Source organism: Miniopterus natalensis, chromosome 16 (genome assembly GCF_054644295.1).
Source record: "Miniopterus natalensis isolate mMinNat1 chromosome 16, mMinNat1.hap1, whole genome shotgun sequence".
Lineage (NCBI taxonomy): Eukaryota > Metazoa > Chordata > Mammalia > Chiroptera > Miniopteridae > Miniopterus > Miniopterus natalensis.
Genome location: NC_142096.1, coordinates 14300779 through 14589136, shown reverse-complemented (window position 1 = coordinate 14589136; position 288358 = coordinate 14300779). Strand labels below are relative to the sequence as shown.

Here is a 288358-nt window from a genome sequence, read left to right as displayed (position 1 = left end):
CAGAAAATAACCACATCCATCTGTTTAGTGTAGCATTTTTTAAATTCACTGAGACATCAACTATTTCCCCTCAGAGAAGACCAAGTAACCCACAAAACAAGCACTTTGGAAATGCTCCTCGTAGGTCATCATTAGCTTGACGACAATATGTTATCTCAACCAGGTGAGTATGAAGCCCTCCAGGAATTAAGTGGTACAAAAAAAAAAAAAAAAAATCGGCTCCTGAAAGGGTGATGGAGGCCCACAGGCCAGAAAGTGGGCTAAAACCAAACTTGCTAATTTCTATTAATAAAAGTAATTATGGAGCAGCTACTACAGGTCAACCCTATGAGCCTATCACATCATAGCTCTGCTACCAGCCCTAGAAGGGAGAGGGAACAACAGAAGCATGATTTTGGCCAAGGCTCACATACCTCTGGATTTTAATTTTCTATTGGAATGCCATGGATTTGGAATGGATGGACTCCAGTATCCCCTTGCAGAACAGAATTTTAAGCCCAATTACATACAGCTTTTTACCGCTTTGTCTGCCAATTTGCTTTCGAAGAGAAGCACATACGTAAAAATCTAGAAGCTCCAGTGCATTGTAGCTTCCTTTCCTTCTTAAGACTGAAGAAGACTTTTTATTTCATATGGTTCTTGTGTTTTTTCTCACAAGCATTATGGCAGATTTTCAAAGGAAATGAGAACTTGGGCCACCGTTTGAGCAATCACACAAGCTCAGAGGCCCCAGTTGGTAACTTCACCTACAAAAAGGTATTGATTTTTATTGGTTAAGCCAAAAATCGTTAAAAATTATCCTTGGACGCAATGGAACTAGGGGGAAAAAATCATTCAAAGAGTCCTAAAGAAAAGAACAAGGGTATTAAAGCTGACACTTAGGTATTCTTCCCTGAATGACACCCTATTCAAAAGTTAAATTAGGGGAGCTCGAGAGAGGCTGGGTTCAGAGCTCTTTTCGAAAGAAGGGTTCAGAAAGATAACCCCAGGGATATTTCTGAGCTTGCGTTGGTGCACATGTGTACATGCATGTGTGAGCGTGTGTACGTGTGTATATGTACATGCACAGCAATGAAGATGGGAGAGATGGAAGGGAAGGAGGAAGAGACGGAAAAAGTGTCAAAGAAAGACTTGACTGTCCTTCAGGCGTTTGACTTCCCCTCTGATCCTGGACACGAAGGTAAATGCCTGCCTTTATTTCCCCTTTGCGTTTGTCTCTGTCACATTCCCAACTCGTTCAGTGACGCTGCTGCATGAAAAGGGAATAATATGTTTTTAAGTCTCCTTATATTATTTGTAGCTCATTTTGAAAAACAAAAGTTGTTATAATGAGAATCGGTCCCGATGAATGTGTGACCATGGTCTCTGAAATGCAGTTTAAGTGTTTCAACCAAAAATAACAGCTACATTCGCTGAGTGCTTACTGTGGGCCAAGCATTTTGACATTACCTCATTCAATCCTCACTCTATGCTGTTAGGTGCATTATTCCCATTTCACAGATGAAGAAACTAAAGTTTACAGGGCTTACATTCTTAGGTCGGATCGTGCAGCCAGCTCAGCTGTTTCTGAACGGGAAACACAGAATCTCAACCTTTTGATTATACACATTTATTGAGCACCTACTATACACAAGGCGCTAGGCTAGAGAATCCCTTGCATCAGTGGACCTCGATCTCTTCAAAGTCACAATTACTCGCCTGTCATGATAGAGGATGATTTGTGAGCTCTTTCGCTCCTGTTCCATTTCAGCAGTGGAAGCCCCTTCGTAGCTCCAACGGTGTAGGAAAAATTCTTTTTCATTGAAACAGTTAAAAGTAATAATAATAAATGATAACTTGTACCACATTAAAATTAATAATTTCAGTTCACAAAGGAGACAAGTAAGAGAGTGAAATGTCAGCTGCAGAGTGGAGAAAGATATTTGCGACTTCATCTATTACACAAAAGACTTGTGTCTGGAAGATGTAAACAACTCCCACAAATCACTAAGAAAGAGACAAATAATCCAAGAGAAAGACTGGATAAAAAGCCAACACAAGTAGTTTTGAAACTCGCCTGAAAGCTATGGATGCTCTCATCGAAAAATGCGCCCAACATACACACCCTTCACATACATTTTCAGTGGGTTCGAGGACCTTCTGAACCCCTTCCCATTTTAAGAACTGCTGCCTTAAGTGACGACAAAGAATTGAGTTGATGAAGAGATGGCAGGAGACATGGAGCCAGCAGTGACTTACCCCTCCATACGCAGCAAGCGCCCCTCACAGGAGGAGGGAGATGGGCATGATTCATTCTTCAAGTGGCAATTGGGTGCCTCCCATGGGCCGTCCCATGGTCGCCCTGGGGACACAACAAGAAATTGTGCAGACAAGGTTCACTTCTCCTGGAGGACGTCGTTCAGAAGGGGAGCCAGGTAAGCAAGAGGGCATTAGGTTGTAGCCTGTTCTGCATTTTCGAGTCCAGCTAACTCTTTTCTAGAGGAACATGGTAAAGATGTTGCTCTTGTCCACTTTCTGTGCCAATCTGTGAAGCTGAAAATATAATGAGCAATTCTATTAACAAAAAATATTTTTCTTTATTGCCTTTGGTTAAAAAAAAAAAGAAAGGAAGCAAATAGACCCGCTCTTTCAAATGCTGATTCCAATATCTAGGCTCCAAGATCGGTTTTAATGTATTCTCTTCAAATTAGGACTTTTGATTTTCTGTGGATAATGAGAATATCGGCTGTGCCTTTTTTGTGCTGTTTCTGTTAAAATTTTAAACCCCTCCTTTTTGTTCAGCGTGTCGTTCAATCCAGCTGAGGTTGGGGGCAAGATGTCTATCAGGAGGAAACCAAGTACCACCCTGGGCCTTTCATACGGTATCATTTCAGGCTTGTCAGTTCTTTTTTTAATGTTTATATGAATGCTTTTACTTATTCATAAACCATTTATTTCCACAAAGTCGTTGAGACAATTCACAAGAAAATATACCATCAAGTAGAAAGCCATAAATATACTAAAATCAGCATCAGAGAAATTGCAGAGCAATTAGAAGATCAGGACAAGGATATGGGTGGTAGCCTATGTACTTTGGCTGTCACTGTTAAAGAGGAGCCATAAATTGCGTGTCAACCTTGGAGGCAGTCAAAGTGAACTGGCCCAGGATTTACAACAGCCATAAAAATAAACATGGACGCCTAGTGGAGGAGAATGCGAAAATCCCGTGACTTTTTCACGTCGAACAGAAGTTGTGCTCACCCTGCTTAGGGCTGGCCCCCGCCCCCGGGAGCACGAGGGGGCTCCGTCTTCTCCCTCCGACGACGAGGGTGGAAAAGCTAGAGAAGCGTCACCCTGGGGGGGAGTCGAGTTTTCCTTCCCACTCAAGTCTGCGCACAGTTTCTCCCCGCTTCTCCCTAGGCGGGCCCCTGAGCGAGCAGCGGACAGTGTCCCCGCAGCAGGGGCAATAAAGCTTGGCAGGTAGCTGCCTCCTGTCATGTCCCTCAGAGGCAGCAAAGGGCACGGCAACTGTGCAACCAGGTGACAAAGCTCTGCCTGGCCCAAAGGCGTGTGGTCACAGTTTATGAGCTCGTCCAAACCTTCAGGCTACCTAAAGGGTTGAAAAGGAGGAATAAGATCTTGTGCTCGTGGCTGGAGCCCTCAGCAATGGCCGTGGTGACTGGAGCATTTGCGGTGTGGCAGGCTCTCCGAGGCATGGCTTCATTTACCCCTTACAATGACTCTCCAGGTGGAGCACTGATCAGGACTCTTTCAGTTGCAAGTGACCAGAGCCCAACTCAAACTCCCTTAAGGAGAGAGAGAGAGAGGTGTATTGGATCATGTATAGAAAAGTCTGGGGCTAGAAAGAACTTGTCGCTCTCTGTACCCACTTCCCACTCAGCATCACTTTCTTCTCCGGGTGGGTAAGGTGACATCACACAGCTCCAGGTTTGTATGGAAAGAGATTACTTGTCTAAAAGATAGAGCCTCGTGAGGGACAATGACAAGTACTTATTTTGTCACTGAGATGAGGGTTCTATACCTACTGGTTTTGAGCTCAGCCTCTGGGCTTTGTAAGGCAAGTGCTTCTGTCCCTTAATCCGCCAGCTTGCCCTTCTGCACTTTCACCTCCATAAGGACAGCGGGTGGCCTCAGAGCTTTAACATCGCACCTGGCAATGCTGACACCTTGTAAGCTACACAGAGCCTGCCTCAATCAATACTTGGTCGGAAAGCAAAAACAGGAAAGCAGTTTCAGGCATCACGAGGAATAGTATTGTTCACGCAGGAAGTTGCACTCTTAGCCGTGAGTCAACACTACCACTTGGCCGATAGGAAAAGAGGGCTGGTTGAAAAGAGTCCTTCCTGTCAACCAAAAGGCTGATCTCTAGAAGCAGCACTTAATAAAAATCCAATAGTACCATCTAGTTAAACCAGAATCCCTTTTGATCAGGGTTCAACTCAGGTAATTACATTCCCATCCAAATTTCCAGTGGTCTCCAGTTGGCTCAAACAGCCTTCCATTACTTGGACTGCTATAAAACGTAGTGTCCAGCTAAAGCAATACAGTGTTCCAATATGTTTTTTTACTTTAGAAACCTTTGCTAAGGAAGCTGATTATAAAGTCCACATTCAAGATCTGTTTAGGGTTTCTTTTTCTTTCTTTTTTTTTAACAGCCTTTTTGAGATATAATTAACATACCATATAATTCACCCCTTTTAAGTACACAATTCAGTGTTTTTAAACATATTCACAGGGTTATGCAGCCATCTACCATAGTCTTAATTTCAGAATATTTTTATTACCCAAAAAGGAAACTGTGTACCCATTAGCAGTCAGTCATTCCCCATTCCCTCCAACCCTATCCCCCCAGCCCCTCACAACCACTAATCTACTTTCTGTCTCTGTAGAGTTGCCTACCCTGGACAGTTCATATGAATGGAATCATACAATTCGTGATTTTTTATTCCTGACTTCTTTCACTTTGCGTAGTGTTTTCAAGGTTCATCCATGCCATGGCATGCACCTGTACTTCATGCCTTTTTACTGCCAGGTAATATTCCACAGTATGAAGAGACAACATTTTGTTTACCCATTCATCAGTTGATGAACATTGGGGTTGTTCCTACTTTGACTATTATGAATAACACTGTTATAAACATTTGTCTACAAGTTTTTGTGTGGATGTATTTTTTTATTTCTCTTGGGTATATACCAGGACTGGAATTGCTGGGGCTCATGGTCACTCTATGTTTAACTTTTTGAGGACCTGCCAGACTGTTTTCCAAGGTGGCTGACCCATTTCACACTCCCATTGGCAACGTTTCACAGAGTTGCAGTCTCTCAATGTTCTCTTCCACGCCTGTTATGGGAGACTTTTTGATCGTACCCATCCTAGTGGGTATGAAGTGGTCTCTCTTTGTGGTTTTGATTTGCATTTTCATAATGACTGATGGTGTTTGGCATCTTCTCCTGTGCTCATTGTTCATATGTGGAGCTTCTTCGTAGAAAGATCTCCTTCAATGCTTAAGCCACTTTATAATTTGGTTGTCTTTTCACTGAGCTGTGAGAGTTGTTTATATACCTTGAATACAGTGTGCCTTATCAGATATGTGATTTGCAAATATTTTCTCTCATTCTGCCTTTTCACTTTCTTGATAGTATCTTGAAAGTTTTAAATGTTGGTGTGATCTGATGTATTTTGTTTTGTCACTTGTACTTTCATTGTTGAGTCAGAAAAGCTCACTTTTCCTACTGTGTGTTTTTTTTTTCACACTACTCACAACACTTCTGAAACCAGATGTGTAGGGTTTTTCCCACACCAAGCAATTCTCTAACACCCGCTGGGTGTCCTACAATTCAGCTCAATTCTGACGACGTCTACCAGACGATAGCGTCAGATCCCACCCGCCAAGGGGTCAGTCCCACAAGACGGCCCCTACCTCAGATGCCAGTCTCAAGTCCAGGTTGTTACCTGTTCATCTGATTAACTGGCTATAAATTGGAGGTTCCCACAATCTCCTTCTTGGGTTCCATTAGTTTGCTGGTGCAGCTCACAGAGCTCAGAGAAACATTTACTTATGTTTTCTGGTGTATTATAAAAGGGTTTGATAAATTATACAAATGAACAGCCAGATAAAGAGATACACAGTGTGAGGTCTGGGAGGTGCCTGAGCCCAGGAACTTCTGTCCTCGTGGAGTTACAATAGCTAGCATATATTGAGCCTGGAGCTGTGCTGAGCTCTGTAAGTATGTATGGCATTTAATCTTTACAAGAATTCTAAGAGTTTATTGTTCCCAGATGAGGAACTGAGGCTCAGAGGGGTAAAGTAACTTGCCTCACACAGCTAGTGATTCACTGGTGCATTTCCAAATCTCAGATGAACCGATCACCCTCTGTATAGTTATAACTCGTAGGTATTGCGTAGCAGCAGATACGAAAATCCAGATTTTCTCTCAAGGTCTGAGAGCATAGCCCCAAGCAGCCCACTGCAAACCCAAAACTTCCTTGAAGGCCCCATGTTTAATCTTTAAAATCGTGCAAAATTTCCATCTCCGTAATATATGTTTATTTGAACTGCATAATATATGTGCTTATTTAAAATAGAGCTGGCTCCTGGAGGTAACCCATTAGAAGTAGGGGATTCCTTTGCTGTCCTCCTCACCCTCTTTTTAAATTACAACTTAAATATTTCAGAAACTGTCCATATTCCCTCGTCTAAAACCCTCTGGGACTAGTCTGAGCCTCCCAGAAAGAGCTCTTGGGGTCACGGGATTCTGCTGGTAACACTGATGAGCTGACTGATGGACTCCACATGCTTCTGAGGCATGGCCGTAAAGCAATTTCCTTTAAGCAAATCTTATTTTCATACTGACTTACATTATACAGTGAAGATGTATTCCCACAGGAACAAAGCAATGTAGCCCCAACATGTAATTTTGAAACAATTGCTCTGCAGGAAAGCTTTTCAAAATCACATATTTAAAAAGAAAGTGTATCATTTTTGATAAAACAATAATAAAGCCAAACTAAGTCACAGGAAGAACAAACCGTGCCCTAGAACTTCAAATGCTGTGCCAGGAGTGGCACTTCCTTGTGGAGTAGCCTCCAGGAAAGGAAATTGGTCTGTGGTGATCCCCGGGCTTTATAACCAGTCTATTACTGGTTTTAAAAGAAAAAAAAAAGGGAGGCTGGGTGAGAAGGTGAAGGAATTAAGCAAAGAAAAACAACCTCACAGATTTAGACAATGGTAAGGTGATGACCAGAGGGAAAGGGGGTGGGGGAGGTAGAAGAGGGTACAGGGGGATAAATGGTGATGGAAGGAGACTTGACTTGGGGTGGCGAACACACAGTGCGGTGTACAGATGATGTGTTATAGAATCGTACGCCTGAAACCTACATATTTTTATTAACCAGTGTCACCCCAATATATTCAATAAAAAAAAAAATTTTAAAACAGAAAAAAATGTGTTAAAATGCTTACCATTTAAAAATGTGTTAATTAAAGGTGACCTCTTAGGCACTCCATGGATAGAGCCATCGATGTGTTTATTTACTAGTCTTTGTATTTTCTTTATGGTGAAAATGGGTTCATTCAGCGTACATGTCTTCATAATCCTAAATTTTTTCCTTTGTGATTTGATTTCCACCACGGGTGTGCAGTTTTCTGATGTAACAGTCAGAAAAGGAGAGGAAAGACCTGCCAGTCAGCGGGTCTTGACATTTCATAATTTCTGAAGGTCTTTTCTAAACCTGTTCGTTGAGCCTAGCAGGGCAGCAAAAGGATAACTTGTGGAAGTTGGCTCCCCCCATCTGGGGTGCTCCTGACAAGCTGGTGAGGCAGGCAAGCCAGAGGAGTCTCGCCAAGAGGGCTGAAATCTATCTCGGGAAGAGCCCAACCTAAGAGAAAAGGGCAGAGCTTAATGAGGAGAATCCAGTGAGAAAGCTTGGGTCCCAACAGTAAGTCCACAGCACTCTCACTTTGGATAGTTGAGCTTTTAATAAAGGCACTGTCTACAAAGCTATGATCCGACTTCAGGGAAACCAGCAAGATCTGGAGCAATGCCCCAGGGCTCTCAGCACAGGGGGAGACTGTGTGATCCCTGGCATGTGGGCAGAGAGGCCCAGGTGCTGGAGGGCAGGAGATGGGCAGTAAACATCCATTATCCTCTAACCCTTGATCTTCTGCTGGTTCCTCTCCTTGGCCAAACCCAACAGAACACCAGGAGCAAGGGAGCCCATTGTTACGTCTGCCTGGGTGTCGGTGCCCCCCAGCAGAAGGCCTCCAGGAACACAGCTGTGGTTGAACACTGGGGTTTTGCTCAGAGTAGTCGACAAGAATACACACCCCAGAGCTCCTTGAGGAGTCTCAGCACGGGGATGCTGGACAGGACTTATTTCTAGATTCGGGGAGGTGGTGGGTAAGTTGAGGAAGGGCTGAGCTGGGAGAGGATTTGCTCTGGATTGGATGCTGGAAAGTGACGCAAAGCAGCTTCTTTACTGATTCCAGCTTTTGCCTCACTTCACTGCTCCCTCATTCTAGGGAAGATGTGTTCAGATGCCCAAGCATAGGATTGTCCTCACTTCCTGAGAACACCCTTCTCTTCTGGCTACAACGGCCGACCATTTCTGTGGCTTGGACAATGTTCACGTTTCTGTCTGTATTGCCATGTCATCAGAGCGGGCTTGCTGTCTCCATTCATCCTGGTCACACAGAGTGGCCTTGTTGGATGTTTAGGTCTGTGCTAGGTACCATGCTCTGCCTCTCCACATGCACCCTGGTGTGCACTCCGGGAGGCTGATCCCTGAGCAGGAGTAAAGCAGCCCCTCTTCTTCAGGACCTGGCCTGATACAACAAGCTAGGCATTGAGGTTCTCCTGTTGAACATAAAATTTTCCCAGAACCTCAACATTGGATAAGACCACTGAAGACGCAGAGTTTTGAGTCTAATGTGATGTCCGTCACCAGAGGCTACATCTCTGAGTTCAGCTTTCCACAGGGGAAAGTAATGATAGCACTCTTGGAAAGAAAAGTCATTGGCAAAACACTGGAGCTCAAGATGCTGTGCCTTGGACAGCCTCCTAACAGGACGTGACATGAAGGGAAGAGGCCTTCTCTCCCACAATAGTGCAGGTCACTGGGCGCTGGGCAGCTCAGGCACTTGGGGGCATAGTTAATTCTATGAAGGTGTCAGGCAGAGCAATGGGGGGGAAACTGCATTTCAGCCCCTGATTGGAAACCGATGCTCAGTAAAGCAGAGGAGGCGCCCAGCAGGCATGGATGGTCCATGAGCACAGAAAAGATGCCCACTGAGGACACCCAGATACAAACAGTGGCCTTTTCAGAAAACAGATCTTGAATTATGCAGGAGGGAAGAACCAGAGAAAGTGGAGCTTATCATTATTATAACTGTGTTAACATCCATGGTCTGTTGAGGCCTAGAAGAATCCAGTATACATATTTTTAAACACCAAATAAACTAATTTTATAGGTGTTTCATTGAAACGATCTTCTTCCTGAGTTTGGCAGCGATGCACAGTGCACTGTTAACAGCTTCGTGCATCATCCCCAACCTGTAAGTGTGGACAATCATGCTTACTTATTTATGAAGTTCTTTTGAGGTTTTGGGATGAAAGGCGCTTTTAAAGAACAAAGCATTAATTTGTGTGCGTGTGTGACAGAGCACTATACAAGAAATGAACATGAAGTAATATAAAATTTTTTGTATTCTTTCTTGCTTTAAGTTTTTAGTTGCTTTCTTCACAGAGACACAAAAGCTGGTCTCCAGCAGGAGATCTGGGGTTTGAGACAACAGAACTAATAAAGTGCTGTAAGTACAAAATCCTAAATAAGCCGGAATCGGCTACTCCTTTTGAGAATATGAGAAATAAATTGATAGACAAAGCCGTCGGTACAAATGAACTCATTTCAGTAAGTTGCACTGATAATCTTAAAAGTATGTAAATGGACCTCTATTTATAGACCTGTTATATCCATTTTTGACCAGCATGAGCCGGCGAAGCCATAGCAATAGTCAGTCATTACAAGTAACTAGACCACAAGAGAAAAATGTGCCAGTTGCTAGGTGATGACTTTCAATCTATCACTTTAGGCAATAAATATAAGATGAAGTTATGAGGAAAGAAGCTATTCATAGCTAAAACTCTAGCTTAAATGGCTATTATTTATTGCAAGGAACTGAAATCGGATGAAGTGGAGAAACCCAACATACCAACCCAGAAGCCAAGATACTACCCAAGCAGATGCATTTCAAGGACAAATCCAAAGGTAAGTAGAAAGCAAGGATTTCAGAGGGGGGTGAAGAAGATAAAAGGTTTAAAAAAACAACAGAAAAAACAAAACAAAAAAAAAACTGGACTGGACTCTGTCCCTTAGTATCATGTTTCAAACCATAAAAGTGAACAGGAAAAATCATTTTTCAGTACTTTCTCATTTCTGAAAAAGAAGAAAAGTCCACCACCTTCCATCAGTTAGTTCACAGATGGCAATAATGAATTTGATACAATGGTATCTGAAATGCTATGAGAAACCCTGAGTTCCTGCCCTCTGAGACCGTAGAAATTCATTTGGAAATATAGGTAATGCAAATGAAAGGATCAGAAAATAACATAAGGCGTTAAAATCACTGGTTAAAACCTATGCCTGGCATAAGACAAGCACTCAATCAATGCCAGCTGAATAATAACTGTATAGTGTAATGCGTACTATAAGGGGCACCTTTTGCTGCTTCTACGAGGTGGAAACCTTAGCTCTCATGAACACACATGAGAATTACAAAGCATAAGAAAAGCTTTCCCTCATTACCCATATATTTGAGCGAGCCCAGTAATCTGGAACAGTGGTTCATACTTGAGCATGCATCGGAATTAACTGGAGAACTTGGTAACGAACAGATCACTGGGTCCCAGCCACAGAGTCCCTGATTTAGTAGGTCGGAGCAGGATAATCTGTATTCCTAACATGTTTCCAGGTGATACAGATACTTCTGATCCAGGGAGCACATTTTGAGAACTACTAGTCTAAAAGAATGTAAGTAAATTTAAAAGCATGAAAGAGAATACTAATAACAGCTGGCATCTACTATGTACCCACAATACCACTATGCTTCGGTTTCATAGATGATAGATAGATGATGATAGATAGATAGATGATAGATAGATAGATAGATAGATAGATAGATAGATAGATAGATAGATGATAGATAGATGATAGATAGACAAATGATAGAGATTTATATAGAGTCTAATTTTTATGTATGCACAAACATAAAAATAGGCATTATTTATTTCTATTTTATAGGTAAAGAACTGGAACTAGGCTCAGATAGTTAAAACACTTGCCCACAGCATGTTAGTGGGAGAACAGGCATGAGCCCTGGTCAGTCTCAAAGCCCGTGCTCTTTCCACCATGACATTCTGCTTCTCTGCGAGGCAGCCAGTCACCTGCTAACAGCAAAAAAAAAAAAAAAAATATATGTTTATGGTGTGGAAGAGCTTGAAAATCAACCAAAACCAGATAGAAGGACACAAAATGAACAGCAGCCTGGGGTCTTTAGGACAAGACAATACAGCCTGACCCTCTACATGCTGGAGACAAGGGACCAGGGTTGGGCTGCCCAGTTTTATTGCTCGGAGTGACCCTTGGCAGTGGTGGAGGTGGCTGGGCCTCCCTGACAGCTCTGACTTAGTTACAGCTGAAGCTGCTGGCGTGACCTTCAAAATCCAGAGAAGGGACAAGGGAGGGTGCTTCAAAATTATGTTTTCTCTTTGAAGGGCTCACATCTGCCCCGTTGACCTTGACCCCAAACAATAATTATAAGTGGAAGCTGAGGGGGTAAAAGCTATAGAAAGTATCTCCTAACCATAACAAACACCAAAAAAATGGGAAAGGAGTTTCTCCTCCCGCTCCCCCACCACCACCCCTTCCTCCTCCACAAGGAGCCCTTCGTTTTCTGCATCAAGAGCATCTCTTTGCCCAGCCGGGAGTGGCTCAGCGGTTGAGCCTTGACCTAGGATCCAGGTGATCAGGGTTCGATCCCCGGTCAGGGCACATGCCCGGGTTGCAGGCTCGATCCCCAGTCGGGGGCGTGAAGGAGGCAGCCGATCAATGACTCTCATCATTCATGTTTCTATCCCTCTCCCTCTCCTTTCCTCTCTCTGAAATCAATAAAGACAAACTTTAAAAACAAAAAAACAAAACAAAAAAGAGCACCTCTTTGAGTAGATTGAAGCCCCCAGGTTTTGCTCCTAACAGAGATTCTGCTTTGACGCCAGAAGGCATCAGTGTTTCTTCAGAGCTCCCAGGGCGTTCTGAGGTTCGGCCAAGTGTGGGGGCCACTGTGGCTAACTCGTCTTGACTCGCATCTGCGCTCTCTCCTCCCGTTGCTTTCCCCCCCCTAAAAACATGCTCACATTTCAGCTCTAAAAAGAGCCATTCGTCCATTGACCCTGTGTCTCCACAAAGTACCTTGTCACCTGTGTTCTTAAAAAAATAAGAGGCTGTGTGTGCCTGTTTATTTGAATCCACTCGATATTTAACCCCGCAGAGTCGGGCAGGGTGCCTTGCTTTCGTGTTTGAGGCTCAGATAACTGATAACCCGCCCGGTTGTGCTCGGTCCTCCCTCCTCAGCTTGAACGGTGCATGTGGATGAATTGCTCCCACACATTTGTTGGAAACTCTATGAAGACTCGCCCTCCACTTTGTTGAAATTAATTGTCCATTATGTTTGGGTCTCTCTCTTGGCTTCTGGGCTCTACTTTGCATGATCGACCAACTCGTCTACGCTGTTACCCATGTGGCAGCTGTTGATCACTGCCGCTTGCTGATAAATCTTGAGCCGCAGTGTAAATTCCGCTCTTCATTTTTTAGGGTTGTGTCGGCTGTTCTATTTTTCATGAACTTTTCCTGTTGACCGGCATCGCGTTGACTCTGTAGAGCAACTCGGAGAGCCCTGAAGTGTTGAAAATGCCAGGCTCGTGGGCAGATCTGTGAGCGGTGCCCCTCATTCTCCAGTCTGCTGAGATGAGCCTCGGGGTGCCCTGCAGTTTCCAGGGCTGTCGCTCCCTCCTTCCTGGGTTGGGCTTCCTGGGCCTTCAGTCATTCGGGCTCAACCTCGGTCTGAAAATATTAAATAGGAATTTCCAGAAATAAGCAAGTCATACGTTTTAACTCACAGGCGGCTCTGAGGCCCACGGTGAAATCTTGCAGCGTCCGCTCAGGGTCCTGCGAGGCCGCCTTTCGCCCCGAGCCCCCCTGCAGACGGCCCTGTCCCTTTGTCACCTGGCCGTCCTGGTGAGCAGGGCAGTGGCCGCGGTGTCGCAGGGCTGGTGCTGGAGAAGCTCCCGTGTCACTGAGCGGTGGCCCCGAGGCGCAGGAGCGGGGCGCTGGCCACTGAGACGCCCCCGAGGAGCCCAAGCGCTTCCCCGACGTGAGGCGGTGACTGTTCTCGGCTCCATGAGAAACAAAAATCCTGCTCAGCGCCGCGGGAGGGACGGACCTTCCACCTGAAACTGCGGAGAGGGGAGAAGAGACTCGCGCCAGGGTTGCGGTCGCACCTCAGGCCGCGGAGGGGCGGCCACGGCGCGGGGACTGGGAGAGACGGAAAGGCCACCGAGCTGCTGCGGGTGGAAGGAGCGGGCAGGGAACAGGCCCGCGGGCCAGGCCGGCTGCGCAGGAACGCGCGGAGCCTGCAGGGGGCGCCTGCGAGGGGCGGGGCGGGGACAGGGATGGGGCGCTCCGGGGGGCAGGAGGGCGCGCGGGTCAGGGGGTGGGGGGGCTGGCACCTCGCCTGTCGCAGGAAGACGGGGGGGGGGGGGGGGTGCAGCGCAGGAAGATATTTCGAGAGAGACCATATCCGCATAACTTTTATTACAGTATATTGTTATAATCGTCTATTTTACTGTTGTTGCTAATCTCTAACTGTGCCTCATGTGTAAACTAAACTTTACCATAGGTGCGAATGTATAGGAAAAATACAGTATATATAGGATTCGGTACTATTTGTGGGTTCAGGCGTCCACCGGGGGGCTACTGTAGACAGGTATTAGTTATCTTTTGTTCGGTTAGCCCCTCAGTATCACGCGTCTTACCTGTCGGGTTCGGTGTATGTTTATGTTCCTGTAGGCACTTGTGAGCTTTGTTCTGGAGCATGGTGGAGTTGCTGGGAAGCAGAAGCAGGCCGAAGCTTCGGGGCCCTGCTGTCAAGCTTTGTTGGGCACAGCCGGGCAGCGGGGTGCAGGGTTGAAGTCCCCGCTGGCGACTGAAGCCCGTCGGAGATGAAGTCAGGCCCCGTGAGCCGCAGGCTTTTCTGTGCCTGCTGGCGGGCTGCACCCTCCCTGGCCCGGGCGAGCCTTCAGGGCAGCTTCCTCCAGCCCTTTCACTCGGCCCTTCTCCTGGTCTCGGGCAGTTTTCTTGCGTTCAGGTGCTGATCGTTACTCAGACGAACAGGCAGGGATCTCCACAGACCCCTGGGGTCCTCTCTGTGCAAATCTCTCTTCTCGAGTATCCTCCCATTGCGAACTCTAGCAACTGGGGAGCTTGGCCTCCCTGGACTCCCATCTTTGTCCCCTCATCTCAGGGAGACCGCTGGCATCCACCCGAGTTCCATTTCCTGCTCCAAGGCCTGGAGACTTTCTTTAGGCGATAAGCTGGGGCCATCACAGGGTTCACCCCACTTGTTTCCCATCTTTCTGAGAACACTGCCCATAGTTGTCTCATGTCCACTGTCTTGCAAAACTTTGTTTCATGTATGTGTCCCTTTTTTCCCCCCAGCTGTTTTAAGGGGGAAGACAAATCTAGTCCCTGTTGTTCCACCTGGGCCGTAAGTGAAAGTCCTCCCTGCCCTATAATTTTATTCTGCCACTTTCCTTTCATCCTCTGTTTTCTATTTCACTACCCTTGTTGTCACGTTGTAAAAACAATGATGAAATAGCTTTCATTTATGAAACCCTGTGTGTGCAATGGCCTGTATCCCTCACTTGATAAATATTATGTCCAGCAACCATGACTGCAAGTTGGGATTTTTTAATTTATTTATGAAATATTTCAAACATTTAGAAAAGTTGAAAGTAATATAAATGTTCTCAACACCTGGAATTGGCAATACTAACCTTTGGCCATATTTGCTTCAGCAAAAGCTGAAATTTCCTTTGAACTTCCTTCCCCAGACCCAGCTATTGCTTCCTCTCTGCTTAGGTGGCCTATATTCTGGCTTTGCTGTTCTTCATGTCCCAGGACTTAAGCATTCAAGGTAGGCTAACTATCTCCATTTTACTGATGAGGAATCTGAGGCTCCACGAGATTAAGTAGCATGCACAGGTCATGCAGTTTATAACTGGTAAAACTAGTTTGGAAGCCCAAGTCTCTCTGGCCCAAAGCCATGCGCTTCACTAGAGAAATACATTCGTCTTCCTAAAGCCCTATTCAGATCATATCATTCCCAATTTTGATTGCTACCCCTGAATTAAATGTGAGTTTCTTATCTTGGCTTTATAGCCCTGACACAGCACGACGTCAGTGTAGCTCGGCCACTCCTAGTCTGTGTAAGCCTCTTCCTCTTCAAATCATACAAAACCATTGGTTGCCCCACATCACTGTGGATTTTCTTGCTGCTCTGTCATTGCCTATATTTTGACCTCTGTCTGGAATGTCCCCCTCTCCTCATTTCCATAGGTCAAAATCCGTATGGATCACTCAGTTTACCTGACAAAACGCATCATTGATTCATTCATTCGTTCATGTGAAATGCTGATGACTGCAACAAGCAGATGACCGGTGGCTGTCTGAGTCTTTGCTTTTTCCCTCCATCTGAGTATTCTGTCACTCTACGCAGAACTCTATAGCCAAGCATTTTAAATGTCTTCCCCCAGTATTTTCCATCTTTTATAGTATTTTGAATACATGTCCTTCTGTCTGGTAACTTGTTCTCTGTATTACCCTGAATGTCTACCACAGTGCCTTTGTATGTAATGGGTGCCCAGCAAATGCATATTAAATTGAATTGTATACCCAAAATCTGGATATTCTGGGAAATGTAAGGAAGTTGATACATTACTAGTATTTGTTTTTAATCGACTTTCAGCTATTTAAAAATATGGAGTACAAGGGGTTTCTTAGATTGGTATATACATAGAGCCCTTTGAAAACATCCAGTGTTCTGTCCCTGCAGAGCCTTGATATCCAGTGTTTCTCCACCAACCCTCTGAAACACAAAAGGAAATCTCAACCCTGTCTTCCCACCCACATAAACAGCATTAACATCTTAAAGCAAGTTGGCTGAAACACATTTGGATTCAAGCAAGTGATATTAGGCCAAATTTTCACACTGATACAATCTGATGTTATGGAATACTACTGTTGTTTTGTTCTTTGTGGCTTGAGTGATTGTATATTGTTATTATTATTGCCATGGAAAGTGCCACTGAAATGAAAGGTGTTGCTATCAATGGGTCTTTTTATGGGTACTGAGCTGCACAGCAACCCACTTGAGCTGGAATGAAAAATATAGTAGGTTCCCCAGCTAATCCCTTGCAAGTTTAGTCCCATTTTATTTCATTTTTATTTAAGGGTTGGGCTTTTCTGGGTTATTTTTAATTCTCACCCAAGGATATTTTTCCCATTGCTTTTCAGAGAGAGTGGAAGGGGGAAAGAGAGAGAGAGAGAAACATCAATGTGAGAGAGATACATCGAGTAGTTGCCTCCCACTCATGTCCTGACCAGGGGATGTAAGGTGCAGCACAGGGAATACAGTCAATAATATTGTAGTAACTGTGTGGTGTCAGATGGGTACTGGACTTAGGGTGACCACTTCATCAGGCATCTAAACGTTTAATCACTATATTGTACACCTGAAACTGATATAATACTGTATGTCAACTGGAGTTGAAAAATAAATTTAAAAATAAATTATATGAGGGGAAGAAGAAAAAAAAGGAATGAGGGTGAAGTTCAGGTTTCTGAGGGAGCTGACTTGAGTAGGTTGTGATATCATTAATTCAGATTAAAAATGTAGGAGGCAGATGAACTTTTGCTTTGGGGGGATATGGAAGATGGAAAAAAAGATTACTCTGGCCTAGAGGAATCCTTGACTCCGGGCCTGGCCTCTAGACATCCCCCTTCTAAAGCAGCACCAAAGGGCAAGGTCATTCCTATGGCCATCGTGGGGAATCAAGCGTCATTCAGCTGATGCCGAGTAAGAAGAGACCTGAATGTGAATCATTCTGGTAACAACGCTGAGTCTTTCAGTTCTGAGCTACCTGTGTAAATGGACCTTTCCTCTCTCTGGAACAGGTAGATAGGATTATTGGCCCCAGTTCTTCACTCCTTTCTGTACACACTGCCTTCATTGCGTGTTTTTGCAGTGCCCACCCCCTCCCAAAAAACAGAGTGTACTTTCCTTTCTCTTGGCTTTGGGTTTGACCAATGAGATAGTAATAGATCTGATGCAAGCAAGGGCCTAGAATGTGCTTGTGCCACGGAGTTTGCATGCTCTTTTGCACTTCACTCATCACCATTAGGAGAGCTTTCTTCTGGGTCTCTCTTTCCTCTTTATCCAGGTTCTAAAATGAATATTCATGGACCAGAACCAATCCAGCAGCTGCAGCTTGAAGCCAAGCCACCCGAGCCCACATGAGAAAATACATAATTATTTTATGCCACTGACTCTTGGTATGTCTTGTTATGCAGTGAAAACTAACTGATACAGCCAGTCAGTGAAAAATATGGTTATGAGTGGTGACCCTCTCAGCTTCTCTTCAGCCAGTGTAGGGTTGAAAGAGTCTGGCATAGCCCCCGGCTTATTGAATCCTGGTCTGAACAGCAGCTGCAACAGTGCCAGCTGAGATTAGACATCTATTCGCATGAATGATGTGACCACGCATGAATTTTCAGCCACCGTTTATAAAACATTCACTTCTGATCATCAATGGCACTGTGTTTGTGTCTTCACAGGCCACTGGGAGCAGAAATTCCACAACCAGTGGTAGACTTTTCCAAACCTTTATTACTCCTGAGTCAAGAAATTCTTGCTACCTTGAATCTCAATTTCTTACTCTATTCTGACTCTTAAATTCTTTGTGTTCTGGGGACGTAGACTATCTGGTCAGATATCAACTTTAAATTCTTGAACACAGTATTAAATAGACCTTTGGCCTTTCTTTCTCTGGGTAAACAAACCAAACTCATTTAACTTTTCCTCAGAGGTTCAGTTTGCTGAGTATATGACTGTTTCTGTGCTCTTTTGTGAACCTCTTTCTACTTCATTATATCTCTTCTAAGTTGTAAAGACCCAAATTGGTTATGGTCATTACACCTGGACTGGTGCAAAGTGTAATCCCTTGATTTTGGGGTCTTTGAGAAAGAACCAGGTCAGACAGACACCACAGGGTTGAATTAGCTTCTGCTGTACACGTATACGGGGTCTGTGCTCTTCTCGGATTTTCCAGCCTGCCCTGGACCTCCCCTTCTTGTATCTTTGACATTGATTTTTGATGCCTCAAGCTTTCCATCTGTATTTGGTCTTTGCCAGGATCACTCCAGGTGGTGGATGGTGATTCTTTATTTCGCTTTGATTCCTTCTGCTAAGACTATCATCTGTGTAATCCAGGTTTGCAATTTCAAAAGTTAAAGAAAAGAGAGACACATTAGGTAATTAGAATGAACACACGCCATTCTTATACTAGTCAAAGATAGTATTATGCTTAATTACTATGTATAAATATTATACTAAGATAATTAAATACTACCATAAGGTTTAGCCTGCCCAAAGGAAAACTGAAAAATGGCATAAAATTTCTCACAAATGAGATGACAAAATGAGGTCACAAAAATTAACAACAATGATGATAATAATTGCTAACATTTATTGAGTACTAACAATGTCCCAGGCATTGCACTGTTTTTATATTTTAAGCCCAGGCTCCTCACAAAGACTCATAGGTAAGGAAATAGTGTGAATGATTTATTAAGCTGTGCTCCCAGGACAAATCAGGATGGGAGTGGAGAAAGCAGGAGGGGGAGAGAAAAAAGTTAAACAAGTTTGCAGTTTCTAGCAAAGCCCCACCGTGGGAGCAAATTACCCCAGTTGAGAATTACTGGGATAAAGTCATCAAGACAGTGTGGTATTGGTGTCCAAATGGACAAATAGATCAGTAGTTCAGAATAGAGAGTTCAGAAATAGACCTGCACATATATGGTCAATTGATTTTCAACAAAGGTGCAAAGGCGAGTCAGTCAAGAGTGATAGTCTTTTTAACAGATGATGCTGGAACAATTGGTTGTCAGTATGCAAAAACAAAAACAAAAACAAAAAATAAGGAACTTCAGTTCCTAGTTTACATTATATACAAAAATAAATTAACTAAAAATAGATCATGGGCCTAAATGCAAATCTTAAAACCATGAAACTTCTAAAAGAAAACATGGAAGATAATCTTTGAAACCATGGATTAGGCACAGATTTCTTAGACAAGGGACCAAAAGCACAATCCATACAAAAAAATTGTCATATTGTACTTCATCGAAATTAAGAACTTCTGCTCTTTGAAAGACTCTGCTAAGAGAAAAAAAGTCAAACCACAAACAGAGAAAATATCTGCAAATCACATATCCGATAAAGGAATTGTACCCACAAGATATACTGAATACTCAAAATTTAATTATAAGGAAACAACCCAATAAAAATAAGTAAAAGATATGAAGATATGAAGATGGCAAAAAAATTTATAAGAAGTGGGCATAGTTGGCATTTGTGAACAAGGGCAAGGAGTCGTGAGAACAGAATATGTTAGGGAAAGAGCAGTAAAGCTGACATGGGATACTGGGCAGCCAGGTGGCTCGCGGCTTTGTAAACTATTCCAAAGATTTAAGATAAGCCCTGGCCGGGTGGCTCAGTTGGTTGGAGCTTTAATTTTCTGAAAAGGAAATGGGCATAATATACTTCCTACTTCTTAGGTACAATACAGGTATTCTGAGCACCATATAAAATCAAGTGTGAAGCACTTGGTGTTTGGAAATGGCAGACACCAACTAGATGTTGGCTATCATTATTGCTCTCAACAGCAATCATATGAAACTTTAAATTCATGACTATTCCTCAGGAAAGAATCATAGACGGGAAATCTCAGGACTCATAGTTTTAAAGCTCTCTGAACTGGAAGTAGGCAAAGCACATCTGCGGCTCTTCTCCACCCCATGTTCTGATCCTGGGAGCCCAGCGTGGTTTTCAGACTCTTGCTCTGATGCCTCGGTCTGTCTGATGCCTCTGAGATTTCATGACTCTAAACTTCTCAACCTCTCCAACCCAAATCCATCAATCCTGTGATTTCTCTCTTAGTGGGGGGTGAAGTAGGTGGACTTGGATAAGAATATTTGGCAATAGTGGAAATGGGTGCTAATAAATTACATTATCCCTCACAGGTAATATAGCTGCCTTTTCATAAGGCTCACTAGTGTCTATATAAATACAGAGACTTGGAACATGGGGTCTTGACAGTTCCCTACTGATGGGAAAAAATGTTGATAATCGCGTGTTCAGGTGCAGACCGCTTTGTATGTGGCTGTGCTGCTGAATTCCTTAGCGCGGTGTCCAAGACTCTTCATTATTTACCCCTGTTTTCTTCTCCGGCTTCCATCTCGCCCCACCTCCCTCCTATGTGATACTAAAATCGTACTGCAGACCTTGCCATCCCCCAGGATGTGCCGTGCGTTCCCTCCCACGGGCTTCGTGCGCCCCGTTTCCCTGCCCTCGGCGCGCCCTTCCTATCCCTACCCACTGCATTTGACTGACTCCTACTTACAGCCCTGGCTTCATCGGAAATCCTGGAAGTGTTTCCTGTCCCCACCGTCGAGTCAGGCACTCCATCGTTAAGCTCCCATGGCACCCTGTCATTACCTTCCTGGACTTAAATTGCCTGTTTATTTCCCTTCTTCCTGATCACGCTATGTGGCAGCCATGGGGTTGCATCACTTTGATCTGCCTTCAAGAAGGAACTTGCTATTTAACTGCAAGGAGTGCAATTAGCCGCCAGCCTCTAGCTGTTAATGCGTTCAGATCTGCCTCGGCCTTCAGGCTGAGGCCGCAGGCTTTGGGGGCAGCCCTAGCCAAGGACTGAGCACCATGGTGAACTAGGGCTGACGCAGGGCCGTTAGTGTGCAGTCGCGGGCTTGGCTGCGACTTCGGCAGATCTGCGCTGTGGCTCTCTTTACCTCAGCATACCTCCCGCCTCTTTCCTTTCGCAGGTGTTGTATCTGCTTTTTAGTATGAAGGGTTTACCCGCACAGTCCCGAGTCCTCACGCTTTCACTTTCCTGGCGTTACTCCTGATAAAACACTTGCACGCCTGAAGCTGTCACCTCGTCTGTTCTCTGGTTAACCCGATTAACACAGACTATGAGCTCTTTGAAGGCGAGAGCCACAGTCTTATTCAAATTGTGTCTTTAGCAACCAACAACACACAGTAAATAAATCTCAGTAAATAGCTATGGAGTCAATGACCGCACGCGTGCTCAACACTGAATGGCATCTTGATCTTACTCAAGTCCCAGATGCTGGTCAACATTCAAGAACATTTTGATTTGAAGACTCAGATTTGCTTATGAAATGCACTGTAAGAATGACATAATTGTGCATTTTCAAGTGAGTATTTTCCAATGCTTAAATTTATGCCAAATATATAATTTACCCTTTAGGATACTCCCATGGGCTAATGCAGTTGAGTATGAGTCATAATAGATATTTGTACTTGAAATTACACAATAGCTATAAAATTGTTATTTACTACCCAAATAGCAGATTTTAAATATTACTGCATATGCCTAGAAATCTCATCTAAATGTTCCTTTATAGAATAAAACAGAAAGGCATTAAAAATCCTTCAAAACCCAGGCCCTGTTTATTTGGTACTTGTCACACTCCCATCTGTATGACGTTTCTACCTAGCTAGCTCCCCAGTAGACTGAACTCCTTGAGGGCAAGCATGCCATCTCCTTCTCCGTACCCCATGCCTGCCACCCTAATCGAAACCCCAGCATCTACAAGGGCTGCATTGTACTGGGAAGCAATAGATTTCAAATACCTCAGTTGAAATAAAAGCTCCATCTAATTGTGACCTTCACCTTCTAAAATTCATCCTTGTTTTCCCAGCCTTGAACCCATCTTATAAAAATTAGTAGTGAGATTTGGAGATATTTTCTTTCCTCTCCTTTCTCTCTCTCTTGGCTCTCACTCTCTCCTTCCCTGCCCCATCCTTCCTTCTTCCTTCCCTCCCTTCCTTGCTCCTTTTTCTGATTTTCCTTCCTTCTTTACTTTCTTCCATTCTTCCTTCCTCCCTCCCCCCCTCCTTCCCTTCTTTACCTTCTTTCTTTCATTTCCCTAACATTCATTAAATGTCAACTATCTCCCAGGTACTTGCAACCACAAGGCAAGCAAGTCTTATGTCCTCCTGGACCCTCAAAGTAAGGGTGGGCGTTATCAAAAATAATTACCCAAATAATAAATATGTGCAGTAAAGTTAGAAGTGAAGGGGTGTGGTGGGTCAAGAATGCCCCCCTTCCAAAGATAGCCAGCCAAATCCCTGGAGCCTGTGAATAAAGCCCTTTTTATTTAGGGGTGAAGGGTGAAGGTCTTTGCAGATGTGATCAAGTTAAGGACCTTGACATGAAGAGATAACCCTGCTTATCTGGGTGGGCCCTAAATGGGCTTTGCCAACACTTTGATTTCGGGTTTCTGGCCTCCAGAACTGTGAGAGAATACATTGCTCTTGTTTTAAGCCAGCAATTTTGTGATAATCTGTTACAGGAGCCACAGGAAACTAACAGAAGGGGATATGTAACCAAGATCCTCTAACCTAGGCAGCAGCCAGGGGGTGGGGTGGGGGTGAAGGGAGGCGTCTGAAGGGAAATGACTGTGCATAGACCTTGGTTCTCCCCATGTTTTCCTCCTCCTGCGTTCCACAGTGCTTTAGAATATTGTCTCATTTTCTGGACTCTACATGTTTTCTTCTCTGTTTAGCATACTCTTCACCATTCCTTATGCAGAAAGTTGGCAATGAAGTCTCACAGGTTTGATTTGAACCCTCCTGGCTGTAGATTCTCTGAGCCATACTCCACATTTCTAGAAGAACTCCACTGAACGCCATCCATCAGGTATTTTTAGTTACAGATCCAGGGAGGTGCTATGGCACACTTTGCCAGCAGGTGCTACTCCCTGACGTAGGGCACCATGATGTGATGTAAAGGGCACAAGTGGGCATCATGAGTTCTGCATTTTAACTTTATTTTTCTATTTATTGATTTGAGAGAGGGAAAGAGAGAGAAACATCAATTTGCTGTTCTACTCATTTATGCATTCATTGGTTGAGTCTTGTATGTGCTCTGACTTGGGATTGAACCCACAACCTTGGCATATCAGGACGATGCTACAACCAACTGAGCTACCCATGCAGGGCATGAGTTACACTTTTTAATTCAGCTTCTGATGCCAAATGATTGCATGATCTTTGGTGGGTCATTTAGGTTACTTATGCTTGTTTTCTTATGTGTGAAATAAAGGTTTGGGATGGGTTTCACCCTAAAGTTCTCTTCTGGCTTTAAAAATAATCATAATTTCCGTAATCAAATGTTTTTACATTTGTGGAAAAAATTTTATTTAAGTTGACTTGAGGTCCTATACAACTAATTCTGTAAATATAAAGTTCTGCAAAGCACATAATCTAAAAGGAAGAGAATTTGAACTCTTAGGTACTATGTGTCTGTTGGTTTTGCCCAACCCAGGTGATTCCCAATATCAGATGTACAGGTAATCGCAGGTCTTGACTTGGCTGCCAAATCACACAACTCAAGTCAAGCTTTGGGAATTCACTCTTTTTTAATGTCATGAGTGTCATAGTGTCATATTTATGACTATGCTTAAACAAGTAGTATAAGCTGATATTCGACCAGAAGAGGTTCACCATCATATTTTCTTAATGAGGTTGGCAATAAACAGGCCCTAGCCCGTGCCTGTGATGCATTATTCATCATTCTAACAAATCTCTGGGTCTGTGCTCTAGGCAGACCAAGTCTAAACAAGCCTCCTCTTACCTTACTCACCTCTCACTTTCTGTCTCCATATGACAGGATAATATTAGTCACTTATATACATCACTAGATATTAATCAAGCAGCCTACTCCTTTGCCTGGCACTGTAGGAATCAGAAATGCACAAGGCATGAATAGTCCTTGCCATCAAAGAGCTTATTTATGCAATGGTAGCCAAGTCTTCATGTCCAACACAGGGTTACTTGAATTTCTTGTAGAAGCTGAAAGCAGAAAGCAAATATGCTGGTCTGTTACACTGGGAGCTGCCCCATGGATCTAAGGCTAAGCTGTCTAACTTACCATTGTGTTCCAGAGCCTAGCACAGTTTGTCCAACAAAGCAGGCACTCAACAGATTTGAACTGAATGGATAAACCTATGGTCTGAGGTGGTAGGAATGGTCAGGGGAAGGTTCCCAGGAGAAAAGACACTTGAGTTAGGGTATGAAGGATTGAGAGACATTAGATGCTATAAGGCAAGAGGAAACTTCTAGAGAGGTTATAAGCAAAGTTACAGAAATAGACTCTACATAGATATAAAGTAGGATTTGGATGCAAAATTAATGCTAAGATTGATTCTTAGAAGGTTAATATTCACTTAATGGCTTACCCGTTGTTGAATAGCCAGGGTCTGCTTCAACATTTGTTCATCTGGGCAGTGGAAATGAGATGCAAGGACCTGGGAGATAGGCGCGGCCTCTCTCTATGACTGACTTTGAGAAACTTTCCAATCAAGTGCCAAGTTTTTGATGCGTCTCTAAAACTTCTAACTACATAGTGAGAGTCTTTAGTTGTGGCCACAGGACTTGTGTGGCTATCAGCTGCTGAGCCTAAGAGGGTATTGTTTCATGGTACAATGAGCTGAAATTGTCATCCTGGTCCATATGCCATTAAAAACTATCCCAGGGAGAGATGATTTCCAAAAATTTCCAAAAACAGCCACAAGGGATGTCTAGGGCCATGTTTATAACCATGACCCTTTCTAGCCCTTCTTTATTCTTGTCCTTGGGTTTGGCTTTCTATATCTGAAAGTCCATATGCAGTCTTTCTTCCTTGCTCACATCCTAGGAATTGTCATGGAGTTCAGCGCATAGCAAAGATAAATTAAGTATGAAGACACTCCATCTAAGGTGCATATGGCTTCTCTCACTCGCTGAATAAGAGGTAACATTCTTACTTTTTATGTCAAAACTATCCACACAGTTCTTTGGGCCACCTCATTCCTTTGCCCTTAACCTCCATCTCAGTTTCTGCACTTGTGTTTTTGCATCATGGAAAGTTAAACCTCAGACTGTGTGTTGGGAGGCAGCTGGATGTATAAGGCATTGGCTTCAAAACTGAGGCCTTGGTTCAAGACTGGTGTCTGTCACTAAGGAGCTCCCTGGCCCTCACCTGCCTAAGCTTTGTTTTGCACTGTGGTAAAATGGAAACAATAAGGCCTAACCTGTCATATCCTCTCAGGGTTCTGGAGAAGAATCTAGTGAGATTATGCATGTAACAGACTCTGCAAAATATAAAGTAAGTAAAGATGTAAGGAGTTGTTATCATTTCTGAGTCTTCTCTAAGTATATGGTAGTCTCAAATTACCAACTACTTCTGTTCCATTGTACAAATAGCTACTAAAATCCCAAGGCTTTCAGAAAACCAAAGTCAGGAAAGGGTTGACAATGTCTCTTGAATATCACATTCTCTTAGAATTTGCTTCTATAGCTTCTTATCTTTTTTGCCAGGTTCTAAACTTACTCTTGCCCCTGTGGCTAATACTCCGGAGTTCTTAGTAAATGTCTGTTGAATTAATGCATGAACTACTCAGTGTTTACTAATCAGGATAGTCTAGGCTATGCTGCAATAACAGATAAACCCTGAAATCTCAGCGAGTTGCCCCCCGAAATTTTATTTCTCGCTCATATAAAATCTGATGCAGATCGGTGGGGCAGGTGGATGCCTCCAACAACTCAGAGGTCCAAGGCTCTTCTGTATTGTGAACCAAGACATGATGTCCAAGGTTGCCGCAGGGAAGGAAGAGAAGACAGAGAAAGCTCAAAGCTTTTAACTGCCCTAGAAGTGACACGTGTCATTTCCACTCACAGCTCATGGCCAGAACTAATAACACAGCACAACTGAACTGCAGAAGCAGCTACGGAATACAGGGAAGCCAGTGCTGAGTGCCAAAATATTTGCTGAGTACCAACGCCTTCTCGGTGGCAAAAGGCCCTCCCTCTCGACAGGAGTCGTTTTCTGTTGCATCCCAGATAGTGTGGCAGGCACGGAGAAACACAGCAGCACATGAGACAGAAAAATTCCTTGGTTTTGTGGAGGCTACGTCGAAAAAAATGTGTCCGCACTCTGGTTGTACAGTATTGTCTACTCTCTGTTCCTCCACTTCGATTATCATTTATTTTTCTACTACAACTGTGCCATTTTCAAAGGCGTTCAAGTTTGTGAAAGAATAGGAGTGGGATCATTCGGATTGCTCTGTGCCTCTCCCCAGGGAAGTGAGACTTTAGCTCGTGTCTGCTGGTCGTGAGGTTTCAAAGCCCCTGTGGTTTCAGCTGAGAGGAGAGGAGAGGGAGGAAGGCTTGGGGGCAGCGCCTTCCAGCTGCACTTGTTTGGATTGGCACAGTCTCTGTAAGCAGCCGTGACTCCAGAGCCACTGGAAAATGTGCTTTTCACCCCAGGGGGTTGAGCAGGAAGGGGAAGGTCCCAGCAGAATGAAAGCCGGTTGCTGGGTGAGCTGGGGGAAGATACGGGCCCAGCTTCGGGGTAGGAGAAGCTGCGACACTGTCTTGGCTCTCCTGGCCAGACGGAATGGAAGTCATTGTTCGTTTTCACCGGATGAGTGGGGGAGACAGGCAGTTACGTTTTCTTCTTTGCAGTTTTTTGTGATAGTCTTTTCCTTCTATCACTGGAACTTAAAATAAATATTTTTCTTATCTGCCAAAACCCTGACACCAATCTCTGGCTGACTTCACCAACATGACTTGCTCCTCTAATGCAAACTAGCTTTTCTTGATTCTCTGTGCTACGCTTAATACTTACACTAGATACTCTTCGCGTCCATCTCCACCACCTCTAGCTCCAGTTTGCCTTGTACCACGCGGGCCAGAAAGCTAAGACCTCCATTCCCCAGTCTCTCCTTGCCGTTAAGTCCAGATGCAATGTAGGGCCCGCCAACGAAACGAGCTCTCATGAGGTTGGGAAGTGGAAGGGAAGAGGGCTCCGATTCGGTGTCCTTGTGGGCTGCCGCCCACTCTCGCCAAATGGGAGTGACCAGGGAAGCTGGTCTGGGAACCAGATTTGAGGCTGTGGGGCAGCTGGGATGGTGAGAGTGGTTTCCTGCCGCCTCCTGAACTGGGGGTAGCAGCTGTAAGAGATGCCTTAAAGTCTGGTGGCGCCCCCTGTGTTCAGTACCTGCTGTCCTCTCTATCACTTCATGATTAATTTCTCTATTTTATTATTTGTTTATTTTAAATTTATCTTTATTGTTGAAAGTATTGCAGATGTCCCCCTTTTTACCCCCTTGGTCCCCTTCACACGCCCTTAATTTCCCGATTTTAAATCCTGTTATGCATGAAATACCTACAGCGGTTTTTGTTCCCTTCCCTGTGCAGTGCTTCTATCCACTATCCCACATGGATATTCACTGACCACAGCCTGACCAAGTCGCTCACCGAGAAGCAGTCAGCATACATATTCTAAGGCCCATGCTCTTGTCACTATTTCATGCCACCTCCTTCCATGTCCTTTAGGGCCCAAATCAAGTGTCGCCTCCATTCTCAGCCTGACCCTGATCCCTCCATTCCAAGCAGGTGCCTAGGCCATTCCTCTCCCTGTTGACTCATCCTGCTTAATATTAATATTTAATTTCCCCCTCTAATCCTAGCTTCACAAAAAGAAAAAAGAAAAAGTGAGCTCTTATGGAAAAGAGGTGCTTTCCAGCACTTCTGCAGCCGCCCTTCATGTGTATTCTTAATAGTTGTGGATGGCGCTGTGCTAAGCTGTAGAGACTAAGAACACGGTACAGAAGGCCTCTGTCCCTCAATTTAAGCTGATACTCCTCCCATCTTCATAACTCAATGTCTGTAGGACAATTACAAGCACTACTGGGAGACATGGGCGCATGTTCTGGTGGAGGAAGAACCCCTATTTCCAAAGAAATGGGGGAGGACGAGGGGACAGAAAGAAACTCTAGGAATTTGCCCACACAGGAAGCCCTGGGTTTTCTTCCTTTCTGACTAATGACACATTTGCTTTCCTTTCCACGTCTTCTAAAGTCTCTTGCCATTATTTCACAGCAGACATCAAAGTGGCTCCCTCTCCCCCAATTTACACATCTGCAGCTGGGGTAGGGGGGCCAGATCCAGGAGCAAAGCCATCAGCTCTGCAGGCCACCAGCTGTCCTCAAAGGGAAACTTCGAAGTAATTTTCAAAGGTTCAAGAAAACTTGCCAATCTGGAAGCTGCCGGAGAAATCCAACACGTATTTGATTTTTTCCAAACTAAGGAGAGAGCCTAAGGAATGAGGAAATTATAACTCACTGGGAGACACTCCCCCACCCCCACCCCCACCAGGGACATTAGAACTCAACAGGGAGCATCTGGATCTGCAGCAGGAAAAACTTCTCTAGGTGGTAAAATTAGGTCTTCTCCTTAAATTCCACCATGTGACTTTCCTGCTAGAGGTTTCAAAGTTTTGGTGCTGGTATTGGCTGTTCAGTTCCGGAGAACTGATGTGAGCCCCAACAAAGAAGCTAGCTTCAGGTTGAAAGGACCGGAGCAGATGAACAAAGTATATATGGGGCAGGGGAGGGTGTCACATGGGGGAGAGGGGGAAGGGAGAGTGGGGTTCACAGGGAACTCAAGGAGGAAGGAAGCAGAGATAAAGAGCATTTCTGCAATGTACCCTTTTCCTAGCCCCTTCGAGACCCAACCTGAGAAGGTCTTATAATATTCATTGTTTAGATCCCCCATGTTGTACTGACCAACTGACAAGTCCTTTAAATTGTTTGTAGCTCCTTCCTGTGTGTACACAGGTCCTTGAGTAACAAATAACATCGCTTTGTTCAGCATCATTTCATTATAACATTGATGAGATGCTAGGAACTTAATTCTTGTTCCTAGCAATTAGCCTATGGTAACTTTGATTTCACTATACGTCATTTCACTTAAAGTCTCAGAAGCACTGGTGACGTTAGGCGAGGCTTCTTGGTTTTACAGTTAGACTGCTGGCTCCTCCCCTCACTTCTCCAGTGATCCCGTGTGGCTTTGGGCCAGCAGCATCTCTGGGGAGCTTGTTAAAAAAGCAGGATCTCAGGCCTCTCTCTAGCCAGGCTAAAGCGGAATCTGCATTTTATCTAGATCACCATATGATTCGGGTGCACGTTACAGATTAAGAGGCTGTGCCCGACAATTCCAGAACTCAGAGAGGAAGAGAGGACAGGGAGTAAGGGAGTGAGGGGGAGCTGGCATGAAGGAGTGTGCTCTTGCCACGGGCTCTGTTCCTGGGCAGACTAATGGAGGTTTTAAGCAGTAGATGAACTGGCTGTGGGCTACCACACACCGGGAAACCCTGGCCCTACCCCGAGCCAGTGGGTCTCAGGATGGCGTGGCGAGCTTGTGAAGGCGTGGGCTGCTGGGCCTGCCCCTCCCAGGGTCTCCGATTCCAGAGGTCTGCGGTGGGCCTGGATCTGCATGTCTGATCAGTGCCTAGGTGATGCCGAGGGTGCTGATTCAGGGATGACACTTGAGAACAACTGCCCTAAGCAATAAAGATACTGAGATTAAAGACTCTCTCTTCTATAAATTATTTGGGATAATTATGGTCTCAAATCCCCTATTGAATTTGCCATTGGAGACCAAACCACTACACTGACTTCCAGAAAGAGGCCCTCATGGGAAAGCCCTGCTGCATTTCCACCAGCCGTGTTGGGCTGAGAGCTAATTAGGGGGGGCGCTAGGATGGCCCCGCTTTCCCAGGGGTGTTATCCAGCAAACCCAGAGGCAGTGGGTCGGTGGAGAAAATTACACAGATGAGACCCGGAAGCTGCCATTTCATCAGGGAAGGCTTTGCCTTTTCATTACAGGAGAAAGCTAGCATTTCCAGCTTTCCTTCCACCCAAAGTAGGCAACCATAAAACCAAAGTCGATTTCTTACAATTTAGTAACCTCAGTGCCAACCAATTATATTCTGGGACATGAGAAACAGCTGTTGTAACATTAGAGCTCAAACAGTTTCATCTCAGCTATTTAAAGGGATAAAAGAGCCAATATTTTCATTCCCTTGTGATATTATCAAGACATGATAAACAACCAAGACTATAGTATTAATTACATTAATTTGGAGAGGAGAGAGACCACTTTAATTGCTCCAAGCTGGAGTATAATTTTTTATGGGCAGACAATCATTCCATAAATTCACATTAGAAAGGGTACTTTGTCTTTTTCTATCAGCAGCAAAACTTCTGGAGGCAAAAACCGAACAAACAATAACCACCCCCTTTTAAGGTGGATTTCAATAGAGAAAGAAACTCTCATGGTTGCCATCTATCCTTTACGGAACCCTGACATGCTGAGGTATTTGATAGAAAGAATCATAGGGAAGATATTTGTCTTGAAATAATTTATAACCTAAGACAGGAAGTAGGACCTTTAGAGCTAGATTTAAATACTTTCTCATATATGGACTGGACATAGAGTGTGGCACCCCCCTCTCAGGGTTAAAAAACACACAGAAATGATGGACATCAAAACGCTTTGTAAGCCGTAACATCCTATAAAAGCAGGAAAGGAAACGGAGCTGTCATTTATTGAGTACCTTCTACGCAAGCACTGAGCTAGGTGCTTGACTCACATGATCATATTTTAATACTCATAAGAAATCTTAGAAAGAGAAACAAAAACATAAGGAGGAAATGTAACAAATAGGGAATGAACATGCCAATTTTGTAAGTGTGGGAATTATTTGATAAATTATATGGCTCAGATTAATTAATGTGATATATACTATGCCCTGTAGGTACTCTCTTTCACCCCCAAAACACACAATAAATACTTGTTGATTAATAGGTGGTCACATTCTAAAATCACCCAAACTTATACTATAGTTTTGGAAACGAATATTATACCTAAGTAAATTTATCAACCAAGGCTCCTAGAATTAACAACTCCACTTGGCTCCAAGGTAGTGATGGAAGGGGAGAGAATTTAGGGTGGCTCCGGGAAGTAGCTCCTAAGAGCTGTTGAATGTAGCAGTATTACTGTGGCTTTGGACTAGCATTTGTTTGGGGGCCCAGGGTACTAGAAGTGCCCAGGTCTAGAAACTCTCTAAGAGCACTGTTAACAGGGGTGCATTTTGCTTGGTATCCCTGCAGATGCTTCCAGACTTACTATGGAGCAGTTGTGAGGAATGGGTTTTCCAGTCTTCTGAATGCTCTGGAAACTTACTTAAGGATAAGGGCAGGTCAATACTCGACTAATAATGTTTACCCTAAGGAACAAGGGAGTCAAAGAAATCAAAAGAACACTGTAGGATTGCGCATTCCTCCTTTGCCAGAATTAGAGATACTGCTCTAAGTGGGGAGCATTCAGCAGAGTATGAAAAACTGAGTATTGTGAAGTTCTCAACCACAGGATTTCTTTTTATATAGAAATATTCTCCTAACTTAAATGTCTAATAGGAGATAGCCTGAGCAAACGTGGAACAACTAGACGAACACACACAAAAATCACACAGTAAAACTGTACATGTCAATATGGAATAATGTATGAAACATATTGTAAGAGAGAATTTCAGTTCCAAAACAGTAGTGTTCAATATGATCTCACTTTTATTTAAAAATGTGTAAATGTGAATGGAAAAATGGTGGATGTGTACATATGGACATCTTAACATTGGTTATCACATGATAATGGAATTACAGGCCAGTTTTATCATCTCTTTGCTTATCTATGCTTCCTAAATTTCCTATAGTAGCATAACTTTATTTGTTCAGTAAAATAAAATTTTTCTGAACAAGCATTATTTTTCTTATCATCAGGATAATAATAAATAATGTTTATTGAAAGTTTACCTCCGTGCACAGTGCTTTGCCTTTGTTAGGTCGTTTTCTCCTTGCGATGACATTATGGGGCTGTCCTTTAGTAGGAGAAGGTATGACCTTAACAAAGCAAACATTATCATTAATTGTAGAGTTTCATTTCTTTTGACTGCTCCTCAGCCATCTGAAAATTCAGCTCTTTCTGATTTCTATCGACAGCCTTCTTTTGGGAAACAGGCAGTACAATTAGGACGAGGGCGATTTGGGGAGGAGGGTACTGGGATATATAAGGAAAGGACTATAGATAGAAATACAGGTAGGTACATGCTCGTGCCTGTTCTAGAATTCAAGTCACCTTGGCCAAAAAAGCTTTTTCTAAGTGAAGGCAAATGGAAGATGTATAAATACTAAAATTGCTTTCAAAGAAATACCTTTAATTTAAATATACAAAGAGAGATGAAGTAGGGCATACTAAAAAAGCCAGACACTCTGAAAACCTAAAAAGCAACTGGACCCCTGGCTAACAGATCTTCCAAGAGTCCTCAAGCATGTCCATACTCAAACGGTCCACCCAAAATGCCATTTACTCTTGTTTTATGATGACCCAGAGAGATAATGTTATGACGAACATCCACATTTGTTTTGTGTTTGCTGTTTACCAGTTTTTAAAAGCTTGAATTTCAAAAACCCAGAAATCACTGCAGAAGAAACTCTGTGACTTATCCAGGATCCCACCTTTCTTCCTTGCTAACACAACCCAAATTTTGTTGGGGTTGAGCAGGAACCTGCAAGAGAAAGGAGGCTCAGCTCTGATGGGCTAGTCTTGGTCTAAGCCAGTGCAGTGGTTAATTTTATGTGTCAGCTGGACTGGGAAATGGGGGGCCCGCACATTTGGTTAAACTATAGTAAGTCTCTTGAGTGTGTTTCTGGGTAAGATGGGCATTTAAATCAGTAGATTTAGTAAAGCAGGTTGCCTTCCCCAAGGTGGATGGCTTCATTCAATCTGTTGCAGGTGTGAAGCGAACAAAGAGGCAGAGTTAGAGAAAATTTTCTCTCGACCTGCCTTTGATCTGGGACATCAGTCTTCTCCCTTCAGACCCAGACTGGAACTTATGCCATGGGCTCTCCTGGGTGTCTAGCTTGCTGAGTGCAGCTCTTGAGACGTCTCTACCTTCCTTATCATGTGAGCCAGTTCCTCACAGTAAATCTCTCATTATAAATCTTCTCTTGGAGCCAATCATGGTTGGTCATTATATTCTCTTTTGCTGATGATTGGTAGCCCTATGACCTACTTCTGGTGTGAAATGTAAGAGGAAGGCTGGTGGGGGGTGTTCTGGGGTAATTTTCCTCTTTGATAAGGAAAAGATTGGCACAAACAGAAGCCACTGTGCCTTCCCTCTCTCCCTGGTTTTGATCAGGGTTATGTGAAAAGATGCCTGGAGCTGGGGTAGACATATTGTAGCATTATTGCAGACATCACTGACACATGACAGGTGGCAAAAGGGGAAGCTGGAAAAACCCTGGATTCCTATCGATATTGCTGACCTACTTCACCAACCAATGCCCACCTCTAGACCACCTGGTAAGCGGGGAGCTAATGATCAGACAGACTTTTATTAAACCACTTTGTGCTTGAGTGTGCTATTACTTCTATCAGAAACTAGCCAGAGAAAGAAAAAGTATAACTCTCCGCTATTACTATATTTTGTTAGTTAATCTGTTTTTTAGAGTTTGCTCTTTATAATCATTTCAGCCACAAAATCAGAAACTTTAAAAAATATATCACTTTTTATTGAGTCCCTGCAGGATGATAAGAGATACCTAGAAAGGTAGATCCCTTCTGATGTGAAGTTATATTCACATTATAGTTAGTACATATTTGTGTTTGGAGGAGTGAGTGGGAGAATACGCCCTCTTTTCTGCTGCGTGGCTCTGAGACTTCAGTTATCAGTTAAACAATCCTTCTAGCTTCCAAAGGGTATAACTGGTTTTCTTTGGCAGCATAGTTTTATAGTAAATTTTATCTTTTCTTGTCTCCAACAAGAGAAACGTTTATTTTAAAAGGTTTAGGGTGGGAAGTGATTTATTGATGTTGCTGTCCTTGAAGCCAGAGGAGAAGGTCATGCACACACAGCCTTGGGCCCTGGCAGCTGGCCTCCTAGCCCTACCACCTCGGGAGACTTGGGCAGGGCCAGAAGATGGCTAGGATGCAGAACTTGATGATGGTTGCTTGATGGTTATCAGAGGGCACTCATTCTGGGACAGTTAATGACCTCTCATTAGAGCCAAAGAAATTGAAAACTTTGGGTGAAGGGTTTGGTCTTGAGAATGAGCCCCAGCCAGTAGTAAGCCTATTGAAAATAAGACAAGTAGGCTTGTAGAAATAATACAGCCGTTCTAAATGTGTGCCTCCTTTTACTGATTATAAGCAGCACTAGAAAATGAGTGAAAATCAACTTATTGTAAAGAAAATCCCATCCTCCTATTGGCCTATATCACATCAAAGTTGATTTATCAGGCTGTTTAATTTTTAGGTGGTATTTGTTTCCAATGCTTTCTTCTCGCCAAACCTCTTAGTAAATCTACACCACATTACATGAGGAATGGATGCACTCCTTCATTCATTCATTCTACATAAATTTAACAAGCACTTAACAGTGTGTCTTGTACTGTGCTCGGTGTCCAGGACACAGAGGTGAAAAATAGGTCATCTTTGTCCTTATGACATTAACGGTCCCTCTGAGACTTCTATGTGTAAGTCAACAGTTGAAAGGAGACAGGAGCAGCATTACTGCAGGAGTGTGGACAAGGTACAGGAATGAGGCACACCTGATGGAATGATCCACTTCACAAGGAACTGAATAAAGGCCTTTCATCCCACAAACGTGTCTTCTGCAGCAGTAATAAACATTGCAGACGTGATCCACTTTTGGTCAGATTTCAATAAACCAGTTTATCTTAGAGCAGAACTTGGCCTAGACAATATATCGACTCTATATTATTTTCATTAGCTTTTCTTGAGATTATGGGTTTATCTATTTCACCATTCACTCAACAAAAATTCATTGCACTCCACTATGTTCTGGGGAGATAGGGAGATTCTGGTTTCCAGTGTGAGCAAAGGAAAGAAAAGGTATGGATTGGCTTGAAGGGAAGGAATGACAGGAACAACTGTGGGGCTGGGTCAGTTCCTATTGGTGGCTAAGAGAATATTTAGGAGTCTGGGCCTCATGAATTTGAAAATCAATTTCCCGCCTTCGATTAAGGGACCAAGTGGTGAATGCCACTTTCTTTTCAGTTAAGGAAAGGATTTCAGATCTCTGTGCTCCCTTCAAATCAGTAACTGAGCTTAGAAACATCCCAATCAACACAATATTAATGATCTAATTTAAAGCCACAGTTCTGTGTGCGTGCACACACACACACATTACATATAATATGCTTATGGTTTTCTGGAAACTGGTTGTGGTTGAGACAGGAATCACAGAAAGCACTAACACCTTGGTAACTTGCTGCATTTTAGAGAGACTGCTTCCCTGGCAATCTCAGGCATGTTGCCCTGAGTCCCACCCTGAGAAAGGCTCCTGTGGAAAACAAGCCTGGAAGGCTTAGCAACTCGGAGTCCCAAGTGACGTGTGCAGTGGGAGTGGTGGAACGTACTAGAAGCTGTCAGAACGTGACAGGAGGGCATTTATTTTACAGGAGTGGGGGGAAGAATAAGTTGGACTGCAATTGGGTGCTTTGGTCGGGGACAGGAGTTGAGAGGTGCCCCGTGCTTGTGTAAAGAATTTTTTTTTTTTAAAGAACATCCAAGCGGAGAACAAGGAGACAGAATTTTTCTTGACACACGATGTACAATAAGAACATATATTTAGTAACATTCGCCTCCCTGCACCCTGAGCAGCTGTTCGGCTCCAGCACGCGCTCGGCCTTCCGGGCCAGGGCGGGCAGCCTGCTGCGGGCGCCGTGAGCGCCGCGTTCCTGAGCCAGCCCCCTGCTCCCCTCCCGGTGGCGGGGGTCCGACACAGCCGGGGACAGGAAGCGCAGGCAGAGAAGTTGCTCCACGGGAAGACCAACTGGAGGGTCCTGTGTAATTTAGGCAGGAAGAGCAAACTTGCCGTAATTTGGCAGCCACTCTCAGGCCAGTTTTTTAAAGGCCCCAGCGGAGTTCAAGTTCATCCTCTTCCTAAACCTCCTTAAAAGAAGGGAACAGGGGAGAGAATCTCTTAAAATGATGCCTCTTTGCTCCGTGAGACTGTAAGTCACTAGGCAAGGCTTCTGACTGCCGGGAAACTGTTTTCTGTCCCCCGGAGGCGAGACTTTCGGGAAGTGGAAGTCGGGGATGTATCCACTTCGGGTCAGGCCATTGTTCTCTGAGGAGTGACATAGTGGACATCTGGTTTCCTAGGTTCATAGTCACCTTCTTGGTGATTTTTTACAGGAGCCTTGGGGGTACAGGTGATAGGCAGTGAGGACTGGCCGGGTAGAGAAAGGACATATGTCAGTGTAACATATAATCCAGTCAGGGATAGGTGTTCATTGGTTCACTGGTTTCCTTTCTTCCTTCTTTCCCTCTCCCTCTCCCCACCCTCCTCCCTCCCTCCCTTTCCCCTCCCTTTCCCCCCCATCTCTACCTTCCTTCCTTTTTTCCAGTACAGTGTGCTGGAAAATGTGGTCCTCGGCTGGCAGCAGCATCACTTGAGAGCTTAGTAGAAATACAAATTCTTCGGTCCCATCCCACAGTACCGTGGTAGGCGGTCGGGCTCCAAGACTAGACAGAAGTGATGGATGTCACGTCCTAGATGAGGCTACAGAAGGACTTGGCTACAGCCTTGGACGCACGCGCTCCCACTCGCTATGAGGGAAGCCAGCTGCCCTGCTGTGCACAGCCTTTGGGAGGCCCGTGTGGCGAGAAACTGATGCCGCAGGTCAACAGGCAGCAAAGACCTGAGGTCAGCCAGCAGCCACGTGAACGAGCATGGAATGGGATCTCCCCCAGTCCAGCCCTGAAATAACAGCAGCCCCCGGCATCTTGCTCGGAGCCTTGGGAGAGACTGAGCCCGAGAACCCACCTAAGCTGTGCCCACATCACTGACTCACAGAAACGGGAGATGATAAATGTGTGTTGTTTTAAGCTTCTAATTTTGGGTTAACTTGTTATGCAACAATAGATAAGTAAGGAAACTGCTCAATCAGGAACTCTAAGTCGGGCCCTGGAATGTGTATTTTAACATGTTCTCCAGGCGATTTCCATGCACAGTAGTTTGAGAAGCACAACAGTAACTAAGTTAAGAGCAGGGGCTTTGGAGCCAGATTGCCTGGGTTCAAATCCTAGCTCAACTGGTTCCCAGCTTTAAGAGCTTGAGTGGGATACTTAACCTCTCTGTACCTTCATTTCTTCGGTAAAAATGTCACCAACAATAGTACATACCTTTAGGTAACATAAAGAGGATTAGCTGAATTACTATATTTAAAGCACTTAGCATGCTGCCGGGCAACATCGAGTAAAGTCAATTTAGTGATCATTCATTCATTCAACAAACATTTATAAGGCACCACCTAGGGGCCAGGTATTGTGCTAGACGCTGGAATTACAAAGCTTAATAAGACAGTCCACTTCTCTGGGGACTGTTGTTCTATACGGTAGATGGGCATTAAAAGGATAAATGCAGTAATGGGTTACGATGCTGGCAGCGACCTCCGGAGCCCAGGAGATGTCAGTTCTGCCATGGACGAAGGCATTCAGAGATGCCTAATAAATGGGGTAGTTGGAGAGTTGGAAAAATAATAGAGAATACAGGCTAAATTCCCCTAAAACGTCACCTCAGTTATTCCGAGTCTCTAAAATTTACTTCTTATGTAGAAAACTGGCATCACTAACAGCCTCTTCACACCAGAGCTGAACAAACGCAGGGCCTGAGTGTCTTTTTCACAAAGCTTTAGCCACTTGGTCCTGTTTTCTGCTTCTAGATCGGGCAGCCCAGTTTATCTGACCTTCAGGGTTTGGCATCACTCTTCCTTCTCTCTGAAAGCTCCTTCCCCTTCCCTGCTCTCCTAGCAAAGCAGGCTCCTTCTCGCTTAAATGCCTCCTCAGGGAAGCCTTCCTAATCGCTCTATTTAAATAAGGCCTTCATTGCAGTGCTCTTTATGTCTCCTAAGCGGGGCTGGAATTTGGATCTTAATTTATTTACCTGTTCACCATGCCTCCCTGAGTAGACTTCATCATCTCTAAAGGCTAATGCTTGGTCTGTCTCCCTCACAGGGTACACGCCCAGTCAGTGCCCAGAGCACTCCCTGGGACAGAGTAGGCATTTAATAAATATTTGTGATTGAATGGATAAATGAGTGAAGGAACATGTCCTTCCACAGCCACTGTAACCATTCAGCACGATTTGCTGAAATGTCGATCTTCATCACGAAGGACATTAATTCAAATTCTGGAAGACAAAACTGCTGATAAACAGAATGTGAAACCCAGTCTCTTGAACTTTAAGGGGCTGCTAGAGCAGGGGGAAGGGATGGGAGAGAGTGGGAGGCCATTCGACTGGTTAACATTTACGAAGTGCCTCATCCTAGGCGCTGGGCACTGTATTAAATGTTTTATATGCGTCTGAAGTAGTTATTATCATTATGGGGGGCAGATGGAGAAACTGAGCCTCAGAGTCCTTAATTAAGGTGCTTAACATCACAGGCAGTCTGGTATGGAACCATGACTGAACCCAGCTGTCAACTCTGAAGCTCTTATGTTTAACCACTCCACCCTCCTGCCTCCAGTGGAATGAAGCTCATTAAGCACATATTCTGCATGAATAGATGTGTACACAGTTGAACAGCTAGATAACACTATAACATCAGATCAGTCCAGGAAATACCAGAAAGCTTTTTCAGGAGACCACATCCATGAACGTGAGACCTGGACAAGCCGTAGCTCATTCACGGTGGCCCCTTCCCCACCCAGGGGTCCCATGTTGTTCGGAAGAAAGGTGCTCAGGGCTGCAGTGCAGTGTCCCACCACCTCCAATTGATGTGAGCGCTCTCACCCTCAAAAAACAGGTTTAGTGGTCTCTTCCTAAACCCCAGAGGATTAGCATTCTCCTTGTCAAGGCAGCATGTAATTTACAGCAATTGGCAGTTCCTGTTGCAAGGAATTCCAAGATCAGAGGGGCCAAGGCGGGTGACAGGTCAGATCTGAGCTTAGATGGAAAAGTTATTGGGGGGAGGGGAGGGGGGAGTTTTACAAAGCAATGGGGCCCGCCTGCCTTGTGCCTGGAGCAATCTTTGACTAGGGGTTCCCATTAGCAACAAGTCTCCACAGGCCTAAAAGAACAAGAGAGGAACCAGGCTTATCCAGTCTTAAAAACAGGACTAAAGTCTGCATTTTCCCATGTGATGTGTGATGAGGAATTATTGGGCCAGTAGTGAGGGTGAGCTACTCCCCAGTAGGGGAGAACACTTAGGGAAATTGAGAATTATGCTCCTGTGGGCAATTTCCTCCTCAAGGCTTACTTAAAGCCAGAATGCATATTTTTAGTCTGCTTTTGTGACATTTAAGTATTCTGATTTTCAAAGAGACAAAGCCTAGGCTGAAACTTACATATAACTGTATTGAAATCTATTTAAATATTAGCCTTCTTCACACCTTTTCCCTTAGAGTTCCTGAGCTGTCTGTACTTCAGAGGGACCAGTCTCTGGGAAATGAAGACTTTACGTGTCTGAAGAGACAGGGTTGAGGCAGAATTTCTGGGAGGGTGATATATATACTAGGGTGGATCTAAAGTTATATATAGTTTATAATTTGAGGAATGGTTTTGTTTGTTTAGATTGCAACTTTTCAGAATGATGGCTTATGTGGGCCAAAGGGGAGTCCCCAGTCATGCAGACTTTTGTGGATGGATGGTGCATTTTTACCTATTTAGAAAGGCTACAGGCTCCCTGGAAGCTGACCTGGAGACTTCCTCTTAAGACCTCAAGAATCCAGGATTCATAGAAACAGGAAATTTGATCAAAGTAACAACCTTGGAGCATCCAGGGATCATTTGGATAACTAGCTCTGTAATTCACCGTATTATCGTGCTAATGACAAGTTGCACCATAGCCTATACAACAAGGATCACCAACTTTAAATGATTTTGACAATCATGAAATACACTTAAATCACTAAAACAGGACTTTATGTGATTTAACTTTTCTCGAGTGAGTTGGCAGGTACCTTAAAACTCTGCAGGGTCTCTGATTGTCATTGTGACCATCAATAATTATTGTACCATAGTTTTATAGCAGTGCCAGATGATAAAAAATGGTCAGTGGATAGAATATAGGACAAACTTGATGCTACTGGGTATCAGAAGTTCAAAAAGAACAAAAAGTCAAGGGAGCACTGACAGACTGTTACATAGTAAAAGATGTGGCTATCTAATGGGGAAAATCAGCTTGCATTGTGGGTGATTTTCTGATTCCATACCTTCAGAAGTTGACATTTTCATTTTCTCTCAGCTTCTTGTCTAGAAATGGATCTACAAATGCTAAAAGGACCCACACAAATTTAACAAATTTAACCACCTTCTCTATGAATTTACACCACAGAGCCAGTTTTATTGTGATTACTTCTCTGCAGGTCTGTTCCTCCTCCTGGTCTGAGTTCCTAGAGGGCAGGGGCTGTGTGGCACATGCATCAGGAAAAGAATGCAAGTCTTTGGGGAGACCAGAAGCTATCCAGGCCAGATGCAGGGCGGAGCACCCGTGCCTTCCACCAGGGGGTAGAGCACCTGTGTCTTCCACCAGGGGTCAGTAAAACTTTTACAAGACTCCTAGGATGGCCTCCAGACCTAGCTAAGGGCAATTTCTTTGTCACCATTTGTCCCTTAGAAAACACTAACGAGCAAGGAGGTGTCCTAGCAGCCAGTACCAAGTTGATAAACACACGCGAAAAAGATAGAGCTATCTATATGTTCTCACTCCTCAAGCTCACTTCTGCCTCAGGACCTTTCTAGTCAGACCTTTTGCCTGGTCCACTCTTCCCAGGGCTTTTCCAGCATCCATCAGACACTGGCTGAAATTTTAGCTCCTCAGAGAGACTTCCCCTGACCATCCTATTTAAAGAGAACCTCTGCGCACCCCCTCATCCCAATCTATGCCATTATCTTTTTAACTTCTCCCTAATACTAGCTGAAATCATCTCGCTCATTTGTTAGTTTATTATCTCCCCCGTTAGAATGAGAGCAAACATCTTATCTATTTTTCACACCATGGGTCCTGAGTGCCTGGAATAGTGCCTTGTGTATACCACGTTCCTAATCTTCTTCGTGTCTATGGGATTTTTTTGATCAGCCTGCCTGTGGAAGAGAGAGAAATTAGATTCTCTAAAGGAAGCTGCAGCATTGTGGCGAAGCCCTGGCACAGAGTCAAAAGCTGAGGGTCAAATTCTAAATTTTCCACTTGAAAATCAGCTGACTTTGGGTAAGCCATTTAACTAGATTAGTGGGTCTCAACCAGGGGTGACTTTGTCTCCTAGGGGCATTTAGCAATGTCTGAACACAGTTTTTGGTGTCACAGCTGAAGATGCGGTGGGAGTGGGGAGTGCTATGGCACCTAATGGGTAGAGGCCAGGGATGTGGCTAAATATCCCACAGTCCACAGGCCAGCGTCCTGCAAGAGAATTATGCTGAGCAAAGTGCCAACAGTGGCCAGGCTGAGCAAGCCTGACCTACAGCCTTAATTCCAGCCTTTAGAAAATACGGATAATACACTCTTCCTCACTCACAGGGCTCTGATGACATCCAAGCTAAATTCTTCTCCTGAAAGTGTTTTGTAAATGACAAAGGACTGTCCACAAATAACTCTCAGTGTTTGGCACCGTGCCTTGTACAGAATAGCTGCTCAATAAATATTTGTTCAAGGAATGAATAAATGAATTGTCAGGAGGCCCCTCCCAGGATTGAGTTTCTGTTTCAGCATCTGTGACATGGTTATCCCAATAATGGTACTTGTGTCCTAGGATGGTACTTGTGTCCTAGGAACCCTGTGAGGGTCACAGAGACAATGTATAGAAAGCACCTAGCTCAGGATTTGACACATCTGTGGAGAATGCCCTTATTTCGCCCTTGGTTAGCTTTCTTGCCTGGCTGCCCTGCAGAAGCTGATGGAGGCTCTTGCTCCCACTCCCATTTTCCTCCCTTCTCTGTGGAGTTTCTTCTCCTTCCTCCCAAGCTCCTCTCCTTCTCTGTCCCCTTGGTCACCACAGAGCATCCTTGACTGATTCCACTGTATCTCCAAGACCCACCCTGCACTTTTTTCCCAGCAAAACCCTCAAGGCCTGACATTCAGAAACAACCCGCTCTAGGTTTCTTTGAGTTCCTGGCAGAGAAGGAACTGGAAACCAGGCCTCTGTCTCCTGCTTAGGAGTCTCTCCATTCTCCACGATGTCCCAGCTTTCCTTGGCCTCCTGTCTTTTCCCACCTTCTACAACCAATGAGCATACACCCAGTGGAGTTTCCCTGCCTTTCCAGGAGCCAGGAATGCTCACCATTGGAGACCTCTCACACATCACCAAAACACTAAAGTGTTTTATTTGATGCCCACATCAAATTAAAATCTTATGCAACTTTATGAAGATTGGATTGCCTTGCCAACCTTAAGTTATACTTTAGAGAATTTAAACATTTATTAATTTCAATACTTTAGCTTGTTTCCACGTTTAGAATAAATCTGTTATTTTTTCTATAGCAAATATAATTGTAGGCCCTTGGAGAGCATGTGTGCCTTTGGTGCTTTATACATTCAAAAAAATCTTTGTTTTTTTGTCCCTTGGTGAGTTTTCCTCCTTTGCTTTTCCTGTTTGCTGACAATAGTCAATGACCATTCTGGAGTCTGTAAAACATCTGGAAACTGTTGTGTGTTTGGTGGGTGATGTTTCTTGCATGTAGTGCTGTTGACTTGCAAACAGGATCTCATGCCCTTGCTTCTATATTTGTCTAACAGTGTGACGATTAGATCTTACATTTGCTATGTGCACTGTGGACTTCAAAGGGCTTTCACATGCATTATCCATTTGTTCTCATTGGAGTCTCACAGTTACCCAGTGCTAGCTGACCACAATATATATTATATTATAGTTCCTCCTGATTTTACCAGTGACAATCCACAGTTTAGGAAGGTGAAGTGACTCATCAAGGTTATAGAGTGAGTGGCAGAGACAAGGTGAAAAGCCACATCTTCTGGGGTTTGTGTGTGCCATGCTGTTTTCAGGTCTTAGTCAACCCTGAATTATTCCAGGAAAGAATTACTCCAGGAAAAGGAAATTAAGCAGGGCTTGAGTCACTGGGATAGCTTTAGCTCTGTGTGTGCGTGGAGAGAGAGAGAGAAAGAATAGAACTCTAGCCTTGAATATTCTCTCTTTGCCCTACAAACAATAGGATCAAATGAATTAATTAGTTCAACAAATACAGTACTTATTTAGTAATGGGCACTGCTGTAGGTGCTGGGAATATAGCAGGGAACAAAAAGACCATGTCCTTGCCTCACGGAGGTCACAGTCTAGATGTAATTGATAAATTAACCAGTCAATATGTAGTATGTCAGACATTGGTTAGTGTTAAGAAAAAAATCAAGCAGGGTGAGGGGGGATAGGAAAGTGGGGGTGGGGGGTTGGCTATTTTATTTAGAGTGGTCAAAGAAGGCCTCTACGGTAAGGTGGCATTTGAGAAGAGATTTCAAGGAAGTGAGGAAGTATGTCATGTGGATGCTGGCTGAGACAAGCCTGTTCAAAGGCCCTGAGGCAGGGCATGTTTGGCATGCCTGAGAAACAGCAAGGAGACCAACCTGGCTGGGGAAGAGTGAGTGAACTGGGACGGAGGGAGAGAGTTATCGGCAAGAAACGCAGTCAAAGGGTGTGGCAGGGAGAGGGACAGGGTCCTTTGATCTAAAATATGTTGTTAGAGGATTTATGATGGACTGATTTGCCATCAGTTAAGGGTATTCCTGGAGAGTAATATTTCCACCTAGAACAGGAGACTCAGCCCTGCTTTGAGAGAGGACCACGGGGGTCTTCCTTTTCAAGCGTGATCAAGAGCTGTGGTGAAGTGAAATTTTAGTAATTTGTTCATTCATTTGAATCAGTGCACAGCTCCACTGAAGTGTCAGGAACGACCCTGGCCCTTGGTGGTTCAAGAGTAAGACAGACAGGGCTCCTGCTCTCAGGGAGCTCCCTTTAGGGAAAAAATGCAGACAGTAAACCAGCGAACAAATACGAGATTTCTGCTAGTGAGAAGGGCCAGGAAGAAAATAAAGCAGAGGGAGATGCAATGACGATGCCATCGTAGGGGCTACTTTGGATTCTAGTTGTATTTTGAAATGTGGGACTTAGGCTAAAAATGTTACACAGACAGAGCAATTTACAGTTTACAAATTCTAAGAAGCTGGCAAGAAAAGTATTATTCTGACTTTTTACATGAGAAACTGAGGTTCAGTGAGACTAAGCCACATGTCCAAAGCACTAGTAAATGACAGATCCAGGGTCTGATTCCAAGTTTTCTCTAATTTCCAGTACTGAAGATTTTCTCACAATATGCACCACCATGGAATGTGAGAGCAGGGCTGGGGAGCACTGGGGCGTGGGACGAGGGAATCAGCAGTAGCTCGCCAAGGCAAGAAACATGCGCCAGGGCAGGAAGAGAGCACAGAAGAGCAAGGACAGTAGCTGGCTCCCCCGAAGGTCCCACAGGACAACTGGTTGGATTTAGAGGGGCTGCAATCCCCACAGCCCCAACTTCCACAGGGCCCAGATAATCTGCATTCTAATCTCAGCAGAAGGGACCCTGCCTTGGATGGCTGCTCTCAGCTACCGGGGGCTAGGCCATTGGGGGTAGCCCTGGGTCACATGTGGTTTGCATTTATCTGCATCGTTGTCATCATATTTAGAAGATGACTACACCCTCATTTCTATCCCAGGCGTCTCTGCATTGTGTGGGGCTACAAATCAAATCTGGAAAAGCTGCTTCATCTTTGGCAGGCCAGAAATAGGGAAAGGCTTCAGGAATGTATAGTAAAGTCCCACCCATGCCCCTTCCCCACTTTATTAAAACAAATCTGAAACAACAATTGTCTAACATTTTCCACTTGATCATTTCACCCGGACTTGTCATAACTGTGGTCTTTGTCCACACCCACTGGAGTTTTTTTGCAGCCTGAGGGAAACTGGGAAGTATCTCTCCCTAGCTCTCCCTCGCTCCCATAATAAACAATCACTAAACAGCTTTGCTGCCCCAGGCAACTGTTTGCCTAGCTTGGCCAGGCCCTGCGACTTCAGCTAGGGAAGGGGGCTGGAGGCCTTCTCAGTGAAGCAAAACTCTGGGCCGAGACCGGGGACATTGGCTTTGACCAGAAATACTGTTTGGGAGCCTAGCACATCCTTGTGGTCCTGGAAGGCCCTGAGAGGGACTGCAGGTCCTTATCTGAATTGTCCAATGAAGCTCCCCTGGGGGGGGATAGCAAGAACTTGGGGCTGGGGTGTGGAAGGGCATTGGAAGGAAGGACCAACCATCTTGCACTAATTGCAAGTAAAGTCATTTCCTGCTTGGTTTCCCTTCTGCAGCTGGGACAGTTCTACCAGCCATCCATCACTAAGGGACACCTTCACCACCACCACCACCAAAGACTAACATCACTTCAGGGGCAAGAGCAAACCTAACCCGCTTCTTCTTAGCCATTAGAAAATCCCCTTTGTCCCCCTCCGCTGTGCTTGCATCTCTGGGAGGCTTTGTAGGGAACAGACTTCCTACAGAAGCCAAGGGGGAGGAGAGGGTGCGCAGGGGGCTGGGGAGGAGTAGGGTCCGCAGCGCAGGAGGCTACTCTTCGCAGACACAGACGGGAGAATTGTGACAATGGGATCAGCCTCCTTGGTGTAATATTTCCTCTTTATTCTTGGGGTGTCTCCTTGGGGGAAGAAAAGAGAAGGGGGATGGGCCAGGTCGGAAATAAGGGACCCGTTCAGACGCTCGGTAGTAAGTAAAGAATATTGGGCCTCGAGGGAGGGGGCCGCCGGCCTCGTCTAGGAAACCTCTCTTCCCGCCCCTCGGGTCGCCCCGGCGCTCCCTTTCCAGGCACCCTCCCGGGGAATCCGCACCCCCCCTGCCGCGGGCGCGGGGCGCGCCCGGCAGGGGGCCGAGGAGCCCGGGTTCTCCAGGGCGCCCGGGCGGCGCGCGGCGGGGCCCGGGGATCGCCACCGGGTCCCAGCTGCCCCGGCCGCCTCCGCTGGGCGGCGCTGTTCCCGGAGGGCGGCGGCGCGACCCGGGCCCGGGCGACCCGAGGGGGCTCGCTCGGGGCGGTGGGGGGACCGCCGCACGACCGGACCCCCGCCCCTGCGGCCGCGGCCCGCACCCCCGCGCGCCCGCGCCGCGCCGGCGCCTGGCCGCCCGCCGGGGGTTATGAATGGGCGCAGCGGAAGCCCCGCCCCGCCCGGACGTGACGCCCGGCCAATGGCAGCGCGGGCTGCGTGGATGGATGAGGTCAGCGCTGTCGTGTCGGGAATGGAATGTGTAAGTGTAACATTCAGAACCGGGTAACACTCGCGACCGAACGCGGCGGTCGGCGGCGATCGCGCGGGGCCTGCGGAGCGCCGCTCGGGGCCGGCTCTGCCCGCGGCCAGGACGCGCCGCCTCCCCGCGCCGCCGCCTCCCCGCGCCGCCCGCAGCGCCGCCGCCGCGCGCCCCGGGGGCCGGCCCCGCGCGCGCCGGAGTCGACAGCGCCGAGTCTCGGAGCCGCCGCGGAGGGGAAGGGAGAGCGATGCAGGGATTCGTGAGGTTACGGCGCCCCAGCTGCAGGAGGCACTAGCCGGCCGCGCCGGGCGCCGGCCGACGCGGTGGGGAAGCCGAGCGCTGCGCGCGGGCGCGGGCAGGAGTTGAAGTTGCGTTCCCGGGGCTCGTTCTCCACGCTGCCGGGAGCAGCCCGAGAGGCGAGGGGCTCGCTTCGCCGTGCCATCGATTGGGCACCGGGCGCTGTTTTTTTTTTCCTTCCCCCTCTCTTTCTTTCCCTCCGTCTTGTTGCATGCAAGAGCCTTGCAGCCCGCTGCTCGCCCGCCCCGGGCGCGAGGGCTCCAGCCCCGCTCTCTCCCGGCCATTGTGCAACCCGAAGATGAAAGACCGGAGGGGAGAAAGTTAAGGAAATCGCCCACATGCGCTGGATCAGTCCACGGCTTGGGGAAAGGCATCCAGAGAAGGTGGGAGCGGAGAGTTTGAAGTCTTTGCAGGCGGGAAGATGGCGGACTGGAGCTGAAAGTGTCGATTGGGAAACTTGGGTGCTTCTTGTGTTTATTGACGATCCTCTTGACCCAGGCAGGACACATGCAGGCCAAAAAACGCTATTTCATCCTGCTCTCAGCCGGCTCTTGTCTCGCCCTGCTGTTCTATTTCGGAGGCTTGCAGTTTAGGGCGTCGCGGAGCCACAGCCGGAGAGAGGAGCTGGGCGGTCGGAATGGCTTGCGCCGCCCGGGTCCCGAGCGCTTCTGGCCCCGCTTCCCGGACGCGCTGCGCCCCTTCGCTCCCTGGGATCAGTCGGAATACGGGGACCCCAGCGTGCACGTGTCCCCTCGGCAGAAGCGAGACGCCAACTCGAGCATCTACAAAGGCAAGAAGTGCCGCATGGAGTCCTGCTTCGATTTCACCCTTTGCAAGAAAAACGGCTTCAAAGTCTACGTGTACCCGCAGCAAAAAGGGGAGAAAATCGCCGAAAGTTACCAAAACATTCTAGCGGCCATCGAAGGCTCCAGGTTCTACACCTCGGACCCCAGCCAGGCGTGCCTCTTTGTCCTGAGTCTGGATACTTTAGACAGGGACCAGTTGTCCCCGCAGTATGTGCACAACTTGAGATCCAAAGTGCAGAGTCTCCACTTGTGGAACAATGGTAGGAATCATTTAATTTTTAATTTATATTCCGGCACCTGGCCCGACTACACCGAGGACGTGGGGTTTGACATCGGCCAGGCGATGCTGGCCAAAGCCAGCATCAGTACTGAAAACTTCCGACCCAACTTCGATGTTTCTATTCCCCTCTTTTCCAAGGATCACCCCAGGACAGGAGGGGAGAGGGGGTTTTTGAAGTTTAACACCATTCCTCCTCTCAGGAAGTACATGCTGGTATTCAAGGGGAAGAGGTACCTGACAGGGATAGGGTCGGACACCAGGAATGCCTTATATCACGTCCATAACGGGGAGGACGTTGTGCTCCTCACCACCTGCAAGCATGGCAAAGACTGGCAAAAGCACAAGGATTCTCGCTGTGACAGAGACAACACCGAGTATGAAAAGTAAGTGGCTGGGCCCGGCTCCTGGGCCTCTTGCGGGGTCAGCCTGGGCCCTGCCCACCTTGTCCAGGTGTGAAGTTGGGGGCTGTTCCTGCCGGGTCTGAGCCTGGCACTGAGCAGCCTGGTTCAGGTGCGTGGCTAGGAGCTGGGGACCCAGAGTTTGAGCTCTTGGGGCAAACGGCAAAGCCTGGGGCACTTTCCTGGGCCAAGTAGGTGACTGTGTCTCCCTCTTGCTGGGAAACCCTTCAGACTCGTGTGTCTCCTTTGAAGGTGTGGGTTTGATCCAAGTTGGGAAACCGCTTCACCAGGGGGCCTGGGGGGGGGGGGGAGGTGGTGGTGGTGGTGGTGGGCGGGCGTGTGTGAGGGTCTAGACCTGGCGAGGCTCTGAATCCACCCACAGTCTGGAGACCTTCCCCCAAGATTGATGCTTTATTTGCTTTTCTCACAAGCAGGGGGAACTGCTTTCCCTGGAGTTTTCCCAGCCTCCAATTGTCATCTTTCCATGAGCTTTAAATTTGTGTTAGCAGTGGAAGTGTTTTGATTTTAGCTACTAAACTCAGTGCCTGTCTCTTCCCTACCCTCCATGGCATTGACTTTTATGAAGGGAGAGCATAAGTTGGTTGGGGCCTGTGATCTTTTCTTTTTTCTTTTCTTTTCTTTTCTTTTCTTTTCTTTTCTTTTCTTTTCTTTTCTTTTCTTTTCTTTTCTTTTCTTTTCTTTTCTTTTCTTTCTTCTTTTCTTTCTCTTCCCTTCTTCCTTTCATTCATTCATTCATTTATTCATGTCCATTCGTTTGTACGTACGTATCCTGTCTCTTCCTAGGAGGAGCTCTTTTTAAAATCTGGGTCTCAGCCCCACTGCTGTCAACTCCTGTTGCTAATTTAGATTTCCCTCTCCCTTTTGTCTTTATCTATTTGCATGTAAATTGGAGACTGTTACTCTTTGAATGGGCTTGAGATGCCTCCTAACCCTCTGTTGCAGGCGAGTTTTGTCCAGTTGCTAAGTAACTGAGTTGCTTACTTTGCAGCCCTTCTCGCTCTGCCTTTTCCTTCCCAGTGACAGAAACTGACACATTGGATTTGGGGTCAAAACTAGTCTCGAGGAAAGTGCTTTAACCTGACTGCGCTTGGCGGCTCAGTTTCCTGGTGGAGGTGTCAGCACCCCGGACACACGGATGCCTGGCGGTGAAAGAGTTAGTGGGTTCCTACAGTGCATTTCCACGTTACGCCAGTTAAAAACCAGAGCAGCCTTGTGCTACCCACGGAAGGAAGGGGAACCTCTCAGCTGAGTACAAGAGGAACTGGCAGAGGCTGGCAGATTTTACAGTTGATTCATGAAATGTAGAATAGGGGAAACGCTTCGTAAACCTGATTGGAACAGGAAGGGGTATGGTGGGAACGAGGCCCTGAAATGAAAGGTTTGATTGTTGTCTGTGGATTTCCTCAGACACCCGGGCCTCGGGAGGAGTGATTGGAAGGGAAATTAAGGTCCTCCTACTGGATAAATAGACAGTGTAGGAGAAAGTATCCAACACTCAGATTCTCCAACCCCCAACACCTTTTCACACGTAAGAAAAGCCTGAGGCTGGGGCCAATTAGGAATTTATATTCTACTGTTCTTCAGGGGCAGGTAGTTCTGTGTGAATGTTGGGTGCAGCTGAAATGGATTAAAATTTTGTCACAAAAGAAACAAACTCTGGTTAGTAAAAAACTGCTTTGTTTACAGGACATTTACATTGACCTATTTCTGTGGGTGCTTGTAAGGGAAAAAAAATGCTTATAGCCTTTCAGGAATTTCTTTGTCTGGCTGTTGGTGGAGTATCTCAAGATGAAATCTAACTTTTCAGTGTCTTCTAAGGCAAATATCACCGAATTTTGTGAAAGGGTTATGGTGTTCCTCATTCCTCCAAAGGAGCTGGAGCTCAGATCTCATGTTAGGAAATTTGAATTATACATTTATTTGGGAAATACCGTCAGTCCAATTAAACACCCCTACCTTCTTTACCCTCTTATTCCCAAAATAAATATTAAATCTCTACAGTCTCCGGTGAAGCTTTTTCTAGAGATTGGCAATAATGGAAGGAGGGGTTAGTTTCCTAGAAACTTTCATTTTTGCTAATTAAATTTAATTTTTGACCTCTTTGTGATTGGGCCAAGAAACCTGACACCCACAGCCTTGTTTTGGTTTATGATTAAAGACCACAAGGGGTCAGGACCTCAGGATTGCGTCTCATTGGAAAAGTGGCATTTAGTTAGGAAAGCAAGTTGGCTCTTTCTTCCCGAGCAGGAGTTTCTAGAGCAGAGTCGCTTCTGGATTTTTTTTTTTTTCCTGCTCTTCTTTTGCACACTTTCCAGTTCTAACCTTGTTGAATAGGACAGAGTGGTGCTGCAGGATGTTCCTATTCATTAGCCTGGTCTCCATGGAGTTTTAACTCATTCCTCACATTGGGTGACCAGAGCTCTTTATCTTTGAGAAATGGTGCTTGCAAACATAATTGTCTTTTACCAATGACTTTGGGACACATGAAGGTGAAGAGGGGGCCCTGAAATGTTGTGAGAAGGCCTGTTGCGCTCTGGAGCAACAGTAACTACTGTGCTACTTAGACTGATGTTTTCAGTCTGGAGCAACAGTAACTGTGCTACTTACACCGATGTTTTCGGTTAGCCTTGCATATGTGAGACACAGAACTCCTAGTGCTAATCTCTCCCGGGCTTTAGAGAAGGAGATGATACTGAAGTCATCTGAGTCTGACTTCTCATACTGACTCATTTTGTGACTTGATGCACTACCTTGAACCTTAGTTTATCCTTCTGTGGAATGGGTTTTAGACTGCTTCAGGGGTGCTCCCAGCAGTCATCTGGTCGTGCCGTGTAAAAACACCATCAGTTTTCATCTACTTCTCTTTTTTATTAGCAAATGCCTATGAAAAGGCTTCAGTTTAGTTTGCTGCCACAAGCAACTACATGTTAATTTGCTTTGGACTTACGGGGTCTGATAATCAGACTGAAAATTTATGGCTGAGTTAGTATACTATAGAATATATACCAGTGAATCAACTAAAAAAAGTTCTTTTAGGGGAAGTTACCCTTATGTGACCATAAAGATTTAGTGCTAAATGGTTGAGGACTTTCATCTCACCTGCACTTTTGTGAAAATCGGACGTTTATTATTAAAAGTATAGAGAGCTACATAGAATGAAGAAAAACACTTATTCTTGGAAGAGAGTAGTATTTTTGATCCAGAATTCCAGCATTATATTAAAACATCCGTTTTTATGACACCCATAATTAACTGTCATCAGTTAAGTATATTAACAGGTATAGAAGACACCGGCTGAAATAAGTGGCTGCAGTGATTAGATGATTTATAATGAGGCTTTAGAGAAATTCCTTCTATTTTACATTCTTTGAGCTTCTTATGCATCCGTACAGAATCACTGTATTTTTGCATGAATTTCATAGTTCAAATCCCTTCAAAGGATATTATTGTGACACTTCAAATTCAGCTTTCTGAAATAGAAGAAAGAGAAGGAAATGAGAGGTGGCTGCTATCTTTGACCCTCCAAGGAAAGCAGTGGTGAATATTTTAAGCAGCTCTTCTGGGAACAGGCAAGATTCTGTGGCGGCCTTTTTGACATCCTTGCCTGTGTTGAAGCCATGCCTCCCAATCCTGGTGTTTTTAAGGGTCTTGAAACTAAGTGATCATTCGGCTCCAACATACTCACCTTACAGATTTAGACAGTGAGGGATAAAATGTTCTTAAGGAACTTGCTTGTGGTTAGAGAGCTGGCCAGTGGCAGGAGTAGCCCTGGCATGCAAGCCTTCTGAATTTTCCCCTGACCCGCAGTCTCCCGCTGTCAATTACAGACACACTTGAAAGCTCTCTAGCCACTGGACTTTTATTGATGGTGTTTCTTAAGGGATTTCTCTTGGAATCCTTTGGTAAGCTGATGAAGATTTTGGACAAACTTTGTAAAAAAAAAAAAAAAAAAAGCACATACATGCACAATTTGTCATAAAGGTGTAGGAGTTGACACACAGCCCCTTACTAAGGGCATTCTCAGACCTAGGAACTCTTGCTCTAGGGCTAACATTTTGCCTTTCATTGCTAACTAAGATGTCCCTGCCTGGAACTGTTTAGTCTAAATAGGAGTTTTTGGACCTTTCATTTTGGCCCGACGGGGTTTGGGGAATAGGCTGTGAATTAACTGAATGGTAAGTTGAATTCAGGTGCACTTACAGCTAAAAGAAATATGCACAAGACAAGTAGTCATTTGAAATGATTATTTGCTTATTTCCCATGATCCCAAAGTGTATTAGCAGACACCTTGAGCAAGTGCAGGAGCCAGCAGTGAACCATAGGGGACTGTTTTCTTCTCCACAACGAAAGGTGGAGATGGTGCTTCTCAGATTTTAAATGTAAAATGTTAGCGCCTTTCCCCCCGACAGGTGTGTGAAAGCACAAAAGTATTTCTAAAATAAACCACATAAGCACAGTTTAAAAATACAGATAGTGCCAGCCCTGTGCAAAATTATGAAGTTGTCAGGTGTGTTTTCTTGCACCTTAGGTTCTAGTTCTCTCTGCTCCACCCTTTCTCACCTCCTCTAAATTTGCTTTCTTTTCTTGAGAGCACTTGAGAGCCTCATTTCCAAGGAATCTGCAAATAAAGGTTGGGGTGCTGGGTGCTACTTCTAGGGATGCTTGCATCTTGATTGACTTTAGTTCAACAAATGAAGGTTCAGAGCGGAATCTGTGACTTAAGCCAGGAGCCTGCAGGATTTTGTTATGCAGAGACTTGGGCAGGCCCTGCCTCTGGGAAGGAGGCCACCTTTGGTCCCCCTGACTGTGACAGCAGCTTTGGATGGGACAGGCTTGGCAAAAGGGGAGCTGTCACCCCCTCAGCTGGTGATTGTTCTCTTTGTCAGAAGGTCTACAGATGTGCCTCCTGAGAGCACAGTGCTAGAAACACTTGCCAGCAATGACATTGAGAGCCCTAATGTCACAGGAGAGGCTGTGTGCAATACGATCTGGTGGCTTTGCTCACAAGCTCTTGCAAGGTGCCTGGTCAGGCCATTCTACAGGTGTGTAGACTGAGACTAATGGTGGTGAGGTGCTTAGTCTAAGGTTGCCTAGCCTGTAAGTGGCGCAGGTTTCCTAGCTCCCAGTTCTCCAGTTTTCACAGACCTGCTGTGACCTCATAATGTTCACCTTTCAGCACAGCTTCTTAAGAAGGGACCAGGTCGCCCTGGCTGGTGTGGCTTAGTTGGCTGAGCTTCGTCCTGTGCATGGAAAGGTCCCTGCCAGTTGGATTCATGGTTGGGGCACGTGCCCAGGTTGCGGTCCCCAACCTGCGTGCATGCGGGAGGCAGCTGATTGGTGTTTCTCTCTCACGTTGATATTTCTGTTTCTCTCTCTCCCTCTTCCCCTCTCTCTAAAAAATCAATAAAAACATATTAAAAAAAAAAATGGACCAGGTTGGGCTAAGTGGTCATTGGATTCTGCTGTCTAATGAACACATCCCATGTTCAAACGTGAACACGTGAGCTCATGTTTCCAAGAGCTTAATGACAAAGTGTTTTTACGTAAAACTCTTCCACCTGTGACCAAGTTCCTTTAATAAACAGAACTCCCCCCACCCCAAAAGCCTGGAAGATTTGTCCCCTGCCTATTATTTGAATTTACCTTTATTAGCCCTTTTAAGCCTTTCAACAACTATATGACATGAGTTAAATCCCATTTTACAGATTAGAGGGTGAAGTAAGGAGCCCAAAGTCACATCTAGTAAGTCAATGGCCGTGTTCTCACCAGGGTCTTGGATTCTGAAGACCATTCTCTTTTGTCTACAAAATCTTGCCACCTTGCAACAAACAGTTTCTACCTATTTTCATGCTATTAGTGAGTTCAGTGGGACTCAAGTGTTTGTGTATTAGGTCTTTTTCCATTGCTTTTCTTTATAAACATGTTTCCCAAGGAGGGGGAAAAAATTGGCTCAGAAATGGGATAAAGATGGCACCTAAAGCATTGAACTCCTTGAACTGTTTCACTCCAGGAGCTTTATCACCTTGTCTATGCAGATCCTGCTTTTAATTCTTTCCTAGCGCTCCTCTGAGAAGAGTGAGAAGTGCACCGAGTGGGACTCCTGGGCTCCCTGGTAGCGCCATGCAGGGTCTCCCCCTGTGGCTGTCAGTGAGGTGAGGTGGGAGACAGGAGCGACTATTTCCCAGGTGGACAGTGTGGTCCAACGGGCATGGTAGAGCCACTGGAAGATTCCGTTCCCCACATCACAGGCCAGGTTTCTGGAACTCCTTGGTCCTCAGGCTCCCTAACGAAAAAGAGTGCTTAAAAAACAATGAATGTTATTATGCACAGCCTTTGTGGGAAATTGGGAAAGTAAGAGCGCCCCACTGTTGCTAAACTTCGTGTCCCTGGCCTGTTATAACACACACATATAGCTCTGTGATTAGAGCCTTCTCTCTCTGCATATCCAAGTACCTTATATCGATATGTAATTATTACTTAGCTAAAAGTAAGTAAATAATGAATTCAACACATTTTCCTTAAGTGCTTTGTTTGTGCCAGACACATAGGTGTTGGAACTGGGACCCCGGCGTGAACCAAACTAATTCCAGACCCGTCTCCTCACCATTCTTGTCTGTTGGTTTTGTAAACTTGAAGTCAGACTTTAAATGTATGTCTGTATGTTGTTTTTCCTTCACATTATCAGGAGCATTTTCCGCATCTACTACACAGGGAAATCCTATTTAAAAACGGGATTTTTAATGGCCACATGATGGCTTTTTTCTAACTCATAGCTGTAGTTTATTTAATCATTTACATTTTCTTAGAGATTCAACTTGTTCCCTGTCCTCTTGTTTTTGGCTTATTATAAATGTCTGTGATGAATTTCACTGTATTGAGTATTTGTTTTTTTGTGGACTACAGTCTCTCTTAGAAAACACCACAGAACTTCCTTCCCAACTCCCCCAACCCAGTCTTCTTGGAGGAGGTGTTTTTGAGGTGAGGCTGAGCACCAGGCTCTGAAGTCATCATGAAATGACTGCTTGATAAACATTTGTAGGTGTTAATTGGTCCTGCAGGGGGTCTTTGAAGCTCCCACCACTTCTGTTCCCTTTGAAGTTTTGTTTTCCCCAGAGCCTAAAGCCTTTCTTACTGAGCCCGGGTCCTCAGCCTCCCTCCTCCCTGCGGAATACAGCCTTTCCTGGCATTTCTGAAACTGCAGGCTTCAGCTGGGCCGACGCCATCCTTTAGCTAACCGTGCCAGTTAATCAAGGCCCTGTTTCTACTTCCTCTTTGATTGTTGACTCCATGGTCCATTGGAGGTGAACTGGGGCATGGCTTTACCTCTGGGCATCCCGGTAAGGAAGTTCTGGGATCCCAAGTGCAAATGAGACACTTATTGCAAGTGATTTAAAATCTGAGACTGAAAAAGTAGACCAGCAGTTTTTGCTTCATTATGTGCAGGACTTTGTTTGCATCATAATTGCTTTGAGCAGCGATGAAGTTTGTGGGACACCCTTCCTCCTTTTGTGTTTGCTCTTGTCTTCTCGGCAGCCCTTTAGAGAGGGCCTGTGTGTGACCCTGCACCTGGGAAGTAACTCACCCACCCAGGTTCCTGGACAAGTTGCTTAATCTCTCAGCCTCAGTTTCCACATCTGGGGATCATAACACCTCACAGGGTTGCTAAGAGGTTAAAATGAGGTGAAGTGCGTGAATGTACCTTGTAGATGCTATGTGTTTTCAAGGTGTTATTATTAAAAACTATCTTCCTGTCATTTTCTGATCAACCACAGAGGTTCGCTTAGTTTCATAACTTGGCTGTTCTTAACTAAGCCACAGAAATAACTCTACTCATCTCTTCCTTGAAACTTAGTCCCCAGAAAATTGTGGCAGGTGCCCCTTGGAAGCCCCGCCACTGTTTGTGTGGGCCGTTGGAGACCTTTGTGGGCCCTTCACACTGGGGCTTGCAGGTGATGTGGTGCAGGGTGGGAGCAGATGAAGAGTGGTCTCCAGGGCAGCCAGACACTCACTCCCTACCTCCAGGTTCACTGCTCTAAAAATGCAGGTGATCCTTTTGCAGTTGAGCTTTACGCCTTCACCAGTTGAAGGTGACATTTGTAGAGGGGGGGATACCTTGTCTAAATGGAGCTCTGCTACTCGTGGCCTCTCAGGCTCTTAGGTTGCAAAGAATAGTAAATCGCTCAGGCCACCTTAAGTCACAGGATTTATTATGAGGGAATGTGGACCGAAACTCACCTGGAACTCTTACTCTTAGGTTCTCAGAACCCAGCACGATACCTGGGATGGCTCCTTTCTTCCCACTCTGGGCCTTCCTATCTCCCTTGGCTAACACCTCTGTTCCTGCGTATGTCTTCCAGCTCCTGGCCAGTCTTTCCTGAGTCCTCTTATCCAGGCCCTGGAGGGAAACCAGCCTGATTACTCCCTCTGGGAGAGCCATTCGTATTACGTGTGCTATGACCTAACCAGTTAAAAGACTGCCCTGTCACATTGCCATTCTTGACTTAATTGGTGGCCATCCTTTTGCAAAGAAGAGCCTGAAGTGGCTTCCTGGAACAGGGGACTGTGGTTAGGGGAAGTTGGCTGTGGCAGGCACTGTTGAAGCCATATCCTGTTGGCACTGACATATTTGAGCCCAGTCGATCATACTGATAATAGCAATAGCAACAAATATTTCTTGAGCACGCACTGCGTGTTGTGTCCTGGGCAGTATCTTTAATCTTTATGTCCACCCAGCAGGAAGATACTCGTTTTAGGTGCCGAATGGAGGCAGAGGAGTCCCTCAGAGTGACTTGGCTAAGAGCACACACCTAGGATAGAACCGAGGCCATCAGATTTCCGAACCTGCGTTCTTAACCACGGCTTCTGCCCAGCTGGAACTGATGTCATCAAGGCCCGGCGCTCACAAACAGTAGCATGATTGATTTATGGAATATCACTTGGGTTTCTCACCTAGAATTTATTGAATCTTACCTTAGAGAGACAGTTCTAACCAGTTTGGTAATCTGGTTTCGCAGCCCGCGGTAGATGAGAAGCTGCAGATTTACGGAGAGAGGGATTCTTGTAGACAGCTCTGCGAAGAAGGGACAGCTGGCAACCTGAACGCAAGGAAGCGGGCCAGGAAATTATAAATGTAACGGCCAGAAGTAAAGAAGCGCTGCAATTTAAGAACAGCTGGCCCGGTGCCCGAGACCGTGTCCTCCAGACTCTGCAGGAGTGTGCCTGTAAATCCCACCCCGTGCACCGTGCCTGTCACCAACCTGAGCTCCTGTAAATATTTGATGAACGACACCGCAGCCTGGTGTTGACCCTGAGCCATCACTTGTGTACACTGTCCTTTGTTTAAGAAAGCAGAGAAACAAGTAATGCATTTTATAACTCTTTTTTACCTGTACAGTTAAAATAAACATATTTTGGTTCTCCTAAGAATAAGACCTCCATTTGAAAACTTTTCTACCAGGCTTAGCAAGTTCCCCAAAGGCTCCAGGTACATGGGGGTCTCCTATGAGTTAGCATTGGAGTCCTAGTATTTGTCCCTAACTCACATTTCTGGAGTTTTATGACTCGTATCAGCACTTGTTATAAGACATAAAAAGTTTCCTGGTATTGTGGTGTGGGCCTGTGTTGGTAGCTGTTCTTGATTGGTGCCCAGAATGACTTGGGCCATAGGTTTGGGTAAAGAAAATGGCCCTAGGCCAGGCTGGAGATTAGAGACTGGAGAAGGGAGGTTGCTTAGAGGTTGCCTTGGCAGGTATGTTGGGGCACCTGTCATTAGCCTGTTTTCTTGCCATTCCCAGGGGTGCCCAGGATGGGAGCTGCTGGGTCAACGTTTAGAACGGATTGCACACTTCCTACATACATTCCAGCACCCTGACAGGTCGGTGGAAATCATGCACAGCACTGCTGATAAAAATATTACCCCACCGCCTTCCTACTTGAGCTTGCCCTGGAGGCTTCTCCATCATCTGTTCCCGTGATACCAGGGTGGGGGTGCTGCAGTCCTGCCTCCCTCTCTGTCCCCAGCTCTGTGGCTGAGCCATGTTCCCCCTCCTGCTCCCCACACCCGCTCTTCTCCCTTGGAAAGCTGCCCCCAGCTCCATGTTACTTCTTCCAGAGGCATTTCCTTGGTGGCCTCAGATGCGGTCAGATTCTCCTGGTATGTGCTCTTACAGAACATTTAATACTTTACATAGCTGTGGTTTTATATTCTTTAACTATTTGTTTTTCTCTCTCCCCAGTGGATTGCGTAGGCCCTGATGGGGAGGATTCGGGTTGGTTTTTCATGAATTTACTCAACAAATGCTTATTGAGCACCTACTGTGTGCGGGTATTGGGGATTCAGTAGGGAGCCAAACAGACACGTGTCCTTGCCCTCAAGATGCTCACTGTCTAGTGGCTGGAGGCTGATGCCATACCAGTTAGGGCTCATATTAGAAGGCGCTAGATGCTGTGAAGAAAAGCAGCTCATGGAAAGGGGATGTGGCCGTGGGTCTCAGGCTGGGGAGCTTCTGGAGATGCAGTGTGGGCCCTGCTCCTGGCTGGTCAGACTCTCTAGGGAGGGCTTACCAGGTGATTTGGAGGCATAATGGGGGTGGTGGTGAGAGTTTTGCAGTTTAACTTTGGAGGGGAAGGAAGCCTCCTTGAGAAAGTGACAGTGAGCTCACTTACTGTTGTATCTTCACAGCCTAGCACCGTGGGAGGCCACCTAATTTTTGTTGGATCAATGAAACAAATTACATTTGTTTAACCAATGAAAAGATTCCCACTGTTGACCGTGTATTCAAGGCTGATTTCTGAAGACGTCACTCTCTGTGGTTTATAAGCACAGGCCTCCCTGCGTCCCAGTCCTCCAAGTGCTCTTGGATCCTTTGCTGATTCACCGAGAGTTCCTTTTTGTCTTCAAATGGGATGTTTCTTTCAATAAACTTTACCCCCCCCCCCAAATTGTTTGTTTCTTTCTTTGTTCTCTTGGTTTACTGTTGTGTTGGATATGAGTATCAGTGATCTCAAATTAAAATGAACTGAGTGTGTTTTCTGCATAATATGGATCTAAAGAATTTACTGTTATAGGAAAAACCATTATGGTCTTTTTATCATTTAATTTTAACAGTCTGTAGACATTGGGACTTTTTGTCCCTCCTTAATTGCAATTTTTCTCCCAAATGGTCGGTTGAATATAACTTTTGGCTTACATTTTTTGTTCAGGTTACATCCAAACTCTGTTAACTGATATTGAAGCATTGCCCCAGAGTATATAGTAACATCGTGCTTAATTGAGCTGTCAGGCTTCTAATGAATTCATATTGAGATTTACCATTTAATTAAAAAGCAAAGGGGAAGAAAAGACAGAGGGAAGGTGTAGGATTGTTTCTCCCACTGGCTTCCATTTCCTGCGTTTAAAAATCTTCTGGCTTGTTTGTTAGCTTGTGGAATTGTCCAGGTTATTGCATAAAAGTACTGAAGGTGTATAGATAAAATGGAGGCTGCACTGTATCACCATTACCTGGCTTCTTAGCGGGCCTTAAAAATTGATTTGGATTTGGGGGCAATCATATGACACTTGATTAAGTATGAATTATGTTTTATGCTTTTACAAAGCTTGCTAAGGTCATTTTCCCAAATGATTTCTAGGTCTGTGTATCTGAACCAATCAGAAAATCTAATCAGAGGGGATCTAATACTGAAATGCATTTGCTTTTCTGAGAGGCAGAGAATAAATTTTTCTTGAAAACACCATTTCTTATGTGCTGCATGCTCCTTTAAAATTCCCACTGCATTAAAAAAGCCACCTCTAAGCAGCACCTTTTATGATAACTGCATTTGTAAGTAGGCGGGTGTAATGTTGCAAACCTGTAAATGGAGGGCAGTCACTCTTTTATTGCTTCCAAGAGTGGAAATGTATCATATTTTCTGTATTTATATTATAGACTTATATTACATGTTTTTAAAAAATTGAACAGTATTTTATATTAAGGTAAAATTTAAGTACCTGAATATTTAGTACAGTGAAACAAATGAGTAGTATTTTCCTGACTTATTTTAGACTTAGCTATGCCTGAGTAACCCAAGTAGGATAAAAGATTAACTATCAAAATAAATCTTTTCATTGATATAATTAACATATCACATGGGATTAGTTTTAGACACACAACATAATGATTTGGTATTTGTAGACACTGCAGAATGATTACCACAATAAGTTTTGTTAACATACAATACATTGCCTCACAGTTATAGTTTTTTTCCTTGTGATGAGAATTGTTGAGATCTGCTGTTAGCAGCTTTCAGATGTCCAGTATCGCATCGCTCTCTGTGTGGTCGTGCGTCACGCGGCGCCTGGAATCCTCTGCGAGAGCGCCACCGGGTGATGCCATTGTTGTGCAGACGCCGTGGGGGCCCTGGCTCAAAGCTAGGCGCTGCGGCCCACTGTGCGGCCCACCGTGCGGCCCACCGTGCGGCCCACTGTGCGCGGGGCCGCGCGGCGTGGCCATTGCTCCCGGGCCACAGGCCTCTCCCGCACGCCGGCCTCCAAAACAACACGAGATTAAATCACACACCAGAGAAAATGCGGCAATTAAGAGACGAGGTAAACCGATGTCACGAGGCTGCTGCTGGTGTAACACCACGTAGCTTTACTCTTCGTGAGTAGAAAGAGGACACTCTAAAATGATGGCCAACAGGACAGTGGAGACATAAAGCAGAACCACCGTCACTTGTTTTCGTCCCTGAGTGTTGTGTGCCGTGCGTAACTGCGTGTGCTGCACGCCGAGACGACTGGCGGCGCAGCGGGCTCGTGGACAGCAGCGTCCCCGCAGACGGGAGCGATGCGTTGTGCTGCGATGTGACGGTGGCTGTGGGGCACTGGGTGCTGGGGAGTTTTCAGCTCCGCATAATCTTAAGGGACCGCTGTCATCTTGGCCCGTCGTTGATTGAAAACTTGTTATTCAGTGCATGACTGTAGTCGCTGTGCTGTACACGAATTCCACACATAGGTGAGATCATATAGTATTTGTCTTTCTCTGACTTATTCAGCATAATTCCCTCAAGGTTCATCTATATTGTTGCAAATGGTAGCATTTTCTTCTTTCTTAAGGCTGAATAATATTCCATTGTGTGTGTGTGTGTATAAAATATAATTTTCTATAGCCATTCATTCGTTGATGAATACTTAGGTTGTTTCTGTGTCTTGGCTATTGTAAATAACGCTGTCAAAATAAATCTTAAGTTTCTATAAAAATACCCTAAGAGACAAGCGGCCTTAAATTCAAAGTCGAAGTAGATATTCCAGATATTCTGGGGTGTGTAGGTGGCTGCTGGTGCCTCTTTAGAACTCAGTTTTCCTCGTCTGGTTTTCCTGTGCGGAGACCTGAGCTCAGTGCGGCCTGGGACTGGCGGGTGTGTGCGTGCGGTGCGTGTCTTCATGTCTGTGCTGCGTGTGTTTGAGGAGGAGCGTGGTACACATGCTCCCATGGTGTCAGATGGTTCCATCGGGAGAGGAGTAACGAGATCATGGAAGTGACCTTAAAGATCCAGTGTAGCTCTTGCATTACATAGATAAGGAAATAGGGATCCAGGGCAGTCGGGCAACCTGCCCAAAGTCCTGTAGCCCATGTGACAGCAGGGAAATAGAACTCACAGCTCTTGATGTCCAGCCGTGTATCGCATGGAGTCGCACACGTGGCGCTGGAGCCCAGTGGCTTGACTTCCAGAGGTGGCTCCGCCACTGGCTGCGACCTGGGGCTCCTTACTTCTCTGCTGTCGTTTCTTGACTTGTAAAATGGGGATAATTATAATCCCGACCTCATAGGGTTGTTGCTGTGAGGATTAAATGAGTAATATCACACGTAATGTGCTTAGAGCAGTGCTTGGTACATAGTAAGCACTCAGTAAGTACCCACCGTTACTGTCATTAATCTGTCTCATTGTATCACGTTAGACTCATACAGTTTCAGACTTACCGCTTGTGTGTGTTTATCATTGTTTTCATTTCATTTCTCTCATTTGACCTGTGTGTTTACGGCTCATTACAATTGTAATGTGCAATATGATATAGTAGCTTGCCCGACATATAGAAGCTCAAGGTAGTTTGGCAAGTGCTCAGAATTCCAACCACCTGTTGTAACTGTTGCCAAAATGAAATGGATTTTCATTTCCCATAAATTGTTCAACTAAGGGTCAACGTCATTAATATGACTTTTTGTCTTTAAAAAAGAATCCTTTCTCCTTTTATGGAAGTATTCTGTTTCCTTCCAGTTCAGTGAAGCTTGGGTCTTCTTGTTTCTGCCTCTTGAAAATGCCCTAAAAAGGTCTCAGATGTGGGATCACCTGAAATGACCTTCTGAGATAAATCTGCACGGGATAATAGGAAGATAAAACTATTTTTTCTTCTCTAGCAATTCAAGTAGCCAGACTGTGATCCCGTCATGGTGGGCACTTAGCAAATCGGGAAGCAAGAGCAGTGACCAACTTTCTACTCTCAGCAGTTTCCACAGGCCTTAGTAGTTGATGACTTTTCCTTTAGGATGCCTTGTCCGCGGCAGCGGGGCCCAGAGCGACCCCTGCACCGTGTCTGCTTGTCACGTGTAAGCAGTGTGTGCCTGTCCTTGATGGTAAACTTGTAACGGCAGCCAGAGAGGAGATTTGAGCCTGTGTTTTGAAGATCTGGGAGAGCTCAGGCATGTTATATCTTCTTCTTTCTCTCAGGAGCCACAGCGGCAGTTACGTGCAAACATGTTGTCAGAGCTTCCCTATAATGCCATTTCTGCCACCAAATCCAGATGTGATCTGATTCCTACTGGATTACACACTGTAGCAGGCCTCGCTGTGCTTGGATGTGCCACAGGTCAAACCTTGTTCTTTGGAACTCCATCATATCCAAAAAAAAAAGCATGTTACAGCAGGTTTATGTCCTTGTTGTAAATCACAGAATCATGTAGAATGTTCTGTAACAGGAGCTTTGGAAAAAGGGACTCTAGTGAGTGTTTCACTGAGTGTAAGTAAACTGAAGCTTTCCTGCCCTCATTTCAGATTTGATAATACTTGACTCCAGACAAGAAAGAGGTGTATGTTTTGTGCACAGTAGTGACTATAAGCCTGTATTTGCATGTGGAGTTAAATAGTCAAAGTACAAATATTTTTTTCTGGGAACATTATTGGGTTAGTGTCGGATATTATTTTCTACCAAGATTCAAGATGCTATATTTAAAAGTACTACTTTTTTTTTTTTTTTCTCATTTTGGTACCTTGTCCCAAAGTCCCCTTCTCTCTTCTCAAAATAAAAATAGCCCTTTTCTTCCAATAAGCTGACTTGTAAATTCACACAGCAATGAGATAAAAATACCGTATTGTATTTCCAATTAACTCGTTTAATTAGACGAGGGGAATTAATTGGGATTTTTGAACACGTTCCTGAAAGTCTAAAATCGTCTCCTTTGGAATTCCCAGATACGGGGGTGGCTTGGGAGCTTTCTCAGTTTGCTGCTATTAGGACAAAGTGTAAGACCTATCCTTTGAAGCCTGTCATTTGAGTTCCTCTTGGGGTATAAAAATGGGCTAGTGATTTTTCAGAGTGAAGAACATGAATCAGCAGGCCTTTTGGTTTGCCCTTCCGCCCAGGCCATTCTCTGGTCATCACCAGCCTCATCAGCTAAAGCTGTGATTAAACATTTTTCTGTGCACACTGTGCAGGTGAGATGTAATCTAAGGGTTTGTTTCCAACACCTGTAGAAGGACCCAGACGTTCTGTTCCCCCTCTGTTGTCTCACCCTGTATAATTTTAGGGGTCTGGGCACGAAAGCTGTGAGTGTCCTCCTTATGTCCTGCCAGTCAGGGCCTGGGGAAATTCTGGAATTTAGACTGGGGGCAGTTTTAACCCTTAGACCATTCTACTTTGCACTGTAGTTATTTAGTTTTCAGCTGTCTAGGGTTTAACACCTTCCAGGATAAAGCTGGTTCATTCTCTGGATGCCAGAGTTCACCCCCCACGGCCGTAGTGTGCTTATAGGTGCTTGGTTAAATATTACTGTAGTTGATTAGCCCATTTTTTTCTTTAATCTAGAAATTCTAGAACCAAAGCGCAGATGGAGGTATATTCTTGAAATTTTCATCTCCTTTTTAGTTTTCTTTATTATAGTCTTTTTCAAATCTAAATCAAGGGAGCCAGACAAAAAAAATATTGGAAGCAAAGTATATAGCACCTCCTTTCCTGGTGGAAAAAGGCACCTGATAGGTTCTTTCTCTCTACAATTTTCTTCCAAATATCTTTCAATCACAAAGTTATTTAGATGTCTTACACTTTATATTCTACTTGGACACAAATCAGTAAGTCTTATCTCAAAATTTGTGTATTTGTTTTCAATTGGTTTCTCAGGCATTAAGCACAGTGAGCATATAGTGGATTCTTAAGAAATACTTGTCAAATGAGTATCTTTGGTCATAGTGGCTTGTTAGTGCAGAAAGACTTTTGGAATTGAATTATTGGAATTCTTTAATTTTATTTGAATTAAACAGTCCAAAAGGCATGTTGAATAGAGAAATAAGACAATTAAGTTTAAAAGCCCCCCTTCCCCCGCACACACACACCTTGAGGTTCAGCATAGCAGGAGTAAAAATTAGTCTTGCAGTTTTGAAATAACTTGCACCTTTGATTGTCATATTAGCTACTAATAGGGTCTCGGTCATAATTCTGTGATATCCCTAAAAGCCTGTTTTATGGAACTTGAACTACATTGCATCGTTTCAGACGGGCCTCAGTTCCTGGCTGCACTGAGTTTCTATTGCTCTGAATCTGGCTTCCTTCTGGGGCACAGGCTGAATGAGTGAAGTCACTGAAGAGAATCATGGTGGAGCCCTCCAGGCGTCTCCACAATGGAAGAACCCTCTGCTCATTCCTTTGGTTCTTCAACTGCCCCCTGCAAGGAAGGACCTCCTGTGCCCCTGGGACCAGAGCCTCAGTCCCCACTGTCTGCTGATGAATGGGGCACACGCGTGCGATGCTCAGCCAGCCACTTACGGAACAATCAGCTTCCCCGGACTCTACTCCCATAGCATCCACGTGGGGTACAATTCTGTGGCTCATCCACCAGGGACATGCTTTCCTACGGGCTGATTTCAGCTTTCACAGATCATCCCTAGGCCACTTCCTTGTTTTTTGTTGGTTTTTTTTTGTGGGCCTTTGGTTGACACTTACTTCTCTGCAGCAGCACCCGGCACCTCCCACTACCGCTGCCAAGGGTGGACTTGACACACCTTTTTCCTAGGTGCTCTCCAGCAGTTACCACGGGACCATCAGAGGCACTTCTTCATGGCCGTCCTGAAAGCCCTCCCTCCAGTCGGGGTCACCCCAGCCCACTCTCTGGTCCTTCCTTTTGGTTACTTTCTGCAGAAACCCTCCCCTCCCCCGTGAAGGCCTGTGCTTGCACGGGCCACGTGCCCGCGTGCACGCTCACACGCTCACACGCTCCTCTCTCCCGACGCCCCCGTGTCCTACAGCAGGCCCTCCCGCTGCCATTCAAGTCACGATGCTCTAGCTCCTAAGAGTTCTCAAATCAAAAACGCAGTTTTATGTTTAACTTTTAAGATAGAGCCACCGCCAAGGGTTGCAGCATAAACCGCAATCTGGTGAGTGTTTGGAAATAAGAAAAATTAAGAAAAAAGAAATCCAGATTGCAGATTGCAGAAGTTCACACTGGAGCCTTGTACAAAGTTCAAACAGTACAGAAAATGAAAGTTACCTATAATACGCCTCCCGTTTGCCACCTTTAGCAGTTCAGTGTATGTTTCTTTTTTCCCCTAGGCATATAACATATTATTTTCTTGAAAATAGTATCATTTTTATATATAGAGTCCCTTTTGTAATTTCTTTTTTAATCACTTGATTATATACCAAGCTTTGTTCCATGTCAGTACATATATATCTCTCCCTCATTTTAACAGCTACAAGCTTGTGAAAACAGTCATTTGGTTAGATTATAACTGAATATAAAATGTGGCATTTGATTCCCATCACAGTCTCTCTGTATATTTACCCTTGATTCTTGGTCTGAGAACAAGGAGTCCCTAAACATATATATATAATTTTAGCAAAATGAGGGTTTTTTTTGGGGGGGGAAGGGCATTGGATAACTGCTTTAAGTGCTTTTTCTCAGTTGCCCACACGTTTGAAAATCTATCTCAAAGCTAAAAAAGCCTTAGGGTTTTAATTGCTTTTTAAATATAAAATTAATATACAGTTTATTTTTTCCATTTAGCTCAAAGACCAAATTCCACTAACCAAAAAGACGACTAGTCTCATGTAAAGCAGTAAATGAAAGTTTTCCCTGAACCAGGACTACTAGTCTGAGGTTCAGAATTGCAAACGGTGGAAGTTGGGGTGCGACCCCTTAAAGCAAGTGTAACTTGGAAAAGGTCTGTTGATAGTCCTCATGGAAAGTTGGTTGCCAGACACTGTTGCGTGCTTTCACGGGACTTCACGTAGTGCTTTCCAAATGTTTATTTTCTGTGTCGGCACTAGTGAGGACAGACGACACCCGGCTAGATGATGGCAGAGCCCGGGACCAGGCTGGAGACCGGGTCTTACTATGATTTGATCAAAAGCAAACAAGAAAGCAGAAGCACAGGAAACAATGTAAAAGTGGGGTGCCGCGTTTTGCTCATTGCCAGGCTGAACTGCTGCATGCTGATTTTTCACTTTCTCAGTTCTGACAGTTGAACAGATGCAATTTATTTCTTGGGGGGTCTGGAAATAATGGTCAGATTTTAGTTGGACTGTTCTTTTCCCTGTCTCCCCCACATTTTTATTTTTTTATTTTTATTAAGAGCATGGGTGTATTAATCAGCTGGTAGCCACTGTATGACATTTCCTTCTAAGGTAAGTGTTTTGCAGGTTAAGTGTGAACCAGAAATCGCTGCGTTTTTCACAGGTAGCAGAAGTGAACCAGGTTCATTCCATCTCAGCAGCTTTACCCAAGCGGGTCAGCGTGGACCAGCCCGATTACACAAAGGAGGGCTAATGCAGGGCCTGGTTTAACCCAGGTGCCAGTAAAGCATCTTGTTTTTCTCACCTCCAGGCTTTGTATTTCCATGAACACTGGCCTTAAACAAGGCTCCGAATGACCTTGTGCAGGTGCCTCGTGCTGATTCCCTCCCAAGTCCTAAGCCTGGCACTGCTTTCATTCTCAGCTCAGCCGGAGGAAAAAGGGGTATTCCGTGGTTGCTGCTGGATATGGTTACTTTCTACCTGCTGGCTTCAAACAGTATTAATTTTTATGTGCTCCTCCTGCATTGTGTTTAATTAAAGGCAGTTCTATTCATAGAAGTACTTGTAGCTTTTTTTCCTGTCCCTGAAATGAGTAAAACAAATAGGCATCTGGTATTTGTTTTGTACAACACAATTTCCATAAAATGAAGAGTAATAAAACATAATTATCTGTAAAGGCTTGTTTTATAAGCCTGAGAATGGGCTGGCTTCTACCAGGTTTTCAAATTCTACTCACGCGATGAAGAATCTCTTTGCCCATTAATATATAACAACAGTCACAAGAAAAGCTCCCCAATTTTATGCATGAATCCACCTCATCTTTTATTAAACAAAGGCTTTATTTTCTGTTACCGTGTACATGATAAAAGTTTATCACATTCCTTCTAGGGAAACACATTAGATTCAAGGAAAATGTTTATTTCCTCTTTTGCATTCTGTTCAATCGGTGTAGCTTTATTTACGATATTTCCCCATAATTAAAGAGACAGTTTTATTGCCAGTTGCTGAATTTTTTTCGGTCACAGCCCACTCTATGGATTTGAAAACCTCCTTTTAGAAAAGTACACTTCAAACTTTTACACAGGTTTCGATAGGGTTTATAGGCCTTATGACCCTACCAGTGCCTGAAGGTTATTATGAAAACTGTGTTTATTATCTGAAGCTAAGATTTTTAGTTTTAGCCTATGAATAGCTGATGAAAGAATTTTGCTCAAAGGTTTTGGAGCATTGGATTTAATTTCAGGGTTAGGTTCCTTTCTAAGAATGGAAGTATGCTCTTATTGGAGGGGAAAATTCAGAATGTGGGAAGTATAAAAATTATTAATTTCAGAGGTGGGTTTGCTGTCAGAGTGGATGGCAGTGCCTGCATCCCTGGGGGCTCCTGTTCCCGGGACTGTTTTTATTGTTCCTGTCCCGCGCTAGGCACGAGCCTTGAAGTGGTGAATTCATCCTCTGAGGTTGTGTGTCCATTGCTGCAAGAATAAGAGAAGCGGTAACAAAATCATGCCACGCAGTATTTCAGGATGACAGTTTTATGTGGTTGTGTGATGTTGCAGAGTCTTGTATGTGATATCGACCCTTTTCTTTTGAATCAAAGCCCAGGGTTTTACTGGAGAAGGGAGGCTTCAGATATAACCGAGTCCTTCCCCAAATCGAGCTCCTGGGTAGTTACCCATTGTGTCTCCCATTAAGCTAATTGCTCAGGAAATAAAAGTACAGATATCTGATGTTTATATCCAGTTGGAGTAGCAATTCCTAATCTTAGTTTTCTAACACTTTTTTAACTTTATCGTTGTGCGTTGAAATGAAACATTTATATTATTATGAATGCAAGTTGAGTTAAAGAGACACAGATACTTGGTTTCCCCCTTTATGTTATCATCTGTTGGAGAATTGAATAGCGTAAAATAAGAGCATCAGTTCCTCATGCAAAGGCAGGCTGAATATTTCGGTTCTAGATCGGCAGTCACTTTGCGTGCTTATTTGAAATACCACTTTTTGAACATACTTGGCAGCTTAAAGTGCCCAATTAAAAAGCTCTGTAGAAAGAGGAAGTCAGTGGCTGTGCAATTAGGCAGGATTCAGGGCATTTCCTTTATGTCTGGAAGGCCTTCACGCGAAATCACTGGACACAATAGCTTTATGCCAGGTGCTTAGGATAGAAGGCATTTTCAGGATGGGCTATTTTTGTACTCTTGCTCCTAAAATGGTTTACCTACAGAGGCTTTCAACACCATAAAGATACTGGTGGTGTGAAAATTGGTGGTGTGCTTTCACAAAATTTTAGGCAATGGATAACTGTAACTAGCCAAATAAGTGGCAGATAATACCTGCCCATACACAGGAGTGCTTAAGTTTTCAGACTCTTTATTTTATCCGATTGACAACCTTACTCCTCCCACCTATTATTTTATTTTATTGTTGAAAAGAGGCAAGGGTTGGGTGCCAGAGAATATGCCAGATATTATGCTGTTCTTACGGAAAAAAAATCAAAAAAATCGATGCCTCAGTGAGTAGAGCCAGATGAGCTGTAGAGTCTGAGATTATTTATAGTGTTTATTATAGAGAGACCGAAAACACTAAACACTTAATAGCTTTCCTTATTTACAAGTCAGATTCATCTACGGGGGAGTATTCTTTTACTTTCATGGTGCATGAAATGTTCCTTTAAAATAGATTATAAAGGAGGGTACAGAAGAAAAAAAAGACTACACAGTAACACAAAATTTGTTGGCTGCGAAAATGCAGAATGGATGAAGCTTTCCGTGTTTAATGCTCTGCAACAAAAAAGTCCATTTTATTTAAGTAAAAACACTGCTTTTTGCCTAAGTGAATTCACACACACACACACACATACACACAGTAACATAGGACAGATGAGTGTGTGTGAATATGGGGCTCTGCTTTCCCAATTATGTGACAGATGCATTCCATTAAAGTACATGATAAAGTGAATGCCTGTGAAGCGAATTCTTTCCCCCCAGTGCCTTCTACTGTGGGAATGGCGTGGTCTTCCACGAGGCTTCAGATGTAAGATGTTCTCAGGTAAGAATATCAAGAAAAAAACAAAAGAAACAGGAGAGCAGCCCTTTAAATCCAAATTGAGCACGCGCTTCCTGAGGACGCGCCCGGCGACATTGAGAGTGCGCCTGCTGGCTGAGCGGTGGCGCCCGACTTGAGGAACAGGGTGGCAGTGCCCGGCGTTACCGCGCCTTCTCACCTTTGTCCCGTCCCCGTGGCAGAGACCGGCGACCGGGGCTTTGGCAAATAGGTTACTTTAGTGGCCTCAGCATCCTTGCGTCCACACTGTGTAAACGTGACATTCAAGTCTTGTTTTGTTAACGTATAGATACAGGGGCAGGCAAAGGGAGGTTTCCAGTTGCAATACAAGTAAATAGTACAGTAATGAATAAATAATAGTGCAAAAATAAGCCGTTTCTCGCACTCACAACTGGAATCCTACCTTTGCCCACCCCGCGTGTATTCTAGCTCAGAAAAGTCCTTTGCAGCTTTACTCTCTGGACCCTACGTTGCCAGCGCGCCCAGGTCTAGGTTCTCATGAAGGTCCCGTTGGAGATCTTGGTTCTTTCCCGTTCCGTTTGTCTGGGAGGCATGGGTGATACGACCAGTCATTTGTGTGTTTCTTCAGTCTTTCTCCCCAAACTCATGGGTACATTCCTCAGAATCGACCTTCATGGATTGGTGGCCGGGGAGCAGGCATGCTCTAGGGTCAGCAGGCTGTTGTGATGGTGTTTCACTTTCGCCTTTTCTACTGAGATCCATGGGGCACAAACTAGCGTTTGCTTCCTGAGCTGAGAAGACCTCTGTTGAGCAGCTCACTGTGTGCTGGGCTGTGAGGGCATCGGGAAGAGAATGGCTGGGAACCGGTTAAACGAGGCCGGGAAGAGGGGTGTGGAGGTGTCAGCCAGCAGGCAGAAGGCTCGTGTGTTTACTGATACCAGGATTTAGGTCCTGAAGCGTTCATATTCAGAAGGTGGGTCAGGGCCAGGCTGGCTTTGACATCCAGGATCATTAAATTAACACTTAGGTGACTGTCGGTGTTTGGCCACATGTTAAGATCTGTTCCTGAGAGCTCGTGGGAGCAGAGGGGCCTGGCTGGAGAGCACTTGATAGAACAGTGTTCACCGTACATGTTCTTGCATTGTGAAGAGCACTGTCCTGTAGATTTACTCACCCATGCATGGAAGATGCACTTAGCAAGCGCTGTTTGTGTGCCAGGCTCATTCAGAAGTCTAAATTTCAAACTCGGCTATTCAAGGTGAGAGATTAGCTAAAAGCATTGTTTACTCCGAGAAGGAATTTTATCAAACTGTATGCTTAAGATAAGGGGGAAAGTCTGTCTTTCATCCTGTAAGCCCAGTCAGGTCTATTGATTGGGCTTGTCAGTCAGCTCTAGGGGGCATAGGGGTGCCTTGCGCCCCAAGTGCCGCACTCCGGAGGGTGTCCTGGTAGCACAGCTGGAGGACCTGCGTGGAGGAGGTCACCCGGCTGCGCTGCCTCACTGTCCTGAGGTGCTAGGTTTCTTTCCCTCGCCACAAACTCAGGCCTTCCTTCTCTGTGTTTAGTTTCAGAAGAACTTTAGGATGCGTGGGGGGAACAAGTGAAGTTGGGGAGACCAGCAAAAATGTGATTGGTGATGTAGGCAGGGGTGACGTGAGAAAGGTATTTGAAGTTGGACTTTTAAAAATGTGGTCAGCTCAGTATTAATTATATTTAGCCTGAAATGTTGTTTGGGGTTGCATTATCTGTAAATCTGGAACTTTTTATGTTGTAGAGAATATTGACACCCACATTTTCTTCATTAGCCCATCCTTTATTGCTAAAAACAACCACCACCACCAAACAAACAAACAAACAAACAAACCCTCTGGGCATCTGATAAAATACCCTTGATTTATTTCTGGAAAGTTTCGTTCACGTTGGCATGATTGAGAAAGAGCAGACAGGTCTTACAGGAAGACAAATTTAGAAATTTCCAAATAATAAAATCTTAAAGGTTTCCGGTTGTAATCTTAAAATGTCCTGTCATGATGTCTAGTTTTAGAAACACTTTTTTCCCCCCCAGGTTTGAACAACAATGCTTCTCAGGACAATGGTGTGACTTTCTGCGTGAGAATTGTCGCTTTTGCATTGTGTTACGGTGCATAATGTGAAGGTTTAGAAATAAACATACCCCTGGACGCAACAGGCTCAGTTAAGACATCTACTATTTTTAACACATTTTCCTATTCTCGGCCTGGCATATTATCTTTGGGTGAGAAAGCCGTCCACTGGCCTTGGTCTGAGGTCATCTGTAGCTGTCAGCTCTCTATAATGGACTCGATGATGTTATAGTTTTAAAATAACTGAAAATTAACGTTTCTTGTCCCCATGAGTGTGGCTGCAAGCAGGCTATCATTTTTATTCTGTTAATCACACTTTTTTTTTTTTTTTTTAAATAGGAACCCTCTGTCTTCCCCCTTCCCTGGAAGTTAAATGCCATAATTTAATACACCTAAGTAGCACGTCGCTGAAATCCTGTAATTTCTTGTTTTGTTCTCGGCTTCTGTGACCGTGTTAGGAGGAAGGCGAGTAGTGGAGGGGTTGGTTGAAGAGAAAATGGAGCCGTTGTGGTCCCCCAGGGAGGGTAAGAGATTGTGAATACATTAGTGGTAGGAGGGCTCCTGCAGAAAATACGAAGGCGCAATTAAATGGGGCTATTAAAGGCATGCCAGCGTCAATTCATTAAGTGACTGGAAGCCCCTTTCCGTCTGTCTTTCTCCTCCTGGGACTCAGTATTTTCAGGGAGGAAAGTTGCAAAGACCAGGAAGACTGCCAGGGAGGAGACAGGGTTTCCTCAGATGCCCGGAACGCTCCCTCCCCCCCTCCTTCAGGGGCTGATTCCCTGGTGAAAAGACTTACGGAAAGAAAAGTCCCCAAGTACCCATTCTCATCTGTGGGCGCGGGGAATGAAAACGGGGCGCCCCAGGGGGTGATCCGGTCGTGCCTCCCAAAGCACTCCTGACTTCGTAGCAGATACCTGGGTAGACTTACATCTGCTTGGAGATGAAACAAAATGGGAAATGGTGGATTAGAATATTACTATTCCAAAAGGACAGCGAACTCCCGTTTGGCAATCTTGTGTGAAAAAGTTGCAAAAATGTTTTTTAGGAAAACAATGTGTTGCACAAATCAGTTGGAATCTGATTATACCTGCGTGACGTGGTGGGAACGTCAAGGCTTGCGTGGTTAGGCCTGCTTGGTGCCAAACCGTGCAGGTGGTAGTGTAGAAGTTCTTCCCCCAGAATCTCTTTGTGTCACTGACCTAAGCCTTGCCTTTGCTCATCAGTGAATGGGGACGCTAGTACGTGTCTTACTCTAGTTGCTCTTGAGATTCAATGAGATACGTATGGAATGGAAGGCATTTAGCACAGTGCCTGGCATAAGATAAGTGCTCCTCTAAATATTAACTAGTTTTTATTATCAACTTAATTTTAGGACCAAAAGAAAAAAAGACTTGATGATCTTATCTGTTAACTGAAGGGTTAGACTACGAGGAAGCGGAGAGCCAGAGAGACGGTGTGTTTATTTGTGGAAGAGTCAGAATTAGAATCCAGATCTTACGACTTTCCACTGGACCATGGTCCCCCCACCCCCACCCCCACCCCCACCTACTGTATGAGGGTTTTTCTACATTTTGTAAAACAGGATGTGCCCTTAGGAATTCTCGTCTCATTTCTTGGGCAGCACACAGCTCACAGGGATCATACGAACTTTCACGTTTGGCCTCAACACCTTCTCCACCCTCCACTATCGTATGCGAGGTATGATTTTTATATCTTTAAGAACGTAGACTTGAGTTCTTCGTTGCTGAGGTTCTTTAGGTGGCAGAAACCCCTGCAACTTTGAAGGCATTACCAGTGTCTGAGTTTTAAAAGAGCTGCCTTCGGAGGAGAAAATCATACTTTCCGATTATGCCTGAGGCCCGCAGAGCACCATTTAAACTACAAGTGATAAAAAAGGGCAAGTATTTGATTAAAACCAATCCCCCTTCAAGACTAATGTTTCAGCCTCCATCAGACCTTTTTCAAGGGAACATCAGTGTGTTTTGCTGATGGCTAGATCCAATTTATGGGGAGGTGAAAGGAAAAGCGATTATTTTTTTTAATTCATCTATTAGCTTCCAGACTTATATGGGATCTAAAAAATGGTGTTAGATAATAGAAGACGTCGAGCGCTTAAAAATGTATGACACGTCCTGTACTTCAAGGAAACAGCGATCTGATCAGATGTTAGGCTGGGACGCAGTTCTCATTGATAACGGGCAAGTGGCATTTATCAGCTGAACAGCTCAGGAAGCAGATGATTTGAACTGGCGGAGGCACCCTCCATGCAGTTTTCTGCATCGCTTTTGTGACTGAGGCCTCTAGGGACTAGTCACATTTTTAGTTCAAATCATTGCATTTGCTATTCCTGCTGCCGACACATCATCGACCACTGGCCTCGCCCACCCCTCATTTTTCACTTACCTTGATCTCTTTCAAGAGTCAGCTGTAGCCCATCGCCGAGACTGCTTCTTGCCTTCCTCTGTCCGTCCGTACTGGTCAGGGGCCCCCTTCTTGGGGATTTCACAGCACCCTGCTTTTGCTTCTCCTGGCCCTGAAGGTGCAGTCTTATAATTGTATTACGATCATCTCTTTCCTGTTGCACTGTGAGCTTTTTGGGGCAGGGACTTCTGTTGTCTTTTCACCCAGTTCCAAACAGGGTGCCTAGAGGCAGTTAGTGGTGAACGTTCATTGAATAAATGAATGAAATCACTTTCTTCTAAAACCTAGCTTCCCTGAGTTTATATGCCCCCCTAACCTTTGTAAATGAAACCATTTTTATATAATTAGCCAGTTTCATTCTTCTTTTCTAACTGGAGTAATTTTTATTTCCACATAAATCGTGTTGTGCCCACCCCCCACCACCCTGCACCCAATGTGGCTCATGCTTTTCTTTTTTGATTTTTAGTGTGTGGGGGGGTGAAGTACAAGATAGAATATAATGTGGGCTAAATCCAGGGCTATTCAACTTGACTAGACTCTCTTAGCCTTCCAGAATGTTGAGAAAGTAATTAGTAGCGGAGAAAGTGTTAGAAGAAAGGACTGGGATTCTTTGTATCGGAAAGAATGTTTCTCCTTGGTGATGGGGTAGGCATTGTCACCATTCTGCACAGATCCTTAAGCAAAGGACAAAAACACCAGCGGGGGAAACAATGACCAGCCCCTGTCCCTTTGGGATTGCAGTAGTTGGGTGGGGAGGCTTAGAAATGGGTTTCCTGTTCAGGGTTTTGACGAGTCATAATGTTGAGTGGCAGGCTGACCTTTGAACTTTCTGTGTTCTTGACATCAAAAGGAATTCCGCGCTTTCCCAAAAAAGTTTTATTCAAGGAATTAATACTCTTAAGGCACAGAGGGAAGTTAGCACCAGACTTGTGGATGTGGTGGAAAAATTAGTATCTTTCTTTGGCTCAGTTTATTTGGATTGTAGTTGATTTTTTTTTTTTTTTTAAAGATCGGGAGATCAAATCTTTCTGTATGTTACTTTTACTACCCTTACAATTATTTTTCCTATGCAAAATTGGATTTGGTGAAAGGTTTTTGTTTTTTTTGTTTTTTTATGATTTGAATATTCCTCTGATTTGCCAATACATCTCACTGTGTTAATTTTACTCATGAAAAATCTTGAAGGACATGTTTTTAGTAACATGTTTAGAGTATATAACAACTATTATAGCAAAACCATGAATTAGTAAGTGTGCATGCTTTTAGCATAACTTCTCTTTTAATGAAATCTGAAATCTTAACTTGTTTTGGCAGCGGATTTTTCACATAGTAGGTTCTTAAGATTGAACTGACTCCAGTTTGACTCTTGTATGTGTTTTCACACTCTGATCATGTTTCAGTCTGCCCTTCACTCAAGTTGTTTTTGTCCTATGCATATGGAGATGAATCATGCTTGGTTTTCCTAGTCTTAATTTTTTAAAACTAAACACATCCATTGCTCAGCATTTTCCTCTTTATGAACAAGAGTGATTTAAATCTGTCCGACGTGGCATAATGTGATGTGTGTTGTAACCAGAGGCCACCACTAATCCCCTTTCTTTATTTACCCTTCATTTTCAGAAAGATGACTTATATGTTTATTATGTACTAACTGTGTCTTTCAGAATGATCTTTGGGGCTGAGATTTATTTATTTATTTCCTAAAATGGTCTTGACCAAGGAAGGGGAACCTGTAGACTCAGAGTGACTTAACTGATATAACAAATTTTGCTTTAAAGAATGAGCAGGACTAAACCATAGTGCCCTGGGAGGCACACTTGGGTGATAAAACTAGAAAGAAATGCAAAATGTGATTACTATTAAAAGCGGTCTAGGGATGCCTTTGCCAGCAGTCCAGAGAATGAACACTCAATTAATGACAGCAGCATTTTGGTATTTATAAATGTTCTCTTTAATTTTTTAGGAAACCACAAATGAAACCAGATTATAGGCTATAGGTACAGATTTTAATTATAGCTAATGCAACAGTGCTGAGTTGTTAATAAATATATAGGGAATATTTTCTGAAGTGTGGAACTAGCAAGAATACCAGATAGAATGGTGGCTCTATTTTTTTTTAAATTGTGAGGTAAATTTATTATTGTTTCATTTGCTATGTATTACTAGAGTTCCTTATATTCTGGTTTTATTGCTTTTCAGAAAAATTAAGACCTAAGTCTTCTGTTGAGTTCTGCTTGATTTTGTTATTTCTTTGGCCTTGCTCATTCATTCTACAAAGATTCCTGAGCACCCGCACGTGCCATGCCTTGGGCTGGGGCTGCACAAGGCATTCACCGACGCCCAGTGGGTAGCCCTGCCTTAAGGATCTCCCGGGACCGAGTCTTGAATAGTACTAAGGACTCATTATTTTTGCTGTAAAAGTTTATGGAGATCCATCTAGAATGCCATTACTGGGGTATATGGCTTTTCTCGTTTAGTTAAAATACCCTTTTTTTTTCCAGTTTGGTGGGAATTTGCCCAGGGTGGTCCCAGTGGACTCTCCAGCGGGAAGCCTGTGCGCCAGATCCGGGCACTGTGCAGGGCCTGGCGTCTGCGGGGAAGGCTCCAGAGTGCCTGCAGCCAGGGGCTCGCTGCTCATTGGACCCTGTTCCAGGGCTAGCGCAGCCCGTGGCGTTCCCAGCATGCTGCCTTGAAAGACAGTTTATTGCCTCCCAGGAATTCTGGACATTGCAGGAATCATCTGTATATATTATTTTTCAAAATCTAAAATGTACTTTTTGGAAGAAAAATGAACCTGTTTATTTAACTGCAACAGCTTCAGCTTTTCTGTGTTGTTTCTTTCATTCAAAATTCTGTACGGAAACGGACTCTCTTTCTCCTTCCCTTCTGTGTAGTTTTCAAAAGGGGGGAGATTGGAACTTTACTTTCCAGCATTTTAGTAAAAGCTGCCCCCAAAGTGAAATCTATATGAAGTCTTGTATCTTTTTTATTTTTCTGTTAATATGACTTGATTTTCTGACTATATAAAGTCAAACAAAAATTACTTTGTACTCTCTATTTGGTTTCACCATCAAATTCTATAATCTAAATACAGGATAAAAATAATTTCAGTAAATAATTTACTTTTCCAAAAGAAAGGCATTTCTGTCTACTAAGAACCCTATTACGCATTCATTCAACAGACATTTCTTTATAGGAGCAGCTCACGTTTATTGAGCACTTACTTTGTGCCAGGCGTTGTGCCTCCTGAGGAATCCACAAGGCCCGAGAGGAACACAGCCCTTGCCTCCTAGATCTCAGAGCTGGAAGGAGCTGTGGGGAGAGGGGCCCAGGCAAACACATTCATGGGAGGAGTAATCACTGAGTGATACCGAAAGTGCAGACAAGGACTTTGAGAGTAACAGAGAGGGGTGCCCTGAAAACATTTTAATGTTTACATTCGTTGTTAAAACTCATCCAAAGCAGATGGTCAATCATATCTACATTCTCAGGAATGAAAGCACAGGATAAATACAATGGGCATTGTTCAAAACTCCATGACACCATTCCCTTTCCTCCCCAGAAGGGGGACATGAAGGGGAGAGTGGAATTTGTTCTTGAAACCTTATCAGAGAGGATTGCTTCCTCTGACATTTCAAAGCAGCCACTCTCGTGTTTTGTGGACTCTGAGACCCTCTACTTCCTGCATTATCAGTCCGTAACTTTTTGTGAAGGTTTTTTGGAATTTTGTGTTTTCCGAGCTATGCTTCCCTCATTCCTGTATTACAATAGTAGGGGATCTATAAATCTACCCCAACCTAAAGCAGAGCCTTAGTTGTATTTGTTTTTCTCTTTTCAGCATATATAACGTGAAAGAAAACAGAATAATTACCCCCTACAGTACAAATAAGACCTCTTTCTTCCAAAGGGATGTATTTCTTTGTTGAAATAATGAAACACCGGTGTCCTCAGTGGCATTAGTTAGTATACAGCATCCCCTTATTACAAGCATTCCCCTGCCTCCCAGTGTAGGTTACCTCCTTACACCTCCTTAAGATCAATAGATCAGCCTCTCTCTTTCTTTTTAAATGTACAACTGAAGTGTGAGACACGGAGACACATCAGAGCCAAGGTTCCTAAAAGCAGAGGGAGGCCTGGGTCAGGGCAAGCCTTGACGTTAGAACCCTGGCTCTGTCCTTTGTGAGGCACAAGCATTGCGCACAGGCCGGCGGGCACCAGGAACTCGGGCCTAAGCTCTGCGTCCTTCTGAAAGGTTATCTTGCAGACACCACCAGGAAGATATCTCGGAACAAAGATTACTGGATGTCTGTGTTCTTAGTCAAGACAGATTATCTGTTTCAGGAATTTGGACCCAAGTTTAGGCACGACTTAACAATAACATCTGTCAAATGTTAGGGCTGAGGGGAAAAGGGACAACTTCTGGGAGAAAAGTAATGACCTTTCGGAGTGTGGTGGAACTGAGCAGTGTTTGATTGCCGGGCTTGGGAATGAATGGGGCTGGTATCCAGCCTCCTGGAATGGATGCGAGTGAAGCCCACAGCCGCCCTCCTCTCCCTGAAATCCCAGCCTCCTGTGGTCCAGATTTTCCTATTCCTCCCAATTTGGCCCAGAGCATGCTGTGACCCTCATCCATCTCCTTTGCATTTAACAAAGTTGTAAAGGGATTTATATGCTTTCCATTAGCCTTAGCAAAACTGCTGTCATGAATATTTAATGGTGAACACAGTTTGTTTTCTTTTCTTTCTTTCCCAGCCTCTGCCACCCCCTCCCCCCAGCTCTCCTTTAGCCAGCCCGGAGAGATGGAAATATCTCGGCCCCTCGCCCTGGCCGGGACCCAAAGACGCACTGGGGCTCTCTCCGTGCAGAGCCTTGACCCCGCTGAGACAGGCCTTTTCTCCTTTCTCTCCCCCCCTTTCTGCTCCTGTCCCCCCACCCCCCATCTTTCAGTTTCCTCTCCCAGCTGGAGTTGAGCTCTGCTCGCTGGGCCGCCCCGGGTGGCGGGTGGCGGTGGCGCGGGGCCGGGCGCGCGTGGGGACGGGCGCGCGGGGCTCTGCTGGCGCCGGGCGCCCCGGGCCCTCCCCCGGCGCTGGAACCCAGCCGCCCCCCAGCCGCTGCCGTCGGTCTTTTCCTTTGAACTTCACTGAAGCACAATAGCTGCCCTGCAACTTAGCTGGGGCTCCCTCCGCCGCATTCCTGACACTTCACGGGTCGCTGGTCCCTTTCTCTTTGCAACAGCAAAAGGGGTGAATGTCTGGGACCGAAAATGACTTTCGAAGACACGAAAAGAGTTGCCGTGTCTAGAGCAACTTCTGAACTTTCGCGGCCCTTACCTCAGAAGAATGCACTTTTCCTGTCGCTGGCTTCCGTCGGCTCTCTTCCTTCCAGCGCTTCCCTCCCCGTCTCATCCCGGCATTTTAGGGAATTGCCCTTCCTTTCGGCTTCGCCTGCCCCGGGCCAGGGAGTGAGCATCGCTGGGAACTGAAAAGCGGAGCTGTTCACGGAAGGGGCAGGTGGGGGGCAGTGGGGACCCCTCTTCCTCCTGATGAAGTTAAACCTGCTGGAGTGCATGACCCCAAAGGATGGTATGCAGTGTTGGGGACAGGGAAATCCATAGAAAATGTGTAACACAGTATTTGGCTACAGTAATTGCTCAGTAAATATGTTACCATGAGTATTATACACATTAATAATTTTTCCTAAATTCCTCAGTGTAGATACAAAAATTCACATGGGTTCTAAATCTTTCCCACTTAATGAATTGTAGCGCGGAATAACGTTAGAGCTGCTGGGCTGGATTCTAGGTATCTTTCGCATGCACAAACAACTTTCTTTGTGCGTCGGTTAAACAAAGGTAAGGGGTTATGAACTTGATTTTTATTAGCTTCAGATTTTCACTTTTTTGGCTTTTCACTTTGTGTATCCTGGGCATCACCTTATCAGACTTTAATCTTAGTTCCTTTTGATGTGATTTTACCCGCTGAACACATTTTATAAAACTTCAAAAGTACTGTTTCCTCCTGAGCCAGAAGGCAGGGTGTTCTGCCGTTTCCGCCGGTCTCCATACCTCTCCAGTGTCCTCTGCTTGTAACAGGAAAAGCGCACTGTGCCTCCTCCTACCTTTAATTGCAGGCACTGGTATTAGAAAATGTCGTCACATCACAGCAAACAGTGTTCCAATTGATCTGGCTTTCCTTTTAGTCTTCCTGGCTTAGCGTGTAAATCTAGTAGTGAAACCAGGCCTGTGGGGAAGTCAGATTTATTCTGGGATATGAAGGGTTTATTTCTTACAGGAAAGGCGGAGGGTGTGGGGAGATGCCGCAGCTTGGGGAAAGCCAGGAGACGGATTTTAGAGGAGTCTGCGTCCATCTGCCCTTAGGCTCCTCTGCAGTCGTTCTGTTTGCCTTCCAGTGCGGGTACTGGGGGTAACTGTTACCCGGCGTGTTCAGCGCGCTAACCTTACACATGCATGTGGCTGTTGAAGGAAATGAATGAAAAGATTTATCTTCTGGGAGCTAATTCATCTGCCAAAGCTGGAAACACATGTGACAGGCTTTGGATGTGAGTGGTTCCCTCTCTGGGAACGAGTTATTTTTACTGGGAGTGCTTCTCTGTCTCTGGTGAACACCCACCTCAGCCAGCTGAAGCGACGGGAGTGCCGGTTCATTTCTCTTCGGGGCACCCGACGCTGCTAGTTAGCTTGGGGGTAACCTCATCGCACTAATCCATAGTGTACTCATCAACTAAAGTCTCTGAAAAGTTTCCATGGGCTACTAACTAAACACATCTTCCTCTACACTGTGAGGACTTAGCCACAGCTTTTATATATTTCTATATTAAATTTCTCCTTTATGGATCTGGCCCCAAATTCTAGCTAATGAGATAATTTTGGATTCTGCCCCAGAAGTCTATCAGGTCACTCTTGGTCAGCTTCAGGCTTCCCTCGGTAGGGTAAGCCGACCACCCGTGTCCCTGGTGCTGTGTTGACAGGGCCCTTTGGCTTGTCTCTGTAGACCTACTTGCCTTGCGTTGACATAGACCCCTTAGTAGGTGCCTTTGGGTAAGAGTTCCCACCAACAGGGTTTTCCTCTTTACTTCTTTATCATGCTATGAGGCTGACTGGACTGATCTCGTCCAATGTGTTGCTCAAATCCCAACACACTTGCGAGCAGATGTTGGTATGATTAGGCCGGGTGAACAGAAAGCACGTGTAGCCACGCTCCTCTCCAGAACAGACCAGTTTCCACACTGCTTTTGATCTTATCCCGTTACATTTTCTATAAGTAAGACTTTTACTGCAAATATTAATTACTGTCATAAGTCAACAAGTGCTGAGGGTCTGGTCACGGGGGACTGGGGAGCCGGGAGAGAAACAAAAGGGGTCTCTCTCCCTTGTAAGCTAGGGTCTTGCTTGGACAGACGGTTAGGTGACCGTGTAAGGCAACGTGCAGTTAATTGCTAAGTTATGCAGAGTAGGTTTTAAGTGTTTTGGAATGGGAAACGTGAGTCTGACAGCATTTCTAATGGGAGCAGGTTTAGAACTGTTTCGTGCACGCCTCTCTGCTCTGTTCTGGGGCTGTTCACTGTCATGGAGACATCCCTGCTTTCTGGAAGCAGTGATACTAGTTAATGTTTTCTGAGTGCCCTACGGTACATCAGGGGGCTGGCCTAAGACCTTTACTGATACCAGCTAATGACCCTCACCACACGCCTCTGAAGTGGATGTGCTGCTTTTCTCCACTTTACACATGGGGAAACCGAGGTGGAGAGGCTAATACCCACCAAACGAGCTCTGGTCAGCTCTTTCTTTTTGCTGTGGTGGGCCTGTGGTGGGTGTAGCTGGGGAGAGGCAGTGTTGCGTTCTGGGAAGAGAACCTGCATTTTAATTTTAATTTTTAAAATTTTTTTTAGCCTACTTACCTGTGTAGGTAGGACCTTGGGCGTATTACTTACCCTGTCAGAGCTTCTCAGCTGTAAAGCAGGGTGGGATTGTTTTAAGGATTTATGTGCCACCTACGCAATAGATGCTCAATGAATGGAAACTTGTTTATTAAAAGTATGGTGAAGTCATCATCATATCCTCTGCCCAAGGAGACCTGTTAGAATTGTACAGAAAAGGAACATGTCTATCTTGGTAAGGATTTAAGTGCCAAGCACACAATTAGGCTTTTGAGGAATATTTGTGGAACAGATGGATGGAAGGACGGACTAGGACAGGGATCAGGAGAGTTCTTGCAGCAGATGAAACAGTGTCATTTTCCATGGGAGTTATTCTTAGCCTGACTTATGATTTGTTCATCGAAACAATCTTTTTCTTAGCCTCCCCTCCACCGTTTGTGCTGGTCATGGTCGCCACATGACTTTTTTCTTTGGAAAACATAAGCAGACGGCGCCCTTTCTGTCATGGAGATGTTAACAGTAAAAACTCACTGTATCATTGTTCCTGCCTTGTTTTCCAGAGAATACCAAAGGACACGGAAACATTGCTGTGTCAACACAAAGGAAGAACTATGTAATTTTACCTCTATTAATACATTGTTGCATGGAAGGAACTATCATTAGATGGCAATCTATAAAAATGGCCTCTGAGACCAAGCGCTGGCACAATTATTTATTCTCCAATTATTCAGTCCTAAGGATGGGAATGCTGACAGGCACTGCAAAATGCACTACCTACCAATTTACAGAAATTGAATGACGGAATCCTTTGCAGACTGAAGTAGCCTTTTATTGACACTATTTTTATTTATTTAAATTCTTACTTTCCCAGCTTAACTATGTTTACTATGCCGACTTAGATGACTTCAATGAGAGGCTGTTTTGTTCACAAAAGCTACTTCAAAACAAATAAATTAGCATTTAGTCTGGAAGAGTTGGATCACAAATGGAGGTTTTAAAACAGTCCCTGGAACATCCATATCACATTCTTAATATTTTATATGGCTTTATATTTAGATTGGATATTTTATATAAAGTCTTTTTCCCTCTTTTAGTGCTTGGACCTTTTGAGATCCCATTTCTAGCTGGTTTGGAGAGAACAGTTACACTTAGGCTTCTTTTACAGTAAGTAATTTCAATTTAATTTATCTCAAGGGAGATTACCAGAAAGTTCCTGCCCTTGTCTCTTTCTTCTCAACCTAGATGTACTGATAGATGCTGGTCTTGTCATTCCAGTATATTAATTCTACATGATAAAAGTACAGTTCCTGTGACTGTGCACTTAGCAGTCATAAAGAATTAGCTTGGACTCAACTCCTCAAGTTTAAGCGATTACATGTATTGGTATTGATGCTGGAGTCCCCAAATCACATCTTTCCCCAGATAGTACAGCTTTTTCTTCAGAGATCACTTTCAATTTTTCTTTAATCAGTTATTTTCCTTTTTGATTTTTCAAATTCTTGGGTAAACCCCAGGTAATTTTGCCTTCTGAGATTTCTAAAGAAAAATAATTTTAATTTACATTAACTTTTAAATATCCTATGCCAAACACTAGTTGATTTGAGGGACTTCATTACATAAACAGAAATCTTAAAAGCCATAGAGAACTTCGAATGTTTTAGGAGATATTTTTGAAATGGCATAATGCTTACTCTAGATGTGGAAATGTGTGTGCTGGCACGTATTCATTCGCGATACACGCAGACACACATGTAGAAATTTGTGATGTACTTTAAGAATCTTGAGACTATTAGATAAACGTTAAGTAAATAAAATTTTAAAAATTTAAAAATATGTTCGTGGAGTAAAAGTATAGTATCACTGTTACATTTCTGTATAAATCAAATTTACCTATATTTAAAAACAATCCAAAGTTTTCATGATTAAACTTGGACAGAATCGGATACAGCTACTGTTGGCAATAGTGACAATATAGAAATGTTCACCTTTTTTGCTTAAAGTCTCATTCTCAACTTAAATGTACTGATTTATATTTAGATTGGGTATTTTATGTGGGGTAAACGGGTATGTAAGGATATCATCTTGTTCATGAGGATCTTGTCAGAGTTAAATTAGCTAATATAGTACAAACCTTTGTAGTGGGCCTGGGTCATAGTGAACCTGTACAGAAAGATCGTTGCGTTATTACATTATTACGAGAGGTTGGCTTTCATCCCCGGTCTACTGTGAGTCATTTCCTAGTACTGAGCATGGTGCTGAGCAGTAGATGAAAAAACCCTTGCAATACAAAGTGTCTTTCAACAGGTGCATTATTTCCTGGAGGGGAAGCTGCCCATCCAGATGTCCTTTGGTTTTATTTGGTTTCTGCAGCTCCCCTCTTCCCGCCTGTCTCCACTAACTCCAAATCTGTATTCCTTCCAAATGTACACTCTACAACTTGGACTTCACCAAAGTGTACTTTTCTGTTTCCTTTGCAGCTAACGCAGAGAATTTTATGATTTGCAAGCGAGTTCGGTGCTTGGTTTCCAAGACTGACCTGCGGCAGGAGTTCTGAAATAGCCGGTCTAGAGCTGAGAAATGGAATCAACATGGCAAAGCAGGAGCGGGCAGGGCCCTGGGCCCGGCATCACCCTGGTGGCCGCCGTTGGTGATGGGCACTGTCAGGGTGCCAGGTGTGAGCCTGCCCTTTGGTTCTGTTTGAAGGAACCTTAAGCTAAAAATGACAGGTTGCTGCCTCTGTTTGTGTAACGTGGGAGGTTAACCTCCGCTGCCTAATAGTGACCGAGACGAGTCCCGGGCAAATAGATCTGAGCGGCTTGCTTCCGTCTCCGGGTGTGTCTTCTCACCCCCTCTCCCTACTTACACTGCTCGCTTCTTCCAGCTTGTCCCAGCTCGGTTTATCTAGGTAGGAACTGCCATTTAGTGTGCTCGGAGCCAGACACTGTGTCGGGGGCCAGAGGTTACCCAAGGGGAAGGCCTTCCCAGCAGGTTATTTGGCCTTGTTCACCTGGCAACAGTGTCCCAAGAGGTAAGAGTGGGAGCTGCAAGGCTTCTCGGACCTTAGACTTAAACAAAAAACAATAGCAAAACAACGGTAATAGTAATAATGAAAACAGTGCTTCTCGGAAATCCCAGACTAATCTCTTATCCATTGAATATCAAAAATATTTACAATTATGGATTATTTTAAAAATTGTTTTTAGTGTTGGTTATTTATCAGGCATGGGCACTTGGAATAAGGTGCTTTTTGTTACACATTCTGCTAAAAGAACGAGACACTATTCCGATTACAGGTATCATGCAAATGTATCAGTTCTAGTTTATATTTATTTTTAATGTTACTACATTAGCCAAACTATTTAACATGCGGCTAAAAACCAAAGTGATCTTTCTTTAAGACAAGTAAGATTTTAGAAATGTAGCTACATTTTTGAGCTTGCTTTTAAGATGCCAAGAAGAGGCCGATCACATTGTGTGAAGAATTGTTAAGAATTGAGTTCCTAAATAAATAAAAATTTAAAAAGAATTGAGTTCCAGGCCCAGCTCTGTTGGATATAAGCTCCGTGACCACACAGCCTTGCTACACCAATTTGCTCAGCTACAAAATGAAATAAGAACATCTCCATCAAAAGAGGTATGCAGATTAATTGAGAGCATGTCTTTAAAGATTTGAATCCACAGGGTGGCCAAGGTCAGGTAGTCAAAAAGTTGTAGTTACAGTTTTGTTATTGTTACAGTGGATTCTCTGAAAATAGGCCTCGGTAGCTACTTGTAGACAGTGAGTTAAGCTCACCTTCCTCAAAGAGGAAATAAATAATTTGCTTTCCTCATAGTTGTCACTTGGTTGATCCAATCCTACAAAGCTCCCATACAGCATGGGGCTTATGCGCCATGGATCAGAGCAAATGTTACCAAGCTGAAAGAGAGTTTATGAGAAGTAGGCCCATGTCAAGATAAGGTCTCTAGTCTAATGTGCAATTTCTGAAAACCGGCAGCATTTAACGAGCCTTATCCCTGCTGAGATAAGATCGCTGGATAGTTACTTTGCAATTTTAGTAATTGGAGGAGGAGAATTCCCATAATTTCTAATTAGTATTGATCTGACCACTGCTTTGGTGTTCGATGTCCTGAGCCCTGGTGTGCACAGCCCAGTGTAAAGCTGGGCTCCCTGTGTGCTGGCGAGTTCACTGGGCAAGGGGCAGAGCATAGCCTGTCCCTGAAGCAAAACAGTCAGCCCGTCACCACTGTAGAGCTTCCTTCCTCCCTGCTGGTGCCCTTTCTCACTGTCTCTTGTTACTCCATACGACCTGCTTCGTCCAAGAGGCCAAGTCATGATTGTCTGAGTAAGAGCTGCCATTTAACGAGCACGTGCTATGAGCCAGATGGTTTCCTGGGGTATAAGTACCTGAGGAGCAAGGTCTCCAGCAGGCTTGAAAGTCTCACAGTGTCATTTCCATAACACTCTTGGTCAAAGCATGTTGCCTGACTAGACCCAGAGTCAATGAGGGAGGGGACTTCACAAGGGCCCGTGTGTAGGGGAAGGTGGTCGTGGCCACGTTGCAGACATCCACCAGATACTCAGAGGTGGCAGCTCGCTTTTCCCCATTTGTCTTTATCATTATGAGCTGCCACTTGTGAAGCACATGCTGGGTGGCAAAGCATTAAGTTTTAATTTTTTAAAAGCATTTTCTTCATAAAGCTTAGCTTCATCAAACACATATCTTTTAAATTAGCTAATTTTCATAGGTGTGGTGGATAATGGAGAAAACCTTTACAGACAGTTCAGGACAGTAACCTCATTAGAGCTGGAATGTAGAAGGGGAATGGTTTTTAGGATCTCGGAGTCCAGTGTCTTCTCATTTCCTTCTGATAATTGAGACCCACAGAGACTTCAGTCCCATGAGCAAAGACAGGCACATTTAAGGGACAGAACAGGGACTCCAGTCTTTCTATATCCCCACTGTCCAGTTGGAAGAATTTGGACAGGAGGAGTATTAAAAAATGTCTACCCACTAAATTTTATCTGCCCAATTTTCTCTACACACAAATATGCTCAAATTCTTAAAACCTCTCCCTTGTTTGTGCGTGGTTTGCAAAAATGTGTGATTAAAACCACTCTTCCTTTAGCAAATTCCCAAGGCGTAAGTTGAAATATGGAGATTATTTTTTCCCCTGCATGCCTTAACTCAGTATGCAGTTGTTCGATACACACTAGATTCTTAAGTTCATTTGGTGAGGCCCCTTAAATTTTTGTTGATTTGAAGCTAGAGAAGAAATCGAGAATTGATATATTTTTGAGCACAACTTTGTGAGATCATGGTGTTCCTGGTTTTCCTGGTCTGTTTCCACCACTCAGTTCCGCACGTGACGTGTCCTGTGCCCAAGTTAGAGACTTTCTGGAATGTTATCCTCTGGCTCCTGGGGAATCAAGACCCGTTTCAGAGACTCCACCTGGAGGCGTATTAAAAGCTTATTCAGAAGCGTGTAGCTCCGGCCTTCCTCAGTGTGTGATGCTCGTCTCCACCTAATAATAGTAAGGTAAGGGCTGAAGTTCACAGTTCAAGGGAAACCTACAGCAGAACAGTCTCCTGGACTTGGCTCGTGATCTGGCAGGTGAATGAACCCACTTGCAAACCGAAGGCCAGAACTTGTAGCGAACAGCAATTTGTTTCAAAACCCAAAAGAGTAAAACATCTGCACGTGGTATGTGGTTGCAACATTAGCGCATGTATTGTGAACTTGCTGGTCACATTCATTGCCCGATTTCAACACTGTCCAAACTGTGATTGTGTGATGAGACTTCAGCAGAGCTTTGGAAAATGCCTCATCCGCTTTTGTGAGAGGTAGACAGGTAGCTGAGTAGCTGTTCTTACTCCAGGCCTTGTTGAAGCGGGCGCCTTTCATACAAAAACCCCCAGATGCCGCAGTGGAAAATCCAGGGTTGTGATCATTTCCATGATGTGTGATTGCCTCCATTAGCACCGTGGTTACTAAGTAGACGTTCGCTTCTTTGCTTTAAAAGGGAACTTGCCGTTTGTTTTGTTTTTGTTTTTTTTGTTATTGTTGTTTTTTACACTGTTGCTTAATCTCTACTATCTTTAGACTTTTTTTTTTTTTTTTTTTTTTTTTAGAATTTCCACCTAATCTTTGCTGGTCAGTAATGGCAAGTTTTAAAAGTAACTCAAGTTTTTAAAAAACCCGAAACTGTGTAAGCCATCATCTGTCCAAAAGTTTGTATTTCGTTATTTCTGTCATGTAGAGATAAGGTATTTTCTTCTGCTGCTTTCCAGATTACAACCCTGATGTTCCAGAAAGCTGGGCATCCGTATTATTTTGAGCTTATGGATTTATATTAACTTAGTAATTATTTATGGGGTGGCTGGGGAGTGGAGGGGATAGGTAAGTGACAGAAAAATGTTAAGCAGAATAAATTGTGCGTTCTTGTTTTTGACAAATAATCTAGCATTCAGTTTCTCCACTTTCTTCAGTTTGCACAGAGAACGTCTCTTTCTGAAACACTTACCCAGTTAGGCATAATTCTTGTTTAAAAGCTTTCTGTACCTGCCCCTTTCCTGTGGGCAAAAAACTTAAGCTTCGAGGCATAGTTCTTTCTAAATTGGCCCTCTTCATTCTTCCCAGGCCCTGCTTGCTTCTGTTAGTCGTGAATGTCTCACATTCCTGGGCTGGTAACTAGCTGTACTCCTGCTTTGGATGCTCTGAAAATCCCCTCCTCCCACCAGCTGGGAACATTCCCTTGATGCAGATCAAATGTCCTCACTCTGTTGTTGTCTTGGGATAATGGGGGGGGGGGGGGGTAGGCTGGCCTGGACAGTTCCTCTGCTTTCCGGCCCTTGAGCAATCCTTCAGTAAAGCATGTTGTGCCCTGTCGGGAAGTCTCCAAGTTTATCTCTGCCCTAGGATACAGCTGATGAGTCCTGGGACCTCTAGGCTCCCCGGGGGCTTGGCACACAGTAGGCCTCTGCCTAAATGTTGAGCAAGGCAATGAATGAACCTTCTGTGTAGTTTAACTAGCAGGCTTCGAATGATCTTTTCATGGAAACTGTGTCACCTGGGGAAAGATTGTTCAGAAGCAGAGACCAGAAGGACCAGGAAGGTAGGAAAAAAGTCTTTGAATGTGTATAGATAGCCCTTCAGTTACCTCTAAAAATGAATGAATGAAGGCTGCTTCACAATTGGTGTCTTGTTAGTTTTTATTTATTTATTTATTTATTTTTGTGAATCTTCATCCAAGGATATTTTTTTCCGTTGATTTTTAGAGAGAGTGGAAGGGAGAGGAGGGGTGAGAAGAGAGAGTGTGAAACATTGATGTGAGAGAGACACATCAGTTGGTTGCCTCCTGTATGCACCCCGACCAGGGCCAGGAATCAAACCTGCCACCCTCTGGTGCGCAGGAGGCTCTAACCCCTGGGCCACGCCAGCCAGGCTGTTTGTTTTATAATGAAGCTCTACCATGACAAGCCATTTTCCTCTCTGAGTTTCCTGTGGAATTTCTTTATCAAGATAATCATATTTTGGGGTTTTGAAATTGTAAAATTCAATGTATTTTATCATTTTACCTAGTTACTCAGATTTTTATCCTAAAAAAATGCGGACAACATCCCTGCTATTAATTTATTGTGAGGGAGACAGAATGGAAATACTATTTGATCTACAAATCTTTTACGTAGATGAACTCTCAGTTTCTTGGACTTTTTACCAGAAAACCAGCCTGTGCTTTTAAAAACTTGGAATGTTATTTGGCTGACCAACTAAACATACATGTATTTTACTTCACTTGCCTTTCAGATGACTTGTGGTTGAGTCTTGGGGTTCGGGTTGAACAAAGTGCTTTTCAAACTACCCCAGAGTCCTGCCCGTTTCTGCCCGTCATCCCAGAGTGTGCTGAGCCAGCCATGAGGGATCTATCTTGTTTTATGTTTGAACATTTGGGGAGAAAGCTTGGGGTATTGAACTTTGTGGGTGATGAAATGGTTTTAGGTGTGTAGTGAGTCACACCACGATTCTGCACAGATGAACAATTTTATTAGCACATTTTCTACGAAATGTATTTGCTGGTTACTCTTGAGTCAAACCAAACACAAATTTCAAACTGTATCACATACAACCCCTAACTTAAAGACTCTTGATTTACAAATGTCTCCCTTTCATGGCAGTGGCTGCCAAAGGAATCCCCTTCCCTGTTTTGGGTGAATGTGCTTTTAATTTTGGCATGAATTGTCTTTGTTGATAACAGTAAAACAATAACAGTAACTTGAGCCTTAATTCAATGTGTGTGCCAGCCCCCTGCCATGTGCTCTGCATGCAGCATTTCATTCATTCTCACTACAGTGCTCTGGCAACGACTGATTTCAGATGAGAAACGAGGGCAGTGAGGAGAGAAGCAGCTTTCCCCAGCCCCCCGACCACAGTTTGCAGACCCGGGCTTTGCGTGGAGTTTGTGCGTGTCCCTATGATGTTGCTGCTTCCTCCTTTCAGGCCCAGGCATCACGCCTGCAAATCACTTTCACTTGAGAGCATCCACTGTGTGGCCATTTCTGCTTTTCCTCTCACCTTCTCATGATGTCAAGAAAGAGAAAGTGATGCTAGGCAGTATTTTTAATAATAGCAGAAATACATGTACCTTCCTCACATGGCTCCCCTCTGTGAAGAGGGACAGACGTGCTCCACAGGCTCTGACGGTGTGATTTTCACCTGGAGCAGCTGAGCTGGGTGGTGCTACAGCTTGTTCTTGGGGAGCCCTTAATTGCTCAAGGTATGTCTATATTTCCCTCACTCGAGGATATTTTTTCCCACTGCTTTTCAGAGACAGTGGAAGGGAGGGAGGGGAAGAGACAGAGAGAGAGAAAGAGAGAGAAACATCCATGTGAGAGAGACACATCAATTGGTTGCCTCCTGCACATGCCCTGACCAGGGGCCAGGATTGAACCTGCAACCCAGGTATATGCCTTTGACTGCGAATTGAACCCATGACCCTTCGGTGTGTGGGCCGACACTAACCACTAAGGCACACCGGCCAGGGCAAGGTATGTCCTTCATAATCGCCTCCCCTTTAACCTGAGAGCTGTGCAGCACTATGACCTGAAAGTGCAGGCGTGTCAGGCAACCCCAAATGTAAATGGCCCTTACCAGCAGAGGCTCCTCGGCACCACAAACCACCAGCTGAGAAACATCCTAGGGTAAAACAGTTGAGGAACCTTGAACATCGCACAAAGTGTACCACTTCCAGTGAGCCTCAGAGCGCCCTGAGAACCGACTTCCTAAGAATACAGGTTGGTGGTTGCAATCTCGAATGTTCCTAGGGCCAAAGCAGGTGTTGTGAGTGGGAACTTTCCTATGCAGAAAAGGGGGACTACTGCAGGAGGCCGGCGAGGTCATTAGGCCTTCCCGGAGAAGCTGGAAATGTGAAATTTTAGGGGGAATCTCCCGATTTTCAAAACTCGGAACCAATTCAGACATTTGAGAAACTCTTAGGGCCAAAGCAAACATGCCTGTGAGCCAAAATCAGCTCGCAGGAACCTAATTTTGACCACTGGTTTAAGGCATGTTGATAAATGGATTTATTGGTAGTTGACTAAATGGAATCTGGGAAAGATTTATTTTATTTTTGGGTTTAAGAACATAACTCACAAAAAGGAAGTTACTTATTCATTATTACGCAAGAGTTGTTCGTTCATCTTGCAAAACTTTGGAAACTTAGCAGCCTTGGGGCACATGGTGCTCGGTGGAGCCGTCTGCGGGGTTGGGAATACTTGCTGTGAAGATCTGCAGCAGTTCAGTGTGGATCTAGTGTATGGATGGGCCATATGTGTGGGATTGTAGAAACATGTTCTTTAATGAACAGTGTTTGGTCCCTGTGTCCAGTTGCCAAAATTGCAAGTGATTTCATAAGTGGATCTGTAGTAGTGTGTATGCACAGGGGCGTGAATGGAGGTCTACTCTCTGTATTACTCTATTTATCAGCCAAGTTTCAGTCCAAGAAGTAGAACCATAGTGAGTGTTATGGGCTTAAGGAATTTACTGTAGAAATTTGGTCTTCCTCAGACATTCGTTGAACTCCTCCATGTGCTTGGCACTGACCTGGGAGCTTGGGCATCCTAGATACTCAATGGGAAGGTTGCCTACTTCGTCATGGTTCAGCTGCAGAACAAAAGAATGGAAGTTGGACATTTGTGAATTCAACCCATCACGTTCATTAGTTTAGCAGGTATTTATCGAGCACCTATAATGTGCCTCAGACATTGGGCTGAGTACTGAGGATGTGGTGAGCAAAAAGACAGCCTGTTGGAGCTTACCGTGTACGTGGGAAACAGAGTAATCAAAAGATTAGACAAATAAATATATACATTAATTACTGTGGTAAATACTCTGAGGGTACTTAGATGGTGTGGCAGGAGCAGGAATTTGAGACCTAGTCCTGGAGGTTGGGAAAGGCCGTTTAGAGAAAGCAGGGATTTGGGGTGGGAGAACAGGTTGGCCTCTTTGCCACGTCTGTATTGTTAAGCTACTCTGCCCTTTACATACTGTAATTAGAAAGAAGAGCATCCTTGAGGATGTTCCTGCTCCACACCCCAGGGCCCATTTTGGGGAAACTGAGTCACATCTCCAGGGCTGTTCGGTAACAGGGAGTAGCTGGCTCTTACCCTGAGGAGCTCTTCACGCTGACTGAGTTGGCCTCCTGAGCCCTCTCCAGCTCCACCTGCCAAGCCCACCAGGCACTTCATGTCCAGCCAAGGTTGGACACTTACATTTCTCCTCCAGGCTCACTTCTCTAGTAGAACCCTTGACAATCTGCCCTGTCCTGCTGTTCTGATTGCATCAGTGTCTAGGTGGTGCGCCTGTCATCTCGTTTTTGCGGGAAGCTTTCTGCTTTGTCTAGGCCAGACCCCCAGGGCGGGACCCCTTCCTGGCCTTCCTCGCAGATGGTCACCCAGGCTCAGGTTACACACGCTTCCTCCCAGGGCCAGTTCCCTTCCGACCGCTCCCTTTTCAGACTTGCCCGCACACGCGCCCGCACAGGGGGTGGATGTTAGGGGCTGGGTAGATGGAGGTGGGTGGGGGTGGGTAAATAAACCAGTGTGCAAGGAGCATTTATCACAGTTCCTGGAAACTAGTTGATTTCACGAGTCCATTCATTTCCTTCTCTCTGATCAGTGAACAAACAGGTGACTCACAGTGAGCTGCGGGTTAGAAGGTTACAACATGTTCTCACTAGTTCTGTACTATAAGATCTGGGGAAAAGCTTATATTTGATGTGTTTTCAGGCAGAATGTGTCAATTTTTCTGAGACTTTTATTAAAACAATTTTCCCCCTGAAGGAGGTATGGTTTAAATAAGGTTTGAGAAGCATGCCAGCCGGTGGTCCATTTTATATAAAACGAGAGGAAATGATTGCTGTGGACGGGTCTTCTTTTGAAGCCTGTACAGGAGTTAGACACTGTGGAATGAGCTGAGTTAACAGTGTAGAGATGGGACTGTATAAATCAGTTTTTTGGTGGGGGGAGGTCAGGTAGGAGAAGAGCAGGAAAGCCTGCTTGCCAGGAAAGATGGTTTCTTGGGTAGTTTTGGTTGCAACTAGTCAATAGACTTGAAGGCAGTGGCGGAGAAACGGAATGGAAGGAAGATCTGTGTCTGAGGGCACTTATCGGAGGCCGACATCATTGACGTTTTAGTCTGACTGCTCTTTGTTGAGGGGGCTTGTCCTGTGCGTTGTAGGATGTTCTGTTCAGCTGCATCCCTGGCCACTACCCACCCCATGCCAGTAGTGTCCCTATCCAGTCACAGCAGTCAAAAATATCTCCAGCCTGCCAGATGTCCCCTGGGGTTCACTGAGGACCACTGCTCTAGTGGTTACACCAGCTTCACTGAAGATGATGTTTTCCACGTTGGCAGGGAGAAAGGATTGGAGCTCATACAATAATGAAATAAGCTGTCCTAATTGTGGAGGGTTAGCGGAGTGGAGTGAGGCAGAGTTTTGATCAGGAGTCAGAACTGATTCATATCCTGGCTTCACCACTTAGAAGCTGTTTGGCCTTTGGCAAATAACCTATTTGTACTTTAGTTCCCTTATCTGTAAAGTGGGGGCAATTATAGTACCTACCAATGAGGTTGTTGTGAGAGTAAATAAATTAAATTGTAACTGAAACCATTAATTATTTGCTTAAAGAAAGCAGTCTTCCTCCTTTATTCAAAGGACTTTGAAAGCTGCCAATCGGAAAACAAGGAAATCTTCCGCCTCTAGCAATCTTGAGTTGATTTTTAAAGTTCCCATCTTTTGAAAAGACCTGTTGACGAATTAGTCTGAAATGAAGGTATTGAAAGATAAATGTGGAAAATGGTACTTTGTCTCCAGGCTGATTCTTTTTCCCGGGCCCTCTGAGAGGTCCTTGGGTGATTATGTAAGGGCCAGGTATCCTTGAGCCGAGCAGAAAGGTGAGGTCCAGCCCAGAAGTGGCTGTTAGTGAAGAGAGTGGCTGTGTGCTATAAAGGAACTTCAGAGAGTGGCCCTGGCCTCAGGGAAATCTCCGTCTTTTTGGAACTGAAGATGGTGCCAGACACCAAAGAGGACCATGAAAGGGCTCAGAAAGGGCCTCCGTTACAAATGGGCCTTTTCAGTGACACTGGAGACTTGGTGTGACCGTTTTCCAACCAAAGCCGTCTGGTGCTCTTGCAACACACTTGTTTTAGAGGCTGCTTAAGGAAATGCTACTGGGGATGTGCCAGGCTTCAGCAAATGAGAGGTTCCTCCCCGCCACCCCGGTGACGCAGAGAGCAGCGTAGAGCCTGGCAGAATGAGTGATGCAGTGGCTTATCAAGGTCATGAGTGGCAGCTGGCCCCATTGTGTCCCACATGCAAAGAAGGGTCCCCTAACCCTGCAGCAGCCCAGGATTCTCTCCCAAATTCCTCAGATTCCAGACACACAAAGGAGGTGCCCTGGAGCTGGAGCCACGTCCCCAGGGAAGGCAGGTTATTTTTAAGCCCTTGTGTTGTCTTTCTCTGCAGACAGATGGGCCTCCTGTCTCCTAAACAGAGGCTATTTAATAACATTTGCTTCTTACTTTCTTTACTCACCTAATCTCATGATTCTGAACTGCTTTGGAACATCATAAATGTTCCAAAAGAAAGTGGAAACCACTTGGTCCTGTACTTCCTTTGGAGAGGAGAAAACGAAACAGTTTAAAGACTTCTTTTTTTTAACCTCAAAGAGCTGACACTTGTTCTGTGGCCTAACACACATCATCCTGTGAGTACAATGTTTACATTAGCCCAGTTGTCTGAAAAGTATGTAAAATCCTCCCAATAATTCAGGTTTGCGTGACTTTTTTTCCTAAATTTATTGGGGCTAGACTGATTCAAATGAGAAAAACAATAGAAATACCAGTAAGTCACAGCCAAACCCCTAGAATAGCAGACAGTGAAATAAAAGCAGAGTGTTTGTCCATGTCTTACCATTCAGACATATTGCTAGAAAACCAAAAGTGCCAAGATTTTAAAAATCAGAATGCACAGGAGGAAGTGCCCTAAGGATTTTTTTTGGATAGTCTTTCCTAAACATTTCAAACTGATGGACAAAGGATAAAAAGGATATCACCTACTGGCCAACATTTGTGGTGCCTTCATCTCTAAATTGAGAGTGGCCTTAATTTTGTTTACTTGCAGCCCCCTCCCGCTGTTAAAGGTTGGACAATGGTAAGGGTTAGTTGACACGATTCACTTATCACCTTAATGCAGAAGGACACGGAGAGGGCGAAGACCCCCAGCTCCTAAGTCTAGTTTCTTTGTTACCCTCAAAGATGTTTTTGACATTTAGAAATGCTCCCACCGCCTCGCATACCTTGGTTCTTCTGGAAGCATGCAGTGTGGTCACTCCCCTTTCCAAAGCCAGTATGACTTCAGAATGTGGTTACACTTTATGTTGGGATTGGATAGCAGAAAACAGCAGGCCAGCGATGTGGGGAAATAAAGCCAGAAGAGACAGCACATTTTCAGGATCATTTTCAGTGCGTGATTGATCTCACGGACGCTGCCCTCGTCGTGTTTAGAGCTGATGGGGTTTACCTGCAGCAGCCGGTCAGCACTCTGTTTGGGAAAAGTCATGGGAGAAAATACATTGATTGGTTGCTAAGTTAACTCTACACCTGTCATTGCTAATTTGGAAAGATATTCATAATGTCATCTGTCTTACTCATCTCTGGCCAGGGTCACCTTCTCTTCACTGTGTTTTCCCTGCCCAGTCTATCCATCTCCTCCTTTTTGTGATTTTCAGCTGGTTTTATTTAATCTGCTTTTCTCTCCAGAATCACTGAGAGGCCATTGTACCCAGGAAACAAACCACATTCACAGGATGCTTCAGAGATTTAAAAAAGGACCAGTTTCAAAACTGCATGCTAACTGAGCTCGTTTTCCTTAATTGTCACTGTAACGCATGCTCGTTCTCTCTGCCGGGGGGGTGGCAGGAGCTTCTTTACATTCTTTCTTTGTGGTGTGATGGAGAAGACGCTTGGCTTCTGCACTGGGAGTGAGGTTTGACACAACATTAAACAACACAGAACATCCTCCCATCAATTCTTAGGGCAGCATGGCCTCCCTTCCTCTCCCCCCTCGAGAATTCATTGAGATGCTCTGTTTGAGTGCTGTAGAGCCTGTGGGCTCAGGGTGGTTTTCACATTTCGGAATGGTCAAAAAAAATAGAGAAGAAGAATGTTTTGTGACATGGGAAAATGCTATGAAATTCAAATGTCAGTGGCCATCAATAAAGTTTTATTGGAACCCAGCCACACTCATTCATTTCCTTCCTATCTCCGGCCGATTGCCCCCCACAGTGGCAGAGTCCAGTCACTGCAAAAGTTCCCGTATGGCCCGAAAAGCCTGGAAAGTCTCCTCTCTGGTTCTTCACAGAAAAGTTGGCGTACCCGAGGTGGCGGGCAGGTTGAGACTTGAGAACTGTCAGTAAGAGAAAGAGCGGGTGCCTCAGGGTCAGGCAGCATGGGGTCCACGCCTCGGTTTCCTCAAAGGTAAAAGGGTTACGGGTTGTCTGCTTTAGGAGGCTTTGGTGAGGGCGAAATGAACTAATATAAAAACCATAATACTTATATAGGTATATTATATATGTATATATGAAGCAGAATAATCTATAATATATATTTTATGTCATATATAAATAATACCTATTTTATTTTATATATACATGTGTGTGTGTGTATATATATGTATATGCCTCAAAGGTACTCAGTATTTGTGCCTTTTCCTTTCAGAGTTACTAGTATTTCAAGTTCATTTTCTTACCTCACGTCACCTGTTCAAACAGAACTGTAGCAGAAAATGCCCTTTTCAAAGCCTGACAGTCGCTGAAGAATTAGGAACTCCCTTCACCCCCCCGCCTCCTCTTTCCTTTCTCTGTGCCTTTCATTCCCTCACAGGACGGGGCTGCCCCTGCCACCGTCCCTGGAGGTGGGTGGTGTAGAATCGGCCTTGACCTTGAGCGAAAGGAAAGCCGGGAGGCGCGGGCGAGGGGCGTGCAGCGCGGTGGCCTCTGGCGCCGGCCTTCGCTCTGATGCAGGGTCAGGCTCTGGCCCTGTGCAGACGGCAAGGGAGGCTCCCCTCCACCTGCAGGGCCGCCCCCCGTTAACACGCTGCTTGTGAAGCCCGTGTGGTCCTCCCCAAACTGCCCATCCGGTGGCCAAAAAGAAGTAAAAAGCTGCCCCGCGTGCAGATGAAGGTCCTTCGGCAGTGCCCTCTTTCTCCGTTTCTCAGCGGGCACAGCGACAGAGGGCACCTCCTGTCCTTCTTAAGTGACACATGCTTTTTCCCTCCTTTTTTACTTTTAAGGCTGGCAGCCTCATAAGAGCAGCAAGCGGATGGACCGCCCGAGGGATGCGGGCGCCGGGAGCGGGGCGCTGCTTGTCCTGGCCCCTTGGCCTTTGCGCGGCCCTGCACAGGGTGTTACTAAGCACCTTGCGGAGTCGGAGCTTTGCCAGTCCCTGGATTCTGGACCTTGTGGGTCCCTCTTTGAATCTGCTGCTTGTCCAGTAAAATGAGTTCATCTCTCGTTTGTAGAATAAATCTAACCAGCTTGTTTTAAACTCCTTTAGATGATTAGTGTGTGTGGTAACTCACCTAAGCCAGCTGCGGTATTGCTGACGCTGTGTGCTCATTCCAGGTTGGGGTTTAACGTGAATTTTGCTGAGATTGATGAATGGTGTGCCTACTTGGCCTCTTACTTTTCTTGCTGTTAACACACACACACACACACACACACACACACACACCCTCTCTAAGTGTCTTTCTCCTTTTTAAAAATATTTTTGTGTGAACTACCAGCCTGAAGCAGCTGGCTGTAAAGGGGTGACAGTGTCATTTTGAATTTTATAACGTGGAATTTTTTTTTTTTTTGGAAGGGTGGATAACAGAGTTTTAGTTCTTATTGGCTTATGATGATAGTCTACAATTATTTTATAGATTGTGTTCAGCTGCCAGCATGGTGCTTGGTGAGATTAATTTGTGCAGCTTTCCATTGGATAAATAATATTCATTCCTCGGATTCTTGTTCAGAAGGGATTAGCCAAGTGAACTGGAAAACGTGCCTTTGGAGGAGAGCATTCGCTGGTTGTGATAATCAATGAACAATCTGGTGGCTGATTTAATTCAATTCTTACAGAACTAGCTGACTCATTGGCTCTTAATGCATCTTAACTTCTTCTGTAGTGTTTTAATCTTCCGCTTCTTGCATATATACCAGCATTATAGCGGGCATCGTTCAGAACCGAACATTTCCCCTGGGACCTGGCTCAGGAATTCCGTGTACATACCTAATGAAATGGGTTTCAGGAAAGTTGTTTTGCTGGTGGGTCTGTGTTTGCTGCCTTTCTTCTAAGGGGGAAAATTGCTTTGAAAAGATAAAATAAACTTAGCTTTTTTGTAAAGGGAGGGTTAAAGCAAAAATAAAAATAAAACAGGTGACACCTTAGAGACCTGGAAGGCATAGAACTTTCAAAGCCCCTACATAGCATGGCTTTGGGTTCTGACGTTGCCTCATTGATAGGGCTAAATAATTTATAGTGAAGCTTATGTCCTGTGGGGGTTGCAGCCTGTTCCACCAGGAGGCAAGGGTTTCTGTACAAATCTACAGTTCAGATTTATGTATCAGATAAGTGACTGCAGAAGAGAGGGGTCAGTTTAGGAGAGAGTTCTCCCTTCTTGCCCTCCTTTGTCTTTGAATAGTTTCCTCCTGGGTTTGTTCATCTGAACAGTGCATTAACTTGCCCGATGTAGGGGAGCTGGCTGCTTGCTTATAAACTGCAGTAACATGTCTTTTGACTACCAGGGAGCAGAGCAGTAAAGGTCCCAGGTACTGATATATGTAGAGAGAGAGAGAGAGAGAGAGAGAGAGAGAGAGAGAGAGAGAGAGAGAGAGAGAGACACATACACACACACACACACACACACACCCTTTTTCTTTCTTTCTGGTGCCTTCATGGACTAGACTCTGCCTCCCCAGCCTCATTTTTAGCCTAAATTTAAATGACAGGTAAATAAATGTTGGGTTGCAAGATTTAACGCATAAACATACAGGGTGTCCAGGTAAGTTTGAATTTCAGATACACAGTGAATAATTTTTTAATATTTATGTATGGCCCTGTATTTTATCTGGCAACCCTGGGTGAGTGTTGGAGAGCCAGGTTTCTCTTTCCTGAGGGCCCTCAAGTTAGCTCAGAGATAATTGTGAGTGGGATGTAAGAATGAGAGAAGAGAGTGCCATTTATTAAGCATTTTTTATATCGAGTCCTTTGTATTTAGCTCTCTGCTTGTGAAGTGTGTATTGTAAACCCTTTATACCTTTCTAGCTGGCATGTAGTGAGTTCCTTCAATGTGCTGGGCACTGTTCTAAGAACTCAGATGTTTTCAGTGCTGAAAATAACCCAATGAAGGTTAAGTACTGTTAGGATTACCTTTTTATAGGTGGGTGGGTGGGAACTGGGCTGAGGTCGTGTAGGTAGTTAAGAGATTGTGTGAGAGTATCTCGCCCAAGGTCACAGCGTTAGAAATCAGTTTAGCCAGGATTCCAATGCTGGTCCCTTCACTCGAGCAGTTTTTACTTTTGCTGCACATTGGAAGCCCCTGGGGACCTCTAAAACCCCCAGACACCTAGGATCCCCCCCAGAGTTGCATTTACCTGGTCTGAGAGTGGCTTGGCCGTCCTGGTTTTTAAAGCGTCCCCCAGGCGATTCTAACGTGCAGCCCTGCGGGGAGGCAGCTGCTTCACCCCTTTTTGGAGAAAAATGAATTACCTCCAGGAAATCTAGTTGCTCTATGTGGCCGTTCCTCCCCCTCCTGCACAGAAACACACCACTCCAGATCTGGCAGCTAATTCTTCATGGTCTTTGTTTCCTCAAAATTATTTTCAGGAAGTCCTGGTGAATATATGTCGGGGTATAAACAAACCACAAGAAAAGACCTCTTGGGGGTATGCTGTTGATGTATTTTCAGAGCCGCCTTTTCCTTTCTGTTCCTCTACCACGCTTCCCGGAGGAGGCAACGGCCCTTTGTTCTTCATTCAGCTCCAGCTGGGCACCAGGCTGGGTGTTTGAGAGGTTTCCAGATGAAGAAAACTAGACCACTACCCTCCAGGAGTTTTCAATTTCGGAAGGGAAGTCTGTAAATGTAATTCTAGGTTTAATTTTTCTAAAAGTCACTTCAGTGGAGTGCTGTGTATTAAGGAATTCAGAGGTGGCAGTGGCCGGGGAAGTGGTGTGGACAGTGGCCTCTGCCGTCCGCCACCTGGGTTTGAATGTCTGCCCCACCGCCTGTCCCATGTCCTCTCTGTCTCTGTGCCCTCCTTGGCACAGGGGACATATCAGTCCTTTGATGGGAGGCCAAAGTCCGTTGGTGCCAGTGGCCTGCGCGCAGCCGTCCTGGCCCAGGGTACAGGCCCTGTCAGTGTGAGCGGCCAGCTTCTGTGCATCTCCTACGTTTTCCAGAGACCTTAGTTACACGGATGGGCCTAGTCAGTGACTAAGCTGTATTCCGTGTTCCTTGAACTCGCAGGATCAAGAATGTTCCTTAATTTGGTAGCCCCCGAGGGAGGAGTCAAGGTGCCGCGTGAATGGGAAACTAGGCACTTCTAAACGATTACCTGTGGCCCCACAGGCACTGCAGTGGGATGCATTGGGATCCCAAGATTCTGACTTGGCTAAAAGAAAAAAAGACATCTGAGCCAGAAAGAATGGAGGCCTTCACTAGCTCGAAGGCCACCGAAATGGGGAGAGAGGAAGGCTTTTGGTGCAGGGACTCGGGTAGGTATTACATACGGACATGGGGGAGAGTGGGAGACTGAGCCTTCAGCCTTGATGGTGACAGGCACGGCCGGCCGGCCCAGGAGAGGCTGATTGTTACAGGGAAGATGGTGATGAATTGGGGCCTGGGCAGTTACAGTGCAGCCTTCACCGCAAGCAAAGCCGCGCTACGCTCCCCATTTGGGATGCTGTGAGCACACATTTGGGGGGAAGGTACCGTCTCTCTCTGACTTCCGCACATTTAAGAGCTTGCATAAAGGAAAGTTCACACCACCGCCACCATCCCATCTGTCCTTTATGTTGAACTTGTGCTTGCTTCCCCTAGTTTGTTTAGGTCTAAGTATAATACTTTACATAGGAAATCGATAAATCTTCTATTACTGTTTGACCGATGGGGCAATTTCTTTATTACCAGACAGCTCTGCAAGGCAATAAATACTTCTAATATCCTGAGTATATTTATTCCTAAATGGGAGTTAGAGTAATGAGGCATTTACTAATGCCAGGCTCAACTTATAATTCAGGAACAGAAGGCAGATGACTCTCACTGTTCCCGCTCTCGGTTTTTAAGGTCATGGGAAAGCTTTCGTTTTTGTTGCAAGCTCAGTACTTTGTGTACGATGTGTTGGGCCTTTTAGAAGATCACTAACACTTAAACATTTTATCTTTGCCAGTATAGCCTGAACCAGAGGTAGGCAGACTTTTTCTTTGAAGAGCCAAATAGTAAATATTTCAGGCTCTGCGGGCCATACAGTCTCTGTCGCAACAACTCAACTCTGCTGTCATAACATGAGAGCTGCCATAGGCAGTAAGTACACAAATGAGCTGTGCTATGTTCCAGTGAAACTTTAACAAAGTGTGTGGTAGGCTGGATTTGGCCCTCAGGCCATAGCTTTCTGACTCCCTGAATGGTATGTGGGCCGTTGGGGCAACAGCTGTTGGTTTGATTGGGCCAGTTCTTGGCTGTGTGACTTACCCTCTCTGAATCTCCATTTTTTCAGCTATAAAATGGGATCAATAGAAAAACGAACATTCTGGGGGCTATTTTGATATTAAGCGAGATCACACAGTAGTTTTGCATCATGACCAGCACATAGTAAGGGCACAGAAAATGTTAGGTAAAGGAAAAACAACAGCAGTGTCTCATTTATTGTCATTATATAGCAATCCTGATATTTGATTGCTGTCATTTTAAGGTAAGAAGGAGAGATCGGTGAAGTAAAATTTTTGAAAGACCACATAGGATCAGAAGTATGTGCAGTGAACAGATGTAAACTAGTTATCTGTTTTTTAACAGACTAGAAAAAGTTGGCAAGATCATGAGAAGCTCCATGTGGCCAATAGTATTTATTCATCAGATAGTTTTTCTTCTTGGAAATGTTGTGTCATTCTCTTTCTGGAAGTGAGTTAGACTTTGACCTATTTTTTGGCATAGATATAGACTCCCCCACCTCCCAGTAGCGGAGGTGTAAGGAGTAAAAGTTTTTTTCTGGAAATAAAATGTAACAAATGGGGTTGTGATAAGTGTTCAGGTGGGCATAGGTGAGAGAGCCAACTGTCCACCTCAGATCAGGAAGGCTTCAGAGATGGTATTGCATGAGCTGAAGTTCCTAAGGATGGGCAGAATTATATCAGGTGTACCAGGGCAAAGAGAACAGGGAAGGGCATGACTAGCAAGAAGAACAGCAAAAGCATGGTGGAATTAAAGAACAAGGTAGGTTGAGGGAATACTTACAAGCCCTCCGTGATTAGAGTGAATGGCTCATGAGATGGGTAATTGGTACACGTACTCCAAATCCTTTGCAGGTGATTTATTGCATTCAGCAGGGCAAACCCTGGAGAAAGAGTTGGTAGGAGGGACCTTGTCCATGCAGCTGGCCACATCACGTCACCCAGCTCTGGGCTCAGTGGGTGACAGATGTTATATTCAGCCAATGTAGCCTTCATTTTTGTTTTTTGTTTTTAAAGTACACCCAGCAGAATTCTTCCAGATGAGAGGAATTGACATTTGTGGCTTTAAATAACAGCTACCATTTTTCGAGGAGCATGATTCGTGTACCAGACATTGATCTAAGGGCTTCATCTCCAGACCTTGGTACAGAGTTCTTACAATAGTCCTATGAGCTAGGTACTTGTATCATCCTTACCCCTGTTGCTTTATGGCAGGGACCTTCTCTGTCTTCTTCCTGCTGCATCTCCCCTACCTAGAAAGGTGCCTGGCACAAATGAGGGTCTGGGGTTTGAATGGATTAATCGAGTGCAGACATAATTTGACCATGTCACACTGGTTCTGTGTGGGAGCCAGAGACCAGGACAGGATTCTTCACCCTGTGCTATGTCACCTGCCTGATGCCTGGAGGAGGAAATCCCAGTGTTTTTCAGACTTGAAGACTCTTCCTTACTGTTCAAGTTGTGGAACGCCCCACACAAGCACTTCTGGTCATTTTCTAATTTGCTATGGATACAAATTTTACAATAAATTTGATGATGTTTCGAAATGGCTTTGTATTTCATACATTTGCAACAACATATGTGTGTACTTCTAATTCCATTTTTGGATTATGCTTGCTTTGCAGGAGGATTGGGTGCCCTGCAATAACCTGACTCTCTAAAACTGACAGATTGGGGAATTTGTGGCTTAGAACATGAACTTCCTCTCCTGGGGTCTGGGTGAGGCCTCGGTGAGGCCTGAGTCTGGGCTGACCTTAGGGCTGGAAATTTAGTGGCTCAGCTCATCGACCTCCTGTGAACAACTGTTACTGATTCTTGTTAAACAAGGACAGTTCATTCCATTCACAGCCATTTTTGAAGGCCTTGTCCCCCATACCATGAGAAATAAGAAAGTCCTTTGTCCCAGGGCACTTATAGTCTGCTGGAGGAGACCAAGCTCATGGAAATGGAGCAAAATGTGTGAAGTACATTAATAGAAGCTACAGGAGCTGAGAGGAGAGAAGAGATGAACGTTGGCTGCCTGCCTCACAGATTCACCTGTGGTCCTTGGATCTGGGCGATCAGCACTATTTCTGCCTCATTCTAGCTGCAGCGTGGGTGTTCTCAGTGGAAGCCTAAAGGAAACGCTCATTGACGAAGGTGAGCAAGGCACTGGCCCGTTGGACTTGCTCTCCAGTCTGTGGAAGCAAGGCAGAAACTCAGACCAAGAGGAGGAGGTAATGAAGGACACATGTTTGAAGCCATCAGTCACCCAAGCAAACATGCCTGGCATCTTCTCCCACCCTTATCTCCCAAAGTAACCAAACGATTGCTTCCTAAAGATAGCTTCCTACAGTCTCCCATCACTCTAATTACTCTCGGGATTTCCATCTCTGGGGAACAAAGGCACTTACTTGTAGGAAGAGCGAGTTGCTCCAGGGGTTGGCGTCAGCCTGTGGTTTGAGGACTGGTAATTAGGCCAGCAGGTTTTTTTGAACTGTGGAGCAATTTGTCAAAAATATTGTTTAAAACACACGCACCAAAATCTGATTTCTCGCCATAATGAGAAGGAAGGTTCCAGAGGTCAGACGTTCGCCCTTTCTACTTCTCATTGGAGATTTTCACGAGCTAGAAGCCTCCTTTGACTCGCCATCTCAGAGTGGCGGGGCTCTGTCTGGTGCTTTCATGGGGGTTTTGAAATGTAGCCACACTTCAGGCCAGGAATGCGAAGTAAGCATGCTAACACGGACTCGGTAGAAGGGCTGTTATCTGCCTGTCTGCTTTAGTAGTTCTGTTTTGTCTGCGTGCTCATTTATTTCTGGAAAAAATCATCGGGGTTGCAGAGTCAGTGTCCCATCTCACCAGCCCAGCCGAAGGAAGTTTTAGACCTTGTCACCTTTACTCATAGTTCATGTGAATGATTGGTGCCTGCCTGGGTGTTCAGTGAAAATAATTCATCAGCAGTTTCTTCAAAAAGTCTCATTTTTCTGGCATTTTGACTCAATAGAGCCAATTGGCGGTCTGTTCATTGTACTTCTGGTCTTTCATATTGAGGCAGATTATAGGCTTAACCGTGGAGTGAAAAAAAATTAGCAAATAAGTTATCTGGGCATACTTAGCTCAACATACAGTTTTAAAAATATATGCTTTCACTGTTCAGAATTAGATGATGCCAATTTAAAACTTATGAAACCTTTATTTCTGGAATAAAGGAATAAATCTTTTTTAAAGAAATAAATTTGTCCATGTACTCTTGCATTTAATACCTTTGGAGCATGGGTAGCTGAAATAGGGAGAGCGAAACCACAGAGAAGGGGGTACTTCTGCGCAGTGCTGGCGGTGGGTAAGCTGAAGTACAGTGGGCAGAGGCTCAAACTTAGGGATAAGTTACCGCAAAATTCTGTGCCTTAGGCAGGAGATGAGAGAGGCTCTGAACAAGGCATGACAGGGCGCAGGAAAGGGGAGGCCGCTGAGACATACTTAGATGGCAGAATGGGCAGGGTGCGGGGGAGCCAGAAAGGTGGAGGGGAAGGAGGGACCTCTGAGGTGTCTGGCTGGACAGTGGTGTCATTAGCACCCTTAGAATCTGGTGGAAGATCGTATTTTGGGGACATGTCAACTTCAGTGTTCCCGGGGAGCCTGTGTATGAAGGTGTTCAGCTGGAAATATAAAAGTGGAATTTAGGAGTGAGTGGAATTGAGGAATATATATTTGAAACCCACAGAAACATGAAAAAACAAACCTGAGCTACAGAGAAAGGGAAGCAAGAGACACAATAGTAAAATGCGTCGTGACTGTGTCTGGGCTTGTGTGTGTTTAGGTTGCGATAGGGGCCTCACCTCGCGTCTCATGCGCAGGAGAGAGGAGTGAGTTCTTGCCACAGGTTGACGAGGCTACAGCCTCTGTTCTCGTGAGGTCGTCGCATTTAACTTCTCGTACTGGAAAGGTGGAAACATCTCGACGGAGCTATTACGTCAACTTTTTAAAAATTTTAACTCGGAAGAAGTCCAAATGTGAATGTTTATGAATTTAAAGAAATGTTCCATTTGGATTCCAAGTGTGGTAAAACAAACTGTGTTTCTGAGGAGGTTACATTTTTACTCTACCTACCATGAGAAACTGTGCCTGGCCAGAGTTTGGGATTTTTGATAGCGTGTGTGAGCCTGTGTGTGTGTGTGTGTGTGTGTACTCAGGCTGAGTTCATGGAAGTTATACCTGAAGCCATTTGTTTTCTGTGGGAAATTCTGGTTTTGACGTACATGTTTTTCTTTATTCCTCTAACTATTTAGCAGGAAGTGATAAACATTGTATCCTAGTTTTAAAAGTTTGATCTTAAACAAAAGGTAGATTTATCTAAAAACTTTCCAATAGCTGGGCTGTGTGTCCGTGGCCTGACGGCCGATCCCTCTGGGGTGCTTGCTTTTGGAAAGCGCAGGGACTTCCAGGGGCTGGGGACCTGGGCCTGCCCCCACCTGCCCCAGGCTCCTGAGCGACCACCTCTGAGCCCCCGCCTTCCTGTTTGCGCGAGGACAGCGGCCCATGTCGCACAGGGCGGCTTGAGGATTAAGTTACACTCTGCACTGGATCAAAAGCCCAGTGCAGTTCTGACCTGCCCGCGGCCCGTGTTCAAAAAATGCCCATTTCCTTTTCATTCTCTTTTCCAAAAAAATGCATGCTCTGATTCTGTGAGGACCCTTTTAAAGCATGATACTTACTTAGTATGTTGCCAGGCACTGTGTTTTCCAATGCATATGGTGCCATTTATAATTTAGCTTTTTATTTAAAAATGTAAAGCGTATTAGCTTTATAAACACCGTTTGCTGCTAACGCCTATGGGGGATGGTTTCTATTTCTGCGTTTCTGGTGGCAACTGAATCCCTGCTTCTCGGTGACAAGTGGAGCTCTTGTGTCCAAACAGAACATGTTGACCGCCGTGCTTTGGTCATTGGCTGAATTATTTCCCCGGTCTTTGCAGCCTGTGGCAAGGGTAGATGCAGAGCGGTCCCTGGCCACTGTCCCCTATTTGGGTCGTACTCATCCTGAATGTCGCGGAAGCCTGAAGCGTAGACCTCCTCAGGAACAGGAGAAAGTGAGAACTCTGTCCCCTGCTACCCTTCCATGACGCTGCAGGGTCCTCGGGAGCACAGCGACTTCAGATGTGTGCGTGAGGCCACAAGGCACTGTCGCATTGTTAGAATGTGTGGTCTGAATGCCATTTGCTTTTCTGTTTCTGGGCCTGAAAACATTGCCTCAAATAAACAGCCTACCGTCCAGAACTCTCAGAGACGTTACTGGCCTTTATCACTAGTGTCTCTTGGAGAAGATTAGGGCTTCCAGAAATGCTGTTTCAGAGAGCTGGGAGGAAGTGTTTGAAATGGCACATGTGCTTGTGATTCTGGTAACCAAGGAAACGTGCCCCTGATTCAAAGCTTCCTTTAAAAAAAATGATGGTACCTTTTTAGGATTGTCTCAGAATCACCCACAGCAAGATTGCAGAGGGATCTGAAATTAAACTAGGTCACTTCCAGAAACTATCAAAAATTAACAAAGCACATGAAGAAGCGTCTCTTAAAAGATAATGCTGTTTAGAAGGGCAACCCAATACATAGAATAGGGGGTGTAAGAGTCTATCATCTGAATAATCTGAGTCTTGCACCCAGTATAGTGGATGTTGAATAAATCTTAACTGGAGTAGACTCTCATCTGCTCTGACCTTATTAGTTTTATTATTATTACTATTATTAGTTTGCTCCTATTTCCCACTAATCTTTAGATTCTCTCCATCTCTTTTATAACAGTGATTAAAATTATATAGTGATGGTTCAACTCAACAGCTACCCAGCTTGCACATTGATTTTGCTAATACGTACACCTTGAGTAGAACCATAGAAACTGCAGTTGCTTTAGATACAGACTTGTCTTTCCATAAATGAGACTCGGAATATTTAGGAAGAGTCACTTGGAGGCAGACCCATGCCCTGAGTCGGAACACACACATTTTCATGTTCTTGACACACAAGGACCTGGGTGTTGGCACAGAGCATGGAGTATCGCTACCAGCACTGTTTTTACATTTCTCTCTGTTACAAACGGATTCTGAGGGCTAAACAACAGGAAAGAAGTACCTAATTCACAAACAGCAAAAGGATTTGCACAGTCCCCAATGCAAGGGTCTCCACCTCAAATGCGACAGCAGCCAGACAGGCTTTACAAATATGTAGACTGGTCTGGAGAACAGGGAGTGGGCAGGTACTTTGTGAATTGCAGTGGGCACAAATACCTCGAATTGCTTAACTTCTGGAAGGACTCTTCGCAGCCAGATGGGTAGCAACCTCTGCCTTAGACTTTCTCGTTAGAAGCTATAAGCTGAAATTGTGCTTTATTTTTCTAAGTGATGTATTTCATAATTAAAGAGGTGGAAGTAGGAAGAAGCATACACAGAATTTTTGCTTGAGAGCAAATTTCACACCCAATGCCTGGCTATTAATTCTGTACCTGGGGATAAAATTTCAGTTTAGCTTAAAAGTTAAATCCACACTCTCTGTGAAAGATGCTATGAAACTTTGAGGGGATTTTAAAGATACCAGGTTATGAGAGTCAGGAACATTAGCACAGACCCTTTTGTGAATGAAGCTGCAGTGTACATGGGAGTGCAGGAACCTCTTTGAGAAACTGATTTCATTTCCTTTGTATATAAACGCAGAAGTGGAATTGCTGAATCATGTAGTGGTAGTTCTACTTTTAATATTTTGAGGAACCTCCATACTGATTTCCATAGTAGCTGCAAAATTTCCACTCCCATCTACAGCGCACAAAGGGTTCCCTTTTCTTAAAGTTAAATTTCAGCGTGACCTTTGACACTTCCTTATGGACTCAGTGCCGTCCTAAAGATGACTAGCTGGTGGATGAGATATTGGTAGCTTGAAATTGGCCATGATGGCAGTATTTACACCACAGAAACTGGCCACACTACAAATCAGGGCTCCTTCCCAAAGCCAGTGTTTAACATTTACACCGCTACTTCTGATCTGTATAAGATGCTGTAGCCTAGGTAGCTGAGCAACTAGACTAAGAATAAAATTAAAGTGTCAAGGTAAATGAAATAACTCTATTAAATAAAGTAAATTCCTTTAATTCAGTGGTCCTCAAAAGTGCAGTCCCTAGAGCAGCCTCAGCAACATCTCCTGGGCATTTGTTAGAAATAGGAATTCTCAGGCCCCACTCTAGACCTAGTGAGGTAAAAATTTCCGGCTGAGACCCGGAGGTCTGTTTAAGAAGCCCTCCCAGTGATTCTGATGCACACTCCAGTTCGAGGACCACTGCTTTAAGACAGTGCAGATTTGTTTCATTATGGTAAGACAAAGACAAATGCTTTATGGTGTCACTTATATACAGAATCTAGAAACCCCAAGAAACAGAGTAAAATCGTGGTTGCCAGGGGCTGGGGGAAATGAGGAGAGGTAGGCCAAAGGGTACAAACTCTCAGGTTTAAGATGAAGAAGTCCTGGGGAATGTAAGGTACAGCGTGCTGGCTATAGTTAGTAATATGGGATTGTATCCTTAACATTTGCTAAGAGTAGATCTTCAGTGTTCTTATCACCAGCACCAAAAGAAGGGTCACTGAAGAATGGAAGGGAGGGAGGGAGGGAATTTAACCTTACGCAAGAGAGACTCTTACCATCTCTTCGAGGGTCAGGAATGGAGGGGTGTGAAAAATAAACCCCTGTTTACACCTGGGGGGTTGGGTGCAGATCAAGGGTGAGTAGACACTGTATTTGAAAACTCGAAGACTGGCAGCCCACAGAAGAGTTGTATTGGCTCTAAAGCCTTTTAATTTTGATTTTGTTGCTGACTTTGAGATTTTTTCACATGAAAAGAAATCGAAATGTTTATGTTTTACTGAGCAAAGAATTAGAAGCTATGCCAAGTCTAGGCCCAGATTCTTACTGGACAACAGTTAGAGCTGAGTAGCAGTTTCCTCCGCCACCCACACCCCCCTGGGCCTGGGCAGACCCTGTCCAGCTGGTCACCCTGCCAGGCTCCGCTGTGCTGCACCTTGCGCCCCGCGCGCCCTTTGAGGTTGCAAATCCAGGAGGATAGGCATCTTTTTCCCTGGGTGCAAATTTCAGGGGAGGGAAGGGAAGCTTTGGTCACCTTGAAGGACCTTTACAAATTTTAAGAGTGAAAATGGGTCAGATATCCCTTTTGGATCCCCCGTCAGTGTTTTCATCGCCTTTCTCACACCCTCCCCTTTGTTTTGGGAAGGGGAGGGAGGAAGAAAGAGGAACTTCACTTTCTAGAAACAGAAGCCAAGATCCAGAGAACCCTCTAATTTCTCTTTCTAAACCATAGACCTGGAATCTAGATGATGATATTCCTGATAAGAGAACACATGCTCCTAGGTGGTTTAATTATTGTTTATAGGGTACAGACACTTTCCTTTCCGGAATCCTGTTATTTATTTGTCACTCCAGTGTTTTGTGTGTTTTTTTCTCCCCCATTTTCTGTCTGCATCTTGAGTCTGTCTTGCCCATGTTGGCTTTTAATCCTTAGCTTTTGTTAGTATGGGAAAACATGGGATAGAAGAAAACCCTCACAAAGTCTTTTACCTGCCTGAACCACTCTGCGGTTATTTTATTTGAGGGTGGTGGAATGACGGAGATGTTCGAAGAGTCTCAGAGAGAAAAGCATGTATTTAAATCTTATCATTATCAGATTGAGAGCTAAATACTTTGGCAACTTTCATGAGGAAATATCCCTGGGAATTTTCTGGATAAATATCATCCTCAGACAGTGTGCAGACTGCAGACCACCCACATTGTATGGGGCATAGAGCTGTTTGGTGAAGTTTAAATATTGTGTGTCAGGAGTTTGGTTGAACTTGTAATTTAACCTGGGGGAGGGCAAACAAATACTTGTGGGAAAATATTTGTGCTCAAAATCAATAAGGAATGTGCTAGTAAGTTGCCTCCACTCGGAGCTCTAGTTTGCAGCTGACTTTCGTGCTGGATGACGTTTGTCAATAGCAAGTAGAGAAGAGCAAAGATGTTGACTCTTGTTTAGGCACATTCACTCTCCAAAGAACACTGCTACTGGCTGTGCGGCTTGTCCTGTTCAAATCAAGTTTATCCACAGATGAATCATCAGTGAGATTTACTGCATTTACTTTGTGCTACATGTCACAACACAGGGGTGTAGCACTGCCAAGACCCTCACTTGTGAGATGGGGAAACTGACTCTTGTAGAAGTCAGTTACTCTGAGGTGCTAGTATTTCAGGCCTAGTTCTAAGTTCTACCTGACTACACACTTTGAATTACGTATTGTCTGTACATGTCATGATCCTTAGGATTCCTTGCACGTTTTAATTTTTATATTCATAGATATCGAGTCTACAAATACACCTTTATAAAAGTTTCTTATTTTAAACTCTTAAACGGAATACATCTAGATCTTTGTATGTCGCTTAGCACATACTGTTTATCCAACTAACCGTGACCGTGTTTTGATTTTTACATCTTTATAACACATCACCATATGCCTTATGTTTCTTTTTATTTCCTTCCTTTTTTCCCCTCCTTCCTTCTTGTAGTCGGTTCATCCACCAACCAACCACATATATAGGGAAGTATATATTTTAATCTTTATTTCATTTAGGAAAATTGGAAAACACCAGGTTTTCTGACACCCACCTAAACAAAGTAGGCAGATTCCTATATTCTGTGAAAAGCACAGCATCTGGTGAATGGAGCATGTTTGCATTTCCATTGAGAATTCTCTCAGGCACTGGATTTCTGGAGCTATCTGGTGCTTTCCCAGTTAACTCACAAGTGTGCTTTTATAACGAATTTATTTTTCCTCTAGGCCAGATGCCTCCTTGCCCTTGGTCTGACACGGCTCTGGGCCGCCCGTGGAGTGCTGGTAGCTCTCAGAAGAGAGTGGCTGCTTCAGAGGCCGAAGCACTGGGGCCTTCACCATCTGTCCAGTGTTGTCGGCATTCATTGCTTTTGGTGTCGTCCTCCCCACCAGGGCCTTTGAGGGTGGGGGTTCCACTTCTTATTCTTCCGCTCCAGCTGCATAATTGGTTGTAAAACTTTCACTTACAGGTGAAAACTCATTTTGGCAACCATTAATTCCCACTGTAATTCATTTAGAAACTGCAGCATTCCCGTTAATGGAAAAGTAAACTCAAGCATTAAACAGCCTGGCTAATACGTGTTGATAATTGTATATTGTTGATAACTGTGAACTCTCTGAGGTTGCAGTAATAAAAGGTACTAATTCCCAAGAGAACCAGGAAGGAAACTGGGAGTGGGTGCACATTCAGCCCTTGTCATTTTGCCAGTTGACCTACATTTAAATGAGTGGGAACTGATCAGGGTGCTGATAGGCACTGGGAAGTTTGGGGGGGACTCAGTAAGGGTGATTGGAGATTCAAGACTTGGTGTTGCTTTGAGGACATGGGATGTTAGCTAATTGCTGAGGGCTCAGAGTGCAACGGCAGGTATTTTTCAGGAGGGTGTAGCTCAGCTCAAAGCTTGTGTGGTCCAGAAGGAATCTGCTTGCCGTTTGGATCCACATTTCATGGAAGCTGATCCTCAGAGCAAGCTCTTGTAGACAGAGAGGGATGCCAAAGATCAGAAGACTTGGGCTTCAGTCTGACTCTCACCCTTAACTGAAGGCCCCTGGGTCAGGTCTGTTCAACTCACTGAACCTCAGTTTCTTCCACATTTGTAGAATGTAGCTATTACTGTATAATGTAGAAGGAAGAAACTGCTTTGTAAACTCAAAAGCACTCTTTAAACATGGGGAACCTGGATACCTGTTCTTTCTTAATTTCCCAATGAGACAGATGGACCCAGGGATGGATCACTGCAGGTTCTACTTGAGGTTCTTCGAAAATACCAACCCTGAATAGTGCTTGTAGTTCCTTTATTTAAAAAAATATATTTTTAAAAATTAAAAGTCAGTTTATGACCCATTGTCTGGGGCTAGAAGTTCATCTTTTGGTAACCGAGATTTCTGTGGCTGTGCATTGGAGCATTACTTTGGACAGTCTGGTGTGCCTGAGATCTTGCTTTCTGTGTTTCAAATGAGCCTTCCTGTTGGAAAAGGTACTGCCCGGAATGTGTGACTACTGGCCCGTCAGAGGTGTTAGACGTGGCCCAAACACTCGGGTGGGTTAGTGACTGACTGTTATCTCTACTAGCTCACACCATTTTCTCCCCCAAAGATTAAAGACCCCGGGAACAATTAGGTTGACTGTAACAGCAGCGTGGCAGAGCTGGAAAGAAAATGAAAATCAACTTCTTCGGGGTACTTTTCTCTAGTGAGTGGTTTCACGTGGGGCAGACTCCTCAAGGTAAGGATGACATATGTATTATCTAAGGGAGAGGTCTCTGTTACCCTTTTGAAATTTTGACAGTTTGTATTAAAAACCTATAACTAGGAGGCAGGTTCGCTGTGTTTAATTGAATTAAAAGAAATAAAAGTCGGGCTATTGGAAGAGAAAGGAATCTGGAGATTACTCTTTTTTATGTGTGTCAGGACTGTGTCACAGACTCTGAGTACATAAAAAGTAATCACCCAAGCCTTTCGTTTGGGGATTCTGGTGAAGTAAACGCTGTGGCCATATCATTTTCTCTCCCAGTCCTCGCCCACCTGATTGCTGAGGGTGTTGTGAGAGGGGCACGTGCGTTACCTGTGATGTAGGTGCTGAAATTCTCCTAGTGGAGCCAACGTGGAAGACTGGTGGTTGGCTTTGGCCCCTGTGTCTCGTGCTGTGCAGGTGGAGACCTCCAAGTGTTTCCAGTACAGCGACAGTGGCCGGTGGTGGCTCTCACTGTAACCTCTCCGTGACGGCAGCCTCGTTAACTCCAGATACACTGCTGACACGAGAGTGCGTCCTTTCCAGTCCAGAGTGGGCCACCCCTTTTCTGCGTGAGCTTTGGCCTGTGTTTTTGCTCCCTGCAGAGCCTCCTCCAGCCAGAGATTGATGTGCCTGGATGATTTATGGCAGTGATTGTCAGGGATTTTTGAAGCCCATCCAATTTCAGGATTCGGGTTCTCATTTCTTGTCACTTACAGCACATTTGATGAATTCTCACTATCAGCTGACATGTTTCGTAATTGTCAAACCTTTGATTGAAGTGGTATTTAAAAAAAAAGGGAAGGAAAAAAAATAAAGGTCCTTTCACCACATTATTTTTCCTCTGCCCAAAACTGCTTTGCCTGAGGTTCACAGCCCCATCTATTAGCCACTCAGCGTCTTGCTGACCTTGCAAACCCGGCTCTTCACTCTCCTTTTACAGTCTTGTGCCTGCATTTGCTGGGCCTTGTATTTTGCTTGTTTGGGCCTTTCCTAGCCCAGATGGTCAGAGCTGTTGAAAGTAGCACTTGGGAGAAAATGTCTAAACTTTCCCTTCAGCTGCCTTTCAAGGTCCATCTGAGCGGGGCTTGCACGCATCGTGCCGGGCTCTTGCCGTTATCTTAGCCCTGGTGTGTTTTGTTTCTGTTTTTATTTTACAAGCCAGAATTCTTGGGCTGGAACGCTGGCTGCTTTGGCGCTCTCGTGGGTAGGCCAGCAAAGTCAGCCCGAGTGGATCTGTCTCGCTCATACGCAGAGTGTTTTGTTGTTGTTGTTCCCACCACAGTTCTGGACATCTTTCTAATTGTGACTTTTTTTAGTAACTGACTCCTTTTCCTTCCCATCCTGTCCCCAGAGTACAGTGACCCTAAAGTCTGTCTTCTGCTCCTGGCTGCAGTTTCTTAGTTTCCTTTCCCAGAAGCGACCGCTAACATCAGTTTCTTTGTATCCTTCTAGAGCTGCTCGATGCACATGTAAGGATTCGCTCACACGCATACATAGAAGCACTCACACGCATACATAGAAGCACTCACACGCATACATAGGAACGTACTCACACGCATATGTAGAAACACTCACACGCATACATAGAAACACACACACGCATACATAGAAACACACATATACGACATCCAGGGTAGGTGGGAACTCATGAATCTGGACTTCTGACTCCACTGTTGAGAACACACCAGCATCTAACATCTCCCTCCTGCTATTTGGATGAAAGATGGTCTTATTAGGCCCCGCAGTGTGGATGTGACCTGGTTCCCCTGGGCCTCCCCAGCCGCCCCTGTCACCCTCTTCCTCCCTTTCTCAGGTCCCCACTCCTGCCGCCTGTTCCCTGAGTCCCTCGAACGGAAGCTTTCCCTGGTGCCTCAGACTAGACCAGCTACCTGCTATGTGCTGCCTGGTTTCCTGGACGGCTCATTTATAGCATTTATCACAGTTTGTAAATGCTCTATTTTTGTGATTATTTAGAGAGCATCTTTCTCCTTCTACTAAACTACGATTTACACGAAGACAGAAACCTCTTTTTTCCCTCCCCTCCCCTCCCCTCCCCTCCCCTCCCCCCTTTCTCCTCCCCCCCTTTCCCCTCCCCTACTCTTCCCCCCCCACCCCCGACTCCTCTCTCCCTCCCCCCCTCCTCTCTCAAGTCCTTTTATCCCCAGAGCCTGGGCATTGCCTGGGATATAGTAGGGTCTCCATGGATAACAGTTGAGTGACTAGATGAATGAATGAGTAAAAATCAAATGCCGGCTGGCCGGCTGGCTGAATGCATGAAGCAGACGCTTCCTTTGGGTAGGGAGCAAATGTCTTTTGCAAAACAGTTGAGCTTTGTACCTAAACACATTTTTTATCTGTAGACTCTCGGCATTTTCTTTTTGTTGTTCCTCAGCAATTCCTAAGCAGTCAGCCCTCCTAGAAAGGTTGATCATAAAACACTGTCAAGAAAAGCCTTGGCAGTTATGTAGGGTATTAGCTTACAGCGCTTTCATGGTCTCACCTTCCTCGGTCTATTTTGCTTCCACTGTGGTTTATTTCTTGAAACAGAAACACCCCCGTTCTTATTCTGAAATTTTTCACATTGTCATCTCCCAGTGAGGCATCCAGAAAATTATAAGGGGTAGAGCAGAGATAAGACGAAGGGGAAAGGGAGTGACTGCCAAGCTGGACGTACCGTCCTCTGAAGGCAAGATCCGTGTCAGGTGTCTCCATTCCCAGCATCTGGCACAAGTTAAGTGCTTAATACGTGGTGTGACCGTGAACAAATACGCGGGAAGAAAGGAAGAAATGGCACAGCTAATTCTGGAACTGACATTACCGCTAATGAGTGGCTCTGTTTCTTTGCTCAAGTCTTGCTCCTAATAAGCTGCTAGAGATGTGTTGCGGCCACTTTTTCTCCCCAATTGCCCATCACTTTTTTCCTTTTTTAAAATTTTTTGTCTTAACTCTTCAGTTTTAAAAGAAAGAAAAAAAATCAGGAGTTTGGGGGTAGGGTGGGACACTGAGCTTTTAGGAGCAGCCCTGCGTCTGGACTTGTGCTCGTTCGCCGCTGAAGGTGAGGACTGAGCGGCGATGACCTCGTTTCCCCGGTAGCCCGGGAGTGGGCCAGTCCGCCTCTTGCGCCTTCCCAGTGGGCAGCTCCCCAAGTGCTTTCTTCTAAGCCAGGGCCAGGGAAGGCGCTGTTGTCCCTTGCCATTGTGTTGAATGTGGGGACACCCTATTTAATTGCCAATAATCAGGAACATTAGTTCTTAATAAGAATTCTTGAGTTACTTACAATTAGCCCATTGTTTGTATACCAATTATGTTAACTGTATCTGAAATGCTTGAAAATAGTTTAACCCCTCTTAAGTAAATAATTCCTCCTTGTTTGCCTTGCTCTCCTCAAACGTCCTTTTGCCTTAGCTAATACCCAAGCCAACTTTACCTTAATTCATCCTAAGTAAAGCAACTATTTTGCTTTTTTATGGAACATCTTGAGTACTTACATAACAGTCGGTTAGTTTCCAGGAAACAATGAGACCTTGGCCAGAAATTTTGTGTGGTTTATGACTTGGTTGATGTCACCAGACGGAAGCGACAGACTAAATTCCCCAACCACCTGTCCCTTTTTTCCTACCCTTCGTTCATTTGGCTTTTGACTTTTGATAAAGTTTTCAAATATCAACTATGTGCCTGGGTCCCAAGCCTTACGCTTGAATAGTCCGGGGTTCAAAGTATTTGTCCCTCACTGATTTCTCAGGCTCTTACCCCCATAAGTGATAGGACACACTTTCTTTTCGTCACGGAAAATAATTGGTTGTTTCTTTTAATCTGCCCAGTTGCATTCCAGAAAGTAATAAGCCTTTGATATTATCGAAATAAGGAGCAGCGATTACAGATGTTGTTGGATTAACCTTGGGAGCTCATGGCTGATGCTAAGGGAAATTAGGAATTTATCCATTTTTATATATCACTCCATTCTTTTTAATTACCCATATATATTTATCTGTCTCCACAGATACCAAGCAAGTTACTGCTCTTAGTTAACACAGTTGTAACCAGTATGAAAGCTGTGGCTGAGGCTTCACTGATGGTCATTTTACTCGGAATTTTATCATTTGGGAGACTTACTGAAATTGTTAGACAGGACCAGGGTCTCAAGTCTGGGCCATTCTTACTAAATGCTATTCTTGCTAAATGTTAAAACGTAGCACGGTATTTTGCAGCCCTGCTGTAAACAGGATACGTTTGACAGTAACCGCACCTGATAAGTGTAGCCAACTACGGAGAAGCCAACACGTACTGGACCAAATAGTGTGTATAAGCGATGGCCACACCGCCCTTCATGGAGGCAGAGCTTTGGATATGAATCCCGTCTCCTTCACTTTTTTGCTGCAAGTAAATAAAATACCTTTTGCGACAATCACGTCTCATTTTTAAGTAGACACCCTTGAGTTTGGTAACAAAATTTTGGTGTTTTGGCCAAGTCTCTATTTTATTTCAGGTGGAAAGCCCTTATGAATGACCTGAACCTCTCTCTACATTCACTGAAAGAGGTTGGTCGGGACAACTCAAATGATCAAGAGGGTGGTGTGGATTCTGGGAAGAGTAAAGAGCAAAAATATTAGGACTTGAGAGTTGTAGGATGAAGGGAGACGTGTAGGGAAATAGGCAGGTGGAAGTGGACCTGTTCACCAGCTTCCGCAGCGGGAACAAAAGGGCACCTCTTTAAGCTACAGGGAGGAAGTTTAATTCAAACAAGGGGAAATGGGGTGTCTTTGCCCTGAGGGTAACCAGCATACAGAGCTCATTATCCCAGGTACTTGTGCCACCAGGGCGGGGTGTTCTAGAATGATTTAGGCAAAGCCCAGTGCTTTTGTCACCAATTTCCAGCCATGTCCATACAACACCCCCGACTCTGAGTGCAGCCTCACCTAGGCCGACAATTCTGTCCTACAGAACATGTTTTGATGCCACTGTCAGACATAAAGCCTGATGGAAACTAGACTTCTGGTCTGACCCAGGGTGACAGTTTTTATGTTCTTAAAATTGGCCATCTTCCAGCAATGTCCATTCTATAGTACTTACGGCTCAGTACCTGAACTTCTGCTTAGAAGTTTTATTTGAGTCGTAAATTTTTAATGTCAAAGCCTTCCTCACAATTACATTAGCTAAATGTTTAGTCCAAAAGAGAGATTAAGTACATATATCTTACACCTTAGCTACCAAATGACATAACCCAGTGAGGATTTCCAGGTTAGAAGTAGTTTCATAAGACTTTGAAGGAGCTAAAGATCTCATATTTTACTGGCCATAACAAAACCTTTGTAATACATTATCAGCTTGCTGCTATATGAAAAATGTTTATAGAAGCAACCCAAACTGTATAGTTAGACAGTCTTTACCAACTAAACCTTCCCTCTTTCAAAAAAAGTTTTTAATAAAAGTTCAAATGTGAACTTTTATTAAAATACATGATTTATAGAGAAATTTTAATGTGTAAGCTTTCCACCGAGCCTAACTGAAATTAGAAAGCTTTGAAATGAACTCATAAATATGGTTCTAACGTACAAAGTATACTGGAAACTGTAAAATGTATAGCTGTTTATCACAGAGAAGTTAAGCTACACTGAAGAATGTAGATTTGGTTTAACTCTGTGTTCCCCACAGGGCTCAGGACTCACTTTGTACAATGCTGAACGATTAGCAAAGTACTTTTTCCACCTGTCGTTTTATTTGATCTGTGTGTGACCACCTGGTGAAGTCAAGAGGGTCGATATTCTCATCCTGGCTTTACAGGCAAGGGAGCTGTGACAGAGAGGCTGAGTTGCTGGAAGGTCACCGAGATAGCTAAGTGAGGGCTGAAGATCACACAGACTCCATGAGCCACAAAATCCAAGCCTCTTTCCCCTCAGCCGTGCTAACCCCTAAAATAATACCATTCGATTAGGCACAGTCCTAAAATAACCTCAGACAGTGCTTAATGCTGAAAGGCATATGCTGTGTTTTAATCAGAGAAGATGGTGACAGCAAGGATTAGCTGTCTAATGCCAGGTGGCTGAATATTAGAAAAACCTCTATGTTTGCATCTTTGATCAGATGATACACTAAGCATTGTTTTAAAGAGGATTATCATAGCATCTGTAGTGTGCTTTAGATAACAGAAAATTGTTCTGATTTTACTTGATTCTTTCAAAACCACCTCTACCTTGGACACATACCTCAACGACTAGGCCTCGATGGAAATGTAGTGCCTAAGGCACAAAGCAGAGGTGTGGCGAGAGAACAGACCACGGGCCGTCTCCTTCTGATTCTGGCAAGGCCGGAGATTTGTGGACAGAATCCCTAACAGTGCCCAGTGAACTCTAGTCACCTTGGAGCGAACTGTTAACGTTTATGTGGCTGTAGGAACCCAGACCAGGTGGGTGGATTACATCTGTCGGTCATTTCCTGATGAAATTTTATTCAGATTCTCCCCAGGCAAGTGTTTTTATAAAGATTGCTAATAAAGCCCAAAATACAGATTTTAGATTCTCTGCCTTTATAAAAACAGGACATTTTTATAAATAAATACATGCAGGGTGTCCCAGAAAAATGATACACACTCTAGCAGCTGATAGCTCAATTTTGAAAATGAAATGTATTTTAATTAACACTGCCTTTATAATTATTCAGAGTGCAGGTATACATTTTTTGGAGGACACCCTATATATACGTACATGCAGAGAGTTATTTCTGAAGCTGTTGGAAAAACGTTAAAATGACAAAGGTGGAAGAGAGGCAGAGACTGCGACTAATCCCCAAATTGATAACCGGGGCTGACTGACTACAGGGCTGGGGTGGCTTCCCCACATTGGACGAGACAGGGCCTGAAACATGAGAGTGACTGAAGCATTCCTGATGCATTGTATGTATTCTCTTGGTTACTTAACCACTGTTTATGAGAAAGCATTCTTCAGGAACCTGGATGCCTGGGTTCAAGTCCTGTCTCTGCCACTTACCACCGGGCAGGTGTTAAACCTTTGTACCTATAACTCTATTTAACACATATCCAGTGTTAACAATAGCGCCTGGCACACAAGAACCTCTATTTTGTTCCGATCACCAGGTTAGAATGGTTGGGAATGGGGGAAAAGAAAGATGAACACCGGTGGCTTTAAGGCCTGGAGAAAACCATTCCTATGAACACTTAAGGATTCCTTTTCAGGGTCCTCATGATGGGGCCGAATAGTCACGGGAAAGGAATCTTCCCTGCAGTGGAACCTCAACCCACCATTTACCTGTGGTTCTGCTAACAATTTAATGCTGGTTACTCACATTAATCACTATTCCTGTTCCGACACGCATGTTTCTGATTCATTTTTCTGCCTTCATTTCTCCCCCTCTTGCTGTACACACCCCCACACCCACCCACATACATACATGTACACATACATACATACATGTGCACACTCATACATACACACATACACTTGCACACACACTTTTTTTTTAGTTTAACAGTTCAAAGAACTCAGAATTACATGCACTCAAGACTGGTTTCCCCCTGTATAAAAGTTTGAATTTATCTCTCCCATTTCCACCTCCTTTTTGGGGGGTACTGCCCCACCTTACTACTTCCTAAGTGAGAGGGAAAGGAATCAACTAAAGTCAGGGAAATCAGAGGTTCCAGAAATGAAGAACTGGGTTTCTAAAGCCACTCACATGGCACCGAGTTATTTTGTGTCTATTTCTTTAAGTTTTTTCCCCGTCTCTGCCTCTGGAGCTACCAGAAGCACATTGATCACTTTTTACAGCTTCTCCGTGATAGGTGCAGTAGTTGCTTTTTTATTGAACTGTAGATTGCAGCATTATAAAGCACACTCATTCAGAGGAGTAATGAAGGCCATTTTTAATTGCACTTGGGGAGCAGGGCACTATTATTAAATTATGCCTGCATCTGTGTTGGAAGGAAGAGAGAGAAAACCAGCTCGCGTTTCTCTCTGGGGTTTGAGGTTCCCCAGAGCTGAAGTGAATTCAGGCCTGCATGACAAAATTTGGAACTTCAGCCTTTTGGGGATTGTGAGTCAGAATTTCCCCAGCCCTGTAATTAACCTCACATATTCACCACTATTGCAAATCAGACAACCAAGGAGTGAGTAATCTGAGATTCTGCACCCGTGGGTGACTGTGTACATGCACGTACACTAGGACACAGCAACACACAAGCTTTATAGTTAAACATTTGTACATATGCATTGAATTAGTTTGCTAAAGCGGCCAGGGCAAAGTCCATAAACTTGATGGCTTAAACAACACAGACCTCACAATTGTGGAGGCTGGAAGTCCAAGATCAAGATGTCAGCAGAGTGGCTTCCTTCTGCAGCTGTGTGAGAGAGTCAGTTCCATGCCCCTCCCCTAGCTCCTGGTGGTTGGCTGGTGATCTTTGAGGTCCTTGGCTTAGAAGTATCACCCCAATCTCCGCCTTTGTCTTCATATGCCGTTCTCCCTCTGCGTGTATGTGTGTGCGTGTCCAAATTTCCCCTTCTTACAAGGACACCAGTCATATTGGATGTGGGGCCCACCCTCCTCCAGTATGACCTCATGCTGACTTAATTGATTAAATCTGCAACAACCTTGTTTTTAGTAAGATCACATTCTGAGGTACTGGAGTTGGAACTTCAGCGTATGAATTTTTTGGAGGTAGGGGCCACAGTTCAACCCATAAGTACACCTATAGATTTGTCTTTATTGGTATATGTATACAGGGTGGGGCAAAAGTGTAATAAACAAGAATAAACTGTGTTTCACGTACTTACAACTGTAAGTCTACTTTTGCCCCACCCTGTATAGCACAATGTTCTATAGGAGGTTGACAATTTCTAAGAAGTGTGGGAATGAGCAAGAAAAAGAATTCCTGGTATTAATTAGTAGAACAGTACTAGTTTTCTTCTTGACGTTTCAGGGAAGCGTTGTGGGGAGGGAAAGCCCTGCGGAGCTCTCTTGTCCCATTCTCCCAGACATTCTCCCGGCCGCCCTGCGCTGCGCGCCGTCCAGCTGCCCGCCACGTCGGGCTTTGGGCATGTGTGTGCACGCGTGTGTGCAGGCTGCTGCAAAGCCAGTTACGGTTGGAAGCAGTTGCTTAGCCGGCAGTTAGGATCCCTGCAGTCTCGAATTATGCTGCTTTAAATTAAGATTGTGCAGATTTGAGTTGCTTTGGTAATTCGCAAAAGCCATTTTGGGCTTATAACTAGCAATGCAATCTTCCAATTAGGAGGTTTTCTCTCGGATACCTGGTCGCTTCATTAGACTGCAGGCCCATTTTAAGTATTTTTCATCAGCTTTCTGAACCAATGGCGAGAGTGTTCGTGTGCCAGCCAGGTGAGTGGGGATACAGGGCAGAATCCTGAGTCTTGGGCCTTGACCCTAGCTTTCTTGAGGACCCAATTATGGCTTTCTTACTGTTTACTTTAGCAGTGCAGGTAAAAACAGGCATCACGTAACACTTCCATTGCATATGAAATCTGAGGTTTTTCAAGAGACAAAGCCTTTCGAAAGTGAGATCTGTTGTTTAAATATGAAGTAGTATTCTATTATTAACCCAGGCCAGCCAAGACATGCTCTTTAATTAGGCTGCAAGAGAGGATACTGCCTAAGGAGAATGAAATAGATTTTACTTAGTAATGTCTTGGAGGTTTAAAATTCATGCTAAGGTGATCAAATTCACATTGAAGCAGACAGACGGATAGAAGTGCTTTAAGCTCAAGATGATGGACATCTTATCCTTAGAAATATGATCGCACCAGCCCATCTGGGGTAACAGGATGCTAAATGTTACATTTTGTCTCTATCATTGGGACTTTTATAAATGTTCTGTGTGTATAGGGAAGTTCACCAGTCACTCGGACTCAGCCTGATGATTTTTCACAAAGTGAACTCATCTGTGTAAACCAGCGCCCAGATCTAGAAACAGAACCGCAAAAGGCTGCTGGGTCTGTTCCAGTCACTAACTCAAAGTGTTGTGGTTGTGCTAAAAACTTGGTTTATTTTCTACTGGCTGTAAATTATTATGATTTTTGAAAGCACACTTCCATCATGGTGCTTTTTAGTCATAGGTTAATTTTTACTGGGAGCATTTTCATGTTTCTTGTTCACCTCGCTGGAGGCTGGGTTTAGCTCCTTAGAGTTGACCCTTCTGGTTGGCATGACACAGATCGGAAGATGGCCTTGGCTGCTACAAGGACAGTGCGCTCCAGCCCCTGCCTGCCTTCCCCTCTCAACCAGATTGAGTTCCGTGCTTCCTGGGAACTGAGGCGGTCTCCTCCCCAGGTCTTCACTGTGGCTCACCCATGCCAGGACCTCTCCCCTTCGCCTGCTTCACTTGTCTTTTATTGCTTTCCTAGGGTTGCCAGAATAAATCTCATAACCTGGGTAGCTTTAAACAATAGAAATTTATTTTCTCAAGTCTGGAGACTGGAAGTCTAAAATTATGGTGTTGGCATGGCCGTGTTCCCTCTGAAGCCTCTAGGCTACTTTTGGTGCGTCTGCCAGCTTCTGGTGGCCCCAGGAGATCTTGGTTTGTGGCAGCAGAACTCCAGCCTCTGCCTCCACCTTCACATGGGTGCCTTCCCTCTGTGTCTGTGTGCCTCTGTCTCCACATGGCATCTCCACTCTGTGTCTCTTTCCTCTTCTCAGAAGGACTCTAGTCATATTGGATGAAGGGCACAGCCTACTCCAGTATGATCTCATTTTAATGAATTGTATCTCCCACAACCCTGTTTCCAAATAACACCACATTCTGAAGTACTGGGGATCGTTGACACACAAGTCAACCCCTAACATCTCGTCTTCCCTCCTTCTTGGCTCAGATGTCACTTTCTCCGGGAAGGCTTCTGTGATGTTTCTTTCTCCACCATCTAGCTTTGATGCCCCTCTTGACACTAAAACTCCCTCATGTAATACTTAGCATATCTCATCATTTCTTTGTTTTTATTTTCTGCTAGACTCTAAGCAATTAGGTATAATTTATGGTATTTCAGAAATAACATTAAATTCTTGCAGATGTCGTATTACAGAAATGTGGGGACATTTATACAGTTGATGTAACGTGAAATATTGGCACCTGAGTCGTCTTCATCATCTCTCTTTTTAGGGGAAGGGGTGATGCTTATTGGTAAAAGCAAAAGCTTGGGTTGAACGTTACCCCCTCTCCTGAGGTCTTGTTACTGTGGACAAACACGGTTTCTAAATCCTTGGCTTGAGAGCCTACGATTGTCGAGCAGATGTGGCTCCCAGTGCTCTCAAGGATCGTAAGCTGCTTACTGATCCAGCAGTTTAAAGACTGTTTACTGGCCGTGGTAACATTACTTCTGGTTGCCTGTCTTAATTCATTTTAGATTAATCTGTCTTGTAGTTTGAAGGAAAATGAATTGAGTCAGTAACTTCAAGAGTTATGTAAAATCTGTACTGTGCTAAATAATTGAATGGGGTTTTATGTACGGTCTTGAAATTGAAATGCCAATTTGACACAAATTCCCCAAAACAGAGTGTTAGATGAGCTGACCTGTTCCTCATATAAAAGCTTTGAGCCTTCCATTCCTGTATCACTTTAGAATTTGCCATTCCCCACCCTCGCAGAATATTCAGGGCCCATTTATTTACTTTTTTGAAGACCTTAACTTTGGGAAAGGTGAATCTGCCAGAGCAGCTTCTGGGTGTGGGGTTGAGGTTTTGGGAGGATGGTGTCCAAACTTTGATGTACTGAGCAGTCCCTGGGTAGTTTATTAGAAAGGGGTCTTTCTGGGCTCCACCCCAGAAACTCTGATTTATTAACACGGGTTGGGGTCCAGGAAAGTCCTTTGGAATTCATGGTGGTTCTAATACTGATGTCCTCAGACCACAATTTAAGGAAATACTGGTTTAGGGGATGTGAGGGGGAGAGTATATTAACTCTTGAGAGAAAACTCAAGACAGTTTCCCATCAAGTACATTTACACACCACGGTCAGGCAGACCAAAAAATGCCTTTTTTGAGTGGGAGAAAGCATATTTTGCCAATCGAAAGAAAATAAATTCTTAAGATTTCCCCAGAGATCTGTGAGAAGGCTAAAGTATCATTCCTATCAGAAAATATATTTGAATTCTGTTACCAATACCTTTAATCCCATTTTGCAGATCGGAAATATTTGAGGCTAAAAGAGCAAAGAAAACTAACATTTGTTGATCGCTTAATAAGTGAAACATCGTCTATGTCAGCAGTTGTTTTTGTTGTCTTTATTTCATTTACCCCATAGGACAGCCCTGTGAGGTGTGATCATCACCATTCACAGGTATGGAAAGGGAGAGTCAGTCAGTTCACCTTGCTGAGATTACACATTTAATTTGTGGTTGAGCTGCAGTTCACACACAGCTCTGTTTAACTCCAAAATCCACAGTCCTTTTACTACATCAGGTAGATCTGAGATGGTTACATGGCTAGACTTGCCACATAAAGTATAGGATGCCAAATTAAATTTGAATTTCAGATAAACAATGAATATTTTAAGTATCGCTCATGAAGTTTCTGGGACATACTTATAACTAAAAATTGAGTGGGATATACTTACACTTAAAAAAAAAAATTAATGGGGTATACTTATACTAAAAAACGAACATTGTTTACCTGAAATTCATATTTAATGGGTATCCTATATTTTTATTAGCTAAATCTGGCAACCCTATATATGGTGAGTGGGTTTCGGGTATAGGATCAGACCCTTCTGACTTCTGACTCCAAGTCCATTGCCTCCGCTTTTCTAAGTTCCACATCCTGTCCCACCGTCCTGTGGTCGCCCCTCTCCTCTCTGGGCTGGAGCTGATGGCTTACCTACCCTAGTCCTCTGTTCCTAGGTGGGTGAAACAGCTCAGGTAGGAACAGGACCTGCCTTAACTCAGTGAGCACATGGATAGCTCACACCTCCCTCACGCACAGCAGGGGTGTTTTCATTTGCTTCATCTCAGGGACAAGAGAGAGAGCCATGGTCAGGTACTTTCTTAGTGATGATAGAAACAGTCACCTGCCACTCTGCTCCCACAAACTTAGGAAAAGGCTGTTATTTCGGGGATGATTAGAGTCAGATTAATAAGAGCGAGTTAAAAAAACAACAACAACCGCCTGGAGTAAAAATTTTTGTGAGAAAAATAGTAATTATACCTTGGCAAGTGTTAGACTGTGTGCCCATTATGTGCCCGGCAGTTACATCCGTCAGTCTTACAGGCTGCCTGCGAGGCAGTGATTATTCTCAAGGTGACCGAGGAGGCACGCCCGCGGCCCCAGCAGTGACAGCTGGGCCTTCAGGCAGGTGCCTGCATCCCACGGCCCTGTTTCATTGCCCTGTGCTGCCACCAGACCTGAAGCCTTTCAGCTGGACACGCTCCTCCCACGGCAGAGCGGCGTGGTGGTGGCTCTTGCCCCACGAAGTGGCGCTTAGGACAAGTCCCTCTGCTGTCCCCGCGCGGGCGCCTTCCCTGCCCCAGGGCCACTGCTCTAACTGTGCCCCGTGTCCTACAGCCATTTCTAAAAACAGACCCCGTTTCCATGCGATTCAAGGGGTTCCTTGAAATAGTGAGATCAAAGATGCAGTTGGGAATCATCTTTGAGTATTAACTTAAAGATGTGCCACGTGCCAGGGCAGAGGGAAACCTGACCCTTGAAAACTCACCCAAAAGGGGGGAAAGTGGGAGGTAAGGGGTGCAGGGAATTTTGAACTCAGACAAAAAATGATCACCGTCTACGTATGTGATTTGGGGTAGGTTGTCTTCGCTTCTCAGAACCTCAGTTCTAATCCGAAATAGCATAAATAATGCTGATCTCATAGAGCCCTAAGGATTAAGGGAATTATTATGTGTAAAATGCCAGGCACGGTGACTCGGAGGCAGTGTTTGCTCAATACTTGGGCAATGAACTTTGATTTATAGAAATCTCATTTTATAAGCAAAATTTTAAGTGAAGAAACAACAACTATTGCCTAAATCCCTAAATCCAGTTATTCATTCATTAATGTTTTTAACAGAAATATTTAATGGGTGCCTGCTGTGTATTTCAGGGGCTCTTCAAGCCACTGGGGATGGAGCGTCAATGGGACAGGCACTGTTCATGCCCCTCTGTAGCTTCCATTGTAGGCAGGGAGATGGTTAATGTCCAGAGCAGCAGGTGGTGTACTTTTAATGTCAGGTATCATCTTGAAGAAAAATCAGGCAGGGGAAAGGGATAGGAGGGACTTAGCTGTGGTGGCCAGTGAGGCCCTCTCTGAGGAGGTGGCTGTGTCTCTAGAGCTGACAACCATAGCTGGCCGGGTACATCTTCCCCTGCTGAGAATACATTTTCTGTGCGTGTATGTTTATGGCTCTCACTTTCTTTATCCCACCCCTCCCTTACTCTGTGTTGTCCTCCCAGCGTCACGGTACCGGGCAGAGTTAAATACCCCTTTCATTGATGTTGTTTCGCCCACTGGAGTGTTACTGTTCACCTTGGCGCCATGAGGGCCTGCCACGGGAGCAGCTTCTAGCAAGAGGAGAAACTGAAGCCTGAGATGCAACAGAGTGAGAAAAAGTGAGACGTGAGCGAAGAGAGTTCTTAAAACTTTCATGAGGTTCCACGGATCCCGATGATAACACTTGGGGGCCGCTCTGTTGCCCAGGAGAATTGATGCCTTCAGCCCAAGGTAATGGAAGGCTCCCCGCAAAGTGCTGTGCTCTGTAAATAGGCTCCTGATGGTCCTGAATGCTAATACCAGTGGTAACAGCTCTAAAGGTCTCCTAAATGGGCGAGATGGATTTCAGGAGGTCAGTGTAACACATTCAGGTAAAATTTATGTTGGTTTTCTTTGCAAGCAGCTGCAGTTGGAAATCTTCCCAGCTGGTGGTCAAAGTGCTGTTTTCCCCTTGTTATTTTGCTGAGATTTCGGGAGAGGTGAAGTAGAGGTTGGGGGGAGGGGAGAGTAAGCCAACAAGTCTGCAAATATACAGGGATCCAGCCAACTCTAAATCCTAACACCCAGCTATTGATAGGCAAATGGAGACATTGAGGAGCAAAGATTGCCCCAACTTATCTCTTTTATAGCTCCTCCTGCCCACGGCTCTGCCTTATTAGCTCTGAAGCGCATCTGTAACTCTTGCCACCTCCTAAACCAGCCTCTTCTCTTTGTTCTGCATTCAATGCCCTTTCCTTTCTGTGCAGCTGGAAGTGGACCCACTGTCGGCATAGGCGCTATTCCCGGCCGTTGTGGAGCCGTTGCCCACTCTGACCCACTCTCTTCTCCTCATCCTTGCTCTCCTCCCTCCGTGGAGCAGAGCCATGATCTCCTCCGGCCTCCTTATCCAGTACTGAAAATAGGGACATGTGATCTTGGCCAAGGTTTTGATGTTTCTTCCAGGATTGAGAGGTAATCTGGGAAATGTAGTTTGGCTGCCAAGAAGTTGGCATTTCTAGGACATTTTGGTGGTTTATTCAGGGCAACAGAGAAGAGTATTAGAATCTGGGAGGTGTGGTCATTTTTCCAAAGCAGCTCAGAAACCACTTAATTCAGGAAGGACTTCCAAACTTCTGAAGCTGCTAATGTGCTGTGGCCTCTGGGGCACCTTTGGTCTCTCTCCCCCCACCGCAAAGCCCATGGCCAGCTCGTTTCACATGTGGATTCCCCAGTCTTCCACCATTAACATCCCTCTCCCATTTCCTTTGAAATGTCCTGGTAGTTTCACTACTTGGAACTTTCCTACAGATACACTTACTCAGGTATGAGATGGCCTATGTCATTAGCAACAATCACACCTAACACTTGCTGAGCCCTTAGCCAGTTTCAGGAACTAAGGATTTTACATATTTTAAGCTTATTTTATTCTTTAAACAACTCTGTGAAGTAGGACTAATTGTGTTTTCATTTCTAGATAAGGCAGTTGAAGCTGGAAGAAGTTAAGTACTTTGACCAAATTCTTTTTTTAAATTTTATTACACTCTTGTTTCTAATAACAAAATTGGAAACAACCTATTAAGTACATATCTGATTAAATATAGTATTGGACCTTGCCCATGTAGCTCAGTTGGTTGGAGCGTTGTTCTTTATACTGAAAGGTCCCAGGTTCAGTTCCCAGTCAGGGCACATGCCCAGGTTGCCGGTTCAATACCCAGTTGGGGTGAGTGAGGGAGGCAACTGACTGATGTTTCTCTCTCAAATTGATTTTTTTTCTCCCGTCCTCTCTCTTAAAAAAAAAAAAATCAATTAAAAAATAAAGTATTATCTATTCATGACTACCTAAATAAATGTAAAATAATAATAATGAAAATCTCTGCAGTACTATTATTGGCAAAACATAAATACCTAACTTACTTTGTAGTTAAATAACAACAAAATGACAACCGCCACAAATGTTCGTTGACCCAGGCACTTTCCATCCGTGATTTAATTCCACCAACCTTTGAGTGATAGATGTCATGATCACTGTTCAGGAATGGGAAACTGAGGCTCGTGAGAAACAGTTGATGAACGAAGGGCTGAGCTCTGACAGGAGACCGGCTGCGTCTGAAACCCACTGTAGGTTCTCATCTGTCTCTGTGGACCCTGTGCATCTATTAGAAAAGGAACTTGGGCAAATTAAGTTCAACTAATTTGGTCAAAGTACAAAAATACATTTCACCAGGTTAATTTGAGGGTTCAGTGATGAGTTAGTTATATTTTAAAATGTAAATCTTAAAATACAAGGCTCTCATTTCTAAAACGAATACTTCTCTGTAATTATTTTATTCTTTATTCCTTTGAGACTCAATTTTTAAGAATAAGACCAGGGAGTCCTTTTTCCTGGCTTTTGTGCTTTAGATTGTTTGGGCAGGATTCAGAATCCTGGAAGGAACGATACCCTAACCTGAGGAGCGCGGATGGGCTTTCAGGGGTTTGTGCAGCTCCGTGAAACTGTTGGCCAACTTTTGTGTGAATTGATTGGCATGGAGGCATTTTCCTTGAGTGGGGCTTGGTTTTCATCCAGGTTATCAAAGATTTTTCTGAGGTTACCTAAGACCATTCTAACTGTTCACTGTTGCTCAGAGGGTGGAGTGGTTCTTATGTAACCTGTCTATAGACATGTTTCTTGTGGCCACTAAACACTTAAAAAAACTGGAGTAATTGCCAACTCTTACACTTGGGAGATTTCACATAAAAACCTGGATTCAGTGTGTAGATAGACATTCTGGAAGGCCGGGAGCACTAGCTGAGCATTTCTGCCTGACAGCAGTCTCCCCGAGCCACGTGGGGATGCTCCTTAATTGGGATGTATACTCTCTCGTTTGCCTCAGACCACAAAAGTCACAGCCAGCTGTTGTCTAAATGGCCTACGCCTGGCTTGAGGAAAAGTGGGTTCTAGTCTCTTCTCCGTAAAGCAACTCTGAACATTTTTTTGCAAGTAATGAAAATGAGACTCAGGAGGTTAAATCACATCAGCCCAGGTTGCACTTCGGAGTGGGTTAAGGTAGCATGAAACTTGGACCTAGGTAATCTGACTTTATTCTAATATTGTCTCCACTGAACCACAGTTGTCTCCCATTATTTTATTCGTCCCTCATAGCATTGGTAGAGATAGGTAAAGTATTATATCCATTTAATAGATCAGCAAACCAAAACTCGGTACAGCTCTGAAAAAGGAGGGCCACGTTCCAAAAGGGCAGAGCTGGCATCTCCCTGGTTTTCTGAATCCGGACATCGTGCCCTTTTGTTATTTCCACAAACTACAGAGACCTCTATGCATTCTCAGGTTTTTGTAGCCGAGATGTTAATGATTCTAACATATTTGATTCCAAACAGAAGCAGGAAAGGTGGAGGGACCCCCATTGTTGATGTTGTTTCGGATCTGGTGGGAAGTTCCTGGGGTCAGTGGGACAGCCACTTGTTGGAGCCTCATGCCTTGCAAGGCTCTAACTGGTCTGGGGGCTGAAGAGCGTGGCTAAGAAGCAGGAGATGTTAAGGGGCATAACACTGCTTTCCAGAGCCCTATGACCTTTGATGGGGGACCTAGCCGCGTGTACCTGAGAGGATTTAAGCACCTTTATAAAGGCCGCAGCTCAACAAGTTCATGTTAACATTATTTTAACAGTGTTCTTACCTATAGAGTAAAAGGGATGTTGTGTTGCCAGATATCAGTTAGAGACGGCTGCTTGATGGAGAGTTATTGTAAGCCAGTGGATAGTCCTATAACATATCAATTAATGTTAGCCACTGAATTTGTAATGAATGAAGAAACGTAGGGGTGCTGTTTTTCTGGACGGTCCTTTGTTGGTTGAAGAGTTTGCAGTCAACTTACAATCTTCATTTACATTTAATTTAGATGAAAAAGTGCAAAGAGGGCCCATTATCTCAAGAGACAATAGGTATAGTGCTGAAGATCCTGGACTCAATCAGCTCGCCAGGTTTACATCCTGACTCTTATCACCAGTGTTTGTGACCCTAGATCATTCATTTGTTTGACCACTTGAGGCTTCATTTTTCTCCTCTGTAAAACTGGGCGAATAAAAATTCATGTGCCACAGAGTTGTTGTGAAGTTCAAAGAGTTACATGTGAAAAATACTTAGGACAGAGCCCAGCACATACTTAAGTAGTGCATAGGTATTAGCTGCTGCTGCTGTTTTAGTCGGTGTTGAAATGCCTGCTCCTGAATTGCTCTGTTGTAGCAGACAGAGCTTGAGATGTAGAGCCAACCAACGGGTGGGCACAGACCCTGTAAATGGGCACCCTGTGGGGTGAGGACATGAGACTAATCCCCAGTAGTCTGTCTGGCTCCAAGCTAGTCTGGGGCACCCCTCTATCACGAGAAGCATTACTAAGCGCTTCATAGTCTGTGAGGCCAGGGCAGCCAATTGCACACAAATCCCTGGCTGTCAGTAAAACAGGTGCCTTTGGGGGGGAACACGGGCACTGACCTTGAGTTCTGACTCTGCCAGTCCCCACCTCTGGGATCTCCTGCAAATCAGTTTTATTATGGGGCCTTTGTCTCCTCCATCAGCACGTACAGGTAGGATAACAGCACCTTTCAAAATCTGTCTGGGGAATGAACAGACAACATTCGGTAAATGCTCTGCAGAGTGCGGTGGCTCAGTAGGTGCTCAGCAAGCAGCAGCTGTCAGTGTTTTGAATGAAGAATTCTGGTCTCACATCCTGTAAATCAAAATACTTTACCCTAGCTCCTAGGTGATATTGTTACCTAAAATCAACAGCATACCTCAAGGCCAATAAATAATGCAGATTGCATATTACTTGGAGAATGTGAGTCAACGAATTGCATCCAGGCAGGGGGTGACTTGCTTGAGATTAAATCAAAAGGAATTTCCTGGGTTTGTGGTGTAAGGGAAGTTCACAGTGACGGAGGTGCTTAGAGTATTGAGGAACCGAAACCCCAGCTGCAAGTTCAAGGATAATCGTCACATTGGCTGCAAAAGTGATGGACAGACTTAGCAGTTTGCTTTTTAAAATTCATTTGTTAAAAATACAAAAGTACAGTTTCTTCTGATAAGTTTTCAAGAACAACTGATAGACATTAAGGAAATAGCAATATATTAGTAAATTTTAGTAGAAACTTTTTAATGAAATTGGTGGATGGCATCTATAACCTTGGTTATAGTTACTTTAGTGTAGCCTCAAATGCACTTATATTTAGATTCACATATCTTTGGTAGCTTTCTTACACAGCAGTAGCTCTCATTAATTCCCAGTGTTGGGAGAGATCTCTGAATTTTGAACCTGATCTTTGAATCATTGGCTTATGAAGTAGAACCTTAGTGTAAATATTATGAAGCATGTTCTATTATTTAGTTTTCACTAAATTTTTTCTTATCATTAATAAATAAAAAATTATTTAAAAAATATTATTGCATCTTAATTTTGCTCTTTTTATTTTTGTAGATTTTATAATATATGTTAATATATATTTTATATTAGTAGAGTAGAACACGCTTATTACATAAAAATAAACCAGTATATAGGAGCTGCAAACTCTTTTTGTTTTGTTTTTTAAATGATAAGGCAGGCATACAGTGGGGAATTTAGAAAATCAATGTGTGAGGTGATATCCTACTAATGCCAAAATGCTGATAATATTCATCTGCATGGTGTGTTACTCACCTGGCAAGGACCTCCCAGGAGCAGTCTCATTGTCTGTTTTATTGTAGGTATTTTATGAATGAAAGGCATTTTTATTATCGAATGAAGAAAACATACAGGATTATGGGGAATGATTTCTCCCTCCTTAATTCATCCTTTTAGACCCCCTTCTTTCGGGCCTGCTGGACCCCCCATTTTAATTATCTAGGTGGGAGATTTTGTTATACATGGGTCAGATCACATTCTTTTTGTATATAGAATATCAGTTTCTGTCTCCCTCTCCTTCCTCCTCCCCCTCCCTCCCTTTCGTGAAGATAATCTAACTCCAACATCCATGCTATGATGACTTGCCAAGTGCCCTCTTTGTAGTTACAGTTACTAAGGAATTGTAGGAAGGCCTTGGGAAATGGCACTTGGCCTCTGCTTAGCTTTATTCAGATTGCTTGTTTTCCAAGGACCTGTAAGATCAATGATGCATGTGTGCTAAAGGGCAGCTGCAGGGTCAGAGCACATTTATTGCTTGCTGGGGCATGCTATTGACCAACAAGAAGTTAAACAGTACCTGCCTACACTGGTGAAGACATTGCCTCTAGGTCAGGAAGACAATAGATCGCCTCAGGACATTTTGTTTTACACAGACAGGTGGCCAAATGGGATCAAGGCGCACAGCTCTAGGCCTCCCACATGTCTGTCAGAATTTCGGCTTTTTTGGTCCTGGTAGAAAGGCTCTGAGACATGTCCATGATGCTGTGCATGTTTTGACTCAGCCTTCCTTGAGGCGAGCAGGGATTGTTCATTTTGAAACCTCTTGAGGCACACCCAAGTTCACTGCAAGGTTTTGCTTAGATAAGATGTACCGGTTTATGTTGTTTAATGCTAGTGCACCTCTCTATCTTTATACACACAAACCTATTTATAATGTTTTTTCCTTTGAAAGTATATTTTAGCATTGAATGAGGGAAGGAGGGGAAATTTTGATAACATTTAATGAAGTAGAAACACATTTTGCATGTGCTTGGATGAATAAGGAATCCCAGAGGTGCATTATTGCCCCGGGGTGTGTGTGTCAAACTCATAGATAATTTTTAAAAACCAAAATATGTAGTGAAAACCTCCTTTTAACTCATGTTCAGTTCTGAAACTCAGCTCTGAGGGTTTATGTTCTGGCTATGATAAATACAAAATTCTAGTGAAGTTATGAAGCATATTTCTCCTTTTTCTTCCTAGGTCTAAAAAAGTACTATTTTTATAAACAATGAATGAGGAAGGAGAGGCTGGAGCAAGGAGAAAACAGTAGGAATCCAGGCTCTGAGGAGTAAGCCTACTGCCCCCCACCCCACCCCAACATGAGATTTCCTTTCATTTTGGTTCCTGGAATTGAAATAGTTTGAGCCACACCTCACAAAATGTGAGATTCATGCATTTTTCTAGCCACTTGCCTCATAGTGGAAATTTTCTGCATGTTAGGGGATATGTTTTTGTGTGGGGATTGATCAGAATGGCACTAGGAGTTCAACAGTATGTGAAACTACAGCGCAGCTGTATTTTGGGTTCTTGTTTAATCACATTTAGTGAATCTACAGAGATGACAAAATAGTGTGTGTGTGTCTGATAAGAAGTGGGGTTGGGGTGCGGGTGCGAATCTTCGTCACCACCTGTGCTATCTGCAGCCCTGGTCTCCAAGTGATCTAACCATCGGAGTTCAGTTGCGCAGCAGCTCATGGAAGTATAACCAGAATCGCCCCCCTTGACAACCAGAATCAAATATGGACTTGGTAGTTGGGCTTTGTCTGATGATATTTGCCTTGGTTCAGGTGGTGGGAGACGTTTTGTGCAGACTCTGGTGGTTTTCAACCCTGAGGTAAGGTGCTCCCTCATTCTGAGGGATCCTGTGAAACACTGCACTTAGAACAGGCTGCTTTATGAATGATGCTGCTGTTCTATTGCTGCTGGCTTTAAACCTCCTCTAAAATCCAGCTGGTTTCCCAGGTGCCGGCCTCTCATCCCAGAATTTTGGAAAAAGTGAGGAAAAAGTGAACGAGCATTTACCAGGGGCCTGGTCATCTTGGGCTTCGTGTTAAACAAGACACGTGTTCTCTTCTGTCTCAGTACCCTGGGGTGTTGGTGGCCTTCGAAGGCTGTTACTGGCCTTCGACAAGTGAAGAAAGGTTAGCTAATTTGGGCAAGGCCGCCCAGTTAGCGGCTGGTCCAGCTGGAATGGGAACACAGTGCTGGCATCTGTGCCTATAATCCTTCTGCTTCAGTTTCACAAAAATGGGCTCATCCACACTCATTGGGGGCTCAGCAGTTAGCCTTCGCTAATGAGGGCCGAGAAACCTTCACCTGTACTCGGCTCGCTTGCAGCTGTGTGATGGGCGCAGAGCACTTTCATACTTATGCTTTTGTATTTGCAAGAGCAGCATGTTTCTACCAACAGAAACAAACCCCCTCCCTAAAAATGCAGAATTTACCCATATCCATGAATGGGGGACCCCCCCCTTCTCTCAAAGAAAATGTTTTGCAAAAGCATAAAATTGCCAGTCACAGACTGAGGACGGGGGCGTGGGACATCCTTGGGGAGCAAAGGTGAGCCCAGATGCAACAGAGCTTTGTATTAAACCTTAGGGTTCAAGGCGAGGGGATGGGAGATGGAGAAGAAGTGAAAAACACCCATCCTGGCCAACAGATGCTTAGTAGCTTGTCAAGAGACTAGCGTATTATCTCTTGTGAAGAGAATTTGAAGAGACTAAATTCAGTAATCATGAAGGACTGTAATGTTAGTGTCATTGAACAGCTTCTGGAAGAGCTTGGCTGTGTGCAAAATGCCCTGGGAAAGGCGCAGTGAAAACCAAGGTGGGAAGTGAGGTTCCGTGCAACTTGGGAATAATACTCCCTGATGAGAGTCTACGTTAGGGGAAAGGAGGGAACCAGTTAGTGAATTATTTTATTTTCTGTTTGAGGTCTTGAGATCAGCCACCTGAGGGGGGCACAATCTCTACTGTGGGGGAGAACTGGAGGAGTGCAGAGCTGTGGGCTACACAGCACTTCCTGTGTGTCTGCTTTGTGACTGGGTCCTGTGTGACACAAGGGTCACTCGGATGTCTTGGAAACAGCATCAGGTTGGGAGGGTTATAGTCACATTTTAGCCAGTGTGTACTTTTGGGTAAAAACCATAAGCTTCTGATTTTGTCATTTGTAAAGTGAGGATACTGGCTTGGCCCCAAGATCACCTGTCAACATTTGTCCCTAACCCTATAGTTCTGTGACCCTTTTCTTTTGTCTCCAGTAAAAGGAAAGGACAGTTAGTTAATCCAGTAATCATTCAAGAAAGCTGTTTCCCTTTTCATATACGTGATACATAAAGGGAAAAGGTTTTTTAATTTTTCGGCTTTGTGTGCTTTGGGATAGTAATGGAACAGAAATTATTCTTATCAACTTATTAGAAAACAATCAGAGGGAGCTAATCTGAGCTAATGCTTTCAGACGAGGCCAGGGTGGGCTGTGTGTACTGTTCCATGCCTCTACTGAATGATGGGAAATGTGGATGTCAGGTCACTCAGTTTAGTTTTTATTTTTCTTCATCTCTTTCCCAAAGCAACTTCTGTTTGAGTTAAATATGCACTTGTTTTTTCAGTCTGTATCAGGGTTTGGCAAACTATGGGTCTGGCAGGCCAACTTGACAAAACGTTTGTCCACCTATTGTATATGAATGATTTTGGCTTTCTTGTATCTGTGCATTTATTGTAATCAACTGCAGATCTTTCCTGAACACAGGTGAGAGTAGAAATCTCTATCCATCCATGTATCCCAGTTGGTCCTATTGACAGTTGGGAGTTATCTCTTCCTAGTGTCTTATGGCAATTTGAAAAAAACAAACACAAAATGCCACACGCACCACACACAGGGAAGAGACAGTGTCTGCTTTCGAGGATCGCCACTTACATTGTGCAGAAAGCAGAAGTGGACTCCTCCCTAACAGCTGAGCTGCGCTGCTTCAGAGGGTTTTGTAGGGGACCCCCGTTTAAGGACTGCCATTGTGAAAGGAGGTGTGGATGTAACACAGAGAACAACCATAGTCTGTCAGCCCCTTAGCTCTGTGCAGAAGAGCAGGGTAAGACCCCAGAGTGAAAGTGGTGTTTGCCTGGCCTGCACCCAGAAAAGGTACTGGTAGAAATTTTAGCTGCTTCTCCTATAAAATGTCAACTGCTCTGCCCAGGACAGGCTGAGGGTCAGTGACAGAGATTGAGTGTTCATTTGTGTTGCAATAGGCCATGTGAACAAAGACCGTTTGCCCTTTGCCTATTGCTCATCTCTCCTCTTTTCCAATCCTGCTTTAAGGAATGTAGAAATAATGTAGTTTTGCAAAAGGTCTCAGAAATTCTAATATGAAGGAATGTTTTTCCATCACTATGACTGCATCACAAATTACTTCAAAATTTATTGGCATAAACAGCCGTTTATTATGTTGATGGATTCTGTGGGTCAAACATTAAGACAGGGCAGAGCATAGATGACTTGTCTTTGCTCCGTGATGTATGAGGCCTCAGCCGAAGATCTCCAAGGCTGGGGCCGGAGTCATCCGAAACGGTGCTGTCTAACGGGACTTCCTGTGATGCTTAAAATGTGCTCTCTGCACTCTCCTTATGGCACCCGCGGGCCACACGTGGCTGCTGAGCAACTGGAATACAGCTAGCGCACTTATGGGGCTGAGTTTTTAATTTAGTTAATTTAGATTTTTATAGCTACTAATGGCTAGTGCTACCGTATTGGACAGTACGAATCTGAAGGCCTGCTCACACAGCTAGGTGTAGACTTGTACTGCCCAATGTGGTGGCCACTAGCTGCTGGTTGAGATTTTAGTTGGGGCTTTCTCCACTGGGACGCCTTCATGTGACCTCTCCATGTGACCTGCTCTCCCTCATCATATGGTGGCTGAGTTCCAAAGGTGAGCTTTTGGAAAGGAGGGAGGAGCCAAGGGGCCTAGCATTGGAGTAGAAAACCGGGCTTCCACCGTATTTTATTCAAGGCAGTTACAGAGTCCCATCCAGGTTCAAGACGTGTGGCAATAGACTCTATTTCTTGATGACAAGTGGCAAGGTTCTGGAAGAGCATTAGGACTAGAAATATTGCTATAGTCATTTCTGGGAAATAAAACTGCCATAGTTGCTCCAGGTAATCAGTCCATTCATTCATTTATTCATTTAGCAGACACTGAGAGCCTCCTCTGTACCTGCTGTCAAATTACTTGGGATGGCAGTTGGGGGTAATGAGGCATAAGGGGGAACGGGTGGGTGGGGAAGGCACGCACAGAGGTGCTTCCAGGGCAGTGTGAGACGTGCCTTGAGAGTATGTAGAAAGTGGAGAAGAGACGATTAGCTCAGACACACAGGGGTCTTTTTGAAGGAGCATCAAGGAAACTGGATCTTACAGTCAAACTAGACTAAGGAGTTTGCCAGAGAGACACAAGTAATTCCTGGGCAAAAGTTTGAGCGTACTTCACATGAGGAAAGCTCCAGGCTAAGCTTTTCCTGGGGATGCCTCAACTCTGTAGTTCTTGTTCAAAAAAGAAAACTGTACAGTTACCCTGCCAACCACATCCTTCATTTTGAGCATGTGTCCCCACCCACACAGTGCGTATTGATGACCAGCTGCATACCCACAGTCGCCAATCCAGAAAAATCCATAGCCCGAAGGGATATCATTGATGAATTACAGACTAGTTGCCTGTCAGCAGGAGGCATGGATTGGATTAGAGAATCTTCATACCGTGCTGGCTTTTCTAAAGAAGGTCTGGCTCTGAGAGAGGAACAGAGATGCCTGAACATGAGGCTGGCATTGAAAACAAATATCGATTGGCCCCTGCTGGGGAGCTGAGCTCAAGTGGGTTAGAGTCTGATGTCAAAAAGTTCTGGGATGTAGAAAACCATTAAATGTGCTGATTGACCAGAATAAAGGCTCCATCTACTTTTAAGATCTCAAAATGGAGGGTGAAATACTTAAGCGGGTGGAAGAGCAAAAGTGCTGGTGAGAACCCGAGGCTGGGCGAAGGCACTCTTTCTGAGTTGGCCTCTGTTACTCTGGCCACAGGTCTTGGATCATCCTTTGCGGTCTCCTATGTTGCATCGAGTTTTTCTGGACCTGTGACTATTTCTTAATGCTGTGCAAAAGCCGCTTAATTGAACACGAATGTCCAAACATCTGATGTTCAGTGATGTTCAGATTTAGGATTCAGAATGTCTGCTGGGTGTTCCTATTAAACTGGTAGAAAAATGCTCTGGCTGTATCTGATTGCATCTGCCTGTTGACTGTGTTAGAAATATCTTTGTCACTGCCAGATGTACATGCTACTGTAAGGGGAGCATTTTTTCTAGCAAATGAGACTTGCTGGCTCCATGGATCTAGATTGACTGAAACAGCTTGTTGCTCCAGGGGTAAGGCTGGATTCGGTTCAGTCGTTTCTTTTATAAATACAGGACTTCCGAAGACTGATCTAGAGTCCTTTCAATGAAGATTTTCAAAATCTGCTCCTTTACTTCGAAACCTATAATTTGTTTGTTTTCCTAGAACAGCATCCTCTGATGGAGTTTTCTGCAATGAGGACATGTTTTCAATGGGCATGGTACCCGTTAGCCACAATGGATATGGAGTGCTTAAAATGTGGCTAGTGCAGCTGAGGAGATCAGTTTTTAAATTTTGTTTAATTAAAATTTAAATAGGCTCATGGGGCTGTTGACTAGCCCATTGGGCAGCAGCTGTAGGATCTGTTCTTAGAAATGGTATTTGCTGAGGTGAGCATAAGAACTTTGCTAACTCTCTAATTTTTGGTAGTATCTTAACTCAGGAGTTACTTCTTTCACCTAGCAGCAATCTGCAGAAAGGGGAGGACCACCAGGGCAGCCACAATACTCATTTTTTCCTATAGGGTTCTTTGCAAGACAGCCTGGCTACTGCTAGTGGATTCGGTAGCCAAAGAAGTTTGGGGGAGGCGATGTTAATTGCATTTATGCAGGTTTCCTTTCTGAACTTTTCTCAGCCTTAAATATGTTAACCTGGCTGTGAGTCTCCAGATGAGGTGTCAGTGCCAAAAATATTTGATCTGAACAGACCTCTTTTGTCTTCCTGGAGCTATTTTCTGAAACAGGCTTTGGGCAATACTGGTTTAAGCAATGACACTTCCTGCCGTAATAGATGATGGGCTTAAGGTATGTTATGTATAGGCGGTGAAATCTATCCCTTGTCTGGATTTCCGCAGGGTTTAAAAATCTGCATTAGTGCTTCAAGTCTGATCATTTCTTTGCTGTGTTTGTACCGTTAGTCCATAAATATCTGGGCCGGCCAGGCTAGATTGCACCCCCTGAAGGGCCAGAGACACAGTTGTATTCTTTGTACAGCTTCAGCACCTTTACCCTGGAGCTCTAACTACTGGCAGGCACCCGGATGTAGTTGTCTTCCCTCTCATGGGAAAGGGGGACACTTTGTACTTCTACTCCGTGCCTTTGCTGTTGACTTTCAGAGAGGTCGGGTTCTGTTTCTGTGGTTGGAGAAATGCTGGCGTTTTCTCCATCTGTAATTGGTCACTCACTACTCTTTTGTTATTCGATCCTCCTGTAGACTTGCATATGCGTGCACACAAGGAAACTTATTTCTCTAAGTTTTTTGGTTTTTTAATAACGTCGTCAGTCAGCAGGAGACAAATAGAACAGATCACAGCACTCTGTTCATTTAATCGAGTAAGTTACTAAAGGAGGGAAAAGAAAAAAAATGCAAAAATGGAGAGAGGAATATGTCCCCCCCCACCTCCTCTCTTTCTCTGTCTTCAAATTGTTCAACAAGTTATCTGCAGAAAACATCTGTCTCCCAACGAATAAATGTAATTTGGCTCTTGATCTCAGCATGTCTCCCTCTGGTTGGAAGGAAGGGCTTTTGCCACACAACAGAAGTGAAATCAGCCAGATGCTGTCTGGGAAGCTGAAATATTGAGCTTTATGAGATGATGACAGTAAAGGAGCAAAAAAGAGGTGATTTTCTGCCTGTGTCACCACTGTAGGATGAGAAAGGGCTCCGGGAAGAAGAGACTCAGACACCGGGGTCTGCGGCTGGCTGTCCCCATGCCCTTCTAGGCTGCCTGGTCTCAGGTTAGAGCAGTGCTCCCACCATGGAGAGACCCACCCCTCTTCCTTCGTTTAGTGGTTATCTGGCTTGTGCTCAGCAGAGGCTCTGCAGGGAGGGGGAGCTGGGCTGGCCTGGGCAGAAAATGCTGGGCTAATGTATGAAGCTTGGAAGCCTCTTTGTTAAGCAGATTCATGAGTCTCTGAGGAATGGAGTAATCAGGGCTAGGGGAAAAATTTGGGCCAAGCCTTTGTATCCTATATCCATCTGCTTAAAATTTTTTTAGCTAGTCAAAAAGAGGAGGTCCCATTGAGGCTTATTTGAACAAATATTTGTTCCGCCTAATTATGGTACCTGGAGCAGCTCTTGAATGTTTAATGCAAACCTTAATATTTACAGTAGCATAAGGAAGAGTTTATAATGTGTTTGGGAGGCTTCTGAAGTTGGGCCATAATTCTTCTTTCCACTTACATAAGACTTTTCTTCCTAAGAGACCTCAGCCATATTTACTGTAGCCACAGTTCACAGAAACGAAGTGAGGGATGAAGCTCCAGAGAAGGGAGGAGCCCCTGCTGGCAACTGCCAACATGTTTTCTAGGTGAGAGACACTTGTCTTTGCCAACAGTTTTGTGCCAGCCGCAAACCTTTCTTTCTGAGCAGGAGTACCAGGCACACCAGAGCTTACAACCGCCTCCTGATATGAATGGCCAGTGTCATGTGGTGGGGCCAGGCTGGGCTGGTGACCTGGATGGTGGTCTTCTGGCCCAGCTCCCCCTCTGTGACAGGTCCAAGCTATCTCTTTGTTAGTCTCAAGATTCAGTGAATCTTAATAAGATGATATGTGGAGAACTTGTGTGTGTATTAAAGACCTTGGAGTCTGGAAGAACTGAGTTCGTAACCTTCCTCCATCCTGTACATGAGTCTCGTTGAACTTCTTGGTGCCTCAGTTTCCCTATCTGTACAGTAGGCATAATAAACATCATTCACACATTGTCAGCATGAAGGTTAGAAGGGGTGTGAGCCCAGCACCTGGCCCGGGATGGGCCCTTGTGCTGGAGCCTAGGTTATTATTTCTGTCATTGCCTAAAGAGTCTTTTGACACCTGAGGGCCACCTTTATTTTGCAAGTTGGATAAAAAAGGGTGATTTTTTTTTAGGTTTTTTTTCTCCATGCAATTCATAGTGTCTGGCACAACACAAACTGGGCAGTTACTCAGGAGCCATGTCTCCCCACAAAATAAGAAATGAGAAAAGGAGAGGTCTGCCTGATGCAAGCAGGGTGTGGAAGCCCGTGAATGTGCCCAAGACCTCTAGGAAATCAGGTTGCAGGCAGAGAAGCCACCAGGGGAACCTCTGTCCTCTGGCCCTGGATCTGTAGATCTCACGCATGCTCACTGAAGGCCGTGTTATTAAAGGAGTCAGTATTTGAACCCAGATCTCCAGCCCTGTTCTTCACCTCTTCTCTTCAGCCTCCCTGTGTAGTGATAGTAACATGGACGGATGTTTTTAGTTTCAACTCAGTACTGCATGACCTTCTGCTTTATAAAAAATAACAAGTTAAACATGGAACATTTTCAACGTGAGCTTTAACTTACATTAAAGCCTGGGATTTGGCTCAGATTCTGACTTAAGCGTCCACCCCGAGTCAGTTGTTTTAAGGAAGGTTCTCCTTCGTTTCCTTTGGTCAATCAGACCCTGATGTGTGGTCCTGCTTCTCGTGTAAACTTTTACCTGCTGTGCTGCCCCGTGTGTCCTGAGATGCTGGCACGGCCCTGTGCTGGCACCTGGAACATTTGCTGCTAACGGGCCGGTGCAGGCTGAACGCCACCTTCGGGCTGCTTATCCGAGGTTGTGCAAAGAGATGGAGGACCTGGGGTTTTCCCAATGTCTGGAGGTAGCTGAAAGTATTTTTTTTTTCCTTCTTAGTGATTCCAGGTTATTGTCTGTAAAAAGTTGGCCATCAAAATAGGACCAGCCTAAGCAGGTTTGAAGATAGAAATCAATCATTCTATTCACAGCCCTTCTTACTTCAGGTGCCCATTGCTTCCAACTCTGGGGAGGAATTTGCTAAAGAAACGACCTCACACGTACTTAAGGTAGAGAGAGGTTTGCCAGCATGTATAGACCTTACATTCATTAGAGAATATTATTCAGAAGGAGAGGTTTCTACTAACATCTTCCTGTATCTCAGGTTCTGAAACCTTTAAAAAACTGCTACTTGTGTCCCCAAACAGCTCGCAGTTGCATTTCTGAAAGCAGTTTTGTTTGTTTTTGACTGCACTACGGTTGCGACCACATTGAAAATCCAAAGTCTAATGTTTATTAAAAAGTAATTTTAAAATGTAATGGTCAGACACACTAAGTATCCACATATTCTTTGCTTGTTTATGACAACCTCAAGATTTAAGACTAGTAGGTCCATTAACTGCTTGCCAGATGTTTGTGTCATTGGTATGCTTTTACAGGCTGTTTATCATAAGAACTCATGAAGTTTTCTGGCAAGTTTTCAGAAAATGAACCTATGATCAATGCACAACTTTCTCTTGAACTTGGATCTCTTTATTAATTTGAGTTTCCTCTTGCTATTGAAGTATTGGGTATTGAACATATCCTAGAGAGATGTGGCCGTGTGGAAACTGTACTTCTCCTGTGTTCTGGACTTCTTTGTAGTCCTAAAGTTATTTCTATATAAAAGGAGAGTTAAAGAAAGGAGTTTTTGACATGGGAGAGGGACTCTAGAAAGTTTAAACTTCTTGCCAAAAGAATAGAGCTTAGCACTTCTTGCAACTTTAAGAGCAATTAATGAACTTTTATTAACAGGGGAAAAAGGGGACTAGAGAAGTCTCAGGTTAAGAGTGTCTGTGTCTGTTGCTCTCCTAATTCAGAGCACTGTGAATATTTTTTTTATTTTGATCCATAAACCCTGAAGAAAACACAATTTGAAAAATTTTCCTTCTTGGAAAATGGCCCCTTAGAAACCATGCTTGGTAGTTGGCTGTTTATAAATTTAGTATTTTAAACGCTTGAAAATTGATTGGATTCAGCAGTTTTTTCTGAGTGTCCTGATGTGCTAGGCATTGTGCAGAACCTGGAGATTCAACAAGACAATGAGGTCAGAGTGAGGAGATGTCTTAGTCCATTGGGGCTGCTGTAGCAAAAATGCTGTGGGTTGGTGGCTTAAATAACAAACCTTTATTTCTCCCAGTTCTGGGGGCTGGATCAGGCATTAGCAGGACTCAGCATGCAGTAGGGGCCTACTTTCTGGCTCATAGATGGCCGTCTTCTCGCTGTGTTCTCACCTGTGGAAGGGGCTAGGGAGCTCTCTGAGGTCTCTTTTATAAGTGCACTGATTGTGACCTAATCACCTCCCAAAGACCACCCCTCCTAATACCATCACATTAGGGATTAGGTTTCATTCTATGAAATTTTTTTGGGGTGGGGAGCACGAACATTCATAGTAGTAGATTCCAAAAGGATTGTAATTATAGTTGCTGGACTTTTCTAAGTTTTTCCTGCTTATACATAAGATTGCATTTGGCTTGGAGCATTATCAGGTGTTCAGGTAGGAGAAACATCATATTTTAGTCATCTCTTGTCACCTCTAATCCTTTCCTGACGCCTTCCCTACACACTGGGTAGCACAGGGTGACGAGCAGAGAGGTGAGCACAGGGGTGGCTAAGGCGTGGCAAGCCAACCTGTGTGCCAGCGTCCTGTTTGAGAGACTGTACTTATTCCCTGGGGAAAGGGATTCCCCATCCCATGCTTTATGGAAATTCGTTTGTTCCATTATAAAGGCCAACTTTTGAAATAGAAACAAGTGCAGTTTCTGGCTGGAGTTGTCAGTGAAGGGACAGACGGCCTAATGCGCAGAGACCCACGTGAGCGTTGTGGGCAGTGGAGAGGACATGCCAGAGTCATCTCATCGTAGCCTTATGGTGCCAAAGGTGGGGAAGGGATGGCACTCAGAGGCGAAGCCATGTGGCAGAGAGCAGGGCGGGGAAAAGGAAGGCCAACTGCTGGGCTCTGTATCAAGAGTGTAAAAAGGAGGCGTGTGTGTGTGTGTGTGTGTGTGTGTCTGTGTGTGTGTCTGTGTGTGTGTGTGTGTGTGTGTGTAGGATCCATGTTAGACATCACAGAAAGAAATACCTGGATGCCCTTTTATTCCCGGAGCAGGTGTGAGATATTTAATCTCGACTGTTAATTGGTTCCTTTTTATTTTCACTCCAAGTACTTAGGGTTACAAACAGCAATAAAATGTTTAGTACCTCCATTAAAGGAATCGCCTAACACTCAGGAGCCACCACGTTCCTTTTTCAAAAACACAGGAGTACAGTACGTTTCTGTAAAAGGAGAAATCTGTAGCCCCAAAATCACTGAAATAAGAACATAGCATCCGATAACATCTTTCAAGCTGAGGAAGGCTAGGCGGGACAACGCCCAAAGCTGTAACTTATGCCAATATCATAGAAAAGTGATTTGTGAGTCCAATCTAACATTTTAGATTTGTTTAAATCATAAAAATGATAAGTCTGCCAAGGAACCCGCAATTGATGCCATCTCCGGTTAGCATAAATTTTGACTTAAACAAATGTAGTCCACGTGGCTGCACCCCGAGCACCTCAAATTTATACAGTTTATAGTTACAAAAAGTGGCTCAAATGAACAGAGTTTATTTCCTAAACTTTTCAGCTGAAGTTTTTCTAATATTGTCCTTCAAACGATCTCTTCACTTGCACTCCATTTCCTCATTTACTTGAAGGCACAGGCTGTCTTTATGCTCACAGCACCCTGAGCATGGTGCAGTTGGGATGCACCTTCTTTGGGCTGCTTTGCGACACCAAGGACACTTTGTATTCCCCGGGTTCCATTCTAGAGATCTCCGTGGATAGAGAGATTATTGTGCCAGTGTTAAGTGCTGGAAGTCTCTCCAGTTTAGGGACTGAATTACAAGGGGTTACCAGGCAAGATCAGTGCCTACTAGAGACTTTCTCTCTGATACCATGGGAGGTGCGGCCCTGGCGGAATGAAAGGACAATTGTGTGCAAAGCGAAAGGGAGGTTGCAGAGAGAGAGAGATGTGGCTTGTGCCTTTGAGCCCTGGCAGGGTGAGTGAGCACAGGCTTGGTTAATATTCCAAAATTATCAGACCCTCCTGTGTCCCCCAAAGATTTCATTTGATATGCCTGGGTTCTTTTTATTACTTGGAGACTGGGTGTTCAGAAATTCCAAAGAGTTGGTGCAGAGTTTCTTCCTAATTCTTTCGGAGCCGGACAGGTGGGCAGGTCTTAACAACTTGAAGACCTGAAGACCTGTCCTCAGGGTTGCACACGGAGAGTCAGAGCTCTGAGAACTGCTCCCTCCCTAGTGTTCTCAACTCTATTATTACTTCTCTGGTAGCTTTTCTGGGCCTGGTCCCAGGCTTTTCTGGTTCTTGATCATTTTGGCGTGTTGGAAGGAGTTAAAACAAACCTCTTCTTTTTAGGTTGCAAAAGAGAATCACCCAGCCAACTTCTAGTCGGCTCGTATCTCTTTCAGATCCTTACTAGAAACTTTTTCCCTAGTAGGCCTCCCTCTCTCCCTCCCTTCACCCATCAGAATGTTCTCTTTTATGTGTTAAGCCAGATCATGGCGTTCATCTGGTCAAAACTGGCCAGTGGCCTCTCGTCTTCACGAGGTGGCTCCTGCCACTCAGGCAACTCTCTCACTGTGCTGTTTGCGTGGATCGAGCCTGCAACTGAGGTACGTGCCCTTGGCTGGAATCAAATCCGGGACCCTTCAGTCAGCAGGCCGGCACTCTGATCACTGAGTCCCACCAGCTAGGGCTGCCTTGTTTTTTTTAATTACCGTTTGCCCATTTGCTTGTTTTTCCCACTAGAATAGGGGCTGCATAAAAGTAGGGTAGCTCTCTATTTTATTAATTAATCTATCCTAGCCCCCAGAACAGTGCCTTGCACATAGTAGGGGTGCAGTCAATATTTGTTGCATGGGGAATAGTGGGTTTTTGCGCTTCTCATTTCTCAGTGCTCTACACATGACAATAGGAGGGGGAGCTAGAGAAGACAGGAAGATGCCATAAACAGATTAAGGCAAGATAGATTGATTCAGAAGATGGAGGACCAGGCAGCAGGTGGAATCACGGCTCGGAAAACACTTCTTCTTAAATATTATCGCTAGCTCTGAAAACGATGACACATCTATGTGTGTAGTCCTGTGCAGGAAGCACACACATGCCCTAAATCATTAGACTCCTCTAAAACGTCCTGTGAAAATAATGTTAATTTTTCTTTTGGCCTATGATGCTGACCTCGTTTCTAGTAGGACTGCCTTTGTTTTTTTGAGGGGAGGGAGGGTGTTGTAACTGCTGGTAGATGTTCAGAATATGTTGAGAGTTTGCATGTCAGCATTAGGAGTTTTCTCACCTTTTTTATTGTAGTATTTAAGGCTGACATTCATTACTCACCCTTCCCCACCCTGACTGGTGTTGCTTATGTGGAGAATAGAAAAGAAAGACCAGCCTTGTTAGCTGCCTTCAAGGAGACTCCAAAACTTGTTTGATGGGAGGGAGGGAGGGTCCTTTTAAAATGAAACTATTTTATTGGGTTTGATGAAGTGACAAGAACATTTAGGTCAAGAGCAGGAGAATGGTGCTGGCTGGGCAGCAGCTTTATATTTGTTTTCCATCTTGTGAAAAGCGCTATTTGAATATCTGGAGGTAGGCAGAACTCTGAAATGGCTCCCAGGATTTCTACATCTCTGTGATCCTAGTTATCTAATCCAACATTAATGTAGGGACTGCTCTAAAAAGATTACTGAAGATGCAATTAAGGTCCTAACTGGTTGATGGTAAGATAGAGACATTGTCTTAAGTGGATCTGGCCTAATCAGATGAGGCCTTAAAAAGGGCCTGGAGCCCGGCTGTCTGGCTCACTGGTTGGGTATTGTCCGGTCCACCAAGAGGTTGCTGGTTCGAATCCCTGACAGGGCACATGCCCAGGGGTGTTCAGGAGGCAGCTGATTGATGTTTCTCTCCCATCAGTGTTCCTATCTTTCCCTCTCCCTTCCTCTCTCTCTCTCAAAATCAATAAAAACATATCTTAAAAGAAGGAACTGGACACTTCTTCAAGATAAGATGCACCATGGGGGGCATTTGACTTGAGGGAGCCTCTCCACTGCTGACTTTGAAGATTGGTGGTGGGAGGTGAAGGGGATGTGGTTAAGAAATGCAGGTGGCCTCTAGTGGCTGAGTGGCCTTTGACTGATGGCCAGCAAGGAAATGGGTACCTCAGTCCTAGAACCACAAGGAACTGAATTCTGCCCCAGCCATTTGTGCTTAGAAGAGCCTAGGGTCCAGCTGAGAATGGGTCCCGACTGACACCACTGAGACCCAGGTACCAGTCACCCTGTTCCTGGACTTCAGACCTACACAACTGTATACTAATGAATTGGTGGTATTTTAAACCACTGTGTTTATGGTGATTTATTACAGCAGCAATAGAAAATGAACACAGAGGGCAATCTCATTCAGATTAAATCTGAAAGAAAAAACAAATAGAAAACCCCCCTAAACTTTACAAAACAAATGTAGCTGGCTTTCTGAAGGAAAGTACTTGTTTCCAGTACAAGTAGCCAACATGCACGGCCAGTGGGATCGAGCTCAGTGTCTACTGCCTTGCCCCTTTGGGACCTGGTTGAATGACTAGATAAAGAGTTTTTGTAATTAGTAGATCAACTGTTTATAAATTAATGGGTAGCTCCAAAGTAGTAGAGGCAATCTAAAATATCGTCTGCCAAGTATTTCATCTATTCTTGGAACATGCGCGCGTTATAATTTGCTTAGCAATCCTTTCTTCGTAGACAGTACAAGGATTGGTTTCAGCCCTCTTCCTGTCTGAATACTACAGTATTTGAATTAGTAGAGTTGGAATTGATAGTCTTTAAAAAAGAGTAAATAAAGCGTTTCAAATTCCCAGTGTTCCTGGTTTCATATAAAGATATGGCCTGTGATGACTTTTAGGATGTCCGTAGACATTTTTCTCTAGAGGCAAATTTTAAAGTAAATGAGGCCTTTTCCTGAGACTTCAGTGAACTATCTTGACACAAGCAGCTGTGTAAGTGCAGTCAATAAACTCGTGAAAAGGGGCTTTTGAAAGCAAGCCGCTGATGCGTCCATAGGCTGGCTTTTGCATGAGCGAAAAAACTGGAAAACAGACAAGTGCTCCCTCCGCCACCCCCCCCCCACCCCCCGCTGCATGGGGCTCCCTCCCAGCAGGAGAGTGTTTGTCCTGCCGGCCGGGAACTGTGGTTTGGCCTTTTTGTTTACAAGAGAGGAGAGCAGCCCCTGTCCTCCAGCTGCTGTGAAAACATTGTTGGAAAACCAGACCAAAGTTTCCACCCAAGAACTCACCCTGGAAAAAAAAAACGCGCCCGAACAAACAAACCTCCCTTAATGAAAGACCATCTGGGTTAAAGCACAGACCACTGGGTTAGAGCCCAGATGACAGGAAAAACGTAATGAGGATCGTGGTTCTTCGGCAAACTTTCCGAGTGGGGTTTCCATATACTAAGTTGGCGCAGGGCCCAGTGGGGAGCAGCAAGGAAGCTGACTGAGAGGCAGCGGGTGCAGTTTGTAAAGGTTTTAGCAGTGGGACTGACTGTGTGCATTGGTTAAAGAAGTGCCCTCCCTAAAGATCTCCCCAAAAGTGAAATAGATTTCATACAAATGGAGCCATGCTGTTTTGTATCCTTTTGAGTCTAACTTCTGTACCTGGCTTAGTGCGGCCTAAAATCTGGGAGGAGATTCACTGTGTCCCAGGAACCGGGCTAGGCTCCCAGCAGAGTGAAAAAATACCACCCACTCTGCTTTCGTGGAGTTTCTGCTCTCCTGGGGAAAGGTAGACAATACCAATGATTCTAAATGATAATTTAAATAGAATCCAGCGCTGTAATCTCATCATTAGAAATTTTGCTGGGATATGTAAGAAACTCACAGGGTATAGTGATGCCAAAGGTGCCAGGGCAGGCCGTGGGGGAGGCACAGTGACACTAAGATACGGCAATCAGAGAAGGCCTCTTTCAGGAATAGGCATTTAAGCAGAGATGGGAATTCAGGATGGGCCTTTGAAGTGTTGGGGGAGAGTATTCCTAACAGGGGAAAACATGTGCAAAGCCTGAGTCAGGAAGGAGCCTGTGTAGTCAGACAACTCCAAGGAGGTCTGTGTGGCTGGGACAGTGATCACTAGGAGGGTGTCAACAGATGGGCTTCTTTGCTCATGGTCTTCCTTGCTCATGGGTTTTACTGTAGTGGCAGGGTGCAGGGGAGCCATTGAAGGTTATATAGTAGGAGAATGCCATACTCTGTTGTGCATTTAAAAAAAATCTGCTTGTTTTTATGGAGAATCAACTGTAGAGGGGATGGAGCAAGGCAGGAAGGCCAATTTGGCAGCTATTTCTGCTGTCCTGGAGAGCAGTGATGGTGACTTGAATTGGGAAGTGACAGCAGAGGTGGTGGATGGGGACAGATTAGAGTGGTACTTTGGTGAGAGACCCAGCAGGACTTGGTGATGGATTGCATCCTGGCAGTGGGGAGTGAGGACAGGTAAGGGCGGGAGGACCAGGATGATGCCCATGTCATTTCCCCCCATCTTCCCCTTTCCCCTGCCCCTTTCCCTATATTGTCATCTCAGGAAAAGTGAGAATGAGCTTGTGAGATAGTTGCTTTGATCAGTCAGCGCCAGATCCGGCGATCTAGAATTCTGTACAGAGCATCTTGACTCCTCTGGGCCTTGATATTGAGTGTTGACCCACTGTGAATTAATAACACACCCCAAGCTGTCTTAGGCAGGAAACCACAGTCATTTACACCATGGGGGTCTCTTCATTATAGCCTTTCTACCTTGTCCATGATGTCTACAAGCTTCACATTAAAGACTGCGGTCCCAATGCATCATTGAAAACACCTACGTTAACCCATGGGGCTCTGGGGAGAAACATTGGGAAGCAGACATAAAATGAAACAATTTAGTTAAGTGGGGATTTATTTTCTAGCTTTTGTGTGTCATTCACTAAAGGCACAGTCATCCAAATAAATGGTGTTTTGCATGTATGTTTCCCCATGGCACTCTGTTCTATTAGATTTTTGGAAAGATGCAAAAAGTCACTTTACTCATTCAAAAGCAGAAATCAGGGAAATGCGGAACATTTTGTTGTGAAATTGTGCATTCAGTATTAGTTATGTGTTGCCTCGTCCAGTTATTAAACTGGAGGGGAGCTATCTTTATCATGTCTTTGTTACCCCTTTTTCAATGTCTCTCTACCCTAATTCTCGGATGTCTTCCATTATCTAGAGTATGCTTTTCCCATTTTTTATTGATACTTTTGGGGCATCACAGTCAGTTCTAGAACTTTTGCTACCTGCCTCAACATGACTGCCACCCCCAATTATAAAAATATGCCCTGGTAATCAGTAATGAAGACAGAAATACGTGGAGATCATGGAGACTAAAGGATTGCATTGGGTTTTCACCCAACATAGTAATATCTTCCTCTTGGGGGCAGGGCCTGGGCACTGTAGCATGAGATGGTGGGAAGAACATGTCTCGGAGTCTTTGGCCCAGGGTCCACGCTGAGCTCTGTGGGTTACTAGCAGGTACCCCAACAGAAGTAACCCCTCAGCTCTGGTCTCTGGCTCTTCACGGGTATCGTGGTAATAACCTGTCCCGCCTCCGTCACAGGTTAGAGGGAAAATCAAACAGGAAGAGGATTTGTCAGTCGTGCAGATTGTTACCATCTGTGTTTGTTAGTGTTATTTCTGGATTAGTCATGGGAATGTCGGGTATCCCCCAAACCAAACTGAGCCATTCCAGAGTCTCTTTTTTCTGGTGATAATCACTACTTTTCAGCAAGTGCCAATAGGTCAAAACGAAAAGTGTGAGTCATGCAGTTGCAACACAGTGGAAGAAAGATAAACCATTCTGGCCTGTCCTGGGAATGTTTAGTTTATTATTCCTATAGATGTCATCCAGCGGAGGAAATCTCTCCCCACTCCACCCCACCCCATCTCATACAGAAACATCACCCTGTCAGGTTTTCCCCCCACATTAGTTTAGACAAATTGTGATTTTTTTTTTTTTTAAGGGAGAACATTTCAGAGAAGAAGTAGTTTTACATAGTTGAATGTGGCCTCTAGATTCTTTTATGTGTCCCAGTCTTTGCATTAAAATTCCAAAGGGGTGATGTACTGGCTGAAGTTAATTGACAGGGGATGGGGAAAAGTTAACTCATTACTCTGTTTTTATTTTGTAACCACTTAGAAGGGTATGTGTGAAAGATATGAGTGTAACGATGTGGTTTCAGTTAGAGCCAGATATGGTGAAAGAAGTAAGCGAAGGGTTGCAGGACATTCTCATCGCCCTGGGCATCCTGATGGTTGTTTCCTAGACCTGGCAGCGCTGCCCATGAAGCAGGGTAACGGTCTCATTTCCATTTATTGCACAACCAGCGGAGAGGCTCCCCCACATCCTGGAAGAGTGGGTGTGGAGAGGTATGCACTCCCCTGCCTTCATCCAAACATACCCCTTTAAGGACGCTAGACACTGAGTTAAGGCACTTTGCTGTTAACTATTGTGATCGAGACTTTTTTCCCTTGAAATGAATCCCATATCAGCTCTGTGAATTTCCTCCTTTACTCCTTGGTTCAATGCCTGGGTTATGCTTATAGTTCCTCTGAGAGAGCGCTCTAAGTTTGGTGGAGAAGGAAAACCTAATAGCTAACCTCAGCGCTTAGGTCCTTAAATTTGTAAACATTATGTACCTGCCAGGCCCCCTATCTTGGATATTGAGTATGGAGATGTTTACAGGGGTGTCATAGCCTCTCATCTGATCCTTCATGTGACCAAGGCCAGGCAGTGATTGAGAGGACCCCAAAAAACCCAATGGAAGGACTCACCAATGTGCCATTTCATGTAAGGGTTGTTCTACCCCTTCTGCCATCTGGGCTTCTCCTCCCCTTCGTGTGTGTTCTTTGTATCAGGTTTACAGATTTTAAGTGGCTTGTGATCTACTGTGAGCTACATCATTCTGACCTCTCACATTATTAACTCATCTCAACTTCAGCATCAGTCACTTTCTTTCCCTACTAGCACTTTCTTTAACTACTTTGCCATGCCATCTGGTGTCCCCGCTGAAGAGGCACTGGGATATAGGAAAAATCTCAGGACTGAGGTCCCCTTATGGTTCCCTCAGCGATCAGTTCCAAAAAATTCTACTCACTGTGTCCGAGGATGCAATCACTAGAACCTCAGTGTCCAGGGCCTCTCTCCCTACAGGTCAGACCTGGAATACCAATAACATCATCTTTTCTCCTGTCACTGCTTAGCTCATCCAGAAGGCCACTAACCCTCTCCCCCTGTCTCCACCAGGATTGCTTATCAGCTCTCTCTTCCCTGCCAGCCCTTCTGCTCTTACTGTGCTATTTTAGGATTGAATCTCCCATTTGAGTTTGTTAAACAAATTTATACTCATTTAAACTTTCATTGAAGTATAAACTTATGTAAAGTACCAAATCCTAAGTGTACATTATCTGTCCATACAATTACCACTCGGTTCAAGATTTAGAATATTTCAGGCACTGTAATGCCCCTTACATTTCTCTGTCACTTCTTTCCTCTGCCTGTTTAGATTCGTACAAATGGAACCATACGGTATGTATTCTTCGGAGCCTAATATGTAACTCAGCATTCTGTCCATGAGATTCATCCGTGAGATTTTATTTTATTTATCTGTGGTTCATTCCTTGTCCTTCCAGAGCGGTAGGTATCCTGTTGTATGAATGTTCGACCGTGTGCTTACCCATTACTTCTACTGATGGACATTCTGGTTGTTTCCAGTTGGGGGCTATTTAGGAATAAAGCTTCTATAAATATACATATCTTTTGATGGAAACGAACACTTATTTCTGTTGGCTGTGGAGCCAAAAATGGAATTTCTGGGTAGTAGGCTATTTGAATGTGATTTTTAATAGGATGAATTAATTGAATGTGGTATTGAGAATTCTGCTTCACGGTAAGCTTTATGATGGGGTGCATTTTTGCACGAGTTGAGAAATGTCTAATACAGGTCTGAATACTTTTCTGCTTGTTACTCTTAGAGAAATTATTTCTCCAAGTTACCAGTGTCATCTGGAATACTAGTTCAGGTTTTTTGGTTTGTTTTTAAGTCCTAGCTCACTTCTTTAAGCTCATGTTACTATTTTCCATATTAGCCTTCTTTCTTTCTCCTCCAGCATTCAGATTATTTTTGAAAAATAATAGCATGTGGGTCCAGGGTCAACACCGTGAAGAGTCTTTCTTGTAATATTACTCCTGGGTCGACACTGAACTCCAGATGACAAGTTTGCTGCATTATATGAGGTAAAACTAAAACTAAAGTTAGGAGGTTAATTTTTCAAATGGATTTATTTGAGCAACAAGCTTTTGTGAAGCACTGTATGAAGCCATCACTCTGTCAGGTACAAAAAAATAGAGCCATTATTTGCAAGGAGCTGAGTGTTTGGTAGTGGGGGAGGGGTAGAAAAGGAAGCCAGTGTTTGGAAGGTCCTTTAAATATTGCTCTGTGTTTGGGAGAGGGTGCAAGTGGGGAGGGTGGGGACATGGGGACATGGATGAGGGGCATCTGAGACAGACCGGGGACTCAAAGAAGGCTTCATGGAGAAGATTTTGAAAGAAGAGATAATTACAGATGTTTTGGGGAGATTGCATGGAGGTGAAGGGTTTGTCCCTAGGCAAAGGGACTAAACAGCATATTTAAGGATTGGAGACATGAAATAGTATTATGCATCTAATAGTCAGGTTAGGGGTAAGACATTTTTTATTCCATTGATGGTGCTATTGCTATATACATTTTTATAATACCTCCTTTGGAATGACTTTCAGAGCTAATTTTCAAACCACACCAGAAAATCACTCTAGATACTTTATAGCTTTGACCCAAATGGTATCCGTCTGCTGGGTACTCACTCCCCAGATTTGTCTCCTGAACACTTTAGGCTCATTCCAAAGAAACAATCCATCTTCAGAAGGTTTAAGACTTACCACTATTGAGCACATTCAAAAGCGTGTGTGTGACCCAGTACTCAGAAATCAATTCCGAAAGGCCAGTTGTATGCAGAAAGCACTTATCACTGGGATAAGTCTATAACCTCCTAAGGTTGAGGTTCAGTTTCCCAAAGACTCGGCTTTCAACCAAGTTTCTATTTAGAGATTTTTATGTCAAAATTGGATTATTTTATATGGTGAAGGGTGGGGGTAGAGATGGCCAGAGACCATGGAGATGCCTTATACCAAGCTTTTTGAGGAAGAACTCTATTCTGGTAACCTAATTACCCCGCATTTGGTTAGACTGGCTTGTAGATCGTGGAAATGAGTCATCTGGGAGACAACATTGAGAAGCAAAAGCCAAATCCAGGCCCTGGGATCAACCTGATTTAAGCTAACAGAAGGCAGATCCATGAAGCTATGGAGCAGATGGGGAAGGATGGGGAGCGTAGGAGAGCAGAGCCGAGGGCTTGGGAAGGCAGGAGGTGGAGCCTGGAGAGTCAAAGAAGCTGACCCAGCTCAGACAACAGTCAGTTAAATGGCTTGCGTTTAGCTGTATATTTTGAGTTGACCTTTTCTTACTTAGTTCATGGACTCCCGTGACATGTAAACAAAAATAAACCAAAAGCCTTCCTACTGTTGATGTAGATCTTATCTCTTATTTCCCATGTATTTAGTTAATCCATGCTAGTTATTTTTGAAGATGGGAATAGTTTTATGACCCAGTGAGGTGAGAGGGGATGGGAAGAATGATAAACTTTCACCTTATGTAAAGATTTCATTTAACAAGGGACTAAACAGTTGGGGTTGGTCTACACTGGTCTGGAAGTGCACTTAGAGTCTCACTGGGTCACTTGTTTGTTTCCACTGTTCCCATAGTTCATGTGCATTATCTTTAACTTGGCCTCAACTAAAACACATACACCACAGGCTTCTGAGTCACCGGGTTCCAAAATCAGTTTTTGTTAGTATCTTTCTTCAGATATTTTCACAGACTTTTTCTTTAAGGCGTAAAAGCCCCATATTAAACTAGCATGCCGACCATTAACTTGCAGATAGCCATCAACACTTTTGGGGATAGAGATCCGGAAGATTGCCAGAGTTTTCATATATTTATTCATGCGCATTACAGATCCTCATACAGTTTGGGTTAGAACCACACTAAGGATCCACCAGTTCCTCCTAAGCCAAGAGGGTTTCCAATATAGCAGTTCCAGTGGAGGGGAGGGACTTACTGGCGATTTCTACTCTCCTGTCATTTTATCTCATATCATGCGTTCATTGTTTCATGAGGATGTCTGTGCTGGATCAGGGGCAGTGTGCAGAGAGATTTCACACTTCAGTGCAGAAGCACCAGCCCTTCATTTCTCACAGATTTAAATATGTGCAGAGGCTCTGCAAGTTCTACAACCACCACGTAGTTTGTGTCTGAAAATGTCCTTCAGTCTTAAGGCAGCATCAAAATAGGTCTGTTCTTGGTTTTCAGAACCTCTGGTTTCTGGTGGAACATGTGAAAACTATTGGAGGGAAGTTATTAGTATTCAACTCTTCATTTGTGTGTATGTGAGAGAGAGTATGCTTTCCCCCCGGACAGGAGAAAAGGCCCAGAGTGTATGGAAGCTGCTCCCCTGACACCTCTTCTTACCTCTTCCTGCCATCGTAGTGAGAGTGGTTTCAGGCACCCTCTTCGAGCATTTGACCTTTTCTGGGTCTACCTATTGCTTACTAATTTTATTTGTGTCTAGCACCCTTGCCACAGATTTGCTTTTCAAGTAGAAAACTAAATATTCCTCTACAGTGTTTTATTGCTCTGCAAAATAAATAGCAGAGGTTATAAAATATTGCACACCACTCACTGGGTTCTTCAGCTGCTCTCTGGAAATCCAGGGGCCTCTACTAGTGCCAAACCCGATTTCATTTTTCTGTTGTTCAAGTTGTCATTTGCTGTGAATGGTCCTCTTGGTGATCCTGCACACGTTGGCGCAGACCTCAAGAATGTCCTTTTGGAAAAATCCACAACTGGGGATAGCATTTGCAAAAAGAGTCAAACCAGATGGTTATTAGGTGCCTGTCATTTACTGGACCATTCATTCAATGGGTTTTTGGGGTGGAGAGAAGGGATGCTGAGCGTTCTTTAGCTCTTTATCACCAATACTAATTTGAACAGCTTCTTTACTGCCTTGCAGTTAAATCATTAGTAACGATGAAGTTTATAAACATCGGATTTAGTCTTCATTAATATGTAAAACTCAAAGAGCAGTGTCCCGTGACTGTCAATAGACTGTTTCTCTAAGTCATCAGAACTGCTTTTCTCCCTTCAGGTTTCTGGGGTCCCTTAACTCCCAGAAGTGCCACACTCTGATTTTGATCCAGGAACATGCTTCAGTAACTCTTCTGTGACTTTTAGCTCCTGCTGTGCTTTAAGGGTTAGCCAAAGTTTATCACATAATTCCTGCTCCAGGAATTTGCCCACTACTCAGGCTTTAGGGGCAGAGAAGGAGTAGTGTTGTGGGAGCAGGGTACGAGATGCACTTTACCTTAAATTTCTCTAGTGAATGAAACGGTCTGGTTTGAAATGTGCCGGTGGTAGCAGGCCGCTCCCTTTCTAAACATGACACATTAAGATCGTTTTGCTGTTTGAGGGAGCTGAGCCCAAGCCTGCACAGGGGAGGGCCTGAGAAGCAAGCCTGGTGGACACCTGGAGGCGGCATGAAGCGGTGCAGGGACCGGTGCTTCTCCACAGACAGGCCCCCTGCAATGATTCTGTACAGAGGAATGGGGCCAGAAGAGGACTTGAAAGGGTTTGAGGAATTCTTTGTACCAAGAGCCACACTAGGTAATCCTTCAGGTTTCCTCAGTCTTTCTAGAGTCCTGTGAGGTAATCCTTACTGCCTTTATTTTTCCAGGTGGAAAAACAGAGATACCCCCAGATCACACTGCCTATAAATAACAGAAAGTGGCAGATTGGAACCCTTGTTTTTCAGGTTGTGTAATCCACACATATAATCCTGTGTGTGTTCTTGGTTCATTCAGATCAGATATGCATGGAATTTGAAATCCATCCCAGTCAAGTCCTGTAATTGCTAAATTTTGATGTGAGCACCCACAGCGGCAAGAATTTCAGCCTAACCACTGTTTCTCAAAGTGTGGTCCGTGGACCATGCATCTATCTACCTTAAAATCACGGGGTGGGGGCTGAGAGAGGCTCTTGCCCCAAATGCAGATTCCTGGGCCCTCAGACCAACTAGATGGGAAGTTCGGGGGGGGGGCCCAGGTGTAAGCGCTCTGGGAGGTTCTCTTGTGCACTAAAATTTGAGAGCCATGCGATGCAACCTCTCTATAGAGCTCTAATATAAAAACGGTCTTGGGGACGGGGGCGGCTAAACTAGTATGTCCGCAAGCTGCCAGTTTGTGAATCCTGCCTCAAGAGCATTTGGTTTTGTCTCCTTTTACACAAATGGAAACTGTGGTTTGGAGGGTTTAAGTCACTCGTTGACATTCTCAGGGCTCATTTGTGGTAGAGTGGAGACTAGAGCCAGCCTTCCTCCTGCCACATAGAGCCCGCCCCCTCCAGCCTTTAAAAAATCAGCTAATGAAGGAAACCTGGGCCCATTTCAATCCTGCCTGTGACCCTATACTCCACACGAAAGATGCGTCCTGGCAGATGAGGGTTCTGGTTCACAGTCATTTGAATGGTGAAAAAAACCCAGTGCATGTCTTCAGAGTTCCCTATAGGAGGTGGGAAGATTCACTGAGCGAGCTAAAAAGGTTTCCATCTCACACACATGCTCACAGCCCGGATCTGTCACAACAGGAAGGGAGGGGACGGCCAACAGGTATCACTTCTGCAAAATTTTCATGAACTTTTCAGTATTCCATGGATTTTTCCGTATTTGGAGGCTATTTCTTATACTGTGCACTGAAACAGTTTCATAAAGATTAAGCTGCAGTTTCACCTTGGCCTTGAAAGTGGGAGAATCTGTGTCTGGGCCGTACGCGGGGTTTAACGCGAGGCATTTCCCTTCGTGTGATGCGGAGGGTCTCGCACCGTGACTGATGTTTTTGGTTCGCAGGGTTGCTGCGCACTGAGAAACAAAAGGTGGACGAGATTGCTTCAGGTCGGCTAGGAAACAAATTCCCGAGTACAGTTTATTCATTATTTAGGACTTCTCGTGGAATAGCCCGAAAGGTACTTCTTGGGTGGGGGTTGGTGGGGACGACACAAAATCCTGCCTGTTTGCATTTTCACTGTAGATTCCAGGTAGTGGGGCGCCTCCTAGAAAGCCTGGCCCCAAGACCTCCAGTGACACATGTGGCTGCTTCGCTTTGTTCCCTAATTGTTTCATTGGCAAAAGGCTTGTCTTCCCAATAAAGCTGCTCAGCTCCTTGGACTAGGTTCACCTTTTGCACTTTCCTTCTTTAAACACCATCTTAGTACAGAACCTATTTTTGCTTAATAAACAGTTTGTGGGGCATGAGAAGACCTACATATTTATTTTCTCTTTCGACACAATATTATTGAGGCCTCTGCTCAATATTACAGTTACACTCCATCTAGGCTACAGAACAGTAGGTACTTTATAGTCCAGTATTTATTGCTTTACATGAGGCAGAATGTGAGTGTTTAACTAAGAGGATGTACTTTGGGATGGGGCAGACTTGAGTTTGAACCCCAGCCGTGATTCTTACTGCACCTTGTGTCACCTGGGGAAGGTTGCTTAACACCATTCCCCTTAGTTTTCTCTCCTATGAGTTAATAGTAACTCTCGGCAGAGTTGTAAAGATTAAATAGCAGAATGCACGAGTAAGCTCTCAATAAATGACAGCGCAGTGGCGGCTGTTGCTGTTATTAGCAAGAACAGTGACCATAGCAGTAGTTATTGCAGGGGGTGGTTGTGCTGAATTATATAAGTGATCATCTCATTTGACCTTTGACATCTAGGCTTAATTCCTGGGTTTCTTTTTCCAAAATTTGGTTTATTCAGTTTATATCCATACTTTATGATGTTTCCGTTTCAGACATATTCTCCCAAGTTAATATTTTAAGCATGGAAGCCTGAAAATGTCTCCTCAAAGGAATTTTGTTTTTTTAATTTAATGACTGCTGCTTCTTAACTTTTTGGTTTGAGGAAAGGGCAGCATTCTTGGCCATTGGCTCAAACAAAGACATAACAGTAGGAACTGGCAACTGAGCAGAAATGTGGAATTCGTGAGTGGAGAGTTGGTTGTCTACACAGCCCTCCTCCCTCAGGCATTCAGGTGCATCCTGGGAAAGTTAACTGAATTCAAAACACTCACCTTGGCAGGGTCACCTTTAAGTGCCCGGCACAAAACAATAATGAGCTTCCTTTCTCATAATTCTTCTTTTCATGATTTTCTCAGCTGGATTCTTCAAAGGATTATTTGTAAAGACCTTTATGGTGTGTTATGATTTAATCAGATGGTGCTCGAATTTCCCAAGATGTGTTAATTATCATCGCCACACAAGTGCAACAGAGGAAGCAAAATGTTTTTCATTTGGGCAGGTTGAGGGTTTGTTTAAAATGTACTTAGGGCCATTAGGATCAAATCAAAATATAGTGCATGGTAATTACGCATGAAATAAAAGATTACCTGCTGTTTAAGTAGCCAGTTTCCTGATATTGCAATAAAGTCTTGAAGGAAATTGGTTTCCCAGTAGCAGTGGAACACCTTATTCAGGGGACAAAGTAAACTGTAATAGATTGAAAAATGAAAAAAGAGATAGGGAAAAGAGAAATAAGTTCCATCCCCCAAATTATCAGTGAATATGATCCTCAGTCGTAAAGAACAATTATTGTTTCAGTCTTTCCTTTGATCATCAAGTGGAGGGTGATTCCTTTGTCCTTAGATAGCTGTGAGTTGGTACATTTCAGACCTGATCAAATACAAGAAAGAATAAATGTCTCATGTAAGAAAGAAAAGGTATGTGTGAGCCTTAGTATATGAGAGGGGTCAGAACCCTGACTTCAGACACCAGACAAATCCCAAAGTTGAAACCCTTGCTTACTAGCTGCATGACCTCCTCCACGTCACTTAACCTCTCTGACCCTCAGCATCTTGATTGGCAAAATGGGGCTGTGAATCAAAGAGACCTTGTTGTAAAGATTCAGTGAGATCCTGTATATAAAGCACTTCGGCGTGCTCACCGTATAGTAGTGGTAAATGAGGGTTAGATGTTATCCAGTTGACTGGGGTTCTGGCTGATGATAAACATTCTAAACAGCAAAGGGGAAAGGTTTTCAATTTTGGCATTCTGAGCAGTCATCTGATATATATGAACTAGGGATGTCATTCTGTGTTGGAATCAGATGCAGCTTTATGGAACTGGGATGATGGGATGAAATGAAGTTTACAGCTGTGCTGATGGGAGAACTTTCAGTGTCATCCATTGGACCATTCATTTTTTACCTTTGAGAAGAATGAAATCTTGAAATGGACCAATTTGTGGCTATTTGGCTAGCAAAATAGGTGAAGCTGCCGTGGACCCACCCTTGACGGAAAAGAAACACCTTTTCTTGGTTATGCCTCCAATAGGAAATTTGGACATTGCCCTTTTGTTCACGGTGGAAGAAGTTTCTATTTTCCACATAGCTGTGCTATCTGTGTAAATAGTTAACACAAACTTACCGTTAAAAATTAACTAGTTGCAGAAAGTCCTTTTTTCACCCCTAATTCTAAAAAAAGTAGCTTCTTTTGGGTACTAGAGGAAAAGCTCAGAAGATTCACTGATTAATATTTATTGAGCCTGTTACATAGCTGGCAATGTGCTAATGCATTTCAGTCTGTAACTTCGTCAAGAAAGCCTGGAAGGGAAGAGGGAGAAAAATACTCTTTTTTCATACGTATTAGAAAATTATTCCTTAAGTTCCAAGATTTGGTTATGGGCATCACAGTCTCACGATATCTATCTGCAAGACCTTGACACTACTTAACTGGGTGCTTCTGACCTCAAAATGTCAGCATCATTTTTGGTGGTCTTTGGAGTTAATTTCCCCTTGTTTTTCATTTGTCTGTTGAAGAACTAAATGGAGATATTTTGCTTTCTGCCTCTAAGAGTCCGTGCTTGGGCAGCACTAATTTGGCCCGAGGTTGCTCATTGAACAGTAGCCATCAGCCTGTGTGATCTGTAATATTCTGATCTGCTAACTGACGCCTGGGAGATCAGACATTTTGTAATCACTACGAGATCATTCCTTACTCCAGACCGAAGCAAAACAATGCATCCTTTAGACTGTGTTTTACCTGTATCCCGAAGTTCTGGGGGATATGCTGGTTGTCTCTTTCCACAGTCAGTTTAACTCACAAACATGCTGTATCTCAAGGCCAACATGAAGGATATTGAGTATAGGTTAGGGTGAAATAATTTATATCTGACTCTCCTCTTTCCTTTAGCACTCACTGAATCCCCACTGTGTGCTGGGAGACAGCCTTCTAGGCACCTGGAATGTGACCAAGAGTCAAAGATGTCTGTGTGAAGTTCATACTCTTGCTGCGTGGAGGTTGTTTGAATTCTTTAAATAACCCTTTGCCTTCTTTGATTGCATTTGGAAAGAAGAATTAAACCAGAAGGCAAAATGCTCTACAAATCATATTTTGGTAGATTAGCCTCGATTCCCCCACTTCGACCCCTGCCACCGTATACACGCGCCTTGAAGGAGAAGGCGGACAAGGTAAATTGACTGTACAAGGCAGTGTTTGCTGAGATCATGCCAAAGGTCTGTGTAACTCTGTCTCCAGTCTCAGTAATTGGCATTTTAGAGACTCGGCTTTGATTCTGTCTTTGTTGCCCCCACTGGACAATTCCTCATTTTCCTGGCACCAAAAATTCTGCCTCTCCATAAATTTATGATTATGGCAGTTATCTCTCTCCCCCTCTCATGTGCAGTACTCTAGAAGCCAGTGCAATAGCTGACCCAGGAGGTCCTTGTAAAAACTTAGCAGACAAGAATTATAAGCATTTCATTGGAATTCTACTAATTCTGGATTTTGGGTCAGCTGGGAGGGTTGTCTAGACTGAAGGTTATCTCTACATTGGTATCTTCAAAGATAATGTAAATTAAAAGGCTAGAGGGCAAATATTTAAAGTACATAAATAAACAAATGATAAAAAGTCCAGTAATTCCCCAGAGCAGGTAGTTTGAGAATGTACAATGGTTTGTACTTAAAATTAATATTCCATATTTTATAACTCTCACCAGCTTTAATTAGCATAACCATTTAGTCAAAATTATTGAGACTTTCATCAAATAAACCTGACTCTCCAGTGGCAGGAAGGGCAAGCGGCTTGCATGTAATAAAAGCAATTTATTATTTGGGATAAACAGCCACATAGATCATACTCTTGGGAATAGTGAGCAGTGGCTAGATTGGATTTGTCACATTTTACAGAAGCAACATAAGTACTTTCTGGTTTGCACAGCCTAGATTTCTACCAAGGAGAGTCTTCGGACGGGTCGTGGTTTCCTCTCGCCACTGTGTAGCCTGCAGTACATCCTTGTACCAGGAGGTGGCGGTTCTTTCAGTCCAGGAAGCGGTCCCCTGACCGAGATCACCTGAAACTAAATGAGGGAAAACCAGTGACCAAAACTGACAAATAAGCACCGAGGTGGCACTAGATCAATGGACAAGATTTGAGGCCATGGAAAGAAGGAATTGATTGCCTTGCCAGCTTTTTCCCCTGTCTGATCACTCCTGCTTACTATCTGAGGTCTCACTTAGCAAAACATCACTAACTTAGGATACTGAGTGGGGAACTCATAGTTCACTCAGAGAGTTGGGAGATCTCTGAGACCCCTGTCAACTGCGGGATCCGTGGTTCACTGCAAGGCAACCACAGGGGAAAGAGCTGTTTAGGTACCATGTTGAAGGCAGCAGCCGCTCCACCTGCCACCTGAAGGTTGTCTTCTAGGTGCATCTTGCTATAGGGACCATGGATGCTCTCCTGAGAAAGATCTCTGTTTCAGGTGCAAGGATAATGCTTATTTTCTTTCAGAGTATTTGTCCTCAACAGCGTACAGCTAAATCTCATTTTATACGTGAGTTCTTCAAGTAAGTGCATGTAAGTTGCATGTGTACAAATAGCATCCAATTTGAAGAACTCATTTAAAGAACTTTTGAGAATTCACAGATATAGACTCAGAAAATGTTGACTCACCTCTTATAACGATTCTTTTGCTACATCCAGACTCCTATATGCTGGGTTTGCTTAAATTCACTTGGTTGAGAATCATATTCAAGTCAGTGATTAATGTCAAAGATAGCTATTCATCCTTAGGCCTGTGCACTAGGATTTCTTCCCCCTCAATTCCATCTGCTTCTTCCTAGACATCTGCTTCAAAATCAAGGAATGCTGCTCTGGCCGGTGTGGTTCAGTAGTTAGAGCCTCGGCCTGAGCACCAAAGTGTCTTAGGGTTCAATTCCCAGTCAAGGGCTTGTACCTGGGTTGCAGGTTCGACCCCCCAGCACCAGTTGGGGTGCATGCAGGCAGCAACCTGTTGATATCCCTCCCTCCCTGCCTCCCTCCCTGCCTCCCTCCCTGCCTCCCTCCCTCCCTCCCTCTTTCTCTAAAAATCAATGGAAAAAATATCCTCGGGTAAGGATTAACTGAAAAAAGACCAGCATCAAGAAATGCTTTGGACAAGCAAATGGCCCAAACTTTGGTCAAAGTTAGAACCTCCTGAGTCCCAAAGGAAATGGTGCTGCGACTATTGCCCGGGTCCGAAGGGGTTTGGGAATGTTGGGCAAGGGGGTGTCTCACCTCCTCGGTTTCCTCTGCTTGTGCTCCAGTCAGCAGGGGAAGGGCTCAGGCCTATCTCACCGCTGCGGAATTCTGCCTCGTTATTATTTGAAAAACAAAGGCTTCCTTGTAGCCCTTTAGTGCTCTAACACCAGCGTAATTTGCCCCAGGCTTCTCATAAGTAGCAGCATTCCAAATTAAACGTCTAATTTCACCGCTTAAGCATCCTTTGTGGGCACGGGATCCAGGATCCTCATTATGACTCCCCAAGATGGGAGCCCTAGGCAGCCAGTGCCGTGAAACCCAAAATGTAATTAAACTATTTTCGTTTCAAACACCTGCCGTCACATTTTTCTCCATTTATTATGCACGGTACTTACAATCATGTACAAAAGAAATGAAGCGGCCTTTCCTGAGCTTCGTTCATTGATCTGGCTCCCTTTGCTGTCCCCTCCCAGGTGAGCTCCTCCGGGGTGCTGGTGGTCGGCCCTAGTTTGTGCTTGGTTTAGGTGAACGAAAACGGGGAGCGTCCCTGTTAAGCTTTGGAAGAAAATAAAGCATTCGCAAGACTCGTCCAAGAATAGTTTGAAGTTTTGCCATGAAATATGTAAATTTTATTCAATTTGCAGGTAAAGCCATAGCTTACATTTTATATTTTATTAAGTATTTGTTATGCATACTCACTGTGCTAAATCTAATGTTCTATCTAATGGTCCTGGCAACCTTGCGACGTCACATTGAAACTTGGAGATGCTAAGTAACTTAACTGTAGTTATGGAGAAAGGAACCAGGGCAGAGATGGGACCTGAGCTTGGCCATCCAGCCTCCTTCACCGTGGGTTCCTAACCTCTAACACTGTCCGATTCAGTGTGGTTTGGACAACGGTGTTATAAAGACACATTGCAACGTGTTCATCATGAGCTTGGGCTCTGCAGTCAGGCAAACGCGGGTCCAGTCTTGTTATTTCCCCCAGCCTTCGGGACTGCTTGCATTCTCACCTGGGAAATGGGAGTAACACAGCTACCACGGAGGGTGGCTGGGAGGTTCAGGAAGGTAGTGGAAGGTGCTTATCCAGCACCTGCATCAAGCAGGCGATGATGGTGACCGTGGGGAAGGTGTAGACAACGGTCTCAGTTACATTTACCCCTCTCTAGCTTGTGCACCCCCCTTGAGGGCACCAGCTAGCCGGTACGGAAGAGTGAAACTTTTTGTGGGGATTTGAAGCAGTGTGGAGGGATGGATGCTCCATGCATGAGGCCGTGATAGGCAAAGGCGAGGCCAGAGAAGGAGGCAGGAGCCTGAGCAGGGCGAGCAGGGCGGGACTTGCGTGCCAGGCATGAGAGTTCTGTGTCACCTACAGGAAAATGGCCTGTGGCATGGCCCGCTTTCCCCAGTGAATGCACCTCTCCCAGGCACTAGCCATTCTTAAGCCACTGTCATCCCTCACTTCAGGCACCACCTGCTGCCCTGCCGTTGCCCAGATGAGGGTGATGCCAGCTGGGGGAGATGTCCAACATCAGACCTCAGAGTTCATCTGTGGGACCCTTCAGCGGATAGGCCCCCAGTTGATTGTAATCAGAACTAGACCTTTGTAAAGGTCAGTAACGGGCAATCAAACTGCAGATAAACTCGTCCTGTGCTGGTTCTCAGTGGACTCAGAGAGGAGGAATGAAATGAGAATGTTTAACAGCGATGCCAGGGATGGTAAGTGCAAGGCCTGGGGAGGGAAATGCTGTTTTTAAGGAAAAAGAAAAAAAATAGCTTTTTGAATCTATTTTTAACTAATTTAAACTTTAGTAAATTACCTATTTTTGACTGGGTGAATTGAAAAAAGGTCCAATTTTCCATGCAGGGTGCATAGTTAAATGCTCAAGTAAATATTTGCTACCCAGTTGACTCGAAGATTATTGTGTTCCTCTGATATGGAATTTTTAGTTTAGTTTTATTATTATTATTGTCATTTTAATTTGGAAAGCAAGTAAGCAGCCTAATGATTACATTAAAATTAGCAATTTAAAGAGGAGGAAAGATCAGCTTTTGGCCTAGATTTGATTCAGAGAATGTTTTGATGACCGAGTTTTGTTTTGGTCTATATGTGAATTCAGTGTCAATGTCTCTTCAATACCAAGCTGTTGGGGAGAGGGAGTGGCGACGTGTCTTTAATTCAAGCGTGAGACACACTCTTGATAAAGGTCTGGTCCTGTTTGGGAGCTAAGTCTTTTAGGTTTAGGGTCATATGTGGAACTGTGACTGTGTAGCTGTAGATGTCATTCCTGAGCCCTGTCCACACCCTCAGGTACTATTTCCTTTCCTCACCTCTTCTCCCGTGTACTCTCCACACCTGGCTGCTTTCCTAAGAGACTGGGTATTACTCACAGGAGCTTGGTGCTCGGGAAGAGCCATGAGGGGCCCTCCCCTCTGCTTTAACTTGGTCGCCGTTTAAATAAGTCTCCAAACCTTTGAAACTGAAGTGCACCTATTTAGAAGACTTGTTGAAAGGAACCCTTGAGGTGTGCGTTTAAATTAAAGTCTCTCCTTTCCCTCCCTTTTCAGAATAACCACTGAGTTCTGCATTTACTAGTCCTTTTGTGTTTAGAATGAGTTGATTGTCATAGTTGGTGTAATACTAATAGCGATATTCTAAGGAAGCCCATTTTAACAGAGACCAGTTAAGTATCTTGAACTGCGCTGATATGCTTTCAGCTTTGAGCTGGAAATGAGTATTTTTATCTCCTTTGGAGATATATATGTATATCTTTCTTTACTCCCTGCAGCCCACGCCCTTCATGAAAATACAAAACAAGTACAAACATCCTCACCTTTCTTGAAAGTCTGTGATGCCCACGTCGGCTGAGTGCACAAGCAGGACTGGGTTCTACTGTTTTAAAGACTTGCCTGGGGGGACCTTACGGAGCTTGCATTTTATAATCCCCCTCACCAAACATGCGTGTGCGCGCACACATACACACACACACACACACACAAGCACACACCTGCACACTCACAGGTGCACACATAGGGCCAGGACTCTGCAGACAGTTTATAGTTTGACACCGTCCTGATTAGATTATTTCTTGGTGCTTTTTAAGAACTTGCTCCCTTTACCCTTCCAATAAAGTATAGATTTTTTTTCTTCCACAGCTTTGATAATTGTCCATAGCAGGGTCACGGGAAACTGAGGCCCAGTGAGTGGACTTGACTTCTTCAGGGCAGAGCCAGGCCAGGGCGAAGGCTCTCTTGTGCCCTGTTTCAGGGTCTGATCCCAGTTAAGGCCGTAGGGAGAGACCTGCAGCTGACAAGGAGCAGCCTCTCTGTTCCGGGCGGGGGAAGCGCCCTTTGGCATCCAAGGAATTGTTGGCTGTTTATTAGAGGCCCCGGCATCCCTTTAGGCAAGTTAATTCACTGGCACTTTTTTGCTGGTTGAATAGTTTGCAACTTTATTAAAAGTAATGGATTTCACCAGTTCCTGCGCTTTCATCTTGGGGTCCGTGCAGTCTTTGGGAGACAGTACTAATGAGGTGATGAAGAGCGCTCTTAAAACAATCGCACATGGCATTCGCTGCTTTTCCTATTTGCTATAGTTTCTCAGCGCTTTTAAGACGCTCCCCCTTGGTTCGCATGTAACTTTCTTTGACTGTTAACACAGGGCTGTCGCCCAGACACAAAGCAAGGGGAGCCACTTCTCCGGAACTGTCAGATGGTTCAAGTTAAAAGGGAAATTATGACTGTTGTTACAGCCCGGGGAGAGTGAAACAGGGTGTTTCAGACTTGCGCTTGATTTACCAGGGTAGCAGAGATGGCCTTGGCCGCAGGGTTGCATTGGGCTGAGCCCTTTCCCCTTCCCAGCTGCTGGCCTTCGCGGGAGGCAGGTGCTGTGAGCCTGCCCTTCCTTGTGCTTCTACCCCAGGCCCTCCGATTTCTCTCCTCTCTTCCACCCTGGGGAATCCGTGCCCATGGGTAAGAAGCCCAGCGTAGAGGGCCCATTGCCTCACACTCGGAATCTCAGGGTAAGGAAGCAAAGGTAGCTCTCTTCCCTATTTTAAAACACTTCCTTGGAGCCATTTGTGCCTGCTCACAGCGCGGTAGTTGGGGTCCTCTAGCAGCAGTCAGGAAATACTATTTTTAATCTCCATTTTGCCGTTTTAAAAAATCCATACTTACCACTTTGGGACCTTTTTCTGTAATGTCATTATTTATTAATAACCATACTTTGGTGCAGGAGGTTCAGATTATCTGTAAATAGCATATATTCTAAAATCATCTTGATGTCCCTTTTAAATGCGCCGCCGTGTTGTCCAGATCCCGTCGTCTTTGGGTATTCGTTCTAGCCAGAGGGCCGGTGTGCTGGCGGCCGGTACACTCGGGTGCTCTTGGTAGCACATTTGTTTTCAGTAGCTCACAGCTGCAGAGAGCTGGCCGCGTGGTGCTGAGATCTGAATTAGAGCTCCTCTGGAGGGCGGGTGGGATGTGAAGGAAAGCCCCAGATGCGGGCCCGGGCTTGGAGCGCGTTTCGGGTCGTTGTTTGTACCCTTCAGCAAGGATACCTGCTAACCTGCCGGCAGGGAGTGCGTGGGGGGCTTCAGGGCTCCTTCATTCCGCCGCCCAGCCATCCGCAGGGTTCTAGGTACGTGGGCTTCCAGTCGGGCACAGCTCTCCACTGTGCCATCTCAGCGCACCATGTTTGGTCATGAGCGGATTCCTCTCGTCACATCAGGGCATGGCGACTTCCAAAGGAAATCTCCTCCTCTTAGGAGCAAGGAGCCTTTTCCTGGAACCCGCAGGCAGACTCCTCCCAGCTTTGTCCACTGCGAGCAGAAGAGCAGCGCCGCGGTGGGCTCGCCCAGCTAGCCAACGCCGTCCTCTGGGGAGGGGTCAGAACTGGGGCTGGGGTCGCCTCCCCTGAAGCAAATGGCCCTGGGACGGGAGTAGATACACGGTGGAGATTGTTCTGGAAAGGAAGACCGGAGCCAGAAATGGATATCCGAGTGATAACCAAAATGTTTACCACGGCCTCAGTATTCTCAGCTGTAAAATGGGGAATAAATAGTACTTAATGGGATTATTGTGAGACTCAAATAATACAAATAAAGTACCAGAGACAGTGCCACACACATAGTTATGATTACAATATCGAAGGCATTATAATCCTTTGGTCTTATAGTAAGTGTTAAATTGAAAAATATGGTAGTTACAAAACAGTCACAGGGGTATAAATGTAAAGTACAGCATGGGAAATACAGCGAATAATATTATGCTATGTATGATTCCAGGTGGGTACTGGAAATAGCAGGGGGAGCAGTCTGTGAAGCATATGATTGTCTACCCACTATGCTCTACACTTGAAACTAATGCAAAATAATATTGAATGTAAACTGTAATTGAAAAATAAAAACAATATTGCATTAAAAAATGGGAAAGGTGATAAAGCAGTTGTGGGCATGACCCAGCTACATGGCTATATTGTGAACTAGTGTCTGAACTGGAAGCAAAGCCATCCTTCAGTCATGATCACTTGGGGCTGGTCACTTGGGATATTGAGCATGAGCATTTGAAGCTTTCAGGATGGCATTGTCGCCAGAAGTGTCGCCCTCCACATGGATGTGAGCTAGGAGGAGCAGAGAGACCAGAGCAACCGAGAGAGGACTCAGGGCACTAAATAGGCTGCACGTTTCATTGGGGTTCCTAGAACTGGAAAAAGCCAGTTGCAGAGTCATGGGAGCAAAATGACTTTCTTCCATAATCTGGGGACCTAGTTACACTAGCTGGATGGTTTTATGGGGAAAGATTAAAGCAGCAATACATGCATTTGTATAGCTTGGCTAAGTGACAGCTGCGGGGCCAGCTGGGTTAGAGCTCAAAATAAGGTAAGAGTCTACACGTCTCTAGAAGGCTTGAGAAACAAAAAAGGGAATTGTTATTTGGGCCACAGTGCAGAAAGTGGGTGAAAAGGAAAGGCAAATTAATTAAAATATATACATCCTTGCCCGAATTAAAAGCTATTACATACTGGGTTTTCTAACCATGTTATTCAGTCATTGACTAAATGTGGCTTGTAATATGTCAGCTGATGAATAACTCTTATTTTATCATAAAATTTGTAAACTACTTTGGCACACACAAATTTGTCTTCTGTTTTTCCCTGGCTTACCTCATTTAAGCCAATGCAGAATTGAAAGGGGCTGGGGTCGGTCGGGAGACACTGAGACTTTATTACGAAAGGTCTTGTCACCCGTATTTTTTGAGAGCTGGTTTTGTTTTCCTCCTAAATTGCGCTTCCTTTAAGGAGCCGTGTTCTCCCCATCTTTCCATCGCTACCCTTTAGCAGAGTTCCTGGAATGAAGGACTCTGTATGTATTTGCTGAGCAGGTTGAACAAGCGAGCCAGCTACATGTTAAAGGTGATATGACATGAATTTTGTATTCAAATAACATTTTAAATTTTGTATTCAAATAACATTTTAATATTTCATACTTTATTACCTATACAACAAATGCCCATGCTACTTCATGAAGACAGAATGTGGTGATTTGTATTTTAAAAAAAAGAAAAGGGTTTTTAAGACTGGCTTGAAACTGTCTAGGATGATCACCTATATATGTGTCAGAAGCCACCAGGAGCCACGTTTTTATGTGTTCCAATACTAATAGTTTCCAATATTGATTTAATTTACTCTTATCTTAAATAAGGTTCAAATCATTTAGACGAAGGGTCAGCAAACTTTTTTTTTTTTAAATAAGCCACACAGTCAATGTGTTTGGTTTTGCTAGCCATATGGTCTCTGTCATAAATATTCAGTTCTGCCATTGTAGCGTGAAAATAGCCATAAATAATACTTAAATGAATGATCGTGGCTGTGTTCCAATAAAACTATTCATGACCATTGGAATTGGAATTTCATGTGTTCTTCTTTTGGTTTTGCCCCCAACCATTTAAACACGAGATGATGCTCATTCCGAGCTGGCAGGCTGGACCCCAACAGGCGGCAGGCTGGACGCGGCAGTGGGCTGCAGTTACAGGCCTCTGAGGAGGACCCAGCATCTGCTCCGTGTTCTGTCAGCGGAGGAAGTGGTCTGTGAAAAGAGCATAATTTTAAAAATCAAGAGTACGCAGAAGAATGCTTGGTCTGTAGCCCTTTGCACACACATCTGTTACAGTCATAATCCCACGGGGTCTTGGGATTTGTCTTTTTCTATAGGTAGCAGGTGTCCCCGATGGGGGCAGACTCCAGGCTCCTTCTTGCCTGTCTTCCAAGGGTCTAGTGCCTATGGATGGATAAAAAAAAAAAGCATAGAAGAACCACATTTACAGGTCATAACAGGTACTTGTGGGTACTGACTCCAAAGGATGGAATTTCCTTTGGGAAAAACACACAAACAGGAAGCCCACTGGACTGCTGTCCAGTTGCCTAGAGATACAGAACATCTGGAAATAGGCAGATCGTTTCAGAAAGATTTCCATTCCTACTGCCGGGGGATTTCGTTCCTTGCCTTAAATGATGGGGCATTAATAATGCTTTGAAATGTTACCTGCTCTGCTGTCTGCTTTTCCAGAGGGACTGATTAAGCCTCAGGAAAGGTTCCCATGAGGAAATGATCTCAAGTAGGATTACATTTTTTAACTGGGAACCATCTTTTTATGTGTATTGATACTATTCTGATATTGATTTAATTTACCCTTATTTTAATTAAGGTCCAAAATTCAATGAGGTGCCCTCAAAATACAGTTTGCCCCTTTGTTTAAAAGTAAAGAAACCCATGTATATATATTTCCATTTTTGTTTCTCTATTGATATTGTGTAGAGAGCCAGTAAAATTCTCCTATTAAACATATGATAAGGGCTGTCTAGTTATTGGGCTCAGTTAGTCTACTGGAAGATCTGGACTGGTTTCCATTAAAAAAAATCAAGGTGGATTTGGACAATATCTTTGAGCACAATTCACAGGCCGTCTCTTTAATGTTCCAATACTGATCTACTGATCTTTAGCGTCTTTATATGCCTGTCTTTTCAACCCATTTCCTACCCTGGTGTGTTCATCCTGCTTCTAACAGGTTAAGCTGATGTAAGACCCAAAGGAACGATTTGGACTTGACCATGATACTGGCACAAAACAGCTTTTCTTTCTGTTCTGGGCACTTTCATCAGCTGGTATGTTGTGATCTTTTGACAAAGTAAAGGTTCATTGTGGCAAGAGCTTAAATAAACAGGAATTGGACTTATACCCCATTTCCAAGAAAAAATGGGAACAGCAGGCATTATCTGATATAATTAAAGTGTGTTGAACCCTGAACAAAGTATTCAGTGTAAATCCCCTTTTGGCTCTTAGAACCAGTGGCTTAGAATCAGTTCTGTGAATTACTGGCTGGTTAGAAGGTCTGTGGCCTGTCCAAGGACATGTTGTAGTTTTGTGGCAAGCCTACCAGAGATTTCATGGGCAGCAATTTTAGAAGGATACTCAGATACCATCTAGTCACCCCTCTCTGAGCCTCAGTTACCTTGTCTACAAATGGACAGAATTTCATCCCCTATTTGAGATTGATGTCACGCTTAAAAGTAAGTGTTTTAAATACAGTACTTAGCACAGTTTCTCAGATTAGCAGATCCTCAGGAATGAGTGACTGTCACCTGTTCTTTTCTTTTCTGAACATCCTGCCAAAGGTCTTAATCTCTTTCTTCCCGGGTTGAAATCTTTATCCTATAGACACTTCCTGTTTTATATAGTTGGGGACTTTCTCTCATGTTATTACTTATGTATAAAATAGTTGAGTCCTAATCACAATCCACTTATTTTGTAAATTCTTTCACAGGTGACTCATAAGCAAGCCTGAGAGAATGACTTCCAAAAGTTTAGACTTTTCTGCTTGATACTTGTATCATTCATATATAACTTTTTAAAATTTTACTTACTGTAAATTATAAATACAATTTTTGTAATGCTCTCAAACATGGACTTCAAATGGACATTTGTTAGTCAACCCAAATGCTATTCAGCCAGTTTCAACTGCCTTTTCTTTTACCCAGCTAGTCATTTTCTTCTGAGGATGGCCTTATGAGCAAATTGCTGACACATCTAAGATAATAAGGATTGGACAATTGATGGAGAATTTGCAGAATCACCTGGTTCTGAGGGCGAGAGTGAGGGTTTGGGATATTTATTTCAGGAGGATCCATTAACCTGTGTCTTAAACACGCACAACAAAGAACATTAGCATCATTAGACAGCATTTAAAATCCAGGCCTCTCTGCCCTTCCAGCTCCAAGTTGGAATAGAGTTGTCTTCCACTGGGGAATAATTTGTCTCTATTAATTGAGAACAAATGTGCATGGGTGTTTTAATTACACAGTAAATTAGGAGAATTTAAGATGCAGAATATGTGAAAGCCAAGAATTCAAAACCAACAACTGGAAAACATACATAGATAAACAGGGGAAATATCTCAGCATACGAGTGCAAGCAGCTCCCAACATAAAGAAGGAAACAAACCAAGATGGAGACAAATTACCGGGGTTTTACTAAAGCTGCTTTCAAGCGGAACAATTCTGATTTATGGTTACAAGCCGTTGTTGGCTGTACATGGCAGGTGGAAGAAACTGTGTTCACAGGGTTACTCCAAGTTGTCTGGCTTCTACGAGAGGCCTTTTATGCTTCCAGTGAAGAGTAAATATTGAGGATTTCGCCCGGCCGGGCATGGCTCAGCGGTTGAGCGTCGACCTGGGATCCAGGCGATCAGGGTTCGATTCCCGGTCAGGGCATACGCCCGGGTTGAGGGCTCGATCAATGACTCTGTCATCATTGACGTTTCTATCTCTCTCTTTCCCTCTCCTTTCCTCTCTCTGAAATCAATAAAGATATATTTAAAAAAAAAAATATTGAGGATTTCTTATGTGAATTTAAACTGTACAGAGAACTCAGTATTCAGTCTAGGTCCATGGGACCCTGAGAGTATATGCAAAATTATATGATTATGAGCTCATGTGGGGAAAGGGTCTAGAACTTTCTTTAGATTCTTTCTGGAGCTCACGATCCTAAAATATAGGAATTTAAAGCTGTCGCTTGAACAGTGTGGACATTGGTTGACTTTGTTCTCTGTCCCTTAAGGTTAACCAAAGTTGTTGCCTTCATAGCTGTTATACGTCATAGCTTTTTTTTTAGACAGGGAGAGTGACAATGACTTTTTCCCCCTACCCTACTGTAGCTGCAAGAATGCTTTCAGCCAAATTTGATGCTTTCTAGCAAAACTAACCTATTTGTTAGTAATCAGAGCATCCCTCTCTGTCTCCTCTTACCATATATACATATTTAGGTATCTTTTTTATTTTTAATCGCCCTGAGCACATTGGTTAGTGTTTACTGTAAGCTACCTTAAATCCCTTTTGGAAGCACGTGGGACATAAATAAAACACGTGCCTCTCCAAGGCCTCAGAGCGCTGGTTGGTTGATTACAGAGGGAGGGAGGTGCAGGGTGGAGGTAGTCCCTCATCTATCTCCGGGGTCAGAAAAGTAGCCTCCAAGTGCCTCTCAGGCTTTTGGTAGCTGGGAAAAGTTCTTTTCAAATGTGAGGCCCACGGAGGGAGGACTGAGGACTTTGGCCGACCTCCGAAGTGAAACTAAGATAATTTCTGCCTTCCTAGTACTATGTTAGGCTAATTACTGAGATAACATTACTTATACCGTTTTTATGCTTCCAGTAGGGATTGCGCCCTCCCTTTTGCTAGTTCACCTTACATCCGTAGTAGACTTTGAGCTCCTGAGAATGAGGGCTATCGTGCTCTTCCTATTTATCAGTTGTTCTTTGGGCAGTGCTCCCCACATAGAAGGCAGGAATGTGAGTTAAGTTAATGATCATGACACTAATCTCCCATTGTGTCAAGTTACTAACCTTTGACTTTCCTGACCTAGGAAACCTAGCTGTCTGCTTTGTGAAGGATCCTAAAGTGAACCTCAGGGGGATGTTTGTGGTCAGAGTGTCATCAACTTCCCCAAGGTTTCCAAACTTAGAGATGGTCTGTGCCAGCAAATTAAGAGATAAATGATAAGGTAAATGTTCCCTTTTAAGTAGAGGTGATGGAGTTTAATTCATAGTAGCTGATCCCTGACAATTATAAGATGTGGTTTTCATATAAATATTATCTCAAAAGAAATCGACAGAAAGAAAAGGGTGACTGTGGGTAAATGTCAGGTGTAATTTATGTGTTTGAACCCTGAACTAACTGCTAGATCTTTCGGCCACTGAAATTCACAGCATTTTACCCCTCTGTCACTGGGAGGCAAGTATACTCACCCACAAGGGTGCTTATTTCCTAGCTTATGTGGATTAAGCACATCTGTGTATAATCACGTCTGCCCTTTCCTCTCCCTCAAATCCTAAGTGGAATTAATAACTCATTGTGGTCCCTTTTAACAAGACAGAACAGATCTCTGCTTGAAGCTTAGGCGGCTCCTTTATAACAGTTCTTGGCTCAGGTAGCCCATATAATTCTCAAAAATACGTCCCATTAATGTCATGAAACTGGCCTCAAAGTCACCCATGGTTTCCTCTGAAATGCTGATGAAGCAATTGTGGAAGAAGGAAGCATTCCCAAGGAGGAGCCAGAAGTTCATTCCTTTTCATGCCCCAACCTAAGTTTCACTTTCCCCATTGAAGATGGTGGAAAATCTGTCAGGACAGCACCAGGGGGTGTCAGGGCCAGCGATGAAGTCCACATGGCAGCGCGAGAGTGACTATGTTAATGATTAAGAAGCCGTGGGCCTTCCACCCGCCCTTGGACCAGTGCCCGCTGTGTGCTGACATGGGCCCCAAGCCTGCCCCCAGCCCTCGTGCCAGGGATAGGCTCCATGCGGTTGGCGAAGCTTTTCGTCTGCTTTCCTTATGATCCCAAGCTACGTGCTGGCTCCTGGGGTTGGTTCAACTCCCTGGTTGTGCCTCATCAGGCCCTGGCCTGTCTGTGTCTCCCTTCTGCGTGACCGGCTGCAGGAACAGGCCCCGGAGGGAGGGTGCGGGGATTATGCACCACCCAGCATCTATGTAGGGCCTTCCTGTGCACTAAGTGCTTTGCAGTCCCTTTTATTGGTTCTCGGTCAGACCACTGATGTAAAGGAAGAAATCATTACCCGGGTTCTAGTGGCAAAGGGGAAACTGAGGTGGTCAGGTCAGGTACGTCTCACAAACAAGTCCAGATTAAAATGGGCACCCAATAAACCCCAATTATACCAGTTTATATTAGATTACAGTTTTCCTCAAACATAACAGAGGACTCTCACACGTTGACATTTGTCAAATATTCCATCATCCAAGAGGAAGATAATTCCCTTGGATCCATTAAACTTGGCCCCCTCTGTCACAGTGGCCTCCAATGGCACTCCCTGGAGTCCCGCTTGGGGAAATCTCTAGGGTCTCTAAGTGCTGAAATGGGGACCCACAGAGGGAGGCCTGGTAATTTGATTGATGACAGGTAGTAAATATGCAGGAATTGGGACCTCGGGCATCAATTCCTAACTTTGGCAACTGTGCACTGTGACATCGCAGTTACTTAACCTCGCCAAGCCTCAGTTTCCTACTCCATAAAATGGGGACAGTGTTGTAAATGGGACCGTCTGTTCTATAGCACTGCACATAGGCCTGGTGCATGTAAGTGCTCAGTGCCTGTCAGAATAAGTGGCAAGCAGAACTCGTGGGTAGGGACAGCGGTGGCATTTACAGTGTGGTGTGACACCTCGGGAGAGGGGTAAGAACTGATCGGCCACTTGGACATTTCTCACATATGTTGTGAGCTGGGCGGCGTGAGGCTTGAAGCTGTGATTTCGACTCCGTGTTTTCATTATAAAATGAGTGGCCTCTTGACGGAAAGGGACAGTGAGTATTGTGTTTGAAGCTTTCGGAAGGACCCCTTCCGGAACAGTGGAGGTTTTAGTTTGAGGCTGTGAAATGTGTAAGGACAGAGCCCTTCTGTGCCAGCCCTCTGTGCAGCGCCTGTGTGGGGTTTGGGCTGAAAAGGTTCGTTTACGATCAGCCCTTTCTGCAGCGTGCGTGGTGAAGGCCTTGGCTGCTGCTGTAGTGACTAGTTTGCGAGGCACGTTTCTGTTTCTGCAGCTGCCTCTCCTGCGTCGAACTCTCCCCGGGTCCCCTTGCAACTACCCTCGATCCAGCCTTGCTGGAGTTTGCCCAGCTCACCAGCCTTTTAGAGGGTGAGCCTAGAGCAGCGTCTTTTCCCCCCTCCTTGGGCCATGGTACCAAGTCTCAGCTTTCAGAGTTTGCAAGTTGGAAACTCTGATTTCCCTCTCCTCCTCTAAAATTGCCCACCGGCTTTGCACCGCCTGCATCATAAGGATCGCAGCTTCTTGCCTCGGCGTTTAATACACTGTCTGTGTTCGTTCATCAGATGCCCTGCATCCCTACACTGGACCGTCTCTCTGCCTCCATTCCTCTTCCTCTTGCCCACTGTTGTCGGTGGGATTCCCCTAGACGCCTGGACTGAGATGGGGCTTCTCATGCAAATGATTTTTTTGAGAAAATACTCTTTATGGAAACCAGGCATGAGGGAGACAGGAAGGGGCAAGGAACTGGGCAAAGATGTGGGTTCAGTTGTGTTCAAACCTCAGCCTGGGGAGCTCTGCAGCATGAATGGTCCCACCTTGAAGCTGAAAGGCCAATCTTTAGACCCCTGTATTAATCAGTCATTGGCAGCAGGCAGCCATCTGGGTGGGGGAGGTCACCACCCAGGCATTTCCTCTAGAGGTGACACTGTAGCCCCAGCTACCAGGGAAGTTCTCTGGAGATATTAGCAGCCAATACTCACAGCATGGGGATGACTGCCAGGTCACCAGAAGCTTCTGCAGTACCCACCAATTAAACTCCTACTGATCCTTCAAGACCCAGACAGATTCTGTCTGTGTGAAATTTTCCCCAGCCCAGAAATCCTCATTCTGAATTAATGTTTTGACCCTAAGGGAATACTCCTCCAAGCTTTCTCAATTTGAGGTCTGTGGGGGGGTCTCTTTCGGGAATACCAACTCAGGTTGCTGCTCTTTCCTCCTCAGAATTCCATAGCTGTTGAGATTTTACAGCCCTATATAGGTTTTCTTTCTGGACTACTATTTTCTTCCACCTGCCCCCTGATGTCACTCTACTTTATCACCAGTCAGTCCAGGCAGGTAGCCTGTTGTCATCTGCTGGCTGCATGGACTGGGCCCAAGGGAGTGACTTGAAACAAGCATCACTTCTTGGATGACACTCTGGCTGCCACTCAGAATCCTGCAGTTGCTAAATCCTGGCTCGTGTCATTGAATGTCGTGGCTTATTGGTGCAACTGTGAAAACTGTTCAGAGGACAGTTGAGACATCTTTGGCAGACCCAAGAATCATTTCTGGTGATTGTAAAGAGCTACCACTTCACAGTTTGGTCTAGAACTAGATTTTGAAAGTTGCAGCCATAATCCAGGAGTCACATAGCAACATTCATCTGTCATTCACTTACTCAGCAGTCTTTTTTCCCTTGTTTTCTGTTTATTGTGTGCTGAGTAGGGGAGCATGAATAAGATGTGGTCTTGTATTCAAGAAATTTATAATCCAGGGAAGGAGATGGGATTAAAACAGATATGTACGCACCTGGCAATAATGAAAGGACTAATGGGATATACACCAAAGGAAAGGAAGTGTATAGGGCACTGGTTAAGAATCCAGTCTCTGAAGTTAGAGGGCCATGAGGTCAGATCCCAGGTTTGTGATTTATTAGCTGTGGGACTTTGGGCAAGTAATTTAATTTTCTTGGCTTCACTTTTCTCATCTGTCAAATGGAAATAACAATGGTACTCACTTCACAGGGTGGTTTGTGGGGATGAAATAAGATTATCCCTGTCAAGTATTTAGCTTGACACAATTGATAAATGTTAGCTATTATTATGAATGTTATTATTGATGGCCCAATTTTTATGGGGTTTCCATAGAACAGGTGGAGTTTGAGTGAGTCCTCGAATTTTTACTGGCCAGTGAGACTTCCCATGGGGATAAATAGCTTGGGGGGAAAAAAGGGAATAATTTATTTGGAAATTAACCAGTGATGTGGACTTGGGATGTATTGATGAATGTTTGATGGGTTTCTGTGGGAACTGATATTGTAAATATTTCCTGAATATTACATAAATATAAAAAATACATAAATAATAAATATATTTATATTTAAATAATATAGAAATATTTTTTTGAATTTCTTTGATCTGTAAACCTTAAATTACTTTTATGCATTCACATTCATTTATGTTAAAGAATGCTAGTGGGCCTTGGGTGCAAATTTATCTTATTGCAACATAAAAATAATTATAGTGTACCTCCTTGTAGGTAGGGGATGTTCAGAGATTTGCATGTTCTTTAATCAGTGCTGTCCGGTGAGCCAGCCATAGGCCACATGGGGCTACTGAGCACTTGAAATGTGGCTAGTTTGACAAAGAAACTGAATTTTTCATTTCATTTCATTTCATTTTAATTAATTTAAGTTTAAGTAGCCCCGTGTGGCTAAGGGCTATAGTACTACACAACATCGCAGTCTAGGAATTATTTGGGGTATCCACAGAGAGAATGTACAGATACAAAGCATGGAGTTTGGATCCGTGTGGGGCCAGGGAGATGTTTATTATTGAGGTCCTGGCACCATAATTCCAGATGAGAAGGGGACCACAAAAATATTTGTTTATTTTGATCAGTATTGTTTCAGAGAAAATTCAGGCAATCTAGGACTAAAGTAAGCTGTGCTCCAATAGAGTGCCTTGAGAAATACCAGGCTGATTACTGAGCCACAGGAAGCAATTTTTGTAATCAGGCTCAGTTAATAAACTATAGACCACAGCCAATGTGTACACACAGACTCTCAGTCAACCCCTCTCTCTCTCTCTTTCTCCCTCCCTCTCTCCCCCTCTCCCCCCCAGTGCTTACTCTGGCACACAGTACATAAGAGTTATTTTTCTTCCTGGCCTCAGATTTTAAACAAATGGGGAAAATGCTGTGGTCCCATTGAGTCCAGGGAAAACCATATCCCTTTATTGTGGGCGAACAGCTAATGAGGAAACCCTTGACAAGAGCACGCTTTGTGTCCTGGCTTCTGGCCTCCAGCAGTTCATTTGCTTGCTGGGACGACTCAATTCAGGCGGGCAGAGCTGAGCCTCGGGGAGGGGGCAGACTCCATAAATCAGGACGATTCAGCAGGATTCCATTTGGATTGAATCAGGGCCAGGGAGCGTCTGCATGGAAGCTGACATTTTAATGATTTGATTAGTTTAGGAGGAATATTTTTATGGGTTGTGTCATCGATTATATTAAGTACGGAGCACAGTTGTTACATTATGATGAACTCCCATTACCTGCCTCTGCTGTGTACCCATGGTCTGTGCACTGATTTCAGCCTTGGACCCTAAGGGTAATCTCGTGCAATCCTCTTAAAGAAAGCGCTGTTTAATGACTAAAGCTGTTAATCATATTAAATACACCCCTGTGCCCTGGGAAAAAGTGCCAAACAAGCATAAATTTTAAAAAGGTTTCTGAATTGGCTAACTGGGGTGTTTTCAGGGGATGTCGGGTGGAGGCAGTTGTAATGGGAGAAGGGAGTGGGTGAGGAGCTGGAAGAAGACAGTAATAATAGCTACAGGAATGGTGCTGTTTATTGATCCTATGTGGCAGGCGCTTGGTTGAGTGAGATCAGGACACTTTGGGCCACGCGGAAGGGACTGTCCAACTCCGAGTAGCTTAAGTAATGAGGAAAATGTATTAGCTCACATAGGGTTGCGAAGGTAGTCCTGAAATGGTGCTGCTTCTTGTTGTGTTTTATTTATAAATCAACAGTCCTATATGTCAGGATTCTCTGTGATTGTCTTGGTTTTCTCTAGATTTGGCTGTTTTTAGTGATGTTTAATTTGAGAAGTAAAAATGGTAGCTACCCCCATCCTTCTGGAGGTTTAGCTGATTGACAAGGTGGCTGGGATGTGAGAAACCCCAAGTGGATTCATGTGCCGTCTATGATGGTGGGACTTGGGGACTCCAGATCCACACACCATTGGAGGCCTTGACTAAGAGCAGGCTCCAGCCCTCACCAGGCAGGGAAATTCCTGAAGGTTCTGGTGTGCAAGAACATGGATAGGGCTGTAATCTCCTCCTTGCAGTACCCAACCATCCATTTGTTTTCTGTGCATAAGTCTCAATGGAATTATGTTGCCAGGTCAGACCACCATCTACTTGAGCATTACGGCTGCTCAGCATCCCAAGCACAGGGGTTTTGTGTAGTGACAGGCTGGACTGAAGAAGAAAAAACCCCACTCTCTCCTTAGATATTCTGTTGACTGAGGCAAAATTTTATGAAAGCAATTTCATCCATTCCCTTCTGCCTGGTATTTTTATGTAAACCAGAAACAGGGAGTTTAGAACATGGCATTACACTGGAGAGGTTGGTTCTCATGAAACATAATGCCCGCCCTTAAAGTTTACAACTCGTTCTTTGACAACCCAGGTTCTCTCTGTACCTGTGGTTTTCTGTGTTAAGAGACTATAACGGAGGTGCAAAAATTTAAAAGTATAAAATAAAGCTGTGTTACAGAAATACGTATTTGTATTGGGATATTCAAGAAAATGGAGAGCACCGGAGATGACTAAACAGGGTTTTGTGCAGCAAAAAGATTTGGGTTGAAGGGTGGAAGAGCAGATGAGTAGAAATGGGACACTTAATTATGGCAATGACAGTGTTGGCCCTGCCCCTACAACTGCTGTGTTATTTCTTGAGAGCCACCAGGTGGTAAGCCTCTTTAACCCCCACCCATTGAATTCTCACCGCAATCATAGGAAGTTTGCAGGTCTTCATTTTAGAGATGAAGAAATTGAGGCAAAGAGAGTTTAGTAAGCAACAGAGCAGATTTTCAGGCCCAAATCTGTTTTGATAATGAAGCTCCTATATTTTCTCCCGAATGTTGCTTTTTAATGTGTTCTGCTGAATCCCAACATTCTCTAGGATAGATGCATGTCTGGGACCAATTCAGTGAGAAAGAGCTAGAGTGGCTTTGAGACTCCTAATGTCTGCTCTTAATCAGTTTTATATCTTGAGTTAAAGCATACCATTTTTGTGGAGGAAAATGTTCTGTGCTTTTTGTTGTTGTTGATATTATTACAGGTGTCCCCTATTTTCCCCCCACTTCCCCTCTCCACCCTGTTCTGGGCCTTGAAGAATTAAAACAAAATGAAAAGAGAACAGCAGAGTGCCCACTGCTGTCCTGGGCCACAGTGCTTGCTTCAGGTAGGTACCCTGTGCAGGGTGGAGGGAGCCCGAAGTGTGGAACAGATCTGGGTTTTCTGATCACCCAGCTGGCTGGCTTCCTGTGAAGTCACTGCGTTCCCCGCTTTCATTCTGTAGAAAGGAGAAGCCCTTGAAAGAGACAGAAGAAAGCAAAGTTGGTCTTCAAGATGGGAAGGAAGGCAAATGGGCTGTGACCCTCCTTGGAGGGAATTTCCCAGTAGGCACTGCCTCCAGAGCTACCGCACTAAAGCCTAATGGGAAGTCACTTCCCGATCTCTGCTGAGGCCCGGGGGGCACCCTCCACACCCCCCGCAACTCCCCAGGCTCCCCCGGCTCTCCTGACTGAGACCCAGGGGCTGTGCCTCCGTCCCTCTGGCCTTATAAAGCCAACTGTGTTCCACCCTCTGCTCTGCCTCCCTGGATCCCTTCTTTGCTCTTCCTGAAGGCAAGTAACAGGCCTTTTCTTTCACTTAAGATGTTTACTGCCAAGTGCTCTGGGGAAACAGATGGAGGGAAGCGAAACCTCGACAAGCTCTCCTTGATCCTGCTGTGTGTGTGTGTGTGTGTGTGTGTGTGTGTGTGTGTGTGTGTGTGTGTGTGTGTGTGTGTGTGTGTGTGTCTGTGTGTGTGTGTCTGTGTGTGTGTGTGTCTGTGTGTGTGTGTGTGTGTGTGTGTCTTGAGGGGGGCAGTTCTGAAAATTTACAGGTGTGCCCCGGATCAAAGGGGTTGCAAAACATTGTGCTGAAGCAATGCATGTTGAAGAAGGCACAGACTGTTCTGGATGGGAGAGGTAACCTTTGTCCAGAATCCGAGGCAGGAGAGGAGGGATTGAGGCAGAGGTTCCCAGAACTGGAGCCAGGAGGGAGGTGAAACAAGGCCAGGTGGCAGGACACCACCAAGCCCATGAGCAGGAGTCTGGACTTGTCATTTGAAAACAAAGCTAGAAGAGGCTTGTGATGTGACACATTCAGAACGGGATAGTCGACTGAGTTGAATAGAGGGGGCAATTGTCTCATGTTTCTGTGCCTGTGCCATGCATTGCTTCCTTCATTTGTTCATTCAGCAAGTGATTATCGGTTACTTACAATGGGCCATACCTGGTCTCGGCACATGGAAGCACAGCTGTAAATAAGACCAAGTATGGCCCAGTTCTCCTGGGGCTTATATCCTAGTGGACAGAACAAACAAACAAACTAGCCAGTGCTTAGATTAAAATATCCCGGAGCGGTAAAGGCTATGCAGGGAATTAAAAATAGGTGTGCTAGAAAGTGACTGCATCTGCTAAGGACCAGGAAGCCCCTCTAAGGGAGGGCTCTTGAGGTAAAAAGTGAGTATAGAATGTTGCCAGTCTTGTGAAGGTTGAGGAAGAATATACCACTGAGAACAGCCAGTGCAAAGGCCCTGAGGCAGGCAAGAGAGTAGTATGTTTAAGGAACCGCAAGAAGGCCCATGTGGCTGGAGTTGAGTGAGCAAGGGGATGAGTGTTAGGAGTGTTAGTTTTGTATCCCTGCTGAGTGTTCCTGAGCAAGATACTCAGCCTCTCTGTGCTGCTGTGCCCCTACTGCCAGCTCTGGGCTTCACAACTGGATTTTGGGTCTTCATGGATGAGAATCCAAGATCTTCCATTTTATGTTTTCATTTTGATCATAATCTTAAGGACAGTCATAAAAGTATTCTCTGGGTTACCTTGATAACCCTTAGAACTGAGCAGAACTATGGATTTCATAACCATTTTTATTTGTGTGTTTTTTTGCAATTGGCTTGTGCCAAAGTGAAGACCCAAGATTGGGGCATGCTTCATGCAGGAAGAATTTTGCAGTAGTTTGAATAGAAAAGAGGGGCAGGCGAAGTGAGCCATCCTGGACATTGAGGTGCAGGTCTCCCAGACCCAAGACCCCGGGCCAGGGGTCAGTACCATGTGAATGTTACAAGTGGGACCCCCATTTTTCCATGTCAGCTCACCACATTTATAGAAACAGTTTTAGCCACTGTACCCTGTAGCTTTTTCTCCCCCGCTCCTAGACTCAGTAATTGGATTTAGATACCATTTTGGGCAGCTTTCTGTGCCTCCAAACAACCCTTATCATCCAATGAACAAAAACACCTTTTGAGATTTACCCAAGTGACTGCTCAGTAAAATCAGCAAAGAGGGATTTGCTTCCTGGTCTACATTTTGGTTAAGCTGAGGTCTGATTATCTTGAACCTGAAACGAAACTCTGAAATTTCTAGTAACTTCTTGTTCAACCAGCTTAAGTAAAAGGAAGTTAAAGCACCAAGAAGCCTTAAGGTCAGAACCCACCAGAGCCCTGTCGTTCTGTGGACTCAGTGTGGACCAGTGGGCTTTAGCAAAGCAACACAATTTCAAGTGAAAATAATTTAAATTTCTCTGGTTTGTAAAATGTCGTGTTCATCTTAGGTAACATCTTAATCAATTAAGTAACATCTTAATAAAAATATGAAGTAAATGCATTAACCCATGGCTTTTTCTTCAGATGGCTACCAAATGTCAGCCCTCAAGGGTGGGTTTTCTCCTCTCTCCTTCCTGTCTTCCCCCCTTCCTACCTCCCTCACCCCCCCCCATAAATACCAGTGTAGCTTGTAATTTATAAAGGTTTATCAAGTCCTAATATTGCAGCCTACCTTGTTCCAAGTCATGCCTGCCCTGCAGTGTGTGCACGAGAAATGTACCCATGTATCAATCTGCTTGGCTGTTGAACACTTGTCAGCTTGTCATGCTACTTATATAAATATAGAAATACATATTTAAACCTCGATAGACATTTTACCATCACATCCTCTACTCCTCCCCCACAGCCTCCAGCCTAATCCATTTCTAAAAACGATTTTTGGGGGTGAGAGTGGACCAATTGTGGATATTCAAGGATATGAGTCTACCAGTTTCCCAAATGAAGAAGCCTGTGTGTTTGTGTAAGTGTCCTAGCCTTTTGGATACATGGATAAAAGAATTAATTAGCATTCAATGCCTAGACCCGTCTTCATAGCCTCGGGAGAAATGCTGGTGATCATTTGTGGTGCCTTCCCCCCAACCCTGCCACCCCCGATTTAATTTGGTGTTTTCGTTTGTTTCTCTCAGTGTGTGAGCATCTCAGAAACCTTGACTGGCCCACTTGTGGGGGTGGGTGGCAGTGAGTGACAGGAAGCCTCATCCTTCTTGATTAATGACAAGATCCCTATTTGGCCAGCTCTTCCACGCTCCTATCAAGCACACAGCTACAGACAGATACCCCTATTGAGATAAGCATGCTAATGTGGCTGTGCAAGCTTTGTAGTTAGGAACTGCTGGGTAGATTTCATCTTTGGCTCACTGCTTCAGCCCCATCCCCTGTGGCCCTAATAGGAACAATTCTGGGGATTCAGGCATGGTGACTTAACCAGAAAAATCTGTTGAACCTGCTTATAATGCTTGGATTTTTTTTTTTGGTCATTAATTTTCATCAGTTCATTCATTCAACAAATATTAAATCCATACTCCTTGTCTAATAACTGCTTTTCTGGCTAGTTTGTGAGGGAGGGAGAGAGAGAGAGAAACATCGATGTGAGAGTGGAACATCAATCAGCTGCCTCCTGCGTGCCCCCACCGAGGACTGAGTCCAAGACCCAGGCATGTGCCCGGACCAGGAATCGACCTGGCAGCCTTTCAGTGCACGGGATGTTGCCCAACCAACTGAGCCACACTGGCCAGGGCCAGTAGATCACTTTTTGAGCTGTCTCTAGTGTCTATACTATATGTATGTTTCTTTACCTTCCCTGCAGCAGCTCTTCTGTGAGCTCAGCATCACAGACACTACAATACAGAACACTCCTTGGTCGGGCTTAATCCATAAACAGACAGCACTTAATGAGCACTTACTGTATATCCAGCCATTTTCTAGGCACCACAAATGTATGAATTCATTTCCTCCTTCTAGGGACTTAGGAGGTTTATGCCTCCATTAGCACCTCAGTTGACATAGCCAAGGACCAGAACGGATTCAAACTTAGCTCAAGTGATCCATCATAAAGGAAGTTTATTTAATCAACCTGGGGCTCAGTTATTTCAGTTTTCGATTTGGCCTTGGGCTTTTGGGTTGTGTTAATGGGAGCATAACTCAAAGTCCTTGGCCTTGTATGCCCGTTTTAATCTATGTCACAAGTGCTTGCTCCATAAAGAAATAGTCTCACTTTTACTTTTCTCCTAAAAGAAAATTCTACTCTGTGATGCATTGGTTTATTCTTCTTGTTTTTGGAATATTGACCGATGTGTCAAGAGACCCTGGAGGCTCTGAGCACATGCATCTCCAGTTATGTCTGACAGACACGCGGGTTCTGGCCTGAGGTTTCCCGTAGTCGAATTTTACCAGGCAGGAGACTTATTATTGCTAATTTCTGTTGGATGCTAGATCTGAGCCAGTTGCCAGCTCAGCTTCCCTCAATTGTCATTTTCTATATAAATGTAATTGCTCTTCTTATCATTGTTATTTTTTTGCAATCCCTGTTTGATATTTTTCCAGAGAGGCATTCCTTCCTTGAAAAATTTTAAAAAATTCATTCATTCTTTCGTGCATACATGCATGCATTCAGCCAGATATTTAGTACATGCCAGCAGTGTGCCAGTTTACAGTTACGAGCCAGGCAAACTCCTGCCCTGGTTCATTGGGTTCATCAAATGGAACTTAAAGTAGTTGACAGAAGAGTGGCCTTGGTTTTAGCTTATCGTCCAGGAACCAACTCTTCACTCTTTGATGAGTCACCCAAAAGTCTGGCTCTTCACCTGCAAAATGAGGCTGTTGACCGAGATGTTATCTGTTAACTCCAAAGGTCTAAGATATTTACAATAAGGGATGTGCCCACCCCGTTAAGATCTGCAGCGGCATTCATATCAGTCCTGTTCAATTTGAAGGAAGTTGCCTTCTGTACTGAATAAATAACATTATCAATTTTGCTTCTAGGGTTTCTCATTTGACCGTGGTGGCCAATATGAAAGGGAGCTAGCTGTTCATACTCCGGTGAGATAATGTTTTCAGGCTGTCACCTGCAAGCAGGACCAACGACATTAATTCACGGGGTCTAGCACAGAGTGAAAATGCAGGCCCCTCGTTCAAAAATTAAGAATTCCAAGACACAGGAGAGCATTAAACCAAGCAGGGGGCCCTTCAGAGAGCACAGGGTCACTCCCATGTAGCCAGCTGGCCCTGCCTGCAAATGAATCTGACAGAAGTAACTTCCCGGTTTTGTAATCAGATTGAGTGGGTACATCACTGTTTCACATTGTGTTATTTTTGTTATTATTACTGTGATGATTTTTTAAAATCCATTTCCATTGACTTTTTTAGAGAGAGTGGAGGGGAGGGAGGAAGAGGAGGAGAGAGAGAGAAACATCGATGTGAGAGAGACACGTGGATTGGTTGCCCCTTGCACCTGGGGCGGGGGTGAGCCTGCAGTCGAGGCACGTGCCCTTGACCTGGAATTGAACCTGATACTCTTCGGTCCACGGGCTGACACTCTACCCCACATTACTATGATTATTTTAAATGCAACTGCCCCCTCTTCCCACCTTCTTTCATGAGAGCCTGAACTCCTTGAGACAGGGACCACAGCTTGTTTAGTTCATGATTTCCCCTGCCCAGATCGCTGGCCTGATGCGTCTGTTGAATGCAGTGAATGCAACATTCATTTGTTGTAAGGAGAAATTGGGAATTTTCAGAGACCAGTTTTTGGGTTGTTGTTTTTTTACAGGGAAATTGAGTTTTAAAAATCCAGTTAAAAGAAGTCAGAGTAACGTTTAATAAGGTATTTGCAGGAACTAAGGTGGGCTGTCTGGCGAAGGGCTCTGAAATATTACGGGGCCCGTGCAGCATAAAAGGGAGGTGTCTTCAAGCAGTGAGATGTTTTGCTTTGTTTTAAACCTTTTTGATGCAACACAAATCAGTACTTTTATTGCTTGTTGGGACTTCATGAAAGATGACAGCCAGATAGGTAGAGCGACAAAAATCAGTGAGTGAAATTTACAGGCCAGCGTGTTTGTAAGTCTGCATGTATTCTGGGTGATATTTTAAATCAGTGGTTTTCTTGGGTAGGGGATAGTTATTACTGTGCATATCCCACAAGGCAGAGAACCCAAAAGAGGGCTCGTTGAAGGAGTTATAAATTGCACATATAAACGCCTGGACTTAGGAGTGTTGGTGAAGCCTCTGAGGTGAGATTGATGAAATACTTTGTGACATTCGGGGCTTTAGTTGCTAGTTTGCTTCTAGAATTTTTGGCAGGTCTTTAACCAAGAGACATCAACAGTGCTATTATTTTCAATAACCTGGACTCTCTAGGAAAATTTAGAAATCCGTCCAGCTAGAAGGTAAGTTAAGATGTTTATAGGCAGAGCCTTTTTTGTAAGTGTTTTTGTTGGGTATGGATCTGTCACGCCGATGGAGTCCAACTGCCTCCTTCTTTCTTTCCTTTATTCTGTTTCACCTTCTGTAGTGTGGCTCTGGCTTCAGTGACCCCTCCTCCCCCGACCCACTTTCCCAGACACAAATTATATTTATGAGCTAATGCATTTAGGCGTTTGAATTTAGTTGGTGATTTTTTGGCAATAAATGACATTTTTATGGGCTCAGTTCTCAACCCCCCACCCCCCCATCCTGCACCTAGCCTGGATCTGTATTAGCCTGAGTGATGAAATGGCAGATAGAAGAAAGTAGGGGAAGCTTGTCTGAAGAGCAGCCGGGTAGGGCATTGAAGAGGAGGCGGTACTGGGGTTACACCTGGTCCCCTTAAAAGGAACTCTCCTGAATCCTCCTTTCTAGGATGACAGGCCATAAAGCAGTGGTCAGCTTAGTTCCATTTTTGGGCCAATAAATCTTTCCAGAATATTTTAAATTTAAGAAGAGGCAAAGGGTTGAGACAAGAAGGAGTTCTACCACCAGGTGACCTAGAGAACAAGATCAAAGTTGGAATCTCTCTTAGGTGTCTGGCTAACAGAAGCTAAAGGAAATGATCTGTTTGCACTGGGATCGTACTGAAGCCATAGGTCAGGTTCGTGTGAAGGGCAGAGCGTCCCTGTGCTGGAGGGGAAGGAATCTGTGTTGAGCCAGGTGCTGGCTGGCCTGCGGTCTAGTCCAGGCTCTCTGAGGACTCGATTTAGACCTGAGACAGATCGCTTAATCCTCTGGGTCTCAGTGTCCTTAACTTTAAAATGAAGACGCTAGTAGAGACAACATGGGAACCAGTTATAGCAAGATACTAGGGAGGGAGGCACTTTCTTGTTTTGAAGCCCAAATAACCTCAGGCATAGACCCATGGTCCTGGAGGCATGTACCTTCCATAATTGGGAAAGCTTAAGGAATGCTCTGACGTCAGGGTTACCATTTGTCTTCAGACTTTTTGAGAGTAAGGTGCTTTTCTCTGCGAACTTCTCTAACTCTGAAATATGCTGCCAAGTTTCCCCCATAATAGTAATTTTTTGTTTGTTTGTTTTTGTTTTGTTTATCGATCCATTCATTCTTTCAACACTTGTGTGCCAAGACTACGAAATGCTTTGAAAAGATTGACAAATAAGACAGACAGAGCCCCTGCCCTGGTAGCTCGTCAGCGTTGTCCTGCCGTGTGAGCAAAGCCATGGAATAGAGCACGAGTGAGTGGGGAATGATATTGTATTGATAAAATATTTCAGAAGCATTCCCATTTCTAGTCGGAAGATACCCACTGCGGCAGGGGCTGGCATGCACATATTCCCTTCCTATCTAAAAGATTTCACATCTGTCTTTTGGGGATATTTTCCTCTAGGGAAACATGTCTCTGTGTTTATAATGAAAATCATTTTAGTGCCAAAATTAACAGAACACGTACTTGGGGCTTTTAGTTCATTAGGGAAATGAGCTGCAGAGTTTTGAGCATCCCGTAGTAAACCCATTACATGTCAAAAATTGTATACATTTCTAGAAACATTGACTTATATGCTTTATTAATAAGCCCTATCCATGATACAAAATTCCCTTTGAATTGGCAGACTCCAGTATGCAGAATAGAGGGATGTTGATTTTGCCTAATCTTTATCAAACTTGGGTTAGGTTTTATATCCTTCAAACCATACTGGACCAGATTTCTCCTTCCTCCCTCCTCTCTTCCCTCCAAGTCAGTTGTGTACGAGCCATTGTTTCTCTGGATTCCCTACTTTACCTGTTTTGGTTTTAGTGATAATTATTTTCCCCGAAGTGTAGCCAAGGAGGCCAGTGTGAGAGGTCAGGAGTGCGCACGTGGCCCAGTAACTACTGGCACCTGCTGATTGCCTTTGTGCTCAGAAGATTTGGAAAGATTTTGTATAAAAGTGTAAAGAGATCATTTCCTTTTAGCTTCTGTTAGCCATACAACCTAAAGGGGATTTCACTCATGTAGTTGGCTTTCATTAGCAGCCAAAAATAACCCCCCCCCCCCAGACGACTACTCTGGAGGGTGGCTGATGACATAGAAAGCGAATCTCTTAATTGCATGTGAACTGTAGGTCACATTGTTCAGCTCCTTGGACACATTCTAAAAACTCTAGCCCAATGTCATGCACAGAGAGGACATTCAATAAATATGTCACTAATAAAGTGGAGACAGAAAGAACTTTCCCCAAACCAATTTTAGAGTTGGCTATATAAATTATCTACTTAGTTTCTTAAAATGTAGATTGTGATTCAGTAGATTTAAGTTAGAGTCTAAAATTCCGCATTTCTCACAAGCTTCCATGGGAGTCACTTCCTATCCAAGGGCCTCCTTTGAGTACAACCTAGGCCTCTCTGGGACCAGAACCCCACTGTTCTAACTCCCCATCGGGGAGTCCTTTCCAGTATATCACTGATGTCAACTACATGTCCCCGTGGTTTCCTTTCTTCCTCTAACGTGGCTGCTAACACTGGTTGCTTGGTGAGCTCGTTCCCACTGAGCACCCACGATGCAGCGTCAGAATCCTCCTCCATGGACCTATTGTATAGTTTATTCCAGATCAGACCTGACGGAGGGGGCAGAGACAGAGGTCGTCCTTATACTTCCTGTTGCTTCTCTAAGTCAATTAAACATACAAGAAATATCCATCGTCCCACCTAGCATTAGCATTAGAAAGTGTTGCTCTTTATCCTGTGATAAGTCTAGTGAATGTTCTTTGGGGCCAACAATAGAAACGGACTCTGGGTGAACCCACTAGACAAAGAAATTATTAAAGATTGGGCAATTCCCAGCATTGGCAAGATGGTTAGGCCTCGGCTGGAGATAGTGGCTGGGACCCTGAGTGGATCCTGGTCAGAAACAGCCCAGGAACCCTGGATGCCGAGCAGTACCGCAGCTGAACGCTGCTTCTGGTCGGCTACCTTGGGTCCATGTCTGACCCGGGGCACGGGGAGGGAGGGGCAGAGAAGCTGGCCCTTCCCTGCTTTTATTCTGAGAAGCAAAGCCGGCCATCCTCCCCATGGAGAACTCCTCAGTCATAGAAAAGAGGGACCGGTTATCAGGAAGCCCCCAGAATGGTAGACACTCACCATAGTTTCATGCTCATGAAAAGTTACTAGCAAAGTTTCTCCATGAAACCAAAGCTGGCTACCAACCAATTCTAGTAACAGCAGTTTGCATCTCTGTTCTTTTGAGTTGCGACGTCTGATAGTTTCTTACTACAGTCTCTCCCTGGAAAAGTAGTGTATGTGTTTTAAAGCAAATTGCCGAGTTTGCTTCACATTAGACTGTGAGAGAGAAAATCAACTGACCTCTTCAAATGACTGGGGCACCCTTTCTCCTGGAGGAAGGCAGGCCCTGGCCCGCTGCAGGAAGGCGTGTTGGGTGTGGAAGAGCTAAGGGCCCTGTATTTCAGGAAACCCCGCACCAGTCTCCAGAAGACATCGCTTTTCCAACAGCTGCCACCCCTGAAACAAAGTGGATTAGCTCCTCTGGGAGCAAATCCAATTGGCAATTGAACATTTACAGTTCTTACTGGGATTTAAATGAAACTTGTAAAGCTGCAGTCATCGTAACGGGTTAAAAAAAAATCTGAAAAGCAAGATAATCCTATGTGGAGTTTGAATGTAAAGTTTCTTCTCTCATGAATGTTTTCCAGGCAGATTTAAAAAAATTGTTTTTGAATGTTGACTACTTATGCCAACAGTATAATCAAGGATAACTTGTCTGCATGCTCTGATTCTAGTTTTGCTTTCTGGCCTTCACCTTCTGTACCCTCTGGGAATGGTACCACAGACAAAGAAATAGAATTTGCATTTATATCAATAATGCCCATGCTGTTTGGAGGCAAGGCTCCCTGTTGAGGGCACGGTGTCTGGAGATGGCATTTTCTGCCTCACATCTAGGTTTGGTTAGGTAATAGAAAAATGCCTATTCTCAGTGTGGACTTCAGAGTTTACTCAGCATCTTTACATCTCTTCCATCATTTGATCTTTACTCTAGCCTGGGAAATTGGCCGAATGGGTGCTGCTGTTCTCAGTTTGCCAACCAGGGAATGATGCTCGGAAGAAAGCATCCAGATTACAGATTTCTAACTAGTGTTCACAATGACATCCTCCGGTAAAATTGTTGTCACTGTGAAGTGTACGAACTGGCTGCTCATTTCTCTCTTTGGTGAAGAGATGTCCCTTTATGTGTCTCCTTGGGTCTCTCTCTGAAAGGCCTTGTGAGACTTAATGAGCTGTGTGTGTACAATGCCCCAGGATCCTGAGCTAAAAGGAACACCTGTTAGCATTTACTCCGAAGTGGCAGGGCCTCTGAAGTAGCTGCTCCCTTGTTGTTAATGACCCTGGCCCAGAGGAGCTGCAGGCTCCTGGGCTTTGCCTGAAGCCTTGACTAGTCATTACTGCCAGGAAGTGCACCCCCACCAGATGTTTCTTTATAAGCTGTAAGTGCATTTTTAAAACAGGCAAAGGAAAGTAGAAATCACCTTTTTGATGCAAAATGTTAAAGTATGATCTATTGCTGTGATCCTGTGTTCTGTGTATTTGAGGATAAGGGTTTGTTCAGAATTTTCTATCTCATGTTTAAGGAGTGGGGAGTGCCTGTAGATCTTGCTGTTGGTGGGGTCTTGCTAAATATTTTGGAGGAGCTAATGGGGACCACGTGGGGCTCTATTTGAACCAGAAACTTCTGCTATCCCAGGAAAGCTGTGGATAAGGTATCTTAATAGCCCTAGATCTGCTTCCTCCTCTCTCAAATAATCGTAAGGTAATAATGCTGACCTACTTCCCCAGGCACTTGGCGAGAGATACTAGTGAATGGTTGTAAAGACACTTTGGGTGTATAAAGGATGCTGCAGACACTAACTGCAATAGCTGATCAGAAGGCAGGGGCCCTTTCAGATCCCAGGAGGCTTGTGTGATGACTTTCCGTTGTGTTTTCTTTGTTAAGTGAACATGTTAACCATGCTTAGGAGAGAATTCAGGGAAAGAACAGTCCAGGCTAGGATTTAGGAATGCGTTACTAATTGGTGAATGATGTTGCTGTTAAAACCTCGGTGATGCCATGAAAAAACAGAACTTTGGTATTTCCCTCTTCTGTCCTCACGCTCTCTCCTTCACTCTTTCACCTCAACTCTCCCGTTTCTTCTGCTCCCCACGTCCTTTCATGTCAACTGTCAGCATTATGTGGAGTAATCTTGCCTCACATGGCGGTGAGAAAAGTAAACCAGACCTTAAATACTCTTTTCCACACGAAGTAAATATGTAAAACCCACAATCACTGTTTATGAAATGTCATATATTAGCTGACCTTCTAAATAATTTAGAGTCAGTCATTTTAACATGGTGTGCAATTTGGGCTTGACATATAAAGTGATTATCCCTTTAAAAGTCACTTGACATAGTTTTTTTTTAATCCCCAGAGGAAGATATGTTTTAGGGAATGGTAGGGAGAGGGGGGGAGGGGGGGAGGGGGGATTTCCTTCCTTCTGCCCGTTTTGGCCTCAACTCCAGTTCAAGGATAGCCTCTTCAGACCAGCCTTTCCTAGCCATCCTTCCCCATCGCTTTCAATCACTTGCCCCGACTTATTTCCTCCCTCTCACATCTTACTGTTGGAGATAACCTGTTGTCTCTAATTTTTAATGTATACAGTAATTTTTAGTGTATACAATAGTTCTTAACTATGCATGTTCCACATTATCTATTCCATTTAAAAATTGCTTTTAATAGGGTTCTAGACACCATTCTAATTTTCCTAAAAGCCTGCCACTGTAATCCTTGATTTCAGTGATAAGTATCGGCTAGACAATAAACAAGCCTGTCTATTGTAGTCATAAACTGGCCTTGATATATACAATTTGCTTTAGTCAGTCTTCCCTGAATTGCTGTCCCCAATAGAATGTGAAGGTCCATGAGATTAGGGACCTCACCTTACCCACGACTGTATCCTGAGGCCCAGAACTCTGCCTGGCATCTAAGAAGTAACTCAATAAATATCTGTTTACCGAGTGAGTGCATTTTCTGAGAGTGCTGGTTACAGGAAGAGGGAAGCTGTCCTTACCTTTCATTTGGAGCATTTGAGAAGAAATCTTTCCTGGGTCACATAGTAGACAAGAATTTACTGGAGGTCTCTGTGCCAAGCACCATAATAGCCTTTTGTTAAAGCTGCCTCTCTGTTTTTCTTCTGTTTAACAGGAATAGTGTAAGGGACAGATAGCAAAAAAAGAGGAGCTTTTCAGAGGCATTTAAGTGAATGTGAGCTCTGCCACGAGGCACTGGGTGTATCCTCTTTGGGAAATTCCCCCTTCCCTTAAAGGTGTTATAGGACATCTCTTTTCCAAACATTTGGAATAGAATTAGTCTTTAAAGGGTAATAAAATGCCGTGGTTTAAACACATTTAAATTACTTCTGACAGCTCCATCATTACTCCATTGTCAGAGGACGGCAGTCCCAGGCTGTGAAAGGGCCTTTACCAGCAGATCAAAAGAACGGAAGTACAACATGCTTGCAGAAAAAGTCCACAAATCATAAGTTACAGCTTGACCAGTTTTCTCAAAGTGGACACACCCTTTGTAACCACTACCTAGAGGAGCTTACTTTTATTTCACTTACTTAAAGGGAGTGGAAACTAACCATTGAGTAATTTTTTTCTGGACACATCTCCCTCCCTCCTTTCTCCTTTCCTATTCCCCTTCCTCCCACCCTTCTTTTCCCTATTTCTTCTAGGCTAAAGTGTTCCCATGGGTTTCTTGATCATAGAACTTTGTCTCAAGGATTGTCCCGAGGTTGTGGGCTAGAGGGGACAGGCCTCAGTGCCCCTCTTCTGGGAATCACTTGAATGATGAATATGAGAAGTGGTAGGAATCATGCATGGTGATTTAATTCTACTTCAAGTCACATTCTACTAACAATTACCATTTACCTAGAATGTACCAGACACTGCGGTACTTTAAATATATATATATGTTACATATAAAGAAACTGGAGTTCAAAGAGGTAAAATGACATACGCAAAGTTAGATATAATCTAGTAAATTTCTTTACACTCACCCATTTTTTTCTTAAAATACACCATAGCTGCCTGCTTTCACCTTCACTCTTTGCTAAACATAAGTTTGCATGCTTAAAAATAAAACTAAATTAACAAAGAGTGGCATAGACACCCCAGGTTTGTTATAGGAACAGCCGTTTCTTCCCTTTCTTTTTTAGAATAAGAAGTCTGATTCCAGGTAATTGCAGTCCTGGAAATAGGACAGAGTGTCATGTTTTGAGAAGTGGTTCTCACGTTTCCACATCGCTGTAAGAGCTGAACTTTGCATCTTTGTTTAGTCACACCATTGGCTTGAAGCTGTTGCAACTGGTTTTCTTAGCAGAACCAAAAGATTCTGAGGAGATACTAACAAGAGTTAAATCAGATTTCTTTGTGTTCTAGTTAATTAAAAACAAGGTTTGCCCTGGCAGTTGTGGCTCAGTTGGTTAGGTATCATCCCATGTACCAAGGGGTTGCCGGTTCAATTCCCAGTTGGGGTTCATACCCAGATCCCAGGCTTGACCCGGGGTGCGGGGGTGCAGGAGGCAGCTGATTGATGCTTCACTTTCACATCAGTGTTTCTCTCTCCCTCTCCCTTCCTCTCTCTCTGAAGGCCAGTTAAAACATCTTTAAAAACAAAAACCAATTTTAAGAACTTCAAGCCAGTTACTGTCCCTTGAATAACCCATGTTCCTAGGAAGTATTTTAATACCCTTTGAATCAATACAAGTGAAATTCAAGAGAAGGACACCTAAGACTTTGTTTTCAGTATCTGTCCTTGGAACAACTCTTACAGTTTGAGTTTTGGGGGGTAAAAGTCTATTATGTTTAATGCCATCTCATGCCTTTGCAAACCCAGGAATACTACTATGATGGTGTTGAGCCTGTCCTTAGATTCTTGGTTAGAGATGTCATTTAATTTGATATTTTGATAAAGACTGTGACAACTTGTAAGGTTAACTTCTCTGGGCAAACAGGAGTTTCAGCAAGGAGGAAGAAAGGGAGTTTCTGTACAGGCCATCAGAGATTGAAAATAATTTCTAACACTGTCTGACTCCTCTCAGGAGTGCCATTTTGATTCACGGTTAGTTGAATCCATTATAAATATTTAAATGTTTGTGTTTTGTAAGAGTCAGTTCTAAGTTGGATGATTTGACACTTTGGGAAATTTATTAAATGCTCTGATATATTCATAATAAACAGAGTTTTTAAAGTGGAATATGAGTCTTTCCTTCCATCACTCATCAGGGAGTTTTGGCTCATCAGGGGATTATGTTGTTTGGATGTCTGGGGAGTCCATGGAGCTAAATGAACACCCCTCCCCTGTTCCTTTCCTAAATATCTTCAGGAGTACTGGAGGGGTGTTTTTTTTATTTTGTTGTTGTTTTTTGGCCTTGGCACCTTCCTACTTCCTCTCTTCCTTAGTTTGAGTCTTCAAATATAGCTGAACATAATATAACACTCCTCAACACCACGGGAAATGTACATGGTCCTATGCTTCCCTTTGGGCTGGCATAGATCTAGACAAACACAATGTCATGTGCTTAAGGGTTGAATAAATACCAGTGGAATGAATGAATGACTTAAGACAGTGAAGATTGTTTAGTTCAGTAATATACATAGATCCCGGTTCATATGTTTTGTTTGTGGAATAAAAACAAACATTCCTTTAGAAAGATGGGGACATCAAGGAACACCTAAGGAACTAAAGAAAGAATTCCTTGCACACAGATTGTTGAGTGTGTTTGTAATTTCTCTCTTCGTGTCTGACAATGATGAGGATTCTTTATAAGGCCTGAGCTGCTCCTTGGCCTAAAGAGAGGTAAAAAATGAATGGGAGAAGATTCGTAATGTATTGTTTTACCCATGGAAGTTTCGTTTGCACAGGGTTCCTAGAGGCTGTAGCAGGCTTTTATGTTGTTTTCTTGATATGTTTTGCCATTTACCTTGTTTGTCTGGGAAATGTATTATAACAGTGCATGGCCAGGTATTCTAAAAACCAGTGCTTTGATTTTGCCAAGTAGTGCCTTGGTAAATGCTGGACTTGTGACTGCTAGATCTCATTTCTTGCAGATCAAAATTCTGGCTTTATTGGGACTTCTTACTGGGTCCTCTCTGCTTCCATATAGGACTGAATCTTTGCAGAGTTTAGTGTCCACCTGGATAGGAATCAGAGAATGCTCGTAATGACATAGCAGGCTTTCAGATCCTTCTGACATGTGCTTGAACCATGGGTGTTTTGCTCATTGGCCGTATGTCCCTGGGCATGTTACTTAACCTCTGAACCTCATCAGTAAATCCAAGAATGGTATTACCTTCTTCTGAAACTAACAATGACCTGAGGAAAAGTACCAATAAATGGTAAGCTCTAATTTACTGATATGCATGTTTTCTTCTATTTTTCCTTACTTACCCCTAGTTCCAGGAGCCATCAAATCTACTATTACTGAAAGTGACTGACACAAGAGTTGTGAGGGCAGGGGCTTAGAAACAGCAGACTTCATTGTGGAGGTTGGGTTTCCAGCTAACCCTAGGCCTCGGCTGAATCCAAGCCAAAGGAGTTGAGTTCACTCACCTTGGCAGCTGCAACTCAACAATATGTGGTAGTTTTCCCTGTGTGTCGGTAAGGGGAGTGATAGCAGGATACAATGGATTTCTGCCCTAGAATTAGACTTATGGCGAACACCAGCCTCCAATGATAAGTTTCATGGCACTAGCCACGATGCTCAGCCCTGTATCCAGCCACTGTGAATCTTGAATTGGAATGAACTCAGTAAGCATCCATGCCCAGGTGTTTTCTGCCAGACAATAACTACAATAAAATTATTTTGAACTTGCTTTTAAAAACAAAGCAAAGAGCTTCCTCATAGGATTTCTGTGTGTGAAAAGTGTACAAAATGTATTAAATGTCATGCCTTTGGAGAGTGACGGTGCCCATGTTGCTCTTTGCAAATGTGATTATTCTGCTTAGCTGGGTGCTTCAAGACCAACACCCAACGCAGTGTCATCTCTGCCCATCCTTCCTCACCTCCAGGTAGGACTTTCTTCCTCCTCCTTGTGCTCCCACAGAACACTGATCTCAAAGCCCCACCACATTGTGCAGAAATGAGCGGTTTATGTGTTGGCTTAGCCCACTGAGACTAAAGCCCGGCGAAGACAAGGGTCTTCTGCAGTCACCTTGGGGCACTCATCTCTCAGCCCAGCAGCTAGCATGCAATGGGCGCTCCGTCCGCTTTGCCGCGGTTGACCTCACCTTGCAACTCCTGTTTGAAGTTAGACCAGTGCTTATTTGAGTCAAGTGCTAGGTATAGGCATTTTGACGTATAGTGTTCTGTGCTCAAATCACCACATAGAGAGAACCATTTTCCTCAGACATACACTTTCCTGATTCTCCAGCCACAAAAGGTGGCATCAACGCCAAAACCCCGACAGCTGATAAGCTTTGATTTTATGTTGGTTGCATTTTTCTTGCTGCTGCTCCAAAACACGGGCCTCTATTGCCTTTGAGACATAGTCTTCGGCTTCCCCCTCCCTCTAGATTGGATTAGTAGATTTATGTAGCTGTTGAACAGGAGCTGCCTCGGAGTGCTTGCGTTTTAGCCCAGTAGGAACCCAGCCGATCCTTTCAAAAGCAACTTTTAAAAGAAACTGATGTTCTGGGAACACGTTAGTGAGCTGTCATCGTGACTTTGTCAGTGGGCTCATCTCAGAGCAGCTGTAGACTCATTCATTTTGAGATTGCCTAGTTATTTATACACCCACATTTCTCCTTTCCAGGGATAGGCTGAGACTGAGCTGGTTCTGCAGTACAGGAAGATAGATTCTGAACGCTTGGTCTTTAAAATAGGCCACTTGTCTATTATGTTTTCCAAAATCTAAAAGCTAGTATTCGGAAATTGTATTTCTACCGGCTTCTAAAGTTGTAAAACTGTTCTTTAAAAAACTTGCCTTTCTAGTGTTTGCAAATGTGAACACAAGTCCCACTGTCAATTTAAAATGTGTGTATGTGTGTGTGTGTGTGTTTGTGTGATTAGACAGAGAATGTGAATGTAATCCTAGTAAGTGCTTATTCTGAAGATCTTCTTTTTGGGGTAAATCTGTGTTTCTCAGTGTGGAATAAATGTGTTCCAAGAAAATAGAGTAAATGGCCTTTTACTCAAATCGCTTTTTTTAATATATATATATAACAGCGAAAGCTTTATTATCTCAGTCATTTCATTTTTATCCACCTGCAGATTTGGAGGGTAGAAAAATAAAACATTTGGGGACCAGTCTTTTGAATAAAAACAAATCAGGAATTGGTAAAATGGTGGTTTACTGACCTGATTGGTATCATTTTCTGAGCTTGGGTGAGCCGTGTTCATTCATTTTTATTTTTCTTCTACAGACAAAGTTTAGTAGGTAATGTGGAAACCATCTACCATAAGTAAATTGCTGCAAGATACAAACCAAATTGGAATTTGGGCTGCATTTGCCGGCTTTTTTCTCCCCTCTCTTACACCCAAGAAGAAAGTCCAGTAATATGCTTTTCAGGATGTTTAACAGTCTAGCTTACAAAGCTTCCTGTGGCCCTCGGCCATTCATGCACTTGGCATGGAGGAAGCTGGAATTGAGCTAGCTATAGATATAATTTAACAATAGCCACATTAAAAAGACTTGATTTAAATCACTCTTTATAATGTGAGGAGACCATGATTCTGTTAAACAGACTGAATTTCTGAGCCACCACTAATTCAGCATTTCCATGGCTTTGGGCTCCCTTACCTCTTCTTTCATTAAATTTGCAAGATTGAAGCTGAACAAAAAAGTGGATGTTTAGAACATCCCTAAGGTGGCCTTGTCTGGGGCCGTGCGCCTGGGATCTCAGAGGCTCTTCCGTCAAAGAACCGTTCACCACACATTACTGTGAGAGGGAGATCCAAGTAGAGTCTCCAGCCTGGGATCGCGGAAGCCCTGAGAGTGCACTTGGCTAATTTGAAGCTTTGGTTGTGAAAAAGTCTAAATATCTCCACTCTTGGTCTCTCTCCATACCGTATGGAGTCACAGGGAGAAGAGAGGGTGTTGTAGAAAGAACACATGCTTTGGAGTCAAGACAAATTAGGGAGCCCATTCCTGCCTTTACCTCCTGGACAGATGACTTTACTTTTCACCTATAAAATGGGTATAATAACAACAATAACCACTTAGGAAGCACGTCCTGTGTACCAAGCCCTGTGCTCAGTAATATTCTTACAAACCACCCTAGGAGGCAGGCTTTTGCATTCAAAGAGGAGAGAACTTAAAGCTTAAAAATGCCAGCTGACCGGACAAGATGATACCCTTGGAAAATGTTGGATTGAAACCAAGGCGTGCTTTAGATCCAGAGCTCAGATTATTAACTAATTCGACTATACAGATTCTTTCAAGTGTCCATTGAGATAATATATGAACTAGCATGGATTCTGGCACGTAGTAGGCCTGCAGTAAAGATGAACTTACTTTGGAGCTGACATTCTTTGGGGAAAACTGTCAGGCCCTTAGTTTGCCCCTTAGCTATGAGATCATCACACCCCTTACTTTACAACCAGCACTTTTGAAAAATCATCTCTGCTCAGGTGGGCTATGTGCATGCCCCACCCTGGTGGATTTGGCTTAATATTCTCATTTTACATCTTGATGGTGGAGTTGGGGGTGAGGGTGAGGGTGGGGGTGTTGGCAGGCTGTAGAAAAAGCCACATACAGTTAGTTTTGTCCAGTATAGAGAGAACAACTGGTTCTGGTCCAGTTCAGTTTTTAACTAGCTACTCCTTTGATGTCACAGAAACACAGCCTTCGCCTCGCTTCCTTTCCAGTGGGACAATAGACTGTAGTTTCATAGCAGGCAGACTTGGTGTACAGGGTAGCTGACATCTGGGGACACTGAGGCAGGGAGCATGCGGAACTCTGTCCTCGGAGATGATGGTGCGGCAGGGGCCGGCGTGTGGGGACAAGTAGAGAGGAGCAGCCCAGCAGGTCGTCCCCCCTCGGGGCCTGGCCGGTGGAAGTGGGCCCTTCGTTTCAGGGGTTTCAGGGCGGGGACTTCACAAGGCAGCTCCTCTGTTGGGCCCCTGCCCTTTCTCTAAATGTGATTAGAAGACTTTGGAGAAGGAACATTGCGCTAAAGCCTAGATAAGAACCTGCTCTCCGGCCGCCTGCCTAAGTCCCTAAAGCCTCGTTTGATTTTACTATTTTCCTTTTGGATCCCACTTTGCTGCCGTGTGAGGGGCAGCAGGTGGGAGGCAGAGCAGAGGGTCCTGGGGAGGCAGAAACCCCCTGGAAACCGGCTGCGTCTGGATGGCGGCTCGGTCATGTGCGCAGGGAGGGCTGGCAGAGCGCAACCTGGAGGATTAATGGCCTTCAGCCTAATTCCCCGGTACCTTTTAAAAGGCCAGCTAACCAGCTGGCTTTCCCCTTTTGTTCCATATACGCTCCCGCCCACGCCCCCAGTGTTCTTTGTATTTTATTTTCCTTTTGGCCCATTCTTATGTCCTTCTCTGAGTCCGAATTTTAGCACCAGAGCATCTGTAAGGAGTTGTATGCATATTTACACTAATGATGCTTAAAAATTAATATAGTAACAGGAAGACTTTATAATAAAATATGAGAAATGATTTATTTGCATTACAATCCGTGGTTTTATTTTGGTTCAAGTTTTTAAAAAATATGAACTTATCGATCATGTGTTGTACACGGGTGCACACATGTTCATGCATATGTGTGCGTGAGCATGACCTTTCAAGTTCAAATTCTTGATATGTCTGTTTTCTGTGTAAGTAGAAATAAAACCCAACAAGTGGTATCAATTCTCGTGATGTTTCAGATAAAATATAAATGCATAACCCTCTTTACATTTTAAAATCTTACTGCTTTACTCAAGTGCTCAATTATGTGTTTTTCAGAAACCCATGTGACCTTTAAGACAGGGAGGCCAGTATGGAAGTGCATATCTATGTTCTGGGATGTGCCTGTGGGCTCCTAAAGGTATGAGTGGGCAGGTAATGAGCATTACTTTGGGTGTGAATGGAGGCACCAGAGAGGAAGCAAAAGGAATGACTTACTCCAGCAAATGAGAATCTGATTGTGTTCCCAGCATGAAGCCTTTGAATTGGGGTCATCAGGAAAGGAAGAAAAAGCCAAGAAGCCAGACGCGGGAAAAGAACATTTCTTGTTGCTTAGGTATTCTGGTAGACTTTGAAATACCAGCCCTTACTAGTTTGGTGGGTAAACAGTCTCATTATTTTTTGTAATTTGCATTATTATTGGAAGGTAATTAATGGCACTAACATTTTCATATAACACTTAGACTTGGATGGTCTTAATGACTTCTCTTCAGTCTTGCATGAAGTTGTTTACTGTTTGATTTTTGAGTGCTTGAAACTACACATGGCTCTGGTCATGAGTGGAGTCCGCTCACTGGGGCTGCTCTGTTTTATAACATGATTGCATTTGCCATGTCAGTTGCATTATCTTTGTTCTTTCTGCTCTAGCTTGATGCCTGGCCGGTGTAGGTGCTTGATAAATGATAGCAGTTATTACAATATTAGTTAACCAACGCAGGGGAGACTTTCTGTAACTCATGTCGTCATGGTTGGTTTACAGTCTTAGACACCTGATATTTCTAGAATGTAGAGTGCTTTCCCCAGATCGCAGGTAACCCCCATGTGTTATCTATTGGAGCTGAGCCCAAGCAAGCCAGGATGTTATCAAATTATTCCCCATAGCTTCACAGCCCTCCTTGGTTTCCAGTCGTTTTGATCACGTCGCCTAAGATTCCCCGTTGACAGTGGATTAGTCCACCCATCTGGGGCTTTGCCCGTTTGACACGGCAGACCCAGGAAGCTTATAGACATTGCCTTCGCCTGTTGGTGCCTGACCCAGTCAGCCTGTTTATGTTCAGTGAAACACCACATCTCCACACGTCCGTGGTTACTTTTAGCTCCTTTCCCTGCCACTTCCTGTCCTTCCCTTTGCTGCCCTCTCGCCTCCCCAGATGTGGCGCCAGGATTAAACCGGGCATTGTGATGAAGGAGGCAGCGTCGTTTGGAGCGTGTTGCTTACAACACATTTAATTTGCCACAGTCCGGATCAGCTGAGGTCTCTGTAACTACAAGTGACAGAGGTGGCGGGAGGTCTTGGGAAGAGACACATACACAGTCCGTGGTGGGAAGGATGCAGCATAACTAATTCATAATCACCTTCAATTCATTCCCAATGGGGACATAGTTCTTAAAAAGGAATTAAAGGTGGGGTGAAGGGAGCAAGTGTTAAGGATGTAAGTGCAAACAGGGCTGGCATCTTTGCTGTTTTCTCTGGACTGATTCTGTTCCTTTCATGGACACTGTGAAGTAGAGGCGGGGCCAGGAGCCTTGTTCCGCAGTCCATCGCCCGGCCCGCCGTCCCCCGGCCTCGTGCATGACTCCACCAGGGCCACCATGGAGAGAAGTAGTCCAGGGGTGTTCCCTCCCCTGGTCACTGGCTGGTCTCAGTAAATGGGAACCAGAAGTGCAGCAAGGTGGCAAGTGTTTTCCCGCTTCAGAGCAGGGCTAGTTTCATGCCGGGGAGAGAGCATAAGGCACCGGGGATTAGGGGCAGGCTCAGATGTTCGGCAGCACTAGGGGTTTATCAGCCTGCTTGAGTGCAAATATCTGGAATTTATGTTGCCGACAGAGGTCAGCCTGATGCTTCTTGCCTCACTGCTCAAATTCCATTTTCACCCAGCAGTCCTCAGAGGACTCCGAAGACCTTTTGTTTCTTTGTGCCTTTCTCCCTGTAAGCTTCCCATATGGCCTTGGCATGGAGCAGGTTGATCTAACCCTGTGGTATTAACAGCACAGCTTTGGTTGTTCTCAGAGACCTTTGCTTCTGTCCAAATGGCTTTTCTGTGCCTCATCTCTTGCTAGATTAGAAAATGCTAATGTTTTTCCTTTTACTTCATTATACTTAAATATTATTTAGTTATTTATTTAGCAGAGTTCAATCAGATCGGAAGGATGGCATATCACAGCCATTTCTGTTCTGAAAGAAATGACCAGTGCACGGGAGGAAGACATTTCTCTCTACCCTCAAGGTTCTTTCAGCCAGTCAAATAATCAAATAGGCAGGAGACAGATTAGCAAGAGAAAACAACCAAATTTAATTACACATGTATGTATGGGAAATCCACATGCACGAGTGAATCAGAGAAAATTAAAATGAGGTATAGGTGACTTTCTGAGCTAAGGATGAGGTAACACACCTTGGGGCTTCAGAAGGGAGGAAGGTCATTCCCAGGGTAATAAGAAGAGCAGATGTCCAGTAATTTTATGTTTGCCCTGCCCTATAGATGATCTCTTACTATGGACAAGGCCCTTAATTCAAATTCTTCTAGGTAGCTGATGGGGGTCAGAAGTTTCTCTTGAGCAGGTAGTGTCTTAATTGCTTTTAGCTAAAAACAATCCACATACTGCAGAGGCATATCTAGGGATGATTTGTTATCCTAGCTCAAGGAAGAGGAGTATGGCATCCATCCATCAATCCTTTCTCATTTTTTATAATACACACATTTATACATATATACGCACATATTTATATATACATATGTATGTATGTATAAATGTGGCCATAATGTGTCAGACACCTTTTCAGGAATGTCCCCAAAGTGAATGAAACAGTGAACCCAATTTTAAACATAATATATTTTGGAGGAACATGACCCAAACCAAGCTCTTGATTTCTCTGTTTACCTTTCCAAATGTGCTGTTTCTGTAGTCTTCTGATCTCAGTGAAAAGCAAGCCTTTCTCTCCTAATTACCTAGACCAAAAGCCTTGGTGTTGTCCTTAATTCCTTTCTTTCTCTCATACACAAGTCCAACTCCCCGGAACATGTTGTTTGTTGCAGCTTTAAGAATTCAACCAGTACTTAACCATCTCCATGGCTTCCTCCCACGTCCAAGCCATGGTCATTCTTGTCTGACCTTTGCAGTGGCCTCTGTCTTAGTCTGTTCAGGCTGCTATAGCAAAATACCACAGGCTGGGTGGCTTATTAACAACAAACCTTTATTTCTCACAGTTCTGGAGGCTGGAAGTCTGAGATCAGGGTGCCAGAGTGCTTGGGTAGGAGGCCTTATCGCAGACTTCTTGCTGTGTCCTCACATGGCAGGAGGGGCTAGGGAGCTTTCTTGGGTCTTTTTTATAAGGGCATTAATTTCATCCATGAGGGCTCCACCCTCATAATTTAGTCACCTCCCAAAGACCCCCACCTCCTAATATCACACTGGGCATTAGGATTTCAATAAGAATTTTAGGGAGACACATTCAGACCATAGCAGCTTCCTAACTGTCCTCCATGATTCCACTTCCCACCATTGCCCAATACAAACTCTTTTCCACACAGGAGCCACCAGAGGAATCCTTTTAAAAGATAAGTCAGTTTTGATCCCTCCTCTGCCCACAATCCCATCAAAAGTATCCTTGTAAGATCATTTACGGTGGGCACTTTCCCTAGGTGGGTGCATTTGAAACCTCACTGGCCAGATCTGAGGCCACACCTAGCAGAGGGCTAGGTATTTTGGGGGTGGCTGGAATCTTCCTCCGGGGGAGCACAAGCTCAAGAGATGGTTAAAACTGGAAACAGACGCTACTGTCAGGGCCACTTCAGCTCCTCCCTCCTGCTTAGGACAGTGCTTTCAGCCTGGTCCCTTCTGAATATTTTCTATGTCATAACTAATAACAAACAAGATAAATGCTGGCATTGGTGCTGCCCCTTCATCCAAGACTGCTTGGTGACTTCTTTTGGTTTCGCATGAGAAGCCTATTTAAGTATATATTGGGTCTGGGGGATGATTTTGAGCCCATCCACTCTGTCTTCCCAACTGGGAGCCCTTTTTTTTCTTTTTTTATCCTCAAGGGCATTTCCCACAAAACGGTATAGCTTTCAGATTTGTAAGCTGCCACCTTATTACCCTGTTAGTCAATTACAGCTGCTGAAGAGCAGGGTAAGTGACAGTGTGGCAGATTACAGCAATTTATTTCCCGTTCTCATAGTCTTGTTCAGCATATCATCAGGCTGTTTAAATTTAATGATAGGACTTTTACACGTGTTTTAGAAGCAGTGAAAGTTGTAATCAAAATGTTTAGGCAAACCCCTACTGACCTGCCTAAGTGCCACCTTCTCCAGTGTCGCTTGTAACGCATCTGTGTAATCTCTATTAGCAAAGCTGGCTCTAGTTAGGAGAGGCAACCGATTTTCAAAAGAAAGTGGGGCTTTTTGGTGTGCTCAGGAAAGAAGGAACTGATTGAAATGTTTTACTGTGGCTGGCACTTATTGGTATTAGGGAAATAAGTTGCATGCAAATAAATGCCACATAACTAAGTCCTTCTGAGGAAGTTGATAGAGTCTGTGGGGGTAGAAGGGTTGCAGGCTGAGGTCAGGATGGGGTGTGCACATGGCATTGGGAGTGGTGCAGGTAATAGAGGAAAATATATCTGCCCTCTATTGTGTTTGGTTTTCTTTTCAGCTAGTGAGGATAGTTGTAGCAGGCGCTGCAGTGAAAAAGACAAGAAAAATCTGTAAAAAGAAAAAGAGAGCTTGAGTGCTTAGATAGAATTTTTGGATCCTAGGCAGCAGGATAAAATACTGGAAGATCTGTTACCCTGAAGTTCTTTACACCTTCAGCCTCACTGATGGACATTAGATACTGGTTTATTAACTGAATGATTGCAAGATCCAAACCTGGGGATACCCCGTTTAGTCTAAGCTTCAGTGTGCTATCTGGTCCTCACTAATAATTACACACTCTCGCTTTATTTTTATTGAGCTCTCAGGTTGTGCCCTGTCAATTGTAAAGTTTACAGTGCTCGCCTCCTAGAAGTTTAAACTCAAGAGTTTAATACCCATAACCTCAGGCAAATGTAAGGGTTTCTCATCATTGATGTTGTCAACATTTTGGGTCAGATAATTCTTTGTTGTGGGGGCTGTCCTGTGCATTATAGGATGTTTTGTAGCATCCCTGGGCTCTCTACCCAGTGGATGCCAATAGAGCCCACCCATTGCCCAATTGTGACAATCAAAAATGTCTCCAGGTATTGCCAAAGATCCCATGGGAGGCCAAATCACCTCCCTCTGAGGACCACTGCTCTTGATGGCCTTAACTAACCCATATTGCCCCCTCCCCCTGCTCCCAGACCTACCGCACTATTGTCTGTGTCCATGGGTTATGCATATATATATATAAATTCAGACAATTCCCCAAGCTGTTAAATAACCAGTTTTGAAGGTCTGAGACTCATGCTGTCTTCATCTACAAGGATCATGAATCTATATGAATGTAATTGTGTTATTTAATCTATTATTATATCATCTATTATTTTTATTATCACCATAATCTTGAGACAGTTCATTACAGCATAAAATTATAACCTCCATGAAAATGACTTGGCATGTATTTCTACTAACTTCATATGTTTGTGTAGGTACCATAAATGTGCAGGATTTTTGCTTTTAATGTGTTCTTAAAAATAAGAAGCAGTATTATGTTTAAATAGGATAGTCTTGTTTTCAATTTTTGGACAATAATACTTCAAATTGTGGATATTAGATGAAAAAGAGAAGTCAGATAAGCAGTGAGAAAGAGAAACTATCGAATGGAAAGAATAAGAAAGGGGCTGGAGACATGTCTGGAAGTACGTTTTGCCTGGTGGTAGGTCCTTACAGTGTTTTTTGGAAGAGTGAACATGGCCTGGGCTTTCTTAATAGAGGCAGGATAAAGAAATTTCTCAATCATATCTGTATCATTCTGAATTAACCATTAGATCTGTCTAAAGAATTGTTTAGCCTATAGGTATCTTACAAAATGAAGGTATGGCCTGGGAAATAAACCCAACAATATTAGATATACATTACAAAGGTACAACAAAGGTGATCACTTTCATGAACAGAAATCTTTCTTGGTTGAATACAAAGATTATATTATCAGTGGCGTGCTTCCCATGATTTATTTCATTTCTGTTTTATAGATGTGTAGCGGTGTCACAGAGATGAATTAACATGCCCAAAGTCACAAGCCGGTAAACTGCAAAACTCTGGCAATCTAACTTCAGATCCTAAGCTTTTTATCTTAAAATTTTAACCTGTCTCCTACATTATATGGGATTTCTAACTAGGAAGATTGAAGCCCATGAATAACTTTTCCCATTTAAGCAAGGTAAGAGGCTGGGAAAGCCTGAAACCAGTAAGTAAGATGAACATAATTGGCTTGGTTAGATTGAGCATAATGCGAAAATGGACCAAAATGAGAAAATGGAGCAAAAGGCAGAGATCTGAGAAGTTTCTGCAGGGTCTGGCTCAGTGACTAGGTAAATACCTAGTTTCCATCCCTAAAGTGTAGAGAATTTGACATTTCTTGTGTACAGCTAATTTGCAGGTGACTCAGTCACATATGTGGTAGTGCTTGCAGTTGATTTAGTAAATGTTTACTTATGTCAACAGTCCAGCAACTTTGTCTTTAAGGGTAGGAACAGTCACACTCATTTTTGTATGGAGAACACAAAAGGTAGCTACCAAATATTTGTGGAATCAAATTGACTGACGAGTCACTTGGGTAGTATTTCTATGCGAGCTCACACTGAGGCGGAAAGAAACTAACCCTGAAATCCTAGTGGATAGCGTTCACCACGAGACTGAAGTCAGTGCTGTGGCAGGTGGTCCACTTTGTACTATACTCAAGGGCATTTAATTGCTGAAACATCAAAAGAACTTTATTCTGAGGGCAGCTCACTTACAAGTTATAATTTTACATGGAGTATAGTTGCCATTTTAATCCATATTATGTGCCTGGTATTTAATAAATGCCAGTATCATCTCATTCATGGTTTATAGCAACCTGATGAGGTGTGTATTAGTAGATCCATCATATAAACATGAAAACAGACCCAGAGAGAGAGAGGTCACCTAGCTGAATTTGTGCACAGTCACACAACTTTTAACTGGTATTTGAAACCAGGTCCCATAAACTCAGCACTCTAAGTTCATTCCACCTTTCCCTAGATCACCTTACCAGCCAGCGCTAGGTTAAGGACCAAGAGGCCAATATCCACTGGAAAAGACAATGGAAATTTTGTCTTTCAGGGAAATTGTGGAATTGGGAAGGCTCCAAGTATACATACCTGGGTTAAAGTATGAGGCGGGTAAAAAAATAAGTGAATTTTTTCGTAATGTAGCCACTAACGAGAAGCCCTGAACTTCCTCAGAATATGTGCGTAGCTATCAGAAAGAAATACAGGAGCAGAGCAGGAAGGACAGTCTTGATGGAACAACTTGGTTGCGTGAGAATCTTGTCAAGGACTCCAGCACTACATTTTGAGCCAAGAAATACATTGTTTTCCCTCTTTCTGGTAGGTCATGCTTTTGAACCTGGAGGACGCACCAAGATGTGTCTTCATAACTGCATCTCAGAGGTGATAGTCTAGATTTTCTTCTGTTCTGCTCCTTTTCATTTTCAGCGGGGGGGAAATCCAGCGTTTCTCCTCCACTGACAATACTAACGTCAATATTACTAGAACAACTGTAGATTTTAGATATTAAGAAACATTGACTTAATACAACAATTTGATTTTGCTGTTTAATTTACATGTAAATCTCTAGGCAAATTCCCATCTTTTCATATTTATTTAAAATATTTACTTTTACACGTACACACGGCACTTGGTAGGAATGCATGTGAAATGAGTGTTGGTTTATTTGGCTTATTTCTCAGTAGCTAATGCCATCGGTATTAAAATGAGTTAGAAGGGGGTCATCATATCGGCTAACTCTTCAGCCTGAAGAATATATTAATGTGTACGCTGGGCCTTGACACCGCGTCCTGTACTTTGATAGTGAATAGTAGCTGGATGTTTTCAAAATAAACTACTATTCGTAGCTGTGTTTTGAGATTCATCTCTAATGCAGCACTCAGAGAGGAAAAACCTCAGCAGACCCTTTATTAACTGGGAAGCTGGTGCATTTTGATCCATTTAAGCTAAAGCTGATTAGCACTTTTTGAAAAGTGAATCTAAATCCTTGTGCTAATCAAGGGAAATTGAGCCACATCGTTACCAGGGGAAGCTAGAGGGAAGAATGGCTGTAACGGCAAGTTTCTTTTTTATGAATCACGCAGCATATAGCGTGTTTCCCGCCCACCCTCTTTCCCAACAAGCTCCTCTCCTAAGTGCTTGTTTAATAAAGCAACCCAGCAGGTGAATATTTAAGTGTTGGTGGGATTCAGGTAATTTTGTCTGAGTGTAGTAGAGAGAATAGAAGAGAGTTGGAGAGTGTGGGGGCTGTTTCCCCCACGCTGTTAAGGAAAGTGTGCAGACTTAGACTTAGACAGTAATGACGCAGGGTGTGTTTGATGTGAATTTGGTGTGCGTGTGCTGTAGCTGGTGGCTGTTCATCCTTGGGTGGTGTTCGGAAAGGCAGGCTGTACTATTATTCAGGTATGGTGAGGCCCACCGAGCGGGAGATGGTTGCTGTTGAAAAGATGGTTTGTTACTGACAGTTCCCAAGGGGAGGGGACAGGCCCTGCTGCTCAGGGCCACATGGGGAGTACTGAGGTTGGTCAGAGGCACAGGGAGCAAGGGGAAAATATGGACAAGAGTCTTTATTGTGGTTTCTGTGGGAAGGAAGGATGAAGCGGAGTGAACAGGGTGAGCGAGTAGCTTCAGCAGACTCTGGGGCATAGGGGCTCTCTCTGGTCGCCTGGTACCTGGCCCTGGGGTGGCGAGGGCAGGGGAATACAGGAGGCCCCCTTACCCACACTTTCACCTTCTGTGGTTTCAGTTACCCGTGGTCATCAGCAGTCTGTAAATAGGAAATGGAAAATCCAAAAGTAAACAACTCATGTTTTCAGTTGCACACGGGTCTGAGTAGCGTGATAAAATATTGTGCCATTCCACTACCTCCAGCCAGGGACGTCGTGAATCGCCTCTTAGTCTAGCACGTCCACTCTGTGTGCACTCTCTGTCCCTTATTCGCTTAGTAGCTATCTCAGTTATCAGATCGACTGTCGCAGTATCTCAGTGCTTGTGTTCAAGTCACCCTTATTTTACTGAATAATGGCCCCAAAGTGCAGGAGTAGTGATGCTGGCGATTTGGACATGCCAACTGGAAGCTGTCAAGTGCTTTCTTTGTGAAAAGGTAAGTATGTATAGGCCAATGCATGGTACATATAGAGTCTGGGACTCTCCGTGGTTTCAGGCATCCAGCGGGGATCTTGGAATGTATCCCCTGCGGGGGACCACTGTAGTGGCATGGGGTGTGAGAGCCTGATAGAGGACGTGGTTGGGGTGTAGGCTCTGCACTGGTTGGTTTACTGTCTCTAGGAATTAGCCAGCTCTCAGGGTGGCGGTCCCTCCAATATCAGTAAGGCCCCTGATGTCAAAAGCGCCAGAAAAAGAAGACATTCCTAATACAGGCGGTGTGAAGCTGACTGCCCCTTTACATTTGGCATTGGTGATCACATCTCAGGAAAACACTCATCTGCTTCTGCCACCTCCAGTGGGTGCTACTGTCAACAGTAGGGGACGCTGGGGGTAGGCTTGACTAGCGGCTAATTTCACTCTTTGCCAAGCAGTGATACCAAGGAGAAGCCTTTGCCCATTTATTTTTCTTTGGAGGCTCTTGGGAATCTGAGACTCCGCTTTGTCTTCTGCTGTCTAGTATATAGAGTGACTGATGCTAAGGAATGGGGTGGAGAAGGGAGAGGGAGGTGTGATAATATTTAGTTTAATTCTTTTCATGCTTAAACAGATTTAAGGAATTTTCAGAGAAGAATCTTGTTTCAAGTGTGTGGCCATTTTTCAATTAGAGTCACTTATTAACCTCTACTTCCATAAACAGAAGTTCTTGAGTCTCTTTGAAGACACAGGAAAAAAAAGATTTCCTTCTTCCCTCCAACCCTCTGCAGATTCCCAGGCTACTCATAAGCTGGTTGAGAGAGTGAAAAGCTCACAGATGTGAAGAGAGAAAGCAGGTTTGCACCTTTGTGGCATGAAAACTTTGATGTCCTCTTACAGAGAAACTACCCTGTGTAATTCAAGGTTTTAAATGTACATTCAAGCCTGATGGCAGTTTACCTGCTAATGGTGTTAAAGTGGTATCTGGCCCAGACTCAGCTCATCTGTGGTCTCCGGAAAGGCACAGCCACACAAAGCTGCTGCCGTAGCTCCCCACCCTTCCTGAAGGCACTCTGTTGCTACCATGGTTCAGCTCAGCTAAGGGACTTTCCTAGGAATAGCTCTAGTTTGGGTTAAGTTCTCACTTAACCTCGTTCATAGGTTCTGCAACTTTAGGTGAAATGACGTATAACAGAACCAACTTTACTATAGGCTAATTGATACAAATGAGAGTTAAGCTCCCACAGCATCTCATCCATGTTATAACAAAATGATGTTAAGGAAACGTTCTGCGGGGACCTGCTGTACTGTGAACATAATGAGGAATCTCAGAAAGTCAAAAGGAGAACTGGTATCAATAGAAGTGCCTTTGGAAGAGAGCCTGAATCAACTCAGACTTAGCTTCAGCCTTTTGGAATTGCCAGTGGGTTCTCCATAGCTGCGATGATTTTGATGGGCCCTTATTGTTGTTTTTACTGGTTTCACCTCCTGGGGCAATAAGGATAAGTACTGTCTGGTAACGAGCAGTTCCTGAAATATTTGGAAGCAGGTTGTAATCTCAGAAATTGCAGAACAGAGGCTAAAAACAAGTTGATGAACTATGTAGAAGTTGACTAGAAGATGATGCCAAACAAACAGAACCTTAAAAGTTAATTTCCCCCCCAAATTCTGGGTGCCCAGGACCACTTTTAAATGCTCGAGTACTTAAAAGGAAAATTCAAAATCATGTCAGTGAACCCTTTTATATTTTTAATTGAGGACAACATGCATATATCTGGGGGTGGGTTAACTGGGTTAGAATCCGTCACTATATTTATTATTACAGTATTTTTATTTTTATTTTATTTTTTTAGTTTTTGATATTTCAGAGGTTTAGGGCTTTCTTCCAGACAACAAGACCTCTTTAAACAAAAGTATAATGCTGTATCATATTTTTATACCCAGAGCACCTAGCACAGTGATAGGAAACAGGGATTGACCGAGTGGCCCTGTTTTGGAGGAAATGAGTTGACATATAGCACCTCTAAAGACATGTTCTTATTTTACCCTGGGGGTTTTACTGAGGCTAATTGGGCATTGGTAGAACTGAGTATTGATTGGGGTGGAGGGTCTTAATAGCAGGGACATTAAGATAATAGGAAATTAAAGTAGGCTGCTAGATATCTCTTCCTCTCTGCAACAAACAAACCTGCCATTTGCCATTTAATATAAACTAAATAGCAACAATAAAAATTCAAATCACTTGGTTTTGCTTGGTTACAGTTTTCTTAGGCTTTAATCTTAAGGTAAGTATTAACTGGCAAAAAAAAAATCCCATTAAATTGATCACTGCTTGACTTCTTAATAGTCTTTCTCATCAGAATAACCTTTGGGGAGGGAAGCTGCTTTATGCAGGACAGTCCCGGGGAATCTCTGGAAGAAGACATGTGTTTTGTTGGGTGCAGCAGCAACTGTTTGGGAAAAGCAATGGGCGTGGTTTTGTGGTTTCCTTCTTTTTAGGGCAGCTCGTCACTTCAACCACAAAATCACTGCCAACCTTCAGAAGGGGAAAGAAATATTGGCCAACCTACATTTTCATTTCTTTTTTTTTTTTTACTGACAAGCAGTGACTTGGGTTTTTAGAGACAGACCAGCTTAGTTGTGTTTGGCATTCCTCAATATAGTCTTCGCAGAAATGTGGGTTAGTTTCTGCATCAGTCTACCGCATTAGGGTTGGCCTCTGTCCTGGGACCACAAAGTGCATTGCTCTACCATTGACTCATCCTGCCTAACTTATGTGTCACTGTGAAGAACCAGCACCCCTCACCAGTCCATGAGCTTGTAAGACGGTGAGCATTGAAATGAGTAGTAAATGCTGGCCAGCTTGCATTAAATACCAAGAGTCATTCATTCATCCAACTAGTATTTATAGAAACCCCCACCCCCCCAGGCAAAAAAATTAGCCATGCATTGCGTCTGGAACTACAGATACAGTAATGAACTAGACCAGCAATTGCAAACTATTTTTTTGATGTTCCAGATAAATATTTTAGGTTTTGCAGGACTTAAGAGTTTCTGTTGCAACTGTTCAACTCCGCTCCCCCCCCCTTTTTTTTTTTTTTTTTTTTCATAATAGCAGCCATAGTAGTATTAGCTGTGTTCTAATGAAAATTGATTTATAAAAACAGGTAACATGTGACTCATAGTTTTCTACCCCTGAACTAGACCATAATATTCTTGTTCTTATTGAGTATCCATTCTAGTAATCTGCATTTGATTTCTACTAGATGGTTATCTTCAGTAAGGAAGATATGTTCCTAAATACCTCACTTAATTCAAGACAAGAAAAATTCAAAACTTGAAAGCTTAGGTTCATAGGATAAAAGATTCCTGTAAACTTTAAAGTGTCAATAAAACTAATAAACCAAAAAGACTCACCTAAGAATCAAAACAAAGCAGTCTGTACCTTAAAATATATATGTATTTTGTCAAATCATTACTAAATATGGAACATGTTTTTGAGATGTTAAACATTCACAAGAAAACTAAATCATCTCTAGCTTTTGATGAACTGATCATTTGTTCAATGCAATGAGGACAAGGTGGAATCCTGTCGCTAACTTCAGAAATCTCGTAACATCTTTAAGCTCACCCCATCCCATCATATACAATCAGCTGCATAAACAGTTTTAAAAAACAAGTTGTTCGTGAATTTGGTGAATGCATAAAATCGTTCATTCAATGTGCTATCTTTGGTGAATTGGTCATTTGTCGATTTGGTAAATAGGCATGCTGACTTTTAACAAATGAACGTAGAGCTGGTAAGTACAGTTCTAGGTACATGTTGTGACTTGAAATGCTCTTTGGATGAATAGCTTGTATATATTATGAATACATGCATGGGGCCAAATTTGCTAGTAGAATGGTATTAATTGTTTAAGTTTATAAGGCTTACCAACTACTCCTCCATGGCAAGAGAGCTTCTTTCATGATTCTGCATGGATAATGTTTGCTCCTGGAGTTCAAAGACTGATTCAGTTCTGGGCTTATTAAAATTTTCCCCCAATACTTTATTTATAAATTAACACTTGTACATTTGCAAATATGTAGAAAAGTTGGAAGAATTGTCCAATAAACACCCATATGGCTTATGAATTTTTAATCACAGTTTCCAGAGTGGCTAAAAGAAGACCATCTCAGGTCAAAAGGACAACTTTATATCAACTGGGTTTCTTTAGTGTCAGAATCACCCTTGCTAAGCCTTCTAGTAACTGAAATCAGCATCAGAAATTTTAATGCTGGAGCCCAGCCGGCATAGCTCAACTGTGAGCATCTCCCTATGATCCAGCAGATCGGGGTTCGATTCCCAAACCGGGGCTTAATCCCGAGTAGGGGGCGTGCAGGAGGCAGCCAATCAATGACTCATCATTGATGTTTCTCTCTCTCTCTCTCTTTCTCTCCCTTTCCCTCTCCCTCTCCCTTCCTTTCTCTGAAATCAGTAAAGACATATTTTTTAAAAAATTTCAATGCTAGATATGAACTGGTGTAGTTGAATACTGAAGCTTTTTCCTTGGCATGTTGCTAAGAAAATGGAGGCCTGATATGCTCTTTTGAATGACTAAGGTATGTCTTTCCAGCATAAAAATTCCATCTAATTGCTGCAGAACAAAAATTCAAGAGGTTAGTGTTACCCCAGCCTGTCTCCTTCCACCTGGCAGTGTAAGGGTCACATGATTCTCAGGAAGAATTTACTAGCTGCAAAGTAAAATGCAGTCTTCCACACTGTAATTTCTTGAGTTTCTTTTTCCTTCATGTGGAAAGGAATGATTGAGGAGAAAAATGAATCGTTTGACATCTAACCACAGAAGGAAAAATTAGTCTCCTCGAACTTCTCAGGGCTCTGTTTTTGTTTCATTCTACATCCTGTGTGCTTCTGGTTTGGTGAGGAATTATGATGTGAAAGGGAGTTATTTCTCTTCAGAAGTTTTGGTCACAATTTAATAGTAATCACAAGTTTGGGAAAATTGAAGGGTTGGAAATATTTTCTACATCTTTTTTGGTAGTCGGCTGCACTCTGATGAATGCTACGATCTACCCACCATTGGTTGTTTCATTCGCCACCCCTGGCTGTGGGATAAAAATATATTCTTGCTCCATTGACCTCTGTGTTACCTGCTTTGGCCAGTAAAATGTGAGCTCAAGTCATCTGTACCACTCAGGAAGAAAAGCTTGAGTCGTTGAATAACTGTCACTATCTCTGTTCCTTCAGCCCTGGAGGCAGTATGTCCTCGAGGCAGGCCACCCTGTAGCCTGCGTCCTATAGTGAAGGTGCATAGCACAGCCCACAGCCGACACAGAATAGCCGTGTGGTGGAAAGCCACTGATCTAGATGCTGGAGTCATTTGTTACTGCAGCATCGCTTAGCCCAAGCTGGCTGGCTGCCACATTTATCATACTATAATGCCTGTTCATAGTTCTCTGGTTCTAGAATGAATTATTGAAATACTGGAAACCTGGACTTGTGTGATTGTGGGAGGAAGGGAGGGGTTTGAGCCAATTGCATTTAGAACAATGGATTTTTATGTCTACAGTGATTCTCCTCAAATTAGCCCTTTGAGAGACTTTAAACTGAATCACAAGTGACTTGGCCCCCCTTAGGCTAGGACACCTAATTTCTGGAGCATTGTTTGTTTATTTAATGCTTGATTAGAGTAAAGGCTCCAAGCGGGCAGGAGTTTGTTTTCAATGATGGATCTCAAGTGCCCAGCACACAGGTGGTGCTCACCAAACACTTGGTGAGTGGATGAACCACGTCATTTATTTTCAGTGGGTTTCTCTTTTGATTTGATTTTAGTGAAGTATATATCAGGATAATCACACTCCTTAGCTATGTTTCTGTGCCTGTAATAGAAAATCAGATTCTGGTTAATAGGCTGAATATTTATTTCTCTTAATAAATTGACACCACAAGGTTAAATTGCCTCAGTTTATCATAACCAAGATGCTAGCAATTACTTGAAATATTGCCTTTGCCTCATTTGGGTATGAAAAGTTAAAACATGTAGTTTAAAAGAAAAAGTGTTTATGAACTAGTACCTCCCCAAATACAAAATTCTGCTTGATTTCAGTATTCCGGTAACCAACTTGAGTCCGAAATAAACGTCCCTGTATTGCATTCCTGGCCTTTCTGAGCTGTGCCCCTGATGTAAGGACGAGGGGGTGGCTGCATTTCCAGACTTCACTCATTTCCTCTGCTTTGTCATCCTTAGGCTGATTTTAAGTAGCATCACTCAAAAATTTCCCACTGAGCAATCTCAACATGAAGAGGTTCCTGATCTCTTTAAAATAAAATGGTTAAAAATAGACCTTGTGGGAACAGTTTTCCACTTCAAGAATAAAATCCTGCAGAAATGTTTTCATGCAGATTTGGGACCTAATTATTTTTTCTCACCTCAGCTTTGCTGTAGTCGTGCTACAGTGGGAACAGCCAGCCTGGGTTTTGTAGAATCTGATGTGCGAGGCCCTGCACTTCAGGGAGGTTTTGCATGGAGCTGGCTGGGGCCTGCTTCCCCACCCCTCCCTGGGGCTTTTCTTGGGGCCTTGGGTGCAACTTTGAAGCCCTGCATCTAGTTGCTCATTAATTCACTGACCTTCCCTGATGAGGTCAGCAAAGGCCCGGCCATTTCAGCTCCAGTGGCCTTTGGACACAGCAGATGTTGACGTCTGTGCTGGGTGAAGGGGAAGCGGCCAAAGGAGAACAGCACGCCAGAGGGATCCTGTAATGAAGGTGCAGGGTCTTCTATTCACTCAGTCCTGAGCGCGCCTAAGTCAAGCCCTGTGACAGGCTCAGAGCCTTTGTCGGGGCGAGGCACATGCGGGAGCTCTGTCTGGGACAGCCACACTGTTGCCCTGCTCTGACGTCACGCCTTCCCCGCAGCCCGGGAGCCCCAATCTCTACGAGTGTCTGCGCTGAGAATTTCTTACAGGTTTTTTGGTGGTGGTTTATTGCTTTAGTTCTAATACCTTATAACAGTGCCTGGGACTTAATATGTATTAATAGTTGTTGAATGATGAACAGTTAAATGAATCTCCAATGATTGGTGACTAGGAATTGTTTAATTTTGTGTCTGGGCTCAGTACTTTACTGCATATTGAGTGTCGTATCAGGGAAGAGATTCAAATGTTAAGAGTTTTTGTAATTAGCTGCTTCACCGTGGCCCACATTTATTATTAGTATTAGTATTACTTACCCTATGCCCTTACTTCTACTAGCAGATAGAACATTATTTTTTACAAATGGCAAATCATTCAAACTCTATTTTAGTGACAAGACATGAAATGCTTTTCTCAAGACTCCTGTCGGACTACATGTGTGGGGCATTTTTAAAAAGTAGTTTTCTAAGAATCCATCCCTAGCCTCGGGGGTCTAGTATCTTTTAAAATGAATTTGAATGTTTCTGAAATAAATTGCCTGGTGCTTCTGCCTGCATCTGTTGCAGAGTTCTCGCTTCTCTCTGCTGGTTTTATGTTTTCTCCTTGGTTTCCAGGTGTTTCCCTGAACAGGTGTATTCCTCCTTCCTTGGTCCCGATAATCCTGTCGTTCTTTAAAATGTATTTCAAGTGTCACTTCCCCTGGCTACGCCCCTCATGAATTAGATGCTCTCTGTCCCAGTGCACGCTGATGTACTCTGAGTACACTTCCAGCATGTAGTATTTATCACCTTTATTGTTGCTCTTTGATTAACTCTTAGCTCCTCTAGGCCAAGGCCTGCATATTATTCATCTCTGCAGGGTGGGCATCTAGCCGAGTGCCTGGCACCAATTGGTGTTAGGAATATTTGTTGCATGAATGTAATTGTTTATGTTCTGAAGGAAGCTTCAGTTAGGTGCTTATCGTTTCAGCATCTCTCTGTTCGCTCAGCAGTTGCCCTCCTCGCTGCCTGGAGGTTTGAATTTGGGGCCGGATTCAGCCTGCTGCAGCAGAGCCCGTGGCCACTGACGACCAGTTATGTGGAAAGGGGCCAGCTGGGCACTTGCTGAGCTGGAAACCTGGAATCCCCGGCCCTGATAGGAGTTTTCTGTGTTTCCCATTGTACAGACAGCCCCTGACTTACAGTGGTTCTGCTTATGACCTCAAGGCTTTACAATGGTACAGAGCAATATGCAGTCAGTAGACACCACACTTTGAATTTTGATCTTTTCCTGGGGTACAATATGCGGTATGATACTCTCAGGATGCTGGGCAGTGACAGCCCGCCACAGCCTCCTGTCAGCCACATGTTCACGAGGGTAAACAACAGGTACTCTACAGTGTGTTCATCCTGTTGGATGAGTCTGCCCAACTGCAGGCTGACTTAAGGCTTCTGAGCCCGTTTAAGGTAGGCTAGGCTAAGCTGTGTGGGTGAGGCGTATTAAATGCATTTTTGACTTCCAGTATTTTCAAGTTAGGATGGGTTTATTGGGATGTAATCGAGGAACCACATGTATTCTTTTCTGTGCTTTTTCTCTACTCCCTTCAGGCCTCTCCCTGGAAAGTGGGACTTGACAGCTGCTTATTTAGCTCACTTAAGCATCATGGCAATATAGCAAATAAAAGAGTGACTCCAACAAATCACTTGAACACAGTTGCCTAAAACAGTTTTGCATGTGGAATTAGGAGTCAGGGCTCTGAAATCACAACTGTTGCTTTAGAAACAGGAGGCCGGAAGGGACAGATACCGAAGCTCCTTCTTTCTCCATCCCCAACCTTGAACCCATCGTCCTAGGCAGGTGATTCCCAGCCTTCATGTCAAAGCATGGAGAAGAGTAACACCATCCCTGCTGACAGTGTCTTCAGATGTCTCATTCGTAGAAAACTTGACCATCTTAACACTATTTTTATCTCAAGCTGCGGATTAAAGTCGTTCCCTCTTGTACCTTCTATATGTAGAAAGACTAGCTGGCTAACCCTCCATAACCCTTATGGACCTTTGGAAAGAAGGAATCCAGGAGATAAAGCCATGTTGAAACACTGGGTGATTTTAAAAATACAGTCACCTGGACTTGACGCTAAGAAAGATGGGAAAGGAATGTATGGACTAGTTCCTCTGATCGTCTGTGTTGGAATCCATTTGGGTGAGAGACCTTCTGAAGTTCATGGTGTCAGTGAAGTGTCACCTACATATTTCTGGACACATGAGTAAGAGAGTTAGTAGATCAATTGATGGGACTATATGAGAGCTCATTTCACTAATTACCCAAGCTAATTGGAGAAAGGGGATAGAGCTGCTATTTTAAAGCAGTGGGAAAAGCACTGAAAAACTAAATGTGAAGCAAATTGACAATACGTTGCCATTTGTAATCATGCATTATTAAGTAACCTACCAACACCATCTTGTTCCTTTCTGCTCATTTCTATGTTAAACAGAAATGATTTTTTTTAAATTTAGGAATTTCTCATGCTTAGAACAAGCTGAATTACTCATTATGTCCACATTTACTCACCTGTGGATTTACACTTAACTAATGCTGAGGCTTATAAGGATGAAGAAGACCGAGGTATCTTGGGTGAAAGAGATACCTGAAAAATTCCCCCAGCCACCGTGTCATCTTGTATTTGCTACACCACCTGTCTTTCAAGATAGAGGAAGATAGTCATAGTGTGTGGTTTTGGTGGCGTTCTAACAAACCAGAAATGAAAACCAGAAAGACCAAGCGAATCTCTTGAGCATTGCTGAACTGTTACCTGCATGGATGTTGAAAATCGCTCCGACTCTGGGCATGAGCGTCCTGGCTGCCACTTTAATTCCTTTCTGCAAGTGAGAGAGAGAGAGAGGCCCGTGTTGGTCTGAAGAGTGCTTGCTACTTTCCTCTGCTTCCTCAACCCCTCCCCATTCCATTTTACCTTTAAAAAGAGCTTTGCAGGTATAGAGCACTCTTTCAGGGAACTATTTTGAACTGGCCAGTCCAAGTATCTCCTGTAAAAACTCTAAAACTCTCTCTCTTCAACTCCCCTCATTCCTTGTTGTAGAAAATTCAGAGTCATAATTTTACTATGTAAAATTTCATCTTGGCTTCCTCAAACCTGCCTCAGCCTTTCACTGGACGTGCATTTCCTTTTAGTTTTGTTCGTTACCTCAATTATTTGATTTGCATGTGTTTAGAAGTCATAGAAATTGAGTCAGTAGTAGAATTTCTATGATAGCAATTAGATACCAAGCTGTATCGTGTGACAGTGCCCTTTCTATCTTTACCATATTGCTAATATTAAAACTAATCATTTATCTTTTGAATAAAATACCAGTATCAAAAAAAAAATTCAGCTTTTCTTTTAATGCTGCACAATTAGCCGCTACCCAAGCTTCTCCTGGTGAACATATTAAAACCCACATCCATATTTTCAGGTAACACAATGTGCATTGTGACGCCCTTCATTCGGCAAATTAGGTAATCCCTGTAACATTTGATAGTGTTCTTCCCAGTTCTTATCGGCAGCCATGCAGTCATTGAGCTGAATAAAACCTTGCAATGTAGCAATTAAGAACATCTTATCTTTTTTTTTTTTAATCCGCAAGTTCAATAAATTACAACTTGATTGTCTGAGTAAACAGTGTTACCTGCTGTGGCTGCTTTGTTACAGAACAGAGTTTTGCATGCAAATGAACAACAGTTAGTCATCCCCAGTATGACAGCCCATACTTTTCCTGTAACACAAAGCCCCCTTCCTGCGCCCCAGGAAAGCAGGTTAGGACAAAAAGTTGTCATAGTATCCCTTGTCTGCAGCGTCTCGCCCGGGCCTCCCGGGGACCCTGCCGAAGCGCTTTCAGGAAGCATGCTCCGGCGTGTATGCCCCCTGCTCTCCCGGTTGTGTTTGCAGCGCTTCACCAACGCATTCCCAACACCCACAAAGCGAATCCAGCCTCATCAGGATGGACAGACCGCCAGCTCTTTCTCCCCTGGGGCGTGGAAATTTGTGCGGGCCAGAGCACGCATCCGCATTCCCGCGCTGGTTAACCTGTGGTATTTGGGTGAGGTCCTGCTCCTGTGTACTGCATATGGTCCGCTGTCAGATAATTTAACACCCGGGAAAATCTGCCATGAATAAATTAGAATATATTTGCAAATTAATTGGTTAATTAGGTTTTAGACATCTCTGGGGGACAGAGCTGAAACAGATGTGTGCAAAAGCCCCTCACAGCGCTGGAGGTGAGGGCTTCTTCCGGAGGATCAGGCGACAGGGACTAGTCCCCCTGTCGCCCGATCCTGTTGTTGGTGCCGGCCACTCCGCTATATGCAGTCGTGTATAAAGCAGGAGAAAGACATTTCTGCCTGGAGTTCATTGTCAGGGGGACACGCTCAGAAGGTGCCATAGGCTCCAAATAACTGTACTGTAAAATAATCCAAGTGCTAGTACAGCCGATTGTTTCTTGATTGTGTCAGGAAACCGTGTGGGGATCTGGTTACAACTGAAGAAGGGAAGATAGGGGGTGTTTTTAAATAGTCCTGGAACGCTTAGGAGTAAAACAGCCAAAGCTTGAGCTCAGGCCTTGGAGTTTAAAAATCTGCTAGTATTTGTCCTTTGACAGTTTTCTTTTCTTTTCCTTCTGTAGAATGGAAACTTAGCTGGCCTCCCCGTAAATACTGCCGATAATGCTAACTTAATTTTTCTAATTGGATCGTTGAAGTAGATTCCACTTTATTCCTTCATTCATTTCATTCACGAAGCATTTATGGTGTACCCACTGGGTCCTAGAGATGGATGCTGGACACAAAATAGAATGTGCTTTGTGGGGTGGTAAAATTGGTTTATATTTTGTAACATTTGCAGTGGAAGGAGGCAGCCCACTGCAAAGCCGGCTGCCTGGAAAATAAATGCGGAGCTTAAGACTGATTATAAATGAGCCACGTGGCCACGGGTGCGGACCCACTGATAGCAGACCCACCTGGGGGAGCTGGTACAGGCTGTTGGACAGTGTGCTGGGAATGGAAAACAAATGGTGCATCCAAGAGGTAAATGCCAACTTCAGGTCCCTCCTTCCTCTTCATTTGTCCACTTGTTACATTGGTCGTTGGCTCCCAGGGGACACCTTTGTATCACCTATGACTAAAATCCCTTAGCAAAGAACAGACTGGAAGCAAATGTTGAAGGTGAGCAGATGTCCGGATGTTTGAATAAGAGAGACCCACACCCTGAAAATTCTCGGGGAAAATTAGGGGTTGAAGATGGAACTATGTCATACGGTCACATCTGATATCTTTAGATTTAGTTGTGATTCCGTGTTAAGAAAAGTGAGCCACCACAGAAGTAATTTGCGAATAGTTGGGCCATTGTTAAAGCTTTTTATTTCTTAAAGCTGAATTTTTTTTAATTTTTTTTTTTTTTTTAAGAAAAAGACAAAGCTTTAAAGGTACAGAAATAATAGTCTCATTTGAAATCAGGTGTGCTGTGAGCTTGGGGGTCATTGATTCTTGCAGTAAGGGTAGTAATGTCAACTTGTACTATTTTCTTGCTTAATCTCCCATGATAAATGAGTTTTTGGGGTGTTTGTTTGTTTCTAAATCTCAAAAAATTAGTTCATAATCTAAAGGACTCATATTTGATTTGATTTCCGTAGAACTACATTATTAAAAGCACTATTCACCTAGCATAACCTTATTTCAAGGAGAAAAAATATATATTTAGTTCTTTGCATGTGAAGAAAAATACATATTTATGGCAAAAGAATGTAAATTCCACCTTTCTTTACTAAACAGAATCCATTGAAATGTAGCTTCATCAAATAGGATTGTTTTAAAATCGGAAACCTATCTGCTGGTGGTTTTTATGTTTGACACTATGATAGGGATACCATAAATGAAATGTTACATTGAAAATGGACTCTGTTCCTGCCATGCTATCCTTCAGCAAATGCCAATATTGCCAGGAGAGAAAAAAAGAATTTACTAAGTTTGCTTTACTTTAATTTCCAGACGTGGTTTATGAGATAGCTGTTTTAAAGGATCAGGAGTTTCTGGTAATTGACTTCATTACACTTTAGAGCAGCACATCCTCAGTTATCCCAAACTCTGGGGCTTGACCAGCCCGTTAGCCAACCTGGACTCAGATGGGAACTTAGAGCTGGTCCTCTGGTTAAAGCGATGCCCTGCTTTTCATGGGCAAGGTCAAGCTTCATCTGTTGGAATGTCTATTTGAGTATTGTGCATTCAGATTGGGTTCCTTTCATTAAGTTCTTCCCCATTGGGAAGGCGGAGGCAGGAGCAGACATGTTAACAGGGGATGGGAGGACCTGGGCCTGGAGAGGAGCCTTACCAGCTGGACTGGAGAAGACTTGAGGTGGGGGCCTTTGGGTGCTAGCAGAAGGTCCCACCCACAAGGCAGAACACACACAGCAGGGAACACAGAGTTGGGCAGAAAGCGAGTTTCGGGCAGGCACTGGGCCCTGAGGAGGTCCTGAGGGCCCCAGGGCAGGTGAGTGGAGGGAGTCTGGGAGCAGACCTGTGGAGAGAGCACTTGGCTACCCACTGTCAGCTCTAATGCCGTCTGACACTGCCACCGGGCCTGCTTCTGGGCTAGGATTTTGGCAGGACCCCAGAATTTGTTCTGAGACATGTTTTCATTGTAACGTACCATTTGGAAGTGGAGATGCGGGGAAGGGTATATATAGGTGCTTCCTACCTCTATTGCAGACATCGCCAACATTGCCTAAAAGAACCTGACCGGAGGAAGCAGCCCCGTTGGCTTAAAGGATTCCCAGCGCCATACCCGACAAACTGGGGCCTGGGGAATGAGACAGTTGATGTGCCGGCGGCTTACACCTAGATCACATGCTGTCCCTAAGGCTGGGAGGGGGGATCAGTCCCACCCACACCAAAGGAACTGGCCAGCTCCCCAGAGGGGAAATGAATGCTGGGAAGGAAGGCAGCAGTTATCCAGAGGAACCCACGGGGATACCATGTGTGCTTTGGGCTGAAACCCACCTTGGACCCTCTTCCAGGTAGAGGGCTCTATTTGAGTGGGCAGAGATCCTGTTGGCTCAGGGTGGTCCCTGGAGCCAAGTTCCTGAGCCTGGAATGTAAAGTATGGACTTGGTATCTGGAACAAGGGAGAAGTCCAGTTACTAGAGACAAACAATTAAAAGGGCTAATGGCATTGGCCATGTGCTGAGTTCCTCAGTCTTGAACCCAAGCTTCTCAGGGCTTCTCTCTCAGAGGTAGACTGGTTTAGAACCTTAGATTGAATTAAACTTGCAAATCCTATAGTCACGTGTTTCTCTGTGGGGCTTTGAAGACTGCTAGCTTAGGGGACCAGCAGGTTTATATGCTAATGTATACAAATTGTTTATTAATAGGCTGGTTGGTTGATAGGTTTGTTTATGTTTAGAAGAACATACAGCCTCCCAACTGGCAAGACAGCTTTTTAAAAAATAAAAGCTAAGAGAGAAAAAAAAAAAGAGATGAAAAGAGTGTTTAGGGGAAGTCTCTCTGAAAATGGTTAGTTTATCAAGCCTTTTACCTCCAAGTCTCTAATCCAGCCAGGATGTCGGTGACTGAAAATCATTATTATATGACCATTTGCTGTTTGGTGGAGTGTTTGGAATGAGCTAGTTAATCCCATTCCAATTCATAATGGGCAGGTGGCCAATTCATACAAAACACCTTGACAATCCATACTAATTGGTTTGTCTCCATGGAGCAGCCAAAATTGAATTGCCCATGGAAATGGACATTTCCTTCCACTCACTCCCTTCTATCAACTAACACCTCCCACCCCACCACACACACACACACACACACACACACACACACACACACAAACTCAAGTGCACACACATGCACAAGCACACACGCATGCAAACAAGCATACACAGCTGGAGTGATTTTGCATTTAAATAGTGTTGTTTGTACCACACCATCACCACCACCCCCCCATCTTCCTGGGCTATAAATTTCCCCAAGATTTCTATTTAAAGGGAATGAATTAGAGGTAAGGAAAGTAAACTGAATGTCCTTGAGACATTGTTTCAGAGTCATTTGTATTTTCAGAGTTGGCTTCATTGCCAAGGGTAGTAACAAGGGAAGTTATCTGTGCACAAAGCAAAATTTGCTTCATGTTTTGGAAGGCCAGGGAGACAAATTCCAAGACAAAGATTCATACAGCCTAGAAATAGTTTCAGAGAGATCTACCTACCCACAGAAGCTTCTGCCAGCCCGCAGAATCATCTCCAAGAATGGCTAGTCCTGTGCTACTGAGAGATACCCAAAATGGATAAAAGTATGGATTTATGGAACTCTGAGTGGCAGCTTGTTCCTGAATAGTTAATTATCCTGTATACCCGAAAGGTGGCTTTACCGAGCACTGACTCCCTCTGGGCTCAGGTGATCCCCGGGACATTTGTAAGGGCCAGGCGGGATTGATGGTAAACCAGTTGGCCAGCTGGGCAGGCTGTGGCCTTTCATGGCAGTTACATTTGAGCTCTGGAGTTGAGCTGAATCCTGGCATTGCCCCTCGCCAGCTCTGTGACCTTTGGCAGTCTCTTCACCTCCCTGTGCTTCAGTGTTTCCTATCACCCCTCCTTGAGATAAGGTCTCTGCTTGATTGGAAATTATATTTTATAATTAAATAACATCTCTTAAATAATTTTTAGTTTTAAAGTGCTTAACTTTTTCTACATTTTGGGTTTTATATAAGGAAGGGAAACCTCCATGTAATGATAAGCTATAACACTCTCTTCCTGTATTAATGTGATAGTGCCCCCCCCACACACACACAGAGGGTGAGTTAAAGCATCATCACTAACTCAGTGTAAACATTTCAGTGCAAATGCATTTCTACATATTCAGTGTTTACAGACACCTGGTTATTTACACAATTTATGCAATTAGGGCCATAATCTCTGATAGGATAAATTTCTAATACCTTTTCCTAGTAAACCTTGCTGTGAGTTTTGACAGAAATAACCTTACCTATAATTATCTCTGTCTGTAGAATGTGGCAGATAGGCAACAATGGGCCTGAAATACTCTAGCTGGGAGGAATTAGAGAAAGTTTCTGTAAACTAAAGACAGGAAGCCATTTCTAAGTAAGCCCATTTGATATTTTTCTGGCTCTGTAATCAAAGGCCTACCCACCACTGAATGGAAGGTGACCTGATGGGCTGCTCTCTATCACTGCTGGAGGGTAAAGGAGTCTGATTTGAGCCTCTGGCCTCCATGAAAAGTCAAATAAGTGGGAAGTGAAATTTACAAGGGATTCCAACAAAATCTGCAAATATTTCCCTGGGGTTGACCAGCCCATCTCCAGCACTCTTCTCACTCCCAGATGTTACTTTGGGCTTCCTTCAAGGTCATTTATCTTTTATGCAGATAAATGAATGCTAGAGGCACAAAATCTTAAAAGAAGCCGTAGCTTCAACTTTTTGGAAAACCCCTTGTACTTTTGGAGAAGAGAGAGGAAAGTAGGGAATCTCTAGATAGCCCCCCCCCAAAAAAACATGCAAGACTTGATAACCCAGCTCTGTGCATACATCACTAGATAATGTCAAGGATACTTTTAATTGGGGGAGAAAGAAAAACATGTAAACCTGTTGCTTGGTCTGGGAAAGAATAGAATTTTTAAAAATTTCTGATTTTTTTTGGTGTTTTTGCTATTGATTTGGAACATGTACTTAAGATTTTTTTTTTTAACATTTTGCTGGAATCATCTTTTCAGCAGTATTCCTCTCCCTTTTGGGGGGAGAGGCTAGTTTTGGAATTGTCTGACTATTGTGTCACTGTAGTAAAATTCTGTGTACTTGTTGCCATTGGAAGAGGTTGGAATAAATTGTTGTAGAGCCAGGCTAACTGGCAGCAGACACTTTTTCTGCCACGTGTAAAACAACTTCATCTTTTGGAAAATTGTGTGTAGGTAGGAAAGGCTGGCAGCCGTTTGCGCTGACTCGGCTCCGGCTCCCTGTGTGCATTTATGAGATACCGCTGGACTCCAGAGGCCTCTCCGCGAGCGGCCCAGGCCTGCTCCTTTCGGCCTCCTTCCTGAGCCACGTGGCTGACATGCTGATGTGTGATCCGAGGGTCTGCAGGAGGAAGGAGCCAGGATCTGGAGCCATCTGGAGCCCGGGAGAGTAAGCGCAGGGCGAACATCTGTTTGAAACTTTGTGGAGATACCCAGTGTGCTGATTTACCACCCTTTGGGGACCCCGCGTTCAGAATGCAGACTCGGGAGGAAGCTGGTGTCTGGCAAGAGTCGAGGTACACAATTGTGCTTGATTATCAGGACATATGATCAGTCTGTCTGGCCCATATTCTGTGCCAAATTGTATATTTCTTATTTGGGCCACTTAGGTTCTATCAGCCACCAAAAACAAAACAAAAATGCTATTAAATTAAATGTAAAAGCCCAGACTTATCATACTAGCATCAAAATATGCACAGTAATATTGAAATAAAATGACGCTTCTGAGAATCATGAAAGTGTAGAAGCTAAGGCATGCACTTTGGTGTCACACCACTGGGGTTTCAGTCTGGTCTCTTCCACAGTTGCTGTGTGACTCTGAGCAAGTCGCTTAACCTCTCTGTGCCTTTGTTTTCTTATCTGTATAAAGGGGGGTGATATATTTACCTTTTGGGTTATGTTGAGAAGTAAATGAAGTTTATACATGTAAGGAATCCAAAAGTAGCACCTAGCAAATTAATCACTCTTTAATTGAGTGTTTTTCCGCTGGAGTTGCATGGGTATGCATCAAAGCCAGGGACACCCGCTGCCCTGTCAGACAAATGCCTAAGTCGTGATCACTTGCCCTCCTTCCTGTGCCAGCACCTCCACCACCACCACCTAGACCAGCTTGGTTTCCCCGGCTCCTCCAGTGTCAGGACTGTTCCACACTGGGGCTCTGCCCGCATGGTTCCCACTCCCGAGTTTGGCTTCTCTTCAGCCCTCAGGCTGTTTCAGTGCTGCTTCTTCGCATAGGGCTTTCCTGGCCACCTCACCTTCACCCAGGTGCTCCCTCTCTCCCATCATCGCTCCAGTGCCCGCCTGTTCCTTAGAGTCCCACTGGGATTTGTAGCCACACGTGACCTGCATTTGCATTTCTGCAGGGTCTGCACCTCACAGCATCTGACCAACTCCACAGAGCACATCTCATTTCTGTTTGAGATCTAGCATCCAGTCGAGCACCGTGACAGCACATAGTAGACACTCAGTAAATACAGGCCCGAGTAAGACTAGGCGTGTGACTGAACGGGTGATGTGCTTCATAAACTCCAAATGGTATGAGCAGTGCACCCCTTCCCTCTGAGCTGGCCCACCCGATTCCCCCAACCCCACCATGGTCCCCACTCCCTTGTACTGTTACAGGAGAGAAAGGGAAGCTGGGGAAATAATCAGATGCCCGCTTTAGAGATCAGACATACCCTACTCCTCCCGCTTGGGATCTTTTTGACTTTGGTTGGGAGCTGAGGAGGCGGAAGCAGGACCTGTTTTTGCTCAGCAGGCCAGCTCAGTGGGGGCACTTGCCACGCGGATGTGCCCCACCTACTGGTCGAATCAGGAGGCTACACTCTTAAGGGTGGGAGTGCCCTGTGCGGTGAACGCTGGCCCTCCAGTCCCTTTAAAAGCGACTGTGACCGTGCTGGGGTTTCTGTCACACATTATTACCCTGCTGGCAACAAAATTAATGGTAAACCATGGCTGGCTTACACCTTTTGGCCTCTCTAGTGCCTAAATTTTCATCAGGGTTTCACACATGCTGTTTTGGGGGCTTTGCAGGTGTGAAGTTAGAGTTTTACACTCCTGTCCACAGTTTAAAATCTATAGTTTAACATCAGTGTTTGCTGTTTAGTTGTTCCCTGTGTAAATTGTGTTGACTGGATTTTCAGCCTTTTGGGGATACCTTCTTTGCAAGATATCTCAAGGAGATATGGGCATCACATAATTTTTCAGTCTTTCTTAGGGGATCGTGGATTTATAAGATAAAGTTTTCAGGGAGAAAATAGAATCTCTTTGCTCTCCTTTCTCTCCCTCTCTCTCTCTCTCTCTCTCTCTCTTTCTCTCTCTCTTTCTCTCCCTCCCTCTCTCTCTCTCTCTCTCTCTCTCTCTCTCTCTCTCTCTCTCTCTCACACACACACACACACACACACACACACACACACACACACACATCAGGACTTAAATTGCCCATAAGTCTCAATGAGTAATTGGAAAAGGTGGACTTTGCTAGTTTATTTAAAGAAACATATTTTTTTTTAATGAAAAACGTGTCCCTTTGTCACTAAATGTTTTCTGTCTTAGCTTCCATGCCTGGTACCCTGTGTGAAATGGAAATTAGCCTGTAAGTAGACTTAGCCAAGGACGCCCAGCCGGCCTGTGGCCTGAGGGCTGCGTGGGTAGCCCTTCTGACATTCTGCTGCTTTGCTGCTCTGTGTTGGGGATGTCTAAATGTGAATTCAGATGGGTATTGCTACTTTCCATAACCCATCCAACATATCCACCCAATAGAATCTCTGCTCACACCACCCCCTCCTCATTTCCACGTCAAAAGTAGCAAGAAGAACATGAAACTGTCTTAGTTTGGTTTACGTTCACTCAGTCCCAATTATAGGTTTTGTTTTGTTTTTTATTTTTTTGGTTAATCATCACCCAAGGATATTTTTTCCATTGCTTTTTAGAGAGTGGAAGGGAGGGAAGGAGGGGGAGAGAGAGAGAGAGAGAGAGGGAGAGAGACATCGATGTGAGAGACACATCAATTGGTTGCCTCACGCATGTGCCCTGACCAGGGGCCTGGGATCGAACCTGCAACCCAGGAACATGCCCTTGACTGGGAATCAAACCTGAAACCCCTAGGTGTGCAGGCCAACGCTCTAACCAAAGAGTCCTTACTCAGTCTCCCACGGGGAAGGTTTAGAACAAGGGTTTTGTGCCCGTCTGTTTGATCACGGAGTCACTGACTCCTAGAGGATTTCACAGTGACAAGTGAACTAAATGGACGTGCAGCTTGTTTGATTTTCTCAGTTTAGGGTGATTTCAGACAACTGAGCATGTGCCTAGCGTCCTATCAAAGCAGAGATGAGAGAGAAAAAAGCCAGACTAAATACATTAACTTATCTAGAATGCAGCAATCAGAAAAACCTAGAAATAAGCCGTTTTAATGTCAGCATACCTGTAAGTTCTGTGTGCTAAGGCTTGGTGGTACTTTATTGGAATTGCTCTCTGGGACAGGCACCAAAATAAATTCAGTGCTCAATGCTTTGAAATATTTCATCTATGCCTCTTTTCTTTAAATACAGCCAGTGCCAAGTGCTGGTGAAAGCTGGCAGGTTCTCATACTTCAGGTCCAGACAGACCGTGTTTGGGCTCTAACTGTCCTTCTTTACTGGCTGTGTAATTCCAGGCAAATTACTGAACCAGTCAGCCTCTGTTCAGTTGTAAAGTGGGGACAGTCACTAACCTCAGATCGTTTTCACTCTGTGTAGAGCGGGTACAAGGTGCTTAGCAATGAGTGTGCTAGGAATTGTTGTGCTAGTTGCGCTGTTATCACTGTTACTTCTGCATGGGAAGGCGTTATTTCCTAAGTATACTTTATATTTTTTACTAAGAGCCTTTTCTTGGACTCTTACTCTCGGTTTGTTTTTATTCTAGGAAGGACTTTGATTTAAAGAATGAAGAATGATGGGTTTTGTAATGTTTAAATGATATCTTCCCCAATTTTTCTTCCAGTTTTTCCCCCTAAGAGATTAGCAGCTTTAGAAACACAGGTGTCAGTTTGGTCTGGGGTGGCCTCCCAATAGGATCTTTATTTTGCTGTGTCGGAGGTTTGGGGTAGGTCCCGTAATCCCTAAATTAGTCTAGGAGGCAGATGGATGAAAACAGTGTCTTTGTTGGGCAAACCCCAGTTGTGGCTGTTCTTGCATTCTTGACTCCAATTTAAACTAATGCCTTAATAGCTGAAATTCCCTCTTCACCCCTCTTACCTTAAGGACTATTAACGTCAGTGGAAAGGATTTATCCCTATTGCAGATACCTCATGGGGCCTCTCCTGGCCTGTGGGCTGCAGGCCAGGCCCCACAGTGGTCTGTACTTGGAGGAGGGCAGAAGTCAGGGCCCTGGGGTTCCTCCTGAGCATGTCATCTCAACAGAAGCTCCGGCTTCCCTTCTTCTCCGTATACTTCAGCTTCATTGTAAGGCTGCCTCTCTCTGCAATTAAGTCATTTCAGTCTCTTCTCTCATGATTTTTCTTCACCCTGGAGATGCTCAATGTTAGGGCAAAATACAGGCATTCGAGCTGTTCATAGCATTTAGGGAGTTGGGGACTTGGCTTTTAATTACTGTGAAAATATGATTATTTAGGGACTAGCACCATCTCCACAGAGCCCGGAGAATTGTGTGTCAACAGGAAAAGGGGCTCATAAATAAGTGCTAAAATAGGTGAGCTGGCAGGTCCTAGGGGAATGAGCAGGTAGAATGAACTGGAGTGATCTGAACTATCTTTCATTAACTCTAATCAGGATATGAAGTCTCTTTTCCGCTGCAGCTTTTCTGTCTGTAACATGGGCAAAGGTCTGTTGCCTGTTAGCTGTTGCTTAGCAGGTGTGCGGTGCAGGGCCAGGCGTATTTCTGGCTAGAAGACCATAAATCAGACCAGTAGATTCTGTAATGGTTCTCATGTGTCCCTCAAGACAGAGCTCGCTTACCTAGTCCATGGGACATCTCCAAGAAGCTCTATAGAAGGGAGGCAGTGTGCATACTGGACAGTGCCTCACCAGCCACTTAGTGAATTTAGACAAATTAGGTATAACCCTCAATTTTCTCTTCTATAAAGTAGAAGACATAACACTACCCGCCTCATAAGGTTGTTGGAATGTCAGACAGACATAAAGTGCTTTGCAGAGGGTTGGGCATGTACTAAGCTTACAGTGAAGGTTATTTATAATTATTATCACCATTTTTATTGATTGCAGGAGTTCCTGTTGCAATCCCAAGCTGGTCCCTATGATGAAGGTCCCGCCCTCTCCCTTTCAGGTTATACTGGGCCCTACATTTCCCCCTGCCCTTCCCTTTCTGCCCACATGCCTGTGGCTCCGACTTTGGCTATGACGACCCAAACACCGTGTCCAGGAATGGCACCAGTTATACTGCGCCTTGCCTTATAATACTTTAACCAGTCCTGCAAAGGCCAACGTGAACTGCTGAAAATTCACACTGTGCAGTGATTGGAGGCGTGCGCACACTCTGTACACGGGCATAAATAAATGACGTAATGCTGACAGTGTGTGTGCCCGGCCAGGCTGCCCTGCGCTCTTAAATCATCTCAGCACACTTAATCTAATGGAACCTGTGAGGACTTCTGCAGCTTCAGAATAAAAATTTGGGGGGGGGGGAGCCCGAGACGTGGCACCAACTAAAGCCCCCGTACGGTTATTTAAGGCAGTGTAAGCACTTCCACAGAAATGGGTCTCAGCTGAAGAAATAGCCACTCTTCTTACAAAATGAAACCTCTTTTTTTTTTTGCCTTAAAATTATTTTTTTTCTTTTATTTTTAGATTTTGGATGAAATTGGGGCTCCAAATCTATTTTCAAGCTGTCGCTTCCTTTCTCTGCTTGTTCATAACTATCCTTTTTTTAAAAAAATATATACGAACCCTTTTTTTATTTGTATTGAATTTATTTGGGTGACATTGGTTAATAAGATTATATAGGTTTCAGGTGTATAATTCTATGATACATCATCTGTATATAGTATTGTGTGTTCACCACCCAAAGTCAAGTCTCCTTCCATCACCATTAATCCGCCCTTTACCCTCTACACCCCCTTTCCCTCTGGCAGTCACTACACTGTGTCTGTGGTTTTTGTTTTGCTTAATCCCTTCACCTTTTTCTCGCAGCCCCCTGCCCCAGCTGTCAGTCTGCTCTCTGTATCTATGAGTCTGTTTCTGTTTTGTTTGTTAGTTTATTTTGTTTGTTAGATCCCACATATAAGGGAGATCATATGGTACTTGTCTTTCTCTGACTGGTGTTCTCTTGCTTCTTGCCCCTGGTGGAGGCATCTCGGGCATGTTACTTGACCTGTCCTGGCTTTGCTTTTCTCATCTGTGGTGGCTTCCAGCTGTTCACTTTTTTTATTTATTTCAGGATTTCTCTCCCTTGTTATGACCAAAAGCACAAGGGTTGTGCCTTAAGCATAAGATAGGAAAGTATTCATTGATCACGTTGAAAAACCTTTACTTTCCACATTCCAGGCCTCTTAGGTTGGGCTCAGAGAGTTACAGTTATTTTCAGGCAATTTTTGTGCTAAGGGTGGGGTGAGTTTCATTTCTGTTTTTCTGTGGACCTTATTGGACCTATGGCCATTTGATCTCAGTAGAGAATACAGTGTCCTGACACATACCAGTTCTTCTCTCCACCCCGGCATATTTGGGAAGCCCACAGGCGGCGTGCTGAGTCTGCCTGAGTCACTGTTACTGAACCAAACTGCCCCAAATGCTCCAGTGGCTGCCTTTTGGCACTTGGCAGGAAAACCCTATTCACGTTACTTTCAAGGTTGTCAGATATCATTATCCCCAAGTATTAAAAATTTCAAAGAAAGGAGGCAGTGTGTTTGATTTATAGAATAATCATCTAGCTTTAGCTCTCACTGGGCTTTGGCAGTGGTTTTGCAAGCACTTGAAAATTAAATCCATTTTTTATGGCACTACAAGGTATTATCTCACAGCAAATGATAATTAAACACCTGTGAAATCAATTAGCCCTTTAAGCATGGAGGGGGGAAGTTTTCCAATTATGTTTTCACACCTCCAGAACTTTTTAAATTCCAAAACCAACACTCATGGGGAGGGATGGGGTCGATCAGCTTTGGGAGGTTAACTTTCCATAAAGATCATCCCTAAATTTCGCTTTGACTTCATCTCGAGTAAAGGCACCTTGTGGTACCAGCTCCCATCCGGAGAGGGTGCAGTCGCCTTTGGACATGAGTCTCAGCAGCTATATATCTGACACACAGCTGAGCTGTCAGTTCCTCTACAAAGAAAGTTACTCACTTTGTGTTTTGATGCCAAGCTTTACTTGACAGTTTATTCAAAAGCCAAGATACCTTAATGGAAACCCAGCAACAAGATGTTCCGTGTGACAGAATTGCTCTCTTGCTCTCTAAGGGCTCTGTAGTCAAGAGTTCTGAGCCATCTGCATTACAAATTCAAACTCTGAAAACAGAGTGAGTGGGTAATAGCTGAAAACTAACAGTGGGAAACCAGAAATCATGGGCGGCCTTTCAGCCCCCACGGGATCATATGTGTTTAACCATTCATTTCGGTAACAAATTAGATCTTCCAGATGCTTCTTTTGGAAGATGACCTGCACGTCTGAAGCATTGGAGGGATTGAGGTATAGGCCACAATAATTTGGGGCTCAAAAAAGAGAAAAAGAAATAATGCCAGGCCTTTGGCATCCTCTACATTATACCTCATTATGTACAAAGACCATTCCAAGAAAATGTTTGCCTTTTCCTTCCTAATATTGATACATGCTTTAGTCTGCATAATGCTCTCCGGTACACTGTCTTGTTAGATCCTCAGTGGACCTCGTTAGGCAGGCAAGGCTACAATGATTTCCCATTTTATAAATAAGCATGGATTCAGAATCCAAGTGCCTTTCTTAAAATCAAACAGTTAGCTACAGAGTCAGGACCAGAAAGTATACTTTCTAGACATTAGTTTGTATAGGTTTCATCCTACCACTCTACATAAAAATCTGTTAAAGATATTCTTTAAAAAAATCTTTTTTTCTGAAGACATTTCTAATGGGATCTTGGCCTTCATAGCAGATGGTATTTGGAGACGCTGACGAATCTTAGGGTTGGCTAGAGAAATAAGGCTGGTATCGCGTAAAACCAAGATGAAAGAGAATATTTCTATATTCTTTTAGAAATTTGTTGTATGAATTATCCTTGTGAGCATGGCCAGCAGCTTGAGCATTGTGATCTCATAGGCAGTCTTCCCTGAGGAATTAAAAGGAGATCTGGCATTCACTCACAAACATTTCTTAAGATTCCCATGGTCCAGGCACAGGTCTAGGAGCTGAGGTCACAGTGGTGAATAAAAACATGGATTGTATATTATATTCCTAGAGAAGGACAGTGAGCCAGTAAAACAATTATATGTGTGAATTCAGACAGTGTTAAATGCTAGGACAGAAATGAAACAGGACAATGATTGGATAGTGGGTCCCGGGAACATGGTCTGGTCTGTGAGGGCATCTCTGGGGAGCTACTCTTTGTCTGACTGTTGATCTGCATCCTGAGGTTGATTCTGGAGAAGAATGTTCCAGGCAGAGGGCATAGCAAGTCCAGGTCCAGGAGATGGTAAGAGTGGCGTGTGTTGAGAAACTGAGAGAAGGCCAGTGTAGCCATAGATGGCAAGTGAGGAGGGGGCAGTCAGGGCTGTGGGCACAGTCCAGTTCTCAGGGAGGCCTGCTGGACAGAGGTGTGACTATTATTCTGAGCACACGAGGAGCCATTGGAGGCTTTTCAACCTGGGAGTGAACATTTTAAAGGTATCTGTGGTTGCTCTTTGGAAAATGAATTGAACCTACAAAGATTGAACCTCTTCTGGCCTGAAACTAGTATGAACCAGAGTGTGCTGCTTGTTGCTCGGCTCGTGTGGAGACCCATAGGAGTAGAATTAGGACATAGAGGAAGGAAGGGCATGAGGAGATACTGGCCCCCATGCAGCGGTAAAAACCATTAGGTTTTTGCATCTTTGTTTCCCCAGTGCTCAGTATTTATTTGTCCAGCAAGCAAATATCAGGACATAAAGGCATGTTAAGGGACAACTGGTCTACCTCTCCCCTATCAGATGCTCAGGTTTTTCCTCTGTCCCATAGCTTCTTCCCAAAATGGGGCCACCTAGGAGTTGGCTGGCTCCTTACTGCTTCTCAAGGGGAAGTGTGCTGAGCAAGGCCAGCTGGAGGGAGAGGTGACTCAGAGCTTCACAGACTCCCCGGGGCACTATTGTGCTTCTACCAAAGGAAATGGCAGATTTATGGGCCTTTCCAGTCTCCAGTGACCAAACCCTCATGGGAGGCTGATCTGGTAAACAAGCAATAGGTCGTTAACCATAACACAAATTTTTTATGTCCCATGGACACACATATACACTGTACATTTACACATTCACATGCCCAGATGGGAAAGACTAGACTGTCCATAGACTGCTAGCTTCACGCAGCTTTCATATTATGTCGGTGTCCTATCTTTTTTTTCTTTCTTTTTTGAGATTGCACCAGCTCCATCTACGCAGAATTCTAAGATCTCATTTGCTTGTTCAGCACAAAAGGCCCAGGACTGAGCTGGCTCTGACTGTCAAAGTCAGAAGGTGGGTCCTAGGAACAGCAAAAACCGAAGAGGAGACAGGGAAGTGAGGTTAACTGAACCAGCCATCATTTCATTAACTGTAATTGGATTCTCAGGGTATTTTATAATCACATGAGTGCAAAGACCAGACGAAGAATGCCCGGCATGTCAGATCCGCCACTGGCCAGCCTCTGCCTAGTGCCTCCTCGGGTGAGGGGAGCAGTCAGCAGGAATTCCAAACATTCTCCTAATCCCAGGGCTGATGAGGCTGGCTGTGCAGGCAAGAATGTCTTGGCTCAGGAAAGCAAGTGATCAGAACATTGGGTGGGCCCAATTTCCTTTGGGGGTGGGGAATCATTGCCTTTGGACCAATGCATTGTTTATCATTACAGAAACCGGAAGCGGTTTTGGTTTTTTCTCTCCATCTCAGTCATGGAGGAAGCCCAAGAGAAGGTTCGGTTTGAATAGCCCTGTGCATACATTCAACTTGATTTGCAATTATAGGCAGACCTCATTTTATTGCTCTTTACTTATTGCACGTCACAGATGTTGCCTTTTTCACAAATTAAATTCTAGACCCTCCACCAGCCAAAGGATCACGACTCTCTTTATTGCTATACTTGTTTAAGTGCAGTGGTCTGAAACTGAACCGCAGTATCTCCGAGGTATGCCTGTAATGCTACTTATCAGGGCTGGTGAAACAAATTTCCCACTCATCAGTGAGCAGAGAGAAGCTGAGATCTTTAACAGCCTGCCAGGCCTTTAGAAATAAAGACAGAGACGAAGGGATAGAAGATGTACAAAAGGAAGACCCCTTCCCACCCCAAAGACACTATTTTCCTTTCCCTAAACTGGGCTTAGCCTAACTATAGGCAGGAAACTCATCCTAGGAAGACTCTGCAGAGTCAAGAGCTGGGCATTTTGTTATTCGCTGAACAGATTGTTGTAATGAAGGGCTTGCCTCTCTTCTGCGGGTCCCACTTGCTTTCATGTCTAAATGCAAACCAGTGGGCACTGAGCACTTTGCATCCATTTAATAACTGTATTTTGAATGGCTGCTATAGGCCAGACCTGGGGTAGGCGCTGGTTCAACAGCAAGTAGTTGTCTCCTGGAGTCAGTGGAAGGGAATCAAGAAAACAGCAACTTGATAGAAAGCGAGCAATGGACAGGTCAGCCCGGGCTGCTGTGTGAGCATAAGAGGGTGTCTGGCCAAGATGTGGGGATCAGAGAAGGCGTCCTCTGGAAGTGGAAGTGCAGCAGAGGAAGGAAAGGTGGGGGTGCTCCTGGGACTCGGCCTGTCCCTGAGGAGGAGTGGCCGTCCTAGAATAGACGCTCGGCTGCTGGCCCTGCGCTGGGCATTCCAGCTTCAGTCTGCACTTCCTGGCCCTGTTCCACTTGGCCAGTCTTTGTGGCTCAGAGCCTGGTGAAAGGTTAATGGTAAGATAATGACCTCGGGCTTCCCAGTTGCCCTTGGGCCTGTCACGGACACTTAGCTCTGCAGCCAGGGCCTTTGTGTGCCTCTTTTGGACCCATTTACACACACGAGGTCATTGTTGCGCCTGGCTCTTTTCTTGTCACTCCTTTCTCTTCCCCCCTGTACCCAAGTAACCCTTGATTTAGCATTTTCAGAAACGCTTTATTTCTAGCCGAAGAATGTAGACCCACATGTCCTGGAATTGCATTTATTTCAGGGCAGTTTGAAATTTGGGATTGCTGAGTGCAAAAGTTGGTGCCCCTTGGGTGGTGGGCACACTTAAAAACTATATAATTTTATTAACCAATGTCACCCCAGTACATTTAATTTTTTTTAAAAAGCTGGTACTCTAAAACTTCACCTCAGCAGGCCCCCCAAAATTAACGTCCCCTGGCACAAAACCTGCTGTTTCACCTTTGCTGGCACCGTGTTCCTCCTTCCTGCTGGGCAGCTCTGAGAGGCAACAGAGCATATTGTGGATCCCAGCCTCCTGAGACAGGCCCACAGCACCCTTGCTGCTCTACTTCATCATCTGTAAAATGGGACTGTTTCACGTGTGGTTGTGGAGCTAAAGTGCAATAACGGGCACAGATGGTGGAGCACCTGCCCTCCTAGACAGTTAATCAGTGGAGAAATTATTATTATTGTTTTCATTAATGCCTGTCCTTTTTTTTAACTTGCTTTTACATATTAGCTGTTGAGCTGTTAGTTAATGTGTGGAAAGCGAGATGGTTTTCCCCTTTTGGAGCACGAGGAGCACCTGGTACATGTATCTATTTATATATGCAGGTGGCGGTGATCCGCTGGTCCGAGTTTAAAGTTCTGAGCTGTGAGTAGGTGTTTAGGGTAGAGATGGGGCCAGGGAGTTTGACATGCTATGAGATTATTTCCAGTGCGTTCAGATGGGACGTTCGATTCTATTTTCCTGTCTTTCTTCTTCCCTGGGACAGACAGGTATAATCATATCTACCTCCTGGTGTGGCCATGAGGTTTAAATGAGATAGTGTGTGTGTGTGTGTGTGTGCACGTGCGCAAAGTCAGTGCCTTCCATGGGGCCTCACGTCCCAGCCAGAGTCCACAAAGTGTTACCTCTCTCCCTTCACTATATTACAATGGATTTTCAATGGACATAAAAAGGAGACTGTCTTGTGTGGAAAGCCAAGTGTGACAGGGTGAATAGAAACACCTGTCTCTGATTGTCACTGAGCATTGCTCTCTGCAGTGGACACCCTGGGATGGGCAGCCTCATTCTGAGGAGTATCACAAGGAAATAACTTCCTAATTCTTCACATGACTGGGTGCGTGGAGGTTCTGGCAGCAGGCAGTGCTCAAAGGCAAAGTCACCTGTGTGAGGAATCACACCACCTCCAAAGAGTGAGCGCCCTCCCACTGGGGGCACTGCGTGTCCCTGAGACTGTGGCCAGCCTGGTCAGCCATGCCCCGCACCACATGTTAGTATAGCTCCTCCGCGTTTGCCCAGCACCTGAACACGTAATAGCCTATTTGTGTGCAGAAAGACTGTGTGTGTAGATGGCGTGAAGAAACTGAGGCTCCCTGGGTCTGGTGGATTCTCAAAGACCACAAGGGCCTACACTTTTCCATATGTAGCTTACAAGGCAACAAATAGAGAGTAGAGTTGCTAGCTAGATCCATTTTTCTAGCTAAAATATCGGTTCCCGCTCATTGGTTTCTTAGTTCAAAGCTGAGCCTTGAGCCAATTTCATATTATTACATGTAATGGACTTTTGAGTTTTCTGAAAAATAATTGAAATTTTAAGTGTTAAATCTCTAAAGGCCAAGAAAGAGTTTAAGGTAGCACGGTTAGCAAATAACAGGGCATCTTCTTGGACTGACCTCCTGGCATGCATGGGCCAGAGGTTGAGTAGGTGCGAGGGTCCTTTTAAGTTTGTTGCTTATGCTTGGAACTAGGTGAACTGCATAGGACATCACTCCATAGGAAATGTTCTTTTCAGACACTGCATTTGTGTGGGCTGACCGAGGGAGCAGCGTGATGTAGTAGAAAGCAAAGACCCTTCAGAATCCAAGAGCCTGGGGTTGGAGTCCTCCGGCTTCATGGCTGTCACCTACCTTGGCAAGGTCATTGGGCTCTGAACTTAGTGCTTGCCTGTGAAGTTGGGTCATATCAAGTCCTGAGGATTCCCACTGGCAGCGTGTCGTTCTTCCGTGGAGGCCCTCTGTGACTCGTGAGCACCCACACAGGATGGAGCCCGAACTCCAGGAGATACCGCACAGTCCCCCCAGCGGCCTACCGCCAGTCTCCGCAGCCTCGCCTCCCTCTCCTCCCTGCCTCACCCACCCCAGACTAGGTGGCTTCTCTCACCTTGGTGCCCGTGTTCCTGCCTCGCCATCTGTACCCTCAGAAATGCCCATCACCTCTGTTAGCCTGTTCCAGGCTGATTCTTGCTTCTCCTCTGATACTAAGCTCAGAGTCTCCCTTCCTCCAGGAGAAACCCCTGCTTCTCACGGTGCCCCCCGAAGCCAGGTTGTGGCTGCTCTTTCTCCTCTCTGCATAACCCCCACCTCAAGCCTCCATCGTATCATTTCCCTCGCTTGATATCACATCTGCCTTTTCACTGGCTCCTTGAATGGTACCTGGCACCTGGTAGGTGTCAAACATTTAATTCATGTTTGTTGAGTGAATGAAAAAAAGCACAAAGGGGTGTGATTCAAACCTGGTATAAGCAGAGAAGGTTACGGACTAAAGAGGATGGGAGCTGGAGGGAGCAGATCAGCTGTAGATGTAAAGTTGCTGTATAAATAAATACTTGAGACAAACTCAGAACATCATGAGGAAACTAGAATGTGTGACTACAGAGATGAGAGGATGGATCAACTTGTTTCTTCCTTATGCTCTTTGATTAGCAAAATGCAGCTCACATGCAAATGTGCGTGCTGCAGAGGCATTGTGGGAACCCTGGGAGGACCTGTGGGCACTGTACCCGCAACGTCTTGTCTAAGTAGCTTTGATAATAAGGCAGAATCCTTTCAATTAGAAGCTGCTGTTCTGCTGTGATTCATAGCTTCTGTTTTCAGTTTATTTTAAAGGGCTGCTCCAAATTTCTTCCTGGTTCTGTCTTTGGGAATCTGCCCTTTTATTTTATTATTACTGACTCTAAAAATGTATTTATTCCACTCATCCTGATACAATTGACCACAATAACTTGTGATTGCATGGTGTAATACAGTTTATGCTGTATGGACATTTGAGCTTCACAAATTTGAAGCTCAGAGACTTTAAACAGTTTGCACAGGGTCACACAGAAGGAGGTAGATACAGAACCCAATTCCTCACCCAGGTTTCCTAACTCTATGTTGGCTGTATTTTTCATTATATTCTATTGCCTCCCTTCATCTGTAATGATAATAGCTACCATATATGGATTGCTTATAAGGAGCCTGGGCTTTACATAAAATATATCATTTAATCCTCACAATATTAAGTATTATTCACATTTTGCCAACCGGGAAACTAAGATTTCGGCAGATAACTTTTCCAAGATCACTCAGCTTGAAAACAGCAAAGCTGAAATTGGAACTTAGGTTTGGCTGTCTCTAAAGCTGCCTAACCGCTAAGCTTTTAATTACTAAGCTCTTAACTACCAGGCCAGTGGTTCTCAAAATTTAGGGTGCAGCATAATTACCTGGAGGGCTTGTTAATACACGGAATTCTGGGCCCTTCCCCCAGACTTTCGGATTCAGTAGGCCCAGGTGAGGCTGAGAATTAACAGTTCTAGCAAGCTCCCAGATCGCGATGCTGGTTGGGAAAACACCCTTTGACAACCCCTGCGCCATGCCACACTGCCCACCCCCCTTCCCAGTTGTACTGAATTACAGCCAGCAAAAATGTGTTTCATATGGAGAGGAAGGATTTTAATTATGCTTTCTTACACGGCCCATTTTAAATGGGGTGTATCCCATATATTACCCAACACAACTTTAGGGGAGAAGATTATTATGGCTGTAGGGTGGTACTGGTTTCAGGGTTAAATTCAGGGTCGTGTCATTTTTATTGCATTTTTCTTTGCATCATTTATGAAAACTGTTCTATCTGTGTCATCACCTATACAATGGGTAAGTTAATGCCCAACTGAAAAGGGTAAGAAAATCATTTATTAATGAAAGCTGAAAGTTCTCTGAGGTTAATCGCCTCTCTCATCTACTTAGCTTCTTGCTTAGGATATCTCTTATCTTTAAGAAGTTTATGATTTTGATATGATTTGCATTTCTAAACTTAACTAATATTGGGGAGAATCAGTCCTTTCAAAAAGGATCGCCCCCTCACTTGACTTCGTCTTTCTACCCACCCCCCATCTACTGGCAGCCAGGCAGCCACTCATCTCTCTCTCTTGTCCCTATAATTATGTCATTTCATGAATGCTATGTAAATGGAATAATGCAGTATATATCCTTTTGAGGTTGGCTTTTGTACTTAGCATAATTTCCTTGAGCTGGTTGTGTATACCAGTGGTTCATTTTGTTTTATTGCTGAGTATTCTAGGCTATAGATGTACCACAGTTTGTTGAATCATTTACCCATCGAAGGACATTTGGATGGTTTCCAGTTTGGGGCTATTAAGGATAAAACTGCTGTGAACATTCATGGACAAGTTTCTGCATGAAGATAAGTTTTCATTTCTCTGGGATAAATGCCCAACTCTGCAATTGCTGGGTCATGTGCTAAGCCCATTTTTAGTCTTATAAGAAACTGCCAAACTATTTTCCAATGTGGCGGCACCATGTACCTTCCCACCAGCAATATATCAGGGCTCCAATTGCTCCGCAGCCTCATCAGCACCTGTTCTCATCTGTTCTTTTGATTAGAGCCATCCTGGTGGGTGTAAAAATGGTATCTCACTGTAGTTTGATTTGCATTTCCCTAATGACTAATGATGTTGAGTATCTTTTTCCCATGCTTATTGGCACTTTGTATATTTTCTTTGGAACACTTATCTATTCAAGTCCTTTATCTGTTTTAAAATTGGGTTTCTTTTCATTGTTGAATTGGGAGAGTTCTTTACATATTCTTGATAAATGGCTTTTCTCAGATTTATGATTTGCAAATATTTTCTCCTTTCTGTGGGTTGTCTTTTCACTATCTCGATGGATATTGGGAGAGAAGGGCCCAGTCGTGTTGATTGTACTTGCCTGAGTTTCTCTAAGGCAGACTTGCTAGGGGTTGGTCAGGTCATGGCTCAAATGCCCCAGACACTCAGCTGTTCATACCAAGATCTGGTAAATTCTCTTGAATGAATATTTTTCCATTTGTCATTAGGACAATTTCCAGAAACCTTAAATGAATTTTTTAAAAATAATTTTTCCCAGCTAAATTGGTGTTTTGCTGGGGAGAGTGGCCACAGAGTTCCTTACTGTGTCAATCTGGAAGACTGGTCTTCCGTAGTCTACTTTGTAGAACAAATACCTCCAGATTTTACCTTACGTTCCCATCAGCCTTTCCTAGTTGTTGGGTGATTCTTTGATAGGTTTAGCAGCTAGAGAAGGATCTTTTCCACACAACATTTGCAGGACTGGAACAGTGCCTGGAACATAGTACTTCTTGAAAGAATGACTGATAAGCGAAGGAGTTGAAGCATCTCGTAGGAGGGGGGTGTGGGGCATGTGAGAACATCAAAATGGAGAGGGGCCCGGTCCACAGAAGGCTTGCTCAGGGGGGCACCAAACACGTATGTGGCCCAACTTGGTCCATCTTCTGCCTCCCTTACTCCTTTATTCATAACATAGTAATAATTTACAGGCTCATTGTCACTGGGGCCCAGAAGAGTTTGAGCATGGTTAGAAATCTGAAAATCATTGTAAGCTATACATGTATATGTTCTGTTTGTGTCTTTGTGTGTCATTATGACTACATGTGTTAAACATCCGTTGTGTATGCGTGAGCAGATATCTGTATACATATATGCACACACATATGTGCAATGGTTATGGAAAACTTGGAGCAGTAGGATGTTTGCAAAGAACATTCTTCCTTCTTCCCTGACAATCATAACAAAGAAAAATGGAATGTCAGACAATCTTTAGTCAGCTAGCCCAGCTGGCTCGTTTGGCAGGTGAGAAAACAGGCCCAGAAAGCCCACGTGCTGTGTTCATAGTCTCACATCTACCTAGTGGGTTCCCGATTCCTGCGAGAGTACATCCCACACCTCATGGTACCTCCTAAGTGAAGGAACACAAGCCTCACTCGTGTAAGCTTCATTTGCCACGTCAGCAAATACTTATTCTATTCAACACCCAGGTATAACTGTCATTTGAATTTCTCCGCTAACTTTTCTGCCTTTTCTCTCCCTCCACTCCTTCCCTAAAGTTAAATTCTCCACCTGGCAACTTTGAAACTTGTTACAATCCAGAACATTCATAGGGTTTTACATTTTTAGCAGCCTAATGATGATGATGTAGGACCTTCAGTGCTAGCCCCTCAGGGGTTTCTATTCCTGGCATTTATTAAACTTTGCTGTAGCCTGAAGTATATCTGACCTTTTTATACTAAAAAATTGCAGTTTAAACTTTATGCATATATGTGTGTGTACGTGTGTACATATTTCCCTCTTCTCCATCGATTAGGTAGGGATTCAGGCATTATCAACAGCTGAACTTGAACATACTTGTCAATTTTCCCCCTATATTTTATGATGAAAAAAGAAAGGAAGCCATTACCATCAGAATTTAATATTTTTCAAATTTAGCTAAATTTGAGCCCTCTTGAAACTCTTTTCTATTTTGAAGTCTATTTTGCAGTTTAATTAATGCAGCAAGGGTTTTTATTTTACTCTCAATGGAGATAATCTTAATCCATTCACGGTGACCTTTTCTTGTGCAAATTAGTTCTACACGCTTGTTTAAGCAAATGGCTCTTTGCATGATGTCTCTTCTTAATGACGGGTTTATAATTGAAAATTGGCTTACTCCCATACGCCTAGTTTGTATGAGAATATAAAAATAGATGTGGACTTTAAAAATATAAATTTATATATCAGGATCCCCAAAAGAGGAGGGAAGAATCCAGTGCCTTCAGGCTATGATTAAATTAGACTATTAGAGTCAGAAAATGCTGGTGACATACGCTGCTGTCAAAGTCACACCTGTCTGCGGAGCATTGGAAGCTCTTGAAAAATGAGAGTGATTTCATCTTAGCTCTGCTGCGAATCGGGGCCTGCACAGGACAGTAGCCATCTCGAGTTTCCCAGGTTTTCTTAAATTCATAGTGAACTTGAAATTGTGGTTGGGAATGTGTTTGTGGAAATCACTTTTAAACTGATAACCCTAAACAAAAAGAAATGCTTCTTATCTTTCCTACACTTCACCAGCAGAAAGAGACAGGCGACACTCGTGTTATATTTTGCATTTTTTCAAGTGCAAAAACAGAGTAATGCCATTAAATGGTATCTGTATGGGAGGAACAGTCATACCTTGGTATCCCTCTTGCCCCATTTCTTAGGCTAGCTCTTCTCCTGCAAGTCATGTCCGCCACTCTCATACAGGAGTATTTGGCTAGGGGAGCGATTTTCAACCACAGCACACTGGTGTGCTGCAAAAATATTTAGTCAGGGGCACTGACCTCTTTTCCCTTAGATTGTCAAGTGAAAAATGACAGCGGCCAGCACAACAATAGCCATCAGCATGAATGAATCAAAATATACCTTTTTTTTTTTTTTTTTGGTCAGTTCAGCAAAAAATATAATACATTTTTGGTGTGCCGCAGAATTTTTAGTCATGAGTTTACGTGTGCCGTGAGATGGAAAAGGTTGAAAATCGCTGGTCTAGGGTAAGCGAATGTTCTTGGTTAAATGTAGAAAACTCCAGCTTGAAGGAGAAAACAAATGTTGCTTTGTGCTTGTAATGGAGGTTTCCTGGGTAGGTTTTAATAGCGTGGCTTTGTGGGATGACTAACAAGACCAGCCTTAGTTTGGTGAATGACATGGCATTAAGGAAGAAAATACACAGCGATTTTTTTTTTAAAGCTTATGGGGACAGCCCAGCCAGTGTGGCTCAGCGGTTGAGCGTCTACCTGTGAACCAGGAGATCATGGTTCGATTCCCCGTCAGGGCACATGCCCGGGTTGCGGGCTCCATCCCCAGTCGGGCGCATGCAGGAGGCAGCTGATCAATGACTCTCTCATCATTGATGTTTCTCTCTCTCTCCCTCTCCCTTCCTCTCTCTGAAATCAATAAAAAACATTTTTTTTTTTTTTTTAAAAAAAGCTTATGGGGACCACATTTTATCAGGACACAAAAACCTGATTTTGTAAGCGAAGGCTGAGCAAGCCCACTGTTACTGGGACCATCAGACTTGTCCGTCATGGGCTCTTTGCAAAAGGCCCCAACAGCTTGTCCAATGTGAAGGTTCGCGTTTGTTCTCCGTGCAACAGCCCTGCCCCACGGAGCAGCGGGAGCTGCCCGCCGGTGCGGTTCCAGGTTGCCCCGCGGAGCAGGTGCGCAGCCCGGGGCCTCCGTTCATCCCTCCTTCCCGGCCTTCGCTGGCTGATTGCTCCCCCTGTCCTTCTAGGTATGACTATCGGGAGATGCTGCACAATGCCACTTTCTGTCTGGTTCCTCGTGGCCGCAGGCTTGGATCCTTCAGGTTCCTGGAGGCTCTGCAGGTAAGAGACCCTGACACGTCCCCAGAATCGGGCTGAGGGACGAAGGCTGACTGGGCGGGTTGAACCTTAGCACTTCTCCTGGGATCTAAACAGAATGTGTGATTTGCCTTCAACATCTGAAATCTGTTTTCCTGAGAAAATCTGCAAGATTTTTCTTATGTGGGGGGCAGGAGGAGGAATTACGCCCCTCCTTTGGACATGAGACATGAGAAGATTAAACTGCCTCACCACTGGGGTGGATGGGTTCTTCAGGGACATGACTGCAGACAGGACAGCTCTGACTGCCACCAGGCATCCTAGCTGGGCTCCTCGCAGAGACCCTGCTCTTCTGGAAGCCAGTCTCAAGAGCAATGGAAATGACTTATTAATCATAGTTCCAAAAAGCAAATTGCCTGTTCATCCCCCCTTTCAGTCGTCGCTCGGACCCTCTAGATTGTGAGAGCAGTGCCCGCATTTCCAAGCTCAGCCATTCCGAGGTCCCTGGCTGCAGCTCCAGACCTGTAACCTCAGTCTGCGGAAACCTCACTCGTGTTGAGGCTGCTGTCCACGTTTCCTACCTGGAAGCTGCAGCCGGCCTTCCTTGACCTGGAGAAAGCATGCTCTCAGCCCCCTCCTCCACTCCTTGTCCCCTGGCTGCCGTGGTCTAGTCCCCTCTGCGCCCCGCCCCTTGCCCGAATCTGTGCTTTTGTCACAGTGCTCCCTAACTCCCACCATCCTGCCTTGTCCTCAGACAGCAGAGCTTCCTCCTCTGAGCGTCTTTTCCAGCGCACTGCGTGTTCTGTGAGGCTCAGGGTCACCAATGTTCTTGTACCCGCTCGGGATGTGGGTGGAGCACATTGAGCCCTGATTTGGATTGTGAGTTATTTGGAACCAGAATTTCGCCATTAGCCCGGTGTATTTTGGCTGTTAAGTCACTGTGCAGGTAGTAAATTGGTACAAGGGTGGTTTGGATCCCTCCACACTGAAGGGAACAAAGTTCTGGCTCAGATGTTTGTGAACAAGGGAAAGGTGAACACTCTGTAATAGTTACGTCCACAAAATGCTTTGTCAGGAAGCCGAGCCCCATTCTACTCTGTTACTCATGACATTTGGGGAAACCACTTGCAAGCCGACTGTGGCAGCTACACTGACGGCACCGTTTATAGTCAAGGTGGGTTTTATGCTGAGATTTTGTTGCTGTAAGATTTTGGTGCATCAGTATAACTTCTCCAATGAGGCCGGTTGTCTCCAAGGAAGTAAGGTCAGCCAGACCATGTACACGGATAGAAATGGGGTTTTAGCACTCTAGGGCAAGATATGCAAATATTAAAACCTTGGCTGGATACATAAGACCTACATGTGACTTGATAACTCACGAAAGCTTACTTTCTTCGGGCCTCAGCAGTCCAGGATTCATGCAACGAAAATGTCAGTGATTGAATTTGTACTGATTTCACCCCGTGATTGGAACGGTTCCTGCTGTCGCTTTCCTCACACTCATGAAGTCCCCTTCTTTGCACAGGCTGCCTGTGTCCCTGTGATGCTCAGCAATGGATGGGAGTTGCCATTCTCTGAAGTGATTAATTGGAACCAAGCTGCCGTCATAGGCGATGAAAGATTGTTATTACAGGTAAGGAAGGGGCTGTGGCCTTCAACAGATCAGTGGATTATTGCTGCCCCCATCCAAATGTTCAGAGAAGATGAATCTAAAAGGTCAGCTCTATAAAAGAAGTTTTATCAGGAGAAAATGGCCTGTGTCGTGGAGACTGTGAAGTCATTTAATATGGCATTGTGCACTTTCCAACACAGAATCTGCCCAGGTCCAGGGAATATATTAGAAAAAGAACAAGTTACAGGTAACGGATGAGCTCTGATAGTGAGTAGAGGTGTATATCTACTCCCTTCAATATCCAGAATTTTTAGAAATGATATGAGAGGTCTTGTACTATCCTACTGCTTCGTGTGCCTTTCCTCTGTTTTAGTATTTGCCTTCAGTTTACTTTTCAGAAAGAGAGAGGTCTCTAGTGTTGATTTTTATAATTAGTGTTATCATTGCTCAAATGATCCACTCTGTGTACCTGAGTGAGTGCTGTCTTTAAGATAGCTAGTTGAAAGAGCAGCTATTACTAAAAGTGTTTTTTGAAATGTATCTTTGGCTATTTAGATTTTTCAAATTTAATTTTATTGTGGTAAGAACATATAATGTGAAACCTCTCTTAACAAATTTTGACGTGTATAACGCATTACTGTTGACTATAGGAACAGTGTTGTACAGCAGGTCTCTAGTTAAGCAGCTTCTTCTCCTGCTCAACTGAAACTTTATACCCACAAATTAATAACTCCCCGTTTCCTTCCCCCCAGCCCCTGGCAGCCATCAGGCTACTCTTTAACTTGATGAATTTGACTCTTTTAGATATTTCATAGAAGTAGAATCATGTAGTGTTTGTCTTTCTGTGACTGGTTTATTTTACTTAGCATAACATCCTATGTTGTTCTGTATTGCCAGATTAAGATTTAATATTGTTAAACCATCCATATTACCCAGAGCAATCTACAGATTTAATGCAATCCCTATCAAAATCTCAATGGCATCTTTTATAGAAATAGAAAAGCAATTCTAAAATTCATATGGAACCACAAAAGACCCCAGAGAGCCTAATCAATCTTGAGAAAGAGAACAAAACTGGAGACATCATACTTCTTGATTTCAAAATATATTACAAAGCCACAGGCATCAAAACAGTATGGTACTGGCATAAAGACAGACATACACACCAATGGAACAGAATACAGAGCCCAGAAATAAATCCACATAAATACGGTGAACTAATCTTTTGGGACAAGGGTATCTAATAAAAGTTTGAATTTCTCAAGAGCTACCTGGAAGGGAGATACAATATTCACAGAGAAAATCCGAGGACAGCAATAGTTGGTCATTAAGGATTTATCTATAGCCCCTTTGGGCAATAATATTTACATTCTACATGAATTGCCATGCTCCTTTTTCTAAAATTACAGAATATTTTAATGCTTTTGTTTTGTAGCATTCTGTACTTTATCTTGAACCACCACAGATATGCGTAGAATGATTTTTTTTTCAAATGTCCTTGCATTTTTGATATCAGAAAATTGAGTTTCTAACTCTGTCATTGATCCTACTTCGGTGCTGCTAGTCAGTCTGCTAGCTGGCTGGTGAAGTGAGGCAGTACTCTCCCTAAAGCAGTAGGTGAAATATCAGTGAGAGGGCTGTGGATCAGGCAAGCCAAGCTAAACCCAGCTCCCAGAGTATTCCTTCTGCCTGGTCCTCTGGGCCTCCAAAACAAAAGAGGCATTCACGGTCCAGCAGTGAGCGTCCTTCCCACACAGTGACAACGTGTATCTAAAACACTTACTCATTAAAGGCCAACCCAAAATGATAAACATAGCTGTTTTTCATGTTGCCTTATTTCTTTTATGATTTTGAAAAATAATGCACATTTATTTAAGGAAATTTGGAAAATGAATGGAATAAAAATATGAGCCATAATTTCTCCATTTATGTGCCAATGTTCCATGAATTTGATGTGAATACGTTGGGAGTTTGTCTTTGATGTGGAGACCATTGTGGGACACTTAGTTGTGCTTGTCCATTTTCTACCATCTCACCAAAGTTGGTGCATATTTCACCTTCTGAAGCACCTTTTTGGCTTGACCCTGGAGATTGTGTTTTCTATTCCACACCCACACAAGCTTGCTGATATTTTCCCCTCTCATATGTGTCTGTCTGCGCACAGCTGCCTCCATATTGAACAGTGACTACACTGTCATTGACAGTGGTTTTAAAGAGCTGGCAATGGGCCCAAATGTCTGCTCCGGGAAATGTTTTTGTTATGTTACAATTTTTCATTTCTGTTTTAGAACAGCTTGGATGTTTTTATTTGCATATGTTCTCGTCATCCTGTCACCAAGAGAGCTCAGTGTGTCTTTTCTATATCTATTTCGGTAGATCCCGTGTGTTTTGTTACCATACATGACCTTTTATTAAGACTTTGAGTTCTGCAGCTTCCAGAAAAATCTGGCCAAATTGGAATTAATTTATAACTTTTCCATACCTGCCTCTCCGGACAAGCAGATTAATAGCCAATAGCCAAATGCCATTAAAACTTAGAGCTTGGTCTTTTCAATCAATTGGAATTATCTTCCAGAACACGTTGTAGGGTGTGGTCAGACACTTGTATTGTGCACACAAACAAGTAGAATATATTTCGCTGGATGTAGGAACATCAAGATGTGGCTTATATAAGAGGGGAGTGTATTGGTAGGTTAATCTGTGATATTCCCTTTCTCCTCTCATAACCACAGTCTATCCTGCTTTCTGGAGACCACATAGGAATAGTTCTCAGCATTTTTCTAATGGGCTGGCTCCTCATGACCATGATGAAACAGTGAAGTCAGTCTATATGACTCTTAAAAATACCCATGACATTTAAAAGAGAGCATGATTATGAAAATTGAGCAGGATAATTTTTTTTCAGGTCTTTCTTTGGCAATCTAGGTAATTTCTCAGTGAGTAAATAAAATAAATTTGCTTTGACTTGCCAGGGATTCATGATATGAATGTTTTTTCTCCCTTCTCCAAGGGTATGTGACTTCCATTTCACCTGGAACTCTGGGTTCAGGCTAATGCTTGCCTGTGGGTTTCTCCTTTACCTGGCACCTCCATGCTTCTTTAGTGTTGGGAATCCACAGACACACTTTGGGGCACAGATTTGCTCCCCTCTTTTGGATGTGGCCCAGACAGCTCATCCTTCTGTTCTTATTATAAAGCAGTTTTACGGCTCCTCTTAAAAGCGATGCTACCACCTTCCCCTCCAGTGGAAATTCAGATGTAGTCTTAGTCACAATGTCACGGGTAACCTGTTAACGCAGCAAACAGAGCATTCCCGCTTCAGCCCAGGCCCCCATGTCTGTCTGATTAGTCACGCATTAGGGAAGCAAGCATGCAGAAAGAGGTGAGCACAGAAGGGCACTTCCTAATCACAAGGAATTCCCTCTAAGGGTATAGACTCCGTAAATGAAAGAAATCTTAAACTGTAAGTGAAAATAGGAAGCAAGCCCAGGAAACTGACCAGAAAGTATACTTCAGAGCCCCTGACCGAAGGCAGTTCACATGCAGAAACTAAGCAGTTGGCCCAACTTTGAATAGCATCGCCCTTATGTCAACAGTGATCACATCAGTAGTAATTATTGCTATGCTAATTAAGCTTCCCGTGTTCTGGGCACTGGGCTAAGCACTTACATGATCTTCATTACGACCTTATGATGTTAGTATATATCCCCATTAAATGGAATCTTTGAGACATCAAGTAACTTGTCCAAGGAAGCACAGCTACTAAATGGTGGAGACAAGAATCACCCCTTTTTCTTCTTCTATAACTCCTCTGTCCCTGTGCTTAACCGTTAGCTACACTGCTAGTAAAAATAATGATATACCTTTGGTGGCTTCAGATGGCCACGTTCAATTCAGCTCTTATTTCTTAAATAACTACTCCATAAAAGCCACTCTCCTGCCTTAAAATGTGTAGCAGTATGGACAGGACACGGATCCCTCCTTTAAAATTGTGTAGCGTGGTAGAGAGCAGTGATGACTAAACACATACAAGGTTGGAAAGATTGCGTTAGCTTGGGGTAAGTGCTGGAGCCAAAAAGGTAGGTCTGAGGAGCAGAGCAGCTCTCAGGTGAGGTAGGAGGCATGTGCACATAGAATTGACTAACCCCGGCTGCAGATACGCTGGAGAGGCTTAGAGACATTCCCTAAAAAGCCCTTGAGTAGATAATTTGTAGTCTCTGGCAGGGCATGTCTTAAAAGTGCTTGGGGGAGGATGTTTTTCAGCCTTTCCCCAGGGCCCGCAGCTCCTTCTCTGTAAACTTTGGTTGTCCCTGTGCAAGATCACAGATTTGTGGGACTCACAGGAGAAAACAGCAATTGCTACTATAAGAACATCCTAAGCAACTGATAACCTGCTTCTGAATCTTAGAGAACTGTAACTTTCATTCATTAAAGGTCATTATTAAAGCTGATGCCCAGTAAGTGCTGTTTTACCCGACACCTCTTCAGGGCATTTTAAACTAGAGGTTGGCGATTTGTAGAGCTCCGTGTGCTGGAAGCTGAATGCTATAAAGAACAAAAGCCCAAGTGGGTTATTCGATCCAATGGCATCTCGTTGTTTTCCACTGATAGTTACTGTGTGTTCACCTTGTGTTACAGATCCCTTCTACAATCAGGTCTATTCATCAGGATAAAATCCTAGCACTTAGACAGCAGACACAATTCTTGTGGGAGGCCTATTTTTCTTCAGTTGAGAAGATTGTATTAACTACACTAGAGGTAAGTGGGACCACTTGGCTCTCTCATGAATAATGGTCCTTTATACGCTTCTCTTGGCCTTCTCTTTTGCTATTGGTGATGTGTAATTGGTCAGATGGGGCAAAACCGAATTTTCTGTGCTTGGATATGACGGTTAACTCTTTTTTTGCCTGCTCTGCCATGACCAAGCAAAGAACTCCATTTCTGACAAACTCGGGAAAACTGACATGAGGAGAATTACACCCCTGACACAGAGATTGGTTCTGTCTTACCTCATTTCAGGGATATGTGGCTAATGACTGTCTTCCTGTCATTCATATTTAATGGCATCCTTTCAAGACCCAGTTCTGTAGCTCTTTCAGTGACCAAGTCGAGGGAAATCTACTACCATTCTAAAAATATGACTCATTTCCTGGCCACCATAGTCCCATGGCATCGGGGCACAGCAAAATTAATTCTCAAGACACGTACAACCCAACCAGCATTGATGTTGCGAAGATACGTTAAGAAGAAAATCAGGATTACACCCGTCTGGCTCCGAAAGTGTTAAACATGAAATCAGAACTCTTGTCGGCAGATGGGTACCCATCGTCAAGTTGCTTTTTTTAAGACAGAAGGAAGAAAGGAAGGGGAAGCATGGGGATGATTAAAACCTTTGGAAATAGAGCAGGTGGAGATGGCCTGAGGCTACACCAAAGTAGCACAGAGCTAAGAAAAGATTTAGGAAAGTGCACACTCAGAGCTGCAGGCGCGCAGGAAGGAGAGCAGAGGTGCTGCGGGGAGGCACAGCGTGCAGGTGATTCTGAGGCGTCTGCACAGTGCGGCCGGGCCTCTGTGGCCTCACTTTTGGAGTATTTACTTCGGAAAAGTGATTCCTGCTCCCAAAGCGGGACTCTGGGGCACACACTGAGAAGTCCGAGTGATGCCAGGAAAGCAGAAGTCACCCTGTTTTGCCCACGTCACCACTTTGTCGCCATGCTCGGCATCAGAGCCTGTGCTGGCCCTGCCCCAGGCGCGGGGGGGCGTTTACTTGCTGCCCCAAGTCTAGCCCGGGCTCCTGTGCTCCCCGGGGGACCCGCTCTAGTCAGTGTCCTCTGGTGAACGATTCTACCCTGAAACAAGCGCAAAGGGCTGTTGAGGACCCAGGCTCACCCTCCAGGGAGACAGGTCAGAATGGCTTCAACAGGCTTCCTTCCTGCAGCGAACTTCTCTTACCCCCACGGCGCGCCCTGCAGTTAAAATGGGTGGGGTCTTCTCCTGTCCATAGCAGCAGGTCTGAATATGTGATTTTCTTTTCTTGAATTTTGCTCTCCACACAAGCCCCTTCCTAGGAATAAGGGACGGTGAATATCATTCTCTTCTCTTTCCTTTTGGAATAAGATGCCTTTTTATCAAAGAAGTGCATGTTTATTTTAGAAAATAATGGAAAATGCTCAAAGCATAAAAATAAAATAATCTACCCATGTGAAATCACTGTTGACATATATACACATAAACTACGTATATTAGTTTTTTCTATGCAAGTTTACAAATATGCTGTCATCTTTAATTTAAAAAGGAGTCTTCCTTACTCCATGATATTTTTTCAGCTTAATAATGTATTGTTAATATTTTCTCATTTTATTACATTATTCTGTAATTATTTTAGTGACTGTATAATACTCCATTTATAATATCATTCAATTTATTTAATGAATCCCCAGTTTGAAGATAATACCATTGTTTTTGGCTTTTTATTATTATATACATCATTAAAGTAAATAGCCTTAGCACAAAATTGCTGGGCAGGTTCAAGATTACTTCCTTAGGATATAAATTTCCTGAGTTCAAAGACCTGGTCCAAAGAGTACGCAAAATGTTAAGATTTCTAATTTGAATTATCAATTTTTCTATAATAGAATTGAACTAATTTATATTCCCTCCAGCTTATATGAGAGAACCTGTATTGATCTTTAGTTTTTTTCACTTTCACCAATATTTAGTGTTTTTTACTTTCACCAGTATCGTTAAAAATGATGAATTATTATTGTCTTAATTTATATTTCTTAGGATGAATATTTTTCATATATTTCTTGCTCAGGAAACTCACCAAAAAAAAGAAATAGCCACAACGTTGTCCCACTTTTTCGCATTAATTTTTAAGAGCTTATTATATTAAAAATATTAACCCTTTGACTGTTGTGTTGCAAATATCTTTCCCCAATTTCTAGTATGCCTTTCTATTTTGTTTATGATTGGACAATCTTTTCATCTGTGACTTTTCCATTTGCTATAGTTAAAAAGAAGTTTTTGACCACAATTCTATTTATATACACAGAGATATTCACTTATGTTTTTCTAGTACTTTCATGGTTAAGTTTTTACCTTTAGCTGTTTAATCCAATTTACTTTTACATATGATCTGTGTTGAAAAGCTAACCTTTTTTTTTTTTTTGGACAAATTGTTGTGTAGTTGTCCCAATATATTTTGTTGGTGTTCTCACATGCCACTCTTATGCATCTTTGGTTCTGTTTCTAGGCTTTTAATTTTGCCCTATTAGTTATCCACTCTAATACACCCAGATCACATGTTCTCATTTTTTTTTCACTCTGTATGTCATCCTTTGGTGTGAGCCTATATTTATTTAACTGATCTGCTTTTGTTGACTATTAATGCTGTTTCTAATTATTTATTTTTTTATAGATAGAGATCCTTTATTCAAGCAATGACTTTCTACATGTGTATTAGACTACATACATCTCTATTTCCTTAGTATGGCATCCTTGAAGTGGGATTACTCAACCGAAGAGTCTAGGCATTTCTAAGGTCATGATCTGTATTGCCAAATTACTCTTCAATCTAGACTCTCACAGCTGCCTGGGGGAGACCCTCTCTTGCTGCATGCTTGTCAGCTTTAAGGAGCATAATTAAAACACATACACACACACAACTTCGCTAATTTGCCAGATGAAAGATGGTATCTCATTAATTACATTTCTTTGAGTATGGTTTATTGCATAGATCTGGTCTCTTGCCTATTAAGTTAGCAGGGCTCAATTATCCTGTAATAACAGTTGGATGTGTGATATTCATCAGAATAGGAACTTATGTCAAGCTGTTTTCATCTCTGTGCCTGGAAAATGCCTTCTTCCCCTTGGATTTAAGCCATGTAGTTCTTTAGCAACACAGTTGTTTTGAAAACACTGCAAACCATATACTTATTCAAATTTATAGCAGCTGTCAAATCTCCTCATATAGTTTCAAGATTAGATTGTAACAGTTTGACCCCTTAACTGAATTGCATGAGCAATACCATCCAGTTTCCCTTTTTAATTCAGGACTTAGATAACCCAGAATCCAATGTAAACAGAAAAGCAGAGAAACTGGCAGAAAATGCTATCCACATACACAAGTAAACAAAGCCAATATGTTTGTAAGAGTGATTTTAAAATGCCCACTTGGCTTAGAATGTGGATAATGTAAGTCATTTGGTCCCTCCTGTAGCTCCTAAGGTCTGAGGGTAATTCAGAGTCACCCATGGACAACAGACATTTGAGGAACCCTGGCTTCAGGCTGTTCTGCACTCAGAGCCTCCCTTGCCTACTGTATTCTGGACCGTGAGAAGAGATGACCTAGGGTTAGAGATCGTGAGCCTTAGAGTCGCACATAGTGCTCAGATACAGTTGAAAACAGGACCCCCATTCTCTCCAATGCCAAGGTCAGGTTGTTAGTACGTTCTATTGTGCTACACTCAGTCCTATTTGGGATTCAACATAGTGTTGTATTTCCAGTGTCACTGAAGTTTCTTTATCCTGCATCTTGAAATTAAGGAGCTATTTAATAAGAGCTAAGCTTTTTGGAGCTGAGTTTTTCTGTGTGTGCGTGTGCAAAGTGACAAGTAATGATGGGGACAATAATAAAATACTGTCAAGATAGCATCCCTTCCTGGATTTCAGTATTTGTCAGAATACTTCGCAAAAGTTACCTGGCCCAGAGGACTGAACCATAGGAGCCCAGTCAGAACCAGGGTGAGCAAAAGAAAAGTGTATTGATTGTAATAACAGGCAAACAGCTAATGGTAGATGGAAGGCACGTCTTTGGTGGTTTTATGAAGTCTTCACCCTCCAGTTTTCTCTCCAGTTCTCTGACCATGCACATTTAAACCATAGTTTGCTGATGCTGTTGTACAGTGAAATTTTAAAATCAATGAGATAATGGAAGTAGGAGATTGCTTTGGCTTGGAGAGAGGTGACATATGGTGGCACTGTGTGTATTAGGTAACCTTGCACTGGTCAGAAGACCATGCCAGGGCCACACAGGATGACTAACCTGTAATCAGTGGTCCATTTTTTTTTTTAATGGAGCAGAAAAAAGAAAAATAAGAAGGCTGTCATTCTTCCCTTTGAATTCACCTTAATAGGAAGCATTATTCTTATTAAAGGTGCCATTTGGGACTATAATGAAAAAAAAAAATTATATTATGTGTGTGTATCTGTTTGTGTGGATGTATGTATTGATTTTCTTTATAGCCAAAGTAGTGTCAGACCTCTAAATGGAATGTCATCTTTCACAGCAATAGAAATGGGCACTAAGAATCCTGAAAGGATCCTGGGAGCCGTCCAGGGTAGCTATAGGGAGAATTGGACATTAGGAGAGGGCCAGAATGACCTCTCTATTTGGTGAAAGGAGATCCATATTCTTTCAAACTTTTGAGAAGGCAAGTTGATAGAAACCTTTTAGAAAGACATCTGGCAGTGATATGAACCAGCCTTGAAAATAAGTGTTCATACCCCTCGACAAAGTCTTAAAGAATCAGTCCTAACTGTGGAAAACTTTAATTCATAAATGTGTTCATTGCTTTGTATAGGAAAAAAAATCGCACTGTTGTTGGTCATTTAGAAGTAAACCAGGAATACTGTTAGTAATATGGAAAGATGTCTATAATAAATAATACCTATGATATTATACTGAGTAAAAATGGAAAAAATCTATGCCTAGAAAATGAATACAGGAGTGTGATTTTTTTATTAATGGTAAAAAAAATCAAGTCTTAAGTATTAAAACTTATGCAGTTTTTCCTAACAATTCTGAGAGCTTGTTACAATTGATGTAATATTTTATTGTTTTATTACAAATGAGGAAAGTGAGACATAAAGGTGGCCAATTGCTTGACCCAGGTTAAACTGAACATTTGCTATTGCTTTTGTACCCTTGCTGATATCTTCCTGTCAAGAGCCATTTGAAAAGAATATAACATGCTTATTGGTATTTCAGAAGTACTATAACTTACTGTATCCTTGAATTAAAAAGATAACAATGTTGTAATACTCAACCAAAAAAAAAAAAAAAGTCTATGACAGTGGGTAGCATCCCACCCAGAGACCTGAAGTGAGTGGTGATCCATTTTGTGACATCTCTGAGTTCCATGTCATTTATATATAGGTCAGATTTATGATGCTATCTATTCTCAATTTGCTCTGTGTCTTGATATCCAAACTTGTTTAAGTGACCACATGCTGGAAGGTACATAAATTGGGAAGGCAGAAAAGGGGAGAAATATTAAAAACTATAAAAGAAACTAAATAGACAGTAGATTTGGGCAAATAAAAAAATCTGGAATGAATATTATACAAAGTGAAATTACTAGCCATGTAAAAACCCTCACAACCATGGCATTTTCTCATAATTAATGCCCAGACAATAGCATTTGAACATATCTCTGCTACAGCACAGAGTAAACATTAATATTTTATCTAGATTCCTGAAATCTCCACCACATTAGAAACGTCTACCCAGCCATATAAAATGAGCAATTTTGATCTGAGGGAAAGCAAAAATGTAGAAGTCATTGAACTAAGATATTTGAGTTCTAAATTTCCTCTTTGCTCCCTCTTTTCTTTCTCATTAAGAAATATAAACATAATAAGGTTTGCAAAGATAAATGTAGCTCACTTTATTACTTGTCCAGTCACCATGTGGGATAAGATGAGGGTGTTAATAACCTTACAAATAATAAAACTCCGTTTAAAATGGTCTGTACTTAAAGATCACATTGCATTAAGTGGGGAGCTGGAAAATGATGATGTAGGTTTGAAATCTCTTGAGACGTATGGCAGGCTTTTTCTTTTTTTTTAAGTAGAAAAAATAAAACATTGCTGAAAACATGAAATTCTGTATCAAGTTAATTATTTGCCAAATCATATTTTAATGAGTGGTTGGAATAATTACAAGAGTTTGAAAGTCACAGAGACAAATCTGTAAAGCGGATTAATCACATTCGTCTGACAAATGATCCAGGATGGGAGAATGCTTAACTCTAAATGGAGAATTTAATGATCTGCAAGGTCCCGAAGTCCAAAGAAACTAATGAACTAGCTTGGCTATTATTAGTCTTCATATGCCATGGCCCTTGTCCTATTATGTAGGATGTTTTAAATAATTGTTAACTCACTACTTTTTGAGATGAAATATAGGAAAACTTCAGCTACCCAGGACCCCAAAGTCCAACAGTTGACTTTGAAAGGAAAATGAAATATGACAAACAAATGAATCTGTCTCCTGAATTAGACCCACAGGTCAAAACCTCCACAGCTTCTAGAATGTGCTGTACCTTCAATTTGCTTTTAGCTACGTCTTCCCATGGTCTGCATTGACATCTCTGTGCACTGGAACAAATCTTCCTGGTGTGGATGCAGACCCACTGCTAGATGCTCAACCATCAAGGAAACCATCCCACACACTGTGTTTTGAAATGAGCATGGACTTCTTCTTACAGAAAGACAATGTAGTATTTATGGTTAAGCTGCAGTTTTAGTTAGGAAATTTGATCAGCCATAACTCATCTCTCTCTCTCTCTCTCTCTCTCCCATTGCTCAGCCACTCTCTTGGTGTTTCAGACACTTTTATCAGTGACGCATTGGAGGGTTGAGTCTCTACGTGGAGGGTCTTCATCCCTCCAGTAGGATTGAGCATGGTCCTTATCAAATGCCATCAGGGTCTCCTCCTCACCATGTGCTATGTTTTTGTTTTCTAGATTATTCAGGACAGAATATTCAAGCACATATCACGTAACAGTTTAATATGGAACAAACATCCTGGAGGATTGTTCGTCCTACCACAGTATTCATCTTATCTGGGAGATTTTCCTTACTACTATGCTAATCTAGGTAAGTGAGTTCCTTCCAGGGAGCGACCCTTGTGTAGCCTCCAGGCGTCGTCCAGAATTAAAGGCCCTTGATTTCTCTGTTCTACAACAGAGCCTTCCTAACATCCCGCCTTGGAACTGCTGAGCGAGCCCTGTCATACATGGTACATCAAGGTCAAGAATCATAAATCCTGTAGAGCAGTGCAAAATGAAAAAAATAAAATAAACACCTTTCTTATCTGAGCAGCTACACTTTATATTTAGTAGAGTCATTTCTTTTCGAATCCCAAATTATGGATCATTTTGAATGTTACAGTGGGTTAGCTGTAATCTTAACTCTCATCATACATAAAATGGAGCTAGAAGATCTCACCCTAATATTTTTTCACAATCCTAACTTCTCTATCTCATAGCAAAGAAAAACGGAATTAATAAAGGGGAAGGAGAAAGATTTAAGAATATCTGACAAGGAAGAAATGTATCACTCATTCAACATTTATTATGTTCCTCTTACATGCTACGTTCATGCAGTGCTAGGTGATAGAAGAAAAAGTCAAGCGAGATACAATCTCTGCTCTCTGCTCTCAAGCAGCTTTTAGTTTCATATTAATGGGGCAAAAGGAAATGGGCGGAGGGAGAAAGGTCTACAAATTGTTCCCATTATTGCCATAGATATAATTTGTATTTCGGGCCCCAGTTGCTCTAGTGTTAGTACCGTCTTGGGCATTTCCTATCATTCACGGTTCCAAATTTGAGAAACCCTGGGATAGGAAAGCATCTTTCAAGTAGATGGGGCGAAAAGACTCTCAGATGTTTTACCCAGTGCTGACATTCTCTAATAACTACCTCACCCTTTTTTGAGTTGTACATATTTAGCTGATAACTTACAAAAAGGTGTGGTCTTATGGATCAACCGCTGACAACCCCTTAGTCCAAAGCAGACATGTTATGGAGACCACATCAAAGTCAGTGAGTGTCCACACTGGGGAATGTGTTTAGAATTTAGTCATTTTCAGATTAAGGTGGTCCTTGGTAAAACGTCTACGTATTTCTTGTAGAGCATTAATATCTTCATTTGGAGTGAGCACATTAGAAGTGTGTAAACAATGCTTCTGAAGCTGTTAGTGAAAAACCCCAAAGCGGTGACTTGTCCTCGCTGTTAAAAAGCGAACCCCTCCATCGTATTTATTCTTCTTACTTGGCAATACCTTGAATGTGTATCTCGATAGTGGGGAAGTTAGCTTCTTTCTAACAGCAATTAAAGTCGTAATTGGATGATATAATGTTCTCTACAGGCATTTGTATGATCCTTTAATATACATAGTCTGATTCCTACCTTTATCCCGGCAACATTAAAGCTTAACTTGGATGTCCCCGCACTCTTTTGTTCACATTTAAGCTACTAAAATGTGAAATCAGTGGGTCTAAACTTATGCAGTTTAGATACCTTTCTACCCAGGGCTTCGGAGCACACAGCTGGCCGAGGTCTGGGTCACATACTTTTCTCTCAGCTCTGTCACTGCTACACGAATGGGATTCTTGGGAGTATAGAGGCTTCCACTTCACAGTAATGTGGTGATAGCTGCTACCAAAGACTGATCACGAATGATTTGCTTGGTCCTGTTCTAGGTGCTTTGTATGCATTTAATTGAATTCTCATAACAGCCCCATAGGTTTGATACTATTCTTACCAACCCCATTTCACAGCTTTGGAAGCATGGAGGGTTAAGTAATTTTTACAAGATCCCACCACCAGTAAGAGGTGTTCAAACTTTAGTCAGGCTCTGGATGCTGTTCTTTTAACTTTTACCACTTGCTAGTTATTATTTGAAATAGTACTGATGAGGCAAAAAAACCCCAACTACATAATTACAAATAAGACACATGCAAATGCCCTGGGAGAAAGAGCACATTTACTTACACGCATATTAAGATGTAAGTGACGAGGGAAGACCCTTTCTTGAGCTGAGAATGGGGGGGGGGGGGGTGTGATTAGACTCGGGGTGCCTGCAAAGCAGAAAGAAGATCGAAGATGCATCCCCGAGGGAGAAAAAGGGCCTCAAAGGAAGAACCTGGAAATGGACACGGAGCTGTAAATTATCCAGGTCTCCGGACTCAGGCCGCAGTGAGCCAGCCGCTCTTCACCTTGTTTCTGTTCTGTCAGGACCTGAGAGGCGAAGGGAAAATACGCTGGAAGGCGCGTCAGCTGCAGGGCCAGGCAGCGGAGCAGGAGGGGTGATTTTGTGTCTCGTTTTCAGCGCTTCATTAGGCTCCTCTCCCCTTTCTGTTTCAGGTTTAAAGCCCCCCTCCAAATTCACCGCGGTCATCCACGCAGTGACCCCCCTCGTCTCTCAGTCCCAGCCAGTGTTGAAACTCCTCATGGCCGCAGCCAAATCCCAGTACTGTGCCCAGGTGAGCGGGGCTCATTGATGCCATGTCCTGTCACTCCCCTTTCATTTGTCACGCCTTGTTATGTCCTTTCATCCGCCTAGAGGTTCTTGGAAGTGAGATCTGGCACAGGTAACGGGCGGGTTGCAAAGAGATCTTTGCCCTGGGGCAAGGTTAATATATATATATATATATATATATATATAACAACACATTTTTTAAAGGCTATATAAGCGCATTATTTTGTTTTTAAATGTCACTGTGATAAAGTAACATCACATGGGCCACTGGGAGGACCCAGAAAACTACGTTTCAACAGAAGAAACAGTCTTGGTGTCAGGAGGCATCAACTTTCGGTGACATTGGTAACAGAAGATTCAACCTGTAGTAACAATATTTGACAAGTCAGCATCTCTCCCACACAGTTATTAACAGTGGTTTTTCTGATTTGTAAATAGCTTATAGAAGAAGGTTTACAATCAAGGAGAGAAGTAAAGAATTCCGAAGTATACATTTTTGAACTAAACACATTTATTAGCAATAATAAAGTCCTGTAAAGTCAGCACCCATTGCGGAGAACTGAAAACCCGAGCTCCTGCTTGAATTCTTTTTATTTCTGCTACGCCGCCTGGTGTAGTGCAAGCTCACAGCAGATGTTCAGGATACATCTTTATTTAATTGGATCAGTGTCATTATCTCACTCGTCTCTATAAGATCCCAGAATTTAGGAAGTCACTTTATTAAGATCCAGCAACCCCGACATTACTTTTTTTCCTTCCGACTTTCTCCAGCCCCCAGACGTAATCTTTTTAGGTTATTCTCTGTGCCCCCTCTCTCTGGTGGTTGAGGTGACTAGGCTCGGAAGGTTGTGTGGGAGCGGACTCACTTTCAAATCAGTTTTGATGTCTGCCCTCTGCCTTGCGTGGATCTCCAGCTCCTCTCTCTTTCTCTGAGAAGGAACGCTGAGTTGGAGGCCAATATAAACCCAGCCTTACCGAGCCATCTAATGACCCCCTATTCCTTTCAGATCATAGTTCTATGGAATTGTGACAAACCCCTACCAGCCAAACACCGCTGGCCTGCCACTGCTGTGCCTGTCATCGTCATTGAAGGAGAAAGCAAGGTAGGACTGCAAGGGGACCTAAATGTGGAACCACCACAGAATATCCACTTCCCCACGGGGTGCTTTGGTATTGGCCCTAGAGGTCTTCCCCCTGCTCCTGGGCCTGGACTATTTTTCCTAAAACTGTACCTATCTCTGAGTGTCCTCAGCTTTGACAGACAGTCATAGGCTTTTGAATTAGTGAATCCCGGGCCCCCAATACTAACTCTTTAGGAGATTTGTGACCCTGTGCATACTTTTTTTTCTCAGTTCCCTCATCTATAAAATGGAAATAACAGCACATACCTCATAGGGATGCTATTAGGACTAAATGGATTCAGGGCCTGGCAGTAGTAATCTGTCTCTCAGTGAAGAGCTCACGTGAAGATGAGGGGGTGATGCATGGGGTTGGCCCAGCTGATGAATCTGAGTTAGCTGTGTCTTTCTAGTGGTTGTTCCTCACATTTATCTTAAAAAGGGCATTTTCACCTGAATTCTGTTTTGGTGTCTCCTTCAGGGACTCTCACGAGTGCTGCTTCCATTCTCCAATTAATTTTGCCTAGAACCGAATGATCTTAATCATCTCACGGCCCTTCAGGGAACCTATTTGCTAATACTTTAAATGACCATTTCAGGCGTATGCAATCTAGCCTTGGCCCGCCTTCCCAGTCTTCTCTCTCATTGCTTTCCCCTATAGACCCCATCCTCTGACCGAATTTGATCATTCCCAGTTGTATGAATTGCACCGTGTCCCATCCTACCTCTAATTTTTGTCTTTCCCATGTGCTGTAAGCCCGACCACCCCTCTCAATTCCGCATGTCTGTCGTCAAACTTCCCATCCATTTTTTAAGCCCCTGTTCACATGCTACCTTCTCTTTGAAATTTCTTCCATTGTTGGAAGCCAAACTTGAGTTCATTTCTCTAGCTTCTGCTTGTTGCTTTCTTGTAGATCTTATCCACTGTGAAGAAATTAGTCGCCACTTAGCGAAACCAAGGTTGGTGAAGCATTGTCATCTAAGAGACTTCCTTTCTCAGTCCCCGAGGGGTCCTATCAGGGGAGGTTATCTCACTCTAAGTAAAACATCTTTGAGCCAGAATAACAAATGTCGATTGATGAGGTTGAACCATTTGAAACCATCATTTGACTCACAAAAAGTGGAAATTTCATATGGTTTGCCATAATACAGTGAGAACTGTAACTGTCACATGGACGCGATGATCCAGTGTATGAGTGCCTACTGTGTGCTGGGCACTGCGCTACATGTTGGAACACGGTGGGGAATATGGCAGATATAGTCATGGCATTCTTAGGGCTGGACTCAAGCAACATGGTTGTCAGAGCTGCTTGGGAAGCATTTAACGAGAGGTGGGAGGTAGAATCACCGCATGCCTTCTGGCATCAGTCACCCTTCTGCATGCATGTCACCATAGGTGTGGTTGCACAGAAGGACTGGCACACACAAAAATCTCCTGCCTGCAACCTTCTGTATCTGTCTCCCCGAATCCAGTGCCTGAGGCCTGAACAGTGCTCAGGCGGAAGCTGTAAACTTTGAACTTGGGGATTCTTTCTTTTCTATGCTTCCATGGGCGGCTAGAACTTCTTCTAGTAGATAAGCCTTTCTTTGACTATTTCAGGATATTCAGAAAGGATCCAGGCTGACTGACTTCCCTGGGACTTCTATGATTAGTATTGCGTTTTTATGCACAGACTCATCGATTGGTCTTATATTTCTGCTCTGAGCCAGGAGTCCCTGCTTCCTTATTTATAAGATGATAACAATAGTACCTATCTCACGGGCTTCACAAATGTGTCTTGTAAGACACCTCCCATTCCTCCAGCTGGTCTATATTTGGGCTTCGGGCCATCTTTTGAGTCCTAGCCTCTGCCCGGCCAGTGCCTCCAGTGAGTCAGAGGGTTCCTTTTCACGGCCCTGGGATGGCACCGCCTGGTGCCTGGGAAAACACTGGCACTTAAATCTTGCTTCAGCTCTGTTTTCCAGGGAACCTAGGCTAAAACTTGGGCCCCTTTTGAGGATTAAGTGAGCTACTGCATCGCAGGTGCTTCGTCTTGTGCTTATGATACAGCAAGGGTTCAATACATGCCAGCTACTCCTCTGGGAGGCGTTGTCATCTTATGGTTTGTATGGGGCTCTCTTGTCAGACTTACTTTTGTGTGACGCAAGGTGAGTTACTTAACTCTCTGTGCCTCATGCTCCTTTAGTAAGTGGAAATAATCTTAATACCTAACTAACAGGGTAGCTAAAAGGATCAGATGTTATAATACTGTATATGTAAATAGACCTAGAAGGGCAGGTGCATGTGGTGGGTGCGCAGTTGGGCTTTGTATAATTACCTATGGACATTTCTTATCCCCATTACGCAATATACTTCCTGAGTCTTGGTCATTTCCTAGCCACGTTTATTAATTCTAGAAGGGTTTGGGCTAGTATGTGGTAGCTAAATATTTTTTAAATGACCTAATGAGGAACACCCAGTTCCCACAGATTGACTTTGTAAGTATGTGGGTTCCTTGGATGCTAATCCATTCGACTTTTGGAAGGGAGCCTGAGGCAAGATGTTTGAAAGAGAGCCTCTAGTTTCTACACTAGAATTTGGAAGTGGTTGGCTTAGGAGCTCTTAACCTCTGTTGATGAAGCAGGTTCAGAAAAAGAAAATGAATCCTTTTAAAACCAACAGTTGGGCCCAAGATGGGGAAGCAGCCATGTGCCCTTCCTATCGCCCCTTTAAATCTCCATGTCTAGCCTTGAGTTTAAAATTGATGTGTTTGCTGCTTTGGCTGTGAAGTTCTGTTTTGAATTGTTAGGCCTTGTCTCTGCAGTGCTCCGCTGTAGGCGTAGCAGGGCATCGCTAAGCTGCAGCTAATGGTCTTTGCCTTTAGTCAGGGACATGGAAACAACATCGGGAGAAGTGCTTCAGGCTGAGGTTTCTGAACACTGTGTGTATGGGGCTGCTGATCGCTTTGTATTTGATTTGATTTTGGAAGCCTGAAAAAGAGAGAAAGAACTTGACCCAGTTGACAGATGTGTAGGAGCAGACCCTGAAGCCATTTATGCTGTAGATACATCCCTGTAGCTCCCAGAGATGGGTCAGAGTGGGCGCTTCCCACCCTTCAAAGTCACAAGCCCTCCAGTAGCTTCACAGGCGTGTAAACCCAGTCTGAGACGAGGCCCTGGATGAGCTGGTTCTTGGTGTAAATATGGCTTGGGCATCTGGGGTGGGAGGGTGGATCCTCACATTTGTGGAGAAGATACTTTGGCAGCCAGTTTAGGAGTCTGCCTTTCTCTCTGTCTCTAGTGTCCAGTTTCTTCATTCCATGGTTTTTATGCCTTGAGAGTTGATGGCAGGTATTTCTTTTCTGTTGGGTTTCCAAGTGTGAATTCAGAGAGGATGTCATAACTGTTACTATAACTTCCAGAGTCAGGTGGTGAATGTGAGATTGTCATATGTGCCCCAGATTCACTTTTTTTTTTTTTTAACGTTTGTTATTGATTTTTTAGAGAGAGAGAAAGGGAGAGGGAGAGCGAGAGAGAAACATCTATGACAGAGAAACATCCATTAGCTGCCTCCCACACGCCCCCCCCATTGGGGACCAAGCCCACAACCCAGGCATGTGCCCTGACCGGGAACCGAACCAGCGACCTCTTGGTTCATGGGTCGATGCTCAACCACTGAGGCACACCGGCCAGGCCCCAGATTCACTTTTGAGGTCCTTTTCAGACCTGAGACAGGTGGCACATCTGGGATGAAATGCTGCTGGGTTCATCGGGGACAAGACAGTTAACGTTTCTGTGCCTTAGTTTTCTCATCTATAAAAGGGGGTTATAAATATGAAATGAGATGATATAAATAAGAACTTGAAGCATTCCATGGCACATTGTAAATGTTTAAAGCTTTCAATCATTCTTTTCTCTTTTTTTAAACCTTACCCAAGGATATGTTTTTATTGATTTGAGAGAGAGAGAGAAAGAGAGAGAGAAACATTGATGTGAGAAAGAAACATCAATGGCTTGCCTTCTGTATATGCCCTGACTGGGAATCAAACCTGAAACCTTTTTTAGTGTACAGGACAATGCTTACTTTTCATTTAAATGAAATTAAAATTGTAAATTACCTCATGACTACCTTTTATTGCTATAATAACTAGTATGTGTGTGTCTGTATATATTTTTAATCTGGGCTAAAATAAGTAAATAGTAGGATTTTTAGATGTCTGTGTGCACACCTCCTATAATATCCTGGCCTTCCAGTGTGTGTGTCCCGCACTTGGAATCACTATTCCATCCATCAGCCCTTTCCTGGCCTCACAGTTTGGATTCTCTCCTCTGGGCCTTTGTGTCTACTGAGTGCTCTGTCTGTTATGCCTCATTTCTGTGTATACCTGGTGAATTCCTACCTACCAAGGTCCTGCTTCAATGTCCCTCTTCATCTGCTCTTCCAAGTGGCTGGTGGCTGCATCCTCTTATCTCCTGGCATTTTTCATATCAGGCGAGGACTGGTCATCTTGTTCTTGGTCTCTCTGCAGACTGTGAACAGGAAACATTTCTTCTTTGTCCTCTTAGCTAGCAAGGTGTCTGTACACAGTAGGTGCCCAAAATTGTGGAACCAATGAGTCTGCACTGATGAGAAATGGAAGTCTTCAACGTTGAGGGGCGACATACTGCTAGAACATTCTTTTGGAAGGTTGAGGATGGGGGAATTGTCCTGAAAAACAAAACTCAAAATGTATGTCTCTTTTTCCTAATTCCTTCTCTTCTGCTTGCGTCTGCTTCCTCCCAGGTTATGAGCAGCCGTTTTCTGCCCTATGACAACATCGTCACTGACGCAGTGCTCAGCCTCGACGAGGACACCGTGCTGTCAACTACGGAGGTAAGCGCCACACCCGAGGAGGGGGCAGTGGGCTCTTCAGGCCGTTGCCCCAAACCCCCAGGTGCCAGGTCTTCTTTTTCCTGGGCCTTGGCCAAATCGGAAACATTTCACAACTTCCTGCAGAGTTGGCTTTAATCAACCCAGTTCCTGTGAGCACCTTGCTACCCCCAGCACCCTGATGAGGGCATCTTCCCCTTTGTTTTCTCTGCTAATTGGCTCCTCATTTGCATGGCTGTACCTCACCTCTTGCCTCCTGCCTGCCCTCTTTTTTGTTTTTAAACAGCACAGCTGCTGGCAGGCATGCAGAAGAACCAATGGGAGGCACCTGTTTAGCATTATCTAGAAATCACACTGTCCAGTGCAAACAATCCCCTCCTGCCCCAGTTATCTTAATGCCTGTGTGGGCGTGTGTCACCTCTGTTAGGGAGCACTCTTCTGGGCTCTAAAGGCAGTTTTTCTGTCTTGGTTTCAAGTGCTCATTTTCTTTCACCCACACAAGAGCAAACAGTTTCACTTTAAGCAGAGATGGAGGTCCCTGCTATATCAGACACTCAGGTACATGTGCCAAAAATAAGATGGCACAGAGAATGTGTGAGGAGGAGAGAGCAGAGGAAAGACAGATACAGTAGAAAAGCAATTTTTACAACCTTACTTTAAACCATGCAGGTGACCGAAGACAGTTATATAAAAATGTAGTATATTGGAAATACATTATTAACGGTAGCTGCTAAAAAGTCTGGAGACCTAGCTACTTATACCTTCCCCTCCTCCTTTTTTTCCCCCTTTTTATTATGATCACTTTCCATTTAAACATGGGCATTGCCCAGCATGTACTTTCCAAGGGGCCAGTCTGATTCTAATGGCCCGCTGCCCACATAGCAAGGACTTGGGGTTACCCTAAGCTACCAGTCACAGTGTCTTTCTTGAAATTCCACCGATGCTTCCAGTTTCCATCCAGTGGCATTGAACAAGCGTTACTTGCAGGGTCAGCCTAAATAACCCCAGGACAAAAAGTGCTGGGCCTCACCTGGGAAAATGCTTTGTGTTGCTGAAGCTCTATAAATACTTGGTGAATGAATGACTGGAGGGATGCGTGCTGAGGGGATTAAAGAACGCACAGCCAATTGTGTCATGTGTAAGTCTCCAGGAGAAAGGGGTAGGAGGAGAAGACATGCTTCATGTTCAAAGGGAAAGATAGCTGTGGAATACAGGGCGCGGGACGCCCAGCTTGCATGCTTCTGCTGCTTCCTGCAAGGGATGCTGGCATCCCAGGAGCACATTCATTCAACAAGTGTTTATTGAGGGATTTCTTTGTTCTGGTCTGCATGCCAGGGGCTTTGATTGTTACACGGTTCCTGCCTGTAGCCATCAGAATCTTGGCAGCAAACAGAATTCAAATCAGGTGGTTCAAATGAAGGGCTTTAGGATTATTGAGAGAGGTGGGTGGGGTTAAAAGGACTCTACGAGCAAGAGTGCGGCACCTGGCCAGTAACAAGAACAGGACCCAGCTCCTACCCCGAGGCTTGGAGGAACCAGGAAAGGAAATAGTGTTTCCAGAGTCCCTGAGAGCGGGAACTGGGGAGAAGGGGCTGCCCTGCAAGCGCTGTGATCGTGGAGGGACATGGCAACTGCGGGAACTCCGGTGCCAAAGCTGGGAGGGAACAGGGAAGAAATACCCTGACCTCTCTCCCTGTCTCACCTCCATCCTGCTGAAGGCTCCCACTGACCGACCCCGATCTGCCACCAGCCAGCAAGGAAGACCAGGTTGTGCCGGCCAGAGGCCGGCATCGGGACGTAGAGCATAGCAGCAAGAGCAGAGAGGGGGTCTCAGAGCAAACAGGAGAAGCACCCCGTTGCCGTGGTGCAACGTATGGTCACAGTGACAGCATGTACCCAAGTCATTTTCCTGTGTCCCAAAGTACTGATTCTTCACCTTACGTCTTCCCCTGGGCACAAGGCAGTTAGTCTCCCTCTAGGATTTGCATCCCCCGTCCCATGTGAGATAACTTCCAGCTGCTGTGATGCAGCCGCGTGCTGGTGAACTTCTGTTCCGAGAACAGCGCCCCCGGCCCCTCCGTGCACACTGGGAGGAGCATGTGTTGTGTGTGGAGTAATTAGAAGTCGCCGTGGGTTGAAAATCATATGCGAATGGAGAGGCTGGCAGCCTGGGTTACTGCGGCCTGTTGATCAGTGGGGTGGTTGTGTTGCCTAAAATGACCGAGGGCAGGATTTCTCTTTTCTCCTTTTTTAGGTGAAGAGATGTTGGTTCATTTTATTTCTTCTCTAAGGATTCTTGTCTTGTTTAAATGTCTTTCTGTAGTATTAAGGAGAGATTTTTTTTTAAACAGCCTCCTTTAAAGGGTATTAGATGGAGTTGGTTTATAGTTATTTACATTTATCTGGGTTGCTGCGAATTCTCAAAAGAAAACAGCTGTTGGTTTTTACCAGAAAAGGCCAGGAGCTGACCTTTGCCTTCTTTGATGTGTTAATGATCTGCGTGAAAGCAGAGCTATCACAAGAATCATGGTTTATTGGAATTTACTTTTGAGTTCCTTTGAAATGACTTGAAACGGCTCTGAGATAGTAAGAATCCATGTGATGAAAATACCCCATCGGGTTCTCTAGCAGTTTCCAGTGCATGTGTTTCCTTTTCAAAGTATGATGGAAACCCCAGAGTGCTGACAGCCAGGCTGATTCTTAGAAGATGAACTCGATAAGATCCTGTCCCATAGGTTCGTGCCATTAGCATTTGAATACCAGTGACCATATGCAGATTATCACAACCGGATTTCAGTTTTTTGGCACAGACTGTCCACTTCCCTGCTGTTTTTAACTCTGAGATGCCCCATGCCCCACCAAGCTTCCTTGATGGTTGCTCCACCACCCTGTTTCCCCCCACCCCCTGATGTTATTGTTTGGGGGAACAAGCTATGTATGTTGTTAAGGCTTTCTTATCTTGAAATAGGACACCAAACTCGATTTTCATAAAAATTTGAACTTATGGCTGCTTACAAAAATGATGACTTCTGCGCTGGCCAATGTGGCCTAGGTTGCCGGTTCGATTCCCAGTCAGGACACATGGCTGGGTTTGGGGCTCCATCCCTGGTAGGGGGCATGCAGGAGCCAGCCAATCAGTGTTCCACTCTCACATTGATGTTTCTCTTTCTCGCTCCCTCTCCCTTCCTCTCTCTCTCAAAAAAAAAAAAAAAAAATTTGCTTCTAACTAAGCCCCCAAAAAGTCAGAGATAAAAGGACCCTACAGATCACCCAGGCCAGAGTTTCCCCAAAAAGTGGTCTGTGCACATTAAATAGTTTTACATGGTTCATGGCAAGCATGCATTTAATTTTAACAATTCTATATTTACTTTAATGTTTGTTAGGAAATAATGTGGCCTGCAATTATATGTAGGATTTCACTGACATGTTTACCTAGGATGAGGCTAGTGAGGAAAAAAGAAGGAAAAGGCAGTTGAAAGAAAAACACTGAGTAAAGTGATTGAAAGTCTGGTCTGGGAATGTGACAAAGAAGGAAGGATGTTATGCAGATGATGAAAGCTTGGGAAATGCTGATCTAGGCTCATATGCCCTGTCTCTTCTTTTAATTGAGGTAAAATTTACATGACAAAATTGACCATTTTAAAGTATATAGTTAGTGTCACACAGTACATTTACAGGCTGGGTAGTCATTACTTCTGCCTTATTCTAAAACATTTTCATGACCCAAAAAGGGAACCTCATACCCATTAACGGGTCACTCCCTAACCTTAGGAACCACCGATCTGTTTTCTGTCTCTATGTAGTTGCATATTCTGGACTTGCATGTAAATGGAGTCTTATGCTATGTGACCTTTGGAGTGTGGCTTCTATCCCTCAGCATCGTGCTTCAAGGTTTGCCCCTGTAGTATAAAATGGATCACTATTTCATTCCTTTTTATAGCTGAATAATATTCCGTTGTATGGATATAGCAAATTTAGTTTATTTATTCAGTAGTTGACATGACTGGGGTTGTTCTCACCTCTTGGCTGTTGTGAATAGTTATTTGCTCTACTCTTGAACTTCTTGAGAGGTCACTGTGCTGAGACTTGAACTCTTGGTGGAGCAAATGAAATCTCCATTTTCATTGCTTATCAAGAAGAGGTAGAGCAAAGGTTGTGGGGTGAATGTGTAGCCTGTATAAGAGATAAATTGCTTCCAACACTAGCAACGGAGCTAAAGGAGAGGCTATGAAAACAGTACACACCAAATCTGAAACCAGGTGGCCGGGCTTCAGATGCTGGCTCTGTCACTTACTAGCTCAGGCAGGTTATTCAAACCTCCATATACCTTAGCTTCCTTTTCTGTAAATTTGAGAATATAATGTTACCTTCTCCCAGAACTAGGATTAAATGAGTTAAAACGCGTGAGTGCCTATAACCATTGTAAGCATTACACAGTTATGGGCATTGTATGATTGTTTGCTATTACTATTTTTACTTTTACTTTCAATATTGTTTTATTTATCATCCATCAGATAATCATCGGAAGTCCATTGTGAGCTTACGCACTTGAAAACAGACCATTTGCTCATTATAAATGTTAGTTCATAGCGTATTCAGAAGTCCCTGCTTTGGGTTGTCATAAGGGCTACAAAGTCATGTAGCTGCATTTCCTTTAAAATGCTCCTGTGGCTTCACTTGGCCTCGTTCCCACTTATTCTGGGTGGTTTTCGGCGTGGATGCCTCCGCTCGCTGCCTCTGGCGCTCCGCAGCTCCCAGCCCGAGAGGCTGAACGCCGCCTCTTGTGATGTCTGCTTTGTGCTCCTGATAGACCTTGGGTATCGCTTGAAACATCTTTTCTCGCGCTCTCAGGAGGATGCCTTTCTTTTGGGCCCCTCGGCTTTGCTGTGTGCGGGTGTGATGCGTGCTGTACACTCACACCCTGGGCGTCTACAGGAAACCCCCCGCTCATGAAGCAGACACACTGTGGCTCACGAATCAGCCGTCACATGCACCTGGTGGGGGAGGAAGCAACTGCTTTTTGACTTGTTTTCTAGCTTGAACAGACGGCATTTCTAAAAGACATGTCAGCAAATGTCCTGTGTGTTTTTCTTCTTCTTGCATTTCTGCAGTAATCGGAAGTTTCTGTAACAGAAAACATTAAAATGTACATAATTGTGGGGCAAAATGTCAAGCAGTCAGTTTAATTTGCTGATGAATGTGTGGGAACCGATGTTCCGCAACAGTCTGGGGTTTCGCCTTGTGAATTAGCAGGAGAAGGTAATGTTTTGTTGACACTGCTGATTGCTTGTTTGGCCTGTGTTCTGCCTGCAGGTGGATTTTGCCTTCACCGTTTGGCAGAGCTTCCCCGAGAGGATCGTGGGGTACCCTGCGCGCAGCCACTTCTGGGATAACTCTAAGGAGCGGTGGGGGTACACGTCCAAGTGGACGAACGACTACTCCATGGTGTTGACCGGAGCTGCTATCTACCACAAGTGAGGAATTTGCACGTCTCGTGTGTTTAGATTTTTATATATTCCTTGTATTAGTTTCTGACTGCTGCATACGTAGGGACTTGAGCCAAACCTTGTTAACAACATTAACAGACATTAGCCCGGCCGGGCGTGGCTCAGCGGCTGAGCGTCGGCCTAGGATCCAGGCGATCGGGGTTCGATCCCTGGACAGGGCACAGGCCCTGGTTGCGGGCTCGATCAATGATTCTCTCATCATTGATGTTTCTGTCTCTCTCTCCCTCTCCTTTCCTCTCTCTGAAATCAATAAAGATACATTTTAAAAAAACAAAACATTAACAGAAATTAATCTGCATCCCCCTTTAAATTTTGTTGATGTGACATCATGTGTCTTTGAAACCAATAAAACGCCTTGGCTAATTGCATTTCCAGAAAGTATGGTAAAGTAACATCTCCAGTTCATCTGAAGTGTGAAGACATCTCAGGGTGTATTGAGTAACTGAATATTTAGAATTCCAACTACAAAAGTAAATACTCAATTGAGTTACCCCCCCCCCCCAGCACCATTCCGGTTGCTTGGGATTTACCTTTGAGTAAAATAGAAAAATATGCCCCACCTATGATGGTCTTATATTCTAACAAGGGGAGACGCAATATACATAATAATTCTATATGTTAAGGTGAGAAGTTACATAGCAAAAAGGCAAAGTAGAACAGATAAGGGGTCAGAAGCAACAAAAGAGAAGGGGCAGATTAGGGGGTGGCCTGGGTGATCCTCATGGAGCAAGTGAGATTTGAGCAGAGACTTGACGGAGCAGAGGAAGTCAGCCGAGAGAATGTGGGCAGGAAGAGTGTTACGGCGTGGGAAACAGCTGGAACAAAGGCCCTGAGGCAGAATATTGGAGGGATATCAAGAACATCAGTGTGACTAGAGTGGAATGGAAAGCGATGAGACAGGTCATGGGAGCCCAGATGCAGGATCTTGCTGTCCACCATGAGGACTTGATTTTCCTGTCAGTGACATGGGGTTTGAGCAGAGCAATCTTATGTTTGAAGCATCCATTCTGGAGGCTGTGTTAAGGATGGTTTCTGGGGGCCAGGGTAGGAGCAGGGAGACTTATTGGGACATGGTTGGCATTATCTAAGCAAGAGATGATGGATCCTGGGACCAAAAAGTGAGCAATGGGTGGTAAATAGTGATCAGACTGTGGGCATTTTTTGAAGATGCTCCAGCATGATGTCCTGACAGATTGGATATAGAAGTTTTTTGACCTGAAGAACTAGCAGGATAGAGTGGCCATCAACAGATAGAGAAAGCTGTGGGTGGAATAAGTATTAGAGGACATTCAGGAGTTTAGTCTTGGGCTTCGTAAGACATCCAGAGGGTGTGTTGAAGGAGGTAAGGGATGGAGATAACATTAGGGAGTCGCTTGCATGTCTGGTTTTTAAAGCCAGGGCAATTGGGTAAGATTGCCAAATTAGTTCACGTTCTTGATTCAATCATAGATGAAATCCCCACTCTTCTGATCAGAGGTAAACACACCAATCTTAACCTAATCTTTTTTAGTAAAGAATAGAGAATCTTGCCATATCAGGGGTAGAGTTGGAAATGCATGCATTTAAGCTGGCTGAACCTTCATCTCAAGATTCGTCCTCTTGGAAGTTCATTGTTCCCTTTCCTCCTGCATTGCCACTTACAGCATCTGATTTATTCAAATGTTTTTTCCTATAAATATAGACTATATGTCCCTCCAAAAAATACTGGAATGAAAATAATTCAAATTAATATGGGTTCTCCAGTGATTGGCCACTAGATTAATTAGGGTTTTGCTCTAACTGTTGAAATATATGGTTTATAGGCCACAAAAATAGAACAGTATATTGTTGGATTTAGAGTTATGGGATAGTATTAAATACAGTTCTGCCTAAGCCAATAATTAAAATTGTAAAGCATCTTGTAATGATATATAGGTTACGTGTAACTATCCTTGCCATCTAAGTATTCTGTTTCTTACCAACCACCCTGATATTAAAAGTTAGGCTGGACAAGCTATATCTGCATGTATCTCTGTACCTTGTTTCTTTACCTATAAAAAAGGGTAATAATAGTACTTACAGCATAGATTTCTTGTAAGGGTTGGATGTGGCATTTGTTGGCATTCTAAAGAGCACTTTAGAATGTCATCTGGCACAAAGAGTGGGGCAAAAGTAGGCTTACAGTTGTGACTACTTGGAATAGAGAGTGTATTCTTGTATTATTTATTTATTAGTGTATTATTTTCCATATAAATAGCTATAAACTTACTTTTGCCCCATCCTGTGTAGTAAGTACCATATAAGTCATAGTTATTATCATCATCATCCATGATATGTGTTGAGATCCAAAGAACAGGTATGTGTTTTCTGTCAAAGAAGGCCACCATATGTAATGATGGCCCCTCGGGAAATGTCCTTGGGTTTTACAGATATTATCACTACCTGTACACCCATTATCTGCCAGCCAGCCTGAAGAACATGGTGGACCAGCTGGCCAACTGTGAGGACATTCTCATGAATTTCCTGGTGTCTGCTGTGACAAAATTGCCTCCAATCAAAGTGACCCAGAAGAAGCAGTATAAGGAGACAATGATGGGACAGGTAAGAGAACTTGCTCCCTTGCTTTGCTTGCTGGTGGTTCACCTGGAGGGAATGAGGACTTACTGTTCCTCTACTAGGCATAAAGAGGAGACATAAAAAAACAAAAATCAACACCCCACATCTAAAGGCTCTGAGAGAGAGCATGGTTGGCACATGGATAATTGGGAAGGCGTAAGTCAAGGGTTTCTTTATGTCAATATATAAGCTTTCTGTGTGCCCAGGTATTTTCATATATATTATCTCATTTAAGGATACAACGTTCCTTTAATATTGTTTGCTCAGAGAGTTCTGTGAACTTCTCTGAGATTATATGCTGATGAGGGAACTCTATGACACATGATTTCTTAGGGGTTGGTTTAATGGCCACCTCATAGATTTGCCTAATTCTACCAAACCAATATTTCTAATAATTTTGCACTTCTTTTGGGGACAAACCTAAGTTTAGCCATAGGTCTAACTAGATGTGTCTAGTTAAATATGTACTGTATCTTCCCATCAAACACATTTGTTTATTGAATGTTTGTATGACTGGTGAAGTACATATTACACTGGAAATATATCTTCTCTAATATGTTGGTTGACCCAAAATAAAATCTAGAGACAAAAAAGTTACCTGAGTGATTCAACAGATTTTTTTTAAATTATTTTTAAGAGAGAATAAGAATGAGCTTAAGCTCTTGCCAGTATTTCAGTTTGCACACTGCCCTGAAGGTCTTGCCCTTTGGGAATGAGTAGACCCATCCAGAGCTCATACCAATTTAGGAATAAAGTGACATGTCATGGGGATTGTCTGCTCTCTATGAACTCAACTGGTCAGCTTAACTTGATTTACCAAGCAGAGTACTCCTAGGACAAATGGTAAAGGGTGGAACCTAAGTTCTGTCCCTTTCTAGCCTTGAACAAGTAATTTTAACTTCCCTGAACCCACCTCCTCATCTATACAGTGGGGATGTGATTACTAGGAAGAGAACTTGACCAGGTTGTTGTGAAGCTCGAATGAACTTCATGAAAACACTTAAGGAGTCATATTTTGTTTGTTTTTCTGCTGCTCGGAGGTAACTTGACATTTGTATTTACCTTCAATGGTTACTTTCAAGCATGTTGACACTTGTTTTAAAGTGACTCTGAGTGATTTTCACAGTAAAATGTACCTTCCGATGAAAAAATTTTCTAACAATGCATGAGGATTCAAGCACAAGGACCACACACACACACACACACACACACATCATTAAACAGTTGCCTAATTACATAAGTTTGTGTTCTGCTCCCATAATTGAGCAGCCCACCTTTTCCTAGTTACATAAAAACATGGTTTTAAAGACATTGTGCTTAGTTCATCTATTTAAATTTCAGCCCTCAAGTCATTTAAGGCTTCCTTTCAATCAGTGTCAGTCATTCTCATGGTCTAAAACCATTTAACCAACCTTAGGGGCAACGCAGAGAGCTAAAGAGATGGTACCCATCATTAACAAGAAAGCTTTAGAAAACTGTCTTTGAAACCACAAACACACTGCTGGTCATAATATTTGACCCCGACTGCAGAGAGAACTTTTAGATTTAGTGACTATAGTAGGGGAGGTTCAACTGGTAAGTCGTGTACCAAGCAGAGAATGAGTCATTCAGTATGAACTGTTGTTTGCGTGTGTGTTTAGCAGTGGGGAAGGAAAGCAGGAAAGCAGCATATCTTGGGAAAACCTTCTTCTGGGGTGGGTAGAAACCAGGATCAGTGCTTGGGTTTTCATCAGGCACAAGGGTAGGGAGGTATGGGGTCCCAGCCAGCCCCCGAGCTCTGCCCCATGCCAGGAGGCTGGCTTGGTTTTCTGCAGTGTCTCCACGTCCCCTGGCACTTTGCTCACTGTCTTCCCTGTTTCTCTCCTTCCCCAGACTTCCCGGGCTTCCCGCTGGGCCGACCCCGACCACTTTGCCCAGCGACAGAGCTGCATGAATACGTTTGCCAGCTGGTTTGGCTACATGCCGCTGATCCACTCCCAGATGAGGCTCGACCCCGTCCTCTTTAAAGACCAGGTCTCTATTCTGAGGAAGAAATACCGAGACATTGAGCGACTTTGAGGAACCCAGCCGAGTGAGGGAGGGGAAGCGAGAAGGGACTGAGTCAAGTGCTCTCTTCCCAGTGCAGATCCGCTCAGCCGCGGAGCCAGATTGTGCCAAGTAGCCAAATAAACTTACCATGAACAGAATGACAAAAAGGCCAATGAGAACTCGACTCCTGGCTCCTGGGACTGCTCCGGACTGCTCCAAACTCACCTCACTGGCTTCTATGTCCCAAGACTAGGTTGTGTACAGTTTAATTATGGAACATTAAATAATTATTTTTGAAATGATTGCTATGCAGGTTTAAACTTTTTTAATGATCAAAACTATTAAAAACCAGAGTTCTTTCTTTAATCAAAATTGTGTTGGTTGTGACTGTTTCAAAGCTGCTGCTCCTCTCCCCACAACATCATTGTCAGTGGTCATGCAGGGTTTCCCGCAGTTACAAAAGCTCCAGCTTCACAGACAACACAAGCCACTCTATCCAGTGTCCAGAAATAGTTGAGCATAAGTTAAGATAAGTTCATTATTCCACTTTGCCAGTGCAAATTGTTTTCCACTTTGAATTTGCAGATGCCCTTGAACTTTTATCTCTAAAGTGTCGCTGCATGCGAGAAAGTAGTATGACTTCCAGGTAGACAGTTCTAACTGAAAACTTTGAGATATGTAAGTATGATAATCTTTTTCATTGGGGGAGTGGGGGGAGCGGGGGGAGCTAGGACCAAGGAAACGCTAGTATCATTAACAAATGTTCAGTTTGCACAAGGAACCATCCATACCATCCACCAGCAAGCATGCTAGTGAGAGGGAAGTACTGAAACACAGCAATCACCCAGTTCTTTTCAGAGGTGGGGGCTACATTATACATGGGCCTACGTTTATTAGAGCTGGGGAAGGCTTTTGTTTAAAGGCAAAGGAAGTGTATTGAGAATGAGTATCTGGAGAGGAACAGATTATGGGCAAGACAGGCTCTTTCATGTTTGTGGAAACATCAAGTTTCCGAGCTTCTCTGTTGAGAAAGAAGTAAGAAGGTATCAATTCTCAGCATTGAGCATGAGGTGATTGCTGAGAAGTAACCTCACCATTGGGACCTGGATACCATTTTTGGTCAACATTCTTGTTTTGAGCAAGAATCTGGCACACATAATAATCAGAAACAAATGTGAACACTGTTTTATTTCATTTTCATTTTTAAATCTGGTGACATTCACTTGTGCTTCTTGTTAAAAAGAAAGTTTCTATCCCTGCAAATGCTGCTCTGAGCTTCTGATTATTGTAAAACTGCAAATATAAGCTGAAATATATATATATCACTTAACTCCATTGTAAATGATGGAGAAGAGACTTCTGATACTAAATGCTTTCTTCTACTTGGAAGAGGCAAGAGAGGGTAGAGAAGAGAAAGACATTATTGGCCCTAAAATCTTTTATGCTGAATAAACAAGCACTTTAGTCGTCCCCCACCGCCACCTCACATCTCATAAATTTATTTCCAATGTTGTTTAGAAGAAAATTCCATCACAGAATGATGTTGAAATAACTTCAAGTGCCTGGCTTAGGTCAGTGGAAACCATAAATCCAGGAGACTGTAACTCATCCTTGCTTTGTAGACATCTGGAGGAAGAAGAGGACCTTGCAATGAGAGTGCAGGGAAGGAAGGAGCTGTAAATGAGTGAAACAAGGTGTTTGCAGAGGTCCAAAGAGGTGACACAACACACTACCTAGTGACAGAGCAAAGACTGGAGCCCATGTGTCCAAACGCTGTGTTGTGAGTGGCTCGCAGGTAATGAAGTCCAATGAAAGGGGCTTTCTCTGCAGCCTCGTGACTCAGAACAGTTCCTAAATCAGTCTGTCATCCAATTTGACCCTGCTTTAGCCCACTCTCAAAATGGGACAGTTTCTTCTAAGTGTATGTGATTATCTCATATATTTGTTGAAAAGTAGTTCTTAGGTCCACAGTCCTTGCCACCTTGTTTCTTTCTAGCAGATGCCCAGTCTGATAGGGTTCATGCCACTCAGGCTGCAGCTCTGGATGACTTGAAGGGGTGGCAATCCTTATTCATCTGGCCTTTGCAAATTTGTGCTTAAATTAATTTTTTGGGCTGCCAAATTAGTCGTGTATCTTTCTCCTTTGCAAAAATGAATGCAGCATTTTGTTCCAAGTCCCCAAGCCAACTTGAAACTCGTGTGTCTTCTTGGCTCATGGAGCAAAGTCCCCAGTTGTACCAGCCAGTCACATGACGGGATTCAGGGGGCTACTTTGCCAGATTTACCTGTCACATAGCTCATGGGGCATATTCTCCACACACAGTGTATGTTGTGTGAAAAAAAGAAAAGATGATAATTATAAATGAGAACAGGATCTGACACACTTTTCAGCCACTTCACATCTCCATGGTATCATTTTATATCATTCTCTGAGAAAATCTCTTTGGGATGCTGGCTAGTATGTTCTTTTACTACTTGGAACATACAGCTGGGAATTGAACAATGCTTAGCAAATCAGTGAGACCCAACAGTAAGATGTAATTTTAATTCACTAAGGAAAGAGCTATATTTCACTGCGGAAAGTTGACAAATCACAGCCATCTCTGTAGGATGTCAGGAGCTATCTCTCAGCCAACTCGAATGATAACCAGAGGTCCCTAAGTGGGCCAACATGAATTGGTAAGAAGCCAAGAACAGAGAGCGCAGTGCCAACCATGTAATGAGTTGCATGCAGAAACTCCAGAGAGGACTGGACCACTTATGATTTCCACACAACATCTTTTTCCAGTTCCTCATTAGGACACACGATCTTAAAAATAACTTTTTAAGCTGGTTTATATAGTTATATATATCTATGAAAAGTTTTATAAATATCGAATCAAGCTTGCATTATATTTAATATACTTTAAGTATATCACCTTTGTTGAAAACAATGAAACGACTCAGCATTGAGACTGTACAGAAAAATATATGAAATAATCATTGCTGTCACATTACAAAAGATAATGTAGGTAGGCCTGCCTGGTCATATGAGCACACTTTCTAATAGGGTGCTTCAGAAGAAAGTGAAGTCTCTCGTACCAGAATCTAATGTGCATTACACTTTAATTTATTCTCGTTACAAAAGGTGCTCAAAGAAGGATCAATCTCAGTTGCTTCCTTCCAACTTTTTTAGAAATGATTTTTGTTTTTCATTGACAGTAGGTTCTGGAATATCTGGCCTTTCATAAAGGTTACTAAACTTTAATTTAATCAGGGGTGAGATGAATGAATGTGGATAGACCTATATACTGTTTCATTTTTTTTTTAAAGCAGCTCTTGATTTAAGAGCAAATGGAATTTTAATCAGACCTGTTTAAAGGGCGGGCGTGGGGAGAAGGCAGAGAGCCTCGCCAGGTGAGAATCTGAATAGGACTCTTGCTGAACATGCTGAATTATGGATTCAAAAGTGGAGGCAAACTTCCCAGACCTGAAAGTGTCTTATATTCGCTCAGGTCTCCTTTTAAAAGTACCGGTTTCTGCAGTGAACTCTCAAATTACCCACTGTGCTAGACTTGTCCCCTCAGTCTCAGAGCTTCAGCATGAGAAGATTAGCTTATTCCTTGACTCCAAGTCTACCTTAAAAAAATGGGATTGAGCCCGGCCGGCGTGGCTCAGTGGTTGAGCGTGGACCTATGAACCAGGAGGTCACCGTCCGATTTCGAGTCAGGGCACGTGCCCGGGTTGCGAGCTCGATCCCCAGTAGGGGGCGTGCAGGAGGCATCCGATCAATGACCTTTATTGTTGATGTTTCTCTCTCTCCCTCTCCCTTCCTCTGTCTGAAATCAATAAAAACATATTTTTAAAAATTGGGATTGAGAATCCTAAGAACATAGTCCCTCCCATTAATTCAGTCACACTGTGCAGAAGCTCTGGATGGAAAAGCTTCTATTTACAACATAATCTCAATATTAAGATGATTCCCAGAAACCGTCTCCCCTTTTTGTCCTTTCTAAAAATCGGATGATTTTATTGTCACGACTTTTACTTACCAGGGATTGTTCGTAATTGTCACTAATCTAGAGTTTCAGTATGTCCCCTATCAGGAGCCTGGAGGAGCTACCCAAATTTGGGACTTCCGCTGCCCAATAAAATAGATGAGGGAGGCTGTACTATTAGCCCCTGGAACGAGAGACGAGGGCAGCCACCGAGACAGCTGCACCCGCAGGCTAGCCCGGTCTCACCCTTGACTGAAAGCCAGGCACGCCAGCCTTGCACTCCCTCGATTTTTATAATGATTTGCCTTTCAGGCCTCAGAGGCCATTTGATTTCTGCAATACTCTGCTCTCCTTCAGGACACCCCTTTTCTTTTGGTTGTAATTAGTACTAGAATCAGGGCCATGCCAATGACCTGGTTACCATGGGATGAACCTTGTATATTTATCTTGACCAAAAAAATATGTATACAATAATGTTGAGAGGTAGAAGAAAGACATCGAAAACTGGAACCATTTTAAGTAGCAAATTGTTAAGCAAAAAGAAAAAGCATACCTTATTTTATGTACAATGTACCCGTGGGACGCTTTTCTAATATGTTGCCGACGTTTTTGTAGTAGTGTCACCACAGGCCTTTTCCGAAGTGTTTCCCCCAGTTGCTAGAGATCGACCTTGGTCCAGCTGGTCCCCGGAGCGTGAGAGCGAGCCTGTGAGCAAATGCGAAGCCGTAGTGCTGGCTTACTCCACGGGCCTGTGGAACTCTGCCTGGGCTTTGCCATCCAAGGTAGATTGTTTTATAGAGAGTGTCACCAAAGCCTTTTTCCTTCCAGTTTACAGGAGAAGAAAAAAAAAGAAATCATTAGTGAACAACATGACTTTTCATCTGCGTGGTTTTCATTCCATCTTTTCTGCTGATCGCAGGAAGATGTCAGTTTTCAGGAGGATTCCGTGTGCTGGGGACACGAAGCTCACGTGGAGGTTCTGAGGGCGACAGGCAGCTGAGGGTGGACCACGTGTGCCGGCTGGAGGTCCAGCCCTCGCGGCCTTGCAGCCTCCCGGGGACACGGTGCGACCAGCAGCAGCCGCCTCCCAGCCAGATGCAGCCGGTGCTGCTGGACGCAGGTCAGGGGGAAGGGCGGTGATGTGCCCAGGTCACATTGTTCCTCCACAGGGACACGGGGACAGCGTGGCAGGGCTGGGCCCCGGAGCATCTGGAGCCTGACAGCTGTGGCCATTACCCCCTTTGGTTTCAACTACTGCGCAGAGCTCGTGAATTACTGGCTGGCGATGCATTTACTAGGCTGGCTTTTCTCAAAAGAATGTAGAAGTGGTTCCAGGTGTGAATGCGGCTCCACGGTCAGGACCGCTGCGGCCCGGCTGTGACAGCCATGAACCTGGGCGTCCTGTTTCCTTCCTCCTGACTCCTGACCGGTAGCATATCTTCATCTCTAACCCTCTTCTGCCCTCTTTCTTTGGACATTATGAGAGCAAGGACATCAGTGCACTAGTGTCACATATTCTCAGGGGAGCCCATGCCAAATTGCATTGGGAGGTATTGATTTGTTTTATGTTCTGTATTTCAGTCTGTCCATCTGTAAAATGATGACTTAAAAATACTTATTGGCAAATGTTTTCTGAACAGCTACCGCCTACTGAGCACTGTTCTAGGTGCCTCCGAGGGACCAAAGATGAAAAAAAATTCCTTCTCCCTCTTCTCAAGCAAGAGGGAGAGAGAGTCGGGGTGAGGTTGGACAAGGTAAGTCTGACAAGTCGTCAGAGGAAACTCAGAAAGGAATTTGCAGAGTCCCAGGTTCCAAACCAGAACACACAGGTTACAGGAAAGCATGCTAACATGCAAAAATACCATGAGTGATCTTACTTTA

At 44.0% G+C, this 288358-nt stretch overlaps 1 protein-coding gene across 1 annotated transcript; it reads left to right on the top strand.

Moving 5' to 3' along the window:
- Positions 1-46878: 46878 nt before the first annotated feature.
- On the top strand, positions 46879-282872 carry EXT1 (exostosin glycosyltransferase 1). Its single transcript, XM_016207771.2, has 11 exons — positions 46879-48401; positions 250453-250546; positions 252048-252155; positions 256773-256892; positions 263885-264017; positions 266289-266407; positions 267411-267506; positions 272284-272373; positions 277684-277844; positions 280286-280457; positions 282345-282872. The coding sequence occupies exons 1-11, from the start codon at positions 47440-47442 to the stop codon at positions 282528-282530; spliced, it is 2241 nt and encodes a 746-aa protein (XP_016063257.1). The 5' UTR covers positions 46879-47439; the 3' UTR covers positions 282531-282872.
- The last annotated feature ends 5486 nt before the right edge of the window (positions 282873-288358 follow it).

Coding starts and splice junctions, on each gene's coding strand:
- EXT1 (XM_016207771.2), top strand. CDS start 47,440: ATGCAGGCCAAAAAACGCTATTTCATCCTGCTCTCAGCCGGCTCTTGT. Junction 48,402..250,452: donor GACAACACCGAGTATGAAAA/GTAAGTGGCTGG, acceptor CTGTCCTTCTAG/GTATGACTATCGGGAGATGC. Junction 250,547..252,047: donor GGTTCCTGGAGGCTCTGCAG/GTAAGAGACCCT, acceptor TTCTTTGCACAG/GCTGCCTGTGTCCCTGTGAT.